This window comes from Natator depressus, chromosome 25 (assembly GCF_965152275.1).
Source record: "Natator depressus isolate rNatDep1 chromosome 25, rNatDep2.hap1, whole genome shotgun sequence".
Lineage (NCBI taxonomy): Eukaryota > Metazoa > Chordata > Testudines > Cheloniidae > Natator > Natator depressus.
Window position 1 is genome coordinate 12376504 of NC_134258.1, and position 214135 is coordinate 12590638.

Below are 214135 nucleotides of genomic sequence, written 5' to 3' on the forward strand. Positions count from 1 at the left end.
ACCTTGTGAGACAATCGCAGGAGTTTGCAAAATTGAAACAGCCAGGGTCTGCTGCAAGATTTGGATCCAGATTCAGACTTATTCATGTCTGGGGGGCTTGATTTTTTTGTTTGTTTGTTGGGGTTTTTTTGGTTCACACTCATCTCAAATGCACAGTTAAAGGAGAGGAAACCTCTCCCCAGCTTCTCTCCTACTCTCCGCAGAGTTAGTAGTCTTAGTAATATATGTATTTGTATTTTGGCAGAGTCCCCCCCGGAGATCAGACCCCATTGTACTAGGCCCTGTTTATACACAGAGCGAATTTGCACCATGCCACAATTCCCCTTCCACAAAAGCAATTGCTCCTCCCTTCAGGTCACTTTTGGTTCCAATTTTTAGCCTTAAGGGAACTCCCTGCCTCCCCCTCCATTTTTGCCTTTGCACTCTGCTCCTCTCCCTTCCCATTTCTTCCGATTCCCTCCTCCTGGCTCGTTCGTTCCCAGGTTATCTAGTACTTTTCCCAAGCTCCACACGCTCTCCCCTTCTCCAGTAATTTATTCACTGCAATCAGATCTGAATTTTAACTAGGAGCAGCAGTGATTTTGTAAGGGTCCTTTCGCCATCCAGGCTCTTGGCAAAGCTCTCATTGGTGCAGTCAGGAAGGAAACCTGTATTAACCCCCCAGATTCCATCAAGGTACGAAGCGCTCTTGACTTGGGCTGGAATTGAGGCTGCTCAGCACCCCATAAGATCTGACATCAACCGTCCTTACTCCCAGGGCTTCAGTGTTTGCAGGATCAGGCCTCTTATTTTGGGGGGAGGGAGGAATATATTGGGTTCATTTAACAGTGGTAATTAAAGGAAATAGACCCGTCCTTGCAAACTTGAGTGACTCCTGCATTCAGGTAGCGCCTGGGTCCTAGTCTCCAGCATCAGGCTGCCTAGATGAGGGCTTTGGATGTGAATGGTTTTTAAAGGTCCTCTGGACAGAGCACAGGCCCGGGACTCAGACTTTGTTCCTGGGTCTGCCGGGTGACCTTGAGCAAATAATTTAATCCCCCTGGGCTGGTTTCCCCTGCACCCTTGTCTGTCTTGTTTATTTAGCCTCTGAACCTGCAAAGACCTAATCAAGTGCTTAAATTTAAGCACGTGAGTCCTTGTATTGACTTCAGTGAGATTATGCATGTGCTTAACATTAAGCACCTGCTTAAATCTTTACAAGATTAGGGTCTTAGACTGTAAGCTCTCCTGTGGATGCCCAGTGCCTAGCACCCTGGGGACCTGAGCCTATCTGGGGCCTCCAGGCGCTACCATAATGCTGCAACTAAAACTGCATGTCCGAGAGAGAACCATTTTTTGCTAGTGACTGACTCTTGGATTTAAACATGGGGGTGGCCTGGAGGATAGCGCACCAGCCCAGTATGCAGGAGACCTGAAGTCTCTTCCTGGCTCTGCCAGTGTCCTGCTGGGGGACCTTGGCCAAGTCACTGCACCGCTCTGTGCCTCAGTTTCCCCATACGTAAAATGGGGATAATTACAGTGACCGCTTTCATAAAGCTCTTTGAGATCCATGAATGACAAGTGCTAGGTAAGAGCTAGGTGTTATTACTTTACAATCAATAACAGTAGCTCTGGGACTAATACAGAAGCCGTCAGCTGTGCAGTGGGGGTTATGAAGCAATTTCCACCCTTCCCAGCCTAGCTCACCTGGCTTCCCACCCCGTATCTACCTGAACACAACTGTGCACAATTGGCCACCTGTTTTGGCAGGGATTGGGCGAGCCCTTTTTTCCTCCATGGCATCATGGACAGGCTACTGCCATAGGTAGACAGTGACCAGACTTAGGCACTCAACAGCCCAAACTGCTACTGGAATGCCAATAGCTCGTCTTTGCTGGGGTTAAAATATCTGTCCTGGGTGCACTGGTGTTTTCCTTTCCAAGGGTAATTCTGTTCTGAAAAGTGACTGTAAAAATGCTCCCCTCTGACTCAGTGGATTCTGCACCTTTGCGAATCGGAGTCCGACCTGCTGACTTCAGTGACAAAAATAGTGGCTTTTACTTTGCTGGTTTTTTATTGCGATCCCTGCAGAATTAACATCCTGGAGAGGCAGGAAACTGGGCTCTGGTCCTGCTTGTGCATCAGCACAATTGCTTACGGCCCGTGACACCTGGGCGAACCCACTTACAGCAACGGAGTCGCACAGGTGTCACTGCGGACATCTTCTGAGCTACATAGCCTCTGTTACTGGAGGTGATGTGTAGGAAGGAAAGAACCAGCTTGAATGTCAGATCCCAGGCTACGTTAGCAGGCCTGCCGTTAGGAAGAGCAGGCTGGATCCTTAGTGTCTGTAGACGGGCACAGCTGCCTTGAACTCATTGGAGATACACCAGTTTACACCTGCTAAGGATCTGCTCAAGCACCTTTCTATTTATAAATTGAACACTGGCTCTGGAGTCTTACAATACACCTGGAGCCCCTGATGCCACATTTACAGCCCGTGTTCAGAGCAGAACTGTACTTTTAGGCTCATCAGCTGCCTGATTTCACATCTAACCAAGCTCCATTGACTTGCTTTGCTAAAAAGCAAATCTGGAGCAAAGGCTGTGTCTGGCCTCTTTGACATGTTTGCATTTGTCTATGGCCAAAAGTCTCCTGAAATGACTGGCCATCAACCCCCCACTCTTCTGACTTTGACACTGAGAAAATTCCCCAGGGGTCACCATGGAACCAACGCGATGGCACATATGTTAAAACCTGTTAACCGCAAGGGGTCCCATATTGATCTCAGTGACACCAGTGTAAAACGAATTCCAACTAATGGAGTTAATCCAGATTTTAACCACCATCACAGAGAAAAGAATCCAGTTCTGGGAGGGATCACTGGCTCCCATGCAGATCTGTGCACTGTAACTATTTAAACTTCTATTTCTTTTTGCCAGCCAGGAGGGGGTGAGCCGCTTAACATCCTGCTATTGTACATAGTTTCATCTGAGCTCACTTGAGCTATTGCTCAGTGGCATCCAACTTCCCGATCGGTTAAGCCGTAGCGAGACTCATGCGTGCAGATAGCCGGGAAAGGGGCAGTGGCAGAGCCAGACACAAAAGGCCGGGCTTTCCACTAGTGGAAATGGGCATTGGTCTATTGAAACTGACATAGCGGTGCTGATTTACTCCAGCTGCGGATCTAGCCCCTCTGAGTTCGGAATAGTTTTCAATTAAAACGAAAATATCCTATAATAACCCTCTGAGGGTTGGTTTTTTTTTTTTAAATAAATCCATTATGAAGAGCTTATAAATGTATGTAAAACCGGCCAGGGACAATTCGGGGATTAGGAAGCTGAACTTTCCACGTGTGACAAGCAAAGAAAAGAAAATCCTGCTGGGGGAATAAAAAGCGGAATATTGCATCCAGTGAGAGAGGGAGGAGAGATACCTGTCTCTGGCGCGGAACAGAAGGGGTCAGGAGAGGTTACAAAGAAGGAAATTACTCCTTATAAAAGACAACGGAGCAGCAGCCCCTACCTCCGCTCCTAGCACCGGACAGAGCGCTCGGAGCACTGGAGAAGCTGGTCTCCGCCCAGGGCGGGACAAAGAAAAGACGGGGGAGGCGCGAGCGACAGGTCAAAGAGTCACAAGCCCCTGCCCTCCGTACCTCACACCCCAGGGCCTCCTATACCCCACATTGGGATATTGAGGGCTCTGCAGGAAGCAGATATATAGACCCACCTGCCGTGTGTGAGAGAGCGCTCTGTGGGGTGATTCAGACGGAGCTCTGAGGGTGAGAGGGGCGGAGACAACCCCTTCCAGTGTGGGGCAGAGAGGGATCTGGGGGGTAGAGGGCATGAGGTATGCAGAAAGCCCTTCCCAGTGTGTGCTGTTGAGTTCCAAAGTGGAAACACGGGGAGACGAGGCCACATCTGCCCCTGGAAACAAGCCCAACTTGACAACGGTTTCCAAGCACAGCTCCTCCCTGCTCCACCCCTGCACTATACTGGGCCAAGACTAGCTGGCCTGGGTAGGCTGGAACCTAGTGAGGGTTCGAGCCTTTGTCCACAAGTCATTCTCAAGACCTAGTATGGGGCCCAGGGTGGAACTGGCTGTGAAACATGGTTGGCCCAGTTTATGTGGGTCTGGCCAGCCAGCCGTGGTCCAGTTCGACCTGTTCCCAAACACAAACCATTTCTGGAGGCAGACAAGGCACATGAGCCAGGTTGGCTCCATTTCTGGTGAATCAGAAAGCGGCCATCTTGGGACATAGACACCCGCCACCATCCTCCAGTGCTCCCTTTCCTCCCCTGTGGAAACCAGTCAGGCTTGGGCCCATTCAACAGGTAAACAATTAGTCATAGACTCATAGAAATGCAGCACTGGAAGGGACCTCATCAGGTCGTCTAGTCCAGCCCACTGCGCTGAGGCAGGATCATGGCTGCTTCTGCAGCTCTGAGGAAGGTAGAGGATGACTCCACGCAGGGCAGAGGATTAAGACCGAGGAGAATCTTTGGGGGACATGGTACGAGATGCATCCCCACTTTCTGCCCCATCTGTTAGACTCTCTGACGCTTTCAGTGCCCATCTGTGGTGAAGGAAGGAAGGGGATCAAGTGTCAGAGCTGACTAATGTGCCACTCCGTTGTCCTTAGATGGAAAGGAGAACAACGTCTCCGTCATTCCCTTGGTCCACAAAAGCAGTGATTGAAGGGCAGATGGGCTGAGGTCCAGAAGTCAGGGGCAGGGTGAAGGGCACTGCTTAATTTGTAATGAAAGAGGTGCCAGGGCTCAAGCAATTAGGAGCCGGGGCTCAGCCCTGGCAAGCCTTGGCACAAATTAAGCACTGGTGAAGGGGGTAAAGACATCAGCAGTGGGGAACATGACGGATGCATCTTAAATCACTGGCTGTGCCCTGAGGAGCTATTCACAGGATGCCGTGTGGCACAAACTTGCCAGCAATACACCATGAGGCTTGCAGTGCAGCATGGGGTGGGATGTGTGAGGTCTGCTTGTGATGACCAAGGAACATAACCTATTGTGGCATCGTTGCTCAAAGCCAACCCGGCAAAATCAAGCCCAGGGTGACCTCAGGAGCTAAAGAAATGCCCCTGCATACACATTCCTGATCTTTTGATTGGCCTAAGAGGACATGAGGATTCTCTGTGCTTGGGGTGGAGAGAGTTCATCACCCAAAACTGGCCCAAATTGAAATCCTGCGGCCAACCACCCCTACCATTTGAAGGTGTCCAGAATCAGAACACCCATCTAGAGTTTGCAGCTAGCCCCTTATCTGTCATGGGCTGAACCAAAACCCCGTGAGCTTTAAGGCTGTCAAGCCAAAGCTAGCTTGGATATTGCAGCTGGCCCCATAATTCTCAAATGGACTGAACCAAAATTCCGGATCTGAACGTGGGGTGTTCCAAATCTGGGTGTTCTAAGGCTGGATTTTTGCAGCTGGTTCTTTAATAGACTCAGATAAAACCCCACATCCGGATACCCCTCAGCTTTCAAAACTTTGGGCCGAGCTCCGAATCCTCTTCGCCCTTCTTTTCCGGGGAACAGAGATGGGAGGGATGAAAATGGAAAGAGGAGAGGGCAGTCCAGTTGAAGCTAATTCCATCCGCGTTCATTCTGTTCTTTCTACCCTATAATGGAGAGCAACGGAAATGCCCAGCCAAGGAAAAGTACGTCATGGTCTCTTACGTGGGCTTCTAAACTTGCTTTCTGACTGAGAACATTCAGCAGCACCATTTAGCATAAAAGTAATTTTAGTTCAGGCCCCCTGTCTGCTACTCACTTATTTACAGGCGGATGATAACTTTCTTGAACATGGAATGAAACCCACTGGCTCGGTGCAGATAGCTGTGCAGGGTGAAACACATTTCACCCCCTCCGCCAAGGATAATCGGCTTGTTTACCATTTTCCTGACCCCCAAAAAGACAATAACATTGTGCAAGAAACCAATAGATTTTAGCCACATGCCTGCGGTGTGAGTGGATATATAAATAAAATATAGGTACAGAATTGTACGGCAGGGATGGATAATGACTCCATAATGTTCGCCGTGGGGGGGCAGTCGGTAGAGCTGTCTGTTCCCTGGAACTTCAGTCAGCTTAGATGCCCACCACAATTCCCCTCCTTGAAGCAATTGCCCGCTGGAGGTGCCATCTGGGAGAATGCCCCTAGTGCACCTTTGGGTGTTCCAATGGGGACGCTTAAGGGTGGACATGCCAAAGAACTCAGCTCCCAGAATCCGCCACCAGCATCAGTGGCCGGATGCTCAGCTGACTTCTGTTGGTGCCTACACAGCAGACAAACTCTTGGGGGAATCTTGCCCCGTTTATGGGGGCTGAGCACTTGAAAAATCTGGCCATTGAGATTTTATCTTGCAAAGTGCTGATGGCTCCCACTGGGGGCCGAAGATGCTCCTCAGCTCCAGGAAATGCTCCGGGTGCCATCCTATAAGGTCCCAGGCCCACATCACCCATTGACTTCAACAGCAGGAGAGGGTGCTCAGCACCTTGCAGGTAGGGTGACCAGATAGCAAGTGTGAAAAATCGGGATGGGGGTGGGGGGTAATAGGTGCCTGTATAAGAAAAGGCCCCCAAAATTGGGATTGTCCCTATAAAATCGGGACATCTGGTCACCCTACTTGCAGAAGGCAGTGAGACTGATCCCCAAAGACATTTGGATGCCTAATCCCCATTGAAGTTAATGGGAGCTGGGTACCCAAACCCCTTAGGGGATCTGGGCCTTAGTGTTTTGCCGGGACCAAGGTCTCACCATGGGAGGCGCTGAGCACCTGGCATCAGTGAGAGCAGCAGGATCCTGAATAGGGCCCCCAATGCTGCGTCAAAGTCATCAGCAACACTCCCATTCGGGGCAGCAGCAGGAACAAGGGAGACCCGATGGTTAGGGCACTAGCCTGGGATGTGGTTCAACTAAGTTCAACTCTTTGCTGCAGGCTTTCTGTGGGACCCTGGGCAAGTCACTTAGGATGGAAGTTAAGAACCTAGCTGCTTGGGGGATTCTACCCGTAGCCTCTCCATGCTTCAGTTCTCCCTCTGTAACATGGCAATATCCCCCTCTCTCACAAGGGCGGTGTGAGGACAAATACATTGAGGTGCTCTGGTAATGGGGGGCCATCATATTAGTAGCTTAGCTAGGTCCTCAGCAACATCGTGTTAGGCAGATGCAAGCAAAGATCAAGGAACAGGTGGTGTCCAAAGGCTGCAAGAACTAGTCAGGACTTTGAGGAAATTCCAGGGGGAAGAGGCAAAGCATTTGTTGTGAGCAATGGGAGAACCAACCAGAGAGTTGGCTGGATTTTTTCAAGTGTCTACATTTCGAAATTTGAAATTGAAGGAAGAAAACTTGAAAAAGAATCGCACATTTCTTTCCCTTCCTCCCCCCATCCAGCTCAAGATATTATGGCGTTGGATGAATCTGAAATCCACAGACAGAGCATTGACGTTAGACAATTAGCCTTGGTTTCCTCTTCCTATCCACAGCAAATCCGATTTTTTTATCATGCTATTGATTGTTTTAGTACATTTGCCTCCCTGGCGCTAGCTGCTCGCTCTTGTTCATAGAACACACTGTTAAGGAAAAAATGCTGGCATGTTTTGTTTTTTTGGCTTCCCACTCCTACCCTTACAAAGCAGTGAACAGGGACTTTCTGGCGTTGTCTCCTATTAGAGTCCACGGGCCATTATGTAGCTAAGTCCCTGTGCGCTGGCTGGAGAACATTTGTGTGGTAAGCCCGAAAAACTATAAAGGCATGGTTTTAAGAATGTTAAGAACCTAAAAATTTTTCCAGATGAGTCAAACCAATGACCCACCTCGTCCAGCATCTTGTCCTCTTCAGTGGCTAATGATGAAGGCATCGGATGAGGAGTAGACCAACATCCATCTGCGCTGCACAGAGCCTCATCTCGGAGGGGAAGGATGGTCTTATGGCTAAAAGTGTTTCCAGCACAGCATTCAGTTCCTGGCTCTGGTATTTATGTGCCGTTTGACCTAGGGCAAGTTGCTTGGTCTCTCTGTACCTCAGTTTCCCTTCTGTAAAATGGGGATAATACTCTCCCCTTCGCTTTACCCGTTTAGATTATAAACCCTTTGAGGGCAAGGATCATCTCTGAGGCCCAGATTCAGGAAGGCACTGAAGCATGTGGACAATCCTCTGCTGAATAGAGATGGATTTAACCACGTGCTTCAAGTTAAGCCAACACTTATGTGTTTTTCTGAACCGAAACCTTGCTCTGTCTGTACAGCGCCTTGCACAACGGGGCCTTGATCTCAGATGGCACCTCTGCTGTAGTAATGATGCTAATCTATGTGAGGGGATGAGGGTCAGATGAGAAGAGAGAGAGCAAAATATGGGCACTACTGGAGTATTAATACGACTGGAGTATTAATACTAGGCTGTGTAATCTCATACCCTGAGGGTTACATTTTCCCCAGAACATGATGACCAAGCGCCATTATTAATTTAATCCAAGTGTATGTGTCTGTTTCTAATAGCATCAGTTTCATTCTCGGGAGGCTCTATGGGCAGATGGAAACTTGCTAGAAGTCACTGTGCAGCCCATTATCTGCTGCTGGAGTCCCCTGACCTCAGGGAGAGCACTGGTTAATTACACCGTGACTGGCAGGGACGCCGTGGGTTATCGCAGCGAAGCAGCGCAAACTCGAGGAGGCAGTGTTCGGTGTGGAAGCCCCCTTGGCGTCCCACAGAAAGAACTGGCCATTGTAACAAAACAAAACACCCTGGAACCACACACAGACAAAATCAGGCAACTCCGGAGGGTGGGAAGATGGGAGAAAGTGAGCCTTCTGTGTGCTGTGATCTATGAGAGCTGGGGAGCAAGAAACATGATCAAAGGGGACTTGTTCCGTATCACTTCCCTAAAGCAGGACTCGGGCAGATGGGCTGCATGGTTCAGGCTAAACATCTTTCCTCCAAGTCAGTGGCTCTCAGCCCTTTCCCCAGGCACCGAGAGATCCTGTGACTTGCCCTCGGTCAAAGAGCATGTGCGTATCAGAGCCAGAAACTGAACTGTGCTCTCCTGACTGGCAGGCCAGTGCTTCTAGCCACGAGATCATCCTTCCCCATCCCACCTCCCGGGATTCCCCTGACATCCATTGAGAATCTCCTCCAATCTAACAGCAGGAGATGGGCAAGGTGACTGTGGCCCCCTGACCCCATGCTCTAAGTCACCAGTTCAACTCCAGCTCAGGGGAGTCGTTTATTTGTAACCCACGACCTCAATTGTCACCTCTCCTGCCGCCATGGCACAGATGGGGAGAACGTCCCCCATCTCTCCCCTGCCCCACTGACCTGGCTCTAGTCCCATGGCTAGTTCTGCCCTTGCCTCAGTTGACCCATCTGTAATGTCGGCATAACAATACCGACCCGCCTTCGTACAGCACAGCTGGATTGTGCTTTGAAGGCAGCGGGGCGGCGTGTGCACGACCAGCTGTCTTGTGGCATAAGTCACATGGGAGGGAACGAACTTCCCCGTCAGCTAGAAGGATCCATGAGTTGGGAAGGCCAAATATGATTAAATACGTCTATTGATGGTACCGTATGGCCCCAACACTGTAGTATCTCATAGTCCTCAATGTGTTTATCCTCCTAACCCCCCCGGAGGCAGGGCAGTGCTGTTAGCCCCGCTTCCAGACAGCGAACTGACGTACAGAGAGGCCACAGTCACACACCATTGAAGTGGGTCTCTATAGTGCCAGGCTAGCACCCGAGCCATCAGCAAGATGCTCTCCTATTCTCACCTCCTTTCCTGACATAGACAAAGCTGGCCCAGGCCCAGGTGTGCCACAGGGGTGCTCATGTTGCGGGTCAATCACAGCTTAGGGGGGACACAGTGCATGTGTGTGTGTGTTTGTGGGTTAGTGTGTGTGTGTGCGAAACTCACCCTGCAGCTGGCTGTCTTGTACCTGTCCTGGGGTTACAAGAAGCTGCAGCTCTCAACCTAATGCAGAACTGGACTGGAACTCCAAGACCTATGAATCTTGCCATGGACCGGGAGGAGTGGCGAAGGATTGTGGGCACCTCCGATCAGGGACGCCGGGACAATTTGTACAGTGGGGGGTGCTGAGAGCCACTGAACCAAACTCTAAACCCTGTCTATGATGGAAACCACCTCAAGCCAGGGGGTGTGGCAGCCCCCCCCCCAGTTCCATCACCTATGCCTCTGACCCCGTGTAAACAGGGAAAAGGAGGCGAGAAGTGAAGTGAAGTGACTGGAATAACAGAGACTTGGTGGGATAACCCACATGACTGGAGTACTGTCAGGGATGGATATAAATGGTTCAGGAAGGACAGGCAGGCCAGAAAAGGTGGGGGAGTTGCAGTGTATGTAAGGGAGCAGTATGACTGCTCAGAGCTCCGGTATGAAACTGCAGAAAAACCTGAGTGTCTCTGGATTAAGTTTAGAAGTGTGAGCAACAAGGGTGATGTTGTGGTGGGAGTCTGCTATAGACCACCGGACCAGGGGGATGAGGTGGACGAGGCTTTCTTCCGGCAATTAACAGAAGTTACTAGATCGCAGGCCCTGATTCTCATGGGAGACTTCAATCTCCCTGATATCTGCTGGGAGAGCAATACAGCGGTGCACAGACAATCCAGGAAGTTTTTGGAAAGTGTAGGGGACAATTTCCTGGTGCAAGTGCTGGAGGAACCAACTAGGGGCAGAGCTCTTCTTGACCTGCCGCTCACAAACCGGGAAGAATTAGTAGGGGAAGCAAAAGTGGATGGGAACCTGGGAGGCAGTGACCATGAGATGGTCGAGTTCAGGATCCTGACACAGGGAAGAAAGGAGAGCAGCAGAATACGGACCCTGGACTTCAGAAAAGCAGACTTTGACAACCTCAGGGATCTGATGGGCAGGATCCCCTGGGAGAATAACATGAAGGGGAAAGGAGTCCAGGAGAGCTGGCTGTATTTTAAAGAATCCTTATTGAGGTTACAGGGACAAACCATCCCGATGTGTAGAAAGAATAGTAAATATGGCAGGCAACCAGCTTGGCTTAACAGTGAAATCCTTGCTGAAATCCTAAACACAAAAAAGAAGCTTACAGGAAGTGGGAGATTGGACAAATGACCAGGGAAGAGTATAAAAATATTGCTCGGGCATGCAGGAGTGAAATCAGGAAGGCCAAATCACACCTGGAGGTGCAGCTAGCAAGAGATGTTAAGAGTAACAAGAAGGGTTTCTTCAGGTATGTTAGCAACAAGAAGAAAGTCAAGGAAAGTGTGGGCCCCTTACTGAATGAGGGAGGCGACCTAGTGACAGAGGATGTGGAGAAAGCTAATGTACTCAATGCTTTTTTTGCCTCTGTCTTCACGAACTAGGTCAGCTCCCAGACTACTGCACTGGGCAGCACAGCATGGGGAGGTGGTGACCAGCCCTCTGTGAAGAAAGAAGTGGTTCGGGACTATTTAGAAAAGCTGGATGAGCACAAGTCCATGGGGTCGGATGCGCTGCATCCAAGAGTGCTAAAGGAGTTGGCAGATGTGATTGCAGAGCCATTGGCCATTATCTTTGAAAAATCATGGCGATCGGGGGAGGTCCCGGACGACTGGAAAAAGGCTAATGTAGTGCCCATCTTTAAAAAAGGGAAGAAGGAGGATCCTGGGAACTACAGGCCAGTCAGCCTCACCTCAGTCCCTGGAAAAGTCATGGAGCAAGTCCTCAAGGAATCAATTCTGAAGCACTTAGAGGAGAGGAAGGTGATCAGGAACAGTCAGCATGGATTCACCAAGGGCAAGTCATGCCTGACTAATCTAATTGCCTTCTATGACGAGATAACTGGCTCTGTGGATGAGGGGAAAGCAGTGGACGTGTTGTTCTTTGGCTTTAGCAAAGCTTTTGACACAGTCTCCCACAGTATTCTTGCCAGTAAGTTAAAGAAGTATGTGCTGGATGAATGGACGATAAGGTGGATAGAAAGCTGGCTAGATTGTCGGGCTCAACGGGTAGTGATCAATGGCTCCATGTCTAGCTGGCAGCCAGTATCAAGTGGAGTGCCCCAAGGGTCGGTCCTGGGGCCGGTTTTGTTCAATATCTTCATTAATGATCTGGAGGATGGTGTGGATTGCACCCTCAGCAAGTTTGCAGATGACACTAAACTGGGAGGAGAGGTAGATACGCTGGAGGGTAGGGATAGGAAACAAAGGGACCTAGACAAATTAGAGGATTGGGCCAAAAGAAATCTGATGAGGTTCAACAAGGACAAGTGCAGAGTCCTGCACTTAGGACGGAAGAATCCCATGCACCGCTACAGACTAGGGACCGAATGGCTCGGCAGCAGTTCTGCAGAAAAGGACCTAGGGGTTACAGTGGACAAGAAGCTGGATATGAGTCAACAGTGTGCCCTTGTTGCCAAGAAGGCCAATGGCATTTTGGGGTGTATAAGTAGGGGCATTGCCAGCAGATCGAGGGACGTGATCGTTCCCCTCTATTCGACATTGGTGAGGCCTCATCTGGAGTACTGTGTTCCTTAGAAGTTTTTAAGGTCAGGCTTGACAAAGCCCTGGCTCGGATGATTTAGTTGGGGATTGGTCCTGCTTTGAGCAGGGGGTTGGACTAGATGACCTCCTGAGGTCCCTTCCAACCCTGATATTCTATGATTCTATGAAGTGAGCGGCTCTCACTGCCTTTCTTTGAGGAAGGTGAGAAAAGAAAGCCCGGCCGCTGAATCCTTCATCTCAGAGGGGAGAAGTGGCAGCAAATTAGCTGGCTCTCAAGCTTGGAGTGGCTCTTGTGCGGCTGGGCAGAGGCCCGAAAAGCCTGATATTCATACATAATCATGCCATGTTCACAGCCACCGCCGGGCGGGGCAGCGCCAGGGCCAGACACGGCGTGTGGGGATCTGTGTGTCTGTGATGGCAGGGACCGGAGGAACAATGGCTCACTCAGGCTCTTCATGATCCTTGATGACTCCTCTTCCTCCTAAGCTGGAGGAAGGCTCGCTGCTTGTTCCAGGTGACTGGGGCAGGGGGAGGGGGAGGAGGCTGGTTTTTGCAGTAAATGCTGAGGAATGATCTCAGCTCTTTGCAGTGTAATGACCTTTTCCTGCCTCTCTGATGAGGTGTGTGTTGCTTCCGGCTCTCAGACAGGCACTGCCCAGCTAACCAGAGGGCCGGACTTACGAGCCAGGGTAGAGCTGCAGTCAGCCAGCCCAGTGCTACCTGCAGCATCCAGGGGTATAGAAAGCCATTCCTACCTGCTGTCCTTAAAAAAAAAAAAATCCCCAATCAGGTTTGCTCCCTGCCAAGTCACTTTTCCCCCATTGTCGGGAAATACCTCGTTTTCTTGCTCGACAGCTGCTGTGACGACCTGAACGTGAGACATTATACGGCGGGCGGCCTTACGGGACCGTTGCTGCAAGCCCTTGCTCAGCTGAGGAGACCAAGCCCTTCATCACCAGCCCATCTTAGCAGACTGGTACAAGCAGCTTCAAGTGGTAGGCACACTCTGCAAAGCTCCAGGATAAAAATAAATGTGCCTGGTTGTTTTTTTCCGAGGTGGGTGGGCGGGAAGGCTAGGAATACACCAGAGAGTAATAAACCAAGGAGGTAAATGAGAAGGATAGGATGGGGCGGCATGAAATAGATATTACAGTGTCTGAAATTGACAGAATTCGGGAGGAGGATGGGAGGGAGGGGGCTCTTCAGAGGATATATTTAAAGCCTGTTTGAAGTTAGGAAGGCAGGATGGGAAAGTAATGCAATGGGTTCATATTTAACAAGGGACCTAGAAGAATCTTAGAAGAAAGAAAGAAATGCAGCACTAGATAGATTAATAATAATACAGAGCTCTTATGGAACACTTTTTCACCCATCGATCTCAAAGAGCTTTACAAAGGAGGTCGGAATCATTACTGCCCATTTTACAGATGGGGAAACTGAGGCAGAGAGCGGGGACATGCTAAACCCAAGGTCAGTGGCACAGCTAGGAATAGAGCCAGGGATCCCGCATCCCAGTACAGTGTGCGAGCCACTGGGCCTGATGAGTGTGCGTGGAACTTGATAAGCTCGATAACTCGCTCGATCTGTACAGTCAAAGGAACACTGTCAAGAGACGAAACATTTTAAATAAAAGCTCCTTGTGGATGATTATGGGACTTACGTGTTGCCGAGACATTTGCTGGCCTTCTGCCTAGGGCCAACGTGCTGGATCACACCCCCCACCCCCCCCCGCCCCGTGCACATGTCTGGGGGATGACGTGAATGCTATTAGAATGTCTCCAGCAGCGATTTGGCTGTTGAGTGAAATATGGCTCGAGAAGGATTAATTTTGCTCACTTCACATATCAATGGCCCACTGATGAAACCCGCTGATGATGCAAAACTGGGGAGTGGCCCCGATCAATGGGAAGGAGGATGGAGGAAAATTCTAATTCCAAAGAGGAGTGGGGCACGGATGGAGGCAAATGTGCTTCTTGCCCTCTTTCTGCCCTAAATCTTCCTCTGGTCTTTATTTGCAAATGCATCTTTAAGGCTCTGAGGCTGGCATTCGCCTCCGGGCACAGGCATTGCCTAAGACTAGTCGAACCTCATAAGGCTGGTGCATACACCTGGGCTTAGATGACACATTCCTTTTGCTGGCCCCTCTCCACAGAAGGGAATTTCACCGTCTGTGTGCAAAGGAAAATGAAGTTCAGAGAGTTAATCATCCACCTCTTCCCTTCGTGTAATAAACAAGGGTCCCTCTGGCTGGATAGAAATAGGAGCAGAGAAGCATTCACGAGCAGCACAAAAGGGTTCCTGGCGCCTGCTAGCAAACATGCTTTTGCTGCTCACTTGGACGGCTACCTGAGTGGAGCCTCGCTGCGGTTCCCTGGCTGTGGAGCAGTTTTGTTCTCCCACACATCACCTACGGAGAACATTGAAAGGGCTTGCCTGGGCTGCTTAACTAGCTCCATAAATCTACCCAGTGACTAAAGCAGCAGGTTCAAGCAGGGGCAGGCCAACAGTTAGCGTAAGGCATTGCTCCGCTGAGGCACCCTGATGGAGTGCCTCGCATAATCGTTCCCCTGGAATTCTCCATGTCCAGATTTGCTAGGTCAGGGGGCTGTGTCAGCCCACGCTGTACTTATCCGTCACCACGCAGCAGAACAGCCTCGGGCCATATACGAACCAGTGCAAAGCAAAGGTGCTTTCTAGTCCCCACCTGTCTTTTCCCATCATTTATTTGTTACGCACAAACACACACAGGGCTGGAGACAGCAGCTCGGTCCTGACCTCTACCATAAGACAGGGGCATTAACCTTTCGTACCCCAGTCTGCTGTCAGGTAACCAGGGCCGGGGAATAAACTTCAGTCTCTTACCGGCATTTCTGTGCCACGTTTATTACAGGAATCACACGAGTAGTCTTTACTCCCGGAAGTAATCTCATGGTTTAAATGAGACTGCTTGTGTGAGTCAGAGTTGAAGGAGATCAGATAGATAGATGGGTGTGGGGAGGCTGGATAGATAGGCAGGTAGGTAGATACAGGCTATAATGTTCTTAGTTTACAATGGTACAAAATATTATTATAAGAGGTCAGGCTAGACAAAGATTTCTAGGTGTTTGTAAAAGCGTTTCAGCTACATCTCGCAATGCCAAGTGCAGTGAAACACTTCCAAGTATTCCCAGATTTACCGCCACCTTCTTGTGCAGGCGAGAGCTCTTCTGGAGATTAATCCCATCGGAGTCCGTTAAGAATCACAGCATTACTCGTGTGACTACGGAAATGTGATTCATTGAGTGCAAACGGTAAAGTTTACTGCAGGAGAGTCTGTTTCTTATTGGCATCCGAGTGCTGTTACCAAGCTGCGTTATGCCAGCTCCCTGGTGAAACACCCAGCACTCAAGCTTCTGCAGTACATCTTTCAATTACGAAGTTGGGGGGTAGTTTATTCTCTGCAGAATGAAATTCAGAGGGGCCAGCGTGAGGCCTCTACCTCACTGAAGTCCTAGCGGAGTCCTCAAAATAGGATTTAAGGGCTGGCCCTGTGATATTGAAGACTGTAACTTTAAGGGCTGAGCTTCCCAGACAGAGTCTGGACATGGTGCTGTGAAGCTCTTGTGCACAGCCAGGTGGAACCAGATACAGACTAACTCGATCTCTTGCAGGCACCTCAAGCACTGAGACATGAACACCCCAGGCCCTAGGGACTTGTGCTACCTCTCTACACAGGGGTGAATTTCATCTGGAACAGGTGAGGGCCAGCAACACAAGGGTTAATTAATCAATGTTTGTGGGGTGTTTTGAAATTCTTGAATGGAAGCTGCTATGGTAGAGCATTCTATCCATCACCGTCAACCTCACCACCATCATCATCCTTTGAAACAGTCGATTCATACTTGCTTCCCTAGGCCCCAGCCAATGGGAGCTTGGCCTGAGCAAAGTGCCTGGTATAGAGCGGGCAGATCTGATGCTCTCCATCCTTCCTCAGACTGCAAGAACAAGGAGACGTTCAGTGAATGGCAGCAGATATAGAAGTGATAAAGAAAATCTATTTTTTGCTCTGTTAGCCTGTGGAACTCATTGCCACCAGATAGGGGGAACCAAGAGCTTGGCAGGGATTCAAAAAAAGGCTAGCCATTTCTATGGATCACAAGAATAACTATCGATGGTACTAATATGGCCCTGCCACCATGGCATCTGGGCATGTCACAACTTCTAATGTATTTTCCTCACAACCATCCATCCCCCCAGATCTGGGGCAGGGCACTGCTATTATGCTCATTGTACAGAGGGGGAACTCAGGCCCCAGGGTATATACCCTACCTGGCTCTCAACAAGCCCAAGCAGCACCTCCTACACCTACACTGATATTTTTAGCAGATAGTGTCCAACTGCCTCCCCCATCCCCGCCGCCTGCCAGAGCCTTTCACCGTGGCGGGTAGCTACTCAGGTAAGCCCTGTATGTTGCCACACCAACATAAGTGTAGGCAGAGCCTAAGTCACAGCCCAATGCCTTAACCGCTGCACCTCCCTTCCTCTCTAGAATAGTTCTAATAATGAAGCGTTTAACAAAGGAAGGGCTATAAACCCTCCCGCTCTATGGCCTGGACCAACCACTGGGAACTGGGAAGAAACTTCCCCTGGGAGCAGGTCATCTGAACTACCTACTGCAGGGCTTCTTGCAGCTGGGCTGCAGCATGCGACACTGGCCATGTGGGAGCCAGGCTACCACGTTAGCGGGACCACGGGGCTGATCCAGTCCAGCGAGGCCTGTGTTCCTCAGAGCAGAGACACTATTATCCTTATTAGGGATGATGCAAAACGAAATGTTCCCGTGTCATAGGAGGGGGATCCATAATCAGCTCTAAACAAGGAGACGTGGCGGGGGGAGGAGGGAGGCAGTTTATTCTTGGAAGGTTTCTTTTCTTCTCCCATTGATGAGAGCAAACAGAGCTGGGCTACCCTGTGCTGTCATCTGCCATGCTCCGAGCTCCTTTGCTCTCTTGCTTTAATGCACCACCTCTATTTATTCTGCTCCTGTAACTGTAAAATTGATTTTCTTGCAACAAGACGCTTGTCTTTCACCACCGAACGCACCCAAATGCTCCAACATAAGACACTGGCAATTTTTAATTAGTTTCCTTTATACCTCCTGCCTCCCAGAGCAGGCGTGTGGAACCAGAACAGGGAGGCCAAGAAAGGAACAGAATCCAGAGATGACAAAAGCACTTTTTCATCTAGATAGGATTATTAATAATACAAGTCGTTTACCTAACAAGGCAGACAAGCTGCTTGGGAGAGAACAGTGGGAGCAGGGCAGGGGATTGGTGTGTGGGGGGGAGGAAGTAATTATTGTATCTTTCACTGTAGGGTTTGAAAAGTGACTTTAACTACTAAGGTAATCGTTAACTAATGTTTCAAACCAGCTAGTTCCCTCTTGGCACCTTCTCGTCCTCCCAATGCACAATTGTAGCCAAATTTCCTTGCCACTGGTTTGCCCTTCCTAAGAACAAATGGCCAGAGCATGTCATTGATTTTTTGTCTTCAAGCAGAGCTCCTCACTGAAATCCAGGGCGGGAAGAGCCTCCAGGGTCGATGACGTTGCCCAGTGTTGCTTAACAGGTGTAATTACCCCACTGCCCATGTCAATGAGCTTTGGGCAGGCACCTCCATGGAGGTGGAGTTTTTCCACACCCAGGCAACAGGCTGTGGGCGTGAGATGCCACAACCCTCCACGTCCTGGACTGGAACATTGGCCAAGACCCATGCCCAGGTGGGAATTTATAAACACCTACCAGCCCACCCACAAACCATCCCCTCACCCTCCCTCTGCACCTCCTCAAACCTCCCCTCTGCACTGGCTATGGAGAGTTGGCAGCATCCAGCTCTACCTCTGCACCTAGCCCCTCCTGTGCAACAGATTCATGGGGGTTCCGCTGCAGTAGGAACCTTTTGTTGCTTCTGGGGGAGTGGTTAAGGCACTGGGTTGGGACTCAGGAGATCTGGGTTTAATTCCAGCTTCCTGGGCAAGTCACTTAACCTCTCTGGTCTGCATTTCCCCGTCTGTAGTCTTCCTTCCTTTGTCTGTCTTGCTTATTTAGCTGGTAAGCGTTTCAGGGCAAGACCGTCTCTTACTCTGGGTTTGTACAGCACCAAGCCCAGTGGGGCCCTGACTCCAGGTGGGGCACTTAGGGGCTACTCCAATACAAGTCATCAGTAACAGTAATAAATTGGCAAACGTAGATTTGTAGATTCCAAGGCCAAAAGGGAGCATTGTGATCATATGGCCTGACCTGCTGCATAGCACAGGCCAGAGAACTGCCCAAAAATAATTCCTACAGCAGATTTTTTAGAAGAAACATCCAGTCTTGATTTAAAAATGGCCAGTGATGGAGAACCCACCATAGCCCTCGGTAAATTGTTCCAGTGGTTAATTTCCCCCACTCTTAACAAGGTACACCTTATTCCCAGTCTGCATTTGTCTAGCTTCAACTTCCAGCCGTAGACCTCACTGGCATGACCCCATATTATACCAGCTGAAGACCTGCTCTCAATTGGCTTTCATATTTAGATTGTTTTGCCCTCTCTGCAAACTGAAATTTAAAAATCCACATGGCTGCTAGTAACTGCTTATTGGACAATGTAATGGTGCTAGTCGTGGGTGCGCTGTGGGACAGGATAGTGAATTATTGTTTACGTCTCAGTAACGCCTACAAATCCCCATCAATGCCACTGTGCTAGGCGTTGTACAGGCAAGTAACAAAGAAGACAGTTCATACCCCAGAAAACTCACACGCTGGGTTCCTGATACAATGCTACGTGCAAGCAGAGCAACGGGGGAACGTATATCTTCCACGGGAGGGTTTGTTTTATTTTGCCCAGTGTGAATTTTTGAAATCCTAGTGTAGCCAATAAGAAGTGATGTGTGAAAAGCGCCTCTGGACAGGGACCAGGACCGGGCTCTTACGTGCCGCTGCAACAGAAATAACAAATAATAATGTTAAAATGCTGCCCTAGGCATCTAGGTATGCTGTTGCTGCAGCACGAGCTAGGACGGAATCAAATTCCAGCAGGTGCTGGGTGCTCCCACTAGAAAATCTGCATCCCCATGATGAGAGGCGGAGGGTTAATAAATCAATGTTTGGAAAGTGCTTTGACGTGCCCCAGATGAAAGGTGACATATGCCTGCAAAGGGTGATGATGAATAATTAAAATGGCCGACTGTTTGGTTATAGATTCCTATGGAGTCCAGCAGGTCAATAGGTGGCTGATTACCATCTATCACCCCTCCTCCTTCTGACCATCTCTGCTCTTTGTGTTGAGGTAGCAGCTAGGAGCCTTAGTCATGGCCCCAGATAGCACTGGGCTGGGCAAGTTCTCAATCTCAGTTACACTCCGGCTGCAAACAGAGAGACTCCAAGGCCGTCAACAGGCCAGCTGGGTCTTCAGCTGGTTTCAACAGGCTATTGCCATCGGTGGAGCTATGCAGATTTACAGCAGCTGAGGTGCTGGCCCAGTTTAGAAAAGGCATTAGAAGCATTAGCAGGTGTCCTAAGCATTTCTAGACAGGAGCAGGCTGTGGTAGAGGTGGTTATACATCCGCACCGATCCCGCCTTAAAACGCTCCTTGGAAGTGATGCTACAAAACTGACAACACTTAGACCTCTGGTGGGCTGAGGGACTGCCCCTCATGCTGACCAGCACTGTTGCACTGGTTCCTTGGGCTGCCCTGCTGGTCTGGATCCATCTGTTGTCTCTTGCCATCCTTAGATTGCACGTCCTGCATTTGTACAGCGCCTGACACAATGGGTGCTGGTCTGTGACCAGGGCTCCTCGGTGCTATGATCATCTAAATACATAATAATAGTGATAACGTGGCCTGTTGTGTGTATGCATGCAGTGTCGGATCCTGACTTAAAGGGTTCCATATAGATTTACACCAGGTAAGGATTTCGGTCACTCTGGGGGGTTGTTTTGGTTTGGGTGTCATGCTTATTCTGTAAATACGTGACACCCAGAGTAACACGTACAGAGAGCTGCTCTTTTTGATCTCCTCACGTCGACACCAATGCAATCCCTCTAGTGAAAACATAAATAACTCACTGCAAACAGAGGGTGAAATTGACAAACACCCAGTGATGCAGCTGCTCCCGGATCTGAGGCCTGCTTCTATCATTCTTAGAAATTAAATTTGAACAAATCAACGTTTAGGGTGAAATGTATTAAAAGAGTTTCTAGTAGGGTCCTGGGGGGGTTTCACTTTTCCTCTCGGCATTCTCCATGCCCGGTTTTTTAAATAATACTTGATCACATGGCATGTGCACCTTTATTGAGGCCATTAATTTCAAGTGTCCACTATAATTCCTAAACTCTTCTTAATTGTTCCATGATACAATGGCATTGCAACTTCAGAGCTTGCATCCCGGCCTGCAAAGCTTGGGAGTTGCACCCCCAGCAGGCCAATTTAAATGACTACTGGTTAAAAAGCTCTGAGGACCTTAAAAATAATATTCTCGTCAGACGTCTTTTTTTTTCCAAATGCTGACACGTGCACTATTAGCTTCTATTCAAGACTATTTTCAGATCATAATCAAAGCCTATCTTTTGTGGTGGTGTTTTCCACAGTGAGAAGCTTAAAAATAAGGCTTGTTGAGTTTCACACCAGTCAGGTCCAGCTGAGGATTTGCCTCACTGATGTCAATGCATCACATTACTCCTGGGCTACCCCATTGGATATGACAGGAGACTCACCCCCAAAGATTCAGATTGAGATCTCAGTTTAACTGGTGTAAACCTGAAGTGACTTCACTGGTATTGGCACCTGCGTAAGAGAGATCAGAATCTGGCCATCTGTGTTGCATTTCCAGCTTCTTTTCCCAAAAAAGTTTATGCAAGTGTTGCATGGAGAAACCCTAAATCCACTCAGCTCCCCAGAAATATCCAGAGAGCTCCCAGCTGTGAATATTTCCAGCCAGTCTCACTCTCTCAATCCTTGTCTCTGTAGACAGACACTAATAAATAAATACAGAATTAGCTAAGTGCTGAGCAATTCTTAATAGGGTATGAACCTGAAAGCCAGAGAGTGACCAACGCCCTGAAGAACTGGCAGTGAATCCAAATGCCCTGATGGAGCCATGGAAATAGAATATAAAGGGAAAGTGGGGCAAGTCTGTCTGTGCTTTTCAGGAATCCAGACCAAACAAAACAACTGACCCACATGAAATCCAGACTTGACCAGGCTGCATTTTGCTAACTCAAAGGACTCAAGATCAAAAAAATGTCCTTTACATTCATTCTAGACTAAATCTTGGTCCTGTAGTAATTGAAAACAGCTTTGCCACTGCCTTCAATGGGAGCAGGATTAGGTCCAGAACAGATCTATTAAGTTCTTATTCTTTTCTCTAAGTTTAACAGAGGGATTAACCAAATGATGATGCACCAAATAACATTTACTGGATGCATTTCAGTGACAAGTGCTTGTAGGTGCAGGAGCAAATTCTGCTCTGAGCAACTCTGGAGGAAATCCAGAGCAATTCCCCGGTCTCCAGTTTACATGAGCATAAACTGGGATCACAATTTGACCCACTAGCTGAAAAGTGCTTTGGGATTCATCGGGGGCTGATAGGATCTCTCTATCTCTCTATCTCTCTGTGAGATGGCTAACCACGACCTTAAAACAGTTCTAGCCCATTTTCCCTGCATGGTGTGGCAAGGGATCATGCTATGGACTCTCAAGTGGCAACTTGGTGACATGGCACTCAGAAAAAAATCCATACTGTACCAAGCAGGGGAGCAGAAGTTAAAACCCAGGCAGCAACGATCACGTTTACCTTTCTGCACATACAAGAAGACAGCTGCGTGCTCTCTCACCCGTTTTCCCCATCCCCATGCGTTTTTCCTTGCAATTATCCTTTTGCACATGCCCAGGTACCCATTTGCACAGTTACCCATTTGCACATGCATGTACCAGTTGACTCACACCCTTGTGGAGGTAATTTTTAATGGAGAATATCAAACGTGCCTGATTCCAAAAGTCTCTGGGGCATGTGCTCCTTTTAACTCAACAAGTGCATTTTTAAGCAAAAGCAAATTACTCCCCTCTGACCCTATCAGACCCCGTCCCTCACTCCCTCTCCATGAGAGAACCTCAGAAAAGACATAGCCCTTGCACTGCAAGATCAGCAAGCTGAAGTTCCGTTGGACCAGTGGGGAGAGGACAACAGCAGCCCCACTGAGACCACTAAACTGATTTAGGCGTGTCCACATTCGGCGGTCGCACCAATTTCGCTAAATCAGTTTTGTTGCCCAAACTTGTTGCCCAAACAGTTCTACTGTTCTGACTCAGTTACGTTTTGGGCATACTTTGTCCTGATGGCAATGACTGCCCACGGAGCCAGGCAGTGAAGAATCAGGCCCATTGACTTGAGCGGGGGTGGGCCCCGTAGCTGAGAGTGTCTGTTCAGCGAGTGGTAGCTGCCTATGCCTGCGTGTACTTAGGCAGTGCATACAAAGATTGCACCATTTAGTGGGTATACAAGAGTAATAGCATCTGTTGTATTATTCATTAGCTTGTAGGTTCAATAAAGTTGTTGCTCTTAAGCACTGCAAAAGGTTTCGAGTGCTGCTCTTAACAGTAACCACTCCCCGCTCTGGTGCTGTAGAGGGGGCCTCACCTTGGCTTTCCCAGTGTGTTTTGTTACCTCTGCATTGGGTCTGGCGCCTCCTGGCACTGTTCTCTGCCCGAGACTCACTCTGCTCCGTGAGAGCTGCCCAGCGTGTGGCTGCACAATCACGTCCTCCTGGCAGAAACAGCGAGGGGAGCCCAGGGCCCTGAAGCGCATGTGCCAGCTGGGGGCCAGGTCCTTCGCTGGTGCCTGCCCATTGGAATCCCCACTCAAGTCAACTGGCCAACTTTCTTTAATTTCTCTCTCCCGGGGTGGGTGCAGCCACTCACTGCTGCTCTCTATGGACTAGTGTCTAAGGACTAGAGACCATGGCCTTTGAACAAGACTGATGCAGAGTCTGGAGCAGAACCCAGGAGTCCTGACTCCCATTCCTGTGCTTTTAAGCACTAGACAATGCATTCCAAAATAAGGCATTGTGAGTAGTGAAACAGCTCAGATTAAAGGACTCCCAAGGAATGGGGCTTGCATGTTTACTACATAAAGCTAGACTTCAATGGTCAATGTTATTACAGACTTTGGATTTTGTACAGCGCCTTTCACACAAATGATCCCCAAAGACTGGTCCAAATTTTGCCTTGGTTAACCCTCGAAAGTCACTGATGTTTGCATGGGTCTGACTAAGAAGAGAATTTGGCCCCAGGGTCTGGTGATGTTGCATATTTCTTTTCAGAGTATCTATATGTAAAACAGAGTTCTCTCTGCAGGAGGCCATTGCTACAGTTTTATTAACTTACCTGCCTCCCAAGGGCGCCTTAGATGCAAAGAAATGAAATGTGCCTTAAAAGTGCTAAACAAGAACAACATGCCAGGCAGAGCTGTGTCCATGATAAAGCGCCTCCAGGACAAATCTCCCATGTATGTGTGAGAAAATAAGCAGCCCACCTAGGAGAATGTAGTTGTCAATCTGCGGCAGAGAACTGCATGGGGTGAGAATTCAAACTTTTGCTCTGAAAGCTCAGCCCCCTCCCCCTTGAACTCAATCCAATTCTCCTTTAGCAGCATCAGGCCCCGTTCTGACATACAGCCGAGTTGTTACAATTCAACTCCACAGTGCACACGTACCCCGACTTTTTTACAACACTTTGCACTCACATGGCACCTGCCACCCAGTGATCTCAACCCGCCCCACGGACGTTAGCCTCACCCCTGAGGACAGGAGAGTCTCCTTCCCATTTTATAGACAAAGAAATGGAGCCCTGAGGACAGGCGTCCGTGGCAGAGCTGAGATTAGAGCCCATGTCTCTGAACCAGAAGACTCTTGACCCTTCCTAATGGTGACATCTCGTGTAATAACTCTGGCTGCGTGATGAATGGGTTGGAGGCCATTTCTGTCCCTTGTGAGTACCAAGCATGTATCAAGCATCTGTCCCCGGGTGTAATAAATGGTCACCAGGTACAGTTTATGGCTCGACACTGCAGCATCCTCACCTCCAGCCATGCATGTGTTTCAAAGCGCTGTTGTCTGTAATATGTAATACATGTAAGTGGGGCTCAGTTCTAGGACTCCCTCCCCTGACACAGCAGACAAGTTGGGTACAGGCCTTTGACCCTTAGCTGCTGTCAACACGTGGTTCCAGATGTCATATCCACAGGCGAGGTACTTTCCCCTCCTGCCGGCACTTGCTAAATGCTGAAGGATTGGCAGGTACAAGTCCGTTCTCCGAGGGCACGCCGAGCCCCACGCCGCTTGTTTACAGCCATGTATGTTTCACAGGCCCATGGGTGGAAGTAGCCCCGGGACAAGGAAACCCAAAGAAGCAGCCTATGTTTGAAACTGATGATGATGAGAAAGATGCGAAGCGGGAGGGGAGAGAAGGAAGGAAAGATCGAAGATTTTTTAAGCAATAAAAGCCATTACATTATTTTACAGGATGTAGCATCTGAATGCTCGCACACCCACCCACTCATGCAAACACACACACAAACAAAAAAGTTACCCGGGAAGGGGGGAGTCCTCCAGGCTCTGTGCCTTGTCAGCGCTGTGTCTGCTGTCACTCAGCCGCCGAATTCTCCTTCAAGTTGTCATAGCAAGGCTGGAGGGGATTATGCTAAGGCACTGTCCAGAACTGATTCATGTGGAACGCGTGCTTGACTAGCGGAACCGCTGGTGTGAGCGAGAGCCGTTGAGACCCCCGATTTTCCCACCTTCCTTAGACAATCTGGTATTGTTCGGCCGCAGCCCCAGTGATCCCTGTCCCGGGGCCGTGACTGACACAGCTTTGAGGCTCTAAGACGTATTTTGAATTTCTAAAACCTCTCAGGAAGTCCCCATGGGTGCCTTCTGCCATTGTCTTGTTTCTCTTTTTGGCCTTTTTCTCTCTCCACCCCACACAGCCCCTCCCTCCTTCTTCTTTTTTTAATTTCTAATTCCAGGCCTTAAGATCCCCTAACACAATGTTTTCTCCCTCCCCCCGTGACTCCCCCGCTTGCCCTGTGTTAACACTCTCGCTGTCTCTGGGGTCGCTCAGCCAATTCGCAAACATGTTTTAAAAAAAATAAAGGGACAGAGAACAAGAGAAAGCTTTAAAACAGTGATGGAAAACCTTGATCCTTTATTGATAAGAAGGGTTTTGTTTGTTTGTTGTTAATCATCTGACATACATTCAGGAGCTGTTGGAAAATAATAACAAAAATAACACTCTCATCTTCTCTCTGTAGTTGTCACCACCCATACCCCTTGCTTGAGCCAGGTTCTAAAGCATTCTTCATTGGGATTGATCTAAGGAGAACTTGTTGCCCAGAAGTTGTTCCTCTGACAGAGCTGGTTCTTGCCATGTTTCACTGAGAAGATCTATGGCACGTTTCTCAATCGCTTGTTTGGTTTTGTGGTTTTTACGGCCATTCACTCTGACAGACAGAGGGTGCATCGGGTGGAGGGTGGCGGAGTTGGACTGGAAAGTCACCCCACACCTTCCTCTGCCACTGAAGAAGATAGGACCATGCAGCCTGGAAAGGCTCCACTTGGGCAGCGTTCTAGAAATAAGCCAGGTCTCCCCGCTCCAGGGAACAAGGAGTGAAATCTCCACCCCAAACCCCTTTAACACATGCAACTGCTGCACTCGCTCTTCAGGAGTGGACTTCAGGAGGTACCTGCCCAGGGATGACTGTAGTCTAGGGGGTGGAGCTAGGAGCCAGGCCTTCTGGGCCCAGCTGTTGATTTTAACCTCACCAAGGCCCATCGCCGCTTGGACTGGAAATTGGTCTTGCCCCTGCAATGAAGAAAAATCCAGCTAACTTCCAGTCTATGAACATCCATTGTCCCCAGCGCTCCTAGCCGTGGCTGGAAAGGTGCAATGCAACTGACAGGTGTATTCCTGTACACGGCTGTGATGGCCAATGTTACGTCAAGGCATATCCCAAAAGAGTGCCTTCCTTATCAATTCCCCACAGGGCACCATATCCCTCCGCCGCTGTCAATTACTTGCATTGTTTGGCTTATCTTCTGCCTTCACCCCCCCACACACACACACACAGCCCCTCCCGCGCTAGATTCCCCCTGGAATCCCCTTCCCTTCCATCCTATTCAGCACTATATAACCATTTCCCATTTCCAGTCTTAATCTTATAAGAATGAATTGAGAATGACCAGCGTAAATACACAGGTGCCGCCGGGAGCAGAAACTACTCTTTAATCTCAGATATGAAAACAATTCCCTCTGCTTCTCACTAGCAATCAGCAAGTGCTATCAGCGCTCCACTCTCCCTGGGAACATGGGAGCTTATAAATATGAATTAGTGGGGAGCAAATCTACTCTCTTACCTAAAGCTAAATGTTATCTGGGTCCCTTTCCAGCCACGGCTGACATTTCCAGAGGACTTTAGTCACATCTGCTGGAAGACAACTCATTTCTCCTTTGGCAAGAAAGCAAGAAAGAAGGAGAAAGGGGTTGGGGCGCGGAAGGAAAATGTTGCCTTTGTTTAAAGGGAGATGCTCTAGATTTTCTGAATCCTTCCCAGAAAAATTCACAAGGGGGAAGGGGAAACGTGGCTAAAATTAGGGTTTGGTCCTGTCCCCCAGCCCTCCTGTTAAGACAGGGGGAGCTGCCCTAACAAGACTATTGGAAATTCCCCTGATGTAAGGGAATCCCCAAGTGGCATAAATGGTCCCTGTGAAGAGCTGGGGTCAGGAGGAAGCTATTTGTGCTAATGACGCCCCAGGATGGGTCATCAGCAGGGACTGAACCCCCAACCTACAGATCTAAATACAGGGATTTCTATTGCTTGACTCTCTAGGCACCTTCCAACCACTAGTGGGGGACAAAGAGCCACAGCATGTTAGCATGTGTTACAAGTGCATAATAATGACTTTATTGAACCTACCAATTTATGAACAATGCTACATAGTCTCACGTGATGGGAGGTGGCACTCTTTGTACTGTCTCACCATGCACATATCCACATCTATCCAGATAAATCTCCTTTATAGCAGCCCTGGGGATGCTCTAAATTATACTGTGGGCTTCCAAGATCAGGGACATAAAAGTAACTTTGGTTCTGCAATGAGAAGAGCTTGGCTGGACCTAAGGATCAAGTCCTTAGACTGTGAGCCCTTTGGGACAGGATACTAAACTGAATCTGTATTTGTACAGCACCTGGCACAGGTCTGGATGGGGCTTCTGGGTGCAACCAGAACAGTTACTGCAGCAGTTATTATTAAGTGATAGTCAGATAACATTTCCCTGGGTGACAGGGCTTGCAAAGACCAGCTGAGGCTGCATCTCAGGGATGCTTTCCCCAGGCTTTGAGCTCTCATTAGGTGTTGTAGCTGCCTGCTCGGAAGTGAAACACGCCATCTTGCTTATGGCATTTCAGACTTGCCTGGATGAATACAACATAGGAAGGAAAATCCAAAGAGAGCAACTAGATTGTACTAAATATACTGCAGGGCTTTCCCACCTCTGATTTCCCTGGGGGGGTCAAGTCCTGAAATCCCTGCGCTAGTGAAAGTCCTATGGAATGCAATGGAAGCTATGGCTCAGCAATAACAGAAGCTGATTTGGCCCTCATTTATGCCAGTGTAAATCAGCAGTAACAACACTGATGACAGCAGAGTGATGCAAACATGGGCAGGAGATCAGCATAAGGCCGTGGCTTGGGACTTGCCCCCAAGGGAGCAGCGGATGCACAGAACCCCTCGGGATTTGGCCTACGACAGGGTAGCACTGCTCAAATATTGATTCAGAAAACCTCGGCGCACTGTGTCAGCTGGGCAAACAGGATCGTTCCCATTTTAGGCAAAGGCAGCAACTCGCCCAAGGCCGGATAGAAAGAGCCAGGAATAGAGTACCAGGAGTCCTGGCTCCCAGTCTGTGCTGTTCTAACCACTAGGCCCCACTCTGTTCCCAAAGCTGAGAATAAAAGCCAGAACTCCTGATTCCCACCCACCCTGCTGTAATCACTAGACCCCCACTCCTGTCCCAGAGCTGGGGATAGAACCCAGGAGTCCTGACTCCCAGCCCCCCGGCTCTAGCCCCCTAGATCCCTTCTCCCTCCCCAAAGCAGAGAATAGAACCCAGGAGTCCTGACTCCCAGCTCCAATCACTAGACACACACACTGTCATTGCCAGCGCTGCGTTCTCCCGATGTCACACATGTGCTCCCAGGAGAGACCTGTGCAGGGACCGAGAGGTTCCTGGTGGGAAGATAACTCTGAAAGTGATGGGTGGTGGGAAGGGAGAGCCGGGAACCCAGGGAAAGAGAAACGATGTGTACCTTTGTGCTCGGCCTCTCCTGCAGGAACAGGAAAGGGAGTGTGTGGCAGCCGCTGCTCCCACGCTCCGCTGGGGCACACGAGATGCCCCCAAATGGTAGCAGCCCGAAAAGGGGGGCCTGTTTCTTGTTTATTCATTGCGTTGGGCAGAGCCAAGCCCACCGCAGCACAGAGGAACCCCCACACCACATCCCCTGATGGGCGCCCGGGCCTCAGGCCTGACCTGGGCTAGATGGGCAGCTGCTGAGTGGGGCCATGGGGGCAAGATGGTTCAGTAGGGTTGGCAGATGCTCCCTTTGCCAACTTTGTAATATTTAAAAACTGGACACTGCAGCAGGGATGCCGGAAGCTCCCCTTCCCTACCTCTTACCCCTGAGGCCCCGCCCCCCTGTTTGCTACTCTTTCCCGTCTCTCTGTCGCTCACTGTTTCCCCTCTACCTGTGATGACCTAGCGCCTCCCAGCCTGCAGTGACTGGACCAGATCCTCTACCGGGGCAAATCGTGGGAGCTCCACTAACCGCAATTGACTTCTTCCTCCAAGCTTATTTACGCCAGAGAAGAAACTGGCCCACTGTTGTCACAATCAGTTCTCCAGCCTGTGTGGTATGAGGGACCACAACGCTCCCTTCTGGCCTTGGACTCGATGAATGGGCCAAACCCGGAGGTCTTTACTCTGACCTAGGAAATGTACTTAGAATTGAGTAAATACTGAATAACGGTGTCAGGATCTGACACTCTATTAATTATTAGGGTTCTTTCTATTATGATAGCACCTAGGGACGCCCATCATGGATCAGAGCCCCCATCATGCTAGGCGCTGGACAAACTTAGACCAAAAAGGTAGTCCGTGTCCCAAAGAGCTTGCAATCTAAGCGCAAGACAAGAGACATCCGATGGGCACCGACCGTTGGGGGAGTCCAAGGAAACAACGAGACAACACTCGGCAGTGTGACAAGCAGCAGGCTCAGTGCCCCAGAAGCTGAGTTGTTGTCAAGTTTCTTTGCAGGCCTCACGGCACAGCAGGGTTTTAAGGAGGGCTTTGATAATGAGTTGGCTTTTTGGATGTTTATGGTGCTTCTCCCAAGCGGGAAGGGGCCTCTTCAGAGCAAGCTGCTCATGGTTGATCTCCACTGGAACGTAGGAAAGAAATTCATAAGTCTGAGCAAAGGTGGGTTTTTTTATGCTCTTCAAAGATCTGAGAATCCATTTCCCCGCACATTAAGAAATACTCGTTTCTCTAGGTAATAAGTTACCCGTATTACCAGGCTACTTGAATGACTATCCAGTAGGACAGGATAGGCAAGTCCCTCCCTGCAGAACCTGGGGGAGGTGCTCCGCTTGGTGTAATGGTCATTGAGAGTCAGATTTTCACAAGGAAAGAAGCAAAATTCTTCTGACTTCTCCTTGGTCGTAATCCACCCCCCTATGCAGGAAGCCAGCGCAGGGCCTATGTCCCACTCAAACCCCATTCAAACTAGGGTATGTGCGGTGCACGAGGCTTGTGCTGATCCTCTGCACAGCGGAAAATTTCACCCTCAGTACGTGTGCTTCCTCTTTATGACCTGCTGCTGCCTGTGGAGTGCAGAGCTGGACTGGCTCTCGCCACAGGCCATTGCACTGTAAGCAGGGGTGGAGAAGGGATAATCATGTGATTAAAGGGCAGGACTCGGGGGTCAGGATGCCTGGGTTCTAGTCCATTGACTTGCAGAGGTGCTGTGGCCAAAACATTTCAACGGTCGGGTCCTCCATTCCAATACCTGCAAACCAGGGCAGTATTACTGACCTGTCTCCAGTGTCACTCATATTTGTTGAAGGAGCAACAAAGCAGGAGTGAAGAGACTTGGGTTTGATCCCCAGCTCTGCCAATGACCTGCTGTGAATCCTTGGCCAAGTTACTTCCTGCTTCAGTTTCCGCTTACACCCTTTGTCAGCCTTGTCTATTTAGACTGTGAGCTTCTGGGGGCAGAGACAGTCTCTTTCTCTGTATCCAGGCAGCACCCAGCACAACAGGGCTCCGAGCTCTGAGTGAGCCTCTAGGCACTACAGTACACACAGTAACTAACCATCCTCAGAATGAAGTTGTGTAAAGAGCTTTGAGATCCTAGGGTGGCCAGCACAGCAGAGATGCAAAGTCTCATCAGCCCCCTCCCTGCCAAGTAGCCGTAAGAAAGATTTGGATTGTGTGTGTATGCATCGAAATTCATAACTTGCTCCCTGGTGGGGGGAATCTGCCAAGCACCCCCAACAGCCAGGAGTTAAATGCACTGACAGCAGACTTGGCACTGGGGGTTCTACCTGAGTGGGCTGAGTGGCCAGGTCCCAGGTTTGCTCCTGAGATCAAAGAAGAAGCAGTCTAGTAGTCTAAATGCCTCTTTTATTTTTTAAGCAGGCACCGTATTTAATTCAGGTTCCCAGCACTGAATCGATGCAGGTGCAGAAGGAATGAAAGAGTCACCTCCAAGATCTAAGCCCTCCTTCCCCACTCTCCCGCAGGTAATGGGTAAATCGAGTCGCTTCCTCGAACAAGCCACCCGGCTTGTTTGCCAAGAGGGTGACATGAAAGAATCTGGCCCTGCAGCCGGCGATGCCAGAAATGTAAATGTTCCCCTTTTTCCTCCAGACATTTGGCTGTGATCTCCACTACCTACACACATTGGCCTCTAACCACACAAACATATCTGGAAGGGAAGAAACTACCGAACACTGAAGTCTCTAATGGGATGCTTAAGCTGTCTTTTAGCTTTTTAATGAGCATTTCATGACAGGAATGCTAAACACCAGTAGGTAGACAGACCTGTCTTGCTATCAGACAGCGCTATGTGTTTCAATGCCCTTGTCTGGCTTGAGTGAGCTCTGACCTCTTTGGCTTCATGCCATTCAATTAACAGGGAGAGGCATTTGTGTGTGTATAGGGGAAGCGATGCCAGGGGGCAGTTTAACCATATGTATTAATTGTCATTTTAAGTTCCAAGCAATTGAGCATCCCACAGGGATGGTATAAACCTCTCTGCCACCCCTAGCAGGTACTGACCTATCTAGCCAATTAGTATTTCCAATGGCTGCCATTTCTCCCCCGCTCGCTTGGAGAATATATCCCCGTAATCAGCTGAGGGCCCATGACACAGAGTGATGCGATCAATAAATCAAGGGCAAGGGGCGGCTGGGCTGCATGTCAAGTCATTTTGCCACCCAGCCTGCTGCAGAGCGTGTGGCCGTGGTTGGGCCTTTCCATTTCCTCAGCAATGAATGAAGGACCAACAGACGGGGCTCAACATAATTGTGGAATAACCCAGTTCTGGCCATTTCCCCTCAAAGAAGGGAATGGAAGCAGGGGACTGAGTGAAAAATTCCCTCCTCGAGATTCACTTTTGTCTCCGTCTAAGGACATTTGTGCTGAGGAGGGTCATGCTAAAGAAAGTTTCTCCTCCAGTCTGAAAAACAATGTTCTCTTCCAGAGAAACTCATTCAGGGGTTGCCCTCTTTCAAAATGCCTGCCATCTCTTATTGTTCTCAGTGGGACTGAGGCCACAGGCTGCCCTTGGTTTTGATGGCCTTCTTAAACCAGCCACCATCTCAATGGGATGGAGGCCAGAGGCTATCCATACCAAAGATGGTCACAACCTCCATTCACCTGGTCGTCTCAGGACACCTCTCTGCTTCCCAGCAGCATAGAGCGCCACCACTTCCTTCAGGGCAACTGGCTTCACTCTCGTAATCACCAGTCACTCTAAATAATCTTGGCCTACCTGGCCTCACCAGCAGTCTAGTAGACTCATTAGCCGCTAGACTGGGTCAAAGACACTGCCACCAGGCATATCTCTCTACTCTTCATTCTGAGGGACATGGCTGCAGCCCCAAAGGTGTCTATCTTCTACACACGTTGGGTGTCCCCTCGCTTGCATCACTGAAAATTATTTGCATCAGAAATAAAGACTCATGAAACCGAAGTGACGGAAAGAGCTACTTACACTAAAACAGGGGTTCGCAAGCTTTTCCATGTGGAATCCCCATCACTGGAGGTTTTTAAGAACAGGTTGGACAAACCACCATCAGGGATGGTCTAGGTTTACTTGGTCCTGTCTCGGTGCAGGAGGCTGGTCTTGATGACTTCTCGCGGTTCCTTCCACCCTGACATTTTTATGATTCTATACCACCATCCCCTTCTCCACCCCGGGCCCCTGACACCCTCTAGCTCCGACCCCTTTTCCATTTACAAATATAGGAGGAGTGGAAGGGAGGGGGTCACAACCTCCTGATGCCTGTTTGTGAACTTTCCGGGGTATCAACTCCCAGGGCCTGAGAGCCCTTGCACTAAAGCAGTGAACCCGACATCATTTTAAATTTCCTGCATGAAATCCTACTTTTGTGCCTCTCACTGTGGGGCTTTGGGTAAAATTTTCAAACGTGTCTAAGTGGTTTAGGAGTCGTTTTCCAAAAGTGATTTAGGCTCTTAGGAGTTGACTTTTGATGAGACTTAGGCTACTAAGGCCCAGATCCTCAAAGGTATTTAGGCACCAAATGCCCATTGGAATTAGGTGCCAATCTGGGCCTAGGTGCCTAAGTCACTTTTGAAAATGGGACCTAGGCTTGTTTGGGAATTTGCTTCATCACCTCCCCCATCTGGGCCTTGGCTGAATGAAAGGGCTGGCCTCCAAACCAGTTCAAGATTCTAGAGCCCCTCCCAGACAATGCTCGCTAAGGTACTTAGATGGCCCCTGTGACTGTAATGTCTGAGCACCTCACAATCTTTACTGCATATACCCTCACAACCCCCATGGGACCTACAGAAGTGACAGTACCAATTTTATAAGTAGGGAATCGAGGCACAGGGAGTACGTCTACATTGCACACTAAGCCCACACTCTGACTCATGTCTGAGGCCAACCCTCCTGTCTGTCCACATACAAACTATCTGACTCAGGTCAGTGAGCACTCAGGGTCTGGGTCCTAGGAGCCTGCTGTGGGGTGGGTCAGAGCCCGAGTCCTGCTGAGACCTGAGTCCAAGCCCTGTCATTTTGCAGTGTGGACGCAGCTCAAGCTGCAGACCAGAGTCAGATGTTCTGAGCAGTGCAGTATGGATGCATGAGTGTAACACCGACAGACTCAGGTCATCGACAGGCAGGATTGAACCTGAGAGCTAAACGCATGAGCAAAAAGCCACATGGCTCTTAGCTAAGGCTGTAGCAGACTTGTTAATCTCTAAGTGGTCTCGGTGCCATTAGAGGGGACAGAGCACCACCCCCAGGGGGTGTGTGGGTTACATTAGCATGGCTGAGAGACCCAGGTCAAGCAATGTAAACCCATGTTTACAGTGCAATGTGGCTGCTCAGGCATGAGCTTAGAAACACCATGTCCAGAAGCCCCAGATCCACAGACCCGGGCACACACTGCAGAGATTTGCCCAAGGACACAGGGAGTTGGTGGCGGAGCTAGGAATTAAACCTAGGTCTCTGGCTAGCGAACTAACCGCTTGTACCATCTGCCCCTCAATTCCCTACCTTTGCCTGGAAGCCAATTTTTCAATTGCCCGACTTTTAAATCAGTCTCTTCAAACCACGTTAGTTCATTTTTCTCTCTTTTGTATTTCATCAGAAACGGCGACAGCCGAGCAACTAAATACAAATGGCTTAAAAAAAGAGCGAGATGGCAAGAAATGTTTCCCGGGATATAAAAAGTGATTTCAGGCACCAAAATTTATGCTGCTCTAAAATAGATTTTATTCCAGTGTAATGAGAGAACAAAATAATTAATTCCTCTCTCAGAGACAAAAGGGTAAAGGTCGTCTTCCAGTGTCTTAATTCAAACCCATCATCCCGACGCTTCTTGGGGGAAAGGAATGGATGAGAGCCAGACATGTGCCAGGCAGTGATGCCGAAGGAGCATTATATTTTCTTTAGAAAATCTGATGCCTGGAATTAGGGCTAATAACCCCCACTACAGTGAAGCTGAGATCAGCAAATGCTCAGCACGCTTCCTCAGACAGCTCCGTCCGCCTACTTCAGTTCTGACCTGCATATCACCCCCTGCTATTTCGGTCCGTGGCCTAAGATAGCTCGGCCCATGCTCCTTGCTCCTGACAAGCAGCATCCCCTCATAGACCAGTTCTTGGCACACATGGCTCTGCTGATGCCCCCTGGATCTTAACCGACTGTCCCTTCTGCTATTGTCGTGCAAGCTCTGCACCTCACTCTGTGAGATCACCTCTCCCTGCTATGTATAAGACAGGTCTATGTGGTCTACTGGGCACACCTGCAGTTTGTTCCTGGTGTTAAATTTGCCAATTAGCGACAGGCAGGCATGTTGTGTGATGGGCCAGCACCTCTGGAGCAGACTTCCTGTGCCACAACCCGAACAAATTTCATGGAGCAGCATGAGACATTGCAGTTTGGGTCATTTCTTGGCCCTGTGTCTGCCCGGGAGCTTTTGGGAACTATTGAATTTTGAGCCCCGATCCTCAGCGGGTGTGAGGTACCCCGATTTGCACCAGCTGATGATCTGACCCCGAAGTGTTCATTTGCCAATCGAATATAGTATCTAGGATAATCAACATAAGCACAGAAGTGATAAATGGGTTAATCCCTCCTCTAATGATCATTGATTTGTTAAGTGCTGACAATATGCTTGAAACACAGACTGAGATAGTCCTTACCCAGTGAACTTCAGTGTAGTGTGTTGTTTAGATACAGGCGGTTAACAGTCCCTCCCTACAACAGCCAATCGTTAGCAGAATTTCAAAGCTGTTGAAAAGAAACAAACCAACCCATATTACCATATTTACAAAGGAATAGGCACTGGGCCTCTTCAGATATAACCTACAATTGTGGGGGGCTGTGGAGAAACAGGGGGATGGTGTTTGTTCTAGATGAAGTGATAAATAATAATTATGCAAACTAGCCTTCTCCAATCCACCCTTATCTCTGCAACATAACAGGGCACGGGCAGGATTTGTATAAATTGAGGCAAAGTCAATGTATCCAGTTAGCAGGTCGCTCCCTTTAAGAATATTTTTCAAAAGGAGAGTTGCAACTTGACTCGATCAAGCAGGCCTGAGTTTGCCTCTCTCAGATATGATAAAATATTCTAATAAACACTTAGGAAGCCCATTACAATGAGAACACTGCATGCCGGCAAGACCTGCTTGTCAGTTTCTTTCGGGAAGGCTCTGCCAATCCAACAGCTGATTACACTGGCACAAAGAGCCAATCCAATGCGCTGCACTCCAGTTTATAGCACCATGTGTCGAGCTTTCTTATCTAAATCTCCCAGTTACCTGAAACTCAGTGAGAAATCCCTTTCCTTTAATAACCCCTCTGTGCAACTCGTAGACTCCTAGAGTTTAAGGGCAGAAGGAACCATTAGATCATCTAGGCTGGTCTCCTGTATAAGACAGGGCAGCGAATCTCACCCATTTACCCCTGTATTAAGACCAATAACTGGTGTTTGAGTCCCCCAGAAAGATATCTAGCTTTGATCCGCTTTGCTGGAGCTCAGGCTTTCAAGCCTGCCTCGCCCCTTAGGCTTGAGAGCCCAAGTTCCAGCCTGAGCCATAATGTCTACACAGCTGTTTTTAACATGCTAACATGAGCCCCACCCACACAAGTCTGTGCACCTGGCTTGGTGGCTCACTCCCACATGCAGGGCAGACATGCCCCAGGTGATGGAGAACCCACGACTTCCCTTGGTATTTAGTTCCAATGGTTAATCACCCTAATGTGGAAGAACACTTGGCTTTGGGGGGAAGACAAGACGGAGAGTTTTCATATGGTCTCAACATTTCCCAGTGTGGCTTCTTAGCAGCAGTAGCCGTATTTATAAGCCGCAATGTGGTTTGGCTCCTAAATCCCTTTTTAAGCATTTCAACTGGGATTTGAGCCCGTACCTCCCATCACTTGCTCATTATGCCCCTTCTAAACACAGTTTGTGTGCCAGTGTAACTATGTTGGTTGGGGGGTGTGTGTGTTTTTTTACCAATATAATTATAGCGGTAAAACCAGCTTTTGTGGGCAGGGACTGTCTTTTTGTTCTGTGTTCACACAGCGCCTAGCACGGGGGTTATTCCTTGGTAAACACACTCCATAATTAGCTGGCCTTTCATCTTAATAATCCATCCATACCAAGAACCGCAGACTGAACCTCCAGCCAGGCTGCCGTAGGGATCTCTCTGGACAGCAATCTGGGTCATGCTCCATCTTCAAGGTGGCCTCACCCCATGGTGATTTGTCTCAATGAGCTGGGGATCAACTCTGTGCAGAAGTGGATTAAGGTTTCCTGGGGCCCTGGGCCAGAGCAAGTGGGGAGTCCCGCCCCGCCCCACCCCTTCCACCTGTGGTCCCGCCCCCGTTCTGCCATGACAATGGGGTCCTGGTCCGTGACTGGGGCTCCTATGTGCTACTGTCCCATTAATAAATAATAATAATTAATATGGACAGAATTATACTGGTACAAAGGTGCCTAATACCAGGGTAGCTTATTCCCCTTCCAGTAGAGGAAATGAGCTATACCGGGTGTATAGACACCTTTACACCCATATAACTACATCCACAATAGGGGGTACCTACCTATAACTATAGCAGGACTGTTAAAGCAGTACAACCTTTACGTGTTGACAAGGTCTAGACTGAGAGGGGGAGGGAAAGCTCAGTGGTTTGAGCATTGGCCTGCTAAACCCAGGGTTGTGAGTTCAATCCCTGAGGGGGCCATTTAGGGATGTGGAGCAAAAATTGGAGCTTGGTCCTGCATTGAGCAGGGGGTGGGACTAGACGACCTCCTCAGGTCCCTTCCAACCCTGGTATTCTAGGATTCTATGATGTTCCTGCCTTAGAGTTTTTACGGTCAGGCTTGACAAAGCCCTGGCTGGGATGATTTAGTTGGGGCTTGGTCCTGCTTTGAGCAGGGGGTGGGACTAGACGACCTCCTGAGGGCCCTTCCAACCCTAGGATTCTATGGGATCCAAGCACCCTGACTCCTTTGACCACCCCCATCTTAAAATGTAGCCTGATCTTCAGAAGAGTTGAACACCCACAAACCCTACTGCAAACCGGGGTTCAGCATGTCGGGATGAAATTGGTGGCCCTGACTGTTCCTTTTTCCCACCCCTCCCGCCTGTGGTTTGCACGCTCCCGGTAAATACAGATGATGGAGTTTCAGAGTAACAGCCGTGTTAGTCTGTATTCGCAAAAAGAAAAGGAGGACTTGTGGCACCTTAGAGACTAACCAATTTATTTGAGCATGAGCTTTCGTGAGCTACAGCTCACTTTATCGGATGCATACTGTGGAAATTGCAGAAGACATTATATACACAGACACCATGAAACAATACCTCCTCCCACCCCACTCTCCTGCTGGTAATAGCTTATCTAAAGTGATCATCAAGTTGGGCCATTTCCAGCACAAATCCAGGTTTTCTCACCCTCCGCCCCCCCACAGACAAACTCACTCTCTTGCTGGTAATAGCCCATCAAAAGTGACCACTGTCTTCACAATGTGTATGATAATCAAGGTGGGCCATTTCCTGCAGAAATCCAGGTTCTCTCACCCCCTCACCCCCCTCCAAAAACCACACACACAAACTCACTCTCCTGCTGGTAATAGCCTATCCAAAGTGACCACTCTCCTTACAACCTGCATGAAAATCAAAGTGGGCCATTTCCAGCACAAATCCAGGTTTTCTCACTCCCCCACCCCCATACACACACAAACTCACTCTCCCGCTGGTAATAGCTCATCCGAAGTGACCACTCCCCCTACAACGTGCATGATAATCAAGGTGGGCCATTTCCAGCACAAATCTAGGTTTTCTCACCCCCCCCACACACACAAACTCACTCTCCTGCTGGCAATAGCTCATCCAAACTGACCACTCTCCCCACACTGTGCATGACAATCAAGGTGGGCCACTTCCAGCATAAATCCAAGTTTAACCAGAACGTCTGGGGGGGGGAGGGGGAGGAAAAAACAAGGGGAAATAGGCTACCTTGCATAATGACTTAGCCACTCCCAGTCTCTATTTAAGCCTAAATTAATAGTATCCAATTTGCAAATGAATTCCAATTCAGCAGTTTCTCGCTGGACTCTGGATTTGAAGTTTTTTTGTTGTAAGATAGCGACCTTCATGTCTCTGATTGCGTGACCAGAGAGATTGAAGTGTTCTCCGACTGGTTTATGAATGTTATAATTCTTGACATCTGATTTGTGTCCATTTATTCTTTTACGTAGAGACTGTCCAGTTTGACCAATGTACATGGCAGGGGGGCATTGCTGGCACATGATGGCATATATCACATTGGTGGATGTGCAGGTGAACGAGCCTCTGATAGTGTGGCTGATGTTATTAGGCCCTGTGATGGTGTCCCCTGAATAGATATGTGGGCACAGTTGGCAACGGGCTTTGTTGCAAGGATAGGTTCCTGGGTTAGTGGTTCTGTTGTGTGGTATGTGGTTGTTGGTATTGTTTCATGGTGTCCGGGTATATAATGTCTTCTGCAATTTCCACAGTATGCATCCGATGAAGTGAGCTGTAGCTCACGAAAGCTCATGCTCAAATAAATTGGTTAGTCTCTAAGATGATGGAGTATTTGTCATTGAGCGGAAGCCCGCGCCACTCAGGGCCCTGCCCGAACCACCGCCAGCAGTTGCTCCGAACACGGCACAGCATTCCCAGCTCCCTAGCTAACAAGGAGAGAGAAATGGAGCGTGTTATTGAAATCCCCACTGCACACGTCTTGCATATTCGATATCAGAGCTAATATTGCAGGGGCCTGGTGCTTGGCGCGACCTGGAGACGCGCTCTTGGCCAAGTATTAATTTCCTTCCCTTGTACGTACAAGAGAAATCTCACGCTGGAATCCCTCGCCGGAGGAAGGATTAAGTCCACCAGCTTAGAAGCGCTTGCCTCAGGAGCCAGACTTTGAGGGCACATCTTGTCCTAATCATTAGGGCAGCAGTGGTAATGGTGGACCTATTAGACCCGCAGAAGAGATTCCCTTTTGATGTTTGTATCCTGAGGTCCTCTGCTTTGATGAAGGCGGTGGAATCTCAGGTTTTATTACCCCAGCATAACCGTCATAACTTCATAGGAGATTTTTATCTGAAGAAATGGTTCCTCAGCACTATCCTCTCATCCGGAGAGACGCCGTTTAATGGGGAAAGTAGCTCATCCACCGGGTCGTGGAGGGCACAGCTGATTCAGTTCATTGCACCAGGCTCCCATGATATCCGCAGACGATCTGGCCCAGAGAATTGGAAATTGGAGAACCCCTGCCCCAAGACGGGATTGGCCCATCGTACAGTCTATTCCCCTGTGCTGTTTTTAAATGGCACACTACCAAGGGGCTCCGTGGTGAGATTTTGCCCCAGGCCTCGCGGACTGGAATGTTTAGTCTGGCATTCGGCCAGTATGAACCGGTGCTCCACATTATCCAATTCCTCCCGGTTATGTCGCCTCGGAACACCCACCACCATCACAGAGTCTTTGGGCATGGCCACACTGCGGTCAGAGACCCCCCGCACAGCCGCCGGTGACCTGGGTCAGCCGACGCGGGCTCGCAGGGGAGAGGGGCCTCCGGCTGCAGGGCTAAGAACTGCAGCGTAGACGTTCAGGTTTGGGCTGGAGCCCGGGCTCTGCGACCCCGTGAGGGGGGAAGGGCTCAGAGCCCAGGTGCCAGCCTGAGCCCAAATGTTTACAGTGCAATTTTATAGCCCTGAAGCCCCAGCCTCATGAGACCAAGTCAATGAACCTGGGCTCTGAGACTCGGTGCCGGGGGTATTTTGGTGCAGTGTAGACGTACCCATGGAGTTTAAATCGCCTCCAGATCATAGGCTGACCTGCTGTATGGCTCAGGCCAGCACCCGCACACTAAACCCAGCCCCCCGAATGAGACCAAAGTGATACAGCCCGCAGGAGAGTAGGCTGCTATGGGCCATGGGCTGCAGACAGGAGGCCTCCCGCCCTCCACAATGCAGAGCAATGATTAAGTGGGAGACCCACACATTGCAGAGGAAGGTGAACTCTGCTTCTGCCCCCACCCCCACCCCCTAAAAGTCCTGCCAATCTGACCTGGGGTGGGGGGGTTCCTTCCTGACCCCACAGATGGGGATCAGCTAGGCGCTGAGTATGCGAGCAAGGACCAGCCAGCCGAGCCACCTCAGAACCCCTCCGGCCCACTCCATGCGGTGTCCTGTCTCCAGGAGCCGCCATCCCTGGGGTTTAGGAAGGAGAAGGATCCCTCCGCAAACCCACCTCCATCACTCTGCAAAGGTGCCTTGGGAAAGGAACCCCGCTCTGTGTCCATATGGAAGGCAACAGCACCACCTTGAGGCAAGCTGCTGACATGGCAATAGCCGTGGTGGTTGGGTCTGGTACCCGGCAGACTCCATGGGAGAGGATGGAGACGCCGCAGACCCCCGGTATGCCCGGTGCTGAAGGAAATGGACCAGGGTGCTGCAGATAACAATGCTCCAGCCCACCAGGCATCAAAAAGCAGCTCTGAGATAGTTAGATAACAAGAGAGCCGGGGTGGGGGAACGTGCGGAAATATTGTACATTACACCCGACAGCTGATCAGTACCAGGGCCGGTTACTGGTCTGATCCCAGAGACACCAGCATTGTGTCTTTACACAGACACTAATTCAGCCCCACAGCTGACAGCAGGGTCCAGAACCCTTCCTGTAGAAAAGCCCCTGGCATGTTTAATGTCGAAGCAAAGGATTCTGGGAGCCCCAACCATGGGGCCTAGGCCTGGGCACACAGGGGAAGGGGGGATGTTACAAATTTCACCCTTTTTCATGGTGTTGAGCAGGTGTTTATTGGTGCTTTCATTGGGGTTATGTTTGGACCAGCTCAGGAGTGAGACTCCATCGTTCGTAACAGCTCTGGCCCATCAACAGAGGAACCTCTCAGGAGCTCTGGAGGTCCAGTGGCCAAGGCAGCCTCTCTCTCCACCTTGGCTGCCAGCGGTCCTCCTCATCCGCAGCTGCCAGGCCGATCGCATTAACGCACGGTGTTTAGTGAACACATTGGCAGGGCCTGGCTCGTGGCTGGCTATGTCAGTTCTGTGCAGATGGCAGTAGGTTGTAATATCTCAGCAGTAGCCATCTGTCTGAGATCGAAGATGCCAGCAGCTAACCCTCGTTGGAGGCAAGGGGGTGAGGGCAAACAATGTACTGTTTAATTAAAAATGTATCCACTGCAAATATGCTCTGCTAATCAGACTGCCTCCCTGGGATGGCATTACGGAAGATTTAAACTGGCAAAGGTGCTTGCCGCTTGGCTGTTTTCTGACCCACAAGACAGAGGGAGCTTATTTCATGCCCCTTTTAAGATCTAGAGACATGTTGATGGCGGACTTGAGAAATCAGGCCTTGCATCCATCTGGTTTAGGGACGTTTTCTAGCTCAGCAGTGGGAGGGTCTCGCATTCTCTGTTCCACAGGGTTGACGTTTGACCCAGGATGGACACTGCCCTGCTGTGAGTTCTATATGATGAGGTGGGCAAAGCCCTGGTGTAGGGTGGAATTCACCCCTGTGCAGAGAGCTCGGGCAAAGCCGAGGCACTGCTTAGATCACCCCAAATTGGGCTTCAAGTGGTGACTGCATGGTGGGGGTGGTGAAATGGTTAATGTGGGACAGAGAGGCCAATTAGCACATCCCGTTGCACCCGGAGGGGGCGATTAACGAGGAGTCGGCCCTGGGGAGCGAGTCTAAAGAGAGAACACACAGAGCAGAAGGGGCTGAGCTTCCGTGAAATATGCCCAAGAGTTGAGAATGCCCGGAGAGACAGAGCGATGCGGCCCTGTTTAGAATTGTGACTGGCCATTGTGGCTTAAATAGCGATTTGTGTCTAAGAACCTAACACGGAGCTGGATAATGTGGGATGGGCTCGGTCCAGGAAACAGCTGATCCTCTCCTGTGGGAGTGCAAAGAGTGCACGGTGGAAAGGGGGTGGGATCGCTAGGAAAAACATAGAGGCCATAAAGTATCCACATTTTTGCTGCAACACCAAATAAGAGCAGCAGGCAAAAGGGGCCCGATAATAAAAGTCAACATTGCGATTCTTTAAGAATACTGGGAAAGGTGAAAGACTTTCATTCTTGAAGGATCTGTGGTGTCCAGCGCTTGGTGGTCTTAACCTCTGCAAGTGCCCGGGGAGTGAAACACTGCAGGGAGCCAACTGGCGGTAGCCCTGAATTAAGGGTTGCCGTGGATTGAGAACTCAGCCAAGGGCAGGAACTGGATCTTCAGAGGAAGCTCTGGGAGGCATTGCTCAGTATGAGAGCCTGGAAAAGAGCTGGGAAGAGAGCCTGAAGAAATTGCTCCTGGAGGTTCCTTTGCCCCTTGGACTTCTGACTCCTTGGAGTCATAGTCATGGCGTTTAAGGCCAGAAGGGACTCCCAAGTCTGACCTCCTGTACATCACAGGCCACTAAACACCAGCCAACCACCTCCACACCAAACCTGACCCCCAAAACTTTTTCACCAGAGTCCCTGCTGGAGCAGCAGAGAACATGCAGCTGGAGTCCAGTCTGGGTTCTTCTGTTCCTCAGGGCATGGCTGAGACTCTGTTCTAGGTGGGGATGTAACCAGTTCAGGTTCTCTCCATCCTCCAAATGCATTTCAACACTCAGGGGGAGTCATATTTCACCTGTCCCATCTGAATGCAGATCCTGTTAGGTAGATAGATGGGTGTGTACGGGGATGGATAGATAGAAAGACAGATGAAAGACATTCTGGATGTGGTATATCTTAGGCCTGCTCTACACCTAAAGCTTAGATCAATCTAACTACATCACTCAAGCGTGGGAAAAATTCACCAGTCCTGAGATACACAATAAAGCGGACCTAAGCCTGGAGTCGGATTTACACCTTATATGCCACAGCATCTTCAGCACCCCCCGCCCCTGACTGCAGCTGACCTTCGTGTTTTTCATAAAAAATGAAACTTTTAACCCACTTTTAAGTTTTATGTGCCCCTAGGACGCCCCTAAGTCTGTGCCTACTGTGACCTAATTGGAAATCTGGCCCTGACTAACCCCCAGTGTAGAAACTGCAGGGTGGATGGAAGAATTCTGCTTTCGACCTAGCTACTGTCTCTCAAGGCGGTGGGTGAACTACAGGAAAGGAAAGGCCCCTTCTGTGGGCACAGCTGCAGCGCCGTAGTTGTGTGAAGCGGCCGTAGTGTAGACATCCCCGTAGGCAGCCAGAATCCAGAATTCCTGACACCAGGGCTAACCCCGTGACTTCGTGGTGACCATCCGAGCTGCAGGCTGAGCGGGGCTATCGGCTGGGTTAAACGCCCTGTAATGCTGGAAGATATCTGGGACATCCCCCAGCAAAGGGATGACCCCCCGGGCAGCCTCCACTTCGTGCATTTCAGAAAAGCAGAGAGAGCCTCGACCAGTGCATGCCCTTGCTGTGAGAGCGCCCAGGAGCGGGATCAGCTGAAACGTTGCTTAGCCCAGGTAACTGGGAAAATAGGTCACAAAGGAAGCGTCTTTGTCTTCAAGCAACATATGCTGCAGATAGACGCCTTCCTTTCCCCTGACACCAAAGATGCAGGGGGATGCCAGGGAAGGGATTAGGGTCCACGGCGGCCTTTGGGATCAGAGCTTCTCACTGCCACATGGGCCCTGTCCCCAGTTTCCTGGGACACCAGGGTCTTGGGTCATGGTGCAGGTGGCACGTTAAACCCAGGCAGCGGGAAATTCGCCCCTGTGGAAAGGGGCTAGCACAAGGCCTAGGCAGCACTGAAGAGGTGTGCAGTGCTGGTCCGCTCACTGCAGTGCATTTCCCCTTAGGACCACATCCATGTTGCTCTGCACTGAGCCCCATGGGCAGGCTAAGAATAGCACTGGCAAGCTCGAAAGGAGACTCCAGATAGTCCTTGATGGCTAAGGAAGGTCACCAAGGAAGCGGACCCCGCAGCAGGAGGGGAGAGTTTTCCACTGGGGCATTCTCATGTTGCAGCGTCTCCTCTGGGCTAATCCAGATTTGCCTTTTCCTAAAGCACTCTCTCTCCTGGAAGAGGAATGTACCTAGTGCAACCCGATTGCATGAACAGAGGCAAACTCCAAACGGAAATTCCACTCTAGTGACAGCTGGCCAATCTGAAGTTACAGGGCCAAACCCCTCAGCTGATGTCAGTGGGTGTAGTCATTGGACCTACAGAGGATCTGGCCCATGGTCTGCTGCCTGGGGGGGCGGAATTTGGTTCACTCCTTTCTGCTCTGCACTGGATCAGAATCACTGACCTCACCATGTGCATGGCTAACGGCCATGCATGAGGCTGAGGCTGTAGCTAGGCTTGGGAAGATTCATGCTTCAGTGTTAGTGAACCCACTTCTCACCCCACGCGGGAACTGCCAGGCATTATTTTCTGTGCTGACCTGTGTGGGGAAAGCTGAGGAGACCCCCCCTCAGGGAAGGAAACTGAGGCAGGGAGCATTGGTAGTGCCACACCAGAGCAGAAGGGGGAGCTGTGCCACCCCCAGGACAAGCACACCAGGGAAATGCGCTCAGCAGCGCTTTGTAATGCTCCGCACGAGAGAAACAGCTTGTTCTCCCCTTTCACGTGGCTTGCCAAAGGCAGCAAAAGTCTGCACTACCCAGGCCCTTAAATTAGCAGACACTTAGTTCTAAGCTGTGCCAGGAGTGAGTTATCTAGCACTCCGGCCTAGTGCTCAAGGGAATCCTAGGAGTCATCCTGCTTACCAGCTGTGTGGTGCATTGGGGTGCACTGGGCTGGGATCCCACCCAGCTTGTGTGCTGCAGGAGAGGTGAGATCTAAACTGGAATCTGGTCTGGCTGCTCCACGGTTACCCCAGGGGAAAGGATCCCACATAGCTGATCTAGCCCTGAATCATTGACATTAGAGAAGGTAAAGATCTGTCCCACAGTCTGTCCCCTCCCTCCCTACACAGGGCTTTGTCTGGTCTCGGGTTAAATGTCTCAGAGGATCCGGGGCTCCCTCACTTCCCATGGGACATTTAGGTGTCTAGCCTCAGGTTATAGGGCAGGGCCAAATTGCTGAATTGGTTTAATCTCAGCTCCATTCCCAGTGCCCTTGCGACAGTCTTCCTCACAGCCATGAACACCATTAGATGATCATCTTTCACTTCTCCAGCGCCCATCCCCCACGTAGATTGTAGATCCCCACAACACCCCTGTGAGACAGGGAGGTGTTATTAGCCTATTGCAGGTGGGGAAACTGAGGCATGGAGAGGCACTGTAACTTGCCTGAGGTCACAGAGCAAGTAGATGTCAGAGTCAGGCATAGAACCCAGATTCCTTGACATCCAGGCCGGTGCTCTAATCACTAGAACCCGTGCTCCCTCTATGTGGACACTTCTCCTGGAGAACTCAGTGTGTTGATGGATAAATTTGGCCTGGATCCAAGATTTGCTGAGCATCTGCAACACCCACGGAAGTCAAGGGGCTCAGCTCCCCTCAGCATCAGGCCTTAAAGTCTCCGTCGCCCTCCGGCTAAGCCCAGGACCCATTTACAAGCCAAGCCTGCCCATCCTAGGGGTGCTTGGCTATTGGCTGGGTGAAAGTCACAGCCCAGCTGGGTGGGGTTGGGACTGGATTGGAAGGACAGTTTTGTGCTTAGGGCACCAGCCAAGGATGCATTTGATCTTGTTTGAGGCACGGCCTGCATGGTCAGAACATAAAAGGACTCCATGCTTGGCAACTCAGCTGGTTGTTTAGTAACAGAACTATTTGCTGAGACACTGCAGCTGGCACACTAGCCCTGTGCACGCAGACTGGCCTCCCGGTGCCTCTTCCAAACACTTCCCTCCTGCAACCTGGGCTCCTCTCTCCAAGTTCCATGCAGGTGGCTACAGATCTTTGTTTAATTCCTGACTCCGCCACATCTTGAGACCCTGGGACAGCTCACGGGGGCTGGGGGTTTTCAAAAGGCCTAGCTCTCCTCCCATTGCAACCAATGAGGCTTCTATCACTGACTTCAGTGGGTGCAGAGGTTGGTTAATCCTGAGTGCTTTTGCAAAACTCACCCTTAAGCTCCCTGAACCTCAGTTTTTACAGTGTAGAGGAATTAGAAATCCCCCTTTAAATAGTGTGTGAGCCCTCTTGTGGTGCCCACTGTGTTCCATGCTTTACAAACCAGCCCGAGCAGCCGTATGTGTATGCAGCTAGACCACGGATGTGTAGCTAGTGAACATGGTTATTGGGACTGTGCCTGTGTGGTTGTGTGGTTTCTACATATTATTTCGTTGCATAAAGAGCAAAAGATTGATGAAAAGTGCTGAATCAGAGCTAGGTATTATCTGTAAATGTGGCATAAGAATCCTTCCTTTCCCCCAGCCTCCGTAAACTCATCATGGGGCTCAGATCTTGGAGGTGGGGAGGTCTCTATTTGTTCCTATGATATATACTATTAATATGAAGGCACTGGGTAAAATGACTGGGGTTATTTAAGGAACCAGCTGTCAGGCAGGGTTTTTTGTGCTGGGCAGGAGATTGCAGTGAGAGCAAAGAGCCATTTGGTGGCACAAGAGAGCCACTTAGAAAGGAGGGGCTAGAAATCGTTGGTGTTTCTCGTAAAGGTCACTTGTATGCTGCAGCTGCCGGGCGTGGTGTTATGCCTTCCTCGAGCCCCACAAGAATGACACAGCAAGAGAGAAACCCATGCGCTGATTTTTGAATGCCGTGCTGAATTGCTTGCACAGATGCAAAACTGCCTGCGTCTCCCTAGCCTTCCCTTTGCGGATGAGGGAGGAATCTGAAACGTGAAATCCTGGGATTTTCCATAGCCAAGAGGGCTGGGATCACAAGCTGCAAATTTCAGCGGATCAGCGCATATCGGAAATCTTCCAAGATTGCAAATCTGGGAGTTGCTCTGGGATGGCCCAGCCAGTTTGGGGCAATTTGCAACATGGGCCTTGAGTACTGGGTCAAAGAAGCAGAACCGTAGTAGAACAGAAGTGAAGGTGCAATCAGAGGTGGGGGTGTCTTTCTTGCCAACTAACCCAAAATGTTTGGAACTTTAAAGAGCAAACATTGAATCAGGGACAGATGCTTCAATATGCAGCGATTCCTTCTCTGCGGTTACGTTCAGTAATGAAATCAAAATGAATATTAATCAAGTTACAAAGAGCAACTAGCTGAAAGGATTCAGGATGATGCAAGCCACCGGCAGAAGGAAGCATGTTCCAGAAATAGAGGACACCACTGATGTCTTGATTTCTGCCATCTCCTGAGAAAAATACCAAGACACAAATCTCCTGAAGTGACCATCCTCAATGTGCAGGACTATTTGCTGTCTCTCCTTATGTGCGTGGAGGGAGATCCCTGCCTCAGTTAGTATTGCTGGCAGAGTCTATGAAAATCAGCTTTTGGCATTGAAAAGACATGGAGGGGCAGAAAAAATAAGGGGTGTGCAGAGGCATCATGAAAACCACAGGAGGGAGGAATCAATCTGACTAAGCCCAGTGTGCAGGTCTGTCAGGACAGAGATTTGCGGATATAATTTTATTCCACCAGAGAATCCTGAGAACTGCTTTTTAGTCCATCTGCATGTTTGACACTGGAATAGGTGGGGAGGGTGGGAAGTCACGGCAATCTCTGTCCCGCGTCCAGCAGGAAATTCCTTTCTGAGGCCCCTAAGCATGCCTACCTCCAAACCCGGAGCGGAGTACTGGATTGACGGGTCCCACCGCAACACTGCCCTGGAGGACTTCTACACCATGGGCCTGGAACTGGGAAGGTAACGGTTTGAGGTTATCGGGATTTGATTCGTGACGTGTGTGGGCTTTGCGTTTCTTGCTCATAACGGTGCTTCTTGGAGTTGGGGCTCAAGTGCACGTGATGGGCAGATCAAGAGCCTGGAGTGAAATGTGGAGAGGGTCTCCCAATGGATGGGAGAGAGGGGCGAATTGTTTTCATTAGGTCATGCAAATCAGCCCCAGAACCAGGATTATATCTGGTAGGTGATGGGGCAGTTTGGTTCAGGGTTTATAGGACTGGGCCTTTCCTCCTCTGGAGCCTGATCCTGTAAAGGGTAGAGTGGCTTTAATGGCTGTTGATTTATGTTCAGATTATTCCCCCTCTCACCCCTTCTTCTGGCCCAGGAGTGATTTAGGCATATCAAGAAATGAGCTCTACCACGATTCACCAGGCGGAGCAGTGCCTCCTCTCTATAAAAAGGGGTAAACAGGGAGGTGGCAAAGTTTGCAGACGATACAAAATTACTCAAGTTAGTTAAGTCCAAAGCTGACTGCGAAGAGTGACAAAGGGATCTCACAAAACTGGGTGACGGGGCAACAAAATGCAGGATTAAATTCATTGTTGATAAATGCAATGTAATGCACACTGGAAAACATAATCCCAACTATACATACAAAATGATGGGGTCTTGCGACCACTCAAGAAAGAGATCTTGGAGTCATTGTGGATAGTTCTCTGAAAACATCCACTCAGTGTGCAGCGGCAGTCAAAAAAGTGAACAGAATGTCGGGAACCTGTGGAAGAAAACAAGTCCTCACTCCGCGTTTGTCAGCAACAAGTCAGAGACACTTTATTACGAGCAATTGCAAGGGAAGACTGCGGTCGGACAGGGGCTCCCCCGTCCTTAGGCAGATCTTCAAAAGCAAGCAGTTTAAAGACAAGTATTTATACTCTCCCGTTACATACATCAATGGTTAGTTTCTGTTTATACATGGGTTTTTGTATATATTCTGCTTATTTAAAAAAAAACAAAAAACCCAGCATCTCTTGCAGTCATTCTTACTTGCACAAGTCCTCCCTCCCCTTGCTTTGTCTCTAAGTTAACCAAGATGGCTGCATTCAGGCCCTCTTTTTCTCCTTCCACTTCCACAAACCATTAGGAAAGGGGTAGATAATAAAACAGTAAATACCATAACACCACTATATAAATCCATGGTATGCCCACACCTTGAATACTGCGTGCAGTTCTGGTCACCCATCTCAAAAAATATATATTGGAATTGGAAAAGATACAGAGAAGATCAACAAAAATAATTAAGGGCATGGAATAGCTTCTGTATGAGGAGAGATTAATAAGACTGGGACTGTTCAGCATGGAAAAGAGACAACAAAGGGGGATATGAGAGAGGTCTATAAAATCATGAATGGGGTGGAGAAAGTGAATAAGGACATGTTATTTACCCCTTCACATACCACAAGAACCAGGGGTCACCCAATGAAATTAACAGGCAGCAGGTTTGAAACAAACACAAAGAAGTATTTTTTTCACACAACGCACAGTCAACCTGTGGAACTCCTTGCCGGGGGATGTTGTGACGGCCAAAACTATAACTGGGTTCAAAAAAGAACTAGATAAGTTCATGGAGGATAGGTCCATGAATGGCTATTAGCCAAGATAGTCAGGGATGCAATCCATGCTCTTGGTGTCCCTAAGCCTCTGACTGCCAGATGCTGGGGCTGGACGACAAGGGATGGATCATTTGAAATTGCCCTGGTCTGTTCATTCCCTTTGAAGCGTCTGGCACTGGCCACTGTCAGAAGTCAGGATACTGGGTTAGATGGGCCATTGGCCTGACCCAGTGTGGCCGTTCTATTTCCTTAAGCACCAGATAGTTCAGGAACTGATAACAAGGACCAGAGCTTCGGATTTGAATCTGCCCCATTTTGCAAAGGAAGTTCTGTAAAAGTGGTTACTCCTGTCCGGTCCTTGGGGGCTGATGTGCAATGAGCGTGATGGGTCTCAGTCCAACTCCTACCGGGCTTTTGTCCACCATCGCAACTGGTGCTAACTGGCTGTCTTGTCAGTCTGGACTATAAAGCTAATGACTCAGCGGATGTGGAGAGCTCATTCGGTGAACAGACATGCGACTTATTTCTGATCGGTCCTAACGTGGAACTGTGCTTTCATAATGGGCAGGGCACGTGCCCTGCTGTGTGTATGTCGGGACTTGCGCTAAACCAAGCCAGGGGTGAAATTTCCAGACTCGTCTCTATGTTGGAGAAAAATGAGATTTTAAAGTAAGCCAAATGTTGCGCTTCAAACCCTAGAATGTGTCTTTCTGAGCAATAGTTTTCTCCAGCGAGGGTCACTTATTCTTATTATTTCTGATTTGCATTGCAGTAGCACATAAGGGGGCCGCTCAGTCAGGGATTCAGGCTCTGTGGTGCTAGGCTCTGTGCAAACCAATAACATAGACAGTCTCTGCCCCAGAGAGCTCTCAATACGGAAAGGACTCTTTGATGTCAATGGAAAGGCTCCCCTTTACTTCAGTGGGCTTTAGATCAGGTTCTAGGTGACTCAATAGACAGATGGAACGAAGGGGGCGGGGCAGAGGGTGAGAAGACAGAGTGATGGGAGAGACCGGTGTGTTTGTGTAAGTTAGTAGACACAGAGTTTTTCTGACCCAGATCCCACTGAAGTCAGTGGAAAGACTCCTGCTGACCAATAGCAGGCCCTTGGTTTGGGCCCTTACAAAGAAATGGGCAATTTGCAAAACCCAGATCTGGAGCTTGGTTCAGATTCTCCCTTAAAGTTCAGGAGAGTTTGGAGCTGGAATGTTGAAGCCCTCCTGTGGTCTCAGCCTTCTGGACCAGCTCTAGAAGTCGATTGTAAGTTATTTGCATTGCAGATATCCATATAACATAAAAGTCTGATGGAAGCATAGGCAGGAAATGCGAAGGTAAAATGAAAAACCTACCCTTAATTTAATACGTGTCGCAGACTCTCTTGATTTTATCATGAGTCTTGCAATATTTGATGCTTTTCCAAAAGCGCCAGCTCCTGGACTCAGGTGATTAAGTGAGAATCTCAGCTTCCATTTAAACAAAACAAGCTTCTAGCCCTCATGGCTGCAGAGAAAAGCTTGTAAACATGAAACTTAAAGGCTCAGAACCCAGAAGACAAACGTACAATCTTGGGGCCATCTTTCTGGTTAGTGTTTGCACAGCACCTAGTGCAGGGAGGTTCTGGTCCATGAATGGGGCTCCTGGACGCTACTGCAACAGAAGTAAATAAATAAATAGAATAAATGCACCATAAACATCATCATTATCCTAAAGAGGATTTTTTTCCCTCATAATTTGTAAGCCAAATGCATGAGGCTGGAGGGCTGGGCTTGCAATTTTTGCATGTTTGGGGGTGGCAACACTGTACCCTGCTGTGTCTAGCTGTTGCAGCTCCCATTGGTTAAGAACAATCCTCAGGGCCTGATTCCCTAACGCACTCGCATGCTGATGTCAAAGGAGGTTGTGAATCCCTGACACCACTGAGCACCAGGCCCTCCGTGCTTACAGAGCCCTGTACATCTACCTGGGGGACAGAACTTTCTACGGATGGGGGAAGTGAGCAGACTAAGGCTCCAGTGTCTTGGGCCAAGGCTGTATAGTCAAGGTCTGATCCAGAGACGTGCTGAGCACCCACAATCCTCATTGCCTCAGTAGGGTTAGCAAACACTCTAGGTCTCTCAAGATGAGACCATTACAATCCAGAGCAGGGCTCAGGTCACCCTTGCTGAGACCCTTAGACAACTCTGCTATGGTTAGGGTTGTGTAACGAAATGAGACTCTCTGGGTGTTTCCACACTGCAATAAAACGCCGGCAGCTGGCCCGGGTCAACTGACTTAGGCTCAAGGGGCTTGGGCTGTGGGGCTATAAAATTGCAGTGTAGACATTCGGGCTCAGGCTAGAGCTGGAGCTCCGAAATCCTGCAATGGGGGAGGGTCCCAGAGCCCAGGCTCCTGCCCTAGCCTGAATGTCTACACTGCAATTTTATAGACCCACAGCCCAAGCCCTACAAGCCTGAGTCAGCTGACCTGGGCCAGACGTGGGTGTTTAATTGCTGTGTAGACATATTCTATGAGAATGGACCATATCTCATATCTCCACAACAGTAGCTCTCCACCTATTGTTTTTGGTCCATGCGCCACAAAATGGCCAAAGAATTCATCTCTTGATGCACCATATATTCCATGGTCCTTTGTGGTTGCAGAGGATTGTGGGATTTGGGTCATGGGAAGAAACAATGAGAGATTTTGGGCCGCGGCTGGATCTACAATAACTGGATGCTACGAGGTAAATTCAGGACCAAATTTAGGAGCCTTCAGCTTAAAGCTGGTTGGAAAACTGGACTTGGCTCCATGAACATGTCCAACTTTTGCCAGTTGGAAAACGGTCAGAAAAACCCACAATTTTGGAACAAAATATTTCAAAAATCCCCCCCCTGATTCTTTTTTCTTCTTTGTGACCCGTTGAACCCTATCATGGCCACAAGCACAGAAGAGCTTTTAAATCTGTTTGCTTTACTCAGCTATCAGCTATGAGAGCTCAAGAGGCTCAAGAAATGCGCAAGGAGTAGAAAGGGACAGGAACAACTGAGGTAGGATTGTGCACTGATTAGGGCACCTAACTTCAGCTTTAGAAGACCTGAATTTAATTCCCTGCTCCGCCACATACTCTCTGTGTGACCTTGGGCAAATCACTTAACCGCCCCCGGCCTCAGTTTCCCATATGTAAAATGGGGATATTAGCATGGCCCTGCCTCCCGGAGGGCTGTGAGGGTAAATGCATTGGCAGGTTGTGAGGTGCTCTGATGTTACGGTCACGGGGACCGTAGACATACCTGAGAATGGCATCTGTAGAGAACTGGAAATGAAATAGCTCAGTCAGGTTTCAGTTCATATCCCTGCCCATCCACAAAGGTACCAGGCTACGTTAAGGCCTGATCCAACACCCTTTGGCGTCAACACCTACTGACACCGGTGACTTTGGATCAGGCCCTTAGACAACAGCGCTCTGCACAGCTGCAGACAAAATACCTTCGTGTCACTGGAGCAAAAGCTCGGCTATTTCTTTCCTTTTTTTTCACTCATAGCTCTTCAATATCCGGAGCCTGAGCCAGCAGTCTTTCACACACACAAGTAGCCTTTACTCACGTGACTAAACCCATTGATTTAAGGCCCAATCCTGCACTACTGAAATCAATGGGAAGTTCGCCACCGGACTGGTGATGGGTGTGATTCACTCCCCCCATGCACAGGGCCAGTATAAGACGTGCAGCCTTCAAGCCCCACTTAAGCCTTCAGAATAGGGTATCGATATTGCATGGGTTTTGCACTGGCCGTGTGCATGGGGCATCAGTTTTGCCCCCACGTGAATGAGGGTTTGCAGAGTGCCCGTTGTCTCCAGCTGCTCTTGATTTAGCAGGTAGCTGCGTTCAGTGCTTTGCTGGGCCTAAATCCTGACGTAGGATTTCCCTGCTTGACCCCATTCCATTGCTGTGGTAGAAATTCCATTCCGTTGACTTCCCTGGGAGCAGGACAGGACCCAGTCTCTAATAGAAACACTAACAAAGCTCTTAACTGCAGCACAGATCAGATGCCCTGCTAGACAGAGCTGTGCAAATAGCTGGTTTTTCGGTTCACTGGCAGTTTGGCAAAATTGGAGGGAAAATCATAGAAGATTAGGATTGGAAGAGACCTCAGGAGGTCATCGAGTCCACCAAATCATTTCAGGATGATCCAAAATGAATTTTTTAAAATTTTTCAGCCAGGCAAAAAGCAACAACAACAAAAAAGTTTCCGGTCAAACTAAATGTTTTGTGTAGATTTTGAGCTTTTTAAAATGTTTTCTAAAAGTAAAATCGAAGGCAATTTTTTTGACAAATCAACTCATTCCCTTTTGAAAATATCAAAACAAAACATTTTGATTTCTTCAGAATTTTGTTTGTTTCCTGACCAAAACAATTCAGCAAATTCTACATGAATTCAGGATGTATTTCAATCGACCCAAATCTGCATTTTTGCCCCCAAAAAGTTTTGGTTGAAAACTTTTGCCCAGCTCGAATGCTGTATTAATGAGAAACCCTGGCAGGGCAGAGGAAAATCCCCAGGTTGCCAGTAAAAACCAGAGGTAAAGAACAAGTGGAGTGTCTGTTAGCTCTTGGCTTTGTGTCGCCAGATATTAATACCGCAGACATGTGGATTTTATTAATGCGTTGTCCGAGAAAAATAGCACAGCAGTCAGGATGAATGAGTTCCAAGGGAACTGAATTTAAATTTCATTTCTATAGACTTTGGGAGGTTGTTTTACTGTCTGGCAGATCATGTGAAGCTAATACTTGAACTTGAAAATCCATCTGCATTACGTTCCAAGGGCTCTTCAAGGATCATAACAGACAAGGCTATAGCTGGCCGCAGTGGAGATTCCATTCCATGAGTCAGTTGCCCTTCTTGTGAAAGACTGGGGGTCGATTCCCAGTTACTCCATTCCTGTGCTTGGAGGGTAGAGTTGGGAGATTATGGGGGCTTTAAAATACTTTTGTGTTTCCTGTATTCTTGCAACATCCAGACCCTGGTGTAAATTAGAGCAGTCTCAGGGCTGCTGTAACTTATGTTGTTTTCCAGGGGCCCCTGTGGGAAGCAGAGAACATCTGTAGGGCTTTGCACTCCATACATATTCCCAACACAGCCCCCGTACGAGGAGCTGGGAGCAGGACTGATGCAGAGTCTTGACATCAACTGTGCACTGGCAAGGGGTATTCTGAGGGGGTTTTATGGATTACGAGAGGACTCAGGCATATAGAAGTGGGTTGCTGAAGTGGCAGTCAAGGGGTTAATTCCCCCCAAACACGTGTTCTGCCTTCTGCAGGGGGGCGGATAGAGAGGTTTGGCGACAACTCATCAGGGATGAGAGACGAGGGGAAAAGAGCCCAGACCATGTGTTGAGAAGCTACAGCTCTCAGTGGAGTCCGTGGGAGTTGTTGCCCGGGCTCAGCACCGTCTCAGGATTTGGCCCAACAAGCCAGGTCCAGGGCCCAGTCCTCCATCAGGCTGCCCCTCACACACACAGTTGTTCCCCCCAGCGCAAAGTAGATGTACAATCCTCCCGGTCGTACCTGGGTCGTTCTCACTAGAGCTGCTCGCTGGAGTGCGCAGCAGGCTCAGGTCTGCTGAGCTGAGTGCGGGGGAAATGGTTCTGTTCCTATAAACCAGGGATATGCAGACTGCGGCTCGCGAGCGGCAAGTGCCTCCTGCCGCTCTTTGCAGCATATGATAATAAAATGCTGTGTGATTTAATGACTAACGAAGCTAAGTTATTAACCCATCAGGATGCTTGCACTATGTTATTAACCAATTGTAGGTGATAAAATAATAATGCTTAGTCATTTTGCTGTGAGAATTGTATGTGTATATAATTGTATATAAACTAAATATTTCCCCTGCCATCCTGTTTAAACACGAATATATTGTACGATAGACAAGGAAACACTGAATTCACACTCCTGTGGCTCTTTGGGGTAACGCTGATGGCTGGTTTGGCTCCTGAATCTCTGAGATCTGCGTCTCACTGCTTTGAAACAACAGCACAACTAAGAAGATCTGTTGTGTTCTGTGACCGTCCTTATATCACATTCAACTCTGCAGTATCTGAGAGCCTTCCGATAGTGTCCTTTGATTTCATTAAAGCCTTTGTAACACCGGCCTTTGTAAGAGTGAGATATTGATAGCCTGCTCCAGCCTTTGTTTTTATTTTACCATTGTGTGTTTCTTTGTGTTGTGACAGCACCAAGGAGCTCCCAGCCGTTGCACTGTGGGCTGCACGGACACAGAACCAAAAATCTGCCTCTACCCCCAAAGAACTTACAATCAAGGACGTTTTATTTATCTAGCAGTGGAAGCGTTCTTCGGCCCACTCTGCCACTGCAAATCCAGGGCGCTGAGCCGGCTGTGTCACCTCCTCGCCTGCACATACCAGTGCAGCCACTAGAGAGAAATAGCAACGGGGGAGGGGGGGCTATTCAAAAGTGGGTGCAGTTGAAACATCCAGATTTCAATCAAATTAGTTTTGTTCCTTCCCAAAAATCCCCCCCTGTCTGTACTTGTCAGTCCTTCGCTTCGCTCTCTCTTTTTTTTTCCTTTCACAACTTGAAACGCCAAGTACTGTGTGTAATCAGAGGTGATAGAAAACCATTCTCCACCTGCATTTGTCACTTAGTACCACGCTGCCTCTGGTGCATTGAAAGTGACCGAGCAGAACGCCTTCCGCAGACTGATTTGTAGCCAATAGTTTCTTCTAATCAAACAGTGAATCACAGCACTCAGCTTAAAGGAGGGGTGGGGGCGAATCCATAAAGCGGGGTGTCAAGGCCATTATCAGACAAATGAGCACAGACAAGTGATATTTATCAGGCGCAGGGGAGGAGGGCTTTAGAATATTGCACAAATCAGTTCTAAAGACAGACTGGATTGAACAAAAAATGGCCAACTAGGGAGTGAGGTAATAGTTTATTCCCTGTAAAAATTAATTGCTGAAGGATATTGCAGTGAAGAACAAAAGATAGGCCCTGAGTCTGAAATCTGATCTAACTGGGTCCCGGGTCTACCTGATGTGACTTGCAGGATTGGGGTCTTAAATCCCACATATGTTGGTTTGATTATTGGTGGGGAAAATGTGGATTTTTATCCTGCTTTCAGTGTCATATAAGTATAAAATTAAAATATCTACATCTCAGTGATGTAAGATGAGCAATTGCAGCTGTATTCTCGATCAGCATTGAGTACAACATGCCAAACCCAGAGGTGGCCCCAGGTGAGAAAAGGTGCAGGGAACCTCTTCAATTACATCTGTGCAGGAACTGGGGTGAATAGAGTGCTTTGCTTCCGTGTTAGATGGGGAGGGGGCCAACCAGGCTGGAGGTGTGGCCATCCCTTCATGTATGAGGCCTGATTTGCAGTTATTTTGGACCTGCTCTTGGGGCAGGGATGGCTTTCAGCCATCTTTGTGCTCACTGTATTCTGGGGTTATGGAGGCCCTGGGAATAAGTTAGAGCAGCCGCAAGGCTGCTCTTATTTATGCTTTGCTTCCCTTGGCCCCTGGGAAATAGAGCAGCTGCAGGGCAGTACACTGGTCCAGTCACAACCCCCAATCCAGTCCCTCAGCTAGGGGCTGAGAGCAGGGTGTGCATAGAGCCCGCAGCACACCAGCCAGGGGAGCCCTCTGCACTGGTAGGATGGCCCTGGAATGCCCTGGACCCAGGAGCATCTCACAATAGCCAGGCCAAAACTCAGCCTATAGTCTTTGGCTCCTCCTCCATAAACGATTATATTGGATAAAGTTAGGATGACCAGACAGCAAATGTGAAAAATCGGGACAGGGGGTGGGTGGTAATAGGAGCCTATATAAGAAAAAGACCCAAAAATCAGGACTGTCCCTATAAAATCGGGACATCTGGTCACCCTAGATAAAGTGTACACTCGCATTAGAAGCAAATCCAGTCTTTTTTCAACAAATTCTGTCGGTACACATTTTCCAGTCATCTGTAAAACAAACACAATTATATCTCCATTCACAGTCAAGGTTGATTACGGATATTTATTCAGAGCTTTAAGTAGAAGTAGAAGATGACTCTTCTGGAAGCTCAGAGACTGGGTCAGCGATACAGACTGACTGGGGGGTAGCTAATTTGTCTAAATCCTGCCACTGCCACTGACAATGTTATTGGAAAACACAAAGGGTAAGAGGCTCTTGCGTGTACATTGACACGCAAAACTGAGCATCTCTTAAACTCCGAGCTGATTATTTGTGAATGATTATACTAAATGCAGGATTTGGGCTCTAAAGTAGCCATGCAGAACGTTCACCTTGAACGGCAGCTGGATGAGACACATCGAAGTCTGGTTTTGGATTCAGACTTTGCACGGGTGGCGATAGGTTCAGGATGCCTGGGTTCTGTTCCTAGCTCTGCCACTGACTCACTGCGCAACCATCTGTGCAATGGGAGGAATAAATACACACCTTTGTGTACACAGCTGAAAAGGGGGGTCTAGGGGCAAAGAATCAGAACTGACACTTGATCCCCCAGGACAAGAAAGTCAAAGAGTAATAAAATGTGTTCAACTGCTCAGAGCGGGAATTAACCTGCATCAAAGATGAAATTGCAGGGTTGTGCCATGGTGGCTTAAGCAATAGTGGATTTCGCTGTCCAGTGGTTAGGAGATGTTGTGAACTAGATCTAAAAATTACTGGCAACTGACTGAGACCGCGGGGGATTTTAAACGTAATGATTCCTCTTTAGTAACTTGAAGTGGCTTAACTTTATACACTGGTACCTTTCCTGGACCATTTTGCTGATCCTCAGAAAACTGGAAAAGCATTTTGGGGGTCTAGTGGTTAGAGCAGGTGACAGGGAGTCAAGACCCTTGGGTGCTGTTCCTGGCCTTGGAGGGGAGGTGGAATCAGGACTCCTGGGTTCTATTCGCAGCTCTGCTACTGGCAATACTAGGTGTCCTTGGGCAAGTCACCTCTGTTTTCCCTGTACAATGGGAATAGCAACAGTTATCTGCCTCATACGCCTGCTGTGAGCCTGAATCCACGTGTGCAAACACTATGGGTGACAGTGTTTGCTGCCCTTCCCAGAAGCCCAGCACACCCAGACCAGAGCCCAGGTGTCGGAGACAGAGTTGGCTTAAAGATACAGCGGAGCTTGTTACGCGGCGGCCACTGCCCTCACCCGCCTTGCTGACATGGAAAAATAACCCACATCAGTCCCAGAGGCACAGCTCAATCCATGCGGCTTCCCCCCCGCCCTCACCCCTCTGGCACGTGCTGTCGCTCCCTATCGTTCCTGACCCTGCTCGGCCTGTTCACATTCACTCCCTCCCCCGGCGATTAGGGTGACCTCCCAGCAAAGCACAACCACCCCAGAGCACCCCATTGGAGAGGCTCCAGGTGGGACTCCCGGGAAGAGGACTTGTCTGCAAAGCTGCTTGCCTGGCATCTCTTCCTGGTTAAAGGATGGCGGGCGTGTCTTTCACGGCGCAGAAGCCATCTGACTCCTGGTCTCGGAATGACGAGACCCACTCCTGGCTGCTGTGTAAGTGGTGAAGGCGCAAAAGAGGGGATGGGTGGGAATGACCAAGGGCTAGTCCTCCCTGATAATCCTCTTTACGATTTAGTTATTATTTCTGTAGTGCGCTGGGCCTGAAGAGCTCAGAGCCTGGCCTGGTTTGCAAACTGACGCAAGCCCCTGTATGTTCGCTCTCCCTGCAGTTTCATACACAGGTTTTTGTGCCAGTAGAACTATGATAGGGAGGGAGGTTATTTTTTTTTTATCAATGTAATTTTATCGGTACGCCCCTCTGCGGGTGGGTTATACGGATATAAAGGCGTCCTATACCAGTATCGATTATGAGACCTTGGGGGGTTTTGCCTTCCTCTGCATGGGAGTGGATTTCCTGCTGGGATCATCTGGGCATGTCTCGCCTAATCAGTTCCCTGCCGTTGCAGGGGCATTGGTGCACCTCGGTCCCTCCTGTTCTCTGCCTGGGTCGGGTAACAGTGTGGGCTCCTGGGGACTAAAACGCGTTGGATTAACTGCCGTCATTGGGCTCGACATGACGTGTGATGGGCTGTGCTCTGCTCTGTTGATCCCTTCTGGCCTTAAATTCGAGGCAGCTACGAAACATCTGCTATAAGCGCCTTTACACCGGCATAATTAGTCCACACTAGGAGCGTGCCTTAATTACATCATCTCGTTAAAGCCATGCAACGTCTGCGTGGAGACAAACCCTAAGAGGTGCTTTGGGCCTGGCCTAAACACAAAGTTGCATGGATTTAACTGGAAGATATGATTTTAAACTGATTTAGTTAATCCAGTTCAAAACCTTGTGTGGACGCTTAATGTGATTTAAACCTGGCTTGTATCCATTTCGATTCATTCAAAATGGAGTTCATCACAGTGGACATAAGCCAAGTGTAAATGACATTGAGGGTGTCCATCCAGGGTTTTATACTAGATTGAAATAACACTTTTAGTTAAACTGATGCAATTTAGAATGTAGGCAAGGAGGCCACATTTCCCAAAACATCTAAGAGACTTAGGATCCTAAGTCCCATTTTCAAAAGTGCCTAAGGGCCAAATTTTTAAAGGTATTTAGGTGTCTAAAGATGCAGATCAGGACCTAGTTGGAAGTGGATTAAGCTGAGCGGGAATAAGTGTGTCTACACACGGAGGTATTCAGGAAGAGCTATTGCCGTTTAAATGCACACACTGTCTCAATCTGAAACAACTTGCCAGTGTAGACAAGCACTTGGACTCCAATGCTCCTAAATCTTGAAAATGTTACTCTGCATTATCTGAATGGTGAGTAATTAGGGCTCAGGGTTTGCTTCTAGCGCGAGGTACTCCACAAGCAAGGGAGACACCGCGGGCTCTGGTTTCCAGATGTCTGAGCACCCCCTGCACTCCAGCTGAAGTCAGTGTCCTGGCGGCCCTGCCTTGGAGCTTACAGTGTCAGTAGAAGACAGTGGCCTGCCAAGGCCCCAGAGGGCCCTGGTACAAAAATAATTTAGGGACCCCCTTCCCCATTACGAAATCCACCCCCTTTGAGCTTTCCCACAGCCCCAGTCCAGTCTGCTGTACATCTTTGGACCCTCAGCTGTGGCCTGGTTCCCCCACAGCCGCAATCCAGATCTCCCACACCTTGGCCCCTGCCTGGCTTCCCTCCACCTCTGAGGGGCCACATCTTCCATCTCTGCCCCCACCCCTCGCGCATCCCCTGGTGCTGCTATTTCCCCCCATACCTTCTCCATGCATCCGTGCTGGCTGCTCGTGCCCAGGGTTGCCCTGGATGGAAGGGGCCCCCCATCCCAGCCACCCCTGCCACTGGGGGCCAACAGGCCCTGCTCTCACCCAGTGCCCACTCTGATTGGGCCCCCATAACCTTGTGGGCCCTGGTGCAACTGCCCCACTGTAGCTATGCCCCTGGTAGAAGAGGTGTGGGCCAGGTGTGGGGTTGGAGGGTGACGGACTGAGCCTGTTCCAATTTGGAGGGTGAGGGGATGTTGAGAGACAATTGCCTTTTGACAAATGAGTCCCCAGGCAAACCCCGTTATATAAACTTCAGCCTTTCCAAATAGCCCGGGGGCTGGGATGCAGCCTCTCTTTCTTCTGACACAAACAGCACTGGGTTACTACTACTGCTTCCTTGTAATGAAAGCGGTGCCAGGGCTCACGCAATATTTTTACATTCGTAACAGATGCAGCAAGCCCAGAGGTGCCGGGGCTATGAACCTTAGGGGGTGCCAGCCCCTCCTCACCTTAGGGGCTGGATAGTTTAAAGTCTACTGCTGGATAGTTTGAAGTCACAGTTCAGCAGAGCCCGTTCACCCCCTTTGTGAAAACATGATGGAACAGAACAGGTCGGCTGTGCCCCGGAGACAGCTTGCTCTCTGCAACCGAAGACTAAGTGGCTTTGCAAATGGCCTAATGACCAGGATCCAGTCCTGCTTGATTGGGTTTGTTTGTGAGGGGGAGATGGGGAGTTTGGGTTTGTTCCTCGGGGTGACCGTTCATGTCTGCAAGAGGAGAGGGGCTGAATTGAAAAGATCCTCCAAGGCTGGGGAAAGTGGTTGATCAGACTCTGCGGTGTGCATAGCCTTCCTCGTGTCGGTCTTCCGGGCTGCTGGCCGTGCGGTGAGACACAGCCCTGTGCAGAGAGCCAGCTAAGGCCCACGCGGTGCACAGAGCAGGTGTCTTGTTATGTAGGGATGTGCGGTGTCGTGGGAAGCAGCCTAAGGCAAGTGGAGTGTGGCGGGCCGTGGCTGCCAGGAGGCCAGATTGCTGTGTGACTGTTAAATGAAAGCTGCTTTAATGCAAAGAAGAACACACACATCATGACAGGCAGCAACTGCTCAGTCCTAGGGTACGTCCACACTTCCAGCTGGAGGTGTGAATGGTGGCTCAGGATTGTACTCAGGGCAGCTAGCCCCTCCCAACTCTTGCACACCCACTATATTTGTAGCATGCTAGCTCCTACTGCAGGTGTGTCTCCTCCAGCTCAACATGGGGACATATCCAAATAACCCCAGACTTTCCTGGGCTCCAAGCACTAGCCGGGGAGTCAGGAGACCTGTGTCTAGTCCCAGCCGTGCGCCTGGATGGCTGTGTGACTTGAGGTGCAGGTTGCTAATAAGAATGCTCTGTGCCTCAGTGTCCCCATCTGTAAAATGGGAATGATCACACCCACCTATGGGCTGGGCTATGGGATCTTGCATGCCGGATGTCATGTGCATTGACAGCACCATGCTGGCATTAGCATCCCGGTGCCAAGGGAAAGTGGGGGGGTTGGGGGGAGCTTGTGGCCCTGGAGGCTTGTTCAGGGAGCCCACGTGCCGCATACTCTCGCGAGCCTCCCGTTCCGCTCCCCCACAAGGATGTAATCTCTTCTTAGGCCTCTGCTTGCGGCTGGTTCACTTATTGGGGTGTGGGGGGAGGGGATGCTTCTTTCTGTCTTAAAAGCAGCTTAAGGATTTAAACTGCCTCAATATTCCATTTTTAATTAAAATGGTTTTACCAAGGAAAGCCGGAAAGCCAGGGGGGAAATATAAGCCCCTCGCACAGCTGAGCACGCTGATCCTGGTGCAATCAAAGGTCACAGTCTCTGCATCCCCCTCGGGCTGCACGACAGCAGCAGAATGAGCAGCAGGTCCCAAGTGCTCTGTGATGGTGCCCTCAGAGCTGACAGTGAGACGCCCACGTAGCACGAGCTGCAGCTGTGAAAAGTCCACAGTGGTAGCGTGGTGAGAGAGCATCCCAGCCCCTGCCACAGAGGGCCCAGGGGGTGCCCTTGCAGTAGTGAGCATACACCCACAATACCTAGCTCTACATACCGCGTCTCATTTGTAGATCTCCGAGCGCTTGACAAAGGAGCTCAGTATCATACCCCCATTTTAAAGATGGGGAAGTTGAGGCACATAGAGGGAAGTGACATGCCCATGGTCACCCAGAAGCAGAGCCAGGAACAGAACCCAGATCTCCTGTGCCCCACTCCAGTGCTCTGTCCACTAGACATCACTGCCTCCCACATGTGCCCAAGGTGACTAGATGTGCCTTAAATCAAGGCACCGTGACTCCATAGGGAGGTGCATGACTCTGAGCCACAGAGCTCAGGTCTGCACTGTGTGGACATCCACACAGTGCTCATCAAAGTCCTGCCCCAGCGGGAGTGTCACCCCCAGGGAGGGGTTGTCCAGTCTCCGCTTTGCCTGAACCACAGTCCAGCTCCGGGATCTGGAAAAGGCAACCTCAGCACGGTCACAAGCGGCCCTCAAAAGGAGGCGTGTTAGAAGCAGAGACTGGGTGTATGTGATGGAGCTGGAAAGCCGGCGTGAACACCTTAGCCCTTGTATAGACAAGGACCATCTTCCAGGCTGGCCAAGACCTGAATCTCGAACTTCGCAAGCAAGCAGCAAACCACCCTTCAGTCTCCTTTCTGCCTTCTTTATCCATTGCAAAGAAACGTTGAAAAGTGCACCAGCCCCCCCTTTGCAGGTTGTCTCTGAATGGCCGTGGCTTTTTTGTCCGGAGGGCTGGTAACACGGTTGACCTCTCCTTCTTTCTGTAGGGGTGCCACTTCCGTGGTCTACAGCTGTGAAGAGAAAGGAACCCACATGCAGTATGCAGCCAAAATCCTGAAGAAGACGGTAAGTACCTGGGACGCCGTCCTCAATGATTTCCAAAAGGTTCTGAACATTAGCAACACGTGGTAAGTAACAGGAGGAAAAAATCCTAGTGTAGACAAGGCAGTCTGTAATCTCAATGTGAGTTAGCAGGTTGAGGTCAACCTGCTAGATTCCCTCATCAGTGAAGAAACCCCCACTGAGGTCTGGATTTAGGACTGCATGGTTACAAATTTCAGCTGGACTGCAAAGGATCTGCATTGATCCAAGCAGATGCTACGAAGAGGAAGAAATAAGCAGCCGTGTGGCTGGGGGAAATGGGAGAATCCCTTGGAGGTAGAGGGTCAGTGTAGTCCTGGGGGAGTGAAGGCATGCATGGCTGGGGAATTTCCTGGCCCTGGGGAAAATGGACCATATACAGGAAGGATGGGCTCCACCTAAACCAAAATGGAACCAGATTGCTAGCGCTTAAAATTAAAAAGGCCGTAGAGCAGTTTTAAACTAAGGGCTTGGGGAAAGCCAACAGGTGCAGAGGAGCGTGTGGTTCGGACATCTAATGGCTAATGTGACACCAATTTTTAAAAAGGGCTCCAGAGGAGACCCCGGCAATTACAGGCCGGTAAACCTGACTTCAGTACCAGGCAAACTGGTTGAAACTCTAGTAAAGAACAAAATTGTCAGACACGTAGATGAACATAATTTGTCGGGGAAGAGTCAACATGGTTTTTGTAAAGGGAAATCCTGCCTCACCAATCTACTAGAATTCTTTGAGGGGGTCAACAAGAATGTGGACAAGGGGGACCCAGTGGATATAGTGTGTTTAGATTTTCAGAAAGCCTTTGACAAGGTCCCTCACCAAAGGCTCTTAAGCAAAGTGAGCTGTCATGGGATAAGAGGGAAGGTCCTCTCATGTATTGGTAACTGATTAAAAGACAGGAAACAAACGGGAGGAATAGATGGTCAGTTTTCAGAATGGAAAGAGGTGAATAGTGGTGTCCCCCAGGGGTCTGTACTGGGCCCAGTCCTATTTAACATATTCATACATCATCTGGGAAAAGGGTAAACAAGTGAGGTGGCAAAATCTGCCGATGATACAAAACTACGCAACATAGTTAAGTGCCAGGCAGACTGCAAAAAGCTACAAAAGGATCTCTCAAAACTGGGTGACTAGGCAACAAAATGACAGATGAAATTCAGTGCTGATAAATGCAAAGTGACACACATTGGAAAACATAATCCCAACTATACATATAAAAATGATGGGGTCTAAATTAGCTGTTACCACTCAAGAAAGAGATCTTGGAGTCATTGTGGATAATTCTCTGAAAACATCCACTCAATGTGCAGCGGCAGTCAAAAAAGCTAACAGAATGTCGGGAATCATTAGGAAAGGGAGAGATAATAGGACAGAAAATATCATATTGCCTCTGTATAAATCCACGGTACACCCACGTCTTGAATACTGTGTGCAGATGTGGTCACCCCACCTCAAAAAAGATGTATTGGACTTGGAAAAAGTTCAAGAAAGGGCAACAAAAATGATTCAGCATATGGAATGGCTTCTATATGAGGAGAGATTAATAAGACTGGGACTTTTCAGCTTGGAAAAGAGACGACTAAGGGGGGTACGATAGAGGTCTATAAAATTATGACTGGTGTGGAGAAAGTAAATAAGGAAGTGTTGTTTAGTACCTCTCATAACACAAGAACTGGGGGCCACCAAATGAAATTAACAGGCAGCAGGTTTAAAACAAACAAAAGGAAGTATTTTTTCACACAACACACCATCAACCTGTGGAACTCCCTGCCAGAGGATGTTGTGAAGGCCAAGACTATAACAGGGTTCAAAAAAGAACTAGATAAAAGTTCATGAAGGATAGGTCCATCAATGGCTATTAGCCAGGATAGTCAGGGATGGTGTCCCTAGCCTCTGTTTGCCAGAAGCTGGGAATGGGCGACAGGGGATGGATCACTTGGTGATTCCCTGTTCTGTTCATTCCCTCTGGGGCACCTGGCACTGGCGACTGCTGGAAGACAGGACACTGGGCTAGGTGGACCTTTGGTCTGACCAGGTCTGGCCATGCTTATGTTCTTATGACCATGGCTGGGGATTCTCCACCCAAGCAATTCCTGGTTGCTGGAATGACCCCTTGCGAGCCACCAGGAATAACTCAAAGCAGACTTGGATGTTATGGGGCTAGCCCAGCCCTCACCAACCCCAGGATTTGGGGAACAAAAAGATGGCTTAAAGCAATCTTTGCCAAACCCCCTCAGCTGCCCGACATGTTTATCGCCTGCAGCTGAGGTTCAAACCTTGACTCTCGATTACAGTTCCTCTCTCTGTACAAAGGGTCATGGCCAGTCAACTGATGGGCGTGGAAACCCTGCTCTCTTCAGCTGTCTGGTCTCCCACAGAGCTGTGCGGCTCTCTGTTCTGCAGTGCTGGTGCTGCTCTGAGAGGCTCCAGCTCTTGGGGGTTTGCTTTGGAAGAAGACGTCCCCTCACATACGTGTTTAGAAGACCTGCCACGTATGTGTGTGGTTGATGTGGAATGGGAGAATGTACGTGCGGTTAATACGACCCGGTTCAGAATTAATTCCAACCTGGTTCTAAAGAGCAGCAGAGACCTCTGTATTTATGCACTGATCAAGCCCGACGTCCAGAAGAGTTCTCAAATGTAAAGATTTGCATCATTGTTCTTATTTTATTTTCTTCATTTTTAGATTGACAGAAAGATTGTACGGACAGAAATCGGCGTCTTACTGAGGCTTTCGCACCCCCACATTGTGAGTATGAGCCGTGTGGCTGCTTTGTGACTTAAATCCACCCATGTGCTCCCCAGACAGGAGTCCGCTATGAATCTGTCCTGAAGTAAATAGCCATAACATTTTGAGGGAGGACAGCACAAGCCAGCGGAATTAGGAAGGGTGGAAGCAATGGATGTGCATAGCCCTCTAGCTCCTAGACCTCCTGGTATTGCACCCTAACCCATGCTGGGATTCCCAGAACCCCATGGCCCCACATCAGGGGTGCCAGTCCAGTTGTTGCCCAGAGAGAAACAGAAACACACACACACACGCACACACCTTGTTTAAGAGGGGAAGGAAAGTATCTTCCCAAAAGAATGCAGTTTTGATTTGTTGGTTGTTATGCTGTAGATTTCTCTAGCACGTTTCACCCAGGTGATGGGCACTGGTATCAAACCCTAAGATAACAGATGGGATCCCCAACTGCTTCCCTTAAGCTCTCTCCATGCGGCACTACTAAAATGCAGCTACCTCTGGGGCAAAGGGCAACACCAGGCACACAGTGGGCAGCAAAATAGGGAATCTTTGGCCAAAGATGCTGGAGCAAACCCCTATTTCTTGTAGCGGTCCCTTCTGGCCTGTATCTACCCTGACCTCCTGCATAACCCGAGGCGTTGTGTTTCACCCAGTGATTCTTGCAACCTGCCTATTAACTGATGGCTGAACGAGAGCATCTGTTTAGTCCCAGCCAGTCTTGGTACAGGATGGGATCTTCAGAAGCACCTAAGGGAGCTGGATGTCTAGCCCTCTTCCGAAAGTCAGCGGGAATTAAACTAAGGGCCTAACTCCCATGAGCACCTTCGAAAAATCTCACCTTTCAAGGCAACAGATGATGGGGGACTTCGCCACCCCCTTGGGGAAGCTGCTCTGACGGCGAATCGCCTTCATGCTTAAAAATTTGCCCTTGTTTCCAGCTGAAATTTTTCTCACGCCTGCACTCACCCACTAGGCCTTGTTCTTCCTTTGCTGGCCAGGTTCGAGCCCTCTGCCCTCCGGTCTCATCTCTGCACAGGGGAACTGGCAGACCGAGATCAAGCCGCCTCTCGACTTTTGATAAACTATGGGCAGGTCTACACTACAGTACAGAATTACTTTGGTATAAGTATGTTGCTCAGGGGTGTGAAAATCCACCGACCTAACCCCCAGTGTAGACTGCACTATGTCATAGCTCTCGGGGAGGTGAATTAACTAAAGCGCTATAGCAGCGTGTCTATACCTAAAACGCTACACCAGTGGAAGGGCTTCCCCTGTTGGCATAGGTAATCCACCTCCCTGAGAGGCAGCAGCGAAGTTGACGGGAGTCCTAGTGCTGTCTACACCAGGGGTTAGGTCGGTATAACTGTGTCGTTCATGCGTGTGGATATTTCACACCTCTGAGCGATGCAGTTATGTTGGTCTAATTTCCTAGTGTAGACCAGGCCTTAATAAGCGGCGCTCCTAAGTCTCTCACTGTGAGATGTGTTCCCGTGACTTCTCTGTGCCATGATTCCTCTCTGCACAAAGCAGATGTGCGCTGCAGCTTGGCAGCCTTCCTTGTCCGCCTGGGAAATTATCAGCCATGCTCAGATCAGTCGTTAGCCTTTTCCTCCAGGCCCAATTTATTGTCTAAACAGCCACCAAACTCTCAAAAGGAAAACAAAACTTCCAGCTGGAGCTGTCTACCCAGCCATAACTCCCAGAGCTTTCAACCTGCTGCCTCCCTTCTCCAAGGACACCTGCGAGAGACAGTCCCCTTCTGTGATCCCACTCCGCTTCCTGGAGATCTTGATCTATCCCCTGCTCAGCTGCATATGATTAGTGACCAGGTCGGCTGGCCCGAGGCTTCTAGCCCTCAAAGGGGCAGGCGAGAGCCCTGTGCGGGACTATTTTTTTAATCCTGCCCCACAATACCCACTCCCACCCACTCCTACATTGTTGAATTTTTATCCCATTCCTGCTACTATGGCTGCAGGACCCACGGGGTCCCAGTCCTGCTGTAGGGCAGGCCACCCTGTTCCATGTGGTTTATTTTTATTTTAAAGGTCTCATTCAAAACACCCACCAGCAGCAAAGTGCATGGAACTCACTTTACTCACTGCCTTGGGAAGGACGGGATGTGAATAAGCCCTGCTGGGGTTTGCCACTGTCTGAGTTTCCAGGGGTCTTCCAGGCATTCCAGCTCTGATGTTCAGGCCACCAGACTCCCCCCTTCGAGGGTTTCCATTCGGTAAGCGATTTCTGTCGAGGAGCTTGAATGAATGCCAAAGGAAAGTGCCTGTTTGTAACGAATCCTGCAAAAGAAGATAAGGTCGGGAACGCCAGGCCATCTCTTGCCAACAGCTGAGCTCTCAGCCGCTCGCTGGCATGAGCAGAGCAGCACTGATATAATGCAGCGCTCAGAAGATAATGACGGTTGAACTGGAACAATTTGTAACACACAGGAACAGATATAATTAGGGAAGGAGTCAGCCTAGACAGGACCTTCTTGTCAGTTTCCATGTAACTGACGCGACATGCTGCTCTGTCTGCTCTGCCCAGGCACTCAAGCTGCTAATTCTACCAGGGGCGAAGCACCAGCGCTTCCCATTGAGCTGCAGGGGCTGTGCGCTGGGCAGGATTTGGACCCCTTTCCCTGCCTTTCTATCTCCAGAGGTTTATTCCTGGCTGTTTACTTCTCCGGCTGACTTGGAATTACCAGGAGACCAGATGGCTGCTTTCTACATGCTGTGTTGTAATGTAATTCCTGGAAGAAGAGTGCCCCCTTGTAAAATGGTGGTTTTTTCACAGGTCCCCAGAACGCCAGGCAACCTGAGTTTTAGTTTTGTTGTTGCAGGGTAACCCCAATGTCCCAGAAATGCTGCTTTGGGCCACTTTCCCGGGTGACGGAGCTTTCAACAATCCCCGCCCTCCTCATGGGGATGAGATTGAGAATGGAAGTCTTGCCTGCTTGTAATCATTAAAGACCCTCCTGGCAAAAGCAAAACCAACAGTACAGGGAATCGTCGGAAATCAGGCAGTTGGGGCAAAATCCAACCCCAGGGTAACTTCACTGACTCCAGGAATGGATTTTGTCCTTTGTCTACCCTGCCACCACCCCTCTCCTCCCCAACACACATACACAGTTCCTGGTATGACACATTTCCTAGTGCCGTAAATGCCCCAAGCCTCATAGAGGCTATTTCACATTCTTATCTCCCTGCCAGGAAAGCATCACTGAAAAGATCTTCACACCCCTTGTTAGAGGACTGGAGCAGGCTGCCTGGTCTGAGACAGCTATATTCTTTATTTGTATTTGTTCTTTGATGGTCTCCATTAGGAACCCTTGGTGCAGGGAATCATCCCCTTTCGGAACAGCTGGTAAGCAAATGAACTGGAACAATTTGTAACACCCAGGAGCAGAGATCATTACAGAAGGGGACCGCTTCAATGGGACCTTCTTGTCAGGTCACATGGAACATGCGACACACAGCTCTGTCTGCTTTGCCCAGGCACTCAAGCTACTGATCCTGCCAGGGGCTGAGCTCCATGCCATGCTAAAAGATCGGCTGCAGGAATTATATTGGGGAAATTCTATGGCTTGTGTTACACAGGAGGTCAGACTAGGTGATCACAGTGGTCCCGTCTGGCCTTAGAATCTATGATTCCATATGCTTAAGTGCTGTCTCGAATAGGCACATACTTAAGCGTGTGCTTAAGAGAGATCCTGAATTGGGGCCAAAAGGCTGTGTATGGCCTTATCTGTTAATGTCGCTGGTAAGCTTTGAGGGTCTGATTCTTTTCCACCTGCTTTCTAGACTGATTTCAGCATTCAGTTCTCCTCTTCTGATGCGTGTGAATGACTGGCGAGCTATATTTCATTAAGGGGGAAGTTTTTCAAAAGCACCTAAGGCCTGTGTGTTGCACCTTAGCTATGCCAGTACAACCCTGTAGTGTAGACGTAGCCTACAGGTTTTCCTCACTGTAGGAACTCCATCACCTCCACCTCCCTGAGCATTCTTCCGTTGACTCAGCCACGTGTGCATCAGGGATTATGTGGGCACAGCTACCGCACGCAGGGATGTGGATTTTGCACACTCCTGGCCACCGTAACTATGTCCATCTAAATGTTAAGTGTAGACCAGGCCTATGTCCCACAGTGACACTTCAGCTCCTAAATCACTTAGGTTTCGATTCAGCTCCTATAAAAATCAATGGTGAAACTCCCATTGACTTCAGTGGAACAAGATCAAGCCACTTTTGAACCTGTTAGCCTACATCTTTTTAAAAAATATGGTAGAGACCAAGACCAGATTCTCAGTTGGTGTAAATCAGCCCAGCGGAGGAACATCAGCTTGTACCAGGTGAGGATCAGTCTCACATTTGCTGTAGATGCATCACATGGTCTCTGAAGGCTTGTTTGTGTAGAGTCTGGGGGAGAGGCAAAGGAGAGATTGCCTCCGGTGTGTTATAAAGAGGATAGAAAACTTACTTTGCCCACCCTAGAAACAGGCGCCGCTACGGGCCAGCTACATTGACGTAACCAATTGGACAGCTTTAATATTTTAAATCAGAATGGTTTCGGTGAGGTTCTGCTCCCTCCCTAGTTCAAATGATTTTTTTTTAAATGACGCTTCCTGTCATTATGCACGCTGGTGACATCTGTACGCTCCTTGCTGTCGTTCAGCACCGACCTCAAGAGCAGACGATAATAGGATTGTAAACTTTTGAAGTTAATAGGAAAATTATAGCACTTCTGTGCAGTATTATAATACAGTAAGCTGCCACAGTGTCTCATACGTAGGCAATGATGAAAGCCCCATGAAATTCACAGTGTCACGGAAGTCTTAAGCCCTGTGAAATTTTCTTTTTCCCATTTAAAAAAAAAATGCACATGGATGCATTTTTATGAGACCTGTTAATTCCACGTTTGCCGCGTTGGCACAAAGGGCCAATGCAGGCGTCGTGGTTTTTTTTTTAATCTTCAGGAAATATTATTTCTTTTCTGCTTTCTTCCTCACAGAGCAGCCTGTGCATCACAGGGGACCTTTTCAGAGTTGCCTAACTGACTTAGGTGCCCAATGTCACATTTTCAAAAATAACAGAGCTGGTCTTTTATTCCTGAAAAACAATGTATACAATCGATAACTAAACATGAGAGGTTCCTAAAACATCAGGCTGTAGCAAAAGAAATTTGCTGGGTATAGACACATGGGACCCAATCGTGTATCTTCTACACACTCTAATTCCTCATAAAGACATTCATTTAATTTTCTCTTCCTTTCCTTTTTGTCCTTTCATGATCTAAGGATACTGCAAATAAAATACTGGAATAATGGTCCAATTTGTTCCGGTAAAGGGCAGATAACTCAGCTGCAGTTGGCAATTCCAGCATAAATGCACTATGGCCCATTCTGGCAATTTTAATGTGGGTCTCATGATATTTGGTGTTTTTTCCTTAAAGCCTCAGCTCCTGGAGTCATGGGATTATGTAAGACCCTTGGCTTATATTCTTTTTTTTTTTAAGCAAGTTTCTAGTGCTCACAGTTGCAGAGGAAAACTTGAAAATGTGACGTCACAAGGCTCAAAGATCAGAAGGCAAATAAAAAAAATATAAAAATCTTGTGATTTTTTAAAATGATCTCGTGATTTTTTTGAAGCCTTGACACTTGGGATTAGCAGGACTGTAAATGCAAACACCCTTATTCTTAGTAACACTAAGGTCCCTTTCCATGGCTGTGGCATCAGCAAGCAGCCTTAGAGCAGATGGAAACAGTCCCCGGAGCTGAGCTGGCATAAAGGAGCTACTCCTACCTTGCTCCCATCCTCTGACCTAGGCAGTGAATTAGGGATGTGACCAGAATACAATGCTCCATAGCTGTGCTTGCTTCCCATGGTGGGAACCAGAGCATAAATTAGAGTAGCCTCAAGGCTGCTGTAACTGACCCCAGCAACCAGGCAAGCCTCTGAACAGGGAGAGTTTGCATCTTCTCCTCTCTTTGATCCAAGTGCAGGAATGGAGTAACTGAAGCCAAGTCCACCCTAGAGGTGCTATAGTGGCATAGCCCAGTATAACTCTGTAGTGTAGACACAGCCATACAGCACTGTGAGGGGGTTTCCTGTCACTGTAGAAACTCCACTTTCCTGAGCGACAGTAACTAGGGCAATGGAAATGTTCTTCCATCAACCTAGCAGCAGCTGCACGGGGGCAAAGTCGGCACAGCTCCAGAGCTGAGGGGTGTGGATTTTTCCCACCTCTGAGCACCATGACTACGTCAATATACATTGGAAGTGTAGACCAGGCATGAGAATCCAGCCCAAGAGCTTCAAGCTGAAATCCCGGCCCTGCTGAAGTCAATGGCAAAGCTCCCATTAACTTCAGTCGGCCAGGATTTCACCCTTGGGGTAAAACACTCCAATCAGCAGAACCAGCGGTTGAATGAAAGAGCCAAGGACAACAGGCTTTGCAAAGCCAAAGGAATGTGTACAGCAGAGGTTGCTCGGTCATCCTAACAGGGATGGAGGGGCTGCTAAATTAAAAAGCTTTCATAGGATACCGTACATTCCACTTACAATAATGAGCTTCAGGATCTGGAGAGAATAAATGTAGGGCTTGCGGGTCGGTTTCCCTGCTCTAATTTGCAGGTGGTTTTTTTTTTTAAATGCGGATTAAGTGAGCAAACCTGGTTTGAACAGTTAAAATGCCAGGTTCAAACAGAAAAAAACGAGGCATATTTGCTACCGGCAGCCCTGTTATGATGATGCTAAACTTGTTACATCTACGCAATCTGTTCTGCATTTATTTATTCCTCTCTCCATGACGAGCCTCCCTGGCATGCATCTCGTGAATAAATTAACCTGTTCTAGGAATAAATTGACTTACAGTGAGGACAGGGCTGGCAGAAAGTTCCCACTGTGTCTGGCTTATAATTAACATGGTTGGTAGAACGGCCCCGTTCTGGCAAGGGAGCAGGGCTGGCAGTGTACTGTTCCTGTTCTTTTCAGATCAAACTGAAGGAGATCTTCGAAACGCCCTCCGAGATCGTGCTCATACTTGAACGAGTGACGGGAGGAGAGCTCTTTGACAGGTACTCCGCGAGACCTTCTTTTAACCTGCCAATTCTGAATAAAAGGAGACACATCTAGTCCCACCAAAAATGTGGAGGGTGGAAGGAGGATCTGAGTGGCTCAGGGGCTAAATTACCAGCTTTCCGTCTCCAGGCTCATAGATCCCGTCAGTTCAGGAAACCAGATGATTTGTAAGTGGCCAACAAGGGACACCAGACCTGATTCTCTAATGCCCTACATTTACATCTGGGAAAAGCCAGCGTCAGATGAATGATAACTGCTGAAAAGCAAAGAGCTGGGCTTTATTATTAAGAGGTCACTGTAATAAAGCCTATATGGAATGGTTAACTTATAAATGGTGTGGCCAGGGCTATTTTGGGGGTCTAAAACTTGGTGTGAATTGATTCCAGGGCAGGCTGTAAGCCACCACGGGATGTACCATTGCTACACGGGCTTCTTTGTGACCTCTTGGGTGTCTTCACCTTACAGGATTGTAGAGAGGGGATTCTACAGTGAAAGAGATGCAGCCCATGTGGTCAAGCAGATCCTAGAAGCTGTATCTGTAAGTTTGCCACTGTTTCTTGATCTTTCGACGGTGTTTTGGCCTCTCTGCCTCTGTCAGACCCTAGGAGTCATGGACAGCTGTCAAGGGATCATGACCATTAGAGCCGGGAGAATAACTGATGTAACTGGAAAAGTTGGGGGATGGAGGGCGGGAATTGTGTCAAACACAATGTTTTGTTTCATTTTTGTTTCTTTTTTTAAACTTAAAAAAAAAAATAACGTTGAGGTAAAATTCAAATCGCAAAGTGGTTTTGAATGGAAACGTTTCATTTTTTCCCCCCCGACTGAAATAATTCAAGGGGATTTGACATGAATTCACACCATGTTTCACTCGACCTGAAGTTGCATTTTTTGGCCCCCAAAAAAGTTTCAGCCAAAAAAATTTCACTCAGTTCTAATGACCACCAGGCCCCAAGAATAATAGATGGGAGGGAGGTCCCAGCTTAATGGGAGGAGGGTTCCTCCATTAGGGAAAAGATTGAGAACCAGTGGTCTGCTGGTTAGACCAAGAGATAAGCCGTCAGGACTTTTGAGTTCTAAACCTGTCTCTAGCACTGTGAGACCTTGGGCACCTCTGTGCCTCAGTTAACCAAGGGGATAATAACTCACTTACCCCTGTGAGGCTTCATTAATGTCTCTAAAGCTCTCTGAGATCCAGGAGCAAAATATTATATATTGTTTTTCTGATTCTTTTTATCTTTCTCTCTTTCTCTATCCTTGGTTCCCTAAAAAGAGGACAGGATGACATGGGGGCACCTGCTTTATACTGGATCACGGTGCTGTTCAGAGAGGACAGGGGCTTTGTGGTTAAAGCGTCATGGTAGGACTCAGAAGTTTACTTTCAATTCTTGGCTCTGCCGCAGTCTCCCTGCTTGACCTTGGCCAACTCACTTAGCTGTGCCTTGGTTACTTTGGCTGTAAACTGGAGATGATGATGCTTCCGTTCTCCCACCCTTTGCCTGGTCTATTTAGGTTAAACTCTTTCAAGCAGGGACTGTCTCTCACTCTGTGTCTGTACAGCACAATGGGGCCTAGAGGCGCTAAGATAATGTAATGAAATATTATGCATATTTAAGGCATTTTGCTTAGAAGAAGCCATCTCGTAAACCTGCTGCCAAATGGCATAAGAAAGGAGTGGGTCTCTGACTACCCGAGAGAGCAGCTGCAGCTTGGCTTTTGTTCTGTTAACGGGTGGCCCCTTCCCGGCCTTTTAAGGTCACCTGTCTCGGGGATCCGCAGTCTGTGAAATGAAGAGCACGGCAGCAGTGCCGCAGATTCAAGCACAATTACAAGGGAGGCCTGTGGCCTGTGTTTGTGGAGGAAGGAGAAATCTGGATTCCTCCCCACTGTAGTGGAGGGAAATGCCATGTACTCGGAGCACAGCCCGGCTAGGACCCCTGCATATGAAACAGAGGGGCTCCCCTTCCTTATCCTGCCTCCATGACTTCCCTAGTGGGGAAGCTTCTACATCAAAGCAAGATCTTTCTGTCGGCCAGCACTGACCTGGCATCTAAAAATAAAGCTGCATGCTCTCAGCCTCAGGCATTGTCTCCTGCCAGTGTCGATGATAAACGGTCCGGAATCAGAACGTCGCTGGGGCCACTGGGCTGCTGATGCCTGAGACAAGCGAGATCAGAGTTCGCTCCTCCACTGTCCGCTTCGGATACTGGATCCTCTCCCCCAGTCCCTCCTCCATGTGAATTATTGCACAGTTAACCAGATGGATTATGGGGTCAAGCTCCCCTGCAGGGACCAGCCACTGCTAGAGGCAGCTAGTGAATTGGATGGCTCTGATCCGTGGCCAGGATTAAAACAGATACGTGCAGGGCCAAGGGGCCATTGTTACAGGGTCTCTTTAATGGGACTCAGGGTAGCAGCCGTGTTAGTCTGTATCCGCAAAAAGAACAGGAGGACTTGTGGCACCTTGGGGACTAACCCATTTATTAGAGCATAAGCTTTCGTGGGCTACAGCCCGCTGCATCGGATGCATAGAATGGAACATATAGTAAGATATAGATATAGATATACAGAATGCAGCCGATGAAGTGAGCTGTAGCCCACGAAAGGTTATGCTCTAATAAATTTGTTAGTCTCTAAGGTGCCACAAGTCCTCCTTTTCTTTTTAATGGGATTGTTTCTGTGCTGACCCCTGGGACGAGGGGGGGGGCATTAAAATGGCTTTGTGAGGGTGGGGTGGCTCTAGATATGCTCAAACTAGGGTGACCAGACAGCAAGTGTGAAAAATCAGGACAAGGGATGGGGGGTAGTAGATGCCCATATAAGACAAAGCCTCAAATATAGGGACTGTCCCTATAAAATCGGAACATCTGGTCACCCTAGCTCAAACTGTCCCTGAGGCTGGTTATTCGTTCAGTGAGTGGGGACTTAGGCTTTGGGGCAAGCCTGTCATCACCGGGCCTGTTTCTAGCAAGCGCTGTCAGCCTTCACAAACAAGTTTACAACCGTCGCAAAATCTGCTAAGCCGAGGAAGCGTCTCTGTATTTTTGTGCAACTGAAAAATCCCCGCAACTCACAAAGGAACCCACGATGCATTGTTCAGAGGAGCTGCCTCTTCAGGTCTGTGCTCTGGAAAGGATAAAAGAGACGGAGAGAAAATACCTCGGATTTGTATCTGGAAGGTCACTGTTTCTCTACATGAAAGGTTAGCTGAAGAGAGTCTCTATGGCAACAGAGGGTTTAAAAATGGAAGCTCATAACAGAAAATCTCCCGTGTGGAAATTGCACCTCCGTCCACGTAGGCAGGGAGAGAGCAACAATGTACCCAGGAGTAAGGAGTCCAGCAAAGGAGGGTTTAAAGGAAATCATTGGGATTTGGGGATCTCTAGGAGCTCTGCGTCACATGACAAACCGGGGCAACATGCTGCAGATCCCCAGATATGCTCTTCCCGGCCCTTAGGTCAGGTTTTAATAAAGAAAGCTTATTAGCAGGTCAGGGTTAAGGGGGGAGCAGGTTACTGTAGAGGGGCGGTGATTTCTGTAAGCTAGCTGTGCTTGGAGGAGGAGTGTTAGATTCCTATAGTTGATCAGTACAAGATAATACAACAGCTGATCAATATGAGCCAAGGGGAACATTTTTCTCTCCTCTGCTGCCGCTGTCTGTGGCAACAGCCATCCGCATAGTTCTGGACACAGCCAGGGTGCCATTATTTATACTAGAGAAGCATCGGGGCCCTGTTGTGCTTGGTGCTGCATGTAGTGAGAGACAGAGCTTACAATCCAAACAGGAAGAGAGACCAAGGGTAAGGAAGGGAAACAACTTGCCCATAGTTGCATGCTAGGTCAATGGAAGAGCTGGGGATGGAATTCGGGACTCTTGGTATTTGGGATCGGTTCCCAGCTATTGGGCCATACCATCTACTCAGTGACAGTGCGTTTTGCATTCTGCCTCCTCTGCTCTCATCTTAGCCCCCTCTCATTCCTCCATATCCTCTCTCCTCCTTGCTCCCTTTGGCTCCTTTCCCCACTCTCGTGCATCCACTTTACTGCAAGCACCCGTGAGTTCTCAAAGACCCTCCCTCAGCTCCTTCCAATCACGTCTTATAACGGTTAGATATGTGCCAGGCACAATATCTACTTCAGCCACTACAGGGTGACTTATCTCTGTGTCTGCTGCATATGGATTAACACCAGGTGACTGGTGTGTTCCTGTTGACTAGGAGTGTTTGGTGCACACAAGCATGATCCATTGTTGCAAGAATGTTCTAATCTTCAGCTGTCTTTGTCTGCCGAGAACTCTGTCTAGAACTGAACAGAGACTGGGGGCCTGATCTTCATCTCACCAAGGCCCCTTTACACTGCCAGAGCCATGTAAAAGAGAGTAAGACCCTATGTGATTGGATAGTTCTGTCTGTGGACTCTCGTACTGTTTAATACAAACTAAGCATTGTGGTAAGGAAATCTAAGTGGGTGTTTCGTGATTCTTCAAGACACAAATCTTCTTCTTTTGCAAAGTCTTCATGGGTTGATCTCCTCAATGAAGATGTTCTCTGTGGCCTCTTCTATACGAACTGGTGAGCTGTGTCTGACTCAGACTGCAAAGTCACAACTGAGGCATTGGGCCGGATCCCGCCCTGGTGTAAACTGGCATAACTCCATTGACTTCAGGGGACCTACACCAATTTACACCAGCTGGAGATCTGGCTACTGTTTTTTCACATGTATTTTCTAAGGACTGAGTGCACTTAGCAATAACCAGGGTCCGTCACTTGGGGCAATCGTAATACAATTTGTTAAGTCTCACGCTATTGATACAGCATAGAGGCTACCGAACCGGTTATGCGCCTCCATGACATTTTATCCGAAACCAAGTCTGGCGTGTTCCGGGAAAACAGTCCTGCGAAGGATGCCGTCCAGCCTTTGGAGTTGAGGTCTTCCGCCGGGTCTTTTCCATCCTGCTTTCTTTGGGTCAGAGTCAAAGAGGGTTCGTGCAGGGAGGTTGATGAGCATTCAGAGTGATGACCACGCCATCGTAGAGAGCACTGGGTGACCGTTTGAGGGGGTTGGAAACCTGAGCTCGCCGTTCAACTTGAGTTCGTGCCGTTTGATGTTATGAGTCATTCGGCGATGCTTCCTGGTCATACTATAAAGAGTGAACGGTGATTTGTAAGTAATTCGCTTATAAATGGCAAATACCAGTAACGGTGTAATTACACTGGCCAAAAACCAAGGGCCAGATACCCTTATTGACATTGAATGATACCTTATTCCTAGTCCCACGAATGTCAGTGGAATGAGACGTCATTTGTGGAGAAAGTTGCAACTCGATGTGAATAAAGGTATCAGAATCTGGCCCTGAGCAAACTCTCCAGGGTTTGGCTCAACATAATTAATACTCTGAACGCTGCCATATTACCAGTTATCATCCCTGCGTTTTGTCTGACCCTGAGTTGGCTTTTTCTCCCCCGCTTCGCATTCTCTGTCTCTCCAGTATTTGCATGAAAATGGAGTCGTCCACCGGGATCTGAAACCAGAGAATCTCCTGTATGCAGATCTTTCCCCAGATGCCCCTCTCAAAATTGGTACGTTTGGGGGGCGAGCAGCAGGGTTAGGGTTTCCTGTGCAAAGGCAGCTACCGTCTGCGGGGAGGGTCCCGTCCGACAGGGAGTGGGAATTTGGTTCTTGATTTCAGTGGGCTAGAGTAGACTATACTCTTTCAGCCTGCTGTGAGTAAGGGGGTGGTGTGGAGCTGCATTGTCCCAGGAGCAGATGAGAGAAAAAGGGTAGAATGGCCCCATTTACATCCATAGTGAAACTCCCATTGGGGCAAGATTTCACCCTAAATTGTGAGTCAGTTCCTTCCTGGCTTTCCCCTTTACTCTAGGGAGGGAGGAGGTTACTTCCCCCTTTTCCTGGCTGGGACAGTAATAATTCAGTCTGGGATTCTCCAAGAGATTAGGAGTTAGGCACTCACATCCCACCGAATTCGTAGCTCCCTTAAACGGAGGCTAGGATGTTCAAAGAAGCCTATCAGCTGAAATCTGAAATCCCATGCTGGCTGTGAAGCATGCCATGGTACCATTGTCCCTTTGGCATGAGTGGTTAGCCAACAGTTGGGGCCTTGCTGGGTTGTTTACAGTAGGAAGGGAGATCAATGCTTGAGTCGTGTCTATTCTTGGCTGTAATCTTATTTACCAAAAAATGCTCACACAGACCTGTCTCCCTGATCATAGTAGAAGCTAAGAGCAGGCAGTTTCCTTGCTCAGAAATCCCTGAGTCTGCCCCTCCAGTGAGCTCTGTGCCCAAGAATCTCCATCTCAGGGCCATGCTCACCAGTCTTCTCTTTCTCTCTCTCAGGAATTGTCTGCACTTGAAAGTTGTTTTGGATTAACCTCACTTTTTTGGGGGGATAAAGTGTCTTGTATCTACATGCAAAAGATTTTCTTTAAAGACATCTGATGTTTCAACCCATGCTAATAAACCTACTGGGGAAACAAGTTTGCTGAGATCTGGGATGAGTTTTCCATCCCTGTCCTGAATCCACACCTGGCAGTCCTCCCTCTGGATCCCACACTGCTTGGCTGACTACCTGTGTCAACCAGTTTGCTGACCTGTGTGTCCTCTACTGCTCTGGGGTCACTTTGACTGGATGGCACCTCCCCATTTAAATTCTGGCTTATTAAAGCCAAATGAAGGTAGGGATGCAATGAGATAGATGAATGGGAATTCTTCAGTTTGACCCCGGGTCCCAGAATTCCAGTGCCTTCTGGTAGCTATCCCGCAAGGTGCCGCGAGCCCAGCTGAGACGTGTGGGATGCCGGTCCAGGCTGCTGAGTGCTGATTTCAAAACAGCCCACCCTGTGGAGACAAAGGGGAGCACGTAACCCAGGATAACTCACTTCGTGCGGATAAACACTCCCCAAACCAACTTCCAAATATGGACGAGCCCTCGTACACACAGGTTGCAAAACCCGTGTAGTAGCCGGGGCAACCAGGGCAACCCCTATTAGCTCCTCTGCGTTAGCTCTGTCGAGGAGTGGCTGGGCAGTTTGGTGCCCCACCTGGTAGCCTCCAGTGTCTGCAGCTGTTCTGCCTCATAAAGGGGCTGAATTGCTCCTTCCACTGGAAGAAGGCCGCTTGGCACGCCCAGTTGGCTTTAACAAGGGCTGTGATTGTCTAGGATCAAAGACCCGACCCGGAGGGCAGCCACCGGGCACCTGTCAGTGTAACAGTCCTTTTCCTGCCCGTCTGTTCCCTTACAGGTGATTTTGGATTGTCTAAGATAGTGGACGAGCAGGACACCATGAAGACTGTTTGTGGTACTCCGGGATATTGCGGTAAGGGGGTGAGCACGTAGGAATCGCTTAGTGGGGAGCTTGTGGAGGTGGGAGCGGAGAGGGAGAATCACGCAGGGTTTGTTCATGTTAGCAGCGTGTATCTTAGGAATGTATCTTTGCATATTATGATAGACAGAAACCCCTAAGGGTTTGTCTTCATTGCACAGGGGGTTTGGGCAAACCCCCACTACTGACCACACAGAAAAACCCCTGACCTGGAGGTGCTTTAAGACCAGGGTATTTTACCCCTCTTGGGAGGGGAGGGGGAGGTTACAGCCTGGGCTCCGCTGTAATTCAGGCTAGAACCCACCCATTTTGCAGTTAGGATGCAGACAAAATCGGTGTCTCTCGTGCCTTCCCCCAGTTCTCCCTGGGGAGGGCAGACAAGTTTTCCCACAATTGGCACAGTGGACTGGGAATGAATCGCAGAACATCTCGGTGCAAAGAACCAGGGGTTACACTCCAGGCACACGCTGATGAGATCAGGGACAGTGAGGATACAGTAACGTGGCTGGGGCTGTGTTGTGGGGACACTCAGACCTGGGGTAGGCTAGCCCAGCTGCTCAGACCCAGCTGCTGATCACCTAGGTTAACTTTGCAGTGAAGACATGCCCTAAGAATTGCAATTCAGCCGTGTTAAAGGGAACGGTCATGTCACCCAGAAAAAGCATTGCAGGGGTTTAGGAGCACAAGTCTCATTGATGTCTTATGGGAATTAGGCACCTAATTCCTTCTGGCTCTTTTGAAAATCTCACCCTGGGTCTGCAAACGCTCTCAGGCCAAATTTTCACAAGCGACTAGTGATCTGTGTTGCCTCCATTTTTGGATGCCCAGTTTGAGATGCCTTAAGAGTCTGATTTTCAGAAAGGACCTAGCATCCAACTTCTGCAGAGCAGGCCCCTTTAAGGTGTCTCAAACTGGGCACCCAAAATCATTAGATACTTGTGAAAGGTAAGCCATAGACTGCGACTTAAAGAGACGCAATTATTTTAAAAATCCATGTATCTTATTCATATTAAGGCTCAGATTTTCAAAGCTGCCCAAAAGATTGGGATGCCCAATTGCCACTAAAATTAAATGGAACTTCAGCTTTGATAATCTCAGACTAAATTCTTACATGTGCCACTCGTAATATCTTGAACTCTAAAGACAGGGAGAATATTTTACAACCTAGTTTTCAGGGCAGGTTCCCTTGTGGCTAAGGCACAGGATTGGGACTCAGTAGACCTGGAGTCTCTTCCCTAATCTGTCACAGACTTGTTCAAGTCACTTCATTTTTCTGTGCCTCAGTTGCCCATATCTCTGTTATGGTTGTAAACTGCCTTGAAATCTTCAGCTGACAATGTGCTATAGAAGTGCGAATTTATTTGTAGGGTTTATTTAAAACGTTGCTGTTCAAGCCACTTATTGCCTCTTTGCGTCTTACTGATCTTGGTCCACAAGATCTAGATGATTCTGCTTTTCTGTATAACCAGTTTTTAATCTGCTTCATTTTTGGTTCATCCTGTACATTGTCTAGAAAGATGCTGTCTTATCCATGTTCTAACCTCTGCAAGGGAATATTTAAATCCCAACAGCAAATCATAGTTTTCATTGACACTTATTTTTTAATTCCTTGAACCAATTCTCTTCATATTAGGGTTATAAAAGATCCTTAAAACCTGAGTTTGGGGCCTAAATTACTTGCTGTGGTCCCTTTAACGGAAGTGGCTTGAAACAGGAAGTTAGCTCAAAAAGTGAGATTTCAGTACACTGTCACTGCTTTGAGTTGGTAAAGGCACGATGTAAACATGACATTGCTTTGGAATTTTCATCAGTAATAGTTAGCAGCTGATAAAACACGTATTAAGTACAGCATACTGACCCATTCCTGTGAGAGACATTAACACACGGCTGTTTGACTCTAGAGTAACCCTATTGCTCTATGGCATTGCTCTGGATTTACACCAATGTATCAGAGCAGGTGAAGGGAGGGAAGTCCAGTGGTTAGAGCTCTGGCCTGGGACTCAGGAGACATGGGTGTAATTCCCTTCTCTGCCACAGACTTCCACTATGTGGCCCTGGGCAAGTCACATAGCCTCTTTGTGCCTCAGTTCCCTATCTGTAAAATGGGGATAACAGCACTGCCCTGCCCCACCTGGGGAGCTGTGAAGCACTCAGGTGCTGTGGTGATGGGAGCCATATAAATACTCTTGATAGCAGAATTTGATCCTCAGGGTGTTGACAGATGCCTCCTGCTGGAATATTTTAACTGTGAATTATGCTTTCAGCGCCTGAAATTCTCCATGGCTCTCCATATGGACCTGAAGTGGATATGTGGTCTGTGGGTGTCATAACATATATACTGTGAGTAATGCTGAAAATCTCTGACAGCAGCCCACGCCCCCTCATCCTGGCTGCTTTTTCCAACCATTGTCCCTAAGCAGAGAAGCACTAACTCATCTTAACTCCCTCTGCAAATATGTCTGGTGTTTTCACCAATTTGCTCCTGGGCCTACCACGCAGTTCATGCTAATTACACGTCTAGTCCATGCAACCCTTACAAGAATGAGGACTTACATGACGACTCCCACTAACAAGAACAGGACTCAGGGTTGGCAATCTAAACCCTTAGCATCTACCAAGTGAGGATGGGTGGACAATCTTTATGCTCACTGGGCTAGATTTTAACCCCTTAGTCACAGCAGTGAGCAGTTAACTCTTCCAAGTTGTCTCATTGGCCAGGATCTTCAAAGGTACATCAATACCTCCCTTCCATTGGGAGTTAGGCACCTCAATACCTTTGAACATCTGGACCATTCACTTAACTCGTGGGAGCGTTCTCACTGGTTTGAGAAAAGGGCTCGCGATCTGGCCCTTTGTTTGCAGGACATAAAAATAAGTCTTACTAAGAAGAGGGAGAGAGAAATATATATGGCTTATTGAGAGATGGCTGTCTTTGTTTTACAGTATATCATAATTTGTTACCAGGGTCTTTGATCACGAATATCTGATTTTCTAAAAGCCTTCAATCATCCAATTTCTTTTTCAAGCCTCTTTCTGCTGTAAGTGGCTCGGACCTCTTTATTTTCGGAGCGGTGGCTACACCCAATAATACAGATTCCTACTGGAACCCTTTTTTAAAAAAATGTCAATTACTGGCCAACTTTGAACTGATGGGGCCCTGCAGGCATGTTGTAAACACAGCTGGAGAAAGCAGATATTTTCTGACTGGCTGAACTTCAGAGTACAGACAGTAAGTGCCAGCTGATAAATGAGCTTCCATCACTGGATGGATGAAGACTTGAACAGTCCCTACTGCTATCATCTGCCATTAGCTGAGTACCAGGTGTTTTTTTTAAAAAACAACTTTAGTTAGTTAACTTCTTATTACCGCCCCAAGAGGATTGCTCTCTCATTAGAGTATCTGAATCTTTTTAAAACTTCGAACCCTAGACAGTTATATGCTACCACACTTATTCACAATGAGTAAAACTTTACTTTGCTACTAGTCTCACTGAAATCAGTGGCCTGGATTCTGTTACTCCAAAGTAAGAGGATGAGAGAGAGAACGAATCACATGTGACAATGTTAGGGCTTATGTACATGTGGAAACTGATCATCGTAGCTATTTGGAAGGACTATACCACAGTCGCTACCCATGTGGACACTCTGTTCCAGAATAAAGTTCTGGATAAAGAATAAATCCAGAATAAAGTTACTCCACTTAAAAAAGAATCTGGAATAGCTATGTTGGTCAGTTTCCCCCATGTAGACAAGACCTTGGTCAGATCCCTTAATGCATGACTGGTAGGCGCTTGGAGGGTAACATTTTACATCCACTTTACACTCACTGTGCCCTGATGTAGATGACAGTATAAGGTACACGACAACTGAGAATTGGGACCACTTTTTAGGTTAAAAAAGTTCCTTGGACAAGTTCAGATTTGTTGCCACGGTATAAATCCAGAGTAGCTTCGCTGACTGGAGTAGAATTGTCCTAATTTGCACTGGTGTAACTGAGCTGCCACATTTTATCCACCTCTCTCCAAAATGATCACCAAAATATTGTGAGCAAGTCACAAGTGTTCAGTAGCCCTTGCCCTGTTTGGAATGTACACGGTATTATTGGCCATGAATTCTACACGCTTGCAAAACTAACAGATGCTCAGCAAGAGGCAGAAGCTCTCTTGATTGTTCTTATCGATTCCTTTCGTTGTGCCATATGCTAAAGTGTAGCATGACTCATAGAAATTACAGGTGGGGGAAAAGCCCTATAAAGTAATCCAGTCCATCCGCCATGGCAAATGCAAGATGGTTCCCTCCCGGATGTGCTCCAGTGTTTTGTCCACTATCGTTGTCAACGTCCCGGGTAATAGTGCTTCCAGCCCAGATTCACAAAGGATTTTGGGTTCCTAATTTCCATTGAATTCAGTGGAATTCCTTTGAGGATCTAGGCTTCCACCATTTTTCTCAACTGCTCCACAGCGTTACAACTCTTACTGGCAGAAATTGTCCCCTGCTGCTTGTATGTAGCCTCAAATTCCCTTTTCTTAATTTTATCCCACTGTGTTTTCAGGCTTTGTGGGTTTGAACCATTTTTTGATCCAAGAGGGGACCAGTACATGTACAGCAGGATACTGAACTGTGACTATGAGTTTGTTTCCCCTTGGTGGGATGAAGTCTCCCTCAATGCCAAGGACTTGGTAAGTTACCCAAGGCCACAGATGTAGATGTCATGACATGGAAGAAATTATGACCTCAGTATTGTAGGTAACATGAGGGGATAGCTTGGCTTCTTGTCAGGGAAGAATTTTGTAAGGCTAGGTTTACACCAGAAACTTTTACTGGTAGAGTGTCGCTTCAGAGTGTGATTTTTATTTATTTATTTTATTTTATTTTATTTTATTTTATTTTGTGTGTGTGACTCTTCTATACTGTAGCCCATAGGGCTAGCTTAGCCTTTAGTATATTCAGCTGTAATGCAAGGAACATACAGACCTGTGTCCTGGAAGACATTAGCTTAAGCAAGTTCCCATCAGTATAGTCCAGTATAGTAGGCCTGTGACTCATAGTTAAATGGCCTGACAGTCACCCTTAGATTTGGGGAAGTAGGAATAGCTTGCTCAACAGCAGGAGTTGGAACCTAATTGTACCATCCCACTGCACAAATACTGAAGTGATACTGGGCTTGGATGTTTTAGGATAGCATTGTTGGCAGATGTTTAACTACAAATTTTCTTGAGCAATAAGTGAGATGTATGATAATGAGTTAAATGACATTACTGTGTATGCATATGTTAACCTATAGGATAAGTGCACCCCAGGTATTACCAGGGTGAGGAAGTTAGATTTGGACATGAGCATTGAAATGAACCTTCATGATCGTGCGCTGGCCCTATAATAGGGCAAACCACCAGGTGGAGGGGGTTAGCCTTCCATCACTGGACCCTTCCGCTCTATTGTTATCTGCCACCAATCTTGGCATTGAGGACCACTGGACTCGGTCGGCATGCCAGAGACAGGGCTAGCCCTTTGTCTCTTACCATCAGGTCCTCAAGGAAGGGTGCAAGTCTGCAAGTCTAAGAGCATATGCAAAGAATTATACCACAGATATTCCCCAATACTGTGTTATTAATATCTCTTTTACGTGGTTTGGAGCTTTTCTGGCTTTATTATTGATCTTAATAAAAATCACTACGACTGTGCTTTGCCCTCAGTCTAAGTGTCCTTGCCATACACCCTGAGGTTCCCTATGAGATATTGAACTCAGTGGTTTCAGTTCTGTGTAGCCTGATTTTGGGACAATAGCCCTCTTACCCTCAGCCGGTCCTATCCACGGCTCTGCTATTCACTTGTTGTGAGACCTTGCACAAATCTCTCTGTGCCCCATCTGCAAAATGAGGGGGGCGATGCTTTGTTAAACATATTGAGATCTCTGGGTGAAACGCTCTCTATTATGTTATAGCTGTTATTCAATAATAATAATATTTAATAATAATACAAACCAGATTTGCAGAGCAATCCTTCTGAAGTGCAATATTGAAGTACTAATGTCTTGAAAAGTACATAAGTGACTCCATTTAGCAGTCTTTCCAATCTCACAAAGTACAATTGATAGCCAAAAGGAAAGACAAAAATGGATGAGCCTTATAAAATAACAGTAAAAGATGACAGAAATCAATCTAAAGTTAAAACTCTCACTGTTTCCAGCAACAAAATATAAATTAAAACCATTCAGATCAGCAGTATCTATGAATCATTATCATCCACCATCAACTGATAATATTAAAATGCTTTACGATCAATCCATTTGTAAAAAATACAGGATTTGCCAAACCAAAACAGACGAATGGTCCATCTTAATTTTCTTTCCTGTGTCTGGCCCCAATTCAGGAAAGCACCAAGCATGTGATTTGTGAATTGGGGCCTCTGACAGTGCTCAGTGCTTTATAGGAAGACCTAAACTGTTCCTATGATATGCTTACTTTTGCTATACTCTACAATGGGATAAATTCTTCTTGACTCATGCTGGGGTTCATTCTGTGCCCTACAGCAAGAAGATGCATGCCCTTGTAATTGCACTCCCTATCACTGGACTGCGGATGACATTAATGATAAATTTCCAGTTCCTTTTGAACAAACATATTTAAACTTACTTGTTTGAAATCTGGCTGCAGGTTCAAAAACTGATAGTCTTGGACCCACAGAAGAGGCTAACAGTACATCAAGCACTGGAACACCCCTGGGTCACGGGCAAAGCAGCTAAATTTGCTCATATGGATAGCACACAAAAGAAACTGCAAGAGTTTAATGCCCGGCGGAAACTGAAGGTAACGTTACAGAGCCTTGCTGTTAATCATTCTGGAATATTTCTTATTTCCTTTCTACATAGACTGTACAAATGGTCACTGCTAACCAGATCTGCTATCGTCAGCTCTTCAGAATGCAGTGGTTTTAGTTAAGAAACACTTGAGATTTGTCTACACTTTCAAGCTGATGTGGATTACGATAGGGTATGAATATGCAGCCCAAGAGCTATTCCAGAATAACTCCACGTGTAGACAAACATTAATTAAAATGTTACAGTTTGGTGGGGGACTGGTTGGCTCAGGGAACTGGTAAAAGGATATGAAGCTTTTTGCGCCCGAAGCTATGTTTCCACTGCAAAACCAGGGCTGTTGTTACATCGTTAGCTATCACAGCGTAAAATTCTGGGGGGGACCAGGCACAGGTAGTTTCTACCTTGATGTGGCTAGTTGGAATAAACCCCAGGTGAGGGGTCCAGTGTTTGGCCTCTGCTAGCTACGCTGAGCTAAAACCTGCCTGTGCTCTGTCTTCACTGGGATTTTACGTTGCAATGGCTAACACGGTGTGAAAACACACCTTTTTGGACTCTGGAGACATAGCCTATGGCATCACTTCAAATCTGTCTCAAAGTCATTGCAAGCTGGTGTCTCTTTGGTGGCCTGTGTGAAACAAACCAGAAGTCTCAGTCCAGCCCTAGTGGATGGATGTTGCCACAACAATAATTGGCCCCCTTGTTAGCCCAGATACCAAGGAATGAATGGCCCATGGAAACTGATCTCTTTCTTCTGGAGGGGAGGGTATGTCTCCAAATCTGGACTTACACTGGGGAAACTGATACTGACCATGTTCCATCTGTTCTATACAGACTGAAGTCCTCTGTCTACCCAGGGCTGTCGCTCCAGAACCTTTCTCTGACACTAAATTCACTCTAGGAATTAAAATGAACAGTTTACTTTTTTAAAACCACTTTTACTAATGAAAACGTTGTAAGTCTTTTCATTGTATTTATTTTTATTACTTACAGATGCACATTAGGGCCTCAATCCTGCGAAGATTCATGCTTGTAACATTACCCAGATGGGTAGTCCAAATTGACTTTGAACTTACATACGCATTAAGTTTTGCAGGGTTGGGGCCTAGGGATACACTTTAATACAATATAAAATACGTTTGATTGGAAAATGTTAATACAATTAAACTAAAAGAAATCCCTCCGGTTGGCCTAATATGATTTGATTTCTTGTAAGAATACATTGGTCTCTGATCTAAGCTATTCATTATCCTTTCTTAGAACCAAGAAGCATAGCACATATGGAAATATATATATTTTTATTTCCATTTCCATGTGCCCTTGTCTCTTCATCCCACTGGCCCTATCGAAGAACCAAGGTTATTTTGTCGAGGGCTTTTTATTTTATCAACACAGGCCTGGGAACCATTACAGCCATTTCTTGTAGCATCAGAGTGTTTCTGAACTTACATCCAAGTAGCAAATCTCTGAAATGCATCCTTGCACCACTGCTGTTCATTTACTCCTCATGTTTGTTTTTAAATAGGCTGCAATGAAAGCTGTAGTCGCTTCTAGCCGTCTAGGTAACCACGGGCATCATGACAGCTCCAGAAATGGACGTACTCACGAAGGTACCAAAGAATCGTGCCTGGCCCAGGCAGCTGAGAACTCCTGTCTCCAAGACAATCCTGATAGCTCTTCCGTGCCCAGCCACCCCGAATCCAGCGCAACAGGTCCCTCGGCAAAGGCAGAGAACCTGGAAGCTTTCCAAAGTGATTGCCCTGCAGCTCCCAAGGTTGTCTTTAATGGGGCCAGCTGTGAAAGTTAATGTTATAAATATGGCTGCTGGCTCTTAACAACTTTAACTAAACAATATCCCACGACTCTTGGCCACAGCCATATGGAGAGGAGTAGGCAGAGGGAGACCCAGCAAAGGGAGGAGCATCTGGGAAATTATTGGAAACTGGGACTCTGAATAATACATAGCATGTAGTAGGTGTGCTTTGATAAGCACTTGGTCTCTCATGTGATGCATCCTTATTTAATGTCCTGTATCTAGTACAATTGTAACGGGTGGCTGTGTATGTGGGTGTCTATATGGACCAACCTAGCAAACCAAAGTTGGCAAGTTGGACTTCCAACAAATCGTTCATGGCCACCTTGTCTATGGCATATGAAAGAGGAGCAAACAGCAGATATGGGCATTTTTACCTTCCCTACAAAAGAAATTATGTTATCTTCATGACTTGTTTTGTAATTTAATGTAAATAATCCTCTTAGGTATATTTAATGAGGGAAGACGGTGAATCTATGTTATCTCTATTATTATCATTGTTAAATCTTCAAGGTCCAACCGTGGGATATTTTAGTTAGGGTTGGCAGACACATCTGGACCTAGACATTTGATGCCATTCAAAGAAATAGTGCTTGCCCTGTTTAATTTGTGCTTCAATTACACTCCAGTTTCAGTTGCTTTTAAGAAGTTCAGTCTTGTGCTACAGACAACAATGCAGATCACATGGTTCTTAACAGCAGAGGCCATTGGCTATTCCAACCTTTGCATTTGCTTTCTAAGCCACAATTTACACAATTCTAATGATGAACAATGCAAATATTTCGACTGAGCATCCTAAGACTTTGTTTGTAACAGGCAAGAAGTGCTGTTGTTTCTGGGTATCTTGCGTTGAAGACAATGTCTTTGTGCAGCATAATGTTGTTTTGGGTTTTTTAAGGTTATTGAAATCAATTGATAGAGTATTTGGGAAAAATCCCAGTTAGCTTTTTTTGGTGCAATTATCACCGTACTGCTGGATAACCATTCAGAGGCATCAAGTCAGTGAAAAGCCGTTTTAGAAATACTGTATGTAACCTGTTTGGGACTATGAGCTGTCATTCAGTCAGATCGCTCCCTACAGATCCAGTCTCAAAACTTGTAAACTGGCATAGCTCCATTTAAGTTAATGGAGCTACACTGATTTACACCACTGAGGAGCTGGCCCAATGTGTGCAACAATGGTCTCCTGGCAGAAAATCTCAACTGAAAGAGATTGAAATGTGTAAATAAGGTTCATTTTTGATACTTTGTATGTACAGTTCGGAATCTGATAACTAAGGGCTCACAAATAAAACTTACATTTACATTTAGCCTAAGCATTTAGTGTTGCTGATGCAAAATCTAAAAGGGGACAGAGAGCAAGTCAGAACTATAAAACAGTCAAATGATTTTCAGATTTATTCACAGCACAAGTAGAAATTGGAAAGATTATACATAAGGGTTTATAAGGGAATTTTTTTTATTTGTGTATGGAGCATTTTGATGTGAAACAAAAAATGTAGTGGGGAGAGATTAAGTTCAAGAGTTTTACTGATTGGAAAAGTATACTAGTTCTAGGCTAGAGAAGTACTCCTCTAATTAACATTTATTTCTTAGATGGGATATGATTAATGCAGATCATATTGTTAAGGTGAGATCAGTGATGGAATCTGAAAGGAGAACAGGGCTTTTTTTTAATGCATGTAGGGCTTGATTTCACAGAGTGCTGAACACACTGGCACTGATCTTGCAAAATTCTTCAGATTAAATCGTCTCCTCATCAAAGTCAATGGGAGTTTTGCCATTGATTTTAGTGGGGTGAGGACTTCACCTTTAAATGTTGCTTTGCTTAATTGGACTTCAATGGGGCCACAAATGCTTAAAGTTAAGCACAAGCTTAAATGTTTTACAGATTAAGACCAGAGTGCCTAGTGCACCCTGAAGGCTCAAGCATTCACGGCAACATAGCCCATAAAGCTTAGGGTCCAACCCAGTAAATTGCTAAATAACTGCTGGGTTGACTTCAATGGCAGTTGAGGGCGCTCTTTATTTTGCAGGATGAACTACAAAAAAAAAAATTGATAGGCTGAGAACACTGAATAACAAGGGATATTGCAACAATAGAAGGAATCCAAGGGAAAATACGACGCAAAAAAAAAAATTTGTCATTTCAAAAAAGAATTATTCTGTAAATAATGATAGTTTAAAGGTAGAGAAAAATGTACTCCCTGGAATAAACCTAACTAGAACATACAGCTTTGATCTGTAGATATGTGTTTTAATAATAATTTACTAATTCAATTAAGTGTTAACATTTTCAGTGTTATCGGTATTTATAAAAGTATCAATAAATATTAATCATTACAACACATGGATCCTTTGTGTTTACTGTTGAGCTGTCAGACAGAGGGGAAGGTTAGGGGATTGTGTTGCTCATCTGATAGGGACAAATAATTCTCAACTGATCTCGTTTTTACATGGTTGCCTGAATCCACCTTCACATAACTGACTTTCAGGCTTCAGGAAACTGAATACTACATCTAGGGCCTAGGTTTTTAAGGGCTTCTCTTGCCTGGCTTCTGTTTGACTAGAAGATAAAGGGACAAGATTCTTAGCCTAATTTTCCTTTACATGAAGGCTCCTTAGTGTAATAAGAATCTGCCCTTCCAAGTAGGCCATCTATTGTCTAAGTGGACCAAGTTAAGCCTGCAAAGTATAGTCAAGGTCCAGACGAAAGAGACAATAATAATAAAAATAACAATAATGATAACAAGTAAATAAAAAGATTTGGGGGTCTGTTAAAAATGTCTGGTGGTCTGGGTCCACCTATTGACTACCCCTGTTCTAGGCTGTCATCCTCTTGAGACTGCCCCAAAATGTATGACTTTAGGCCCAGACCTGAAGAAGAGCCCTATGTAAGCTTGAAAGCTTGCCTCTTTCACCAATAGAAGTTGGTTCAGTAAGAGAGATTACCTCACCCATCTTGCCTCTCTAATATCTGGAGACCAGCAGACCTATAACACCACTCCACTGACTTAGGCTTGACAAAGCAATGGCTCCCTAGGCTATCTTTTGTTTGTTTTTTTCATACTATAACACACTTATAGATTTCTATTAAATCCCACTGCTGGATGGAGTGAACATTCTGAACTCTTTAAACACAGGTTTATAAACCACTCATCCACTCCAAGGTTACCTCTGCTGGAATTAGAGCATGCCTAGTGAGTTCAGACATTAAACTGTTTAGGAACTCACAACAAAAACAAACAACCAATAAAACAAAAACAGTGTAAACGTCAAAGGCCCATGGTAGCCCATGGCCTTTTGTTTTTCCCGGAGTGTCTCAAACTAAAATAGAGCAACACACACAAACTCACTCACGCCTCCCTCTGCCCCACTTGACTTGTTTGGTAGTTGGCTCTGATTGATGCTTTTGAGGATTGTAAAAGATATTTTTCCAAAACTGGGAATAAAGAAAGTGGATTCTGTGAAGATTGCAAAGGATGTAGTTAAGTAGAAAAAGTACTAGCTCAAGTTCCAGCTGGGGCATGATTACACAATGCAAGCCTAAGGGTTGGTTAGTGGGTTGGGCCCTTGTGCTGCTCTCAGCAAGAGTAGCCTGGACTTCTGGCTATAGTCTGTTAATGACTAGAGCTAGTCAGGAAAATGTTGATTTGTCTAACCTGAAATGTTCTGTGGGAACGTATTGGGTTTGATGCACTTCCAATAAGCCAGAAGCAGAATTCTGATGGAATCCTGCCAGCTTGCCTGGAGAGCTTGGGCTTCCAAGGTCTGCAACTCCAGGGCACCCCCACTACATAGGCTGCCACTGGGTCAAGGACCCCAGGGATTCCAAGCTCCCTGACATGGAGCTGGCAGCCTGGAAGTCCTGGGATGGGTTTCCAGGATCACTGGGGCAGTCTGCATGTCAGAGCTGTTTCCCAGCCAGGGACCCTGGAAAAGTCTGGCTGAAATTGACATGATTCTTGTCAGTTTCCTGGCCCCCCACCTCAATTGTGAAAAAAAAAAGACCAATCTGGTCAGTTTCATGAGTCTATGGAGGGGGAGGCATGAAACTGACCACGATTGTGCAGGTTTCATGAGTCTATGGGTGGGGAGGAAAGGTATGAAACTGACCAGGAGTGTGTCCATTTCATGAGTCTATGGAGGGGAGGCACGAAACTGACCAGGAGTGTGTCCATGTCATGAGTCTATGGGGGGGTAGGCATGAAACTGACCAGGAGTGTGTCCATGTCATGAGTCTATGGGGGGGGGGTAGGCATGAAACTGACCAGGAGTGTGTCCATGTCATGAGTCTATGGGGGGGGGTAGGCATGAAACTGACCAGGATTGTGCAGGTTTCATGAATCTGGGGGGAGGAAAGGCATGAAACTGACAAGAATTGTGTCAGTTTCATGAGACTATTCCATGGGGAGGCATGAAACTGACCAGGAGAGTGTCCATTTCAACCAGCTGTCAGGATCCGCACAGCATATTTCCTTGGGTCAGGTCGGGACACGTGGAGATCACGCCCTCAGGTTTCTACGTCACCTCATGATGTCACCACAGCACCCAATCCCCACGCTAGGGCCACCCCGCGATACCGCCTGAAGCGGCTGCCTCACGTCCCGACGTGCTGACCGCCCGCATCATTCACGTCACCCACTTGGCGGACCCCGCCAAGCCTCGTGCCGGTGGGGAGGGGCGGAGACCGCCTTCTGATTGGCCGCCCGCGCTCCCCCGCCCCCTGGCCCGCTTGCGCGAGGCTGACAAAGTTACAACTTGTGCGCATGAGCGGGAGTCAAGGCGGCCGCCTGGGCGGCGCGCGGTGGGCGGGGCCGGGGCTGGCGCGCGGAGCCGCCGTTGGGGCGGAGCCAGGTCGAGGCTAGGTACGGCGGAAGGGGCCGGAGGGCCGGGTCCTGCTCTTGTGTACGCGCGGTGAGCGAAGGGGGCGGGGCTGGGTCTCCTCTGACTGGGCGGCTGCGTGCGTAGAGCTCTGAGGTAACGGGGGGGGGGTCTGCGCGTGCGGGTTGGTCATCGGGGGGTTCCCCAGGTTCGGGGGGGGGGGTGGCGGCACTTGGGCTCTCCCCTTAGCATGGGATCTCCTGATGGCTCAGACAGCTCAGCCCTCCTCGGGGGGCCTGTACACCCCCATTCTCCCCCCCCACCCGCGGGGTCTCCCCCCCCCCCATAGGGGGCTCCTGAGGAATTGGGGGCTGGGACCCTTCTGTAGGGCGGGTGGCTCAAACTACTCAGCTCTCCTCAGAGGGGGCGTGTGGGACCCCCCCCCCGCTGGGTTCCTCACCCCCCTGCCCTGACCCCCACAAGGGTGATCTCGGGGTGGGGGGCGCCCCTCTTCCTGTTAAGAGGGGGCTGGGCTGTGTGTACAAGACAGACCAGCCCTTTCTCTCCAGGGGTGTGTGTGTGAGACTTTAAAGGGCCCCCCCTCTTGTTTTCCCCCCCCCATAGCCCTCCCCCCCCCCCCGAGCTGTGGGACTTTTGCCTCTGCGCCCACTTTTCCACGGTAGTTTTTGTGGGGTGGGTTGGCACTTGGGGGCAGAGCGGGGACTGCTGCACTTGAGCAGGCTGGCCTGTCTCTTCTGTCTTGGAACTCGTGATTGCTCAAGTTTTTGGGGTCCCAGATACTGTCCTGGTCCCTCTTTTTGCACGAGCCCATCTGCCGCTGATGAGGTATACTTTTGTTGACTGGTGGAATGAAACTTTTTCTGGGACATCGCCCACTGCAGGTTTTTGGAGTGTGTTCAATTTAGCTCGAGTACAACAAAACTAAAGTAAGCTGAATAAACTAGTAAGTGGGCATGTATTGATCTTTCTGAGCTAGGGACTAAAGTGGACCGTTCTGGGAACTAAACGTAGGGTAGTATTTCTGCACTGACATCACTTATGTAGCAATTATAATTTATACCTTTATGATGTTTTTAGTATTCTTGCTAAAACAAAGTTATTTATTGAGCACTAGCAATGTGTCTGTGTTTGAGAGGTAGGAAATGGGATGTAATCTGTATTCAAAGTACAAAATTGTCTGAAGAAATGCAAAATACAAGGGAGGGAAAAAGTTATTTGTAAATATATCATATTACAATCATAAGTGTTTGTCCTAATGCAAACAAGGTGACAAGTATGGTCTCTTTTAAGTACTGTATTTAAATGTAAAAATTATACTTTACTTTTCACTTAACCTTTCATATGTAGGACCAAACAACAAGACTTCATGTAAATTAAGTCTTCAGCCTTGTAAGTACATGAAACTTTTTTGGCTCTTAATATGTAATTCATCGAATTTTTCAGGTCTCTAACAAACATGTAAAACATTCGGAATCTGAAAAATTCACGTTCTCTAAATAAGCCTCAAAAAGGGTAGCCAAGTTTGGGATAAGTTACAGGATGTGACAAATCACCTAGATAAACCTGGGAAGCGCTTACTTTGCAATGCTATAAATTAGACTGTTTGGGTATTTTGTAGAAACATTGGCAGAGTCCTGTAGCACCTTATAGACTAACAGATGTATTGGAGCATCCGATGAAGTGGGGATTCATTCACCCACGAAAGCTTATGCTCCAATATGTCTGTTAGTCTATAAGGTGCCACAGGACTCATTGCCGCTTTTACAGATCCACACTAACACGGCTCCCCCTCTGATACTGTAGAAACACTGGTTATCAGAATTTGGTAAAAATTGAATATTCTATCCTTTCCAACTAGCTCAGCGGGCAAACTAGACGGGTACATTAGTCCCCTCTGGCATGCACTGGACTGCAATGATAATTGAATATCATTATTTTATTCTCATCTGCAGGTTCACTTTATTCACTAATTTCTCAATACAACAGGACCACTCTAGCAACCTGAAACACATTGGTGGTGTGTTGCACTAGACTAGAATGATTTTCACTTTGTGCATTAATATTAATAGCTATCCTTGATAATGCTGGGATGTGTATGTACAAAACAATATGGGAGAAATTAACAGAAATTTATAATATTAAATAAGCAATAATTATGTAGTATTAAATTGTTTTGAGATATTGCATAACTCTTATTTCATAAGGTAAATTGAGTTGTTAAAAGACTGTTACACTTAGAGATCCATGTAATATCATTTTTGTTTCAGAATACACTGAGCCTGGCAGTAGTTACCTTGCTTATCCTACATGAAGCACAGTCATGACCGATCAAGAATATATCCTGTGCAAATGGAAGAACCGTCTATGGCCAGCAAAGGTGAGAGCATTATGGTACCATTTAAATAGGTATAGGAATGAGGAGAAACTTTTTGGAGGTTTCCTCCCACCCTCTTCAAGATATCAGAAAAAGGTAGGGAGTGTGGGAGAGGGATGCGTCATGTGATATGTGCTCAAAAGCCAAGCAACTTATTCTATTTGAAATTTCCTATTTGGAGACAACACCAGAAATGAATTACCTAGGCCAAAAAAATTGGAATTATTGACAGGGACAAATCTTATTTAGAAATTATGATTTCCAAGTAAACATGAGGTTGATGATTTGTGTTTTGGTAGCATCTAGGAACCTCAGTCCTGGACTAATGTATATGGACCCATTATATTAGATGATGCACAAACAGAGCCTCCTGCTCCACACAATTTACAATCTAAGTATAAAATGAGAACAGATGGATACAGACAGATGGGGGCATACAAGGAAGCAACAAGACAGTATCTGTCCACATGATAGGCAGTGATCTTAGCACACCAGCAGCCTACTGTTGTCAGCTTTTTTTTTTTTCCTCACAACAAAGGAGAGTTTTGAAGGAAAATGAGTTAGTTTTGCAAATATTTATAGGGAGCTTCTCCCAAGCATGAGGGGAAGCGTCAGCAGAAGCGTGAAGGTGCTTGTTTGAAAATTTAGCAAATGGGCGATGGAAATTGGCCTCATGGGCCAAGCAGAGGCGGGAGTCTACTTTAGTACTGAATGAGAGATGGCAGGTAGAGTGTGGATAGATCAGGACAGACTTTGAAATGAAGAAAAGTAGTTTGTTTGATATGATGGCAAAGAGGCAACTAGGGAAGTGTTTCTAGTTAAGAGTTGCTTAGACTGTCAGCAGATTTGTCTTGAATGTTTGCCAGAGGCTTTTAATCTGGAGGATGGCAAGGAGTTGAAGCCAAATGTAAGCTTTAATAGATAAGACAGAGGGTTTCCCCGCTTATTGTGGAGATGCAGCCTCATTCCCTGTCATACTTTAAAAAATCCTTTTATTGAGGGAAGATAACTTTTATATTAACCTAATGTAAAGTCAGTAACGTCTGCTTGATGTAAAGTATCACTTTACTTTCCACTTCCCAGCTTAAACAACTGATACTTTTGTGTCAGTTCATTTTGTTAAATGTATTCATAAGCGTGTTCCCAGTTTAATTCTCCAACTTTTCTCCTTAATTTCTTATCATTCCTGGGAGGTAGCTTAACACAAGATAAGGATGTACTTATCTGTGCCATGTTCTTCATCCCTGTTATTTCCTTTATAATTTGTCTGTCTTTTCCTCAACTCCTTTTCACTTCCTTTGCATAATTTTTTTCCAGTACATGTTAACCTCCTTTATACTAATTTTTCACTGACTGTTCCCTGTTTCTTCTGCAAGGCAACAAGAAAGAGCATTACTCACCCAAAACATTGTACTTGCTATTTTGAAACACAAGCCACATGGACTAGAAGGGAGTTCTTAATGGAAAAGGTCCCTTGTGCACAGTTATGTTTTTATTGTAAGATGCTTGTTTTGTTAGTAAACTAGGAGTTTTGTAATTTGAATTTATTTAGATTTCAATTACCATAAAAGCATCGTAATATGAATTTACAAATAATGTTTTATATTTCCTAGTGCAAATGGGTAGCTTTTTTTAGGAAAACTAGAGATCTTTATTGGTTCCCTGTATTTTAGTAGATTTGGATATAACAATAAGAAGGATACTCATCAAATATATCGTTCTTAACTTATATTCAACAAGAGAGATCTTAATTTGTTCCAAGCATAGTTAATCTACTTTGCTGTGTGTTTGCTCCTGTTATATCAAGTTTTGCAGGAACTGTGTATGTGCCAAAATAAAGACACTAAGATGCCACCAGAGTGAATGTGATTTAAATACCAACATACATACAAAATTTGTTTTGCACGTTGTCTATTTAAAGTTTCATTGGACATAGGCAAGGGTAGGGGGAAAGGAATAACAGCACTGTTACATTAGCAACCGTATTCTGTGAAATGGTTTCTTTTATTCACAAGATGCTCCAGAACTATTCACTTTAGATTTCATTCGACAGCATGAAGCAAAACAAAATGAGATTTGGGACAATCTGGTAGAGAAGTTGGCACCATGAATATAGAGCACACCTTTTGTGTTGATCTGCTTCAGAAAAGATCAGACTAAAATAATGTAACAAAATATTCTAAATCATCAAAGAAAGCAAGTACATTTATTGATGTTCTTAAACTCAGTTAGTTTCACTGGCCAATCCAAGTCTCTTGCATTTCCATGAGTTAGTTGTGGGAGGGCAATTTTCTCTGTGGCATAGCTAAAATTTCTTTCCATGCTGACGTAAACACATACTATTTTTGTTTGAAAATGTTTCAGATTGTCTAGGCAGGTTGGAAAGCAAATTGGCTGTCTATTTTCAGGTCAGCAAGTGTGAGAAATAACAAGAATAGAAAAACGTCTTTAGAGTAGAAACATGAATATCTGTAGCCTTTTGGCTCTGTTAAAGGTTATATCCTGCTAGGGGACAGACTTGATTGAATAGAATCTCTTCTATCTCCGTCTTGTGTACAATTAGTTTTCTTAAAATAGCCTCTTACAACAATCATGGAATGTTTGTTTCCATGGAGTGATATGGCATCTTCTAATCAATTGTGACTTTTTTATAGCAGATCCAAGTAAATATATAAACTTTAGACACAAATCAGATGTCAAGAATTATAACATTCATAAACCAGTCAGAGAACACTTCAATCTCTCTGGTCACTCGATTTCAGACCTAAAGGTCACAATATTACAACAAAAAGACTTAAAAAACAGACTCCAACAAGAGACTGCTGAATTGGAATTAATTTGCAAACTGGATACAATTAATTTAGGCTTGAATAGAGACTGGGAGTGGATGGGTCATTACACAAAGTAAAACTATTTCCCCATGTTTATTTCCCACCCCACCCCCCACTGCTCCTCGGACATTCCTGTTAACTGCTGGAAATGGCCCACCTTGATTATCACTACAAAAGGTTCTCTTCTCCCTTCCCCCCCCCCCCCCCCGCTGGTAATAGCTCATCTTAAGTGATCACTCTCCTTACAGTGTGTATGATAACACCCATTTTTTCATGTTCTCTATGTATATATATCTCCTCACTGTATTTTCCACTGAATGCATCCGATGAATTGAGCTGTAGCTCACGAAAGCTTATGCTCAAATAAATTGGTTAGTCTCTAAGGTGCCACTAGTACTCCTTTTCTTTTTGCGAATACAGACTAACACGGCTGCTACTCTGAAACCTTAAAAAAACAGTTACAGGCAATGTTGCATGTTTTGACTAAAAGCTAACATTGATATTGTGGTACTTTCCAAGGCTTCAGGGACGTCAGTGTGCATAGGTAGTACTGTTCCGTTAATAGTTTGATATGCAAATAATGTTATAAAAAATTATGTGATGAGGGGGAATACTTAATGTTAAGATGGATTCCATTGCATATCCCATATCCGATATAGCTAGGACAAGGCTCTTCCTTACAGCATAGCTTTCTGAGTTTCTCCTCATGCCTTCATTTGGGATGCATGCTATATGCCATCTTTACTCTTATGAACATTGTGTGCATGGCTGTAAAAATGATACTTCCTTCTTCATTTAGGTTTTATGCAAAATCAGAACTTCCAGAAGACCAGTTGTTTCTAAAGCAAAAGCAGCCTCTTTCAAAGTTGAAATACTCGGTCTGGAAGAACAGTTAAGTACCCTTGTCATTAATCATCTTATATTTAAGAATGCAAATGTATGGCAAACATGCTGTAATCATTGGTTCTTGAAGCTGTCTCTAAAACAAGATTAATTGATTTCTGAAGTGTCTTGTTGGCTAACCAGAATTTTGTCAGTTTTTAAATGCATAAAATCTTATGACTGTTGAACTGTACTAACATGCCATTCTTAAACTGTTCTAGGCTTTGATTTGAAACCTGTTTCATGGTCATTAAAAATAGCAAACCCTCCTTGTATTTCAGAAGGCAAAAGATAAAATTTCTTTTTTGATTACTATACTTCAGTATAGTATACGTGTAATCATTGAAATATTTTAGATAGTGGACTTGATATATTCCACCTTACCAGTCAACCTCTTGATTTTATTATTGTCCATACAGTCCACGCTAACCAGCAAGTTGCAATGTTTTTCTGTCAATATGACAGTTGATTTCTGCTATTCAAAATTCTGAGGAAGAGGTATTGATTTCTTATTGTTTTAGAAGTCTCGTTTTCTTTAGGCAATGTCATGTCATTACCAATTTAAGACTCAAGGACAATTTTACTGTATTTTCAGGACTAATGTGAACTGTACGGACACGGAGCCTTTGAAGGAGGAGCGCATAAAAGTCATTGCCTCTGAATTAGGTGGGATACTTTAAAGTTTTTAATGCTTTACATGGGTGGTAGAAAAGGAAGAAATGGGTGGGTGAGTATCTAAATACCTGACTCATTCATTTCCTTGGGAGGCTTCCAAAAACAGTCTCCATGTGGATACATGAAACATCACAAACAACTACCTCTGATGTTCCCCAAATATGCCATCTCTGTAATGTGATACCAATCTGTACTCTGAGTGACTTCTGTGTAAGCCATGTAACAGTTATTTTTTAAGAAGGTCACCTATAGATCTCTCAACTCCCATGTTAAATTATTTGTAATTTGGAAATGGTGTGTGAAGCAACACAGATATGGAAACTTTATTCTTAAAGGCATGAGGACAAATGGGAGTCAGCAGGTCTTGAGTTCTGATTATGGCTCTGCCACTGATTTGCTATATTGCCTTGGGCAAAGCTGCTTCATTTTTCTGTCTCCAGGCTCAATGTCGCGAAAAGATGTCTCCTAGTTGAAGTTCAGGCCAGATGTACGCTAGAAACTTGTTGCCAGCATAGCTATGTCGGTCAGGGGTCTGATGAGGTGTGACTGATGTTGCTCTGCTGCCAAAAGCCCCTACTGTAGATGCAGTTTTTGCTCGTATACCTTATTTTGTTAGGAGGGGTGGTATAAGTTTTATACTGGAAAAAGTTTTCCCCGTATGAATTGCATCCACGCAAGAGTGCTTTGCTGCTGTAGTATACCAGTATCACTATACCGGCAAATCCTTGCAAGTGTTGACCTGGCCTCAGTCTATTTAGTTTATCCAAGAGAAGTTTTGAGGTGATTTGATCAGTCTACCAATACCGGTATGGGGAAGAGACTTCTGACAGTAAAGGGCACTTTAGTATAGCAGGAAAAGGCATAATTGGATCCAGTGTTTGGAAGCTGAAACTAGACAAATTCAGATAAGAAATAAGGTGCACGTTTTTAACTGTGAGTGTAATTCACCATTGGAACACCTTACCTAGGGATGTTGTGGAGTCTTCATAATCTGAAGTCTTTAAATCAGGACTGGGCATCTTTAGGAAAGAGATGCTATAAAGTTTAATCAGAAGTTGTGGCCTTGACGCACAGTTTACTGAGCGAGGTTCTTTGGCCTTTGTTACGCAGGAGATCAGACTAGAAGATTGTAAATGGTCTCTACTGGCCTTAATGCCTGTGAATCATTTTCCTTATGGGTTTCCAGCTTGCTTCATTTAGTTGGCATCTCAAATCTGCTTGTGGAAAATGATCTGATGACCATTTTGGTAGCAGTTCAGTTATATGCTCTTTTATTCAATTTTGCTTTTCCTTCCCCTGTGCTAGGCTTTCCGTGCTGCACCGTCGGAGACATAACAGAGAATCTTTGCCAGGATGTGTTTTTTAACCTGTACGCGTCTATTTCAGATTTGTAATCCAAGAAACATGAGCCTTTTTGTTCGCATTTACTTACTGTCTTCCTTTAAAACTAATGGTGCTTTTTGCCATGCATTCTATGATGCACTGTGCAAGAGGTACTATAAAAACAGTACATCATATTTTTAATACACAAAGGAAAAGTTGTCATAACTTCTTGCATGCCTCTTTCAACAGACCAGAGGAATAAACCTAGTCATGCTGTGGAAGAACTGAAGTATCGCAAGGCTCTTAAAATCGCTCTAGATATTTTGAGTGCCTCTTCAAAACAAGTAAGGCCTTCAGTTGAGGGACGAACTACTCGATCAGCCCAGAAAGAAAAGAAAATAAGAACTTCATTAACTCCTCCTGTGACTAGGTGTCCAATATCTCCCCCAAAAATAGAATTGGAAGGGGGTGAGACCTTGAAGAAAAAAAGGGAACAAAAGACACCCAGCCCACAAACTGATACAAAAAAAACCAAACGAAAATGTCGGCTCAGTTCCAAGGAGACAGCTAAAACGTGTGGAAATGGAACAAAATCTTCAGTATCTAAATCTGGGGACTCTTCTAGCACGTGGAGGTCAGAAGGCCAGCATTGCAAGACATCTAAATCAAAAGCAAAAACATTAACTAAACAGAAAAAAGGAAAATCCAAATTGTTGCCAAAGTCGAAAACAGGAAAAAGCTCATCACTTTTGCTAAAAGAGAATGAAAAAAGTAAGAAAGGAAGAAAGAGACCAAGAGATGCAGGCGAACCCTCATCTCTTAGCACTAAATTTCCAGATGATTCAGAACATGTTTTTGTTAGAGAGAGTACCCCAGTATCTGCTTTCTGCAATTCTACTATGTTAATATCTGCTGGAACAAGGCCAAATGTTAGGGGTCTGCCCAAAAAGAGATTTCTGGATTTTTCTATTACAAGTACCTCACCTGAATTAGAGAGTAACATCAGTGAAGAGAGAGACGCTCCTGCGAGGAAATATAAAATGTTAGATGGGAGCAAAAAGCCTGTGAATTCAAAGTGTGTTAGCTGGAAACAAAGGACTACAGCAGTTCCCCCTCTGCACAGAAAAGGGGGATGCATAAGTTGCTATGAACCTTTATCTGGGGCTTCTAAACACAAAAAGTATTCTGATAGCCCTCTTTCTGAGTTTAAAAAAGAGGAGAATAAGGATACTTCACACAGTCCTGTGAATAAAGCTAAAAACTGTCAGCTACCTGATTTTGATGAAGACGAAGAAGGTAAAGTATTTCATTGGGGGAACTAGGACTTTTGTCATTTGATTTTCAAATATTGCTTATCTATTTTTGTGGGAAGTTGCAATATCTTGGGGAAGGGATTCTCTGAATACTCATTTTATACTAAAGTCCCTCATGGCCAGTCCCTCTGACCTTTTTTTTTTTTTTTTTTTTTTTTTTAAAGATAGTTTCCCTGAAATTTAGATGTGGAAACTGTTCAGTCATATTGGCTAGAAGGAAGATATTTCCCTGTTTGGGAAATTTCAGAATTGCTCAGTGAGATGGACAGTTCAACAGTTTCTGCATTCCAACAATGCTTTGGGTTGAGAGTTACGATACAGAACAATTTACCAGTACTAGATGTGATTTACTAAATTTTATTTTTGTTTTTTATTAAACTCTTCATTTAGGAAGTTTTTACAAATCCTATCCATGTAAATATTCTATACAATAATCATTACAACAGTGAGCTTTTGTTTAGAGAAACATTTATACAGTGGTATAATCATTGGCTCTCTCTACTAACAAGATGTTAGTGTGGGGGGACAATGAGCGTCTTTACAGTACCCATAACATATCATTTCCGCTTTACTAAATGTTTTAACTTTTTGTGCACTGCCAGATTATTATCTGCCTATTTTGCAGTTCAATGTTACTAAGAAATATAGTGGAAACTTGCAAACCTTCCATTAATTGGTAGGATTTTTCCTGCTCTTCAGCATTCTAATAATAACTGATAAGTTTCTTAGCGCACTTTTTAGGGGTTCTGGTTCCTTCGCTGAACAGTTCACGTGAAAATTGCACAAGCTTATATTTTAATGCCTTGTTGATTCCTCCTGTAATTCTCCAGTGTTAATTCTTGGCTTCAGTCTCCTTCATCGTTTGACCTTAGCTTGATGTTTTACTACTTGAATATCTACAATTTCTACATCCATTGACAAGTGTATTGTTATAAGGAGGCAGATAATCTTTGGTAATACTTGTATTTTGAGCAGTCAATTTCACACCTTGCCTCTCTTACTGCTCTTTTGTATCTTGTTTGATTTCCTTTTTTCCCAAATTCACTGTTCTAAAGAGCGTCAATTGTTCTTGCTAATTTGTTCTATTTCAAATTACGAAGTCAATGAAATTAGTAACAAGTGTTTAGATGCTTCCTTGCCACTACATTTTTTCAAAGACTCAGTCTTAGTCAAAGCCAAGCCATTGCTTGCTGCTTTCTTTATTTTCATACTGTGCAAAGAAGCAGGTTAGTACCATATCTACAAATATATTCTTATTTTTTTCCAGTGTGTGGGACAACACTGAACTTCTTACTTATGGATTAATCTGTGTAGATCCTGTTGTGTGGCTTAGTGGAATCATATGATGCAGACGAGTAGCCACTTCATCGCATCCCCTATGGCCTCAGGGCAGCCCAGCATGCAGTCCCTCACCTCAGTTTCCCTTCTTGGATCCCCAAACAACTCCGCACAAGGTTTTTCCAGTCTGGTCACCACTGCCTTCTGTAGGGTTTAATTTATTAACTTAAAGTTTCAAAACTAAATGCAAAAGTTGCTCTCCAGCCTTTATCTGGTTACAGCCAAAACTCCCCTGGTCGGTCAGAGTCCCTTCTGCCTTTGCAGGCTACTCCCAGTTCTTCCTAGCTGAAGCAATTCCCTTGGTCTCAGGGTCTTCCCTGCAGGAGCTCCTCTGCAGTCTTCTGAGCTTCCCCCTGACTGCAGCCACCTTCTGCCCTTCATATGGAATTGCCTTATTCCCCTCAGGTAGGGCTCATTGTGTAATCAGGGTTGGTTTGGCCCCAGGCTCTCTAGCCCAAGGGCAAGCCACCCTGTAAAATATGGCTAAATACTTGTGAACTAATTTGTGTGTATCATTTTATATTTGAATAATTATTTCTCCAGTACTCAATACTGCTACTAGCTTGTCTGTCTAAAATGTATTATATTGTTTCCTTCAATTCAGACAGTCCATGCAACCTTTTGACTTTCTCCCTTTCTCTAAGTCATAAGGATTCTACCCTAGCAGAAGTCTCTTCCCCACCCCACTTCTTTTTTTAAAGATCCTTATTGTTTCCAGACACTTATTTACAGAAGTCCTGCTTCTCTCCTCTTCCTAATTTCTTAGGATCTTAACTCTGTATTCACTGGCCAGATTCTGATTTTACATCAGGGTAAGTTTGAAGTAACTCCATTAAAATCAAATGGAGTTGTCAGTGTGCTTAAGTTAGAATGCACAATGGCAAATTGTCATAGCTTAATAGATGTAGTGAACTCTGTAATTCAAAATACTATTGGGATATTTTTCAAATTAAGATACCTCGCTCGACCAGAAAAAAATTATGATAAAACAATTCTTCTCACTTCACTTACAGGATTGGAATCCTCTGATCTGTCTTTGAAGTTTAGCTCTCCAGGAGATATCTCTCTCGATACAACTTTGGTAGATGAGGAGGAAGAAGATGAAGAACTTCCTAGTATTCTTTTACGTCAAGGTAAGAAGAGAATGTAACTATTTCTGTGAGCCTTAGAGTCATTGAAGACTTAAATATGATTTAGACTTTGTTTACTAATACCTTGGTAACAAACATAAATGTTTTTATTCATTAGACTTGTTCTTGTTAGAAACTGTGAATGTCATTTTGTTCATTTGAGTGTGGCAGCATGTTCATGCACAGCTCTAGAAGCTGCATGCAAACTCCTCTTAAAGGAATATCCTCAGGTCATGTTGTCTTATGTCTCTGCTCCCAGAAACATGGGTTTCCTTCAGGCCTCTGACAGTCAATTCCTTTTACCAGTACTACAGTAGTCTTTGGAAAGAGCCGCTATGATGTGATGACTTGTCTTTCTCCCCTCTCACTCCAGGTGTGGGTGAATGTCAGGGGATGTGTATGCTATCCAGTCCCAACATGGAACTAGAAGTATCCACTTCGCACCCTGTCACACCACTCTTGCTTCCCTCTAGGCATAGTTCACAAAAACTTCTATCCTTGTCTCTTTGGCTCCCTCATTCACCTTCACCAAATCTTTTTCTCTGTCTGATCCATGTTGGAGGACGCTCCAAAAAATTATTATGCCATTATATAAACCAGTGGTGCGCACTCCTCTTGAATACTGTGTGTGGTACTTGTTACCCTATCTTACTAATTCTAGCAATATCCTTATTAGGGGTTAAAAGAAGGATGATGAGAATGATTAGGCCATGGAAAAAACTCTTGTACAAATAGAGATGGAAAAGATTGGGCTGGTTTACCTTAAAAAGGGGATAATGACAAAAGGACATGGTAATAACATAGTGTAGAGACTAGCTCAGGAGCTTCTGTTCTCCTTGTCTCATAACACAGGAACAAGGGAACAGCTAATGGATATGAATTTGTTATATTTCAGTTTCAATAAAAGGATTTTTTCCCCACAGAACACATAATTAGACTGTGGAACTTGTTACCACAGAATGTTGTCGAGGCTAAAAAACTTACCAGGGTCCCAAGAGGGATTGCACTTATCTGGATAACAAAACTATCCAGGATTGTTATAGTTAATGCTAATAGAATGTCTGTCTTAAGACCTGCCACTAATCTCTACCTATTTGGGATTGCATTGAGATTGTCATGGAGGGCAGATTATTTCATATTTGCCGGCTGCAGGGTTGCTTGCATGTTCCTCTGAAGCATCTGGCACTGGCCACTGTTGGAGAGGACACTGGACTAGATGGACCATGAGTTTGATCCAGTTTTGCAATTCCTGTGTTCCTAGGAGACTAATGGAGATACTGAGATTATAAGATCTCTGGGGCAGGGACAGTCATTTTATGTATTGTGTACAATGCCTAGCACAAAGGGACCCTTGTTTCTTAGCGTAACTTGAGGTTGTAGTTCAGGGACCTCGTTTTACTTGTTTGAACATCAATGATGCTATGTAAATATTACACTTGTCTAATTATGTAGTCCAGTTAACTTTTATTTTTGTGCTGTAGAACCATGTTCAATTGAACCAGGGATGTTGGTCTGGTGCAAATTGCCAAGATATCCATATTGGCCAGCAGTGGTAAGAACAGCATCTTACTAATTTTTTGAAAATGGGATCCGAGGGTCTGATTCTGAAATCCTGTATGGCTGTATTGAGTATCTTCAGCCCTCACTGACTTCAGGATAAGTTGAGAACACTCAGCACTCCTCCCTGTGGTGTGTTACTTTGAACAACATTTAAAAACAATGGCTACCTGAAAGCAGGATAGATTTTGCTTTCACGTGGCAAGGTGTGCGGTGCAGATCTGAGCTGGTTAAATGAACTGTGAAGGATTTTTATGCATAAAAGGCATTTAAAGGTTTTTACTTTTCTTTTGATTTTTACCTTTTAAAATATCAGGAACTTCAATGTCTTGACTTTTCTAGTTTAGCTGGAAGAATATCTTTTGGGGGTGTGTGGAGAAAGGTAGTATCTAAAATGTCTTAGTGCTTAGTTCCACTGAAAAACCAGGGTTTTGGACAAAAAATGTCTCTTATAGATTCAAAGTGCTCATTAGGCATTTGAATTTAATATTTTTTAATGAAAAACAACCCACGCCCCAAAGCTTTATGCCCCTGATTAAAAATCAGTGCCTTGCTAAATTGCTCATCTGTCTTGATTTTTGTGATGCTTCCCTCATTCTCTAATCACTATAATATTTTGGGGTAGAGAGAACCTGTATTTTGGATGTAAAAAACCGAGCAGGGGCAAAAAATGTTTTTTTGGGAAATCTCTTGATGCGATCTTTAAACCCTAGAAAGTAGAAAAAAGGGCACAAGACCAATATTTTTCCTTTTCAAACCTCACTGGGAACCCATTAGTCACCTTTTAAGTAAGACACAGATGTTAAGGATGACATGCTTGTTGAAGTGTGTAGCTGCAATTTTGGTGTCTAAAGAGAGAGCACTTGCTACAGATTCCAGTGTAGAAGGTGATAATCACTCAGAGAGCTTTGTAATACATAATAAATTCTCCACTGAAACCCATTCTATTAGGTAGTAAACTCTCATGAGTTCCTCCTTATTCATTGCTTTGTATTATGTTGCTACCTGTCAGAACAGCCAGCAAAGTGGTCCCTCTTGTGGCTGTGAACACGCATTACTCTGTCCTGGATAGGGAAGAATGATTAATGTACATCATAATACAGTGTTCACAGGTAGAATCCAAAGATGAATTAACTCTACATTATCAGATATTCTTGTCTATAATCTGTAAATTTGTTTTGATCGTGCTACTTCGCTTTTTTCCAGTGTGCGGCAATTTGTTTTACTTTATTTGAATTTATTCCCTTATTGCATCATCAAGCCACTAACACGGCCATGTGCACGCATGCTGTTCTTAGTGTACCAATTTTATTCGCTTTATTTGTTTGCCTGTGAGATTAAACTTGACTCTCAATGTCCGTTTTCTGCAACGGTACGTGGAGCAACGTATGAAAATGCAGCTGGAAATAATGTGATTTGCTTTATAAGCAGTCAGGTTTCTAGGATGTTAACTTGTCTTTATATTTTCAACAGATAAAAAGAGTGACACGGAAATACAAAAAAGCAAATGTGCGGCTGATAGAAGCGGGCATGAACGGCAAGACGGCGAAGGGGTATAGTTTGTTGATTAGCTTCCGAACTTCACTTAACATTTGTTAAAATTGTGCTAAGAGCCTTAGCAACCAGGGTAGCAGAGGCAATGCGAACAGAATTCCTTCTGCTAGTACTGAAGCACAGCGCAGCCAGTCGTTCTGGTTTTGAGTTGGCATAAAGTAGCTCTTAGCTGTTAATGGCATGTCCACCACGGAATCCTGTTACAACCGCCAGCAACCTCGAGAGGTCTTCCTCATCCCACCCCTTAAAATGTGCATGCGTTTTATCAAACTTTTGTTCAGTGTGTTGCAGATCATACATACACTCAACATGTGCAGTTTTGTAAAGGTGGATGTGCCTGTTGTTAAGGAAAAGTTAGCACATGTGACTCCATTTTGGTTTGGGGCCCACCATTGTCTAAAAGCAAGCACATCATGCACCAGGAGGAGTGTTTCTTAGATACTGCATTCCTGTGAAAATCCTCCTCCTTGTCTCCAGCCTGCCTTGACTCCCGGTATCTGTTCTTTGTCTGTCTCTAACTCCCTATCTCCTGGCCTTTGATGTGAGGCCTCCCATCCTGATGCATAGCTTTAGGACCATGCTGTGTAATTAACATACCCAAGCAGGGATAGGTGGTAGATAAGAAAAGGGTTTGTTTATTGGCTAAGGTTTCCGATGCACGAGGGCAACATGCTTTGCTAAGAGGTATATAACCTTTGTATAATCTGTATTCGGGGTCCCCTCCTGGCTAGCAGGGGGGCACCACGCTCGAGCGTAATAAACTTGGTGTTTTTTGGGAACTCTGCAGTTGTGGACTTTGTTTATGTGCCTCAGCCTAGATTCAACTGTGCGTGACCTACCAGGTATAATTCGCAGCAGTTGTGTGTGTGTCCTATCAGGTATAATTCGTAACACTGTCCTTATGGGTTAGCTTAAGTCTGCAAAGCAACTTTAAACTTGCACTTCAGTCTTCATGTGACCATCTTTATCTCTGTAGCCGAAGACCACTGGACATAGTTTCCCTCAAAGCTCATCAATGTCACTCCTGAATCAGTTGTTCTGTTGTCTTGTGCCTTACCCAATTTAGTATCAAACAGTTCCTTGAGTATGAACTGGTAGCTCATAAGAATTAAAACTAGTACAAATTCTATTCTTAAACTAGTTATGGAACCTAACCTGCAGAAAGATGTAGGATTCGGGGGGATGTGGGGTGAGAATCTAAGCTTGTCTGTATGCACTAACTATGTTCCTCTTTTTTTTCTTCCCCCATGAAGTTTCTCTATAGGTCTCAGAAATCTAAAGCACTTTGACTGTAAAGAAAAGCAGAAGCTAATAGTAAGTACAGTAATAAGAAGCAGACTTCACATTTTTCTTCAGTATATGATATCATTACCTTAAAACTGAATCCCTACTTATTGGCCTTAATTGGTTCTTTATTCCATAATACAATTTCATGCAAATATATCTTGCCTTTTTTTCAAATCTATTGTTCGTATAAACTTTTCCAGCTGGAATGTAATCTTGAACAAAGTAATTGAATGTAGATATTCAAGGCATGATACATCTTTCAAAATGGAGGGTGCATTGGAGGGTGGGTACCTCGGACAGTCTCTGGAACTGGTTTTTGTTTGACTTACTGCTTCCAAGCTCACAGCTCTCTGAGTGCCTGTACTTGCAAGGTAATCCATAGCTAACAGCGGTCAGCAACTGGCTTCCTTTAACTGTCGTCTTAGGACAAAACCACATTCAGCACGCATTACAGAAAGCGTAACAATTTCTGTAACAGTGCTGAAAACAGTGTTGTCCTTTCTACACTGGGAGTTAAACTCACTTCAGTACTGCTTATAGATATTGTCTACAACTGGTTAGTTTCCTAGCATAGACCAGGCCTAAAGGAGTTTCTGCTTGAATCTGTCTAAATGGGTGGTAGTTTGGTAAGTCATAAATGCTCCGTCAGTAGGTACATAAATTTTTGCCCAGCTAGAGCATACTTGTGAGACAGAGCTGAAGTTCCAGCTTGTTACAGCAGCACGGTGCATTGCTTCTGTTCCTGAGCGTTTGCATTTTCATTGACATTAGTTTTAGGTTTTCAAAATTCAAATCAAACCTTAAAAAGACAAGTGCCAAAAGCATTATCAAGACCAGAAAGAATCCACAGGCAAATAATCCAAAAGACTCTCCAAATTACTTTCTCAAAAAATTTGTATTTGGATTGTCTTCAGGTTTTTAGTATTTTAAAAGTACTTAATATTTTGTATTTATTCAGTGAGGACTGAGTTCTCTCATAAATGTCTAACATGTAAGATGAGCTACATTATATTCACTATAAATGTTTTTCTTAGTGTCTTCTAGTATACAAAGTGCATTGATTTCAGTAGGGTTTTCTATATCCTTGAAATGGGTTCATAATAGTATGTACTCTTTTTAGTCTACAGTGAAAGCTTATAGATTTCTGAAATGTATTTTAACCATTTTAAAGGGATAAAATTATTGGATTATATTTACTGATAAAGCTCACAGCTATATGGATCAAATGGCTGTTACACTATGTAATAGACAAAATTAATCCCTCTGCATTGGAACTGCAAGCCATGCTCTCTCCCAGCTGATGCTGAGTAAGATGAGCTTCAAATGCCCTTTGACCTAGAATAGATATCCCGGTTCACCTGTGAGCTCTGGCAGAGGGAAACCTGCAGCTACAAGCAAGTGGGGAAGGAATGTATGTTTACAAGGCTGAAGACCAACCAATGGACCGAATTGTGGGTGTTGTTTACATTCTGCGAAACAGGGAGATGTGGATGCTATTTTCTGTCAGTCAGTTAATGTAGTTGGCTGGTTTGGAGTGTATAAAGTAAAGCTTGCTCTTTGTGAGGGGGAAGAGTGCTCAGGCTCCTACAACCATTCTGTATGGACTGTCAAACAGAATGCATTCTACAGCCAACTTCCCAGTGTGACTGGACTCCCAGAAGATAACTTGTTTTGAATGTTCACCAGCTTCCAACAGTAACCCTAACCCTAAATGGGGCAGGTGTTCAAATCTGAGTAACGTGTGGAACCATACTCATTTAAAAATCTAATTACTTCTGTGCTAATTGCAGGATGGCAGAGATCAAAACTCAGCCAAAGTTAGCTTGCACTTCTGCAAGCCTTAAGAAATCTTCAGATTCCTCTATAATGCAGTCCAAAAACTTGGGAACCATTTCTCCCCTTGGAAATAGAAACAAGCAATTTCATAAGCAAGACTTATCCATTTTATGATGGCAAATGGACACACTACTCTGTTGCAGAAAAACACTGACAAAACATCCCTGCATTATTTTTTGATTGGTCGAGAGAGAGAGAGAATTATTGTTTAAATCCAGCCTGTTGACTTTTTTTATTGTAGGACAAGGCCAAAGAGGACTACAGCCAGGAAATTGAGTGGTGCATTGAATTGATTGCTGACTACAGAATTAGAGTAGGTAAGCAAATGGGTCAAGGCTGTCAACCATGTCCATTCTAGTATATATCTATCGCAATATTGTCTTTCTTTAGATCCAGTGTAGCTGAGGCCTTTATACTTACAGGACATTGTGGTAGAGTAGAAGACTTGAGACCTGGGATTTATTGCAGGCTGAAGTTAACTCTTCCTTTTTGTGCCTCGGTTTTCCCACCTATATGATAATTATACCTCATTGGATGCTGAGTCTTCATTAATCGATATTTTCAATGTGCTTTGAATCCTCAGAAGAAACGTATACACCTGGTTTTCTAGTTTATATATTATATAAAGTCTGCAAGAGAAAAAGTTCAAAGACAACAAACATATTCCTGTTCTGCTCCCCTCACCGCAGTTACGAGTTAGCTGTGCAAGGGGTTCTGTAGTCGCTCTAATTTTGTAGCACCGTGCATTGTGGGCTTCACAGGGGCCACCTGCTGTGGGCTGGATGCTATGGAAACTGAAAAAATAATCAATATTTACACAGTGCATTAGAGACTGACAAATCTTCAGAATGCCTCTTTAAAAAGTAGGTTTTCCCATCTGATTGATTGAGGAAGAAGCTGAGGCAAGTGACATGCTCATGGCCGAAAGAGTTGCCCTACAAACTGGGATTGGAACTCGGGTGTTCCTGGCTGTCGGTTCTGGCATTAGACCCTTGGGCCAGACCTTCAAACAGGTCAACATTTAGGCTTTGAAATGCTCAGTTGAAAGATGCTGAATTATGGGCAATGTAGTGTTTAGATAATGTGCTGAATACCCTTCATAGCTTGGAAATGTTCACCTGATAAATATTGGCACTTTATCTGTGCAGGACACCTTTAAGTGGCTTCTCTGTTTTAAAATTTTCACTCTGCATGCTTGTTGCACTAAGGTATTTTAATGGTTGAATCGTGTCTTGATTACAGCACCTTAAATGTAGGATATTTGCCTAAAAGCTGTAAAGTTTCTTCAGGTGCAGTCTTTGCATAGAAAATCTCAAACTTTTTTGTTTTCAGAGATTCTAATTGGGTTGATAAAAGTTCGTTTTTTTTTTTTTTCAGGTTGTCGTTCTTTTACAGGATCCTTCTTGGAATACTGTGCTGATGACATCAGTAAGTATTTCCATAGTGAGGCTGGGTTTTTTCGTCCTGTCCATGTCAGCCAGTGTAGATAGCTTCCTACATATTAGCCTACCAAATGCTTGCAGTTAGGATTTCCAACTCCATAACTGAGTTTTTCTGACAACGTACTTCAGGGATGCCTAAAAATTTTGCTGTTAACTTGCCTTTTAATTTTGGCAATGAAAATATCTTAGTTTTTATAGCACGTGCTTTTCCGTGCTCATGCAAATGAATAACAATTGTTTCATATTGTCAGATCAGAAATACCTAGTTGCCTTCATCTCCTCCCATCAGTGCAGCCCCCAGAGAAAAAAAGATGGGGCAGGGTGAAATCCATACTACTTTTTTTTTTTTTTTTTTTTTCCCCTCAAGACAGTTGCTAAGACCTGGGGAGCTTTCCCTTATTTGACACAGTGTGAATGGTTGGCAAGGTACCAGCACCATGTGTTTGTAGATAGTGCTTGTGTCTTCACAGTGAGCTGGGAGGGAGAACAGGTGTAAAAAACGGGTGAGCTGAGGGTTGGTCCCATTCTGCTGCCAAAATAAGGAAGTGAGGATCAGGCTTAAGCAGGGCCCAGCACTCCCCAACTATTCAGGATACAGAGAAAGCATCAAGTCTTCAAAGCATTGAGTTGGGATGTTAGAAAGTGGGATCAAGAGAAGCATTCGGGGGAGGGGAGGCATTCGATGTCAAATTGGGCAGGAAACAGTTTTCCTGTCCCTTGAGAATTTTTAAGATTTTGAAAACTTTCCCATCTTGAATTGGGACAAAACATAAATCTTAAACATTTTGGAAAACTGAAAATTGGGGGTGGGGGAGTAAAATCGGAAGGGAAATCAAAACATTTTGATTTTGACCTTTATTTTTTCCTATAAATTAACTTAAATTTCAAAACAAAATCATTTTGACCGCAAAACAACCTGTTTTTTGAAACTTGTCAAAACTGATCTTTTCCTGCAAACAGTCCCGAAGGCGGACTATAGCATGATATGGAAAAGAGGGATGCACTAAGCCTGCAGATGACAATGAGGGGTGTAAGCGTCGTGTTATCTGATATACAGATTAAGGTGGAGGTGCTGCCTGACTCATGCCAAAGATGGCTGTTGATCTCTTTTAGGAGAGGTTTCTGTTCCTAGGCCTGGCTACAGTTCTGGGTGATAAGTTCTCTTCTCGTTTCCTGGACACTCTTCATTTCTGCCGCTGGCATGGCGCCAGTCGTTCTTCTTTCCTCCTCAGCTGCTGTGGCTGTCCTGACGACTGTGCTGCTTTCCAGCAAAATGCCACGTCTTCTGTGCACTGGCTTATTTTCCTGGGCATGGCTCGTTTTAGACCAGATGTAATGACTGGCATAATTTAGCCTGTTTTTAATAGACTCTGTAAAATTACATATAGCTAACAACTTGGCTGCATTTTTCTTCCACCTCTATCCCCTGGTAATCCTGTCCTCACTTGAACAGACTCCGTCCTAAACATGCTGTATTACAAGGTATTTGGTGAGTTGGTCAAATCTACTACTGTAGTGACCAGGATGGAGATAAAATGTAAGTTAACTCCTTCAGGGTTCTTGCAGTGCCTCTGATCAGCTGTCTGTCTTTTGGACAGAAAGCATTTTGAGGCAAAGACTCCTTATCTGTATCTCACTGAGTGTGTTCAGCACTATACACCAGCAAATGATAATGAATTTAATACACAAGATAGATCATAGTTAGAGAAGACCTCTGTTGTCACTCTTCAAGGAATAAACTGATGGGTATAAGCACTAGGCAGGAATTTTTCCTGTTTGATTTTTTCTTTTTTTACTTCATGCGGCCCAATCTCACTGTCATCCAGAATTGCACAAATAGTAGTGTGCATTATGGGGTGCCTTCATTCTTTGTCAATCAGACATTGGCTGCCGATGAAGACCTGATGCCACATTAGAGCAACCAGTGGCCCACTTCAGCATGGGAACTCCTATGTTCTGAGAACAAATACATTTCAAAACCACTTCTATCCAAATTTCAATTCTTTAGTTTCTTTTCTGGCATAGTAAAGGTTTCTCTTTCTGAATCAAAAACATTTTATTTTTCTTATCTGCAATGTATTTGGATGCACTTACTTTAAGGCTGGCCTTTCTTTCAGGCTATCCAGTTAGAAAAGAAGTTAATCAAGGTAGAATACAAATGACCTTCCCAATCGTAGCAGAGGAAGACCTTGAAGACTCTTTGTCAGAAACTACACCTATCAAACCCTCCAAGAAAGTTCTTCCTGATAGAATGAGGGCCGCCAGAGACAAAGCCAACTTAAAGATAGTTGACTTCATAGTGAAGACAAAGGGGGCAGAGGAGCATCTTTTGGCTATTTTGAAAAGCAAAAAGCAGTCCAGGTGGCTGAGAGAATTTCTGAATTCAAGTCAGTATATGACCTGTGAGACCTACCTTGAGGATGAAGAGCAGTTGGACCTCGTGGTGAATTATTTGCAAGAAGTCTGTCATGAAATAGATACCAGGAAGCTGGATGTAAAAAATGGTGATAGAATAAAATTTATTTTGGATGTCCTTTTGCCTGAAGTAAGTGAACATCTTTACTGTTTGACCTTGGTTCAGAGACTTGCTGAATGTTCTCCAGTCATTGAGTGACATTTGAGCAAGACAAGTTAAAATTCATGGGCCCAGTTTTTAATCTTGGGTTCTTCAGATTAAGTGCCTAACTCTGGATTTAGGCAACTAAGATTAAAAAGTTTCAGAGTAGCAGCCGTGTTAGTCTGTATTCGCAAAAAGAAAAGGAGTACTTGTGGCACCTTAGAGACTAACCAATTTATTTGAGCATAAGCTTTCGTCACTGAATGCATCCGATGAAGTGAGCTGTCGCTCACGAAAGCTTATGCTCAAATAAGTTGGTTAGTCTCTAAGGTGCCACAAGTCCTCCTTTTCTTTTTAAAAGCTGGACCCTTTTTTTATTATTATTATATTTATGTATTTATTATTAAACCATGTGTATGTGGCTCAGCCTTGGGAGGTCAAAGGTGTCCATTTGGTTCAGCACAGCAATCTGAAAGCAAACATGTATATGTTTTTAAATACTCTTTGAAAATAAAGTTCCAAATTAGCATTATGCGCCTCCTGCTGGTGTTATCTTGTTGAAAAGTGAGTATGCACACCAGCATAACGGCAGCTCTATCTCAATTTATAAACAGTTGTCCAGCTTGATTTATTCTGAAACTTCTTATGTAAGCACCAGTTTAAATATCAAGCAGTAATGGTTTGTCAAAACTTGCCTTAATATAGAATAAGAGCACTATACAATATCTCTCTGGACTCATGTATTTCTGGTGTCACAATGTTACTTTTAGGGAAGATAGCTGCTTCTCACAGTATGCTAATTATAATTTGCCTTTCTGAAATGCTTTTATTATTCCAATCTGTGCATTTTTAGAAAATTACACAAACAACTTTTCCTAAACTCTAAATATTTCTGTCATGTAGCTTATAAAAAGAAATGAAAAATCCTTGTAAGGATCTTTTCCAACTTCTATAGAAACTAAAATTTCTTTTAAAACAATTTAAACTTCTAGCTCTTGTGGCTGCAAAAAGATCCTTCCAAGTGGGTTACAGGAAAAGCTTTTCCTGAATTTCATATCTTTAAATAAACAATCTTTTTCTAAAAGCACGATGAGCGAACTTTACAAAATTAGGTAAAACCTTGTTCCAGAATTTTGTTCATCTGCTGAGACCATTTCAATTGCTGTTTTCAGATTATTGTGCATATAATTTAAACTTTAATTTTTCACTAGTATCAATAAACTCTGTTCTTACAGGCAATCATTTATGCAATTTCTGCTGTGGATGATATAGACTACAAGAAAGCAGAGGAAAAGTACATAAAGGGACCATCTGTCAGCAAAAGGTATGGTGGTCACCAGAATTTTACTTGTCAGACTTTTTGCCTAGAAATTAGCCCGATTCTCACCCATCTTTGCATACAAAAATCAGCATAGAGCCCCAACTTCCAGTTCATAAGGAAATAAGACTCATTAGGTTTTACCTTGTTTTCTCAATCAGTAAAATCGTCACAAAAGTGGGCTTTTCCAGCCGTCTCTCAGCTTTTGCAACAATATTACTGTATATTCGTATTTAAAGCAAGAGTTGACTATTCCAACATGGAAACTTGTCAGAAATTGTAACTCCTTAAAAAACTTAGCATTTGGCTTTTCATCTTACTTAAAAAAAAGCTAGTCTCTCTGCTCCAGTTCAGTCCCCTTTGTGCTGCATGAGTGGCACTCAGAGGTTGTAATGTGGCTGCAGCTGCCCAGCTGTGAATTCTGTTGGTAGAGGGGAATTCTTAACTCACATAATGCTGGTGGAGTGTGCCTTTGCCAGCCTCCTTCTGGCATAAGGGGGCATACCAGGGGAGGAAGTGAGTTTGGGGTGGCATGGAGAGGGGATAGAATGGAGTCTCCCCAGGCCAATTCTCTCCTGGCATGTGGGACTTTAGGGACTATATCCCTCTGTCTGAAGTTAGAGCAGCCCATAGGCTGCTCTAATTTCAGTTGAGTTTGACAGCTTAAGTAGTAGGTAGCCATAACAGGCTCTATGGTGCATGCTTACACTCAGTACATGAGAAGTATATTGTTGCAGGAGAGAATCTGGCCTAAGCTTTTAAAAGAACATAGGAATTTGAAACATACATGCTGTGAAGTCTAAATGCTGGCAAGTATATTACTCTTGTAATGGGTCACCATAAAAAGGAAGAAATCAGACTACTAAAATCCTAATCTGAGGGTTACCTTGGGGCTGATATGGAAGCCATTGTAAAATATTGAGCAACAGTAACTAAACCCAATTAAATTGGTGCATAGAAGATTACTGCATAATACTAGTCATTGTTTATATAGCACAGTTGTGACCTATACAAAGGAATAATTTGAAGATGAAAAGGAAATGGAGACTCCATTAGTTTTGCTTAGTGCATGTACAGTAGGACCTCAGAATTATGAGCTGACCAGTCAATCACACACCTCATTTGGAACCGGAAGTACGCAATCAGGCAGCAGCAGAGATGGGGAGGGGGCGTGGAAAGCAGATACTGTTAAATGTAAACTACTAGAAAAATAAAGGGGAAATTTAAAAAAAACAAACAAAAAAAAAATTGACAAGGTAAAGAAACTGTTTCTGTGCTTGTTTCATTTAAATTAAGGTGGTTAAAAGCAGCATTGTTCTTCTGCACAGTAAAGTTTCAAAGCTGTATTAAGTCAATGTTCATTTGTAAACATTTTGAAAGAGCAACCATAACATTTTGTTCAGAGCTATGAACGTTTCAGAGTTACAAACAACCTCCGTTCCCGCAGTGTTTGTAACTCTGAGGTTCTACTGTATTCAGTTTTTGATTTTAAAAACTAGTTTAGATGTTTTTGTTATGGTGAAAATGCAAACTTCTAGACAAAATGAAGACCCAAGATTGTGGGTGTTCAAAAATAACAGATTCGTATTCCAAAATGCTTACATTTTTAAAATGTACTTTGCCCACTTAGCTTTACAATTAAAACTTCTTTCATTATCCAACTGCTGAAATGATTAAATGTTGGAAATATTCCTACTGACAATAGTGTTTGTTGGGGTTTTTTTGTTTGTTTTTGTTTTAAAGAAGAAAGTAAGTTTTTTTTTTTATTTATTTTTTTTATTTTTATTTTTAAATGTAGGAGTTCAGTGCAATGTTTGGATTTTTCTTTCAGGGAAAGAGAAATATTTGACAAAGAAATTCTAGAAAAAAAGAAACTGGAGCTGCTGAAGACTGACCTAGCCCCTGAACACAGCGTATAGAAACAGCGGTAGGGAGCTTTAAAGTCTGCACTGGCGCTGAATGTATATCATGGAGAAGAAAGCAATTTTTTTGTATAAAATGAAATATTTTTACTTTTTTATCAACATGTAAATATTCTTTAGTGAATATGCTGAGTCTTCAGAGTGCTGTGTTCTTTCAGATGCAGTTGTACTTCTGTCTTGTTTTTAAGTTTGTTTTTTATTCTATGGAACTGCTCATTGCTTTCCGCTGAGTGATCTAATGCTGAACTCCCTGTAAAATTAATTTTACAAAGATGCAATATACATTTTTATGGACGCATTGCTAGTCAGTTAGCTTGACGTCACCCTACCTTACTTGAAATGTACATTTAGTAACAATCTAAGAGGATAAATGGCAAATGCTTTGTGAGGCTTTTGACATAATCATGTAGTTTGTATTTAATTTTGGGTGGATTAGCCTTTCGGAATATCTTGGAAACAAAGGTCTGCCATCAGAGGAACCTGTGATGATAGAAATGTAGAGTTACAGGATTTTATATAGCCAAGTGTTCTTTGGTAGTTTCATTACCTCTAAATATACTGGATTTCCTGTTCTAAAATTATCAGAGGTGGATTGTCCTTGCTCTACTTTAATTTATATACCGATGGGGAAATAAAAATACCACCCATGAATGGAACCCAAGACACAGAAGCTCTCTTTCTGTTAAGAGGGCAACTTTGAACTTTAGTGCAAGAGAAGGCATTCCAACACACTAGAATTATTTTATAATACGACCAGCTTCACCTCATTTAGAAAGATGAAGCAATAAATTCAATGAGTGTCATGTTTAGCATATTGTAGGTTAATGAAACCACAGTTTCTAGGGGCACATTTGTTGTTTTTATGTCTAACCTATTCAAAAATCAAATCTGCATGCTTCTGGGGCTGTGCCAGCATTAGAAGCAGCTCACATCATGGTATCATAAATTCATTAATGTGTTGCAAACAGATTACTGTTGGCTGGCCTACAGTGAAGCTGGCTGACATCAGGATTCATTGACAAAATACTTCTTAATTTGGGAAGAGCCAATCAAAAAGGTTAGCTATTTATATTCTATTTGTAGTGTGAATCTCTGATCGGGGTGTGGTATACAGTCTGAACTGAGGTGTAGTTTGATTTATATGGAATTAAATGCTGTAGCTTAATTTTTTTTCAAATCTAATTCCTTGTGAGAAAATGGAATGTAAAATGGCATATTGATATTTAGCGTGTATATATATTGTACTCATCTGAATAGTTCTTCAAATGACACTAAGTGCTCTGTATCTTAACAGTCCATCCTCCTTATATGGTTTAGTGACCTTGTATTAAGAACATGAATGTAACGAATGTAAGGATATTGTACTAAAATGTTCTTTCATATTACTTTTCACAAAAACTTTTTGAAAAAGGGATAATGCAATTTATATACACTTTTTGTCAAGGTATAAAACCTTTAATTATAAGCCAGTTATATAAATGTACCTTCAACTCTGCAAAGGTCTTGAAAGCTGCTTTGGCAGACATTAATTATAGATGGAGATTTCTGAGGCTAGGTGCTATCTCTTTAAAATGTGCAAGCTTCATGTTCAGAAGAGAGATTTAAAAAATAAAAAAAACTACTGCAGCTACTGTTCCCAGAGATAATGGGCCACACCAGATGTAGCTCTCTTAAAGTCAGGGGGAAGTGGGGAGGGAGGGAATGGTTTAAATCACAATGTGGTACCCATTTCCCCTCCTGAAATAAACCATAACCACACATGCACTTTTCATCAATGTTGCCATAATGTTTATGGGACTTCCAAACAATGCCACAGTAGCTGAAATTCTAATATCTCATGTTCTTGAATTACAGTCTGAGGAGAAGGAACCTCAAAAATTCTGATGCTTTATTTATATGTATCACACTCTTTCCCATGTTCATTTTTTCCCCTTTCCTCTTCTAATCGCATCCTAACATAAGACTTAAATATAAATATAAACATAAGACTTATTAAATACAAACTAGTAGTAATATCTAATCTAATTGCACTTTGTTAACCAAGAATGGATTGTCCTAAAGTAGTACATCATGTTGAAGTTTCTTATATTTTTAATGTGCCTATCACAACTTAGCCTTGAAAATATTAAAAACAAAATTTAAACATTATTATCGTCAAGAAACCAAAGGCTGGATAGCTTTTTTTTTTTTTTTAACTGTTATTTTTATGGGTATGTTGAGGCCAAATTCCGCACTCAAATCCACATTTGGCTGTCATTGACTTCAGTGGGTGCTGCACATATATATCCAAAGGCTTAACTGGATCTGTAAACTAAATTGAGATGATAAATACTTTCCACTCATTGTAGAAAGTGCACAGACCATTTCTGTAAAGTACAGATAAATCTGAAGACCATCTTTGTGAATTCCCATGATAAGATATTGTATTTAATGTAACAGTACATTCAGATTGATATTGCCTAATGCAATAATATTTACTTTCCATTATGTGCAGTATTTACCTTTTCATGGTAGTGTGACTTCAGTTTCTTAAATACCAAGTAACACTGGTACCTAACGAGGCACGAACTCTCCAAGGTTTATTATTTCTGCTTCATTTAAATTCAGTTGCTTCAGATACAGCGGATGTAACCCATTGCTCTCCGTTACAAAAAACTTCCAGCTGCATTTTGTATTGTCTGAAAGTTTGGTTGGTTGTTTTCTTCCAACTATGGGTATGTCAAATACCATTAAATGACATTTGATACAGTATGTGTGTTGAAATATTTTGTTATCTTGTAAGATAACATCTGGGTGAATATAAGAAAGCTGTGACCTGTATTGTAATTTTTAATAAAGCAGAGTAACCAAAAAATTTCAGTCAGTAGCTTGTTCTTCATAGGGGTGTACACAGTGATGAGCTGCCAGAAGCTGAAGAACCGGTTCCTTCAGTCGCTCCGGGTCTTCGGTGGCACTGAAGGGCCTGCCACCGAAGGCCCAGAGCGAGTGAAGGACCCACCACCGAAGGCCCGGAGTGCCGCTGGGTGAGTAAAAATTCTCAGGGAAGCTTCCCCGGCCGAGAGCTCAGGCAGGACGGAAAGGACGGTCCCGCATGTGGCCCGCGGGCCACAGTTTGCCCACCCCTTTAACAACCGGTTCGCGTGAACCGGTGCAAACTGACTCCAGCTCACTGCTGGGTGTACAGTACAGTTTAAAAATAGCACTTCCAATATTCTGTGAGTGAAGTGATTTTTTTTTTAAATGTTTAATTTATATCTGCCTGTGTTTATTTCTCACCCATGAAGGGTTTTGGGTAAGCATCCAAAAGTATTTGTGATGCGTTTGTCTAAATTGAACCTTATGAGAGCTCCCGACAGTATTATTTTTAATAATATTTTGATAACTTCAGTGTACATGTTGAAGGCAATGTGTTCTACTTAAATTTCATCGTAGGCTATTTACCCTTTAGAACTGTAATAAGAACAGGCCTTCAAATAACTCAGATGTGGATTTTGTCCCAGCACAATTTAATCGTTTGAAACCCTGCTTATGGAATCTTGTTCAGTGCTTTAGGGCTAAGCTACAGGGAGACACTTACTGGCATAATTGTAACTTCTAATGTGAATGCTCTTCTGACACGAGTCCCTCTTTGGGATTTAGCTTGTCACTTCCAAAGCAACATAAATTAAACCAGAAAAAGACACTTATTCTGGAACAGTGTCTAGGTGGGGAGTTATAATCAGGGTAGCTAGGTTGATAAATATCCCTATGTAAACAAGTCCTCACCCTAAATACTTTTTCCCCTTCCTTAAACTAGTTCATTGATATGCATCTATGGTGTATTCCTTCATATTTAAACAATGTATGGACAAAATCCTAGGGAGGAAAGTTCTGTTAAATTTTGTGTGTAGACTCCATGCTTTGTAGTTGTTAAGCTGTTCTTTTGGGTAATGAAATTTTAACTCTCTGTAAAATAGAAAGAAGCATTTTGCAGGGCATGAGAATAAACAAAGAGGCACTATTGCCTATCCAGCTGCAGCTCCAAATACTGTACTGTTGCATATCACATTTGAAGAATAGCATCTTACTGCTACATCCATCAGACACATTTCTCAGAGAAAATGCTGATCCTTGCAAGAACCTCATCTGAATGGACATTGCACCACTTTATCTAAAGTATGCAAACCTGTATAAATCCCACTGTGGTCATGCTGTTCAGGAATCTGTCCACTCCATCAATATATGCCCCTCTTAATCTAAAATAAGTGTCTATGGCAGGTGTGGCTTGTTTACAGTTAATGTGTGGCACCTGGAGGGCGCGTGCCCCCCCCCCCCATTCCTGCCTACAGGACTGGGCTTCTGCCCTGTGGCAGAATTGTGGGACTAGGGGCTTCTGCCCTCTAGGGAGTGGGGTCAAGGGATTTAGACTGGGGAGAGGGAGGCACTTAATTGTTACAGGTTTTGAGAGTATGGAGATTTTTTGTAAAATCCTTCCACCTGTCTGGTTCTCTAGTTAAAAAAATAAAATGCGCTGTGGAGTGTGGTGTGAACCTGAGCCAGTTGCTTAGTTGCAGAGGTAAGAGTTCAAAGGGAGATTTGCAACAGTGGCTCTTAGCTCCCACTTACATATTGGGGGTCAGCAGGTGATGCGATGGCTCAGTGGGGGGCTGCATTTGCTGTAAGCGAATACCCCGCAAGCCAGCGGGGCTTTGAAACAAGCCAGGAACCTAACGCTGATACTGGCGACATGGAAACTGCTAAAACTAACCTCATCTGACCAAGGAAAACATCTGCCGAAACCCGGGATCGAACCAGGGACCTTTAGATCTTCAGTCTAACGCTCTCCCAACTGAGCTATTTCGGCTAGTTGAGATCCTGTTTCTCTCCTCTTTACCCTGAAATTGAAGATTGATGTTTAAGGCTTTATTAAAGGGACTTTAAAGCGTGTTTGTTCATGTATTGATCGAGTGCTTTGGTTAGTCCATTGCCAATGTATGCAGAGGTCCACTTCCTCCCTTCTTTGATTTGACAGCCATCAGTGTGCAGTGCTGTACACAACCGAGGAAGACGCTGGCCAAGCCAGTCCAGGGAAGACATGCAGGGCAGATATGCCTTTGCCCCACTAGAATGACTCCGGCACGGTTGATATTGTTACTGATTCATTAAGTGGGTGAGAAGAGAGGCAGATTGCAGCAGATGTGCGTGGAGGGGGGGCTAAAATGTGGCTATCTATATGAAATATGTCCCCAGAAAGTAGGCCATATTTCTGCCCTTACTCCTTTGCAAATGCTGGTTGCTCAGACGCAAGAGGTGCCGCAAGTACTCCTTTTCAAGCTGCAAGAGGGACAGTCATCCGCGCTTCCTCAGGCGAGCAAAGCACAGGACTGTGAGGGAGTGAACACAAATCCCTCAGAGGGCTTTTTTTTTTTTTAATCAGATCAAATTCTAGCTTGGGGTTCTGGCCACTGGCCCTGCCCCCTGGTAGAGGGGGTTGCCGACACTCATGCTGCTGCAAGAAGAGGACCTGGAGCCGCTGCAATGGGCCCTCTCACCTAAGACAGCGTCCTGGGGCTGGCTGCACCCGTGCTTTGTCTGCGAGTTGTGTCGAAAGTCAGCCCGTGTTGGGGATGTGCCCGCCCGCAAGCACAAAGGCCCCCTTCCTGGGAAGGTGCCCCCCGCGGATTTCACAATGTCGCAAGCCCATCTCCTCCCTTTGCAGCAGAATCTCAGCCTGGCTTCACAAGACACCCCCCCCCCCTTTGGGGAAGCGTCCAAACGTCCCGCAAAGCTAAAGCCCAGGGGATGCACGAGGCCCTGGCCCCATCAGGCTCACCCCAAAGGGGAAGAACTAGGAGGGGCCACGTGGCCAGGCCCCCGAAGGCATCACCCTCCCTGGAAGTAGCCCCGAACTGCTTTGCACGGCTGATCGGAACGTCCAACGCTGCACATGTAAAAACAACTAAGTTTCTTCTCCTTCCCCGCGGAGCATTAGCTGTAGCCGTGCAAACACAGGGGCTCTGCATCGGGAGGGAATCAGGCCAGCCAGTCCCTTCTCCAGCCCCTCCCGTCCTCGCTCGCCCCGGGATCGTTTCCACCGCCTTGTTCTGCCCAAAGTCCGCCCGGGGTCCAGCACGGCGCCAGGTAGCGCGTTCGGCGCGTGGGGGGCTGCGGGAACGGTTCCGCCAGCCGGGTCTCTGTGGCGCAATCGGTTAGCGCGTTCGGCTGTTAACCGAAAGGTTGGTGGTTCGAGCCCACCCAGGGACGCGGACCTGCTTTTTACCCCCCGATAGGCTGGGTGTGGGGATGCGAGGGAGCGGCCCAGGTTGCGAGTGGGGAGCTGGGGCTTGTGCAAAGGAAATAAATCCTCTTCCTGAAGGACAGGGGACGGGAGCGTGTGTGGGACACTACGTGGGAGAGGGAAGAGGCAGGGAGCCAAGAGCTGCCCCGACGCAAGGAGGGAGAATGTGTTTCTTTACACACACACGTCAGTGCAGCTGGGGGTGTCCTTTGCACCCCCCTTACCAATCCTGTGCCCAGTCTGCGCTGCAAACAAACACTGTGCAAGTGTCTGGGACAAGTGAGAACCAAGCACGTGTATTTTGTGTCCCCTTGGCCATCGCACGTTGCAGGTCTGAGTCCGCACCAAGTATCCTGGCCTCACCTTTTGAACACACCCCCCACATGCAAATAATTGCACGGCCAGCCTTTCACACACACCTCTTCTTTCACACACACACCCCTCCCTCCTTACACACACACACACAACCCTCCCTCCTTACACACACACACACCCCTACTTTCACACACACACAACCCTCCCTCCTTACACACACACACACCTCTACCTCCTTTCACACACACCCCTCCTTTCACACACACACCCCCACCCCTCCCTCCTTTCACACACACACCCCTACCTGCTTTCACACAAACACGCGCACACCTACCTCCTTTCACGCACACAGACCCGCACCCCACAGGCAGGCGGAACCTGGAGCGCCTCCCTGCGTTTCCGCGGCCTGCCGGGGAGCGGTGTGGGGGCTGCACTGGTCCGGCCGGATGGCTTAGGCGGCTGCACGGCCCCTGCCAGGCAGAGGTTGGCTGAAGGGCTGGAGGCAAGATGGCTGCGCTGGCTGGTGAGTGGGGGGCAGGAGGCAGGGACACCCCCTTACCTGGCGGATGGGGGAGCCCCCCCTTCTAGGGCTGAAGAAGGTGGAAAGGGGGGTTGCTTCCCTTTTGTCTGGGGGGACCCTGTCCAGTGGGCTCAGCCCAACCTCTCTAGTAGGAAGGACCCCCCCATGCCCCCCAGCTTAGGGGTCTGGATTGTGCGTGTTGGGTGTGTGGGTGGCACCCCGTGGCAGGATCCTCCTGTAAAGTGCCTTGACAGGAACGCTCCACTCCCTCCAGCCGGTGGATTTTGGCAGCCTGCCCCTCTGGGGTCTCTTGGGGAGCAGTGCGGGCACCGGCATCCCTGCAGCGGGGTTGTGACAGCGCAGGGTGGCAAGTCCTGGGCTGTTGATCAACAGGCGGCGGGGCGCCGAGCAAACCAAGAAATTCACGGCAGCAGGCTCTGAACTGGATTTGGGGAGTGGCAAATGCTGGGGTCCCCAAATATTAGGCTGCTGTCCCGATCCTAGATGGGTACTAGATTGCTGACTTCCACCCATGCAGTGCTACCTGCTGGGCTGTCAGTGTGACGGTTTGAAATAGTGACAAGGTGGGTGGGGTAATATCTTTTATTGGACCAACTTCTGTTGCGGGGAGAGAGACAAGTTTTTGAGCTCCACAGAGCTCTTCTTCAGGGTCTGGGAAACTAACCGAGTGCGTCGCAGCTAAATCCAAGGGGGGACAGATTGTTTAGCATAAGTAGTTAACAATTTCAAGGGACCGTTGAAAGGGTGTCATTAAGTCACTGACCTACTTTTGCCCTAGACAGTGACTTGTAGGCACTAATTCTTTTAATCACACTTGTGATTTGGACAGAGGCATGGTAACACTTGCTTGAAGTGCATTGTTCTTGACATTTAAAAAAGCACCAGTCTGTGTGTGCATTTACTTATTTATTGCTTTGCTTGGTTTCAGGGCTAATATATTTTAGTGGATGAATGTGACTTTGTGGGGAATGGGTTAGAGTTTTATGACTGAAAGATCTGCTTAGCTTTCCAAACCTTGCAGAATTATACCCATTTGAGAATGATGATGAGGCAGGTTGGTCAGTATTAAATCTCTTACCTGGGGCTTGGACATCCCTCCTCTCCTTCCCCTGTCTACCCCCCATTATCCTCAGCTCTGGGCCTTGGGGGAGGAATAGCAGACTTAGTGGAATGCTGCTCTGAGATGGCAGGGCAGTGCAGCACCATTATCATCTTTCATTGAGATTCTGGCTGTGTTAAAGGTAAACTGCCCTGTGGCTTTTGTTCACAGCTCCTCGCCTGGCCCGGGTTGGGATATTTCTTTTGCGGTAAGTAGCACCTGGTTGGCTGAGCAACCACAAATAAGATATTTACTTGTGTGGGGGGGAGAAAGGCAAAATGGATTAAATCATTTTGCTGCTTGCAGCCCTCTTCATGCCTTTCTCATGAATCCTTCCAATCTGCCGTCTCTACAGCCCTATTCCTTTAACGTATTTCTCCTCAAGTGAAGTGAATTTGCGCTGAATGCAGCTGCACAGCTCTCTGCTTGAGTTGTTGCTGTTCATATGGAGACAGTAATGTCAAGTTCTTAACGGACATTCAGGGAAACAAGCCTGGCTTGTCTGATTGTGGTAGGGTCACTGGAAAATGTTGCCCCAGGGTTAGATCGCAGGGCTGGAAGTCAGGACTCCAATTCTGTTCTCACTCTGCCACGAACTTTGGTCAGAACGCTTACTGCCTCCATTCGTCCGTTTACCTGTCTGTAAAATGGGGTATTATGCTTCACGGGGCTGAGGGGCTTAATTAGATAGTGTCTGTAAAGTACTGTGAAATCCTAGGGTGGAAGGGACGACATAACTGGCAAAGTGTTGTTGCTGCACCGTGATGTTCAGCTGTGTTCATTTTTACAGGCCCAGCTCTGTGACACCTGTCCATGCTCAGTCACTCCATGAGACGCCAGCGACCGGCCATGCTGACAGGTAACGCCACGCGACCATCTAAGTTCTTTAGCTGAGTGTCACTTCTTCAGGTGGGAGATTGCAAGTGATACAGGAAAGGAATGTCTGTTTGCTACAGTTCTGTTCTGGTGTATGGCCGAAGAAAACCCAGTTTCTCTCTCTCCTCTTAGCAATCAGTATTAAATGGCAAGGCGTTGGGTCCTTGAGATGAGCCTGCCAGGTAGCCCGAGTGTAATGAAGGTCCCAGTGAAGGTTCCCTGCCTGAGCAGCAGATTCCACGATATTTGGATTTTTCCCCACGATGTGGAGTCTGCTCGTTTGAACAGCGTAGAGCTCACTCAGCCTGGTGTGCTATTTTTAGCGGTTAGAACTCTCCAAAACAAAACGCGATGCAGTATATACAGCCTGTGATCCAGAACCCTCGCCATCTTCAGCCTCTTGCATCACAAGGCAGATGACTGATATTTACAAATGTTCTATGTGTTGTGCTCCTCCTCTTCATCGACTGGAATCCTGGTCTTTAATTTGGGGACGAGTTCCAGTGCTTGTGAAAGTGGGGGACAAACAGCACTGGTATGTGAGCCAGGTGCGTCCTTCCCCATCCTTCCCTCTGAGCTGGCCAGCCGTATCCCTGGCTATTCCAGACCCCCGGCTCCTTACCAGAGCACCTTCGTTGTGACTTGCTCTTCCAATCCTGGATCCCATGCACAGGCCTGCCAGTGCATCCCTGTCCTGAACTGCACCGTCCCCTGCATTTCCAGCCCAGACCAGACATGCTTTATTGTCCCGAATGGGGTGGTACTGTGAGATTTCCTCTGGCTTTTAAACTGGCTGGTCCAAAGGTGACCGCTGAGTTTACCGTCGCCCTATTGTGCCATCTTTAGCAGCAGCAGCAGCTGGTATTGAATTGACTATGAGGAGCTTATTCCAGCCCCTTCAGGGGATCGAATGCCCTCAGAGCTGAGACACCTTAATCAGTGACTCTGTTAATAACCGGATAGATTGTAAGCTGGTGTAGCCGTCCATGCTGTTTGTTCTCAGCCCATCCCAGGTCCGGCAAAAGAGCACTACCGTCGTCCAGAAAAAATCCTACGTCCCTACCAGCCGGGGAGAGTATATTGTTACCAAACTCGATGACCTAATCAACTGGGCTCGTAGGGTGAGTGGCCAGGAGCGCCCATGGCCTGTAAACAAGAATGGGTAACAAAGGCTTTGGAGTGCTCGCGGGAAGGTAGATGAGCCTGTCTCTTTGAAAGGGCAGCAATCAAGTTCAAAACCTCTGGTGCCCTGCGATGAAATAGCACATGTTCCTTGGCCAGAGCTGGGGGTTTGGGGGTTTCTGCTTCAGACAGAGGACTAACGTCTTAATCTGAAGGTGCTACAAACTTACTTAAATATTGTGCTGAGAGAGTCACCCTGTTCCTCTGTGGTTTCCCTCCTACCTTGAATATTCCAGCAAATGTTGCTTTCTTGTCTCTATCTGTATCTGAGGTGGCTATGCTGAGTTCAGCCGGTGGGGCTCTTCAGATGACACCTTAAACTGAGGTGTCTCTGCCCTGGAGAGTAAGGCTTTGTCCTGGCCAGGATCGCTTTTCTCCATTCTCCTGGGCCCTCATGCAATTTGTTATGCACTGGCATCTGCCCGTCTGTCCCAGAACAGGCTGCATTTCAGTGGTGCTGCAGGTATAGCTTGGGCATCCTGAAAGGCTGTGTGCATACGCCCAGGTGTAAAGCACCTTGGGGCAGAGGTCTTGCCTTCTCATTTGCATGCAAAGCCCACATCCATCTGTAGCACTACGTGCGTCATACAGAACGTAAAACACCTTTGCTTAATCACCCACCCCCAGACTTCCTGTCCCTTGAAACGTTCTGAGCAGCCCACGCGGGTCTCAGTGCTGCAGACCCCAGTCCCGTTTTGAGCCCTGTTAACCTAACTTAGATCTCTTCCATCCCAGAGCTCCCTGTGGCCAATGACCTTTGGCCTGGCATGCTGTGCGGTGGAGATGATGCACATGGCGGCTCCTCGCTATGACATGGATCGCTTCGGGGTGGTGTTCCGGGCCAGCCCCCGGCAGGCGGACGTCATGATTGTGGCCGGCACCCTGACCAACAAAATGGCCCCAGCCCTTCGGAAGGTATGGATTCTGGCCACGTTGGCAAGTGCAGCTTTATAACTCCGATGTAAAAGGAGTTCACTGTGAAATCTCTCTCTCCTCCAGGTTTATGACCAGATGCCTGAACCACGCTACGTGGTCTCCATGGGAAGGTAAATGCCAGAGGCTTCCTTATTATCTTACAATTTGCTGGAAGAAAATCTGTTGCCACTGCCTGTGTTAAGTCAGGGTATGCAGTCGTGGGGTGTAATTGCGCCTCCTGCAGGCATACTGAGGGTGCTTTACTCTGACTAGCTCAGGTCCTGGAGCAGTGAAGCTATGTCTGCATGGGCTGCAGAGTGTTCTCTGCAAACCCGCCCAGGAGCCTGCATAATTACTTGTGGGACTAGCCTGTGCTGAAGCAGGCACTGCTGCAGCTTCCCTGCTCCAGGACCCCAGCTAGCTAGATTAAAGCTGTCTGGGGTGTGTCTACACGAGCTGCAGTCCCACCCGTGAGTGCAGTATAGACCTACCCTAAGAATGTGTATCGGAACAAGCAGCGTGCCTCAGCAGGAGCAGCAGTAATTTTAACCAGACTGGTTTCTAAAACCCCATTTGTATGCACAGATCATGCCGCGGGTTTGGGTTATTGTTGTGTGACTGACACGGAGAGTTTTAGAACATAGATTTCTTTTAAATGAATGAAATTCTTAAGTCCCTTGCTCAGAATCTGGTCTGTCAGGAAAGCAGCCGGGGCATCCAGAGATTCTCAGAACCAGGAGCCTAAGCCATGGGGAGATGCACTGGTGCACAATTATTCATCTGCATGTGTCACTTAGGCTCTTGTGTCTTGAGAGCTCGGCCCTGTGTGTTCATGTTGAATGGCCATAATATTGACTCAGCACTGAACTGTCTGAAACTTGCCCATGGCTTTAAAGTCTTTTGCTTTAACTGCGATGTGGCTCTGTTCTCTCGGCATCTCTGATGCACGGGTAAAGTCTTGCCTTGCCTTCTGTGTAACTCTTGCCTGGTGCTCCCGAGTTGCACTTCAAACGACACTGAACCCTTTACATCTTTTGTAGCTGTGCTAATGGTGGTGGTTACTACCACTACTCCTATTCCGTGGTGAGAGGCTGCGACCGCATTGTGCCAGTGGACATCTACGTTCCAGGTAAAAAGAAACTCTGCTTGTCTCTGTGGGATTACAGCACGTTACTCTAAGCGCAGCAAGCTGGAGCATAGCTGCAGCAACCTATCGCTGTGTTTTAGTTTGGACTCTGACTGTAATATGTTATGACTCCAGTCCAGTATGTTGCTACTGAAGGGCCTTTTGTTTAAGTTTTAAGCTGCATCACTTACATTTTCAGGCTTTCATTACATTGTGTTCAAACAAGGAATTGGGAAGAAAGTCAAATCCTTGTAACTTCTAGACAGGCGATTGCATCCAGTTCAGTCTGGGCATGGCACAGGGGTATTCATGAGTCCACAAGGAAGGAATGTTCTGTGTCAACATACCAAGTTATTTACAAGGAAAAGCAGTTCTGACATTCATAAAACTTTTCCAAGTGCATCTCTGTTCTAACGTGTAAAAATACAGCCCTCTTGTCTGTGACGGCTGCTTTTTTTAATGCAAGAGGAAAAACTTACGCCTTATTTCCAACTTAACAGTGAGGGTGATTAAAACCCCCCTGGAATAAACTGCCACAGGACGTCTTCAGAACAAGACCGGCTGCCTTTCTGGAAGAGATGCTTTAGTCAAGTTATTGGGCTCCATCCAGGGGTAACTGGGTGAAATTCTCTGGAACTGTGCTATGCTGGAGGTCAAACTAGATGATCTAATGGGTCCCTTCTGGCCTTAAAACATATTCATTTATGCAGTCTCTCTCTGAGTGACCCTGTTGTATGTCAGCTGGTGTCTTTAGCCCACCCAGTGCAGCTGGTTGGCTGTTGTCTATTATGTGTACTGAGGTAGCACCTTGGAGTTTCAGTCATGGAGCAGGACCCTCCCGCCCCGTGCTAGGCGCTGGACAAATGCGGCCCCGCACTGTTTACAGTTCTCAGGCTCTCCCTCTCTCCCTCAGGCTGCCCACCTACCGCCGAAGCACTGCTCTATGGAATCCTGCAGCTGCAGAAGAAAATCAAGCGGGAGAAGAAGATTCAAATCTGGTACAGGAAATAGCCTCCCTTATTTATGACCTAGCTATTCACCCCCTTCCCTGACAGAGAAATGTATTGGTATTGTCACGCACACTGCAGCTGTGGTCTGCACAAGCCTCACAATAAAACGTGATCTGTTTAACGTGATCTCCTGTCCTTAAACGTTCCCACTCGTTTATTTAAACTGGGGGGGGCACAATTCACACCCAGTGTCATTGCACATCCCAGGTGCTCCCTGGGCGCCATCCTCCCATCCCTCTCTTTTTTAGGGACTCTCTGCAACTCACCCAATGCCCCCCTTCCAGGTGTTCTGGGTGCCCTCCCCCCACACATATACCCCCCGTGGGTATATGGGTTAAATCGGATAGGATTCCGAACACACTGGTTCCTGGGTGGAATGGTTCACGCGGGGGACAGAGCATGCCCACTAGGTTCTTCACATTGTTAGCTACTGTTGCCAAACATCTGTTCTGCAGCCTGCCTCCCTTCTGCGACTCTGAGTTTGACCCACTGGCTGCAGTGGAAATTGCAGGTTCGGGAAACTGGCCCCTCTTGTGTAGTGATGTTGTTTACATAAAATAGTGTTAACTGTGCAAGCGGCCAAACAAAACTGGGCAAACCAATTTCAAACACCAGAGGAGTTGAGGCAGATACATAAGTGTGTTTCGAATGTTTCACAGAGTCCTGGTTTGATTTTAAACTGGGGGAAAAGTACCTCTCAACTCCTACCTCTTTGATGATAACAGGGTTAGATTCAGCTTGCATAGATGAGATTTATTTGGGTTTTTTTACCCCTCTGTGGCAATCAGGACCGAGACGTGTCCCCAGCTTTGCCATTGATGGGATGTTTTGTAAATCAGTCCCATGTCTGCTCTAAACCAAACTCCCAGACGTCTCTTCTCCACTTCCTCACCTGCAAAATTCTGAGCTTGATGCTGTCAGCAAAAACACAGCTACACCAGAGGCTGATATGGACCTAAATCAACATTTACAGTCTTCATTTCAGCCCATTACTGCAGCTTCTATACCTCCCTTTGCCACCCTAAAGCTCTGCTCTCTTTGATGTTTACACTTTTCATATACAGTATCTGTGAACTGATCTTCAGTCGTCACTTCAGCCAACCCATGAACTCCCACCCCTTTTATAATCTTTACTGCTAAATGAGTCCCTCTGGCCTCCGGATAGATTTTGCGGCTCCTCTCTCAACTCCATCCAGTTTATCATCATCTTTCTGATAACGTGATGCCTAGTACAATGTCCCAGGTATTGCAGCACCAGAGCTGTACAGAGAAGATTTATCTCCCTGTTCCACGACGTCTATGCATACAACACAACTGTATTTGACCTCTCTTTATAGCTAGATCCCATTGGATACTTAGCACTTCTGTACATCAGGCCTCTTATCTGGTTGCTTAACTCAGTGCTGAGATCCCTGCCTGTCATGCTGACCAACATTCTCATTGTTTTCTTTGCTCCCCCATTTCCATCAGTGGTCACGTATTATCTCTTGTCTTAGATTAGAAGCTCTGTGGGGCAGGGACCATGCATTTGGACAGCCCCTAGCGCAATGGGGACTTGGTTTGTGGGTGGGGCTCATAGTCTATATTTAGGCACCTGCTTTATCTAGAATCTTGCCCAGAAATCTTATTAAAAAGCAGCGGCTTTTGTGAAAAGGGGACAGGAATAGAAAGCTTCTAAGCCGATCTTAGGCTGCCACCATCAGGACCACAGGAGAGTAAACAGATTGGTGATTTGCTACCAGCACTTCAGGCCACCTGTAATGAGGAGCACAGAGCCACTGCAGAGTTATGTGCTTATAAAAAATTAAAATAAATTATTCTGAAGTCTTGAGCTGTAGTTTTTAAGTCAATTTACTGTCTTTAGTGTTCGTATTAATAGCATGTCCACCACATCTATGTACAGAGGTGGGTAATTAGTCATGTAGTGGTAAACTTCCAGGAAGGTCATAAGAATTCATTACCAAAATCTTAATTAAAAACAGGCCATTGGCCAAAAATATAAGTGGAGATTCCCACGGGATTTGCTCTGGGAGTTGTCTGAATCTCATTTAATTACACAAATGCAAATGCCAGGCTTTCAGAATTAAACTCTGTGGGGTAGAGGGTACTTTACTCGGCCGGTCGGGGAGAGTCAAGTCTTGATCTTTAAAAAAAGACAGTGTTCCACTGGAAACTCAGATTAGGAAATCCCCCATTCAAGCTACCTACAGTCCCCTACTGATTTTCACTTTAATCAACAGCTGTGGAGCCCACAGCGAGGGCTCTGAGTGCAGGTCAACCCCCACAATAAAAACATTCTTTAAAAACGTAGGAGAAATGCCCCAGATCCACAGCCAGGCCTTGGGGCAGGTTTCATTGACCAAATAACACCTAGCTCTGACCTAGGGTCTTAGAGCCATAGATCTCAAAGCATTGGGTGGGGGGGAGAAAGGGGATAATGTATTGTGGATGGGAAACTGAGGCACAGACGGGGCAGTGACTTGCTCATAAACACCAGCAGCTCAGTGGCAGAGCTGGGACTAGAAGGCAGGAGTCCTGAATCCCAGTCCTAGTCACTTGAACCCTTTGTGGTGCAGGGTCCACTACAGACGTGCTAGTTCTAAACTGTCAAACTTCCAACTGTACTTTCCCAAATCCTCCCCTCCTCTCAATCTTACTGGAAAGTCCAATCGATATGTTAATCTTCCCTCATTAGTACTGTAGAGCGATGAATATTCCCTCCCCTCCCTGGATCGTAAATAGCCAGTCCTTGATGATTTAGTTTTCACTCCTGCTGGCAGGATTTCTTCCCTCTCTCTTTATTGTAGCAGCTGAGTGAGCGAGACAGGAGAGGGTGCTGGGTGGCTGCTCACTCTTTGATGATGGTGGGCGTGATCATTTTGTGGAAGGAGTAGTACCGGCAGTCCTCAGGCGGGATCAAGTCCATCACGCTGGTGCTTACGTTCTCCTTCTTGAACCCTGCCTCCATCAGGTGTGCAACTTGAGTCTCCTAAGGGAGGGACAGGTAAGACAGAGACCGGTGAGGTTCTGAGCCACCTCTGCCTGAACACACAGTCTGTCCCAACGTCATCCTCGAGGAAGGAGACGCCTAACCCTTTGTTTAACCGGTCTGGTTACATTAAAATGACGCTGCCCCAGCCGCTAAGATGGTTGAAGCTTTAGAACTGTCCTGGAAAAACACCCACTGTACTTTATCCTGGGTGTTCAAGTGTACAAGTGTATCCTTGAACTGGGTCCCGCCAAGCCCTACTTGTCAACCGTTCCTTCCTGCTCATATCACCTGCCTGTTATCTAGCTGTGCCATTTAACGGAGGGCCTGTTTCCAAAGGGCTGAGGACTGGCCTGTTTTTATGTGGATCTAATCCAGGCCTGTAAAACTCATGTGCTCGTTTGTGTCCGCAAACAGAATGGCAGGTGTGAGGCCTAATGCAGCTTTGCACCCACAGTCGGGCACGTGGTAGGACTCTGGTATCTGTATGCTCCTGTCAGCAGCCACCTTGGGTGAGGTGAGAAACGACTGCAGGGTTTGGCACCCCCTCGCCTGTGGTCATGTCTGCCATCGGGCTCTCCGAGCCTCTGCCCCTCCTCACCTCAAACATCTTCTCAATGTCCGTGTACTCCGTCTTGAGCAGCTCCCCCCAGGATGTCAGGTTGCAGTAGGTGAGCACGCCGCCGGCTTTCAGCAAGCGGAAAGCGTGACCCTGTGGAAGAGGGAAACAAATGGGAGGCTGATGGGATTTAGGGGCTGCCCTAAACACCGTGCTCCTCTCTGCCTTCCCTCCGTTGCATAGGGTTGCCAACTTGTAATATTTAAAAACCGGACACTCCAGCAGGAGTGCGGGAACATCCCCTGTCGTGCCTTTTCCACCAAAGCCCTGCCCCGTCCCGCCTCTTCTCCTGAGGCTCTGACCCCTTTGACTCTTCTCTCCCTCCCCCTGATATGTCCTCAGTTCCCAGTGAAACCCAACCGGAGCTGAGAGCACAGCATATACATACGTACATACAGACAGACATATTGTCTGAGCAGGCCCCCAAATGCCTGGAGCTGCTGCAGAAACGCTAGCAGGGGGCTTGAAATATGCGGATAACGAGGGAAGAATCCTGCTCATTGGAGAACTGCAGGAGAGTCTATTACCTTGATAAAGTTGAACTGGTGAGTGTGCCAGGTTTCTGCTGACAGGGGATAAGTATCATAGAGGATGCCTGTCCAGGGAAACCGAGGGAAATAATGCATTAGCTGCAAGATATGCTGTAGCACAGACTGGGACCGTTTAGTTGGGCTAAGATTCCTCTTCGTAGCTGGCTGCTTGGCCTGTCTCCCCCACTTAATACATGACATTTGAGTCCCATGCATTTGATAACACCAGTGTTGGCGATAGCTTCATCGTACCGACAGCAACGTGCTTTCCTTCTGCCAAGCTTTGGGAGGCTGGGCTAAGCTGGCTAGCTGAATTTCATCTCTCCTGCTTCAGTGCGAGCTAATGAGGCAGCAGGGCCTAGCGGCCAGGGCCCTGAGCTGGGAGTCAGGAGGCATCAGTTCTATTCTTGGCTCTGCCACTGCCCTTGGGCAAGTCACTCCCTTTTGTGTGCCTCAGTTTCCCCGCCAGGCCTCTGTCTTGTTGATTTAGACTGTAAGCCCTGTAGGGCAGAGATTGTCTCTCGCCGTGTGTGGGTACACTGCCTAGCCCAATGGGGCTCTGGTGCTCTATCCACTAGGTCACACAGCCTCCCATGTAGCTAATGTGCAGCTCCTCCAGCAATGCATGGTACTTAATCTTAGGGCCTGAGTTTTTTCATAGAGCCTGAGCAAGGTCAGCTCCCATTGAATTGGATGGGAGTTTCAGGTGCTCAACACCTGTGAAAATTAGGCCACCTGGTATATTTTCCTATGAGTGCGTGAACGTTCTTACTCCTAGCATGACTAAATTCAGGTCCTGTTCAGGCTGGGTTTACGTAGCACCCTCCTATCGAGTATATAGCTAGCGCCCCTGATTCATGCTCCATTTGAATCCCTCCATTGTTTAATAGCCACACCTGTCCTAGATTCCATAACATTTCAGGCCAGACCACGTGCCACTCTAAATCCTGCCCAATAAACTCGGGCTTGCTGGCTCTGGCGTAGTTTGTCTTTCTCTGGACCCCTGATCCATGGGTGTTGTGGAGGTCCTCACTGCCCAGCAGCCTCCTTCTCCACAACCCACCCCTGGGATTCCAATGATCTCTTTGGATTTTTATTTCAATCTGCTTCCCTTACCGTCAAAGTGTCCATGTGGCAGCGTCGGCACCACATCTTCCCACAGCCCCTTCAAGGGGACGACCTTCAGGCAAGACAAGGAGAAGTCACCAGATGGTATGTAGGCACAGATTCTGATCAATGATTGACCAAAGCGAGAATAAGAAACACCCAGGGAATGGGGCAGGAAGGAAGAGTTGGATCAATGTCCACTACATGCAGCATTAAAGTTGTTTTCCTCTTAACAAGCCCTGATTAAATATAAAAGTCCAGCTCCACAATGGGTGTGCGTCAGTGGAGCGCGGTAGCCGCAACGGAGCGAAGCTGATCTGCACCAAGGATTTGGCGAGAGAGAGAGCGTGTGTGTGTCACAAGACCAGCATTTGCAACTTCTAACACGCAGATATTGGGCCAAATCCCGCCCTGGTGTAATTCAAGTCCATTTGCTGCAGTGTAAGTTACACTAGGGATGGATTTGGCCTAGTAAAAGTGGCGGGGGGAAGGGGAGAGTCCACAAGTCAAATTCAACCCCACTGGCATCTCGCTGGTCCTCACTGGAGTGGCATCCACGTAACCCAGGGTGCGGTGCCCATATGTGATAGATTAACTGAGGATCCTGTACCCCATCAAGGGGACGCTAATACATTGTGACTGATTTAAAAAACGGGTTTATGGTGCAAATTAATAAACAACGTGATATTAGTGAGGGTACAGCAACCGTGCGGGGCCAGCCTTCGCTTTACCGAGAGAGTTAATGTTTTGCTTAATGGAGTGGCTGTGTGTTGCTAAACTTTTCTTCTGCTTCCAAGTTATGAAAGTTTTGGTTTTTTTAACTCTGATTCCAAAGATTTCCTCATTCAGCTCCGCCCTGGTCTACGCTACGAGTTTAGGTCGAATTTAGCAGCGTTAGATCGATTTAACCCTGCACCCGTCCACGTGACAAAGCCGTGTTTGTCAACTTAAAGGACTCTTAAAATGGATTTCTGCACTCCTCCCCAACGAGGGGATTAGCACTGAAATCGACATCGCCGAGTCAAATTTGGGGTAGTGTAGACGCAATTCGATGGTATTGGCCTCCGGGAGCTATCCCACAGTGCTCCGTTGTTCCACTCTGGACAGCACTTTCAACTCAGATGTACTAACCAGGTACACAGGAAAAGCCCCAGGAACTTTTGAATTTCATTTCCTGTTTGGCCAGCGTGGCAAGTTGATCAGCACAGTCCCAGAATCACAAAAGAGCTCCAGCATGGACCGAACGGGAGGTACTGGATCTAATCGCTGTATGGAGAGACGAATCCGTGCTATCAGAACTCCGTTCCAAAAGACGAAATGCCAAAATATTTGCCAAAATCTCCAAGGGTGTGATGGACAGAGGCTACAACAGGGACCCACAGCAGTGCCATGTGAATATTAAGGATATCAGGCAAGCCTACCAAAGAGGCAAACGGCCGCTCCAGGTCAGAGCCCCAGACATGCCGCTTCTATGATGAGCTGCATGCAATTCTAGAGGGGGGCCCTACCACTACCCCACCCCTGTCTGTGGACACCTGCAAGGGGGGAGTCTCATGCAACAGCGATGACGATTTTGGGGATGAGGAAGAGGAGGAGGACGATAGCGCACAGCAGGCAAGCGGAGAAACCGTTCTCCCCAACAGCCAGGAACTATTTATCATCCTGGAGCCAATACCCTCCCAAGGCGGGCTCCCGGACCAGGAAGCCGGAGAAGGCACCTCTGGTGAGTGTACCTTTGTAAATGTAATACATGGTTTAAAAGCAAACGTGTTTAATGATTAATTTGCCCTGAAGACTTGGGATGCATTTGCGGCCAGTACAGCTACTGGAAAAGTCTGTTAACATGTCTGGGACTGGAGCGGAAATCCTCCAGGGATATCTCCATGAAGCTCTCCTGGAGGTACTCCCAAAGCCTTTGCAAAAGGTTTCTCGGGAGGGCAGCCTTATTCCGTCCTCCCATAGTAGGACACTTTACCATGCCAGGCCAGTAGCACGTATTCTGGAATCATTGCATAACAAAGCATGTCAGCATATAGTCCCGGTGTTTGCTGGCATTCAAACAACATCCGTTCTTTATCTCTCTGTGTTCTCCTCAGGAGAGTGATCATCCCAGAGAATGGGGGGAGGTTTAGCTGGGTTTGTGCTGCACGTTAACCCAAAAACCGCAGCCCCTCCTTTTAAATGGCCAACGCAACGGGTGCTTGGTATAGGAAAGGAGGGCACTGCTGTTTGAAACCATTCCCATGTGTTATGAAGGTTGAAGAAGCCGAAAGACCATGGCTGCCTGCAAGCTGAATTCTGTTGCCTGGCCCTGCGTGTGTGATCTTTCACACCAAACCAGCAGGCCCTCAATATAAGAGGCAAAATGTGACCTTGTACCGAAAGCACACGTGCTATGTAATGTTAACAGCTTGGTTCACCATGAAAGAGTCTACCCATTGTTCTCTAAAATGTGTCTTTTTAAATACTACTCTCCCTTTTTTTCCTCCCGCAGATGCAAATGTTTCAATGCTCCCCCATCATCTCTGTCCCAGAGGCTAGCGCAGATAAGAAGGCGAAAAAAAACGCACTCGCGATGAAATGTTCTCTGAGCTCATGCCGTCCTCCCACACTGAAAGAGCTCAGCAGAATGCATGGAGGCAAACAGTGTCAGAGTCCAGGAAAGCAGAAAATGAACACAAGGACAGGAGGGACGAGCGAGATGAGAGGTGGCGGGAGCAAGGTGAGAAGAGGCAGGATGCAATGTTGAGGCTACTGGGGGATCAAACTGATATGCTCCAGCATCTGGTGGAGCTGCAGGAGCACAGACTACCGCTGCAGCCCCTGTGTAACCGCCCACCCTCCTCCCCAAGTTCCATAGCTTCCTCACCCAGATGCCCAAGAACGTGGGGGGAGGGCCTCCAGGCACCCCACCACTCCACCCCAGAGGACTGCCCAAGCAACAGAAGGCTGGCATTCAATAAGTTTTGAAGTGCAGTGTGGCCTTGTCCTTCCCTCCTCCTCTCATCTACCACCCCACTTGGTGCTTCCCTCCTCCCCCATCCCTCCCGGGCTACGTTGGCAGTTATCCCCCTGTTTGTGTGATGAATTAATAAAGAATGCATGATTTTGAAACAACAATGACTTTATTGCCTCTGCAAGCGATGATTGAAGAGGGGAGGGTGGCTGGCTTACAGGGAAGTAGAGTGAACCAAGGGGGCAGGTTTTCATCAAGGAGAAACAAACAGAATTGTCACACCATAGCCTGGCCAGTCATGAAACTGGGTTTTAAAGCTTCTCTGATGCACAGCACGCCCTGCTGTGCTCTTCTAATTGCCCTGGTGTCTGGCTGCGCATAATCAGTGGCCAGGCGATTTGCCTCAACCTCCCACCCCGCCATAAACGTCTCCCACTTACTCTCACAGATACTGTGGAGCGCAGAGCAAGCAGCAATAACAATGGGAATATTGGTTTCGCTGAGGTCTAACTGAGTCAGTAAACTGCGCCAGCAAGTTTTTAAACGTCCAAATGCACATTCTACCACCATTCTGCACTTGCTCAGCCTATAGTCGAACAGCTCCTGACTACTGTCCAGGCTGCCTGTATATGGCTTCATGAGCCATGGCATTAAGGGGTAGGCTGGGTCCCCAAGGATAACTGTAGGCATTTGAACATCCCCAACAATTATTTTCTGGTCTGGGAAGTAAATCCCTTCCTGCAGCTGTTCAAACAGACCAGAGTTCCTGAAGATGCGAGCGTCATGTACCTTTCCCGGCCATCCCATGTTGATGTCTGTGAAATGTCCCTTGTGATCCACCAGTGCATTCCGTACCATTGAAAAATACCCCTTGCAGTTTACGTACGGGCTGCCAAAGTGGTCCGGTCCCAAGATAGGGATATGGGTTCCGTCTATCGCCGCACCACAGTTAGGGAATCCCATTGCAGCAAAGCCATCCACTATGACCTGCGCATTTCCCAGAGTCACTACCCTTGATAGCAGCAGCTCAGTGATTGTGCTGGCTACTTGGATCACAGCAGCCCCCACAGTAGATTTGCCCACTCCAAATTGATTACCGACTGACCAGTAGCTGTCTGGCGTTGCAAGCTTCCAGAGGGCTATCGCCACTCGCTTGTGAACTGTAAGGGCTGCTCTCTTCTTGGTATTCTTGCACTTCAGGGCAGGGGAAAGCAAGTCACAAAGTTCCACGAAAGTGCCTTTAATGCATGCGAAAGTTTTGCAGCCACTGGGAATCATCCCAGACCTGCAACACTATGTGGTCCCACCAGTCTGTGCTTCTTTCCCAGGCCCAGAATTGGCGTTCCACGGCATGAGCCTGCCCCATTGCCACCAGGATGGCCAAATTGCCAGGGCCCGTATTTTGAGAGAAGTCTGTGTCCATGTCCTCATCACTCTCGTCACCGCGCTGCTGTCGCCTCCTCGCCTGCTTTTGCAGGTTCTGGTTCTGCACATGCTGCAGGATAATGCGCGAGGTGCTTACAATGCTCATAACTGCCGCGGTGATCTGAGCGGGCTCCATGCTTGCCGTGGCACGGCGTCTGCAGGAGAGCAGAGTTGCAGCGGAAGCAGTGGCTGACGACGGATGCCATGAGAATAGATATTTATAGAGAACGACGAGAGGACCTGCGAGGTGGATTCAGGAGAGCAGAGTTGCAGCGGAAGCGGTGGAGGACGACAGCACCGCACACCTTTCCCGAGGAAGAAGACGGGTACCCAGGAGCCCATGACAGACAACACGGAGAAATTTGCTATTGAGACAATGTCAGCAGAGCGGAGTTGCAGTGGAAGCGGTGGATGACAACGGTTAGCAGTCCTACTGCACTCTCCTCTGAAAGCAGTATGGCATCCGCATGGAAAAAAGGCGTGAAACGATTGTCTGCTGTTGCTTTCACGGGGGGAGGGGCGACTGACGACATGTACCCAAAACCACCCGCGACAATGTTTTTGCCCCATCAGGTATTGGGAGCTTAACCCAGAATTCCAATGGGCGGCGGGAACTGTGGGATAGCTACCCACGGTGCACCGCTCCGAAAGCCAATGCTAGCCATGGTAGTGAGGACGCACTCCGCTGACTTAATATGCTTAGTGTGGACATACGCAATCAACTGTATAAAATGGATTTCTAAAAATCGACTTCTATAATATCGACCTAATTTCGTAGTGTAGACATACCTTCAGGGAAATCTAGAGGGTAAGAAATGGGCAGGAAGGCTTGCCTAGTGGTTAGGGCACTGGGGAGCGACTTGCGATCTGGAGTCAATTCCTGGCTCCGAGTCTTCCTATGTGACCTTGGGCAAACCACAATCTAGCCTGTGCCTCGCCTCCCCGGCTGTAAGATGGGGGTAACGCTTTGGGGAGTGGGGGACAAAATCCTTTACCAACTGCAAGGCGCTTGGAGCCTGGTGATCAGGGCTGTATATGAACATAGCTACACAGCCAGAGATTGGGATAAGTCCCCCCATCCCAGGCCATATTGTAGCCCGTTGATACTCCCAGCTGAGCTCAGCTGTAGCTACAAAGGTGCACAGAGTCTGCAATGCATCCTTGTCTACAGCGAGCGGAGCTGCTCGTACCTTGTGTGGCTGTTTCTTGGCCCACTCCTGCAGCCTCTGGAAGACGCCCTCATTGCATTCTATGATCCAGTGCTCCTCAATGTCGAACTCTTCCAGTTTGGTGGCCGCGATGGCCATGCCAAACCCCACTTCCAGCACACGGCCGCCTAGGGAAAGACAGGTCACAGCCTGGCTACCAATGTTCTGTAGGCGCGCTTGAGAGTTAAATGACAGCTGTCTTGATCACAGGATACAAGGCAGCTGGTCCCTTAGTCTTCTGTGCTCAGATACAAACCTGGGAGGAACTGGCTGGGGTGATATAGAGCCTTTCACCTATAGGTCACTGGTGCGAGTCCAAGCCAGGCTGCTAGTGACCAGCAGTCATTACTGTCTGAAGGCTTTTTGGTCTTGATGTCTGCCCCCACGCAGCTGGCTCTAGCTGGGTCTCCTCTCTCGGCAGTCTCAGCAATGTGACCAAGGATTGGATGGGCCATGGAGACTGAAAATCACTCTTAGCCCTAAAGAAGGTCCCTCTGGGTCAGGATTGGGTCACGTCGATAGGGTAGCATGCAGGGGAAGCTTGTCCCACCTCTGCATGTTGGACCCATTCTCAAGCCAGGGGATTTTCATGCTCTGGCCCCTTTCATTAGCACTAAATTAACTTAGAAAAATGAAGGAAGATCAAGGCAAGCTGTGAATTGGCACCAAGGGGCCTGCCCAGCCAGCTAAATCAAAGCTGGATTGGAAAACAGGGTGCAGTGATTTGTTACTTATCTGCTCTCACTCTAGCCATGTCTCTCCTCCCTCCTGTACCTTAAACACAAAACCCTGCCTCCTAACTCATGGGTGTCCTGCCTAACTGGATAGAAAACCCAGCAAATGTGTTGGAAGAGATAAGGAGTTTGAAAACCTCTGGAAGGAACAAGATCCACATGGCTTGGCAGGCTGGAAAATTAATTCATCAGCATGGGAATGACTCAAACTCCAAATCAGTGGGTGTGAAGTCCTACCATTGACCCACTTTCACCAAGGATGTGATGGCATTACTTCCTCCAGCAAGGTGCAACCCTGTAAAATTGGTGAATGGGCATGAATGAAAGGAATGTTCTGCATACCTTAGTCATTTGGTCTATTGTCAGTCACCTTCCAAAACTATTTTTTTCTTAAGGGGACATTGTCGGGTTAAAATGTTACTTAAACATAAATATTCTCAGTCATCCAACTATTAACTCCTGAAATTATTAAAACTGGATGAGAAATTACTCCCCCCCCCCCAACCATTTATACTGTTTCTTTGCTGGTAGAGGGAAACTCAGTTTGTCAGTTTCATCTTTGTTTCTCGTCAGTTTCACTTTCTTTTCCCTCATGAAGTCCTGATCATGCAAACACCTACCTGCAGGCTTAACCTTAAACATGTGACAATCCCATTGATGACAAGGGGGCTGCTCATGTGTTTGTATAAGGGCATGTTCGGAATCAGAGCCTAACTGTTTGGGAGGATGCTTTGAAAATGTAGCCCTGGATAAGTCTGAAGTATTATTACACTATTCTGGCCGTAGTGCATTGGAGTAACACTGTATTGGCTGGAGCTGCACAAGACTCCAGGTAATGTCTGAATCCATAGGGACAGAGGACTGCCAGACCTGAAGAAAAGCTCTGTGGAGCTCAAAAGCTTGTCTTTCACCAACAGAAGTTGGTCCAATAAAAGATATTCCCTCCCCCACCTTGTCTCTCTCATATCCTGGCACAAACATGGCTACAGCAACACTGCAAAACAGATTGGATAAAAGCAGGGGTCCAACTCCTCTCTGACAGTGGCCATCACCAGATGCTTCAAAAGAAGGTTCAGAAATTAACCTGCCCTTGGAGAACGTTTTTTCCTGACCCCCATCAGAAAGAGGTGAGTTTATGCCCTAAAAGGGGTTATTGCCCTTCCAAACTTTGAGGATTTTTTTCTCCAAACCAATTTTAAAAACCTGTAATACCTTCATTACTTATATGAAATGTGGTTAGACCTTTTCCTAACAAAAGGAAACTACCTGATCCCTCTGGGCTGCTTCTCTGGTAACAATTCACTGCTTGTAGACATGCCACTAAAAATCTCCATGTGACATGTTTCAAGAGCTTTGGGCCTAAACCTTGGGTACTGAAGTCCATGCGAGTCTTTCTTTCCATTCATTTCAATGGGCTTTGGATCAGACACTTTGTTTTTAAATGAAAGGTAAAGTGCAAAGATCAAGGAGATCACCTGAGGGTTCTGGTACTTTAGCCCCTCCTCCAATGCAGAACTGCAGACCTCCCCTCCCCCTCTCTTGCCCTCGGGATAAGTCTGCAGCTATTTGGAAACCCGTCTTCTATTACACAGAGCACAACTGTTTGACCCAGCTACTGTTACAGGGGTGCTATTCTTAACCCTGCTTCTAGTGGAGCATATGGATTTGCTTGGCATTTACAGTTCAAATGTGGATTGCATGACAGAGGAGTGAACACCAAGGACAACGGACAGGAGATTATTTGTGCACTGTTGGAATTCTCTTGACTTTAGACTGAAAAGCTTCAACAGGCCTGATTTCCTCCCCCCACCCCCCAATGTTACCCTCAAAGCTGTGCAGAAATCAAATACTTTAAAGGCATCTGTGTAGAATGAAAGTCCGAAACTCTGCCCTCTCGATCCATCTGGGCCAGCCATATTTAAAGTTTCCTTAGGGGACCTGAAGCACTGTTCTGACCTACTCAAAACCCATGGCTTCCATTGCTCTTTGAATCAGGGAGCGAATCAATTCATGAAAAGCTGACAGTGACTCTGATATCTTAGCCATACAGCAGATAGTTACCCGGGCGAGGACTTGACCGGAAGGTTTAAAAAACACCAGGCTTTCGGCTCTCTGCTGGGAGCTCAGCTCCTAAGTCAACGCCAGTCTTCGGACGGGGAGGAAATGCTTGTTACACTATCAATCCGTTTCAGGGTAGGGGCAAAGCCCAGCTCCTCTTGATAAAGGAAGCCGAACTTTCGGTCTTCTAACGGGGAGCCTTTGACGCTGGCCCCCGGTGCCCTGAGCAGGGCGAAGGGAGAATCAAGTGGAGCAAGACCCCGAAGCGCACGAAGGCCCCCCGCCGTGTCTGCAAACGGCGCTGTATAAACGCTGGCTCCCCGCCTATTGCTCGTCTCTGTTCTTCCCAAATGCGCAAACCCTTCGGGGCGCTTCCCTCGGCTGACGAGAAGCAGCCGCCCCACTCAGGGCAGCGTCCCCGCGCGGGGAGCGACAGCGCACCCTTGACTCCCGTCCCGATACCATCCCGCGGGACCCCCACGAGTGCATCTGAACTCCTGGCCGCTGCCACTACTCGCCCCCCCCCCGCAAGGAGCTGGGACCTCACTCGTCTGTTACCTTTGGACGCTGCTACCGCCGCCAGAGAATGCATGTAAGGGGTCTCCCACCTCTCCATCACCGGTTTGCCCAAGATCTCCAAGTGGGTGTCCGTCTGATCGAAGCCAGCGTCTGCCCCCTTCCATGACGGCTTGCAGTTCTCTCCCTGGAGGAAGATGGGAGCGGCAGCTGCGGAGGAGTTCATGGTATTACTACTTCTCCCACCCCGGGGAGGAAAGTCCAGCAGGCTGGGGAGAGGCGGGAAAGGGAGCCCCCGTGATCTCGCTGGCTTTATATAGGCAAGCCAAGAAAAGGCTGAGTGTGCAAAGAAGAGCAGAGGCTACCTCTGGATAAAAGGGATCCCTTCTCTGGGCCGCGGGTCCTGAGCATGCCCAGTACAAATTGGGAGAGGAGGAGGGCAGAGATGTGAACGAGGAGGGACATCTGCCGATGCCTTGGAGAAATGCATGGACACAGATTACCGAGCTGAGCGAGTGCAGGTTGCGAGGAGACATGTAAACAGAGCACTTCCACTCCCCCTGTGGCCAGGGGGGGGACGCACTCTTTCGGCATCATTCCGTCTGACACATGGAGCCAGCTTTCACTACCTGCAACGCAGGACATTGCCAAGGGGCAGGACAAGCTAAAGGAACAAGAGTATTAACGCCGCACTGAAACCTGCAGCGAAATCCCTTCATGCGTAAGAGTCTGAAGGTATCTTAAATGAGAGTCCCCTTCTAAAAGAGGGAGATTTGGCTGGTGTGGAAAAGGGTGTGTGCGTGAGAGCTGACCGCTGGGCAATAGGCAGCTGAAATCAATGGCTCAAGAGCTAGGCTCATACTTACAGTTCCCCAAGGCAAGGAGAAGTCCTCAGCCACAACAGACATTTATCAACGGAATTCCTGTCCCCCCACACTCCATCAGCCACCCCTAAAAGTGCAGCATGGTTGGATGGCATATCCCTGCCCAGCACATGGGCTTATTATCTGTACTCTACCCACCGGGATAAAAGCAATTCTCTTCTCTCGAAACAGATTGCGCTGATAGCCCAACCTTATGCCATGTGCATCACTTATGCAGTTGTCAGTTTTGTACAAGCCATCTGCCTAGAGAAATACCACACCAATCCCAAACTGGGGTGTGTCTGTGCATCAGTCTTTTTCTGTGAATTTTAATTCTCTTTCCCAAGCCCCCGAGATAATAACTATCTCGCAAACGCTTACGGATATGCTTAACTTTACTACTGTAAGTAGTCCCATCGACTTGGTAGTAAAGTGAATTCTATGAACAAGTCTTTGCAGGAGCAGGGCATAGGGGCATAGTTTTCATAAGTGCTGAGTACCCACAGCGTCCACTGAAATCAGCTGGAGTTTGGGGTACACAGCACTTCTGCAAATCAAACCCTTAAATATCCTTCTGGGATTTAGCTAAAGCCACTAGATGTCCCTGGTTCTCTATTATCAGGAGGGTGAGCACGGCATCCACGCTGCTTGACTATTTCAATAGATAGAAACTTAGATTTCCAAAAAACAAAACAAAAAAAAACTCCTCACGTGTGAGATTTTAAATGTTGCGTTGAAACCCACATAAGCAAAATCCTTCCTCCCAATAGGGCGAGGTTTTCAAATAAAAGTGCCTTAGACTTAATCCAAAATGAGGATGTTTTCCTCCCAAAGAACTTTCCTCCCGAAGGTGTGTGCCAGAATGATCAGACACCTGGGTCGAAATAAATCTGCAGAAATAAAACACCACTCCCAAACTGTGCAACGTGTGGGATTAAATTGCCTTTCCTGCCCTCTACAGTCTGGGAGCACGTGTAATCCCGTGGGCAAATTAGTGATCGAAAGGGAAGAGGGGGTGTCATTTGATTCATAAAAATCTACAGAATCATAGTGCTCCCAGACTGCTAGGGGCCTAAGATACACCAGTGGTGTTATATATATAAATATATATATATATATATATATATATATATATATATATATAAAACAGTAAATAATACTAGTTGACAAGGGCTAGGTTTACTTCTGACATTGAAATAAAACCACTCACTGCCTGTTACAATATCATTGGCTTATGCTTTTCCCTTGTGCTACACACAAACACAAGCTCTCCATGCACCTATAGATGCTACACACATAGGCCTTGTATGGGCTTGTCTACACTTAAAACACGGCAGCTGCGTTGCTGTAGTGCTTCAGTGAAGACACGACCTACGCGACGGGAGGCGTTCTCCCATCAGCGTAGATAGGTCGATGGAAGAATTCTCCCGTCACCCTAGCACTGTCTACACCAGGAGTTAGGTTGGTTTAACTGCATTGCTCAGGGATGTGGATTTTTCATACCCCTGAGCTATGTAGTTATACCAACCTAATTTCCTAGGGTAGACCAGGCCTAAGGCCTTGCCTACATTTCAAAGTTTTGCTGATTTAACTATGCTGGCTTAGTTAGGGCTGGTCCCCACTGAAAACTTACATTGACATCACAACACCTCTCAGAGCTGTGGAAAATCCATATGCTGATCAAGTAATTAAGCCGATCTAGTCCCCAGTGTAGACAGCGTTAGGTCGGCTTAACTACAGTGACGGGAGAACTCCTCCCATTGCTGTAGTGAGTGTCTATACTGAAGCGTTGCAGTGGAGCAGCTGCTAAGTGCAGACTTAAAGCTTGGCTACCCTTACATTTTATAGCACTCTATCTTGCTGGCTCAGGGGGGTGAAAAATCACCCCCCTGAGCGCAGCAAGTCAGAGCGCTTTAAAGTGCTGGTGTAAACAGGCTCCCAGCACTGAGAGCCAATCCCTTTGTGGAGGTGGATTACCAGGAGCGCTGGGAGAGCTCTCTCCTAGCGCTCGCGCGCGACCACACTCGCACTTCAAAGCGCTCCTGTGACAGCTTTTTGAAGCTTTTGACAGCGCTTTGAAGTTTCCAGTGTAGCCATGCCCTTAGCCTCAAAGCAGCAAAAAAACCATAGCGTAGATACAGTTATACCCGTATAAAAGTGCTTATCCCAGTATAACTGTATCTACAGTAGAGCTTTTATTGGCATAACTATGTTGGCAAAATATTACACCACTGACATAGTTCATAGATTCCACTGATGCTGGTAAAACTTTTTAAGGGTAATTCAGGCATAGGAAAAAGGGTGCTTTTTTCAATCACATTGGTTCAATGGAGTTAGCTAAACTCTAACGCTTAAGGCGATGTCTGCACTATAAAAATTATGTCGACCTAATTTACGTCAGCATACAGCCACTGCAGTTATTAAATCACTCGTGTGTGCGTGTGCATACTTGGCTCCTTGTGTCGGTGGTGTGCGTCCTCGCCAGGAGCGCTCATATCAATTGTACTGTGGGTGTGGAGCATTGTGGGACAGCTCCTGAAAGCCAGTAACAGTCAGTATGTTGGATCATATTAAAGAAGTTCTGTATTAAAATCACAAATGAGTTTGATTCCCCATAGTTTAAATTCCAGGGTATTACTAATTAAGAGGTCTCTTGGGTTTTGGTACTGTTTCTCTCCCTCTATGTGTGAAACTTGCAAGCTGCTAATTGTGTTAGTACATTCTAAGACAGAATCTGTTCTCAAAGCAATTCACAGAGACTCAAAGCAATACTCTAACAACAGAAACAGCACCCAGAGACTCCCCGCCCTTTTGTTGTATTAACAATTGTGATTAAAATAGAGATAGAGGATGTATGTGGACGGATGCTTGGTGTGGATAACAACTGAATGATCAGGGAGGTGCCAGCCTAAGAATCCAGTGTCCATCGGCTGAAGAAGGCGTCAAGTGGAAATAACCAGAGGACCCCCGGAGGGCAGACTGGAATCCACCCAACAGCCTCAAGAATGGGAGAACCAAAGAACAAGATAACTTCTTGGAGCCGTCAGGAATGTGCTATCTGCTGATTGATTCAGCAACAGCATGATGAAGCAATTCCCATAGACTGGCATAGGAAGAAATTCCTATAAAAATAGACTCTTAAAAAGTGAGAACTTTGGGGTCTGATTCTGCAAACCAACTTCCAGGAGCATCAGATGAGCATCTGACAAGGCCCTGCTCCCTCCTCATGTCCAGGCCACCTGGCCAGTGGCTTGGCATGAGCAATTCTAAGGCTGGTAACTATGATGACAACCTTGCAGAACCTCTGTGTGTGTGTGTGTGTGTGTGTGTGTGTGTGTGTGTGTGTGTGTGTGTGTGTGTGTGTGTGTGTGTGTGTGTGTGTGAATAAATATGAGATTGAATGGAATGTTATAGCTATAACTAACTGCTTACTATGATAACAACCTTGCAGAACCTGTGTGTGTGTGTGTGTGTGTTTGTATGAATGAATGAGTGAATAAAGATGAGATTGAATGGAATGTTACAGCTGTAACTAACTGCTTACTATGATTCTTTCTGTATTCACAATAAATGTGGTATTTTGCCTTTTTCCCTTTAATAAGATCCTGCTGGTTTTTAATTTATTGGTACAACACTCATATCAATTGTACTGTGGGTGTGGAGCATTGTGGGACAGCTCCTGAAAGCCAGTAACAGTCAGTAAGCAACACAGGATCTACAGAGTAGCAGCCGTGTTAGTCTGTATTCCCAGAAAGAACAGGAGGACTTGTGGCACCTTAGAGACTAACAAATTTATTTGAGCATAAGCTTTCGTGGGCTACAGCTCACTTCATCGGAGGCTGACACTGTGTCAACCTAACTCCACTGACCGTGACTCTATGCCGCTTGGGAAGGTGGCATTACTAAATCAGCGTATAGAGGCACTTAACTTGGCGGGAGCCAAATTTAACTGAAGACACTTCCACAACTAGGCTAGGCAGCAGTTCTGCGGAAAAGGACCTAGGGGTGACAGTGGACGAGAAGCTGGATATGAGTCAACTGTGTGCCCTTCTTGCCAAGAAGGCCAATGGCATTTTGGGATGTATAAGTAGGGGCATAGCCAGCAGATCAAGGGACGTGATCGTTCCCCTCTATTCAACATTGGTGAGGCCTCATCTGGAGTACTGTGTCCAGTTTTGGGCCCCACACTACAAGAAGGATGTGGAAAAATTGGAGAGAGTCCAGTGAAGGACAACAAAAATGATTAGGGGTCTGGAACACATGACTTATGAGGAGAGGCTGAGGGAACTGGGATTGTTTAGTCTACGGAAGAGAAGAATGAGGGGGGATTTGATAGCTGCTTTCATCTACCTGAGAGGTGGTTCCAAAGAGGATGGTTCTAGACTATTCTCAGTGGTAGAAGATGACAGGACAAGAAGTAATGGTCTCAAGTTGCAGTGGGGGAGATTTAGGTTGGATATTAGGAAAAACTTTTTCACTAGGAGGGTGGTGAAACACTGGAATGCATTACCTAGGGAGATGGTAGAATCTCCTTCCTTAGAAGGTTTTAAGGTCATGCTTGACAATGCCGTGGCTGGAATGATTTAATTGGGGATTGGCCCTGCTTTGAGCAGGGGCTTGGACTAGATGACCTCCTGAGGTCCCTTCCAACCCTGATATTCTATGATTCTATGAACTAGGTCAACATAAGGCTGCTTACAGCAACCTAACCCTGTAGTGTAGACCAGGCCTAAAAAAGTAGTGTTTTTCCTAAGGCTTTTCTACACACAAAGTTGTACTGCTTTAACTATAGTGAATGGGTAAAGTGGAATAACCCCAGGACTGTGGCTACCCCTATATTGGTATAAATGTGCGTATACAGATATAGCCTTTCCCTTACAGGAAGGGGGATAAGCTGTATCGGTGTGAGGCACCATTATACCAGTGTAACTGTTCACACTAGGGGTTGTACTGGTATAACTATTTTGGTTAAAAATCGCATCCCTACGTGACAGTTGTACCAGCACAAAAACTGTGTGGAGACCAGGCCCTAGTCTAGGCAAAGCCATAGGCACACTCACACCTTAGTAAACACCCAAGGACACCACTGCCCCCCGTACACACCATGCTATGCACGCACTCTGACTGTGTCTACACTGCAAGTGCAGCACCGGAGCTATGGTGCTGTGGTGTAGACGCTTCCTACACAGTGAAGGGGCTTTTCTATTTTTATCTTTAAGCGTAGCCCAGGCCTCACTTGCAAACAAATTCCCTGCCACCCTCCCATTCCCTTTCACGTTCTAAAGCTGATGCATTCGCTCCCATGCGGTGTGTCACGCACACGCTCCTGAGCGCCCACGCGGCCTCTCTTTCTCGCACGCACAGCCCTCTCGCTCCCTCCTGCCGGCTCGCATCCGCATGGCGCCGCGGGGCCGCCCCACGTGTCAGCCAGCCCGCGCTGGACTACGTTTCCCGTGGTGCCCTGCGCCTGCCGCGCAGGCGCGCTACCCCTTTCCCCTCACCCGCCCGTTGGGCGCGGTCCCGGAGACCCCGTAGCGAGGCCAGGGTGCACGCGCAGCGGCGGTTGGCGGGCGGCGCTGAGGGGAAGCGGGGGCCGGAGCCGCCGTTGCGCAGCTCGGGAGGGAAGCGGAGCCCGTGACCTTCCGCTGCTGCCGCCGCCTGGGCCTGAGGGAGCCGGGCCCGGCCCGGAAGCTGCCTGGAGCCGCCGCCATGAACAACGTGGGAGGCGCCGACGAGATCGGGTGAGGGGGGCGGCTGAGGGACTCCGGGGACGCCGAGCCGTTGGTGGGGGGGGAAGGGCGCTGGAGGGGTTCAGGACGGGGGGAGCCCCCCCAGTGAAGGGGCTGAGACTGGGCAGTTCCGGGGAGCTGGGATATTCCCCCCCCCACTGCCCCGCCCCGCGGCCCCTGGCCACGAGCTGGCGGCTGACGCCATCCCGAGTCCTCGCGCATCTCATCGCGGGGGGGGGTTCCCCCCCACGTGCCGCCCCCCCCCGCCGCCGCCGGTCCCGCGCCTGGCGGCTGCAGGTGCTTCGAGCCGGGGCCCAAGGTCATAGGGGCTCCCTGCGAGCTCTGAAGCGGAAGCCCTTGTTCCCTCCTCCGGGCCGTGCCTCGAACCGTCCGCGGAGCCCCATTTCCACGGGCCCGGGAGCATCGCGTGTGTCTCGGGGCGGGGGGGGGGGAACCGCAGCCTCGCTGGGACCCCTGTGTCCGCGTGCTGGGCAGCCCGGCCGGTCCCAACTGTGGGGTCAGCGCAGGCAGGCCACGGAGCGGGTATCACGGGACCAGGGCAACTGCGGCAGCCCTGCACCTATCTTGGCCTCACCTTGAGGTAGCCGAGGAAGAAGGGAGATGTAAAATCTGCTGACAGTCTTGCCCCAGGACAGAAGGAGTCCCTGTCTCATCAGGCTTTGCCCACATAGTTCCCCCCCCCCCCTTGTGTCGGGAGGGGCCCACTGAAGGTGAACTATACATCTGACTGCGGGGCTGAAATCTCTGCCCCTCCAAGAAAGACTGGCAGGACAAAGACGGAAACGGAGAGTCTTTTTATCTTCCCTCTGCTTCCCTTCTAGAGACAGGAACCGTGTACTGTGTGTCTCTGTGCTCTTTTAAACTTCCCTTCCACTGACAGGCTTCCACAGATCAGTTTCACATTAGGAATCTTGAATGGCTGCTTAAAGGTCTTCGGTGGACTTTGGCTATTTTAAATAGATAATGCCATATTTGGCTCCCCATGGATTTAAGAAAAGGAGTATTTGTGGCACCTTAGAGACTAACCAATTTATTTGAGCATAAGCTTTCATGAGCTACAGCTCACTTCATCGGATGTGATCACTCACTTCATAAGCTCAGGAAAGCTTATGCTCAAATAAATTGGTTAGTCTCTTAAGGTGCCACAAGTACTCCTTTTCTTTTTGCGAATACAGACTAACACGGCTGTTACTCTGAAACCATGGATTTAAGATCGCATTTTATATAATTTTCCATACACTGCTCAAACATTTGCAATATTAAGAATCACAAGACAGTGTACGGTGTATGGGAGAATTGACAGAAAACTATAGAGTAGTTTTACACAACACTGGTTGCCAAGTGTTTTGTTGTAGTGAAATGTATCAACAGTTGACGGTGAATTTTTCCACCATGATAAACTGTTCATCCTTGTAAAAACTAAAATATACATAAAATCATAAACTAAAACCTTAGACTACATTGTCCAGAACTAGACTCATATAATGGTTCATCTATTGTGTCCCTCTGTGTTTAAGTTCTGAACTATCTCAGAAGTACAAGAGATGTAATAGTACTGAATGTCTTGAAAATAACTTGTCTCAGTGAATGGCGTTTGTCCCTTGGTTTCAGAGTAACAGCCGTGTTAGTCTGTATTCGTAAAAAGAAAAAAGAAAAGGAGTACTTGTGGCACCTTAGAGACTAACCAGTTTATTTGAGCATGAGCTTTCGTGAGCTACAGCTCACTTCATCGGATGCATAGCATATTGTGGAAACTGCAGAAGACATTATATACACACAGAGACCATGAAACAAAACTTCCTCCCACCCCACTGTCCTGCTCGTAACAGCTTATCTAAAGTGATCATCAAGGGAGGGCCATTTCCAGCACAAATCCAGGTTTTCTCACCCTTCCCCCCCCCCCCCCACATACACACATACAAACTCACTCTCCTGCTGGTAATAGCCCATCCCTCTTTGAAACCTCTCTTTATAATGCGCATGATAATCAAGGTGGGTCATTTCCAGCACTAATCCAGGTTTGTCCCTTGGGTTATGTTTATGGCATTTTCCTGTTCTGGAAGTATTATTTTTGTGTCCTGAGCCCCAATTACTGTTGAAACTAATTTATGAAATGCCCTCCCATGGGAGGGCATTAACATCTGCATTTCTCGAAGAGACTAATTCGTTGCTCTGGAGTAACATGTTTAAAACAGGCTTATAAATACTGGGCAAAATATTATGCTAACTCACATTCTGGACAATGGGCTTGTTGTGGATTGCAAATTGCTCATAATTTCACTCCCTACGTTTATATTTAGGTGTGGAAGGATCCGGTTTTAGTTCGTAAAAAACATAGTCATTAATTTATTCATCCACTCAAAAATACTTAGAAGAGAAAGGTGAAAAAAACAGGATATGTTACAGTTTTAGACAACTTACTATGGTGTCAAGTCTGTTTGGCAGTCAACTAGAAATTAATCTTAAGAAATACAGTTTTTATTTTGGAAGCTGTTATAAATCTTCTGTGGCTACCAAATTGACTTGAGTCTGAGTGTTTTACCTTCTAATGCAAAAATGTAAGTTGATAACTTTTTTTTAAAAGTTGAGAAACAAAATATGTGGCGATAACTGAACTGTCAGCATTAACTTAAAAAAAGAACATTGCACGCTTGTTGAAGTAATTTGTATAGTGGGGAATATTGAATTGATAGATACTAGAACAAAAATATGAAAACTTTTTCCTATCAATTATGTGTTTCCAGCAGGGTAACTGCTAAAGTTGATATGTGATAATCACTCTGGAGAAACAGTTTGAAATATTTATGGTATTACAATATGTAAAATGTTCCGGGTTTGCTGGACTCAAAACATCCAATTTGAGAGATAATGTCTGAGAATGGAGTAGTAGTGTGCTTTTCCTGCCTTTTGATTATTCTGTCTGACATGGCTTTTATTTTCAGATCACTTTGCTGCTCCTTGTGTCTTGAGATTTATTACTTTAGCTACCTGTACTTCATGCTTATTGCCAAATATTACAGTTCTGACATTCATGGAAGCCTGGCAAACTCATATAATAAAATAAGCCTTTGATTAGTTCACTGTCTTCCCGCTGTATTGAGAAATAGGGTAATGGTAATGAAGGGAGGGGAATTTGTGCCATACAGCACATGGAATTTTAGTTTTGTAAATTTGGGATTTGTGGTTGAAAATATTTAATACCTGAGTATATATAGTCTCATAGTGCTATGAGCCCCTAAGACTCGTGTTCTCTAGATTACTGGTGAAACCTGCTTCTGTTATTTCATACCATATCGGTTATGATCGCCTATGTAATTGAAGGGAAAACCTACATGAGATTCCAAGGTGTATCACCTAGGTGGATGACACATTATACACACAAGGGCTGTAATCCCTTGCACTAGCTGGGACAGATAGAGATTTTATGGATACTATTCACTGCAGTTACTACTTAAACTACTGAGAGTCAAAGAAAATGGTGTACTCCTGGAGGACTCTGTAGCCTACTGAAACGACACTGAAAACAGCTGACGTATTCATCAGCTAGGATATTAATTGGAGATTTAGTTTAATAAGAGTCTTTCTGTTATAGTTAATTCAAAACTTTCACATAGTTAAAAGTTTCAATTGTTGTGTAATATTTCTAGACATAGTTTACACATTGACTCCAGAGATGGGATGGAGCTGCTTTGCATGTCATTTATTCCTTCTCCAGTTGTGTCCCATGCAAACTACTCTGGGATGAGATGAAGCATGCAAAACTTCAGAACCATCAGCTTTGTTTGAGAGAAGTTAACTTCAACTGTACTATGGGTTGATCAGAGCAGCTCCATAATGTAAATTGTTATATATAGCTTTGTGAAAACATTGATTTGTGTGTGTGTGTGAGAGAGAGAGAGAAGTACACTTGCACAATACTTGAACTGATGGCAAGAGTTTACTGACTACCTGTCCTTAAGTGTTCGTACAAGCAAAGCTGTAAATGGCCAAGCCTCAGCTTGTGTAATAAGACTCATGAGAACAGGTTGATGATGGTATAAGCTAAATGTTGCAAGATGAGCAATCCTCTTGCACTGTCCTTAAATATTTCGCTTCTGTCAGCTTTCTTTTATATTGTGCCTATATCCTTGTTTTAGGCAGGTGGGTTGGTTAAATAGGTTACTTTTGCTCAGTATATTAGAATCCATCCATCACAGAGCCGAAGGCTAAGATTGTCTTGGCTTTTGCCATTCTATAGTATGCATATAAATAGAAGTGCTCTATTTACATACAGCTGCTGCAGTTGACCCTAGACAACCCTTCTTTTTTGTTTGAATATTTGTCTGTGAGGTGGCTTGAAATAATTTATAACTGAGCTGGAAGGTTTCAGTGGTCATTATCGAGAAGGGGAGCTCCCTGCAGTCAAACAACTAGATGGTCTGTCAGAAACCCACAGATGGTATATTTTTTTTTTATATTTGATAACCTGGCATAGACTAGTTGTATGTGGCTGATGAAGAGCATATTGCTAATCCAGAGTCCTTGGTTTAAAACAAAAGCTAAAATCGTTGCCTTTTTTATTTATAGTGAAATTTAATTGTGAATATTTTGTTATACACAAAACTACCTTATTTATTTTTAAAAAAATCCTTGTGTTGTTCCTGTTAGGCAGTATTAGAAACTTTCTTTTCACAGAATAGGTACAGCATAGGAAAGAGCAGTGAAAGCCATTGTGTGTCTTTCTCTTTTGTGGGGACCAGATCTAAGGAAGAGTGCAGTTCTCATCTTGGCCACTTCGGTGAGACTGCTACCAGAACTGTGTTTGTATCTGCCTATGGACAGTTGGATGGATACAAATTTTCTTCACTCAGATAACCAAATAGACTATCTGGTGGTAGACTTGTTAAAACCAAAAAATGACGTTACTTAAAACTGTTGTCCACAATGTGTGGGTTCCTTTGAACTGATGCTGCAAACGCTTCAATGGCTAGAGACAGGACAAAATCATTTTTAGCACCATTATGGAAAACATTCTTGACATGTAAGCCTTGTTTAATAGTATCTTCCAGGAAATCTCCCACTGTTGCACACTACTGTTGGTGCAGCTTCACTGGTGGTAACAAATGATGGACGTGCCCAGGCATTTTTGGTTTTGTATCATTTAGACCAGCTTTCAGCAGGGTTGGATAAAATGGCAGTTAAAACACTGAAGCCCTGTATACACTGGTATCATTAGTGAGGATATGCTAATGATCATTCCTCCAAAACAATAAGTGTGGACATAGTCAGTGCTTTCTGTACGAGTGCTGAAAATTGTCCTTTGTACGCTGATAGTCATTTTCTGGACTGGTTCATGTGAACCGACTGAACTGTTCTCAGCAGCAAATCAGTTTTCTAGTGCAGTTAAGGCTTATGTTATTGCTGATCTGGTCTGTCTATGAACCAGTGACTTAGAGGTGAAATCCCTGATCCAACTAGGCAAATTTTAAAATACCATATAAGAAGATTAAAATTTGTACAATATGTTCATTATTTTTAGACTCTGGAAACCTAAATTCTTAAAGTATATTTTCTGTCATTTGCTGAGCAGCTGAGTTAAGCTTGAGATGTCTTGGAGCAAGCTGGTGTAAAGTGTGTTTTTTAAAAAAAAAAAAACCAACAATTCAAGAAAAATTAAAATTACAGCTCCTGGAATCAAATTTTAGCTCCTGAGGCTTGACTGCAGCCATTTTCTAAACTGCCATACCTCCCTGGAGCTCCTAGCTCAAGTGAACAGGTGAAGTCTATGCTACTATTACTAATCTTCTGTACAGCAGAATTATCCAAAATTCCTGTTGATTAATTACTACTGCACCCACAACTCTGTAAATTAGCTACAGCTGAGCTGACTGGTGCCTTATGGCAGCCATTGTTAGGGAGTAGCTGGAGTAGCTATTTGTTTAATAGAGCCAGTTTCTTCTGCATAAAGCAGGTGAGAGGAAGTTGCAACATTTTCTCATAGCGTAAAGCAGCTCTTTTATTTTAAATCTATGGGCTGAGAATGGGAAAAATACAAATGAAACTTTCTCCTCTCATGGGGAGACACTTTTTTCTGACTTCAGCTGAGCTATGGCCATACACAGCACTATAGCAAAGTGGAAAACAAAAACAATAGACGGTTTCCTCTTTTCTCTGGAGAAAGATCAGGAAAAACAGGACATTTTCTTATGAAGTAGACCGCCCTGTCATATTAGTGTAAACTCAGTTACTTACTAAAATATAACAGGTGGACCTTTAATTAAGATGCTGCTTTTGAGTAAGAGGGCCAAATGTTGGGATGGCCTTAAGTTAGCTTTTAATTATGGGATGCACTTTTTGTATATGTAGGGTTTTTTTAAAATGCTAAAATTGATATGCATGTGCATACAGTTGCAAATCAAGTAGTCCAGCATCTGTGCACAGATAGAAATTTTGGGGCATGCTGTAACATGGAGAACTTGTGGGTACAGATTTAGATGCTGTTTCTAAAAACTTGCCCTTGACCCAGATTTCTGCTACATTTTAGTTTAAGAATTGATTTTGTTATTTAAAGAAATGACCATTTTTTATAGTCATAGTGTTTTGGTCCATAACTTCTTGGTATACAACAGGCATGAGACTGTCCTCACTTGTTACTTTTAAACTGAATCATAAGGTGACATTGTAGGTATGGTTTCACAGTTCAGTATTAAGGAGTTGTCTGGTGGTTGATCTGAATCCTGGAAGTCAGTACTCCAAGGTTCATTTTCTAATTCTGTGTCTGACTTTCATGACTGTGGCTGGGTCATTTCTGTTTCACATTTTTCAAATGGGTAAACTGAATAATAACTTTTAAACACCTTGATACACTCAGATGAAAGGCATTGTATGAATACATATGTCACTGTCACACCTCTTGTCTTTGTAACAAAACCACAAATTCTGACCAACCAGCATACCTAAGCAGTGCATTTTGATTGGTTTTCAAAGCTACCTATTATGACAATTTTACTAAAATACCATATTTTAGTATTCCAGATGTTCAGTGACCAACTGTGTTCTGTTTTTAAAGGGGGGGAGCACGCAATTTTATGTTTGCCATTTGGTTTCAACAGCAGCAATGTTATTTTTCATAAGAGTTAGTTCAGATGGGCTTGTCTTCTTTACCTAGTGCCCGAAGGTTCCTAGGAAATGCCTTCTTACTACATCCCAGTCTTCTTTGAATGTCACATTTAATATAAACTTATTTCTGGAAACTAAAATAATTTAAGAATTTACTAATGAGTCTGAGAGTCATTAATTTCAAGTAATGTTGTTTTTTAAAAAAAAACCTCATATCTAATATAGGATCAAACAAAACATGATGTGCTGACTGCAGAGCAAAGTTTACAGAATTACTAGACTATGTATTTTCCTTGTGGGAAAGGCCTTGGGCATTCTGTTCTATTACCATGAAGCAGAAATCTTTGCTATTAATTTTATGTGGAAGGTGCTCAGATACTATGGTAATGGGTAGCAGTATGTAAAGATAGTTTTATTCTGTGATAAGAGCTTGTTAGGAGAAGACTCTTTTCAGATTAGAACCAAATTAGCATAAATTTCCACTTTTATTTGGTATCTTGCGTGTCGTCTTCAAGCAGAGAGACTACCATACAAAAATGGTGCAGTCTGCAATCTTAATTTTGTGTTTCAGAAATTAGCTACAGAAGGATCTTTTTGTAGACTGACTGTCAGGACTTTGTAACGAGCGGAGCCTAACTGCTGTTTAGTTTTCACTGCAGTTAACAGACAACTTGACAGGGATGCTGTTAGGTTAGATTTTCCCTAGAATGATGTACTTATTGTGAAAATGAGCTTTCAGAGACCTAAAGACCAAACATTAGAAATGTTTCCCTGTTTTTTGAGCCACTACACATTTAAAAACTAAACTTTCCCCTGCAGTTTTTAACCTGAACTTTGTAGTTACTTTTCCTTTCACTTATTGACTAGAATCTGATGGTAACCAAAAATGAATCAGACTAGTCTTCCAAGATAAGTGAAGTAGCAACATATAAGTTGCAAATAATCACTTTTAATGTTTTGATGGCTATGTAAGAATTTCTTTTTATGGATTTTTGGGTCTGATTTTCTCTTTCTGATTTTTGGGAAACCAAAGACAAGTGGGTGTAACTCACCTAAAGGACCAATTCCAGCTTACTGATTTGAGAGTAGGGGGAATTCAAATGTTCTCTAAGTTTATAGTTAGGTCAAAGGGAAAGCTGTATACAGAAGTTCCAGGTGATTGGAATTAATGATGGCTGAATTTTTCATTATTGTGTTTAGTTCAACATGCTTTAAAGTGAAGCATGTATCTTTGGTAAACATGATTCCCATTGGGCTTTTACCATATGGCACACAAGAAATTTGCTATATCATTTCCCTGTGTGTACACATTTTATTGCTTGACATTTGGAAGTTGGTACAAGATAACTTTAGTAATTGAGGTGGAGTAAATTTTCATACCCCAGTAGTTTTAAAGATAATCTCTTGAAGGAAAGGTAAAGTGACATACATTAGAGAACTTGGGAAATCTGCTATAACGTTTATTCTTACAAAGGGGATACAGGGACTGCAGTATTTTCAGTGTTTACATATCCCGTTGGTAACTCTACAGTTATTAAAATCATCTGTTATCTAGTTGGGTTGTTGTTTATCCTTCTTAACAATTTTGTATGTTTCATTCAACATTCAGTGTTTAATGGGTTTATTAAAACAGTCACACTAATGTTCTCTGAGCTTATTCTCAGAGGGTCCATGCAAGACCCTATGCATTACTTCAGACCGTTAACTTGGGAATAAAATGGTGAATAGATCCTTGATCATACTGTCTGAACTGAGATTTTCACAACATGAACAACCCCACTTGGCCCCAAAGAGTAAATAAGTAAAGATATTTGATGTCGTCTTTCTTCTGGATATTTTAGTGCTAGACATCTGTTTTATTTAATGTTGAAGCTATCAATGTTTGATTTATCTTTTGCTTTTCTAGCACATTTCATATCTGCTATTTCAAATGAGAATAAATATATTCCTGGTATAAATGTGCAATCCTATACCTGTGGGGTGCAGAAGAAGTAATACTTCAGTGTCTTTAAATCATTTCCTATACTCATAGTATGTAACACAGCTGAAGATAATCTTGAAATAAAAGTGGAAACTTAAAAGCAAAGGAGAAATTCATCTTCAGTGAGTAACACGCTTTGAATTCTTCAAACTATGCTAAAATACTACATTAGCTAGATGAAAGCACAAACAGGTTGTGTATGTTATTACTTAAAATAATGCATGTTGTTTGATTCAGACCTCATACTTAACCACAATATGTTGTTTGAATTACAGAAAGTTGTTTGTGGGTGGCCTAGACTGGAGTACAACACAAGGTAAGTTATGTATTCTACAACCATTATACCAAAACATTACAAAGGACAAAACTTTATACCTCATACTTTCTTATAAAGTAATATAGTAGTAAAATCTCTGGAAAATTCAAATGAGTCTTTACTACTAATCTTCAATTTTGTTGCTTTTTAACGAATGATGGTAATAGAATTCCTGTAAAGAAACTTTAAATTTAAGTTTCTTTCCTGATTGTGGTGTTCATCTTTACATTGTGTCACTTTCATATCTCCTGGACAAGGATATGGAGAAATTTTATATTCGCTGGTTATGTTGGTTGGTATTTGGAAAAGTTGGTTTTGACATCCCTTAAAGTGCTGACTCAGAAATAGCAGATCTCTGTTTTGAAAACTAATTTACTGCACTATTTTCTTCCATCTGCCTGAGTGGAATTAAAACAATGAGCACCTTTGGTTTTCAGATACATGGCTAGTATATCCTCTTTAAATGGTACAAATCATCAGGTGCCAGGTTTTAGCAAGTGCATATTAGAAGATTTAGACATGTCAGTTTTACGAAAAGTTATACTCTTTAATTGCTGGTTCTGCTTAATACCATATTTTTTTTAACAGAAACTCTCCGTAGCTACTTTTCCCAGTATGGAGAAGTTGTAGACTGCGTAATAATGAAAGATAAAACAACAAACCAATCTCGAGGGTTTGGATTTGTCAAATTTAAAGATCCCAACTGCGTGGGAACAGTACTGGCTAGCAGACCACATACATTAGATGGTCGAAATGTAAGTTTACCTTTCACTTTGGTTTTAACTATTTAGACTATGACTAGGTCTTTAATATTTTTTTAAAATTGGTGAATGTAAAAGTAATTTGGCGTATGAATAATTCAAGCTATGTTTAATATAGTTCTTTCTGAAATGTGTAATCTGGGGGTAACTTTTATCAGAAGTGTTAAATTTAGAGAGTGGCATCCACAGCTGCTTTGAATTAATTTATTAGAGCAAAATATTGTGCACACTCGGAACTGACCAATTTGGAACTTGTTACAGATTGATCCAAAGCCATGTACGCCTCGGGGAATGCAACCAGAAAGAACACGGCCAAAGGAGGGATGGGTAAGGAGAGAAACTTAAAGTATACTGATAGATATATTCTAAGGTCTTTCTGGCTAGCGGCCTGTGCTCTTTACCCCATACACATCATGAATATCATGTTGATATTTCTCTCAGTTCCTGATCATCTTACATACATTTTAGAAAGCTCTTTAGCCTGCTTGGAACTGAGAGAGAAATGCAGAAGTATTGGTGTAAAACACAGTAAGCAGTTGGTATTAAGGCCAGATATCTTCTTAATTAAATTAAAACTGAGTACATTTTATATTCTGGTATGTGAAGGAGTTTACATTGATACATGCTGCTTCAACAGAATTTTTAGTTCTAACAGCCAAGTGGTTTTTTCCTAGGGGTGCAGCTCTTGTTGGAGTTGTTGGTTATGCTACTAGGTCTTTTGTTCAAAGATTCTTGCTGTTTTAGCTGACATTGTGACATACCTACTGATTGCTTCTAGATGTACAACAAGCCAGAGTATGGGAATCAACGAAATACTTTGACAAGAAGCAAGTATGATTGAATGTGGGTAATGGTGGTCTGTGACTATGCAAGGATAAATAGAGTAGAAGTTAAATTGTATGCTTTTGTGAAATTTCAAACAGGCTAAATCTGAATAAGCTCTTATGTCTGATTTACAAGAGTCAAAGTTCAAGAATTTCATCAACACTTGTATACGGTTTTGGGTTTTTTGGGGGGGGAGGCGGGAGAGGTAGGGGGATGAATTACGGTAATTAAAAACTTATTTATCTTCCTTATACTGTGGTAGCATCAGGTATTGTACCATAGCTTAACCTCCACCGCCATCTTTTTGGGGAAGAAAACTGGATTGTTGCTCTGTTTAAAGTTCTGCTATATTTTGAACACATTTTTTTCTGAAATATATTTATTTTACTGGTTTAATTTTAGTACTGTTCTGTCTCCTGTTTGGGTGTGGTGGTGTTGTGTTTTTTTAATTTAACTGGTAAAGTAGCTGTTTAGCATCTACTTTTTTACCTGTTGTTTGGATAGTGTAACTTCTAAAATCTGAGTGAGCATGCAAAGCACAAAATGAGGATGAAATCTTTGCAGTTATAGGCAAATTCTTGAGATCCCATTTTTGACTGACCTTTTTTAATCAACTGATGTCCCTTTCAGTCTCTCCTTTATGGTTAGGTCTACAAATTGAGCTCTGTTTCAGAGGGATAGCCGTGTTAGTCTGTATCAGCAAAGACAACAAGGAGTCCTTGTGGCACCTTAGACACTAACATTTATTTTGGCATAAGCTTTTGTGGGCTAAAACCCACTTTTATCAGGTGCATGAAGTGAAAAATACAGTAGGCAAGTATATATATTACAGCACATGAAAAGATGGGAGTTGCCTTACTAAGTTGGAGAGTCAGTGCTAATGAGGCCAATTCAATCAAGGTGGATGTCACCCATTCCCAACAGTTGACAAGAAGGTGTGAGTATCAACAGAGGGGAAATTACTTTTTGTAGTGACCCAGCCACTCCCAGTCTTTATTCAGGCTTAATTTAATGGTGTCATGTTTGAAAATTAATTCCAGTTCTGCAGTTTCTCGTTGAAGTCTGTTTTTGAAGTTTTTTTGTTGAAGAATGGCCACTTTTAAGTCTGTTATTGAGTGTCCAGGGAGATTGAAGTGCTCTCCTACTGGTTTTTGAATGTTACAATTCTTGATGTCTGGTTTGTGTTAATTTATTCTTTTGTGTAGAGACTGTCTGGTTTGGCCAATGTACATAGCAGAGGGGCATTTCTAGCAATATCACATTGGTAGATGTGCAGGTGAATGAGCCCCTGAGGGTGTGGCTGATGTGGTTAGGTCCTATGACTGTGTCCCTTGAATAGATATGTAGACAGAGTTGGCAACAGGGTTTGTTGCAGGGATTGGTTCCTGGGTTAGTGTTTTTGATGTGTGGTGTGTAGTTGCTGGTGAGTATTTGCTTCAGGTTCGGGGGCTGTCTGTAAGCAAGGATTGGCCTGTCTCCCAAGTTCTGTGAGAGGGAGGAATAGTCCTTCAGGAGGTTGTAAATCCTTGATGATGCACTGGAGAGGTTTTACTTGGCGGCTGTAGGTGACGGTTAGTGGCTTTCTGTTACTTTCTTTGTTGGGCTTGTCCTGTAGTAGGTGACTTCTGGGTACCCTTCTGGCTCTGTCAGTCTGTTTCTTCGCTTCCCCAGGTGGGTATTGTAGTTTTAAGAACACTTGATAGAGATCCTGTTGGTGTTTGTCTCTGCCTGAGGGACTGGAGCAAATGAGGTTGTATATTAGGGCTTGGCTGTAGACAATGGATCGTGTGATGTGGTCTGGATGAAAGCTGGAGGCATGTAGGTAAGTTTAGCGGTCAGTAGGTTTCTGGTCTGGGGGGGTGTTTATGTGATAATTGCTTATTTGCACTGTAGTGTCCAGGAAGTGGATCTCTTGTGTGTACTGGTCCAGGCTGAGGTGAATGGTGGGGTGGAAATTGTTGAAATTCTGGTGGAATTCCTCCATGGCCTCCTTCCCATGCGTCCAAATGATGAAGGCGTCATCAATGTAGCGCAAGTAGAGTAGGGGCGCTAGGGGACAAGAGCTGAGGAAGCGTTGTTCTAAGTGAGGCATAAAAATGTTGGCATACTGTGGGGCCATTCGGGTACCCATAGCAGTGCCGCTGACTTGAAGGTATAAATTGTCCCCAAATCTGAACTCTGTTTCTGAGGAACAGTAAATCCTGAACATGAATTGCTTGGTGTAAGCTCCATCTATCTACTTGGGGATATATTATATTTAAAATGGCTGTGGGAATAGGTGCACTTGGGTAAAAGTTTCAGAAGGATGTAAATGACTTAGGAGCCTGAGTCCTTTTGACTTTCATTGAGATGTGGGCCCTAAGTGTGTCCATCACCTTTTTAACACAACTTGTGGTTTTGAGTCACTTAGTCACTTCAGTATAGACATTCAGGATAAAATTTTCAGAAGTAGAAACTATCTGACTACAGTTTAGGGCTGATCAGTGTAAATTCTCTGCTACCCAATTTCCCCCCCCAAAATATTGTTCTAATTACCCAGAATTGTAGAAATCCATGAAAAAGTTACTTTAATGAAGTCTGTTTTACTTGGACTCTTATCTTGATTTCCCAGAATAACATGTTTAGCCTTCCACTGGTTGTGAACCAAGTCCACCTGGCTTGTAAATTCATGGTTGCTGAAATTGAGTATAGAGTCAACTGTTGATAGGCCTCAACCTTTTCTAGGCTGTAAGTAGCTCTCACTTAAAGCCACTTTTTTTTTTTAAGTAATCCGTGACTCTGATTCTTCGATAGCCACGGGGATGTTTAGATAGAATACAGCCCAGGTCTACTACAGATGTTCACCTTTATTTGGGTGATTGACTAATCAACATTCAAGTTCTTCTAATGACATCAGTAATATTTTAATTACCCAACTTTTGTGGATTGAAAGAATGTAAATGATAGTGTCTAAAAATCCCCTTAAGGTTAAGAGGATGCTATCCCAGCACAACTCACAACCTGCTGGTTAATACTGCTTAATTAAGAAATTAATAAATAAATGCTTTCAGAACATTGCCCTCAGTTCTCCATCCTTACCAAGAAAGAACACCAAGTTATAGCTAAGCATACCAAATTAATGAATCCAGAACAGGCTTTTGCTCCATTTGAAATAAAATGGGTGGCCTGCAAGTTTGGACTTCAATTTGAATTGTGACTTTTGTAGTCCTAGAATGCAAAATGGATTAGAGCAACCCACCTTCATGTACCAGTGGAGGAGATTATGCTACAGTGTTTATCACAGTTCTAACTAACAGTATTTTATTCCTCTTGATTTAGCAGAAAGGACCCAGAAGTGATAACAGTAAATCAAATAAAATTTTTGTTGGTGGGATCCCTCACAACTGTGGCGAGACTGAGCTCAGGGAATACTTCAAGAAATTCGGAGTGGTGAGTCATTCATCATCATGGCAAGCATCGGCTGGTTACAAGATGTTTTTTCCCCCTGTCTTCATTCTGATTTCATTAAGCTGTCAAATCTTAGTGTTAATTTAGGCAAACTGCCACAGAGACACATTGAAGTGTTTTGTGATAAAGTACAGTAAATGTTTACTTTTGCAGCACATTTGCCGTTTTTCATAAGATCTCTTGCCCTCATGTGCACAACTTGTTATGCACCTTCCCTTGCCTCCTTTGGTTTAGCTATTCCTGATACTATTTTCTCTCCCCCCTTGGGGGGGGGGGGAGACCCTCGAGTTTAATTATGACTTGAGTATAAATGTGACTTATCACCCTCCTTTCAGCTGTTGTTCTAGTGTTCTGTAGTTTTATTATGAAAACTTTCCATTTGCTTTTGGAACAGCAGGTACTTCAGTGAATTTGCATCACCACAGGTCTCTGTCCTCTACCAAGTAAGCAAATTGGTGAAAGACTTTTTGGTGATCCACTTGACATTGTTTTGGTTTCATGATGCTGTTTTAAAAGTAACTGAGTTCTTTCAGTCTTTAGAATCTCATTTCGAGGGTCAGACTACGAGTCATGCAGTTTCTTACTCATGCTTTTCTTGAAATTTTGCCAGCTTCAGTTTTAAGTTGATATAGAATGAAAATTTCCAGATATGACTTCATTAAACTCGCATTTATTTCTACTTTTATTGTCAGATTTTTTCTGGAATAGGTAAATTGTTACAAGGTTCAAAGATTAGTTTGTATATTAAGTTCAATTTAAAATATTGTGGAGTAGTATACATTTTATATGACTGTTCATGTCAGTTGTATTGGTCATAATGTCAAAAGCAAAGAGATTCACAGTGGCTATTGATTGGTTGCCCTCACTCCAAAATGCTTTTGTCACCATCTTCACCTTTAAATCACCTATCTTTCTAAATTCCATCAGCAGTCCAAAGCATCTATGTAGCCATCTTTCTCAAGTGGTATAATGTTTTTCAATGAAAGTTGATTAAAACAATCTTTAAAAAAAAAAAAAATTATCAACACCAATGGCTAATAGATGTTTCTTTAGTTTGAAAAGCTGCGACAGACTGAGTTTACAAATAAAAATGGGGAGTGGAATCCATAGTTGTGGAGCATAATTTCTAAAGGCTCTTCTCGCAGACTTATGGCTTTCCAATTCTGACCTGGATGGCTTGGGAGATACAGGGTTAAGTTCCATCAGATATAGGAGGCCACAACCCTTGAGTGTAAGTGCCATAAAAGTAAGTAGAAGCACTTTATAGTTAAAATAGAATTTGGGGAGCCAGGGTAGCATTTTTAAGACAAGAATTGTGTGTGTAGTCATTTAAGTACCTGTAGAAATATGGGATCCTGCATTCTGAGAAAAACACATTCAAGAGCACACAGAATTACAGGTATAGCAGCCTGAAAAACTAGAAGCTAAGACACAACACAAAAAGGCAGGCTCTGATTCTAAGAGACCTATGGGGATTATTACTGACCAGTGTGGCAAGTAGGACTCAAACCAAGCCAAAGCAGTATCTAACAGACCAGCAGAACAGATGTGTCAAAATAATATATGGCTTGCTGTCATGCTGCCAAATGGCCTACCAGCTCTAAATGATGACAAACCTGAGTCAGCAGAGTTCGATAATATACCTTCAAGTGAGTGTATCTTTTGTGGTGATCTCCAAAACATGACTAGAATCTTTCACAGAAGTTGGAAAGCAGGACAAATGGGTATCAGACTAATAGATTATATCACCTGCTTGAGATACAAATGTTCTAAGCTAAATTGAAAGTAGTTTTTTAAAGCAGGGATGTAGTGATATAGGAATAGCCACAAGATTATGAAACTGGAAACTTTCTGGTTTATTTTTATATTTAACTTGAAAATGGCCATATAAACTGCCTTTAAAATTGGTATTAAAATAAATGGCACCCCTGGGGTTAGTCTCTGCATATCACATTAATTGTGCAGTGAATTTTTATTCTGAAAAACCTGGAGGGGGTGATTAACATTGAAAATAATCAGCCCTAAAGCAGTACAGATGAACTCTGTTTAATACATGCATGTGCTCTGTATTAGTTGTACAGTATTTTGGAGACTCTGTACTTCAGAGTATTTCAAAATAAAATGGAGACATCCATTTCAGCTCCAATAAGCTTGCATTGAAACTTGCACTTAAAACATGGCTGCTACTCTGAAACCTTTAATATTTTATGGAATTTAGTCTCAATACAAATTTTTCACAATAACTCTCGAGGGCTCAGTTGGCTTTTCTGTGTAATATTTACCAGTGTTTGCCAAGGAAGCATTTTTTGAACTTTTATCCTGTTTTCCTCCAGCTTAAATGATCATAGTTCTCAAAAACTTTCAGCTTCTCTCTGCATGCGTATGTGATAACATCTCAGACTTAACACCAGTTTTGTAGTTGAGCATTATAATCACTTCCATATTTAAAACAATTAACGTGTAGAACAATCATTAGCATTACCCACTGGCATAACTTTGCTTAAACATCACAGAAATGTCTTATCTCAGGGACACCATGCTCCACGGAGAGGCATAAGCATGTGTGGAACTACATACAATACAATTCAGAAAAGCTACACAAATCCTATATTAGTCAGTAAAGTAGTTGGAATTAAGGCTACCTCGTTCAGGATGAGGGTGGAAATGTGCATGTTGTGGAAGAAAGGTAGTTGAGACTGTGAAGTAGTACTGAAAAGGGGTGTTGAATGATTTAATTGTTTCCTTATTTTTATGGTCTGGTTGGTGGGATAAACAGTTTTGCAACCGTAACACCACTTTATCAATGTTTTTGATGGGTAAATTTTGGTGCAATCCTAAATAAGCAGCAATGTGGTTATACTTTAGCTGCTAGGAACAAATGAACTCAATTAGAATTTTCATAAATGGGAAGTGTTGCTCTTTACTGGAGTTTATTTGCATGTGCTGTGACAGACAAATATTGATGGCTACATCAGACATTTAATTGTGCTTTGTGGAATGAGTGCTGGAAACCAGCCTGTTCTACTCTGCTTGTATCACTCCTCTGATAACATAGTTAGTAGAATTTCCCTTCTCTCTTCCAGGTCACTGAAGTTGTAATGATCTATGATGCAGAGAAACAGAGGCCCCGAGGTAAAGGCTGATCTAGTTTGTCCTTGAAATTTCTTCATCCTCTCCTGTAGTCAAATGGCAAACTATTTCACACCATCAAAAAACGTAGTGTTTTTTTTGTTTTTTGTTTTTTGTACATTGCCTCAGGAAAAGATTTCAGTGGACAAATATCACAAACGTAGGCTTTTCATGCACAGCTTCATTTGGTGTCTTTGTGTTTTTAAAGTCAGATGTTACATATTCATTTTTTGCTGGTTCTTTTTACTTGAATATGAACAGAATTAAACATCTGAACGAACATGTGGTTTTTAAAATAATATTGAAAACGTTCAATTAACTAATTTGCCTCAGTTTTCCCACCTCCCCCGTTTTAACATGAAGGTATGTTAAAGTCTACAGTTGCTTTGTATTCAGTTTTTTTCTTTGTGGTTCAAATTATCTCTAAACATGAGATTGGAATCAGATCCATCCATTTGTGCTTTTGTTTTGGTTAAATGTCTTCACTTGAAATTCAAGGAAAAACAATTTTCTTAAATTACATAAAATTGCCTTTGAGAAGTTGTTTATATGTTTGCAGAAACTATATGTCCCCATTCATGCTAGAATTATTATTTTTGTTCCTTAAGAAGGAAAGCAATTAATAGGCTATATGAGCGAGTCTGTAACCTTTGGTCAAAATATGAAGTAATTTTCATGTCATCCACTTTTCATTGCATCAATCATCTATTTGTTGACTATTACAGAGGCAATATTGTAAAAGTACATGAAGTTTAGTTGCACTGATCACCTTGTAGCATGTGAGACATGCTAGAGAATAGTTTGCCATCTGAACTTTCATTTCTCCTCTGACTCCATTATTAAGAACTATATTCACTTCATATTTATTAAGCTAAGTCAAGTCTTAGTTTTATTTTTAATTTAGACATACATCCTTAGTGGCATATTTAAGTGTTTCATAGTAAAGTACAGTAATGTTAAGTAAGTTTGTTTTTTTTTTCTTTGTTTTTTTTTCCTTTTTCTCTCTGTGAATTGTTTAACTGTGATTAACGATATCTCTTTAGATTTCTTCTCTCTAGGTGATAATTTATCACAGAGGTACAGGCCAGTTCCACAGTCAGAGGAAGGGCGGGCTTTGTCTTTATTGGGGTGTAAACGAAGTTTCAATATATTTGTTTTGTTTTTGCCTTGATAATAGTCTTAATCCTCTTGCAACTGATCTGTTCTCCTTAAATAGAAAACAAATTCATCCATTCAGTAAATGCTGTAGAGCATCTTATTTTAAATAGAGGCGGCAGTGGAGACCAAAATAAACACCTGATTAAAACTTGCCTGGAGTTTTAAAACTATCTTTTAGAAATTATTGCATCACCTGTATCTTTGAAATATTTATCTCAATCTTGCAACCTCTGAGCAAAAAGGACTAAAACATCACAGCTGGTTTGGATTAATGGCTCCACTGCTAAAGCTGCACTAAAAAATTGATAGAAGGCTCCCAATCCACTCACAATGTTAAAGGGTAAAGCAGAACTTTAAGACATCTGGGATGAAAGCCTACAAGTCCATCCATTTGAGGGAGTAGTTGTACCCCACAATTCTTTGATTTGTCTAATTTTTAAAAATGACTGAAATCCCTCAGTCCTATCACTGTCGAAGCTTGCTTTTGTGTTCTCCATTTCTGTATCCTCTTCATAACATAACTGCACACAGTTTCTAAACATGGCCTCCTTAATCCCACAGAAAATGTTAGAAAAATTTCCTCATGGTTTGTATTCAATGCTGCTGTTTGTACATCCAAGAATATTTTTCTCCTGCTTGGTATTTTGTTATGTAAAATGCTATTGAGCTTATACTCCTCTTGTTCTTTTGACTTATTTTAAATTTCTATGCATTAAATTGCAGGCGCCCACTTATCTGCCCATATTCTTTTCTATCCATATTATTCTGAATTTTACCTTCCTCCTTTGACTTTAGTTGTTTCTCACTTTCTACAAATCCCTTAGTGCATGTCATTTTACCAAGTCACTGAGAGAGAAAGAGATCAAAATTGGCCCTGTTACTGTCCGCTATGGCAGTCTACTGCTACTTCCTCCATCTCAGACTGCTTACAACAAGAAAATTAGGGGCCAGATCCTCAAGTGATATAAATCATGGTTGCTGTGTTGACCTCTGAGACTCTGGCCCTGGGTCTTCAATACTCAAGTCCAGTCCTTCACTTTACACACAATCCTGTCCTTTCCACATCCCATACCTACTCATGTTGTTGTGGTCTTTTGTGCAGTGCTTTATCAAGAACTTTTCTAAATTCCAAGTAAAGTAAAAGCATAGCCAACATTATTATTATTTATTTATTGTTGTTGCTTCCTAAAAGAAATAATCTGCTTTGTTTGTTGTGATCTTTGTTTTCATGCTGTTTCATTAACTAAACCAACTACGTTTCAGTAGCTCACAGGTTCTTTCTGTGTGTGTTCAGTTTCTTCGCTCTAGCTGCAGTCCAGCTTCACTGTTCTCTTTTCTTGAGTCCCCCTAGATCTCATCTTAAACACAATGTGTTAATCTGTCTAGTCCATCAGTAAACTTTTGCCTTCGAAAAAGTTAGAGCAAGTCTTCCAATAGCTATAGTTATCGGTTTTTACTACATCCTCTTAAAATTTTGTGGCCGTTCCCATCTGCTCTGGAGTTCTGTCATCTGTAATCATTCTCATTTCTTAAATACTCTTTTTATGGTATGGTGTTTGGGTCTTTAAAAAATTGTCTGTTTACCTGATACATGGCATCTGTCTACTGTCTTCGCCCAATTTTCTGTGAACAAACTTTAACGGACCATCTCAGTAGTTGGATGGGTATCATCTGTTTTTCCCTCATCTTCTGAGACGGAAAGCTATAATATTAAACTGATCTAATGCTCAATACAGACTTGAATGTGTCCTCTTTCTACTCCAGTGCTGATGAGAATTCCAGTTAACTTCAGACAAATATATTGATGAAATGCTGCTTTCAGTTTTGAGGCTGCTTTCATCATAGACCAACAAAACTTCGTTTATACTGCCAGTCTCTTGTGTGTGGGAAATGCTAAAAGTTTTTTCCTTTTATTTTAATTTTATTTTAGTGATGTCTTTTGCTCTTGTTGCTGACAGCAGAATTTGACCTGCTGGAATCTATTTTGGCCTGTATCTTTGTGTATTTTATATATAAACCTTCTCTACAATAGGCCTCTTTGGGCTTACCCAACCCAGTTGGATAAGCTTAGAGAGACACTAACTGTTATAGATACTGTATTTCTGTTTAACGCTTTAGAGCAATATATGGCTGCTGTCAGCACTAGCTGCAAAGCAAAATGCAAACCAAGGGGGAAATCTTGGGTTTCAGAAAAGCAGAAATGCACCCATATTCCATATGCTTTTGATGCTGCACCTTGTTTTGTTTTTGTTTTTTTTTTTCCTAATTTTACTGCTGTACCCCTTAGCTAATTTAAAGAATGGCAAAACTGTTATATACTGCATGTGTTCTTACCTTTCCTGGGATTTGGTTATTCCACCAGCAGTGAGTGGTTGATGGCATGACTCAGCCTTAATGTTCTGTGAAATTAACCACTACTTTTCCACTCTCTAGGCAGTGTCAGCAGCTACAGCCTAAGCGAAGTGGTTCTCAAACTGTGACTGCAGAGAGTTCTCAGCTCACATGGTGCTGGTACCTTCTCCTTTCCAGCTGCTTCTATGGGCATTGGAACCTAGCTGCCTGTAAAAGCAGCTGGATGCTAGGAGGATCCAGTTGGATTGCTGCTATAGATGAGAGGAGGAAATTAGTTGTCCTTAGGAACACCAGAGAACCGGTGGTAGAGATGTGCAGGGGAAAAGGCTACTGGGGAACATATACTGAGATTGAAGAAGAAGGGAACCAGGCAGCCAGGGGAAGGGATAGCAACAAAACAGATTGGGCAGAGGGGAATTGACAAGCAAGAGACATGAGTGTTTTTTTGTTTTTTTTTAAAGGCAACACTGGTTAGCTTAAACAGCTAAATACTTCCTGTTTGCTGTGTAGGCAACTGCTATATTTGGCACAGGAGAGCTATGATTGGAAGGGTTAATGTCCATTAAGTGCCTTCTGTGTTAAGATATAAGAAGTTTGAGAATCTCTGACCTAGGCTGTTAATTTCTGAAGCTTATCATTCATCCATGGAATGGTAAAAATTCTCATGCTTTATCAGCTACATTTCAAAAAAATTTCCTTTAAATTTGTACTGTTTTCTAAGAAAGTAAATACCCCACACACAAACACAGTTTTTTTTTGGGGGGGGGGGGGTTTACTTTGCAGCATTAGTAACTGTGACAAGTGTAAGTTTTACCTGGGTTCCTAATCCTAGGATATATTTTGGTTCAAGGATAAGAGCAAAGCTGCCTTATTTTAACCTGCTGTTCCACAAACATTGTTTTTAGAAGTTGTGGTACAGTAACATTTAGGGTGTTGTGGTAGTGTTTATCTCTCCACCCATTTTAGTGGATGGATTAGATATAAGAAACTAAACATTGATTTTAATTGTTTCAGTTTGTAATGTTGCATGTATAAAACTAAGCTGAGGCATTAATTGCCCGATAATTTATATATAAAGTACACACTACAGTTTTCTCAGAGGACTGATTTTTGAGAACTTCATAACACAAGCCTTGGTTATCTGAAGCCCCTGCTTGAACCCTTGGTCCGCCCCTAATACTGTTCATCATCCTGTTTTGTGTCACAACACCCTGCTACCTTGATTCACTCTTCGTCGTTGGCTAGGTTTTGGATTTATTACTTTCGAGGACGAACAATCAGTGGACCAGGCTGTCAACATGCATTTTCACGACATCATGGGCAAAAAAGTGTGTAGTTGTAGTTTTATTTTACCTTAAGACAAAACCAAGCCTTGGGCAATTGGCAATTTCACTGGTGAAGTAGAATCAGTAATTTGTGGGTTAAGCAGGGAGATCCCAAAAAGGTAAAGAAAATCCAAATTCAGGGCTTTGTCCATGATGATGGGGAAAGTCCCTTGAGTTTGCATAAGACAATGGATATGAGGGGAACCTCTCCTTAACTTGCTGCCTATCCCATGAGAAGGAAACAGATCTTGAAGGCCTGAGTATTTATGCAAGTTATTTAAACAGTTCAGATGAGCCCTTGACCATTATACAAGTAGCAAACTGCTCCATTTGAGCAGAATTTGTATCTGAATAAATTGACTATATGAATAGTCATGGTTTATGCACTGCTAGGTGACTGCTCACTATTTTCCTTTTCAGCAGCAGGGATAGAAGTTAGTTTTAATTCTCATATGTTTGTAAATTGAGATCCCAGTGAAATCTCTGAGCTGTCTAAGGCTTGGTTTAACATACCACTCCTTCAGATGTGCATTTAATTTTCAAATTTTGAGGCACTTTGAGGGGATCTGCCTTTATACTCTTAAACTTTAACCCCCCAAAAAAGACCATAAAACATCATGAAGGATTGGTTTTTTAAAAATTGGGTCACTTACTGTGAAACTTTGATACGAACCCACATATTCTATATAGTATTTAACCACAATGCAGTTAAGTGACCTCTGGTTGTTTCATCTTCATACTGTGTTGTCAGCACAAGGAGGTTTGATAGGTGAGGGATTCCGCCTTTCTACTCCTTTTGATTGTATTAATCAACTGTGAACATTAAGATTCACCTGTGGAAAATCTAGAAGTAGATGAATAAGTAGTTCCTGAGAGAAATTCCTAAATCTTAATTATATTGTGAATACCACAGCTTCTGAAAGGGAAATTCTGGTAAAACTGAAAATATTTCCGCTTTATACAGCTTAACCTGAATTTGAAAACACAGATGTTAGAAGGCCGTTGAAAATCTACAGTGAAAAGTACCCCAAAGAAACTTGCATCAAAACCAAAGGACTTTGTCATATTCCTTTAACTCAAACATTTTTCCATGTTGAATTTAAAAGATTTCTACAGCCTAGTAGCTCTCAGGCATTTCCTTGGCTGACACGTAATGTGTTCTTGTGGGTTAGTGCAAAATTTGCATTGTTAAATTACAATGCTCTGTACAAAGTGCTTTAAAAAGTCACTGTTAAAGTTTAACTATTTAAAGCGTTACTACCCTATTTCGATACACTGAAACTATAGTCACATTGAGAAAAAGAATGGTTTACCAATTAATACAAATGAATTATCTACGTGAACACACTTTTGACCCAAATCTTGGAAGGAGGAACGAACATAACTTTCTTACTGTGAGTAGTTGAATCAATACAGCTATTTACATGAGTAAAGTTGTGTGTTTTCAGGATTGGCACATTTATTTACTTATGTTATCCTCTGTGCATCTATTGCTTTTTCACTGATATTCCCTTAAACTTTGGAAGAACTACTTAAATTAGAGCACAGATTGCAAAGCAGTATGCCATTTATGAACAGAACCAAGGGACGCCACGGCTAGTTTTTTATGGTTCTGTAAATCTGTGGTGAGCCCCCTGTAAATCTAAAACATGCACAAATGTATGCAGTATTTTCCCAGGTTGCATGAAAGAAACCTAGGTAGTTCTTCCTCTTGTGAGTGTTTATAACTTTGGCCTTGAGCAGGTCTAGAATTCTCACCTTGATCCTAAAATTTGTGTGCATTAGGTTGTCCCAATCCCTAGTTTAGGCGTCTTAACACATCCAAATGCCAGTGTACAGGTTAATTAAATCTGCCATTTAGATAAATGTAACATTAGATAGTCCACCCCCTTCATTGATTATTAATAGACGCTTCAAGACTTTGAAATACATTTTTAATTCTCAAAAAAGAATTGCTGAAGTGAATCTGCATCCGTATGTTACTGAAAGAAAAAATTTAAAATTACGAGCAGGATTTTGCTTGTGTAAGCAGTAACCGAATTCCCTTCAGGAAAATGAGTTAAGACTCATTAATTTGAATTCTTTGAGGAATTCCCTTGGTTCCTCTCTAGCAGGGCCTTCAGCTGACAGAGGTTTGGTTACTGTCATGTATAATGTCCTTGAGGCATCTTCAGAAGAAGGGGAGGGAGGCCTTTGTCCTTGTGCTGTGCCAATTTCCTGTTTGTTCTCTAACATGAATGGTTTTAAGACATAGCAGGAAGAATACTTTTATTTTCCGTACTACTCAGGCCCATTAGCAATTGAGGTTTATTTTCTTTGTACTCTGGCATCCACTAAAATTAATCATAAAATAGAAAAAGACTTTAATTCAGCATACATGAGTGCTGAGTGTTTCATTAAATCAGAAACTGGATTTTTTGGTTAAGAGGTTTATATTGAATGTGGAGCTTATTTGAAGTAGGTCAGATGCACTTGATGCCTTGGGGCCCTAAGACATTTTATCTTTACATGAAATAAGTTAAGCACTGAGGCTTATTAACACTTTTAAAAACAGGAAGGTTTTTGTCACTGACTTAACACAGTATGAAGATTTGCTTCTTATTGACTCAACTGTCCATTTTTATTACTTGCATGTTTGTTTACTTTTTTGTTAGATGTAATGTAAGATTCTCTTATCACATCCATTCCCTCTGACATTGTTTGAGTTATTTGAGATTCTTTAAGCGTTAGCCTGGGGAAGGTAAGTCTTTATCTTCCATTAGACATTTAAATAAAACCTAAGTAAAAAACCAAACAAACGAATGTGTGTTTCTCAGGTATGAACAGAGCTGAAATTGCAGGTAGATGGGGTGGGTTTAAACTATAACTTCCAAATGAACCCCAATCATCCATAAATGTTAAAGCATTAGTACCCTTTTTCAGAGTGGACTCTTCGCTTGTAGAAAGATCTTTACTAAAATTGTTTTCTTCTTTGTAAATGTCACAGTGAACATTTAAAAAATAGTCTAAAGACTAAGTTAAAAAGATTGTGCCTATAAATTTTTAGCAAAGAGCCATTGTAAGAGGGTACTGCTGCTTTAAGATGAGCAAGCAAATGACTACTTAATATAATGGAACAGAAATTGTTTGTAGGACATGTTTTGCTTTAAATATATGTTGATATAGGACTTGTAATGTCTTACTATCGCATCTATTGTACCTGAGAAACATTTTTTAATTACTGGCCTAACTAGTTTTATAATTAAGTATTTAGACATAAGTCATAAGGTGCTAAGTGTAGTCTTAAGTGTAATTAAGGGTGTGTGTGAAGGGAAGGGGGGTGAACTAACCTACATCATCTCCTAAATGGCTAATCTATTTGTTTAGGTGGAGGTAAAACGTGCAGAACCTCGTGATAGCAAAAGCCAAACTCCAGGGCCACCAGGTGCCAGCCAGTGGGGAAGCCGGATCATGCCAAGTGCTGCCAATGGCTGGGCAGGTCAGCCCCCTCCTACCTGGCAACAAGGATACAGCCCTCAAGGTAAATTTTCTTTTGGGGGTTTCAGAGACCCAGAGTCAAAGGTGTGATTCCTGTCTTCCTTAAAACTGGCTGTGTCTTTCACTAGCCATGGTTTTGTTACTGACCACATTTAACTTGCATTATTCTTTCAAAAGGTAACATCATCTCATTAGTGATACAGATACTTCCAAGTGGAGTGAAACCATCTATGCAGTGATGTAATACAGTAGAGAATTAAAGTACTGTGCATCTGTTTTCCCCAATTCTGCTTGGGTTTTTCCTTAGTTTATTTTTTTCAGAATGATTTTTGTTACATGCTGCAGAAATCAGTGGGTCTTGCCAGCACAAGTTCTGTTTCCTCAACATCCCCCAGCCTGATTAAGTGGGGATCAGTACTGTGATTGGTGCTTCATCCATTCTGTTTAAGTGTGGGGAGCAGGAGTACCAAATCAGCATGTTCTTTTTACCTAGTAGTGGGGAGAAGTCAGGGAGAATTCCATGATTCTGCAGCTGTGGGAATGTGGGTGGCATGGGACCTGGATTAAAAATATTTATGGAACACAGATTTTCAAAGATGAAATCTGAAATGAGTTTCAAGAGAAACTACACGTGAAATATGAAGGAAAAACAGGCTATCTTTTGTCTTTGTATTTCATTACTTAGTGTAGCCTGGAAAAGTAACAAGCAGCTCTGGGGTTAATTGTTAGTGGTGATGCAGGGGAGCACTTAATGCTTATAATTTTCTTGATTTACCTTGAGCCCTTTAGGGCTGGAAGGAGCAGATGCTTGTTTTAGTTTTGAATGCCATAAAAAAAAAACCAACAAGATTTTGGAGACGGAATAAACGTGTTGAATTCATCCAAAGAATGTTTTCATGCCATATGAAGAAATGAGGTGGCATAATTGGTGGATGATTTAGTTGGGGATTGGTCCTGCTTTGAGCAGGGGGTTGGACTAGATGACCTCCTGAGGTCCCTTCCAACCCTGATATTCTATGATTCTATAATTGAGTCACATCTAACGAATATATAACCTGCCTTTCTCAGATATGAGAAATTATTACCATGGAGATAGGGGCTGGCGTCACCTTGTCCATTATGCCCCCATAGGATGGCTTACCATTTCCCCATGGTGCTTATTTACTTGAAAGCTGCAGCTGAGGCTTTGACAGTCTGCATGGTTTTGCTAATCTGCAAACTCAGATTGAGAAACTAGATCACTTTCATCTTGGTTATTTGCAGGGAAAGGTATCATTATATCCGTCTGTGGGAGGGATTATATGAAGAACTGTTAAATAAGTTAAACTTTCTGCCTTCACACTGCAGCAAATATAAAATGAGGTTCCATGAGTCTAAAACACTTGAAATAGCTGAATGATAACTCTTATCAGCATTATATTTGAAACACCTTGTATCTATAGCTTCACCTTTGTAATCCTTAGTCTTTTTAAACAATGTTATGGAATTATTTTTAACACTAGAATATGCTCTCAGTTTGAACACTGAGTGTAATTTGAGTTTTGAGACTCCTGGACACTTCTTACATTATCTCTTTAATCAATGTAGAACACTGCTTTTTTCAGAATTGCATTATATGCCATTTTTAATAGAACAGTTTCAATGTATAAGTGGATAAACTATCATTCTGTTTCATTGTTTTAGGAATGTGGGTACCAGCTGGACAGGCAATTGGTAAGTAGGGAACAAAAGTTTCATTGTTTAGTGTATTGTAAACTGTAGAAAAGGCCAACTGGTAGTGCAGATGTAAATTGCTTTTCAATGAGAATTGATGGTGGCTGTAAATTTCTCAAGTACAGTGCTTCTAGGCCAGTTTTGAAACTAACTTTTGAGTTTGTATTGGAAAAAATATGGAGTGGGGGAACTGTTCTGTTCTTAACTATTCAGTGTTGGGAATTGGAATACACCCTTTTGCTGATAATGCAATTAAATTGATACTGGCCATCAAGAAATTAAATACAAAGAAGAGAAGTGTAGAGTTATTTACAGTCAGGGTTCTCTCAGCATTTCCCAACGTTCATATCCATAGATGAGGGAGAGTTTCCCAGAGTTTGGTTCCCAGTTACAGTAACAACTTCTTTGTTCTGTTTGGGGTAATTTTGACTTTGTATTAAAAAGTTGCTGTTGCTGAGTTTAGATGAAGGCGCCGCTTGTTCTCACAACTCTGTACTGGATTTTCTAGGTGGGTATGGACCGCCTCCTCCAGGAAGAGGAGCCCCGCCTCCTCCACCACCTTTTACCTCATACATAGTTTCTACGCCTCCTGGAGGATTCCCACCTCCACAAGGGTTCCCACAGGGCTATGGCACCCCTCCACCATTTAGTAAGTGTCCTCTGTGAGTCTCGAACCAATGATGTGCCATTGAACACAAGAACGGGTCTTAGTCACTTCTGTTTGTCTTTATTTCGTGCCTTTCTGTAAATTCAGTGGAGTCATTCACATTTGATCCACCTGTGGATCCACTCAAATATTTCTGTACTGTAACTAGAAATCAGTATATTTTCAGATCCTGTTTCTTTGAATTCATCAATCTTGATCATATTAGTAATACTCAGTAATACCGTAACCTCTCAGTTTTTCGGTTTTGACTGAGGACTTTTACTTTTGACCTCTCTTTTCTAGAACTGTGGTATTCGACATAGTAATACTACATGTTGAAGACTAGAGACACAGGCTCCCTTGAAAATTCTAGCCTAAGAAATTAGGCACCCTACTCTCATTGAATTTAAATGGGATTTGGGCACCTAACTCCTTTACATTCCTTTAAAATTCCTATGCACAATTGGGTTAAAACTGGCAGAAAGATGCCCTTAATTATCCAAAGTTTCTTGAACAGCCATTATGCACCTGTTAGTTCCGATTCTTGTGCTTTGGGGAAGCAGCCTGTCCACGACTTTTCAGCCTGTGGCTTTTGGCAACTTCCTTATTTGGATGGATGAAAGGCTTTTTGGAGGGGTGTCTCACCATGCCTTTCCCTGCTCCCCCAATACACCTTTTGGTACCTGTGGCTACCTCTTCAGCTATTATTTGCTAGGTAAGATGGTTCAATTGCTGTTAAGCACATGCAGTTTGTGTAACAGGTGTAAGATTTCACATCTCTTAAATGACTTTAGTTGTGGATAGGATGACTGTCAAGAGATGGTTAAATCAATCCCTTTACTTCAGCTGCAGGCAACAAGTAATAATCTCTTTTTTATAGACACCTTACAAAGGGTTTACAACAATATGTTAAATTACTCTGAAGCCAAGTGAAAAGTCCAAGTGCTTTTGGCCTCGTAACATGTCACAGATTTTATGCTCTGCCTCTTATTTATCAGGTTTTGGATATGGTGCTCCACCTCCTCCACCTGACCAGTTTGCCCCTCCTGGAGTACCCCCTCCACCTGCCACTCCTGGGGCAACACCACTAGCTTTCCCACCGCCACCACCACCATCTCAGGCAACTCAGGACATGAGCAAACCCCCAACTGCTCAGCCAGAATTCCCTTATAGCCAGTTTGGTAAGTAACTGCATATAAAATACACTCAGAGCGGCAACCTTTCCCCTCAGCCCCAAGGTTCTGCTTTCCTTTTATTCATAATGTTTTGGTGAAAAGTCACAGTTTCCAGGAGCAGTGTATTAATGCTGACAGCATTTGTACTAATGGTGGGAATGCCAGCTACTGGCTCTCAAGGGCCCCCCAAAACATGCAGTACTCTGATATCACAGTATTGTTTCCTTCCTACCCAGCCTGAAGTATTGCCCATTTCCTGAATCACTAAATAACTGGCTCTCTAGAGATCTGTGCGGTGGTAGGCTAAGTCACCACTTGCATTCCCCCAAATGCTCGAGTTTAAACCCTTTTTTGTTCAACTAACGGTTTCACACTGCCAGGTGCTCAGTAGTTTGCTTCCTTTTCTGTTGAAATGTCTTTGGTTAACACAGTAGCAGCCAAAGGGAATTCTGGTAATCTCACCTCAAGGAAGATGCACTAGAATTGAACCAAAGCACAGTGAAAAGGGCACTGAAAATGGTTGAGTGATGGGGCTTGCATAAGAGGGTGGGCTCAGCATAGAGAATAATGATACTTAAAAGGAGTATCTAATTACTCTAGAGTAATGGGAATTGACTGAGACAAAAAACAATAAAGGGTATAGCAAAATCTGACCTGCATGCCCCTTTTGACCCTGTTTCATAAGACTTGTTGAAATTGATGCAGCTAATTTAAAACAAAAGTGGATACTTACTAGGGAAAACTTTATCAGTCTCTGGAACTCATTGCTGCAAGTAGGTGATAAAGAATGATTTAATAGGTAAGCTACAGTAAGACAAAATATGGGAAGTCAAAGTCTCGTGCTACTGGCTGAAAGATGACTATTTGTAGAGATCAGGAAGGAGTTCTTTCATTTTACCCTTGCACCCAAGCCTTCCATGAGCAGCATTGCCCAATTAGCTGGGTGGGTGTGCCGCCTTCTTGATCGCTGGCCATTGGTAACTTCTGAAGGCAGCATACCACACAAGGTGAGCCCAAGAATGTCCACTCTGTCCCTGCATTTTAACCACTTTTCCCCTGTGTTTGTGCATGCCTTACTAGTCCCATATAAAATACCTGCAGAAGCTGTTCATTACGAAATATCTGCTCCATAAAGCTCTTTGAAAGGATTTTCTGTAGTCCAAATAATCTGAAGTATAAGACTTCCGATAGGAGATCAGCTTTTCAGTTGTTCTTGACATGCATAAGGTGAGGGTGTTAGTTATGATGGGTTTAGTTAGAGATGTTTTTAAGCTTATGTCACAGACACAGTAGCTGGGATCGAAAATTCCCCCAATTTGACTTCAGGTGGAAGATTTTCTTGTCTTGTCGGAAACGTGCCTTTGTTACATATGAGGGGAAACTTCTACTGATTAGAATCAAAACTGATGCATACAAATTTATCTTGTCTCAGACTTGGTAGCCAGGTCTTTTAATACCAATAATTAAAATGGATCCAAACAGCAAAGGCGTAATTGATTTATATATAAACTTTCCATACAGGGAATTCTGCTCTAAAGTTCCTGTTGCAAGACTTTTATGTAGTAACCTCCAATTATCATTTAAAAAACCTCACCACTCAGTTTAATTGCCTGACTTTCAAAACAATGTTGTGAGGGATAGTTGGGGTGTCTGGTGTAAGGAATATGTAGTACCAGCTGCATCTTGTATAAATCTTGGAGACATTTTTCCCCCCAGCGAGTATCTGAAATGCTGGTTATAGTTAGTCCTTAGGGGTTAATGAATTTTTTGGGAGGAGGAAGAGGGTTAGATAATGTTGTTAAATGCATTAGTGGGATTAATCTCTCTCACCCCAAAATTCATGCCAGAAAGCAAACTACTTCTGTGCAAGACTGCACTCTCACAATATATGTACACAGCATTAGAAGTGTTCAACTTAGTGTATTACCACCCAAGTCAATAACCTCTTCATGTTTATAAAGCTATGTTTAAGATCTTTTTAACCTCTTTAAGATCTTTTGAACTTCATGTGTCATTTGCAATTCAGCTAGCAGCATTGGTATACAAAAGGCAGTTAACAAGTTTTTCATGTTTTCACTTAAATGCATAGAGTTTATAGACTTTAAAGAGGCATCAAAGTATTTAATCATTTTGGCATTTACAGATTAATCCTGGCTTCACAGCATCATAAATGCTGCTATGTTTACAGCTGAGATAAATGTAAACACTCTAGTAAATTAAACTCTAACAAGGGTGTGTCTCCCTCACCCCCCCCAAAAAAAATAATTATATCTCTGTACAGGGCTGTCTTGGGGTTAGTCACCCTGGTCTCCTCATTTCTTACTAGGGCTGGGTACCTATTCTCAAGACCCTTCAGGCTACGCGCCAATACTTTGTTTACACTCTTATGGTCAGGCTGAGCAGTGATATATCCTAGGTAGGTGGAGCCTATTTACAACCAATGCTCTTACTTTATCTGCATTTGGGAAATTAACTTTTGTTTCTTGCAGGGTCTCTTCTCTTTGAGGGTGGGTGAGATAAGTATGGTGGCTTGGAAATGTTTGCTTTTTACAGTTCAAGGATAATCTAGTTTAAATATCTGTTAGTTGGCATAAGTAAAAACGCGTCGTTGGAATATGGCTGCGCTGCTGTTCGCTTTCCCAAGATCTTGCATTGGCAAGACATAAATTGTCTTGTGTAAGCAAATTGTATTTAGTTACCCTAAGCAATAGAGTCAATATCCCCTGCTACTGTTGACACGACTGACTTAGAATCCAGGTCACTCGGGAGCAGTGAATCAGCTGTGTGTCACTTTTGGAAGTGACAATGCAGACCAATGGTGGGATAGTTTGCTAGAGGAGAGAACAGTGCCCCAAAAAAAAACAGCTGTTGGTTTGACTGCTGGATTCCTTTGTGGCCAACAAACCAGCAGAGCTCTGGTTTTCTTAACTCTTCACTGCAAGCCACAGTGCTGCTGAGAGTAACGTGATTATCTTCACTCCGAACCCCAACCCTTGGCATTAAATTAATGCGTTTAAGATTGCCTACTGATCTTTGTGTCAAAAATGGCTGAATTAGCAGCTTGAGAAATCTTCAAACGGGGAAGCCCATGGTAGTACTGTTGGGTTCATTAGTGGTAGTAAGTCCTGTGAGACAGGCAGAGCTTGAAATTGAAATACTGAAGAGATGCCAAGAGACTGTTGCTTTGGATTAGCAAAGTTAAACCTGCTTTAACCCTGTGCAGAAAAAAATTTGATTCACAGAGATCCACTGAGTAATTACAGGATTCTTAACAGGGCTGTCTTGCATAGTGGAATTTCACGTTGATGCCATTGTAGTGAGTGACAGTTGTATTTTAATCACTAGAAAGATTGTTAGATTTCTTAACTTCTTTTAGTAAGTTACTGTTAATACACATCCATTTGCCTTCCAGGAATTTAGTTTTTTCCTCCAAATTGAAAGGTGGTCTCTGTCTCCTCTGTCATCCTGCTTACTCTAAACCTGTTGCTCCAAAATCTCTGACCTCTGCTCCAGATTATGTTGCAGAATGGAGGTTACAATCTCATTGACAAGGCTGGAGGAAGATTTGGTAGGAGGTAGAAGTCTCCTGATTCCGTAGTTACCTGTATGATCTCTTCAGAGAAAGGAAGCTAGTTGTTACATAGTCAGAAAGATACTGATTTACAGAATAAATGAGCATAAAGTTCACGGAGGGACAGCTCACTTTTAGTTTTAAAATGAGTAAGTCTGGTGAAACAGTTTAGACTAACTCAGTGGTTGTGTTAGCATGAGTAGCAAGGGTGCACAGAAGGGATGGCTATTCCAATATAACTATTTATCTGTTGCTTCTGTGTTTTTGCTACATTGGAAATATAGTCTGCCTGCTTAAGTTATGTGGGAAGCTGATGATAAAATGGCTTTTGCTATTCTTTTGAGCTGTCTTTGAGAAGAAACTTGCCACACCATTTGCTTATTTCAGCTGGTTCTGTGCAACGAGTTAACGGCAGGGTAGGGTGTTGGATCTGGATGGCAATTAGCTGAAGTCCCTTTTTAACCACATAATGTGGGCAGTAGAAGCAATAACAAGCTTCCTGATTCTGGCCTGTGGATTTGATGGAAGTTTATGGGAATCCAGTCACCACATCCTTTGAAAGGGACACTGTCAACTTGGGTTTTTTAATTCACAATTTCAGAAAATTCCAGTTTCTGATGCAACCGTCGTCTTAAAAACAATACATTCAGAGCCTAGTATTTAAAACTCCTTTTTAAAGCAATTTCCTAGGGTTATCTTATAGGGTTCTTTTCAGCAAAGGAAAACTTGACTATACACAGGAAACTAAAATTGGCTGAACACAAAATAAACTGAAAATCACAATCTTTCACTAACTCCTTTCAGTTAGAAACATCAGCTATAGTAACTATCAGCTTTTCAGACAGATGTTTCCCCATTAATTTTCTCTACCTCTGCTGAAACTGACAGAATGCTAGTTTTGCTAATATGAACACTTATCCATTATGGACTAATAGATACTACCAACCCACTTTACATAAGCCTCTGAACAGCAGTAGCATGACATTTTGGTCACCACCAGCCTGGGTAAGATTTGATAGGGAGTGAAAAGCACTATCTCCAATTAGGCATTCAGTCCCCCCTCCTCTCTGCCTTTTATCATTACCTGTATTTTCTACATGTAAATCCAAATAACTTGGTCAAATGTAAAAGCAACTATCATCTGGGTGTTAGATCAGCACATCACTGTGTGTTCATAGGGCTGTGCATTGGTATGTGTGGCATCAGTTTTCAGTTGGTGCTGCGCCTCTATCTTTGAGCTTGTGGACTGTAATAGAAGCTTACTGCAGACTTTTCCTCTTCTTCCCAGGTTATGGACAAGACTTGAGTGGTTTTGGACAAGGTTTCTCCGACCCTAGCCAGCAGCCCCCCTCCTATGGAGGCCCCTCAGTGCCACCATCAAGTGGCCCACCTGCAGGAGGAAGTGGTTTTGGACGAGGACAGAACCATAATGTGCAAGGATTTCACCCCTACAGACGCTAGCACATGCTGGCAATCAGGGAATCCTGTCCACAGTGGGATATCTGGTAGCAGCTGAAGCCGGGAATCCCAGACTTCTGAACTTGTGACAATCACATACTTGATGGAGGAAAAATCTAACAACATTGGGGGAGGGGAATGGGAGAGGGGATGGCTTTTGAAGGCAACGCTGTGGGTGTTTGGACTGCAGGTTTTAAATATATTCCTTTCTCTAACCCATCAGCACAAATAAAGAAAATGTCACTGGTTCAAACTACAGGGTTTTAAAAATGTCTTCAGCTTTAATTCAAAACTTCAGGTTTCTTTTTTTGAAATTATTTTTCCTGAGCCTTTGTTTTACCGTATATTGTAAACTTTTATGTTTAAAGAAAAATATATACATTTACAGATTGTGAAATTTTTAAGAGAAATTTTCTACTATGTATGCTGGCTTATTTTTTAATTTAAAACAGGGTTTCCGTTAGCAATGTTGGAAGTGATGGTCAGTTTCAACCCCTTTACTTCAAACATAGTGGTGGGGCAGTTGGTCCAGAAACTCTGGGAGTTAGAAGAAGAAATCTACTGAGTGTATTTTGCTTTTGTTACCTGACAGTATAGAACTGGTAACAATGCAGGTGCAGACTTGTTGATGCACAGAGTCACTTATGAAGTACAGCATTTAGATCTGTGCTTCAAACTCTTTAAAATCCTCTGTGGATTTCATTAGGGGTTAACGGAGGCCTTGTTAAGATGTAGATTTCCCTCAGGCAAAAGGTTTAGGTGCATTTTGCACTAACCAGTGATTACCCCTGGTTTGAATAAAGAGAAGTACATTTGGATTAGAAACATAAGCCTGTCTCCATTTTTTTTTTTTCTTACAAATTTTTCCATGTGAATTGGGTTCTCATGAAAGTTGCCATATTGACAGCCCTGGAAAAGAAATCCTTGTGGGTAGAGCGTCAGTGCACCCTTACCCACACTTTTTGCCCTGTGCCTCAACCAGGATCTTTAGGTACTGCCTAGAAGTGAAAGCATAATGCGCTCTTCATGCCCTTTTAGCCCTTAATATAAGTGATATGATTGGATTGATGTAGGATCTGGACTGAGACCATTCAATTAATTTCATAGGCTACTGAAGAACCTCAGTAGCTTTAAGAAAAGGAGTACGTGTGGCACCTTAGAGACTAATAAATTTATTTGAGCATAAGCTTTCGTGAGCTACAGCTCACTTCATCGGATGCATAAAGTGGAAAATGCAGTGAGGATGTTTTATACACACAGACCATGAAAAAATGGGTGTTTATCACTTCAAAAGGTTTTCTCTCCCCACCCCACTCTCCTGCTGGTAATAGCTTATCTAAAGTGATCACTCTCCTTACAATGTGTATGATAATCAAGGTGGGCCATTTCCAGCACAAATCCAGGGTTTAACAATCCGATGAAGTGAGCTGTAGCTCACAAAAGCTTATGCTCAAATAAATTGGTTAGTCTCTAAGGTGCCACAAGTATTCCTTTTCTTTTTGCGAATACAGACTAACACGGCTGCTACTCTGAAACCTGTCAGTAGCTTTAGGTCCATACCAGACTGATCTCGAGTTGAACTGGTAATCTACAGTTGAAAGACTCAATGTACCATTATGAGTCTCCAAAACCCTCTTCTGTCTCTTACATGTGCATGACTATAAGCAGGAATTGATGCATTACGGAGCACTAGCACGTTAAATCAGTGATCTGCTTTAGTCTAGAATTAAAGATGGGTTAAGTTTCAAGATTAACAGGCTGCAAAGTAATCTTAAATCCTAAATGTAGCATGTAAACATATTCAAGCTCTCAATTTAAGAGGTGAGGTCAAAGTACATAAATGTCTAACAGAAGAATATATCCATCTCAAAGAAGAGGGTGGGACTAACTCCTCTGAGATTTGGCATTCAGTTATATATAAAATATATATAAAAACAGTGGCAATATATATATTGCACTGTTCTCTGGAGTATCCTTTTAATTTCCCATGTGTCCTCATACAAGTCCAGGTAGTGTTACCTCCCCATATCAAGGATCTGATCTATGAAAAAATCCTTCACTGCATAATTCCTCTGGAATCAGCTTTGTGCTGGTTTGAGCAGTGATAGAGGATTAAACTCCAATTGGTTGCAAATTGCTATGTGAGCTAGCTGCTTTATTCAAGAAAGTGCTTCAGGGGCAGGTCTTAGGGAGCTAATGAACTGTGTTATCACCTTCACAGAGCTGGGTTCATATTTGGTTCAGAGTGCAAACTAAACTAGTTTGAACTTGTAGGCTTGCGTGACACTTCATCAACACGTCCAAAATATACCACAAATCTACTCCTACATCAGCCACTCCCACTATGCCCAGATCCTCTCCAAACCCATTCACTGGCTTCCCCTGAACCTCTGTGTCACATTTAAGCTCCTTGTTCTTACCTTCAAACCCCTGCATAACTTGGCTTCTACCTACCTCACTGCAAGTAACTAAACAGCCCCATCTTGCTTTTTCTTTCTTCCACGCAGCCTCCTGTTCTGAGGAGCTCCCTCCAACCTGAATTTTCAGTGCCTCTGCTAAGTCCTGTAAACACTTTATTTGGCCTGTAAATCTTAGTGTTAAAACACAGAACTAACCTTGCAGCACCAGCACTGCTCTGTTGCTACTTGATGTCCTTCAACCTTCCATCTTTTGTCTGCTGATTGTGTAGATTGCGAAGCCGGGGCTGGGTCCCTTGTCTTTGCATGTCTAGTTCCAACTTGTTTTTAGCGTTGTCACCATTTGTACTGCAGAGACAACTGGCACATCTGGGGAAGGCTATGGGTCAGAATTTTAGAGACTGGGTGAATTAGGTGCAAGCTTCCGAACACAAGTTAATATAGTTCTATTAATGCTGGAAAATTCCACTTGCAGCATTTCACATCTCTGCTGCTACCTGCTATATGAGAGTTATGCTTGTAATCTCAGTACAAATATAACAAACTCTATGACACTTACGTAGGGAGGAGACAGTTCAAGGAAATCAGACTAAGCCCTTGTGTGTGTCTGTGTTTAATTTGGATGCTAGCACTGCCCTCTGATCCCATCTTTAAATGTCACTTGACCATAACTCAACTTGACCATAACCCTTTAAAAAAAAAAAAAAAAAAAAAAAAGAAGCTAAATTCTGGATTGTCTTTGCATTGTTTGAACACTCAGCCTTTCTGCTTCTTGCACCCAACCACTGCTTCTTGTTCTCCAGCCTCAATTGTTCCTCTGATACTCCTAGGCTCTGAATCAAGAGTCCACTAGCTTCTGCTAACTCCAGGCCTGGCACTTAGTCGAGCGTTGATAATTCTGGGGTAGAGTTAGCTTTTTTCTTTTTTTTAAATGGGTGAGGCAAGCAGAAAAAAGCTAAACTGGGATTTTAAATGGTAGGATAGATGCAGAGTGAACAGAGACTCTCCTAGTTGAATAGATAATGCATAGAGAGGTTAACCCCGATTTCTGCCCTCTCCAGAGAAGAATGGTGGTTGTAGCCCCCTCTGCACCTTCTGCTGAGCCCCCAGTTTTGCAAAAGGAAAAACTGGAGTGACCATGTGAAGCAGGTTCCAGTGCAATTTCTGGCTGTTCTTGGGGCTGGTAAATTAGTTTCTATAGTGGGTTAATTTACACTGATTCTCAGTGCTAAAGCATGGCCTCTGGATGTTAAACAGCTTGTGTTTGTATTGTCCAATCACTGTTAAATGGGGAGTGAAAGCAGATCTTGCAGTGGCACTGTGCTCCTGTTGTGTTAGTGTCACAAATGCCACCTCAGCAGCAAGGCAGGCACTGGCAGAAGAGGAACCGCAAAGCTTAAAGCAAAATTTGCATTGTGGCCAGCAATCTGCTCGCTTTCCGCTGCCGGCGTACGGTGGGGAGATGGTGCAGAAGTAGCTCTTTAGTTTTTTAAATGTCAAAGTTTGAATGCTGAATGCACCTCTAATGACCCAGTTACTCAAGTATTCTGTGAACGTAGACATATTTGTTAGTTCTCCTGGTCATGTATAAAGAAATACTCAAGAGACCTAAATTTTCCAGAATGACTAGTGATTTTGGGTGTCCAATTTGAGATCCTTTACATGGGCATGATATTTCAGAGGGGTGGCTTACTCTTTTAAAATCTTGGCTATTACTTGCAGTGAACAGCACTCTTCCTTCCCTGTGTTAACTCCTTCAATGACTCAAGTTTAGTAAAAACGTCATGGGTCTTGATTCACTGTTAGCCTGGTCCTTGCGCAGGAAAATATTTCCAAATCAGAATGGAAGGATTTTACATTTGGTCATTTAAACCAAAGCAAAGAGTAAAATCCTAGGAGTCTGACTTGAAAGCATTGTACGCTCATGTTGCAGTCAGTTACACCAATGCAACAAGGGGCAGGATAATGGAGAATATCTTAACTCTTCTTTATTTATGCTTTTCATCTTGTATTTCGTGCAGCTTGAATGTTCAAGCTTGACTGGATGTGTTGAATTTCTAGACCGGGTTTGCTTTTCAGTTCTCCTGCACTTCAGCTGTTTGGAATTGCAACATGGCAGGGGAATGTTTTAAATGGTTGCACAGGTTTTGTTTAATAAACCATTAAATCTGTTTGAAGTGCAACTGTGCCCAGCAACAGAAACTGAATCAACCCGTGCTAAGAGCTGAGCCAGCATTTGTCGGCAACACCTTGGCCTAACACTTTTGTGTGAATCATCTCACAAAGCATAGCGGGCTGGAGGCTCTCCAAATTCTGTGAGCAAGAGAGAAATGCCCCAGCGATGGTATTGGAGGAACAGTTCTATTAGGAAATCTGATCTTGGGCATGTCTTCACTGCACTTAACGCAGGGGTTTGGCAGTTGGGTCTAGACTAGTGAAAGCCCTATCTGACTTCTGGGGACATGTCCCATAGTTCTTTGTGCTGCTGCAGCAGTAAACTGAGATGCTTTGTGATTCTTCCCCAGTGAATTGCAGGGGACGCTCTTGTCTGTTCTGGGCACGTGGAGGGAATTGTGGGAAGGCATTGGAGGACTATCCGTACTTGAGTGATCTGGCCTCATCCAAACTAAAAGTGGGTGAGGACCAATCTGAGTGAAAGCAGCACCCAAGTTCTAATCCATGTCCCCAGCTAGCGTGGGTTCAGAGCACCACTAAACTCAGGTGAGAGGGTGTTGTGTGTGGATTGGAGAGGGCTTAGGGGCAACACCTGAGTAAGAACCCAGGTTAACTCTGACTTGAAGACATACCTCATGTGTGAGACAAATTTATGTACATCTGTGTCTCTGCTCCCTAGATGAGTGGAAAAAGGACAGACAGTTTTATGGTGCCACCGCTGGGAAGCAAGGAGGCAGCAGTTCTGAAACCCATATAAATCTCAGCCTTGATGCCTCCCTTAGGTTTTCTTTGCCACCTCATCTTGGAAGCACAGAGGCATTGCCTCATCTTTCCTGCTCTCTCCCTCCATCTGGACTAAGGAAGGACTAGGAGACAAGAAAAAAAGAAGAGTAAGGAGAGAAGCCAGAGGCCTGAGATTTCTGCTTCAGCCCAGGGGAGAGGATAAAAAGCAAAGCTCCTAGCTCTGAAGCGGAGCATCCTTCATAGGGGTCTCAGCTGGGGCCAGCCATTTAATCAGACATGCTTCCCACCTGAAAATGGCCAAGTGGTCTCCTACTTCTGAAAGGTGGTTACTTGCGTACCTGAGACTAGCACCCTGCCTAAGCCTTCTGCTTTGCTTCATAGCCTACTCAGCTATGCAGCAGCTTCTCTGCCTCCACCTGGACCTCATGTCTTGTTCTGGTAAGTCCTGCACTGGTGGGGATTTCTTTTGCCTGCCCGCAAATAGCCTCTTGCCCTTTCTCAGTGGGGATTCCCCTCAACCATCTGCTCCTCATCACCTGCTTTTGCTCCAATTTCTGTAGCCTCTTCATCTTCCTGGGATTCCATCCGCTCCTTGTCACCCTCCCAAAACTCACCCCTGTCCAGGCAGCTATGTGGTTGGTGTGTAAGCATAAGGACTCAAAATCACCTGACAGCCTTGCTCCCAGCCCCTGGCATAGAGAGCAAATTGTAGGCATAGCCAGTGTGTACTGTGATTATGACTATTTGCTGCTTCCCAGGGCCTAGAGGGAGCTATGAAAAGCAGAGCATAAATTAGAGCAGCCCTGAGGCTGATCTAACTTACACCAAGGGGGCAGGCAGGGCCTCAGGGTACTCAGAACACGGGGAGACCACAGGTGACACAGTCCCTCTTCCCTTCATATCCCCAAGTACAGGAATGGAGTAATTGAGAATTGGTCCCATTGTGCTATGTTAGATCACTCAAGTTTTATTGAGCCACTGTCATTCAAAATGAAACTCAAATAGCCTTCTGTAATTTTCTTTTTTATCTTAAAATGAATTTGGTTAATAACGCTCACAAGGACTCAAATCTATATTCTAGCCAAACAACTAGAATCAAACAGGGATTTTTTTTCTGTGAGAAATGTTGATGAAAATGGAGGGAAACAGTTTTTATTTTTCTCAAACTTTTTCAGCTTTTCTTTGAACAAACAAATTGAAACCTGAACAGTTTTCCGTTTTAAACTATTTTTTCCTCCAAAAATTGTAATTTGACAGAAATGGATGCTTTCCCATGAAAATTTCCATTTAGCCAGTAAGGCATTTTTCTGTTAAAAAATGCTTTTTAATAGAAAAATTTTGATCAGCTCTTAACCCAACTTATGCAAAGCATGGGCCGGGTAAATGGTTTGTAGAAACTGCTTAGCCAATACCTAATTCCATACTACTTTTGCCCTCATTCTCACACTTAACTTTATCATTCAGGTTTTACAACACCCAAAAAGCATTGGTTCCTGATCTCAGTCTCATATTGTTGGACATTTCCCCATCCCCTTCCCAAGTTGATGGGGAGTGGTTCCAATATTTGTTTCTGGTGTGGGCACATGTCTGATCTAAAGTATCTTCTGTGCCACAGGATCCCCAAGCACCATTGAATTGCAGCTATCTCTGGGGTGGGTGAAAGGCAACAGCCAGGACTGGCCTACAGTCCAGGGGAGTCTCCTAAAACTTGGGAAATGCCTACTTTGAAACCCACTTCCAGCAAAAAGCCCGTAAGGTTTGGGCCAGGATCTGTGGGGGCCTAGGGCTGGCCTAGGTGGGTGAATACTTGGCAGGTGGCAGCTACCTCGGGCGTGATGGATTGTAGGTGGGGTGTGAAGAGCCAGCGCACAGCCCCTACCTCCAGGGAGTGGACAGATGGCAGACCTCTCAAGCGTGTTTGCTTGGATTGAGGACAAGGGGTCAAACATCCCCAGCATGGAATTGTGGCTGGTGGGGCATCTACTTCTGGGGCAGAAGCCAGGCAGGTATGGTGGTGGGACAGAGCACCAGGAAGCAGTCAGGGGGATTGGGAGACCTGTTGTTACCCGCTGTGGTAGGTCAAGCTGGATGAGGACCTGCATGTGGGTGGGGCATGCCACAGGGGCCTGGGCATCTACCCAGAGTAGGTGCCCAGGGTAGCCACCTTGGGAAGTAGCCTATGCCACCTGGGGGCTGTGCTCAGCTGGGGCTAGGCGGGTGCCCAGAGGGGACTGGGGTAAGCGGGTGCCTGGAGTAGGGTGGAGGAATAAGTAGGGTTGCCAACAGTCCCTTATTTTTTCATATCTGTGCTGAGTGCTGCAAGAAATACACAGGTAGCTGAATGCTGGTTGTGATCGGGGGTTGGACTAGATGACCTCCTGAGGTCCCTTCCAACCCTGATATTCTATGATTGGTAATAATAATTAATAAATATTGGGGGGAGGAGGAGTGGGGCAGGGGTACTAAGAAAACAGCCCCCAGCATTGACAACCCTAGGAATAAGTGTGGGAAGGGGGAGAGGGCAGAGGAGATGGGGGGCCAGCGCAGGTCAGACCTTAGGGTTTTTGGGTAGGCCTGGGGTAGGGTGCCCTAGAAATGGACAGGTGAGCCATGAAGCTGCTGGCACCCCACGTGCTGCGCCAGCAGGGATGAGTGAGACTCTAATACCGCTTCCCTCCTCCCCCCGCCCACTTCCCTTTTTTTTTAGCGGCGGCCCCTTTAAATCTCAGTGAGGGCGGAAATGCTGCGCTGAAGCCGTAGTGGGCGTGGCCTGCCCCTTGCCCTGCTCTCGCGACATCAGGCGCCGCCCGGACGAGATCAGCCTTTTCCGCAGAGACGCGGCCAAGATGGTGGGTGAGGGTGGCATGGGTCGGGGCCCTTAATCCGGCTCCATCCGCTTCGGGGCCGGCTCGGCCGGGGCTCCGGGCGCCGATGCCTTCGGAGGGCGCTGCCCCCTGCCCGCCTGGGGCTGTATGGGCGGGGAACGGGCCCGGCTCTGGCTGCAGCCCGGCTCGGGCCCTGGCGGGGACGGGGAGGCTCCCGCCTTCTCGGGGGATGGGGCCTGAGTGGAGCGGGCTGGAGGGAGGGAGGGAGGGAGGGGGGGGTGCGTTGTGGGGGGAGGGGAGACCCGGGGAAGGAGGGGGGGATTGCGATGGGGTAGTTGGGGTGTGAGGGTGTGTGTTGTGCATGTGTCTTGGGGGGCTGTTGGAGGTGCTGCGGGTATGTGCGGCGTAGGCAGGTGAGGTTGCGTTGTAGGCGGTGTCTGTGACCCTGGGGGTTTTGTGTTGAGGGGGAGTTGTGTCTTGGGGGGGGTGTTGTGAGATTGTCTGTGTACAATATGTGGCGCTGGGGTCACGGAGCGTTGCGGGGCTGAGCACGTGTAAGGTGTGCTGGGGCCTGACTGGGCACCCGGGGAGTTGTCTGAATGCCGCCTGTGGGTGCAGGGGTGGTGTGTGTGTGTTCTGTGTGGGGTGCTTGGGGGTGGAGGCCGATGGAGCTTGTGTGCCGCTCTGGGGAGCTGTGGATTGTTGTAGGGCCGGGCAGGGTGCTGAAGGTGCGTGTGTGGGTCTGTTGTATGTGGAGTGCTGGCACAGGGCTGTGAAGCTTATGGAAGCACGCTGAGCAGGATTGGTTTATGAACCAGGCTAAACTGGTTCCAGATATGTCCAGTAACCAACCTCTTGTAAATATGGATTTGGCCAGTTAAGCCATGTGAATGCTTCACCTTGGGGGGGGGGGGGTTTCATTAGCTCCGCGAGATGGAATGTTTGTGTGCTCCAAAGTGAAAGGAACATTAATATCGATTTCTGAAACAGTGAATCAGTATGAATAATACAGCACTTATATTGGCTCCTCAGAGCACTTTTACCAAGACTAATGAACTACCATGCATGTGCTCCTCTTCCCCCCCAACACGTAAATGTGGGCAATAACTGGGCTGATCAACACAGGGGAGCAGGGCAGCCAAGGTATCTGGCAGAATGTCACAGTCTGCGTAGATGTCTTTGTAATTTGGAGGCCTCATCTGGTTTTCCTCTGGTTCTCTCAATCCAGGCGGAAGTCGAACAGAAGAAGAAACGGACCTTTAGGAAATTCACCTACAGAGGTGTTGATCTGGATCAGCTCCTCGATATGTCCTAGTAAGAAACTCTTGCTTATTGGCACCCTTCTTCTCCCCCCACCCTGCCCCACCAGACCAAGCAATGAGGTTATGTTAAGAGATGAAGGCAGGTCTTGTGGTGAGAGCCCAGTCCTGGGAATCAAGATATCTAAATTCTGTGCGACAGACCCGTAGGCCCTGTCTTCGCTGCAGAAGTAGCCAGGTGTAAACAGGATTGTGAAATAGTTTGGGGCCAAGTGTATTATATGACTTCTATTGTCTCATCTAACAATGACAGTGGGCCATATTCTGAACCAAGTATTCATTGGGATTAAGCTGTGGTTCCTTAATTTGGATAGAACAGCTTTTTTGCTATCCACTCGGCAAAAACCTTTATAACAAGACCATGCCTTCTGTTTAGTTTCCCCATCTATAAAATAAAGATACTATCAATCTTTCTTAATTTAGACTTAATTTAGGGTAAATTAATTTAGACTTAATTTAGGGTAAATGCATTCATATTGGTAATGTGACCTAGAATCTTTGAGTACAAAGGACTATAGAAAAGCAACATTTTGTTGTCTGCTACTTTACTTGAGTGTTCTTATAGAAGTAATTTGCTATATTCATTTGTATTGCTTGGTCCAAATGAAGGATACCAGACTGTGGGAGATGGGGTGGTGTCAAGATGGGGCCGCTCCCCCAGCATTCCATGGGCCCAGGACTATGTGGGGGAGAGGCCCTAACTCTGAGGGCGCTAGGACCCAGGTGGGGTGCAGCTGCTGAGAGGAGCCATAGACTCCAGTTTGCAGAAAGGGAAGTTGCCAGAGCAGGGACCTCTGGCCATTCAGAAAACTTTCTACAGTTTCTCTGGACTTTCGGCTGCCCTGCATACTAGACTACAGATTTGCTCGCTCCTGAATCTTTCCAAACTGAACAGATGATAATTCTATCCTCCCACGGCTGGCAATGGAACCCAGGAGTCCCTGGCGCCAGGTCCAGTGTTTCACTCCTTTCCTCACTGAATCTAAATATTACATGTGAGCTGACTCTTCTTTAGCTGATCGGGTCCTTTTTGTTATTTCAGTGAGCAGCTGATGCAGCTGTACAGTGCCCGCCAGCGCAGGCGTCTGAATCGCGGCCTGCGGCGTAAGCAGCATTCCCTCCTGAAGCGCCTTCGCAAGGCCAAGAAGGAGGCCCCTCCCATGGAGAAGCCAGAGGTAGTCAAAACTCACCTACGCGACATGATCATCCTCCCCGAGATGGTGGGCAGCATGGTTGGCGTATACAACGGCAAAACCTTCAACCAGGTGGAAATCAAGGTGAGCCATGCAGGAGCGAAAGGTTTAAATACTGCCTGATCGCAGCAGAAACTTACCAGCATCCTGCTTGCTTAGGCCCCGTCCCTGCTCCTGAATTTTCCTGCAGTGGATTGATTTTGAAAGCGTAAGCCATTTGACCTTTAATTTGCTTGAACTTCTGTTCCAGTTGGGGCCTTGGCCTGTTCTGCCTCTTGGAGGAGAGTCTTTGTGTATGAGGCTTTAACACCAGTGAAAGACAGATTGTTGTGGGAGCTTTTTGTTTTTTAAAAAAAACCCAAACTTTGTTGTCATTCTCAATTTTCTTTTGAGAAGGTGGTGTCTGACTTTGGGGAATGTGCTACATACAAGGCTTTTTCTTCTGAGCTTGTTAAGACCTCGGCTGCAGCTTTGCAGGAGGTTCCTTGCCCTTCTGGTAATTCAGTGAATGAATCAGTTGTGCATAGTGCTGCGGTGTACGAGAGAAGTAACGGGGGAAGGATCTGTCGGCAGTGCAACAAAAAGCTTGCTCTTAACTTGGCTAAGCTAAGGAGATTAAGAACATGTTGCTTCTTGCAATGTAGACAGACCCTTTGTGGCAGTCCTGTACCCCCTCACCCCTATGCTCACCTGCCTGGTGGTGGCAGAGCAAGAGCTCAGTTACAGAGCCACAGTGTGTCTTGCTGTATCGAGAAATCCAACTTGCAAATCTAACTGGAAATGAAGTAGCCAGCAGGTGCAGTGTGGTGTGATCTGAGGTTACAAGGAAGGATTAAACAACTGACCAACATTTTCTTTGCCTGCTTTGTTTGTGGTTGAAATCTAACCTGCAAACCTGCGGAAGGCTTAGGGTAGATCGACCTGTTTGGGCTCTCTGGTTGGGGGAATGTTTGAGTCGTACACTTGAGGGGTGATTTTATTTTTTTTTTTTTTGAAAGGCACAGGTGGCAGTTAGACGTGAAATGGGAGTGAGACACCTGGGATACTAACTCATAATGGCCACTTGTGCCTTTGAACATCTCCGCCTTTGGCTGTCTATCAGTGTGCATTGCTGTAGCTAATTGCAGTGGCCTTAGCAACGCCCAAGCCACGTTTACACTAGAAGTTCCTTACCGCTGTAGTTATATTGGTAAGTGCTCCTAGCAGGGACGCAGCTAATGCCAGCAGAACTGCGCTTTTATTGATCACGTAGCCCACCCCAAGCAAAACAAGCGTGTGCATTAGTGCTGTCTGTCAGGGATCACACCTTTTCACACCCCTGACGGACACAGCTGTGTCAACAGAAGTCTGTAGTGTAGAAATAGTCTTATCTGCCAGGGTGGTGGGAGTGCTGTCTGGATAGGGGGAAGGAGAGGCATTTTTGAATGTGAGGAAGAGGAGGATTTGCAGCTGTGGCTAGGGCTGGCTGAATATTAAAAGAAGAAAATTCCCTCTGGTGTTTTACCCCCATTTATTCGATTTCTGTCAGCGTTCACCTACGGGTAGGTTTCTGTGAGCACAGAGGCTTGTGAATGTTTCTCTTTCTCTCACACGCGCGTGCGCACGCCAGAAACATTTGTGCAGCTCTCTCTACAGCATTGTTGATTTGGGAGCCCTCAGCCAGGGAGAAGGAGCAATACTGTGCCACTGGGTGCCCAGTTGCAGGGAAGTGGCAAGGTGTGACTTGTGCTTGCTCAAAACAATAGTAGCAGTGAACTCTGGAGCAGTCTGAAAGCTGAAACGTTCACATTGTTGTTCAAAGAAAGATCAGTCAGTCCGCCTGGATAATTTGGGCACAGAAAGAGGGCTACGTTAATTGAATTGGCTACAAATGGCATGCCCATCTCTGCCTGTACCAAGCACCTGATAGATATGGGTGGAGGTATTGCATTTTTAAAGAGTAGTTCTAAACAGTCATCCTAGAGCGCTGAGCCATGAAATCCAACTTGTCTTCGGATGCTCTTCAGGGTCTTTGCAGGGTACTCTCCTGTTTTAGGCTCTCAGCTGCTTGTCACATCAGATCAGTCATGTTTCTGAATAGTCACCCTGTCTTTTCTCTTGCAGCCCGAGATGATTGGCCACTACCTGGGCGAGTTTTCCATCACTTACAAGCCAGTGAAACACGGCAGACCTGGTATCGGTGCCACCCACTCATCTAGGTTCATTCCTCTGAAGTAAATGATGCTTCGGGAAAATGTTTTCTATATGTAAATAAAGAAAATGCTCCTGCCCGACACTGTCTCTGGTCTCTCTCTGGGTAGGGTCTTGAAAATTTCCCTTCCATTTGGGCTGAAGCTAAATGCCACTAGGAGTTTGTGTGTAGGCCTGGGGATTCTGTAGAGAATCTGAGTCCATGTGTCTGCATAAGCTCACTGAAAATGCTTTGTGGTGTGCAACCGGGGACAAGTCAGGTGGAGTATCCCGTCCTGGCGCTGGAAGGGATACTCCACCTGCCTTGTCCCCAGCTGCACAGCTTGTTGGTCAAGGAATGCCATCTCTGGTGGTGGGTGGGAGGGGGAATGGGCTTGTGCCCTAATAAGCCTCTTTGCGGGTCTGATAAGAATTTTTTCAATGTTTCTTCTTTTTTATTTTTAACACGAGAAATTCCAATGCAGTCGAGCCCGGGGAGACTGACTTGAAAATGGGTGAAATGACATCACAGCTGCTAAATGTGAAAGTTGAACAATAGGGGGAAGATGTCTTATGTGACTGTTCTAGAACTTTTACTGATTCCAGTCACCATTTGGAGTAGTGATGTCCCTGATAAGATTCGAGACCCTCTCGTCAATGAAGGGATGAGAGCTCATTATAAACAACCCATATTCTCCTGCAAGACTAGAATTGACCGTCTTGGTACTTGAAAAGCAGGAGTAAAATCCTTTCACACCTCTTTATGGTATGATGGGGGTGGGGGCAGGCCATGTGCCCAGTCTTCTGGAATCTTGCACGGTCACCTTTTAAGTACATATTGAATATTAAAGGGAGGCAGAGATCAGGTTTATTGGCTGGTAGATGTTCTAGTCTGAGGAATGCACTCTGGATTCTTCGATGTCAATATCCTCTTCCTCTAAAAATTGTTAGTACGGTATCGCTGCCTCTTTGAAAGCTATTGAGTGTTTTTTGGTTTGGTGTCCCAAATATGTTCCCCTCCTGTGCACAGCTGCTTTCTGTCCTAGGGCCTTTCTTGTTACTTCCATGAAGATGCTGATAGAGTAAACAAATGTGGTGATTACCCTGAACATCTGAAGGATGTAAGAATCTGTGGCTGACAGAAAAGGATGAAAATAATTTTTTTCCAAGCTTCCATGACATCCAAAAACATTTAATATATCACAATAAACCCTTTAGGCCAATGATGCATCCCAGTGTGCAGAAAAATCTCATCTGGCATAATCTCTGGGTAAATGCTAGAGAACAACACTGAAGATGGACTAGAAATGTGAATGCATCTTTTCCTTACATGGTCTGCCATGGGAAATCTCGTGCTGATTTCAGTAACTGTACCCTTGAGAGGTCCTGAATCCTTTCCCACTAAAAACAAACACCTGTATGGAAACTAATCAGAGTGGTTTCAGTGTTGGGTGTGTGTAAAATCAGAAAGAAAAACAACATTGAATAAATGAAACCCTAATGGGACGTGTCTAAAATACCATGTCCTAAGCATGCTCCCCTACAGCTGCATTGCTTTCTGTAGCACAATTTTGAAAAGTAATTGATACTCCATGGAAACAGGATTTTACTAAAGGTTCCCGATGGCAGAAGCATGATTATAAAAGGGCTTGTGTATTCAGACCCTGGTTCTCCAGTCTTCAGTCCTCCTGACAGCTCTAGTCTCATCAGTTTTTCCTTCTCTTGTCTAGTAATATTAAGGTCAAACAGAAGTCCACGTGGTTTGCCATGGCTGGCTGTTCTAGGGTCTAATCCCAAGTGGGTTCAACAGATTCCCCTCTGCGTGTGGCAGCAGGTGTATGAAACGTCAGTCAATGACCCAAACAGATGGTAGCCCTTTTCCTTGTTCTGCAAGCTACTGGGTAGTGCTGGTGTCCTTCCGTTCCCTCAGACTGAAATGCAGAGTTTTGGGAGCTTCCTCTAATTATGTCTCATGATAACATGTTTTAAAACACAGGGGTTGGAGCAACCTGGCTCCTTTTCTCCTTCAAACTACTGAGGTCTCCCTTTGGCCTGTGCTTTTATAATCTTGCAAGCTAAGTGAGGTCAGGCTTGGATACCTCTCGCACACTACAGCTAGAGGGGGTTGGGATGAATCCTGGGCGGTAGGGAGAATAACTCCTCTAACTCTAGTGTGCCTAGGATGAAGCTCTGACTGTTCTATAAGCCCTATAACTGAGGCTGGTAATGCCACTTTCCCAGCCACGTTTAACAGCTGCCATGCTTCTCCCCAAAGGTCCCTGCACTCCAGTGGTAGGTTGATTTGTAAACTAGCCTGGAGCATTTGGGGCTGAAAGATGCTACATAGTGGTCTCGCATCAATTGCTGTCCATTCGGTTCCCCATGCAGGGGCTTGGTAATGAACATAGCAAATTCGGCTCAGGTCAACCGGAACCAGAATGGTAACTACTCTGATGGCTGTTTGATGGCCCGTGTGAAAAATACAGGTGGGTCTCATTCCATTTCCTATTGGACATGCGTCCACAATATCACCATCATTGTAGTTTCAGCAGAGAAGTTGGGGGACTTGGACACCCTCAAAAAGATGGTCTTTCTACAGCCAGGCCAAGAGATTATTTATTTGTATTGCTGTAGCCCCTAGGAGCCTTACTCCTGGAGCAGGACCTCATTGTGCCAGGTGCGGTACAGACATAGGACAAAAAGCTGGCCCATGCCCCAAGGAGTCTACAGTTAAATATGACAAGATACAGACAGGTGTGTTAGTGGGAAGCTTGTATCGCTGTTCTCTGTGCTGTACCTGTTTCCGGCTTGGCCTTGATCTACCAATCTAGGACCTTTCACCAATGCTAGATTTACCTCCTCCACCAAAACAACTACTGCAGCCTTGGTGCCCGGCCCGGCGCCCACAGTGAATACATCATGGCTGCAATCCATTTACTTGCTCTTTGTTGGCGCTAGCATCTGGTGGAACGTATGATGGGGGCGTCAGGTCAGTTAGCAGCGGGGTTCAAAAGGGGATCTTTGTGGCTGGTTCTAAAAAGCCTTTTCATGCTCTACCGGCTTTGTTCTCTTTGGAGTAGCCTAGCTTCAAAAAGGGGCTCTGCACCCTCCCCTTGTCCCTGAATGACTGCCTGCCCAGGAGCTTAAATAATAACCCAGGACTTGGATGGCTTTGGAAACGAGAGAACTGTGTTGCCTGGTGTCGGAATGTCCTTTGTGCACCAAACCTAATCTCCATGTGAATGGCCGGGGACCGGCATTCACTGCTAAGATGTAGCTCTTGTATCTGTTGCATCCGTTTGTTTTCCAGGTACCCCAGCAATGGTCTGAGTAAAGAATGCAGCTCTCTTAACCCACGAGGAGCATCAGCGCGAAAGAAGTTGTACTGCGCCATCCTGCATGATAACGAGACGCCGGGGATGGCGCTGCTGGCACAGCAAAGTGGCTGGCGCGTGGTGCAGCGGGATCCCCGAAGAGCAAGAGCAGTTCTCTGTGCCTGGTGTGTTTGCCCACTACTCTTAACACCATTTTCTGCTTCATCCAGCAGAACCGTGTGGCCAGGTGTTTTACGCTCTATAGATCACGCCGGTGCATTGCCTCTGGGCGGCATGAGCGTACATATTGCTACGTGGCCGTTACCATGGCTCCAGGAACCGTCTGGAAGACTGATGTTTGCCCAGGCTGTTGTAAAACCGCATGACCTCCAGGCTACCCCGCCTGAGAGCCAGAAGGATATTTGCAGGCCAGGCTGGCTTGCAGCCGGGTAATGTTTTTTGGCCAGCAGATGTCGCTGTGAGATTATTCCCATTTGGTCAATATTTCTGGAGATCATGTGAAATTTGCTTACTGCCTCTTTCTCTTTGACCAGTGATCAGAGGGGATTTGCATTGCAAAATCCTTCCTCTGAAACAGCAGTGTGGGTTTGGCTGCTGGGGTCAGCTTTTAGCCCTTCCTGAGATGAAGAGTCTAAATCAGATGCACGACTCTCAGCTAGAATTTGGATGCACAACTTGGAATTCCCTAGCAGCTTTTTAGGTTCATTCAGCTCCTCTCTATTGTCTTTTCTCAACGCACTTTCGAACACACCTGACTTTTAAATGTAGCAGCCGGAGAAGCCATCCACATCCAGCTCCTGCCAGTGCAGGGTGGCTCTCCAGGGAGGAAGGCTGGGTTTGGGGTTAAGGCGTGGGCCTGGGCCTTCTTGGCTCTGCTACAGACTTCTTGGGTGATCTTGGTCAAATCATTGCACTTACCCTGCACCTCCATTCTGTAAGATGAGGCTAATATTTCCATGCGCTGTAGAGGGGTGGTGAGCATAAACGCTAATGGAGGCCTGCTGATGTGGGCCATGTGAGTAGATAAACAGAGCTTTGTCTACTCCAACTCTAAATGTCTTTAACCACGAGCCCTTTCTCAGCTCCCTTTGGGAGATTATTCCACACAATCAGCTCTGCCCTTTAGCAAATGTTTCCAGTTATCCAGCTTAAATTCCCCCATCTAAATGTCACCCTATTAGCTGTATCATGGTAGCACCCAGGGGCCCTCGATATGGCGCCAGGCCCCATCGTGCTAGGTGCTGTATAAACAGCACAAAGAAACAGTCTTTGTCCCAAAGAGCTGCCATCCTTTGTTACGTAAGGGTCTGATCTTCTGTTGGGGATCATTTCAGAGTCGCTTAAATTGTCACTCTTGTGTGAGATTGATGGTGCAATGACAAGACCCGTGACCCTTACTCCTATATACACCCCTCCACCACCATCCTCATTCTCCCTCTGGGGTGATTATGCAACTCACCCTCACACAGAGTGTGCCTTTGTCCCCTGCTAGCGGCTGGATAATAGCCTAGTGGTGCTATCAGCTGGAGGAGTTACTCCTTTAGCTCAAGCAATAGTGGCTCCTCCTTGTTAGCACTGAAAGTCATGGGCTCAACCCCTGCTGGTGACCCAGAGGAGTCACCGTGACACCTGGCCAGTTACACGCATGGTTTCCTGGCTGTGCTTTTTCGCGGAGCTTTTCCAGAAGCCTCCTGGAAGATCTGAACGGCGGCGTGCTGCATCCCCAGCAGACGGAGCAGGAGATAAGCCCAGGAGGAGCCGGCCATGAAGTGGTTAAAGACGTCCTTCTCCCTGGCATTCAGAAAGGCACAGGTCATGGCTGGCGGGCAGGCAGAGGGAGGGCATTGCACTAGCGCGGGGAAGTGGCTGTAAAGCATCTGGAACGTCACCAGGAAGATGCCTTCTAGGACAGCCTTGGCCAAGAGACTTCCCAAGAGCAGCCAGAGCCGCTGCTGCTTGCCCCGGGGCTTGGGCTGCAGCCAGCTGCCCTTGGCCTCGCCGTGTGGGCAGAAGTGCCAGGAGCTGGCCGGAGCATGGCTGAAGATCACCACCAGCTGCAGGGCAAACAGGCTGCAGGGCGAGATGGGGAAGGCGGCGTCGAAGCAGGTGCGGCGGCAGCTCTCCGCGCTGGCGTTGCAGGGCCAAGTCGTCCCGCCACAGGGTCCCGGCTCCAACCGCCATGGCACCCAGCCGCAGCGTGAAGACCCCGGCCAAGCCAGCCCCACGCAGGCGGGGGGGTGTGCCTGCTGGTGCCGCTCCAGAGGCTCGCGACGGTATCCAACCCCATGGCAGCCTGCGGGCGGAGGAGGAGAGATGTAGGTGGGTCGTGCAGAGGAGTATACACGGTACGGGGCCTTTAGGGCACACGGGGAGGGGAGAAAGGGGCCAGAACCCTCTGGATGACATTAGAGATCGGCCCAGTCGGAGTCTTAGAAATACTGTCACATGGATGGAAAGGGTGTTCGAGAGGAAGGCCAGGTGAGTGATTAAGGCGCGGGCGTGGTCATTGGGGGACCTGGCTCTGTCACTGACCTGCTGGGTGACCTTGGGCAAGTCACTTCCCTACTCTGTGCCTCAGTTTCCCGTCTCACCCTTTGTCTATCTGGTGTGTTTAGATTGCCAGCTCTGTGAGGCAGGGCCAGTCTCACTGTGTCAGTGCAGCACGATGGGGCCCAGCTCCTAGGCTCGGATCGTACATTTAGGACACGTACCCTGTCTGGGTGCATGCCCTTGGGGGAGGGATAGCTCAGTGATTTGATCATTGGCCTGCTAAACCCAGGGTTGTGAGATCAATCCTTGAGGGGGCCATTTAGGGATCGGGCAAAAATTGGGGATTGGTCCTGCTTTGAGCAGGGGGTTCGACTAGGTGATCTCCTGAGGTCCCTTCCAACCCTGATATTCTATGATTCTACCAGAGAGGACTTCACTGCCACAGACAGCCAGGTAACGAGCTGCTCCGGCTGGAAGGATCAGGTCTTTGAGGCTCAGAAGGAGCAGCTCAGAGCTGCTCAGCATTAGCAGGGATGAAGGAGCTGGCAGAACATGTGCTGGGCCTCTGAGCAGGGATGGTGGGAGCAGTCTGCCTACTTCCCTAGGGGAGAGTCTCCCAAAGTGGGAATATTTTGTAATGATTTTGAGGCCTGTTTGTGCCTCAGTTTCCCCATGTGCTGCATTGTTACCCAGTGGGATGGAAAAGGACTGTTTGCTTTTGGGGCAGGCAAAGAGACTTAGGTATGGGTGTTGCCTGGCTGTCTGGGCCTTAGTCTCCAATAAATGGAGCATCTGAGAAGACAGTGGTGAATCCAGTTGCCAGGACATTGGAACCTAGCAACCAACAACCCTGAGGGATATGGACTTCCCCGTTGCTCCTCAGGGCAGATGAACAATTCCCCCAGCTCGAGATCAAAGGACTGGAGAGGGTGAGGTGTGGAGGTAAGAGTTGGCTGCTGGAAGGAGTCAGGGCTCTCTCAAAGGAGGTCAGACAGAAAGACAGACAGAGCCTGAACCAAGGGGTTCCCTACAGCATCCTGGGCTCTGGGCTAACCAGAATGGGCTCTGCTTCACCCTTCAGTTCTCTAGCCTACCCAAAGAACTTCCTAGGCTGGGTTCCAGTTAATGGAGGAACCGGACTCTCCCCAGCGCCGTGTGGGTGTCATTGCAAACGCTGGGCGAGGTGTGTTAATCCCTGCAGACAGGAAAGTCTCCCTCAGGGGACTCGCTGAATGGAGCTCACGGTGTGAACCAGGCCCAGAGGTCCAGCTGCCTGGCTTCCCCTAGAGGCAGAGTGAGACCCCCTAGGGGGTCTGGCGCATTGAAGGAGCTCCTCTTAGAGACAGTGCCAAGGCTGGGTCCGTAGCACCAATCCTGTGGAGCCGAGAGACAGAGCCTCTGCCTGCCTGGCCCACGTCAGTCCTGGGACAGACCTGGGCCTGGCAGAGAAGCTGCAGTGGGCACAGACCTGACCATGGCACGGAGGCTGCACCGGCCTTTGGCTAGATGATCTCCTCCAGGCGGTGGATGAAGATCAGGTATTGTCTCTGGTGCTACATTGTTTGATCTGTCGACACCACCCATGGCGAGGTGCTGGAAACTCACTCGCAAACCCTAGTGCGGATAGACGGGGGCTGCATGTTCCTACCTCCCTGAGACCAACAGAGGGAAGACTCTGGGTGATTCGCTTTTCTGCCTCAAAGCCTGTCTCACGTGGCATCTGCAGGGCTCCAACTTCTCTTCCCTCCCGGAGGAGTAACCTGAGGCACAGAGAGGGGAAATGGCACTCATTTACCCAGCTTGTCATTGATAGGGAGTCCTGGATCCCAGCCCCGTCTATTCTAGCCCCTAGACCCAATGCCCCTCCCAGAGCTGGCAAGAGAACCCAGGAGTCCTGACTTCCAGCCCCCTGTTCTGAGCCACTAGTCCTAATTGCCAGAGCAGGACGCAGCACCCAGGAGGCCTGTCTCCCATTCCCTGCTCCCTTGCTACGGCGAGGTTCCAAGGAATGGTTCAGGGGGCGCGGGGGTGACCTTGCCCCTTGCAGCTTTGGAGGAGAGCTCTTCTCCTCCCGCGTCCCTGGGCCCTTCCTGCAGACCAACCTGCCTGTTCCCCGGTGGGTTCTTTAACAGGCTCGTTGGAGGCTGTCACGTGACAATGATTTTTGCTGGCCCATCAAAGCAGAGACCCTGGTGGAGCTTCCACCTGCCCCCCACCACCGGTCAGTGATGGGAGGGGAAGCTGCAGTTCTTCTTCCGTCTCTGCATCAGTTTGTCAGGATTTCATGCCTCGTGGTCCTGATCAGAGCCCCAGGGGCCTTTCCCTGTATTCAGAGCTATGGCTCTATCACTCTCTAAACTTGGCACAGTGCAGGGCCTGGCCCTCACCCGCTGAGCTGCTCTGGTAAGCCTCATGCTGGCCATCTTGATTGGCTGAGATTGTACCAGGCCTGGCTAGTGGGAGAATGGCTATTGCTGGTCCTGTGGCCTGGGAGCTAGGAGACCTGGGTTCTATTCCTGCCACTGACCTGCTGGCTGACTGTAGGCAAGTCCCTGCCCTTCCCTGTGCCTCAGTTTCCTCTCCTGCCCCTTTGTATATTTAGACCGGGAGCTCTTTGGGGCAGGAATGGTTTCACTCCATCTGTGCAGCGCCTGACACAATGGGGCCCTGATCTCAGCTGGGACTTCAAATTGTCATCTTAGTTACTAAGACAGTTGAAATCAGACAAAGAGAAATGGGCGGGGGAGCGGGGGGGGAGGGGAAGGCTACCCCCGTGGAAAGCTGACAGCTGACCCTTGGAAGGGGGAGGAGGGGCTTTAACTAGGGAGCCAATTAGTCAAAATCATCATCAGTCTCTGCGCAGGAGTGGCCCAGGCATGGAATACTTTGTACTTGAGGAGTGAGGGGCAATGGGGTGGGTTTGGACTGTGGGGCAGCAGCAGAGCTGAGGGTGGGGATCCCAGAGCAGGACTAGCAGGGGGGCTGCAGTTCAGGGCGTTGGCAGAGCTGTGTACGGGAGAGCCCAGGATTGGAATAGCCGGTGGGGGGTGGGGCAGTGGGTGCCAGGAGCGAGGAGCAGGGGCTGAAGAAAGCGTGTGCAGTCGGTGGCCAGCGCGCTCAGCCCCGGCCGCTTGGAGGCAAAGGAGATTAATGTGGCCGGAGCCAGCGGCTGCGGAGTCCAGGCAGGGCACACGCCTCCGTTCAACGCTATTGAGCCCCTTGGGGTCTGGCTGGAGCTGCTCTTGGAACCCTCCATGAACTGCGCTGATCGGCCAGGCTGGGGCTGGGGCTGGGGTGGGGCAGAGAGAGGAAACCCCCCAGATAGTGGGTAAAACGCCCTGACATGGAGACGAGCTGCAGAGAAGGGGGCAGGCTACGGCCAGCCCTGCCTCGCTGCACAAGGGGAAGAGAGAGGGGAGGCAAGAGCGGTGCTGGATTCTCAGCTGAGCCCCTTCCGGCCTCCCCCTGCAGCCTCTGGCTGAACTTTTCCAAAGTGCTCGCTAGTTGGGTGCCTCCGTTTTGGGGGGGCCCAACCTGAGACACCTTCAAAGAGGTGTCTTTTTTTTTTTCCCCTTCCAGGAAGCGTCTAGCTCTCTCCCTCTGGAAATCAAGCCCTTTCTGGGGTCTTGAGTGGGGTGCCCAGACTCACTTTTTAGAAAATGGTGACTGTTGGATTGACCCCTAATCAGATCCCTTCCTCTCTCGCTAACCCAACCAAAAATAATGATCCAGACCCTCAAAATCCTGAGATTGGTTTAGAAATCAGGAGATTTAAAATAACACGTGGGCTCTTTTCCCTGTCTCCTGGTTTCTCAGCCTTTAGCCTCCCCGCAAGTCAGATTTTCATGCTCTTCTCTGCAACCAGAAGGGCCTGACACGGTCATACAGGCTCAGACCAAGGGTCCATCTAGCGCAGGGTCCTGTCTTCTGACAGTGGCCGGTGCCAGGTGCCCCAGAGGGAATGAACAGAACAGGGAATCATCCAGTGATCCATCCCTTGTCGCTCATTCCCAGCTTCTGGCAAACAGAGGCTAGAGACACCATCCCTGCCCATCCTGACTAATAGCCATTGATGGGCCTATCCTCCATGAACTTATCTAGTTCTTTTTAGAATCCCGGTATAAGTTTGGCCTTCACAACATCCCCTGGCAAGGAGTTCCACAGGTTGACTGCACGCTGTGTGACGGAAATACTTCCTTTCATTTGTTTTAAACCTGCTGCCTATTCATTTCATTGGGTGACCCCTGGTTCCTGTGTTATGAGAAGGGGTAAATAGCACTTCCTGATTCACTGTCTTCACCAGTCAAGATTTTATAGACCTCTAGCCTATCCCCCCTCAGTCGTCTCTTTTCCACTTAATCATGTGGACCAAAGTGCTGGGGCTTCAAGAAAAGTGTGAGATGCCGTGAGAGACAGCAGTGCTGCCTTCCTCTTTCACAAAATAACAGGCCAGATCCTCCCTGGGGGTACGTTAGCCTAATTTGGAAGGCGATGGGAGCGACCCCGGTTTACACCTGTTGGGGACGTGGCCAGTTAGTTACGGCCCAGGGGCAGGGCAGGGCAGAAGTGGGAAAACTAAGGAGGAGGATCCAACCCAGCTTCCCCTTTACCTGGGAGTTTGCATCAATGTCTTTAGAGGTTGTTCAGTGAAATCTCCTGGAGTTGGATGGTCCTTTCCTGCGGCACCTTTCTCAACCCTTCTCCTCCCAGGAACTGAGGACACCAGGAAATGCCCAGGGACCTCTCCCGCTGCTGCTTTGTTCTGCTGTAAATAGCGGAGAGTGGAGTAGCATGCAAGGTGCAGGCGTGTTCATGGCTCAGGCTGGTTTGGAGCAGCCAGGACTGGGCAAGAGGCTAGAACAGAACTGACCAGGAGCCCTCAGGAGGGGAAGGGAGCAGGATCTGATTGCACAGGCAGGGAGGCTGCAAGGTCATTTGATTCACCTCTGTACTGCTGGCACACGAGAGGTGTAAGCATGGGGAAAGTGGCCTGATTTTAAACTTAGACCCTGTTCTATGCCACAGTTAGGGCAGGGGTGGTCTCTGCCGAGAACTGCTCTGAAGCCTTAGCTACGATTTCTATGCTCCAGGGCACAAGTGTGGCTGAGGATCAGGAAGAATTATATCCCTTTCCGACGCACATCCTGTAGGATCCTGCAGGGTCCAGGTGTTGATTTTGCAGCTTACAAAAGCCCTGTTCCCCTTTACGCCCTGGCTTTGTAAAGGCTGGGGCAAGGGACGAAAGGGAAGCGGTCTCGCTGCCCAACAGGAGGGTATAAAAGGAGGAAATCACCCTGATAGGCTGAGGTAGTGGAAGGGCTGGACTAGGACTCCTGGGTTTTACTCCCAGCTCTGGGAGGGGCATGTGGTCTGGAGATGAGAAGGGAGTGGCATTGGGGTCAGGACTCCTGGGTTCTATTTTTTGGCTCTGCCTCTCACTCACTGGCTCACTTTGGACAAGTCTCTTCCCTTTCCCGCACCTCAGTTTCCCCCATCTGTAAAATGAGGACACTGAAATTTAACCCCTCCTTGCGAAGGGGCTTTGAGATCTAGGGATCGAAGATGCCAGATAACTAAGGGCTGTTACTTGTCCTCAGTATGAGGGCCTGAGAACCAGGAAGTGAAACTGACTAGAAATAGACATAGAAAGCCCCCACTGACTTCAACGGGGCCACGCTTTGCGCCCCCCCCCCCCCCGGAGGGTGAAATTCAATAGTAAGAGCTCGATCCTGCAGATGCTGAAGGATTACAGGATCAGGGCCTAAAGGCAGGGTGACCATATTTCCCTCTGCTGAATACGGGACCCCCTGGTTAAATTACTCTTATTTGAGCGAGTTCAACAGCAATCAGTCAGAGGTATACAGTACAAACGTTCAAATTAACATCAAGTGAACCGAGCCCCTGTTAAAAAGAAATAGGGGAGACAGATAATATGGGACAATTTGCCCATTTTTAAGAAAAAGTTGGGACACCTGCAGGAGGGCTGAAAAATGGGACGTCTGGTCACCCTACCTAAAGGAGAATCCGAGAAGACAAGTGTCTGATGGGGACGGGGTTTGGAAACGGTGGAGGAAATGGAAATCGGATGATAAGGGTCAGGAAGGAGTTTCTGCAAGGGGCCGGCTGAGCTCCTGTTGAAGCGATTGTAATAATGCAGCTGAGACACTACGGGGGCGTGAATGGCGTGCCACGGCACCTCCAGCCATGGCTCGGCAGCTTTTGAATTGTTACTAAAACTGAAATAAATGGTAAAGCAACAGATTTGATTATTAAAGTTCTCTTGGTTCTAACAATCTCGGGGGGGTTCTGGAAAGATTTTTTTTGTCCGTTTACGGAATAGAATAATAGGAACATCAGGCTGGATGAGGCCTCAAGAGGTCCAAACCCCTGCGCTGAAGTGGTATGAAGTAAACCTAGACCGTCCCCGAGCAGTGGCTGTCCACTCCAGCCTGTTCTTAAAAACTCCCGTGGCAGCCTTTTCCGGAGCGTAACTAGCATCATAGTCAGAAAGTTTTTCCTAATATCCAACCTAAATCTCCCTTGCCGCAAACTTAGCTGATTTCTTCTCGGCCTGCAGCCGGGGGCTGTGGAGAACAGTTGATCACTGGCCTCGCTTAGTCTGAGAGGAGATTTGTGTATTTTCATCTGATGGTTTCAGATGCGACCTGCCGTCCCCCGA

At 45.8% G+C, this 214135-nt stretch overlaps 6 protein-coding genes and 2 non-coding genes across 13 annotated transcripts; 6 read left to right on the forward strand and 2 right to left on the reverse strand.

Moving 5' to 3' along the window:
• Positions 1-47387: 47387 nt before the first annotated feature.
• Positions 47388-92319, forward strand: LOC141977656 (calcium/calmodulin-dependent protein kinase type IV-like). Its single transcript, XM_074939202.1, has 11 exons — positions 47388-48560; positions 64202-64280; positions 66980-67042; positions 74024-74106; positions 74576-74648; positions 79599-79689; positions 81370-81444; positions 83715-83790; positions 86003-86129; positions 88104-88256; positions 89790-92319. The coding sequence occupies exons 1-11, from the start codon at positions 48463-48465 to the stop codon at positions 90069-90071; spliced, it is 1200 nt and encodes a 399-aa protein (XP_074795303.1). The 5' UTR covers positions 47388-48462; the 3' UTR covers positions 90072-92319.
• Positions 92320-94931: 2612 nt separating this feature from the next.
• Positions 94932-123098, forward strand: PWWP3A (PWWP domain containing 3A, DNA repair factor). Of its 3 annotated transcripts, XM_074939471.1 has the most exons (15): positions 94932-94994; positions 96270-96311; positions 97190-97299; positions 100927-101018; positions 101605-101675; positions 103257-104303; positions 106672-106791; positions 108270-108340; positions 109819-109898; positions 111153-111213; positions 113264-113339; positions 114400-114450; positions 116582-117009; positions 118257-118345; positions 120171-123098. In XM_074939471.1, the coding sequence occupies exons 3-15, from the start codon at positions 97243-97245 to the stop codon at positions 120256-120258; spliced, it is 2331 nt and encodes a 776-aa protein (XP_074795572.1). In that variant the 5' UTR covers positions 94932-94994; positions 96270-96311; positions 97190-97242; the 3' UTR covers positions 120259-123098. The 3 variants fall into 3 exon arrangements, with proteins under 3 accessions (XP_074795572.1, XP_074795570.1, XP_074795571.1); XM_074939469.1 differs by lacking the exons at positions 96270-96311; positions 120171-123098 and having other exon boundaries at positions 94978-94994; positions 118257-118526; XM_074939470.1 differs by lacking the exons at positions 96270-96311; positions 120171-123098 and having other exon boundaries at positions 94990-95057; positions 118257-118526.
• A 1933-nt stretch (positions 123099-125031) lies between these two features.
• On the reverse strand, positions 125032-125104 carry TRNAF-GAA (transfer RNA phenylalanine (anticodon GAA)). The gene has a single exon. It is a non-coding gene; the product is annotated as a tRNA-Phe (tRNA).
• A 1326-nt stretch (positions 125105-126430) lies between these two features.
• On the forward strand, positions 126431-126504 carry TRNAN-GUU (transfer RNA asparagine (anticodon GUU)). Its single transcript has one exon. It is a non-coding gene; the product is annotated as a tRNA-Asn (tRNA).
• Positions 126505-127260: 756 nt separating this feature from the next.
• Positions 127261-133701, forward strand: NDUFS7 (NADH:ubiquinone oxidoreductase core subunit S7). Its single transcript, XM_074939632.1, has 8 exons — positions 127261-127376; positions 128665-128701; positions 129284-129352; positions 130373-130490; positions 131287-131466; positions 131551-131597; positions 132507-132595; positions 133506-133701. The coding sequence occupies exons 1-8, from the start codon at positions 127361-127363 to the stop codon at positions 133601-133603; spliced, it is 654 nt and encodes a 217-aa protein (XP_074795733.1). The 5' UTR covers positions 127261-127360; the 3' UTR covers positions 133604-133701.
• A 1736-nt stretch (positions 133702-135437) lies between these two features.
• On the reverse strand, positions 135438-148134 carry GAMT (guanidinoacetate N-methyltransferase). The gene is made up of 6 exons (XM_074939631.1): positions 147787-148134; positions 144419-144564; positions 138857-138920; positions 137738-137805; positions 137193-137303; positions 135438-136591 (listed from the first exon to the last, which is right to left on the reverse strand). The coding sequence occupies exons 1-6, from the start codon at positions 147968-147970 to the stop codon at positions 136451-136453; spliced, it is 714 nt and encodes a 237-aa protein (XP_074795732.1). The 5' UTR covers positions 147971-148134; the 3' UTR covers positions 135438-136450.
• Positions 148135-154166: 6032 nt separating this feature from the next.
• Positions 154167-189624, forward strand: DAZAP1 (DAZ associated protein 1). Of its 4 annotated transcripts, XM_074939326.1 has the most exons (13): positions 154167-154348; positions 163712-163752; positions 164341-164507; positions 164775-164840; positions 168657-168767; positions 171869-171917; positions 176670-176752; positions 180116-180269; positions 181910-181939; positions 182448-182588; positions 183584-183766; positions 186087-186176; positions 188620-188744. In XM_074939326.1, the coding sequence occupies exons 1-12, from the start codon at positions 154317-154319 to the stop codon at positions 186164-186166; spliced, it is 1137 nt and encodes a 378-aa protein (XP_074795427.1). In that variant the 5' UTR covers positions 154167-154316; the 3' UTR covers positions 186167-186176; positions 188620-188744. The 4 variants fall into 4 exon arrangements, with proteins under 4 accessions (XP_074795427.1, XP_074795425.1, XP_074795426.1 ...); XM_074939324.1 differs by lacking the exon at positions 186087-186176 and having other exon boundaries at positions 188620-189623; XM_074939325.1 differs by lacking the exon at positions 186087-186176 and having other exon boundaries at positions 168660-168767; positions 188620-189623.
• Positions 189625-196905: 7281 nt separating this feature from the next.
• On the forward strand, positions 196906-201735 carry RPS15 (ribosomal protein S15). Its single transcript, XM_074939168.1, has 4 exons — positions 196906-196974; positions 198179-198264; positions 199312-199546; positions 201566-201735. Exons 1-4 carry the CDS (start codon positions 196972-196974, stop codon positions 201677-201679), a joined length of 438 nt encoding a protein of 145 aa, XP_074795269.1. The 5' UTR covers positions 196906-196971; the 3' UTR covers positions 201680-201735.
• Positions 201736-214135: the final 12400 nt, after the last annotated feature.

What these genes read in the sequence shown, in the direction of transcription:
- LOC141977656 (XM_074939202.1), top strand. Translation starts at nt 48,463, where the DNA reads ATGCCTACCTCCAAACCCGGAGCGGAGTACTGGATTGACGGGTCCCAC. An exon ending in CCAAAATCCTGAAGAAGACG is followed by an intron (nt 64,281 to 66,979) that starts GTAAGTACCTGG and finishes CTTCATTTTTAG; the next exon opens with ATTGACAGAAAGATTGTACG. An exon ending in ATGCCCGGCGGAAACTGAAG is followed by an intron (nt 88,257 to 89,789) that starts GTAACGTTACAG and finishes GTTTTTAAATAG; the next exon opens with GCTGCAATGAAAGCTGTAGT.
- PWWP3A (XM_074939469.1), top strand. Translation starts at nt 97,243, where the DNA reads ATGACCGATCAAGAATATATCCTGTGCAAATGGAAGAACCGTCTATGG. An exon ending in ATCCATATTGGCCAGCAGTG is followed by an intron (nt 108,341 to 109,818) that starts GTAAGAACAGCA and finishes TATTTTCAACAG; the next exon opens with ATAAAAAGAGTGACACGGAA. An exon ending in AAGAAAAGCAGAAGCTAATA is followed by an intron (nt 111,214 to 113,263) that starts GTAAGTACAGTA and finishes TTTTTATTGTAG; the next exon opens with GACAAGGCCAAAGAGGACTA.
- NDUFS7 (XM_074939632.1), top strand. An exon ending in GCGACCGGCCATGCTGACAG is followed by an intron (nt 129,353 to 130,372) that starts GTAACGCCACGC and finishes GTTTGTTCTCAG; the next exon opens with CCCATCCCAGGTCCGGCAAA. An exon ending in AGTGGACATCTACGTTCCAG is followed by an intron (nt 132,596 to 133,505) that starts GTAAAAAGAAAC and finishes TCTCTCCCTCAG; the next exon opens with GCTGCCCACCTACCGCCGAA.
- GAMT (XM_074939631.1), bottom strand. Translation starts at nt 147,970, where the DNA reads ATGAACTCCTCCGCAGCTGCCGCTCCCATCTTCCTCCAGGGAGAGAAC. An exon ending in CCAAGAAACAGCCACACAAG is followed by an intron (nt 138,921 to 144,418) that starts GTACGAGCAGCT and finishes TCTTGCCTGAAG; the next exon opens with GTCGTCCCCTTGAAGGGGCT. An exon ending in ACCAGTTCAACTTTATCAAG is followed by an intron (nt 137,304 to 137,737) that starts GTAATAGACTCT and finishes CCTCTTCCACAG; the next exon opens with GGTCACGCTTTCCGCTTGCT.
- DAZAP1 (XM_074939324.1), top strand. Translation starts at nt 154,317, where the DNA reads ATGAACAACGTGGGAGGCGCCGACGAGATCGG. An exon ending in AGAGAAACAGAGGCCCCGAG is followed by an intron (nt 171,918 to 176,669) that starts GTAAAGGCTGAT and finishes GTCGTTGGCTAG; the next exon opens with GTTTTGGATTTATTACTTTC. An exon ending in ACCAGCTGGACAGGCAATTG is followed by an intron (nt 181,940 to 182,447) that starts GTAAGTAGGGAA and finishes TGGATTTTCTAG; the next exon opens with GTGGGTATGGACCGCCTCCT.
- RPS15 (XM_074939168.1), top strand. An exon ending in CAGCTCCTCGATATGTCCTA is followed by an intron (nt 198,265 to 199,311) that starts GTAAGAAACTCT and finishes TTGTTATTTCAG; the next exon opens with TGAGCAGCTGATGCAGCTGT. An exon ending in TCAACCAGGTGGAAATCAAG is followed by an intron (nt 199,547 to 201,565) that starts GTGAGCCATGCA and finishes TTTCTCTTGCAG; the next exon opens with CCCGAGATGATTGGCCACTA.